This window comes from Pelodiscus sinensis, unplaced genomic scaffold (assembly GCF_049634645.1).
Source record: "Pelodiscus sinensis isolate JC-2024 unplaced genomic scaffold, ASM4963464v1 ctg134, whole genome shotgun sequence".
In the NCBI taxonomy this organism is placed as follows: Eukaryota; Metazoa; Chordata; order Testudines; family Trionychidae; genus Pelodiscus; species Pelodiscus sinensis.
In genome coordinates this window covers 1-254,451 of record NW_027465855.1, presented here as the reverse complement: position 1 = coordinate 254,451, position 254,451 = coordinate 1, and the positions used below count along the sequence as shown (strand labels likewise).

The window sequence follows — 254,451 nt, the reverse complement described above, 5'->3', positions numbered from 1 at the left end:
AACCCTAACCCTAACCCTAACCCTAACCCTAACCCTAACCCTAACCCTAACCCTAACCCTAACCCTAACCCTAACCCTAACCCTAACCCTAACCCTAACCCTAACCCTAACCCTAACCCTAACCCTAACCCTAACCCTAACCCTAACCCTAACCCTAACCCTAACCCTAACCCTAACCCTAACCCTAACCCTAACCCTAACCCTAACCCTAACCCTAACCCTAACCCTAACCCTAACCCTAACCCTAACCCTAACCCTAACCCTAACCCTAACCCTAACCCTAACCCTAACCCTAACCCTAACCCTAACCCTAACCCTAACCCTAACCCTAACCCTAACCCTAACCCTAACCCTAACCCTAACCCTAACCCTAACCCTAACCCTAACCCTAACCCTAACCCTAACCCTAACCCTAACCCTAACCCTAACCCTAACCCTAACCCTAACCCTAACCCTAACCCTAACCCTAACCCTAACCCTAACCCTAACCCTAACCCTAACCCTAACCCTAACCCTAACCCTAACCCTAACCCTAACCCTAACCCTAACCCTAACCCTAACCCTAACCCTAACCCTAACCCTAACCCTAACCCTAACCCTAACCCTAACCCTAACCCTAACCCTAACCCTAACCCTAACCCTAACCCTAACCCTAACCCTAACCCTAACCCTAACCCTAACCCTAACCCTAACCCTAACCCTAACCCTAACCCTAACCCTAACCCTAACCCTAACCCTAACCCTAACCCTAACCCTAACCCTAACCCTAACCCTAACCCTAACCCTAACCCTAACCCTAACCCTAACCCTAACCCTAACCCTAACCCTAACCCTAACCCTAACCCTAACCCTAACCCTAACCCTAACCCTAACCCTAACCCTAACCCTAACCCTAACCCTAACCCTAACCCTAACCCTAACCCTAACCCTAACCCTAACCCTAACCCTAACCCTAACCCTAACCCTAACCCTAACCCTAACCCTAACCCTAACCCTAACCCTAACCCTAACCCTAACCCTAACCCTAACCCTAACCCTAACCCTAACCCTAACCCTAACCCTAACCCTAACCCTAACCCTAACCCTAACCCTAACCCTAACCCTAACCCTAACCCTAACCCTAACCCTAACCCTAACCCTAACCCTAACCCTAACCCTAACCCTAACCCTAACCCTAACCCTAACCCTAACCCTAACCCTAACCCTAACCCTAACCCTAACCCTAACCCTAACCCTAACCCTAACCCTAACCCTAACCCTAACCCTAACCCTAACCCTAACCCTAACCCTAACCCTAACCCTAACCCTAACCCTAACCCTAACCCTAACCCTAACCCTAACCCTAACCCTAACCCTAACCCTAACCCTAACCCTAACCCTAACCCTAACCCTAACCCTAACCCTAACCCTAACCCTAACCCTAACCCTAACCCTAACCCTAACCCTAACCCTAACCCTAACCCTAACCCTAACCCTAACCCTAACCCTAACCCTAACCCTAACCCTAACCCTAACCCTAACCCTAACCCTAACCCTAACCCTAACCCTAACCCTAACCCTAACCCTAACCCTAACCCTAACCCTAACCCTAACCCTAACCCTAACCCTAACCCTAACCCTAACCCTAACCCTAACCCTAACCCTAACCCTAACCCTAACCCTAACCCTAACCCTAACCCTAACCCTAACCCTAACCCTAACCCTAACCCTAACCCTAACCCTAACCCTAACCCTAACCCTAACCCTAACCCTAACCCTAACCCTAACCCTAACCCTAACCCTAACCCTAACCCTAACCCTAACCCTAACCCTAACCCTAACCCTAACCCTAACCCTAACCCTAACCCTAACCCTAACCCTAACCCTAACCCTAACCCTAACCCTAACCCTAACCCTAACCCTAACCCTAACCCTAACCCTAACCCTAACCCTAACCCTAACCCTAACCCTAACCCTAACCCTAACCCTAACCCTAACCCTAACCCTAACCCTAACCCTAACCCTAACCCTAACCCTAACCCTAACCCTAACCCTAACCCTAACCCTAACCCTAACCCTAACCCTAACCCTAACCCTAACCCTAACCCTAACCCTAACCCTAACCCTAACCCTAACCCTAACCCTAACCCTAACCCTAACCCTAACCCTAACCCTAACCCTAACCCTAACCCTAACCCTAACCCTAACCCTAACCCTAACCCTAACCCTAACCCTAACCCTAACCCTAACCCTAACCCTAACCCTAACCCTAACCCTAACCCTAACCCTAACCCTAACCCTAACCCTAACCCTAACCCTAACCCTAACCCTAACCCTAACCCTAACCCTAACCCTAACCCTAACCCTAACCCTAACCCTAACCCTAACCCTAACCCTAACCCTAACCCTAACCCTAACCCTAACCCTAACCCTAACCCTAACCCTAACCCTAACCCTAACCCTAACCCTAACCCTAACCCTAACCCTAACCCTAACCCTAACCCTAACCCTAACCCTAACCCTAACCCTAACCCTAACCCTAACCCTAACCCTAACCCTAACCCTAACCCTAACCCTAACCCTAACCCTAACCCTAACCCTAACCCTAACCCTAACCCTAACCCTAACCCTAACCCTAACCCTAACCCTAACCCTAACCCTAACCCTAACCCTAACCCTAACCCTAACCCTAACCCTAACCCTAACCCTAACCCTAACCCTAACCCTAACCCTAACCCTAACCCTAACCCTAACCCTAACCCTAACCCTAACCCTAACCCTAACCCTAACCCTAACCCTAACCCTAACCCTAACCCTAACCCTAACCCTAACCCTAACCCTAACCCTAACCCTAACCCTAACCCTAACCCTAACCCTAACCCTAACCCTAACCCTAACCCTAACCCTAACCCTAACCCTAACCCTAACCCTAACCCTAACCCTAACCCTAACCCTAACCCTAACCCTAACCCTAACCCTAACCCTAACCCTAACCCTAACCCTAACCCTAACCCTAACCCTAACCCTAACCCTAACCCTAACCCTAACCCTAACCCTAACCCTAACCCTAACCCTAACCCTAACCCTAACCCTAACCCTAACCCTAACCCTAACCCTAACCCTAACCCTAACCCTAACCCTAACCCTAACCCTAACCCTAACCCTAACCCTAACCCTAACCCTAACCCTAACCCTAACCCTAACCCTAACCCTAACCCTAACCCTAACCCTAACCCTAACCCTAACCCTAACCCTAACCCTAACCCTAACCCTAACCCTAACCCTAACCCTAACCCTAACCCTAACCCTAACCCTAACCCTAACCCTAACCCTAACCCTAACCCTAACCCTAACCCTAACCCTAACCCTAACCCTAACCCTAACCCTAACCCTAACCTCTAACCCTAACCCTAACCCTAACCCTAACCCTAACCCTAACCCTAACCCTAACCCTAACCCTAACCCTAACCCTAACCCTAACCCTAACCCTAACCCTAACCCTAACCCTAACCCTAACCCTAACCCTAACCCTAACCCTAACCCTAACCCTAACCCTAACCCTAACCCTAACCCTAACCCTAACCCTAACCCTAACCCTAACCCTAACCCTAACCCTAACCCTAACCCTAACCCTAACCCTAACCCTAACCCTAACCCTAACCCTAACCCTAACCCTAACCCTAACCCTAACCCTAACCCTAACCCTAACCCTAACCCTAACCCTAACCCTAACCCTAACCCTAACCCTAACCCTAACCCTAACCCTAACCCTAACCCTAACCCTAACCCTAACCCTAACCCTAACCCTAACCCTAACCCTAACCCTAACCCTAACCCTAACCCTAACCCTAACCCTAACCCTAACCCTAACCCTAACCCTAACCCTAACCCTAACCCTAACCCTAACCCTAACCCTAACCCTAACCCTAACCCTAACCCTAACCCTAACCCTAACCCTAACCCTAACCCTAACCCTAACCCTAACCCTAACCCTAACCCTAACCCTAACCCTAACCCTAACCCTAACCCTAACCCTAACCCTAACCCTAACCCTAACCCTAACCCTAACCCTAACCCTAACCCTAACCCTAACCCTAACCCTAACCCTAACCCTAACCCTAACCCTAACCCTAACCCTAACCCTAACCCTAACCCTAACCCTAACCCTAACCCTAACCCTAACCCTAACCCTAACCCTAACCCTAACCCTAACCCTAACCCTAACCCTAACCCTAACCCTAACCCTAACCCTAACCCTAACCCTAACCCTAACCCTAACCCTAACCCTAACCCTAACCCTAACCCTAACCCTAACCCTAACCCTAACCCTAACCCTAACCCTAACCCTAACCCTAACCCTAACCCTAACCCTAACCCTAACCCTAACCCTAACCCTAACCCTAACCCTAACCCTAACCCTAACCCTAACCCTAACCCTAACCCTAACCCTAACCCTAACCCTAACCCTAACCCTAACCCTAACCCTAACCCTAACCCTAACCCTAACCCTAACCCTAACCCTAACCCTAACCCTAACCCTAACCCTAACCCTAACCCTAACCCTAACCCTAACCCTAACCCTAACCCTAACCCTAACCCTAACCCTAACCCTAACCCTAACCCTAACCCTAACCCTAACCCTAACCCTAACCCTAACCCTAACCCTAACCCTAACCCTAACCCTAACCCTAACCCTAACCCTAACCCTAACCCTAACCCTAACCCTAACCCTAACCCTAACCCTAACCCTAACCCTAACCCTAACCCTAACCCTAACCCTAACCCTAACCCTAACCCTAACCCTAACCCTAACCCTAACCCTAACCCTAACCCTAACCCTAACCCTAACCCTAACCCTAACCCTAACCCTAACCCTAACCCTAACCCTAACCCTAACCCTAACCCTAACCCTAACCCTAACCCTAACCCTAACCCTAACCCTAACCCTAACCCTAACCCTAACCCTAACCCTAACCCTAACCCTAACCCTAACCCTAACCCTAACCCTAACCCTAACCCTAACCCTAACCCTAACCCTAACCCTAACCCTAACCCTAACCCTAACCCTAACCCTAACCCTAACCCTAACCCTAACCCTAACCCTAACCCTAACCCTAACCCTAACCCTAACCCTAACCCTAACCCTAACCCTAACCCTAACCCTAACCCTAACCCTAACCCTAACCCTAACCCTAACCCTAACCCTAACCCTAACCCTAACCCTAACCCTAACCCTAACCCTAACCCTAACCCTAACCCTAACCCTAACCCTAACCCTAACCCTAACCCTAACCCTAACCCTAACCCTAACCCTAACCCTAACCCTAACCCTAACCCTAACCCTAACCCTAACCCTAACCCTAACCCTAACCCTAACCCTAACCCTAACCCTAACCCTAACCCTAACCCTAACCCTAACCCTAACCCTAACCCTAACCCTAACCCTAACCCTAACCCTAACCCTAACCCTAACCCTAACCCTAACCCTAACCCTAACCCTAACCCTAACCCTAACCCTAACCCTAACCCTAACCCTAACCCTAACCCTAACCCTAACCCTAACCCTAACCCTAACCCTAACCCTAACCCTAACCCTAACCCTAACCCTAACCCTAACCCTAACCCTAACCCTAACCCTAACCCTAACCCTAACCCTAACCCTAACCCTAACCCTAACCCTAACCCTAACCCTAACCCTAACCCTAACCCTAACCCTAACCCTAACCCTAACCCTAACCCTAACCCTAACCCTAACCCTAACCCTAACCCTAACCCTAACCCTAACCCTAACCCTAACCCTAACCCTAACCCTAACCCTAACCCTAACCCTAACCCTAACCCTAACCCTAACCCTAACCCTAACCCTAACCCTAACCCTAACCCTAACCCTAACCCTAACCCTAACCCTAACCCTAACCCTAACCCTAACCCTAACCCTAACCCTAACCCTAACCCTAACCCTAACCCTAACCCTAACCCTAACCCTAACCCTAACCCTAACCCTAACCCTAACCCTAACCCTAACCCTAACCCTAACCCTAACCCTAACCCTAACCCTAACCCTAACCCTAACCCTAACCCTAACCCTAACCCTAACCCTAACCCTAACCCTAACCCTAACCCTAACCCTAACCCTAACCCTAACCCTAACCCTAACCCTAACCCTAACCCTAACCCTAACCCTAACCCTAACCCTAACCCTAACCCTAACCCTAACCCTAACCCTAACCCTAACCCTAACCCTAACCCTAACCCTAACCCTAACCCTAACCCTAACCCTAACCCTAACCCTAACCCTAACCCTAACCCTAACCCTAACCCTAACCCTAACCCTAACCCTAACCCTAACCCTAACCCTAACCCTAACCCTAACCCTAACCCTAACCCTAACCCTAACCCTAACCCTAACCCTAACCCTAACCCTAACCCTAACCCTAACCCTAACCCTAACCCTAACCCTAACCCTAACCCTAACCCTAACCCTAACCCTAACCCTAACCCTAACCCTAACCCTAACCCTAACCCTAACCCTAACCCTAACCCTAACCCTAACCCTAACCCTAACCCTAACCCTAACCCTAACCCTAACCCTAACCCTAACCCTAACCCTAACCCTAACCCTAACCCTAACCCTAACCCTAACCCTAACCCTAACCCTAACCCTAACCCTAACCCTAACCCTAACCCTAACCCTAACCCTAACCCTAACCCTAACCCTAACCCTAACCCTAACCCTAACCCTAACCCTAACCCTAACCCTAACCCTAACCCTAACCCTAACCCTAACCCTAACCCTAACCCTAACCCTAACCCTAACCCTAACCCTAACCCTAACCCTAACCCTAACCCTAACCCTAACCCTAACCCTAACCCTAACCCTAACCCTAACCCTAACCCTAACCCTAACCCTAACCCTAACCCTAACCCTAACCCTAACCCTAACCCTAACCCTAACCCTAACCCTAACCCTAACCCTAACCCTAACCCTAACCCTAACCCTAACCCTAACCCTAACCCTAACCCTAACCCTAACCCTAACCCTAACCCTAACCCTAACCCTAACCCTAACCCTAACCCTAACCCTAACCCTAACCCTAACCCTAACCCTAACCCTAACCCTAACCCTAACCCTAACCCTAACCCTAACCCTAACCCTAACCCTAACCCTAACCCTAACCCTAACCCTAACCCTAACCCTAACCCTAACCCTAACCCTAACCCTAACCCTAACCCTAACCCTAACCCTAACCCTAACCCTAACCCTAACCCTAACCCTAACCCTAACCCTAACCCTAACCCTAACCCTAACCCTAACCCTAACCCTAACCCTAACCCTAACCCTAACCCTAACCCTAACCCTAACCCTAACCCTAACCCTAACCCTAACCCTAACCCTAACCCTAACCCTAACCCTAACCCTAACCCTAACCCTAACCCTAACCCTAACCCTAACCCTAACCCTAACCCTAACCCTAACCCTAACCCTAACCCTAACCCTAACCCTAACCCTAACCCTAACCCTAACCCTAACCCTAACCCTAACCCTAACCCTAACCCTAACCCTAACCCTAACCCTAACCCTAACCCTAACCCTAACCCTAACCCTAACCCTAACCCTAACCCTAACCCTAACCCTAACCCTAACCCTAACCCTAACCCTAACCCTAACCCTAACCCTAACCCTAACCCTAACCCTAACCCTAACCCTAACCCTAACCCTAACCCTAACCCTAACCCTAACCCTAACCCTAACCCTAACCCGAACCCTAACCCTAACCCTAACCCTAACCCTAACCCTAACCCTAACCCTAACCCTAACCCTAACCCTAACCCTAACCCTAACCCTAACCCTAACCCTAACCCTAACCCTAACCCTAACCCTAACCCTAACCCTAACCCTAACCCTAACCCTAACCCTAACCCTAACCCTAACCCTAACCCTAACCCTAACCCTAACCCTAACCCTAACCCTAACCCTAACCCTAACCCTAACCCTAACCCTAACCCTAACCCTAACCCTAACCCTAACCCTAACCCTAACCCTAACCCTAACCCTAACCCTAACCCTAACCCTAACCCTAACCCTAACCCTAACCCTAACCCTAACCCTAACCCTAACCCTAACCCTAACCCTAACCCTAACCCTAACCCTAACCCTAACCCTAACCCTAACCCTAACCCTAACCCTAACCCTAACCCTAACCCTAACCCTAACCCTAACCCTAACCCTAACCCTAACCCTAACCCTAACCCTAACCCTAACCCTAACCCTAACCCTAACCCTAACCCTAACCCTAACCCTAACCCTAACCCTAACCCTAACCCTAACCCTAACCCTAACCCTAACCCTAACCCTAACCCTAACCCTAACCCTAACCCTAACCCTAACCCTAACCCTAACCCTAACCCTAACCCTAACCCTAACCCTAACCCTAACCCTAACCCTAACCCTAACCCTAACCCTAACCCTAACCCTAACCCTAACCCTAACCCTAACCCTAACCCTAACCCTAACCCTAACCCTAACCCTAACCCTAACCCTAACCCTAACCCTAACCCTAACCCTAACCCTAACCCTAACCCTAACCCTAACCCTAACCCTAACCCTAACCCTAACCCTAACCCTAACCCTAACCCTAACCCTAACCCTAACCCTAACCCTAACCCTAACCCTAACCCTAACCCTAACCCTAACCCTAACCCTAACCCTAACCCTAACCCTAACCCTAACCCTAACCCTAACCCTAACCCTAACCCTAACCCTAACCCTAACCCTAACCCTAACCCTAACCCTAACCCTAACCCTAACCCTAACCCTAACCCTAACCCTAACCCTAACCCTAACCCTAACCCTAACCCTAACCCTAACCCTAACCCTAACCCTAACCCTAACCCTAACCCTAACCCTAACCCTAACCCTAACCCTAACCCTAACCCTAACCCTAACCCTAACCCTAACCCTAACCCTAACCCTAACCCTAACCCTAACCCTAACCCTAACCCTAACCCTAACCCTAACCCTAACCCTAACCCTAACCCTAACCCTAACCCTAACCCTAACCCTAACCCTAACCCTAACCCTAACCCTAACCCTAACCCTAACCCTAACCCTAACCCTAACCCTAACCCTAACCCTAACCCTAACCCTAACCCTAACCCTAACCCTAACCCTAACCCTAACCCTAACCCTAACCCTAACCCTAACCCTAACCCTAACCCTAACCCTAACCCTAACCCTAACCCTAACCCTAACCCTAACCCTAACCCTAACCCTAACCCTAACCCTAACCCTAACCCTAACCCTAACCCTAACCCTAACCCTAACCCTAACCCTAACCCTAACCCTAACCCTAACCCTAACCCTAACCCTAACCCTAACCCTAACCCTAACCCTAACCCTAACCCTAACCCTAACCCTAACCCTAACCCTAACCCTAACCCTAACCCTAACCCTAACCCTAACCCTAACCCTAACCCTAACCCTAACCCTAACCCTAACCCTAACCCTAACCCTAACCCTAACCCTAACCCTAACCCTAACCCTAACCCTAACCCTAACCCTAACCCTAACCCTAACCCTAACCCTAACCCTAACCCTAACCCTAACCCTAACCCTAACCCTAACCCTAACCCTAACCCTAACCCTAACCCTAACCCTAACCCTAACCCTAACCCTAACCCTAACCCTAACCCTAACCCTAACCCTAACCCTAACCCTAACCCTAACCCTAACCCTAACCCTAACCCTAACCCTAACCCTAACCCTAACCCTAACCCTAACCCTAACCCTAACCCTAACCCTAACCCTAACCCTAACCCTAACCCTAACCCTAACCCTAACCCTAACCCTAACCCTAACCCTAACCCTAACCCTAACCCTAACCCTAACCCTAACCCTAACCCTAACCCTAACCCTAACCCTAACCCTAACCCTAACCCTAACCCTAACCCTAACCCTAACCCTAACCCTAACCCTAACCCTAACCCTAACCCTAACCCTAACCCTAACCCTAACCCTAACCCTAACCCTAACCCTAACCCTAACCCTAACCCTAACCCTAACCCTAACCCTAACCCTAACCCTAACCCTAACCCTAACCCTAACCCTAACCCTAACCCTAACCCTAACCCTAACCCTAACCCTAACCCTAACCCTAACCCTAACCCTAACCCTAACCCTAACCCTAACCCTAACCCTAACCCTAACCCTAACCCTAACCCTAACCCTAACCCTAACCCTAACCCTAACCCTAACCCTAACCCTAACCCTAACCCTAACCCTAACCCTAACCCTAACCCTAACCCTAACCCTAACCCTAACCCTAACCCTAACCCTAACCCTAACCCTAACCCTAACCCTAACCCTAACCCTAACCCTAACCCTAACCCTAACCCTAACCCTAACCCTAACCCTAACCCTAACCCTAACCCTAACCCTAACCCTAACCCTAACCCTAACCCTAACCCTAACCCTAACCCTAACCCTAACCCTAACCCTAACCCTAACCCTAACCCTAACCCTAACCCTAACCCTAACCCTAACCCTAACCCTAACCCTAACCCTAACCCTAACCCTAACCCTAACCCTAACCCTAACCCTAACCCTAACCCTAACCCTAACCCTAACCCTAACCCTAACCCTAACCCTAACCCTAACCCTAACCCTAACCCTAACCCTAACCCTAACCCTAACCCTAACCCTAACCCTAACCCTAACCCTAACCCTAACCCTAACCCTAACCCTAACCCTAACCCTAACCCTAACCCTAACCCTAACCCTAACCCTAACCCTAACCCTAACCCTAACCCTAACCCTAACCCTAACCCTAACCCTAACCCTAACCCTAACCCTAACCCTAACCCTAACCCTAACCCTAACCCTAACCCTAACCCTAACCCTAACCCTAACCCTAACCCTAACCCTAACCCTAACCCTAACCCTAACCCTAACCCTAACCCTAACCCTAACCCTAACCCTAACCCTAACCCTAACCCTAACCCTAACCCTAACCCTAACCCTAACCCTAACCCTAACCCTAACCCTAACCCTAACCCTAACCCTAACCCTAACCCTAACCCTAACCCTAACCCTAACCCTAACCCTAACCCTAACCCTAACCCTAACCCTAACCCTAACCCTAACCCTAACCCTAACCCTAACCCTAACCCTAACCCTAACCCTAACCCTAACCCTAACCCTAACCCTAACCCTAACCCTAACCCTAACCCTAACCCTAACCCTAACCCTAACCCTAACCCTAACCCTAACCCTAACCCTAACCCTAACCCTAACCCTAACCCTAACCCTAACCCTAACCCTAACCCTAACCCTAACCCTAACCCTAACCCTAACCCTAACCCTAACCCTAACCCTAACCCTAACCCTAACCCTAACCCTAACCCTAACCCTAACCCTAACCCTAACCCTAACCCTAACCCTAACCCTAACCCTAACCCTAACCCTAACCCTAACCCTAACCCTAACCCTAACCCTAACCCTAACCCTAACCCTAACCCTAACCCTAACCCTAACCCTAACCCTAACCCTAACCCTAACCCTAACCCTAACCCTAACCCTAACCCTAACCCTAACCCTAACCCTAACCCTAACCCTAACCCTAACCCTAACCCTAACCCTAACCCTAACCCTAACCCTAACCCTAACCCTAACCCTAACCCTAACCCTAACCCTAACCCTAACCCTAACCCTAACCCTAACCCTAACCCTAACCCTAACCCTAACCCTAACCCTAACCCTAACCCTAACCCTAACCCTAACCCTAACCCTAACCCTAACCCTAACCCTAACCCTAACCCTAACCCTAACCCTAACCCTAACCCTAACCCTAACCCTAACCCTAACCCTAACCCTAACCCTAACCCTAACCCTAACCCTAACCCTAACCCTAACCCTAACCCTAACCCTAACCCTAACCCTAACCCTAACCCTAACCCTAACCCTAACCCTAACCCTAACCCTAACCCTAACCCTAACCCTAACCCTAACCCTAACCCTAACCCTAACCCTAACCCTAACCCTAACCCTAACCCTAACCCTAACCCTAACCCTAACCCTAACCCTAACCCTAACCCTAACCCTAACCCTAACCCTAACCCTAACCCTAACCCTAACCCTAACCCTAACCCTAACCCTAACCCTAACCCTAACCCTAACCCTAACCCTAACCCTAACCCTAACCCTAACCCTAACCCTAACCCTAACCCTAACCCTAACCCTAACCCTAACCCTAACCCTAACCCTAACCCTAACCCTAACCCTAACCCTAACCCTAACCCTAACCCTAACCCTAACCCTAACCCTAACCCTAACCCTAACCCTAACCCTAACCCTAACCCTAACCCTAACCCTAACCCTAACCCTAACCCTAACCCTAACCCTAACCCTAACCCTAACCCTAACCCTAACCCTAACCCTAACCCTAACCCTAACCCTAACCCTAACCCTAACCCTAACCCTAACCCTAACCCTAACCCTAACCCTAACCCTAACCCTAACCCTAACCCTAACCCTAACCCTAACCCTAACCCTAACCCTAACCCTAACCCTAACCCTAACCCTAACCCTAACCCTAACCCTAACCCTAACCCTAACCCTAACCCTAACCCTAACCCTAACCCTAACCCTAACCCTAACCCTAACCCTAACCCTAACCCTAACCCTAACCCTAACCCTAACCCTAACCCTAACCCTAACCCTAACCCTAACCCTAACCCTAACCCTAACCCTAACCCTAACCCTAACCCTAACCCTAACCCTAACCCTAACCCTAACCCTAACCCTAACCCTAACCCTAACCCTAACCCTAACCCTAACCCTAACCCTAACCCTAACCCTAACCCTAACCCTAACCCTAACCCTAACCCTAACCCTAACCCTAACCCTAACCCTAACCCTAACCCTAACCCTAACCCTAACCCTAACCCTAACCCTAACCCTAACCCTAACCCTAACCCTAACCCTAACCCTAACCCTAACCCTAACCCTAACCCTAACCCTAACCCTAACCCTAACCCTAACCCTAACCCTAACCCTAACCCTAACCCTAACCCTAACCCTAACCCTAACCCTAACCCTAACCCTAACCCTAACCCTAACCCTAACCCTAACCCTAACCCTAACCCTAACCCTAACCCTAACCCTAACCCTAACCCTAACCCTAACCCTAACCCTAACCCTAACCCTAACCCTAACCCTAACCCTAACCCTAACCCTAACCCTAACCCTAACCCTAACCCTAACCCTAACCCTAACCCTAACCCTAACCCTAACCCTAACCCTAACCCTAACCCTAACCCTAACCCTAACCCTAACCCTAACCCTAACCCTAACCCTAACCCTAACCCTAACCCTAACCCTAACCCTAACCCTAACCCTAACCCTAACCCTAACCCTAACCCTAACCCTAACCCTAACCCTAACCCTAACCCTAACCCTAACCCTAACCCTAACCCTAACCCTAACCCTAACCCTAACCCTAACCCTAACCCTAACCCTAACCCTAACCCTAACCCTAACCCTAACCCTAACCCTAACCCTAACCCTAACCCTAACCCTAACCCTAACCCTAACCCTAACCCTAACCCTAACCCTAACCCTAACCCTAACCCTAACCCTAACCCTAACCCTAACCCTAACCCTAACCCTAACCCTAACCCTAACCCTAACCCTAACCCTAACCCTAACCCTAACCCTAACCCTAACCCTAACCCTAACCCTAACCCTAACCCTAACCCTAACCCTAACCCTAACCCTAACCCTAACCCTAACCCTAACCCTAACCCTAACCCTAACCCTAACCCTAACCCTAACCCTAACCCTAACCCTAACCCTAACCCTAACCCTAACCCTAACCCTAACCCTAACCCTAACCCTAACCCTAACCCTAACCCTAACCCTAACCCTAACCCTAACCCTAACCCTAACCCTAACCCTAACCCTAACCCTAACCCTAACCCTAACCCTAACCCTAACCCTAACCCTAACCCTAACCCTAACCCTAACCCTAACCCTAACCCTAACCCTAACCCTAACCCTAACCCTAACCCTAACCCTAACCCTAACCCTAACCCTAACCCTAACCCTAACCCTAACCCTAACCCTAACCCTAACCCTAACCCTAACCCTAACCCTAACCCTAACCCTAACCCTAACCCTAACCCTAACCCTAACCCTAACCCTAACCCTAACCCTAACCCTAACCCTAACCCTAACCCTAACCCTAACCCTAACCCTAACCCTAACCCTAACCCTAACCCTAACCCTAACCCTAACCCTAACCCTAACCCTAACCCTAACCCTAACCCTAACCCTAACCCTAACCCTAACCCTAACCCTAACCCTAACCCTAACCCTAACCCTAACCCTAACCCTAACCCTAACCCTAACCCTAACCCTAACCCTAACCCTAACCCTAACCCTAACCCTAACCCTAACCCTAACCCTAACCCTAACCCTAACCCTAACCCTAACCCTAACCCTAACCCTAACCCTAACCCTAACCCTAACCCTAACCCTAACCCTAACCCTAACCCTAACCCTAACCCTAACCCTAACCCTAACCCTAACCCTAACCCTAACCCTAACCCTAACCCTAAGCCCAAACCCAAAGCCCAAACCCTAAAGCCCAAACCCTAAAGCCCAAACCCTAAAGCCCAAACCCTAAAGCCCAAACCCTAAAGCCCAAACCCTAAAGCCCAAACCCTAAAGCCCAAACCCTAAAGCCCAAACCCTAAAGCCCAAACCCTAAAGCCCAAACCCTAAAGCCCAAACCCTAAAGCCCAAACCCTAAAGCCCAAACCCTAAAGCCCAAACCCTAAAGCCCAAACCCTAAAGCCCAAACCCTAAAGCCCAAACCCTAAAGCCCAAACCCTAAAGCCCAAACCCTAAAGCCCAAACCCTAAAGCCCAAACCCTAAAGCCCAAACCCTAAAGCCCAAACCCTAAAGCCCAAACCCTAAAGCCCAAACCCTAAAGCCCAAACCCTAAAGCCCAAACCCTAAAGCCCAAACCCTAAAGCCCAAACCCTAAAGCCCAAACCCTAAAGCCCAAACCCTAAAGCCCAAACCCTAAAGCCCAAACCCTAAAGCCGTTTTGCTGGGTCTACAAACCACCTTTTCTACATACCCAGGCTCAGGTCTTTCCAGGCTACAGAAAATGACACCGCAACACCACAGCAGGTTTTCACATCAAGTTTATTTGGCAACACAATTGCTTCCTTTTACAGCAACAGCTTACACATTTTGGACCGTGACCAATACTGGACAAGTTCTATGACACAAACAACCATAATAATGTTCCATTTTCAGAGTCTTACATGACATGGTGAGCATACCCTTCAAGCAATACCTTCTCTATCAAAACCTCTCCTCTACAATATCTTGGCCCACATCTCTAGCCTCGGCGAGCCAGAGTTGACCGGCAAACGGCCGGCATGGTTCCTCCTTAGCACCATCTTGTCAAAAAAGTTAAGTCAAAGACTGTCCGGGACAGTCCCAACCCTGGTGCAGTGCAGCGAAACAGCCAGAAGGCTGACAGTTTGAAAAAAAGTCAGCCTTGCGGCTGTTTGACTGCACTGCACCAGGGTTTATCATCACTGCTGTGATGATGTATGTTATGACTTGGATGACTAAATGAGTCATCTCACTGAAACCCAAACTACACATTACACTCTTACAACTACAGCACTGACAATACATCAAATGATAAAACACTCCGTGACAATACATCAAATGCATCACAATACATCAAATGATAAAACACTCTGTGACAATACATCAAATGCATCACAATACATCAAATGATAAAACACTCTGTGACAATACATCAAATGCATCACAATACATCAAATGCATGACAATACATCAAATGATAAAACACTCCAAAACAATGCATCAGATGCATGACAATACATCGAATGATAAAACACTCCGTGACAATACATCGAATGCATGACAATACATCAAATGATAAAACACTCCGTGATAATACATCGAATGCGTGACAATACATCAAATGATAAAACACTCCGTGACAATACATCGGATGCATGACAATACATCAAATGATAAAACGCTCCAAAACAAACACATACGGCACATTACAGTGCCCTCTCGTTACTTTGATGGCTAGAACGTACAAAATAACTACCAATTTCGTTAATTTTTACTTTTTGGTAAATGAACTTGACGTATCTACCAATTGGGACTGTGAAAATATGAACAGTGCCGCCTCAGAATATTGGTACTAGTCATCAAGGCAAGAGGACGCTGCAAATCACAACGCGAGAAATACACAAACTCTACATCTTCCGAACAAACGCACGCCAAATTCTTCTCCGGATGTGTAGAAATGTTCCGATCGCGCCAAAGACGAAGACTTCCTAGAGAAAGACAAAACAATTCTCACGGTTAATGTCCGTACAACAAACTCCAGCCGCCTCCTCTTCCAAAAACACACATATACGGTGTAGTGCAAGTGAATCGCCCCAGTGACATGCACCCGGTGAAATACGTTTCCCAAGAAAAATGCACGGCACGCACGACCCCCTATCAAACCCTACTTAACTTGCAAATCTGAAAGCGAATCCTACGCAGACTCTTCATCTTCCGAACCGGCAAAGATGTGCCAAACTCTTCTTTGCTCGTGGCGAAATCTTCACGTCGCGCCGACGGGGAACGCTTCCTACGGAATTGAAAAACAATCGTCGCGGTTAAGGCGCGTACGACAAACGCAAACCTTCGCTTCCAAAACACACGCGTGCCACCTTGCGTATGTGAATTTCCCCCAGTGACGTGCCCCCGGCAAACCGCGTGTCCCGAGTGAAACGCGGCGCGCGCGCGACAAAGAAAACCCCCGATCGGGACCGTACTTAACTTGCAAATCTGAAAGCGAATCCTACGCAGACTCTTCATCTTCCGAACCGGCAAAGACGCGCCAAACTCTTCTCCGGTCGTGGCAAAATCTTCACGTCGCGCCGACGGGGAACGCTTCCTACGGAAATGAAAAACAATCGTCGCGGTTAAGGCGCGTACGACAAACGCAAACCTTCGCTTCCAAAACACACGCGTGCCACCTTGCGTATGTGAATTTCCCCCAGTGACGTGCCCCCGGCAAACCGCGTGTCCCGAGTGAAACGCGGCGCGCGCGCGACAAAGAAAACCCCCGATCGGGACCGTACTTAACTTGCAAATCTGAAAGCGAATCCTACGCAGACTCTTCATCTTCCGAGCCGGCAAAGACGCGCCAAACTCTTCTTTGCTCGTGGCGAAATCTTCACGTCGCGCCGACGGGGAACGCTTCCTACGGAAATGAAAAACAATCGTCGCGGTTAAGGCGCGTACGACAAACGCAAACCTTCGCTTCCAAAACACACGCGTGCCACCTTGCGTATGTGAATTTCCCCCAGTGACGTGCCCCCGGCGAACCGCGTGTCCCGAGTGAAACGCGGAGCGCGCGCGACAAAGAAAACCCCCGACCAGGACCGTACTTAACTTGCAAATCTGAAAGCGAATCCTACGTAGACTCTTCATCTTCCGAACCGGCAAAGACGCGCCAAACTCTTCTTTGCTCGTGGCGAAATCTTCACGTCGCGCCGCCGGGGAACGCTTCCTACGGAAATGAAAAACAATCGTCGCGGTTAAGGCGCGTACGACAAACGCAAACCTTCGCTTCCAAAACACACGCGTGCCACCTTGCGTATGTGAATTTCCCCCAGTGACGTGCCCCCGGCAAACCGCGTGTCCCGAGTGAAACGCGGAGCGCGCGCGACAAAGAAAACCCCCGATCGGGACCGTACTTAACTTGCAAATCTGAAAGCGAATCCTACGCAGACTCTTCATCTTCCGAGCCGGCAAAGACGCGCCAAACTCTTCTTTGCTCGTGGCGAAATCTTCACGTCGCGCCGCCGGGGAACGCTTCCTACGGAAATGAAAAACAATCGTCGCGGTTAAGGCGCGTACGACAAACGCAAACCTTCGCTTCCAAAACACACGCGTGCCACCTTGCGTATGTGAATTTCCCCCAGTGACGTGCCCCCGGCAAACCGCGTGTCCCGAGTGAAACGCGGAGCGCGCGCGACAAAGAAAACCCCCGATCGGGACCGTACTTAACTTGCAAACCTGAAAGCGAATCCTACGTCGACTCTTCATCTTCCGAACCGGCAAAGACGCGCCAAACTCTTCTTTGCTCGTGGCGAAATCTTCACGTCGCGCCGCCGGGGAACGCTTCCTACGGAAATGAAAAACAATCGTCGCGGTTAAGGCGCGTACGACAAACGCAAACCTTCGCTTCCAAAACACACGCGTGCCACCTTGCGTATGTGAATTTCCCCCAGTGACGTGCCCCCGGCAAACCGCGTGTCCCGAGTGAAACGCGGAGCGCGCGCGACAAAGAAAACCCCCGACCGGGACCGTACTTAACTTGCAAATCTGAAAGCGAATCCTACGTAGACTCTTCATCTTCCGAACCGGCAAAGACGCGCCAAACTCTTCTTTGCTCGTGGCGAAATCTTCACGTCGCGCCGCCGGGGAACGCTTCCTACGGAAATGAAAAACAATCGTCGCGGTTAAGGCGCGTACGACAAACGCAAACCTTCGCTTCCAAAACACACGCGTGCCACCTTGCGTATGTGAATTTCCCCCAGTGACGTGCCCCCGGCGAACCGCGTGTCCCGAGTGAAACGCGGAGCGCGCGCGACAAAGAAAACCCCCGACCGGGACCGTACTTAACTTGCAAATCTGAAAGCGAATCCTACGTAGACTCTTCATCTTCCGAACCGGCAAAGACGCGCCAAACTCTTCTCCGGTCGTGGCGAAATCTTCACGTCGCGCCGACGGGGAACGCTTCCTACGGAAATGAAAAACAATCGTCGCGGTTAAGGCGCGTACGACAAAACACAAAGCGCCTCGGCTTGCGAAAAGGGTCTCTACAATCTAGCACAGGTAAACTTGCCCGGTGACACGCACCCAGTGAAATACAAATACAAAAACAAAACCCTCGATCGAGGACTGTACTTAACTTGAGAACCTGAAAGCAAATCTTCCAAACCGGCAAAGACGCGCCAAACTGTTCTTTGCTCGTGGCAAAATCTTCACGTCGCGCCGATGGGGAACGCTTCCTACGGAAATGAAAAACAATCGTCGCGGTTAAGGCGCCTACGACAAACGCAAACCTTCGCTTCCAAAACACACGTGTGCCACCTTGCGTATGTGAATTTCCCCGTGACGTGCGCCCGGCGAACCGCGTGTTCCGAGTGAAACGCAGAGCGCGCGCGACAAAGAAAACCCCCGATCGGGACCGTACTTAACTTGCAAATGTGAAATCGAATCCGCTTCTGTGAGGGAAAAATTTCCCCCCGCTCGCCAAGCGCGTCGCTGGTTTTCCAAATTAGATGTCTTCCGGATGCAGAACCTACGATGACAAATGGCCTACGCGCTAAAGACTATCGTAAGCCAGTTACATTTAAGGAAATGCCATCTATTTCGACATGACTCTGTCCCGGTCCCCCGCAAACCCTTAAATAATTACATCGAGAATCGCACGTCACGAGATCCCTCGCCGCGCTAGTATCGCGACGCTCGCCCCCCCTGCACGAGCGGAGCATCTCTAGCTACAGATGGGTCACTGGCCCAGAAATGCCCTTTCCTCCAGAGGAAATGCACGGTCCCTTCGTACAATGACCTTCCTACTCCCGTTAGCGACGGTCACCGTTTAGAAAGCTTCTGTACAAAAACGAGAAGATGCGACCGCAGGAACGCTTCTTGTCGTCAAACCCTTCGGCGGATACTTAACTAGGATGATTTGATGGGCGTTTCCCCTCTCGATGTCTCGTTCCCCTCGGCGCTACGAGAAAAATGCATAAAAATATTCACGCTTCTTGAAAATGACAAAACCGATCTGTACAAAATTGGACGATACTTGCAAATGCAAATAAAACCCGATTGATTCATTCTACTCGTGGGGCTTTAGATGACTGAACGTGAAAGAAAAGGAAAAAATATAGCAGAGAGAACTTGCATTACACATTAGAGTAGTCTCAGAGCAGCCCCTTCCTAACCCAGCCAGAAAACTGCTATGCTTCTGCAGCAGACGCTATAGAAATCCTATCAATGTGTGTTTTGCAGAATGGCGATGGGAAACAATTCCCCGTATCCTCCCCGGTGAAAACACGTGCATTAAATACGCTACAAATCTCATTTTTGTAATGCGATTTAATCGCATTTTATGTTAACAGAAGAATGGTACTTTAACCAAAAATACATTACCGGATATCAATACTCACCATGATCGTAGGAATGCCTAGCTACACCTCCTCGGAGCAGCCCAAAGCTGAATGACTCCCTGACTCTAGATGCCCAGCTTAAATGCTACCATAAGCTCCGCCCCTGAATATCCCAGCATGCCTTGCAGGCCAAAGGAAGGTATAAATGCAGACTCGTGGGCCGCAGACTCCCTTTACTTCATTTCTACATTAGCAGCGGCAAGAGCTGCTCATGCTGAAGCATTTATCATCTGTTCTCCTAACAAATACTAATCTCCACAGACTCAAACTCTGTGACCAGGTGAGGCTACAGTCACCCTATTTCAGGTTCCTAAAAGGAAAACCTTGCCCCCGGAAAGGGGGGGTTCTCAGGGTGTAGTAGCTACTGGGTGCTGAAATAGCTACTTTAGATATAGTGAAGGGGGTGTTTGAACTGGAGTATATGCAGAGTGTAGGAAACATTACTTGGCTGGTGCCAGAGAGGATAAACGCTGCCTCATTCTCAAGATGAAAGGGGGGGAGTCGTTCCCTGTTGTAGTGCCAGGCCACCTGATACAAACAAGAAACCCACCGTGCCCCCCGGAGCCAATATGATGGGCAAATGGCAACCTGTGAGAACTTGTACTCTGATGATGTGAGGTTCAGCACTGGCCAACGCTTCCTTTCAGGCTCCCTCCCCCCATCTCCTCTAGACCCCACTGCCTCCCCAATACTTAATTTTCATACACAAAGGTCTCAGACCTCAATCCTGACACAAATTAGAAAGCGGGTGGCCAAGTATGGAGCATCAGCTGCTAGGAGAGTGTCACTGTGGAGGCGCTATAGAATTATACGTGCATTACCGGCAATGACCACCGAGTGTCACTGTGGAGGCGCTACAGAATTATACGTGCATTACCTGCAATGACCACCGAGTGTCACTGTGGAGGCGCTACAGAATTATACGTGCATTACCTGTAATGACCACCGAGTGTCACTGTGGAGGCGCTACAGAATTATACGTGCATTACCTGCAATGACCACCGAGTGTCACTGTGGAGGCGCTACAGAATTATACGTGCATTACCTGCAATGACCACCGAGTGTCACTGTGGAGGCGCTACAGAATTATACGTGCATTACCTGCAATGACCACCGAGTGTCACTGTGGAGGCGCTACAGAATTATACGTGCATTACCTGCAATGACCACCGAGTGTCACTGTGGAGGCGCTACAGAATTATACGTGCATTACCGACAATGACCACCCAGTGTCACTGTGGAGGCGCTACATAATTATACGTGCATTACCGCCGATGACCACCGAGTGTCACTGTTGCTCTGCTAAGGGCAGGTATTTCGGAATGGGGCATTTCTACCCTAATAATATTTCCTGTTTTAAATTGACATGGATTCAGTGTATATGCTCAGATGATCTTATAAAAGATTGTTATTTCAATGTAAGGCTTGTGCTGTATAACAAAGTAAGGACTCCCCACAGTCACTCAAAATGGAGTCCCAGGAAGCACTGGGGAGTAACTAACAGCACGTCTATAAGACATCACTTTAGAAAAGTGGGAACGTGAGCATCCAGAGGGGAAGCCCATTATTTTGAACGTATTTCAGAATAACAGGCTTCTTATTTTTTGTGACATGAGAGTTTATTGTTCCACAATAATGCCATTGTTGAAATTGCTATTTCTAAATAGCAATATTTAGAACCCTAACCCTAACCCTAACCCTAACCCTAACCTTTTATAAATACATTAAAAGCAAGAGGAAGACCAAGGACAGGGTAGGCCCACTGCTTAGTGAGGCGGGAGAAGCAGTAACAGGGAACTTGGAAATGGCGGAGATGCTCAATGACTTCTTTGTTTCGGTCTTCACCGAGAAGTCTGGAGGTGTGCCTAACGTAGTGAATACAAGCAGAGAGAGGGTAAGTTTAGAAGATAGGATACACAAAGAACAAGTTAAAAATCACGTAGGAAAGTTAGATGTCAGCAAGTCACCAGGTCCTGATGAAATGCATCCCAGGATACTCAAGGAGCTGATAGAGGAGGTATCTGAGCCTTTAGCTATGATCTTTGAAAAATCATGGCAGACAGGGGAGATTCCAGAAGACTGGAAAAGGGCAAATATTGTGCCCATCTATAAAAAGGGGAATAAGAACAACCCAGGAAACTACAGACCGGTCAGTTTAACGTCTGTCCCAGGGAAGATAATGGAGCAGGTAATTAAGGAAATCATATGCAAACACTTGGAAGGTAATAAAGTGATAGGGAATAGCCAGCATGGGTTTGTGAAGAACAAGTCATGCCAAACTAACCTGATAGCTTTCTTTGATAAGATAACGAGCCTTGTGGATAAGGGAGAAGCGGTGGATGTCATATACCTAGACTTTAGTAAGGCATTTGATACAGTCTCGCATGATATTCTTATTGATAAACTAGGCAAATATAACTTAGATAGGGCCATGATAAGGTGGGTGCATAATTGGCTGGATAACCGTAGTCAGAGAGTTGTTGTTAATGGTTCTAAATCCTGCTGGAAAGGGATAACAAGTGGAGTTCCTCAAGGGTCTGTTTTGGGACCCGTACTGTTCAATATCTTCATCAATGATGTAGATATTGGGATAGAGAGTACGCTTATTAAGTTTGCAGATGATACCAAACTGGGTGGGGTTGCAACTTCTTTGGAGGATAGGGACATAATTCAAAATGACCTTAGCAAGTTAGAGAAATGGTCAGAGGTAAACAGGATGAGGTTTAATAAAGAGAAATGCAAAGTGCTCCACTTAGGAAGGAACAATCAGTTCCATACATACAAGATGGGAAGCGACTGTCTAGGAAGGAGCATGGCGGAAAGGGATCTAGGGGTCATAGTGGACCACAAGTTGAATATGAGTCAACAGTGTGATGCTGTTGCAAAAAAAGCAAATATGATTCTAGGTTGTATCAACAGGTGTGTTGTAAGCAAAACTCGTGAAGTCATTCTGCCGCTCTACTCTGCACTAGTTAGGCCTCAGCTGGAGTACTGTGTCCAGTTCTGGGCGCCACATTTCAAGAAAGATGTGGAGAAATTGGAAAGGGTACAGAGAAGAGCGACAAGAATGATTAAAGGTTTAGAGAACATGACCTATGAAGCCAGGCTTCATGAACTGGGCTTGTTTAGTTTGGAAAAAAGAAGATTAAGGGGGGACATGATAGCGGTTTTCAAATATCTAAAAGGGTGTCACAAGGAGGAAGGAGAAAATTTGTTCCTCTTGGTTTCTGAGGACAGGACAAGGAGTAATGGGCTTAAAGTGCAGCAGGGGAGGTTTAGATTGGACATTAGGAAAAAATTCCTAACTGTCAGGGTGGTCAAATATTGGAATAAATTGCCAAGGGAGGTGGTGGAATCTCCCTCTCTGGAGATATTTAAGAACAGGTTAGATAGACATCTGTCAGGGATGGTGTAGACGGAGCTTGATCCTGCCTTGAGGGCGGGGGGCTGGACTCGATGACCTCTCGAGGTCCCTTCCAGTCCTATTATTCTATGATTCTATGAATATTGTGTATGCGCCACTGTCGCTATTTACAAATAGCTCCTTCCTAGGGCCATTAAACTAATTATGCTCTAGTGTTTCCTGGGGCTCTAAATCAAGGTAGCACATCCTGCCTCAGCGTAATTACAAGGCTTCTCTGTAATGGGGAAATGCTATTTCAAAATAGCATAGATGTTTTAGAATATTTCAGAATATAACCTGCTAAAATAAGTGTGTAGTGTAGACATACTTTGAGTCAAAGTAGCATGTCCTTACTAAGGGCGCCTACCTCTCACAAATTTTGATGCTTCCCTGTTGTGGGAACACACTATTTTGAAAAATATTTTCAAATACTTTATTTGAAAATACCCAAAATACCTTAATTCCCCAGTGTGAACATAGCAGTGCAGTGTAGCTGTAATGTTTGGCTATTTCCATATACCCAAGAATCCCAAAATATCAATCCCTCATCTTCACAGCAAACTTGGTTTTTTTGGATTCATTATTCCAAAGTCCCTATAAATATCATTCTATGAGCTGAAAGGGACGTTTTCTTAGAACACCTTATTTTGAAATTTGGCATCACGTAGACAGCGCCAAATGATGAAATACACAATTTGTATAGCTCAATCTCAATGCTATTTCAAAATGGCTTATCTTAATTGTGTATCTTATTTCAAGTACTCTGTAGAACTCTGAGACTCTCTTTACCCCTCCTTCACCCTCAAAGGTTCTCCCTCCACCCACTTTCCTCTCCCAGATTCTTTCCCCAGCCCCTCTCCAGTTACTTTGTGTTTTGGAAACAATAAACTGGGTGTGTTTTTTATTTGGAGTCAATGTCAGTTTTATTGTCTCTGCAGGGGAGGAGGGGGAGGATTAAGAGAGGAAAGGCAAAGAGGGGCAAGGCACATGCCCCGAGTGGGGAGGTCCTGGGGAGCGTGTCACTGGGGTCCTTGTGAGAAACTTTCCCTCAAGGTCTCCCAGATGTGCACCCCCACCTGATGAGCCTGCTGGATGGCAGCTCTGCACAGCTGTTCAAAGGGCCTGCTGACCTGACCTGCCTTTGCTCCCCCCCGCCCTTGCTCCCCCCCCCCCGCCCAGAAGGAACACCTCCCCCTTCGGATCACAAATATTGTAGAGCACAGAACACTGGCCACAACTTGGGGGAATGTTCCATTCCCCAACATCCAGGCAGGTGACAAGACAACTCAACCTATGGGGGGAGAAATAGCTCAGTGGTTTGAGCATTGATCTACTAAACACAGGATTGTGAATTCAATCCTTGAGGACGCCATTTAGAGATTTGGGGCAAATCTGTCAGGGATGGTACTTGGTCCTGCCACAAGGGCAGGGGACTGGATTCAGTGACCTATCAAGGTCCCTTCCAGGTCTATGGGATTATAGCTCCATATATTTATTTATATTAAATAGGTATAGCTCCATATATTTACCTCACCTTGATACACCCAAAGGCACCCTCCACTACAGGGCAGGCCCAGCCAAGCCAGGAATTGAAGCATTCCTTGCTAGGGTCAAGGTGTCCGGTGTAAAGCTTCGTGAGCCAGGGCAACAGAGTGTAGGTCACATCCCCCACAATGCACAGTTGCATGTACACATCCCCCACCCTGATGATGAGGTCAGGGAATAAACTGCCTGCCTCCAGCTTGTGGAAGACTCTGGAGTCGCAGAAGATGTGAGCGTCACGTGCCTTCCTCGACCAGCCTAAGAAAATGTTGGTAAACTGCCCACGGTGGTTGAGAGGGCCTGTGGGACCATGGAGAAGTAACCTCGTGGTTTATATACATAGATGCCTGGTAGTCGGCGTAGTCGGCGCTTGGGCAGGGATGTGGGTGCCGTCAATAATATCACTACCACACGGTTCCGTGTTGCTGAGGTGAATGACTCTGAGCAGCTGGATGGTGTCGATGGCCCTCATGTGACATAGTGCAAGTGCTGTCTACTTTGTAACCCAGTGTTCCCTCCTGGCTGTGTTGTTATGTGCGATTCCCAATGAGTCACTCCTCATGTGTATTGGCCCCAGACACCTAAGTCTCAGCCTGAGCAGATAACAAGGCTGTTCCCAGAGGGTGAGACAAAAGAAAAGAGGCGGGGTCGGCCATCAGGCTGGGGGGGTAGGGCCTGGGAGTTGTTAGTCTCGACTGGGCTAGGTGGAGCGAGGATGTTTTAGACCAAGAAAGGGAGTGAAGCCCCTTCCCCTTGAGAGGAATAAAGCTGTCTGTCCTCGCTCCTGCGTTAACATCTCTCCTATGTTATGCTGTGTCGCTGAGAAGAAATAAACCCTTTAACTCTACTGGCTGGCCAAGAGACACATCTGGCTGTGGATGGGGGTGCAGGGTTGGGGGCTCCCCAACACACCATCACACCGCACCACCTGTAGCAGGAGACCAACAAACAGAGAATCACTGGGGTGCCTGAGCCCTGTGCAGGTCCCCCAGCTCACCCCTTCCCTGCCCACACATATCAGGAGCCACCCCCTACGTAGCCTATCCCTGGCAGGGCTGTGTGAGGGTGGGACTGAAAAATTGCCTGGGAAAGGGGCTTCTCCATCACCCCCAACTGCCCTTTCCCTAGGATTCCCCATTCAAGCACTTCACACACCCCTTCTGGGACCTTAGCTGGAGAGCGCCACGCCTGCATGACGTGGACCCTGACGGTCGACTTTTCCGCACCAAACTGATTCCCGACACATCGGTAGCTGTCCGGCGTGGTGACCTTCCACACGGCAATGGTGACCCACTTCTCCAGAGGGGAATGTGGGTCGCATGCGTGTGTCCCGTCGTGTGAGGGCAGGGGAGAGCCAGGAACACAGCTCCAGGAAGGTCTCCTTCCTCGTGCAGAAATTCTGGAGCCGCTGTTGGTCATCCCATCGCTCCATGTCGAGCCGGTCCCACCCGTCAGAACTAGTCTCCAGCACAAGAAGCGGCGGTGCACAGCGTGGTGCAGCTGGAAGAGCTGCGCTCCCGGACAATCAGCTGGTGGTTGCGTTCCTGCATGGCCAGGAGGGCAGCCTGTAGAAACTGCAGCACGATAGCTAAGGGCCGTTGCGTGCCCAGAGGCAGCTCTAGCTCCACGACTGGCAAGCTGAGGTGTCCGCAAGGGCAACCGGAGCAGTCAGAGCTAAGGCTTTGCTGTCCCTCCAGGGAAAGGAGAAGCACCTGAGAAATGGTTGTACAGGGGAGGGGGGGGGTGTCACTTTGCTACCTTCAGAGGGTCCCTTATCCCGCTTCTCTAACACAGGACCTAGGCCCATCCCTGAGGCAGATGGTGTGGGCAGAGGGGGGTGAGATCAAGCCCACCATTCTGTGCTCCCCAGACAAATCCCTGCCCTATCCCTGAGTTCACTGGAGATCCCACTCTGTCTCCCTGCCTTCAGTGGGTCCCTTCTCCTGCCTTCCTAATGTGGGAGCCAGCTCCATCCCTGGGGGGGTCTATGTTGGCTGTTTGGCCGCTCCCAGGGTGGGTGGGATGGGCCCACGAGCCTGCCCTGCCAGATGAAAGGGTCTCAGATAGCCTCAAGCAGCAGCTCCCAGCAGTAATTGCTGACCCGAAGCCCTGCCTGAAGTGGTTCTGAGTGGCCTTAAATGCAATTCTGCATCCAATCAGTGTGGAGCTTTAGTTTGAAATCGCTAAGTGCTTTTTGAAATACCCTTAGGGTATGTTTACACTGCAGGCTTATGTCTTCACTGCAAGTTTCGTTCGGAGAAAGCTATTCTGGAAGATATCTTCTGGAAAAGCTGATTTTGGAAATAAGCTCCCCTAATGTAGATGTGCTATCTCAGACTAATTTTGAGGCTTCCCAGTAGTGTGGATGCTCTATCTCGATTTAGCGCCCCAGGATGCACTGGAAAGGACTAACTTTAGAATGAGGTGCTATTTTGACATAGCTTTTTCAGCAGTGGGTGAGCGAGTGGACGCTCCACTGCTGCTTTTTCAGAAGAGGCGTTTTTCCGACACTGGTAAACCTCATTCCATGAGGAATAAGCCCTCCATTGTTTCAATTTTCTTTTGAAATAACGCAATTGCTGTGTGGATGCTACTGTTGTTCTGCCAGAATAATGTCCCTTATTCCAGAAAAATGGTACAGTGTAGACACACCCTTAGGGTATGTCTACACTGCAGCACTAATTGGAACTAACTTAATTCAAATTAGTTAATTCGAACTAAGCTAATTCAAATTAGTGTATCTAGACCTAAAAACTAATTCGAATAAGCATTTTGCTAATTCGAAATAGCATATCCACATTGAGTGGACCCTGAACCGAAGTTAAGGCTGGCCAGAACCAGTGCATGCAGGGCATCAGGTTAGGACTTAGAGTGTGGAGCTGCTAGCCGAGGGTTGTGCTTAAAGGAACCCGACCCCCACCCCGGACAGACAGTTCTCAGGGTTCCCCACTTGCTTGTCTACCTCGATGAGGGACAGCAAAGCAGTCCTGTCTTGGGGGCACATCAAAGCACTTGGCCATCAGCCCGGCTGCACTTGCCGCAGGCTGCCATCCAAGGGGATCAATTGGGAGGCTGTCAGGATCCAGGAGGCCCTGCAGGAGAGCTTCCACCCCGAGGAGCCCGCAGAGCCACCCCCATCCTCCCCATCGGGGGCTCGTGCCCCATTCCTCCCTAACCTCCTTCCACTTACCCTTCCCTTGCCCCCTTCCTGATGTAAAAAATAAATGACACGTGTGTTGTTAAATAAAGAGAGTTTCTATTTTTGAAAACTGAGGGGTGGGGATTAACCTCTGGGGAGACTGGGAAAAGGTGGTGGGAGAGAGGGTGGGAGAGGGGAGGTGGAAACCTGGGAGGAGGGAGCTGGAAGGGGGAAGCCAGGGGAAGAAGGAGTAGGGGAAGTATAAAACTATGGTACGCCATATCTTCAGTACTGTGTACAGATGTGGTCTCCTCACCTCAAAAAAGATATTTTGGCCTTGGAAAGGGTTCAGAAAAGGGCAACTACAATGATTAGGAGTTTGGAACAGGTCCCATATGAAGAAAGGCTAAAGAGACTGGGACTTTTCAGCTTAGAAAAGAGGAGACTGAGGGGGAAATGATAGAAGTCTATAAAATCATGAGTGGTATGGAGAGGGTGAATAAAAAAAGTTCTTCATTAGTTCTCATAATAGAAGGACTACAGGACACCAAATGAAATGAATGCACAGCAGGCTTAAAACTAATAAGCGAAAGTAGTTCTTCTCACAGCACATAGTCAACCTGTGGAACTCCTTGCCACAGGAGGCTGTGAAGGCTAGAACTATAACAGAGTTTAACGAGAAGTTAGATAAATTCAGGGAGGTTGGGTCCATGGAGTAGGAACGGTGTCCCTGGCCTCTGTTTGTGGAAGTCTGGAGATGGATGGCACGAGACAAATCGTTTGGTCATTGTCTTAGGTCCATCCCCTCCGGGTACCTGGTGCTGTCCCGTCGGCAGACAAGCTACTTGGTTAGATGGACCTTTGGTCTGACCCAGTACAGCCGTTCTTATGTTCTAAGCTCAGGGCCGGGAATCTCACTGGACCAACTTGATTTTCATGAAAACCTGCTCATGGGCTCACATGTGACCTTTGGTGGCCAGGCTGGCAGCTATCCTGCCCTAGATGGCCATATTCCTGTGCCTAGTGTGGAGATCGTGGATGTTGGAGGCCTCCCCCCGAACCTTGATGAGGTCCACGATCTCCGCTCTAGACCAGGCGGGCGCCCGCCTCTTGCTGCCCCAGGCAGCCTCCTGGGAGCCATCGGCCTGGTCCTGGGAAGAGGCAGAGGGCTGGGTGGTAGCCGGTGGCTGGCTCATGCCGTGCCAGGTGCACGGTCTGCCGGCTGGGTGCTGGCAGGATTGCAACTGATACAAGCACTGTAGCCAGACCGTGGCCCTTTAAGGGCTCCGGGGCCAGGAGGGGGGCAGAAAAGTTTCCCTGGTTTGGCCCAGAGTGGCCACCAGGGAAACCTGGGAAGGGCTAGCCTCCAACTAGTTCAAATTAAGTAGCTACACAGCCCTTAATTCGAACTACTTAATTCGAACTAGGTAAACCTCACTCTACGAGGAGTAACGCCTAGTTCAAATTAAGCATTCCGCTAGTTCGATTTAAATTCAAACTAGCAGTTTGTATGTATAGCCGCTATTAAAGTTAATTCCAACTAATGGCTGTTTGTTCGAATTAACTTTGTAGTGGAGACACACCCTTAGAGATTTGTGCCTGTCTATCAGCAAATGGCCGCCGACGGTGCGTCTAAACTACATGCCTTTTTCAACAGAGGCCTTTTCTGAAGTATTTTTCGAAAAAGCCTCTGTTGAAAATGCTTCTAGATTGATTTTTTTGCTCCGCATCATGCTATCAGCTTTTTCGAAAAAGAGCGTCCAGACTGCCAGATGCTCTTTCAAAAAAAAAAAAAAGGCACCCAGAAGTGCTTCTGGCAGGGAACGGGGGCAGCCTTTATTTCCAGGTGTTGCTGCCTGCCCTTTGCAGAGACGCGTGCTTAAAGGGATCCCCCAGACAGCCGTTGCTCTGCTCCTGCTTCTGGCTTGCCTACCTCCTGGAGGGAAAGCAAAGCTGCTGCAGTGCTTGCTCTGGTTGCCCTGCTTCCTCGGACACCACAGCAGTTTATTTTCAGGGGTTTTTTTCTGCTTTTCACTGTGTTGGGGAGAATTCACAGACATTTGCGTCGGGTGGTCAGGCCGGGCATGCGATGCCCGCATCTTCCGGAACTCATACCTGTATCGCAGCCTGCAGGCTGGGTCATTCTTTCTGGAGTGAAACTATGCAGTCGGGGATGTTCAGATACCTACGTGCATTGTGGCTGACACGGTGAACCCCCTTATGACCTGGCTCATGAAGCCATTCACTGGACACCTGGATGCGAGCAGGGACCTCTTTAACTCTCACCTGAATCGGGCTTGCTTGGAGGTGGAGTGCGCCTTTGGCCGTCTGAAGGGCAGGTTTATATGCCTTCTCGCTCGGCTGGACATGGGGGAACACAACATCCCCGATGTGGTTGCTGAATGCTGTGTGCTGCACAACCTAGTGGAGAGAAAAGAGGCGGCCTTCCTCCCAGCGTGGGGGACACGAGCTACTGTGGAGGGGAGGCACTTTGAGCAGCCCCGGACAGCTGCCATCCGGCAAGCCCTCCAGCTGGGATTGCGCATTCGGGAAGCCCTGAGGGAGTGATTCTCCCAAGGAGCCCAATGTGTTTCCCCAGGGCCTTCTAAATGTGGGATTGCCCCATGCCTCCAGTGCCTTCCCCCCCCCCCCCCGTCCAAAGCCCCTCCCAGCCCCACATTCACACTGAGAACAGAGACAGGCTGTGACAGACCGGGCCAGGTCTGGGCACAGCTGACGGCGTCCGCTCTGGGCGAATTGCTCAAACTAGGGGCTCCTTACAGTCCCCAGACTGGTGACCTTCCCAAACAGGCCACAAACCAGTCCCAAAAATAAATTGTTTGTTAACAAAGTAAAGTGCTTCCCTTACTGACTCTCACAGGTGGGAAGGGGGATGTCAAGCTGGAAGGGAGGGGGGAGGCTCAGGGCTGAGGGTGCCACCTGGATGACGAGCCCCTGCCACCCTGGCTGCGGAGGCCTGCTTGGAGATGGCTGCGCGTGCAGGCTGGGGCTGGGCAGGAGGTGCGGCTGTACCTGAGTCTGGGATGGCAGCGGGTGAAGGAGCATCGGAGGGTGAGGGGAGGGGTGGGGGAGCTGGTGGGGGGGGGAGGGCAGGCTGAGCAGGAGGAGCAGGAACAGACACAGGACTGGGGAAGGCCATGGCCTCCCAGATAGCAATGCAAATAGCAGTGCGCTGTGTTGGGGAAATCTCGCTCCCCTGGGGTACAGAGTCCCCAGAAGGCTCCGAGGCTGGAGGTCAAAGCAGTGAGGCAGGAGAGAAATCCAAAAGGAAAATTTTATTATGCATGCAGGCTGACAGCTACCAGAGTGAGAGCAGCAGCAGCCCTGAGAGAGAGTTTCCAGGATCCTTTATACAGTGTGTTCAGACAGTTTAGTTGTTGATTGTTTTCTTTAACATATCAAAGTCTCAGCAGAAGTACTCTGAGACGTTTCTGTTCACACCAGGTGTGCTAGAAGTAAGTTTTACAGTACAAAGGCACATGAGAACCTGAGTGAGGAGTCTACAAGGCAAACTGTGACAAATATAAGAGTTTACATGACAATTTATGACAGACTAGGAGTCTCCGTGAAGTTGAGATAGGCATTGTAAGGGTCTTGACTAGATTTAAGATGATTTCTCTCTGTTACAGGGAGAGAGGCCTGGAAAACTTTTAACCCTTACAGCAGTTTTCTGTTAGAGAGTTTTGATTTCCTGCACAATCCCTCCTTAGACACAATTGGAGTTATTTGATTTTTCTCCCACAGCTGCTGCACAAACTCGTCCAGCAAGCGACTGCGCCGCTCTGTCTCTGCCTGCATCCTCTGATTACATGTCTCCTGCATCCCTTTCAGGGCCAAGATGTGCTGGCGCACCAGGTCCAAATACGTGCGCCAGTGCCGATGGGTTCCCTGCAGCCGTCTGGGAGGTGGGAGAGGTGTGGCCCCCCCACCCTCCTGGACACCTGGGCTGGATGTGGAGGACAAGAGGGAAAAGTCATCAGTCATGCATGCTCACACTTTCCCTGAGAGACAGCATGCCCTCCTCAGCAGTCAGTGCCTGTCCTCTAGGATCAGCGGATGCTCATGTGGTCTCAGCCAGGTGTGGTATGCCCTGAGCAGCAGCCACAGCCTCCCTGAAGCCCAGACAGTGTGCAGGCCACCATCCTGCCCTCCGTCCCACCCTCCCCCCACCCCATGGCCAAGCAGCACAGACAAGTGCCAGGCCACAGTTGGGGTTCCCGTAGGTTGCTAAGAAGCCTGAAGCTGTGTGGCAATTCCCAGGGTCCCAAACCCCTGCCTGTACCTGGCATCAGTGTCTGTAGGAGCAGGTGGTTCCTCGCAGCCATGCGGGTGCAGGGGTAGGACGGCCCTCCCTGAGGTCAGTCGTGTGTGTGCCCCCCTCCCCCCAGGATGTGATCAGCATGACATGTCACAGTACTGCACCATCCACTTTGCTCCCGCCTCCCCTGCCCTGTGTGTGTTGGACCCTCACAGCACTCACCTGATGCTCCCTCCCCGGTGCCCAAAGTTGTCTGGGCAGAAACAATAGAGATGAAAGGTCTGGCAGGAGTGTCCACCAGGGCTTCTACCCAGAGGCCTTTATTTTCGACAAAAAATCTTCCCCGCGTCCACACTTCCCTTTTTTTGACAGATCTCTGTCAAAAATAGTGTTATTCCTCGTAAAACGTAAAATGAGATTTACCGCTGTCAACAAAACCGCCGCATTCTGTTGATTTACTGTCGACAGAACGCAGCGGCTGTCTAGACGCAGGTAAAGATTTTTTGAACAATCCCTGTAGTCTAGACACACCCCGAGTGTCACAGTTGCTGCATTACAGAATTGTGCATGCATTGCCAAAAGTGGCCATCGAGTGTCAATGCTCTGTTGCGGCATTTTTACACTAGGCAGTTAGGAGTTATGAAATAACAGGCTAATGACTCCTGTTTGTGATGAGGAATAACCCTCATGTAGAAATTGTTATTTTGAAATGTCTTCAGTATATATGCTCAGCTGTTCTTATTTAGAAATAACTACTCCCCAGAGTCATTCAAAGTAATTACTCCCCAGTGCTTCCTGAGACTCTAAATCAATGTAGTACATCAACATTAGGGGAGCCTGACTCAGACTAATTTCAAGGCTTCCCTGTAGTTTGGATGTTCTATTTCAAAGTAGTTAGCTTATTCTGACATAAGTGTGTACCATAGACATTATTCAAAATAACTTATACCTTGAATCTTTTAAACTGCCAAACTCATTGCACTAGCTGGCTTCCAGCCCTAGTGATGGGCTCAAGGCTTTAGTCTCTGCCACAAGTCAGCCATTCTTTCATGAATCCAATGCCACTGAGAACTGAAAAGAGAATGAGAGGAGACTTGTAAACTCGACCACTAGTGGTCAAAACACAGACATAAACATGTGCATCACCTAACTGCTGGTGACTGGAGACCCCTTCTTTATTCCTCTCTGGCCTATCCAGGTCCTAAAATGCTCATAATTTATAAGAAACTATGACCATCTCCACTTCACCACACCCTCAGTCCACTATACCCACACCCTGCCCAGAATACTCTGGTCCTCTAAGGGACGTGATGATTGAGCAAGCAACTGGAGAAAATGTGATCATGTCCAGTGATTACACGGACAGATGCTCTGTAGTTTGTCGTCCCTCCCTCCCTCCACATCGCTGTATTTGAAGCGCAGCGACCCACGTGCAGCTACTTACAGACAGGAAAGGACAATCCCAGACAATTACCAGCCACGGGCAGAGCTCTGCCTTCCCCAGGATCTGTCCCATGGAAATCACAAGCATCTCTCTGCTCGCAAGGAGGCACCTCGCTGCACAGACACTGGCTGAAGATAATTTCACAAAACATACACCAGCTCCTACACCATCACGACAGACCTCCACAGCTCCACTGTCAATAGGAACAACAGGTGACTCAGACTCACTTCAGGCAGATGCCCCTCATCTAGCTGGATCTCCAGAGTGGCTCCGATTGCCTACAGCAGGCCTCTGCAAGAACAGCAAATAACCCATGGAAGAAGTATCACTGCCAAAAATGCTACAGCTGCATGAGACCGTCCAGTACCTGCCTCCCTCTCCAACCCTTTCTACAACACGGCTGTTCTGCTACAAGATACGGACTGAACACTGACGGATCAGTTGGCTGTAGCTCCCCGCTGACATCAGGATTATGCCAAGACACCCGCTCATCTTCCATGCGCTCGAGTCCAAGGCAGTAAAAATGGAAACACACCTCACATGCTGCTTCCTCTCTTTTTTCTGTTGTGTTGGCTAACACGGATTCATATGCTCTTGTGTTGCCCAAACGTCCAGTTTTGTGAGACCCCTTTTTAACTCATTCCTACCAGCTTTGGATTAGGGATGTTAAAGACAAGTCTATCCCCATAAGCAAATGCTTATGGGATAGTTGTCTGTTGACTAGTCAGCTAGTTGATTCCCCACAGCTTGCTGCCTCTCTGAGATTGAAGTACTCCTTCCCCCCGCCCCCGCTTTCTAAGTGGCAGCACTGCATGGCTGAGCTGGGGATCAGCTGTGCGGCAGCTGCCCCTTTGAAAAGCCACCTCCACACGTTTAAAGGGGCAGCCATGGAACCCGGGGTCAGCTGAGAACTCCCCAGCTGATCCCCAGCTCTGCGTGGCATTTCCCCAGCTGGCCCCAGGTTCCACACGGCATTACCTGGGGCTCCTCATGGCATGCAGCATGGCATGGAGCCTGGGGTCAGTGGGGGACTCAGAGTCCCCAGCTGAACCCAAGCTCCATTACTTTGAAATGCACAAGAGTCCCTGCTGGGCTCTTGTACTTTTCAAAGGAGGAATGGAGAAGAGCCTATCGACTTTGATTTAGTCACTATTTATCCCTTTAGTCTCTCCTTTTTCAAGAACATTTGTGAGACGTTTAATAGCAGTGGTCCAAATGCAGATCCCAAAAGCATAACACTCATTCCTACTCTCCCCGTCATAGTCACCAGGCTGCTGGTCAGTCCTCGTGGTTAAGGGGTTATCCTAGCCAGATATTTGGTCAGCCAATAACAATGCAGGTAGGGATTTCAAACTGGGAACAAAGCAATTTTTAACTTTTTCCTCCTCTGTCTGAGGCAGAGTGGGTTCTTCCAGGTAACAGGGAGCTGCGAGGCTGTCTCGCTCTCTCTAAGAAAAGTCTTTTCACAATATGTAAGTAGGGCAAAGTTTAATTAATCTATCAGGTTTTTAATTGTTTTATGGTTTGGGAATTTCAAATTGATGTTAAAAGTGTTTTTTTTGTAATGAAGCTTTCTAACCCACAGAATTGTCTCTGGCTACGTCTAGACTGGCATGATTTTCCGGAAATGGTTTTAACTGAAAAGTTTTCCGTTAAAAGCATTTTCGGAAAAGAGCATGTAGATTGGCACGGACGCTTTTCCGCAAAAGCATTTTTTGCGGAAAAGCACCCGTGCCAATCTAGACGTGCTTTTCCGCAAAAAAGCCCTGATCGCCATTTTTGCGATCGGGGCTTTTTTGCGGAAAACAAAGCTGAGCTGTCTATACTGGCCCTTTTGCGCAAAAGTTTTGCGCAAAAGGACTTTTGCCCGAATGGGAGCAGCATAGTTTTCCGCAAGAACACTGACAATCTTACATGAGATCGTCAGTGCTTTTCCGGAAAAGCAAGCGGCCAGTGTAGACAGCTGGCAAGTTATTCCGGAAAAGCGGCTGATTTTCCGGAATAAGTGGCCAGTATAGACACAGCCTCTGAGTATACAAATTGGTGGCCCTTACCATCTAGCTACCTTAACTATACTTGCAACGGTAGTATTGTTTTGATAATAAAAAGTTTGTTTTCTTTTCTAATTAACCTGCTATAGGTTTATTTTGGTGTCCTAGTTTTATCTGTAAGCTCTCTGTCTGACTGCCTGGGAGTCAGCTAGCACAGACTGCAGCTTGTTTTTCTCTTTTCTTTTTCAAGCTCTGAGGGGAAAAAGAGCTTGAGGTACCCCTGAGGTTTTAGGGAGGAGTTTCCCAAGTGATCTCATCCCTAGTTTTCTTGGACTACTTGGGTGATGTCAGTGGATATTCCCTAAAATTTGGGTTTTAGGATTTTGGGGGGAAGTTTTTGTACCAAAGCCTGGAGAGATCAGGTTTTGGGGTACTTTTGCGGGCCCCTGCTCCTGCATTTGTTGTGCCAGAGTGGGTTCCCCCACCCCTATCTTTTAAGGGGAGTAACCAGCAATGTTTTTATGAGGATCTAACAATACTTCAACTGCTTGAATGTCCGTCCATTTGTTATAAAGAACGAGAGGGGCGGGGTGATTTAAGCATAATAAAGTCCATGCCCCAAAGGCAAAGCCGCATCAGCTCAAACTCTGTTGCATTTAAGAACTGCCTCTGGAGTTAGGACATGGGCTTTAAGCACACCTCATGTATGAAATCCAGGGTTTCAAACTCAGGAGGGGGGCTACTGCCCTCCTACCCCATTTCTCTACCCAATTCTACACCCATAGGACCAAGGGCACCTACCCCCCTCAAACAATGGTGCCCTTGGCCTTATGGGTGGAGAAAGGGCAGGGTTAGGAGTGCACATTGCCATGGGCTGGGGGTGTTAAAAGGAAGAGAAAGGAGGGGTTGAGGGATCCACTGGATGGACGGGTGGACTGGAAGGATCAAGAGCGTGTTGGGCTGGGGGCCGTTAGGGAGGAAGAGGAGGGTGGGTGAGGGGGTCCTTATGTGTTGAAAGATGAATGGGGAGAAGGTAGGGTGAAGGTTGAGGTGAGCTGGGAAGGTGGCTGTGACGGACCGGGCCAGGTCTTGGCACAGCTGAGGGCGTCCGCTCAGGGCGAATTGCTCAAAACTCAGGGCTCCTTACAGCCCCAGACTGGAAGCCTTTCCCAAATAGGCCATAAACCGGTCACACTGAGTGCTTTAGCTGCCAATGTGGCCAGCCAGAAGCCTCAGGAGCAAAACCCCTCAGACACCCCAACTCTCCCTGTGCCACAATTAGCCCCGGGCCTGCACACAGCTGAGGGGGTTGTAGAACCCAATCTCACCTTCCCTGAACGGGTCTTTCCGGTCCCAAAGAACCAGCCACAAATCCCCGGACAGTTTACACTTTGGATCTTACCCACAAGATCACGCTGGGCCAATCCTTTAGAATCTGAAATCTAAAGGTTTATTAATAGAAGAAAGAAAAGCATGAGAGTAAGGTTGTTAAGGAGAATACATTACATGCACCAGTCACCGAGTTCTCGATGCAGGCTCTCAGCAGAGATGTTATAACTGCTATCTTAAAGGTCTCTGGTGTTCATCCTATGTCAGGATGGGTCGGCTCTCTGTTCCTTGCAAGGCTGCATCTAGGATCAGTAGTAGAATTGAAGACAAGATGGAGTCCGCCTCACGGCACTTGTATATCTCCCCGGTACCTTCCAAGTGGACCAGGTCACATGGTCAAATGACTTAGCTCTGTTTCATATGTCAGCAGCCATTTTGCCTGGCTGGGTTGCATGTTCCCAGACACAGTCCTCAGTTCTGTATTGGGCACCTTGAGACCCATTGTCCCTGGACCAGTGCTAATTAGCATATTCATTCAACGGACAATCCTCCTTTACAACAGGCAGTGCAGGCCAATATCAGCACAGACTCCATATTCATAACTCCACATACAGATATCATACAAGTACATGAGTAGCATATACAGAATCAGTAGAACATGAGCTTTCATTTGACATCTCGCATGGCCCCCTTTGTATAGACTTTGGGGCAAACACCTCCCCCCAATTGGTGCAGCAGTGATCTGGCTGCTCCCCTTAAAATCCAGTAACGTGACACCCAGACAAAAGACCACAGCCTCTGCTTTCCTATTCCTTTGAGGCCACTCCCTACCACCCACTGCTCGGACTTAAGGACAAAGCAATTGTGTAACTGTTTAACTTCAAAAAGATCTCATCAAATGTAGTGATTGGGCAACAAAATAGCAAATGAAATTTGATGTGGATAAGTATAAAGTAACGCACATTGGAAAAAAATAACCCCAACTATACATACCATATGATGAGGGCTAATTTAGCTACAACTAATCAGGAAAGATATCTTGGAGTTACCGTGGATAGTTCTCTGAAAATGCAGTATGCGGTCAAAAAAGCAAATAGGATGCTAGTAATTATTAAAAAAGGGATAGAAAATAAGATGAAGACTATCTTAATGCCCCTATATAAAACTTCTGTACACAGTGTTCAAGATGTGGGCGTACTATATGTGGTCTCCTCACCTCAAAAAAGATACTGTACTTTGGCATTAGAAAAGGTTCAGAAAAGGGCAACTAAAATGAAGTATAAAACTATGGTACGCCATATCTTCAGTACTGTGTACAGATGTGGTCTCCTCACCTCAAAAAAGATATTTTGGCCTTGGAAAGGGTTCAGAAAAGGGCAACTACAATGATTAGGGGTTTGGAACAGGTCCCATATGAAGAGAGGCTAAAGAGACTAGGACTTTTCAGCTTAGAAAAGAGGAGACTGAGGGGGATATGACAGAGGTCTATAAAATCATGAGTGGTGTGGAGAAGGTGAATATAGAAAAGTTCTTTACTTGTTCCCATAATATAAGAACTAGAGGACACCAAATGAAATTAATGGGTAGCAGGCTTAAACCTAATGAAAGAAAGTTCTTCACACAGCGCAGAGTCAACCTGTGGAACTCCTTGCCAGAGGATGCTGTGAAGGCTAGGACTATAACAGAGTTTTAAAAAAAACTAGATAAATTCATGGAGGTTACGTCCATAAAAGGCTATTAGCCAGGGGGAAGGAAGAAATGGTGCCCCTGGCCTCTCTTTGTCAAAGGCTGGAGATAGATGGCAGGAGACAAATTGCTTGATCATTGTCTTCGGTCCACCCCCTCTGGGGCACCTGACACTGGCCACTGTTGGCAGACAGGCTACTGGGCTAGATGGCCCTTTGGTCTGACCCAGTATAGCCATTCTTATGTTCTTATCAGTATCAGAAGTGCACCGATGGATACGGAGCACGTAGCTCCGCGGGATCTGGTGCTTCTGGGGCGATGACTTAAAAGCCAGCTCCCCACGCACACAGGCTCTCACCTCCCCCCAGCCCTTGCTGACTCTGTTTTAGAGACAGCAAGGGGGAGGGAAGCGTGTGTAGTTGTCAGGATTAACCGATAAGCCCAGGCTTATCAGTTAATCGTATACACGACTATACGCTAACATCCCATTCACCGACTGTCACTGTTAGCATTTCTGTAACGGAGTAAGTGCATTGCCGGGAGCAGGTACGCCTTGAGAGGCCTCCAAGCTTACCCAGTACATGGAGAGACCTTTTCTCAAAGGCCCAGCTTCTGATGGGTTTGGTCCTCCTTCTGGGATGCCACCGGATGTGCTGGGATTTCACTGAGACTACTTGCTCCACTAGCCTTGCCTGCCTCTCCCTGTTTTGCTGACTTAGGCTCTCTGGCCTCTGGGAGCCCACGCAGGTTGGGACACACCAAGTGTAGAAACACAGAGTCTGCAAACAGCTCTATACGGTAAGGCTTAGCTAGAAAATCGTCCAGCACTCAATTGCAGTTCCCCTCCGGAAAGTACACCCAAAATAATATTATCTGAAGCAGGAGAGAAATCACTACAATGCAAGCTCATACGTTTGCCCATCCCCTCAATGAGGAGTAACATACACACAACTTCTCCTGCTCCCCTCCTGCTGTTAGAAATTACACAAACTACATTTGTTTTATTAAAATCTAGCTTTTACAGTTGAGAGATTGCTGTTGTTTATCAAAACAAAATAAAGCACACATACCGTGTATGGGTGTAGGCATTGATGGAGGAAGGGCAGCGTTAGGAGTGCAGGTTGCTATGGGATGTGGGTGTAGAAAGGAAGAGAAGGGGGGTGGGACCCAATGGATGGGAGCATGGATTGGAAGGGTCTGGAGTGTGGGATGGCATGGAATGGGGGCTTGTTGAGGAGGAAGAGGAGAGTGGTTGAGGGAGTCCTTACATGCGGAAGGAGGGCTGGGGGGAAGGTAGTGATGGGGGTCACATGGCAGGCGGGATGGGAGTGTGGGGGGAGGGACTGTGGATTGGAAAGGGAAGAAACGGGGCTGAAGGATCCTATAGATGGGGGAAAGGTAGGGATAAGGATAGAGTGTGGGATGGGGAGTGTTCTAGGGAGGAAAAAGAGGGGCTGATGGAAACATGAATGGAGGGATGCTCTGCGGGTGCAAGTTGCTCTGAGTCTGTGGAGAGAAGAAGGGAAACTGAGGGACATCAGGAATAGGGGGTATGGGATAGGGAAGAGCACTGGTGGGGGTGCACGTTGTGTGAGGGGGAAGTTGAAATGTACTGCGGGAGTGGAACCTCCGTTCGGACTCGCTGTCTAAGCAAACGTGACTTTCCTTCCTAGACCCGAGTGGGCCGTAAGCCGAGAGATTTCCAGACCCGACACTCATCTCCGTGTCAGCGATGGCTGCTCCGCTCCCAGCCGGACGGTTCTCGCCTCGCTTCGACAAAGCTCCCGAGCTCCCCATTCTCGTTTCCGTTCCATCCCCAGACGGGAGGACACCGGGAGGGTTGACTTCTTATCGCTCGCTACCGAACACAGCAGAGGGAAAAAAACAAAAACAACTTAGCTTTTCAGTCCGCAAGGACGCGGCATCGCTTCTCCTCCCACCAACGCACCGCAGCCTCCCACCATCGGCCACCACCTCCCGTTGCCAGTACAGGAACGGGGAGTGAAAGGAGGCCGTGAATCTCTATCCACGCTCTGTTGAACTGCCTACTGCCCCTTCACCAGTCCCCAAGCCACCAGGCTCTGTGCCCCAGCAGGAAGCTCTCTGCCTCAGAAGAAACATACTGCCAGGACGCTTGAAGATTTCAAAGCACGCACCTCTTACTCACACAGAGCCGTCGGAAGGCCGATCGCTGAGGACCCTTCACGTGTTCCGAGAATCACGTCCAGGCAGCTCAAGTCCATCTCGGACGGTATCTTCTCAGTCCACGGCCCCGCACTGATTCCTCTGCAAGGGTGGCCGAAAAAGCCCAGCGTGAGCTCTCACTCATTAAGGTCTGTGGCTGTGGGAATTCTATCCTTTAGCCCTTCCCCCCTCCCTCGCCTATGTATAGGGCCCTCTACAAGAACACTGAGTCAGTCAGCCATGACGCACCACCGCTCTCCCTTGCGCGACTGGCGTACCTGCAGAATTCCCGTTGGCTCCTGAGCCCTTAACCCTTGGAGATGCTCACCTGGAATGCCTGCAAGTGTGCTGTACAAAGACACCGCAAAAGCAGAGCAAGGACAAAGACACAGACAGAAACAGACAGACAGAACGTATTGGCCAATACGAGAGAGCAACAAGAGAGAAACACATGAGTGGCAGCCAGAAACCTTACCACCTTGCGTCTTCCTCCTCGAGCCAAGCGTCTGCTGAGAAGGACACCGTGTTCCAGAGAAACCAGCACCCCTGACAAACGGGAGCCCTGTTTCTCCCACTACCAAGGAAGCACCACGGAAACCTCCGCTCGGACTCGCTGTCTAAGCAAACGTGACTTCCCTTCCTAGATCCGAGTGGGCCGTAAGCCGAGAGATTTCCAGACCCGACACTCATCTCCGTGTCAGCGATGGCTGCTCTGCTGCCAGACGGACGGTTCTCGCTTCGATCAAGCTCCCGAGCTGGCTGTTCTCGTTTCCGTTCCATCCCCAGACGGGAGGACACCGGGAGGGTTGACTTCTTATCGCTCGCTACCGAACCCAGCAAAGGGGGAAAACCAAACAAACAACTTAGCGTTTCAGTCCGCAAGGACGCGGCATCGCTTCTCCTCCCCTATAACGCTCCGCAGCCTCCCACCATCGGCCACTCCCTCCCGGTGCCACTGCAGGAACACGGAGAGAAAGGAGGCCTTGAATCTCTATCCACGCTCTGTTGAACCGACTACTGCTCCTTCATCAGTCCCTGAGCCACCAGGCTTGGTGCCCCAGCAGGAAGCTCTCTGCTTCAGAAGAAACCTACTGCCACGATGCTTGAAGATTTCAAAGCACGCATCTCCTACTCACACAGAGCCACGGGAAGGCCAAATGCTGAGGACCCTTCATGCGTCCCGAGAATCACGTCCAGGCAGCTAAAGTCCATCTCAGACGGTTTCTTCTCCAGCCACGGAGCCACACTGATTCCTCTGCAAGCGCGACAGAAAAAGCCCAGTGTGAGCTCTCACTCACTAAGGTCTCCGCCTGTGGGAATTCTATCCTTTAGCCCTTTCCCACTCTCATCCCTCTGTATCGGGCCCTCTACAAGAACACTGAGTCACTCAGCCATGACGCACCACCGCTCTCCCTTGCATGTCCTTGCGACTGGCATTCCTGCATAATTCCCGTTGGCTCCTGAGCCCTTATCCTGTGGAGATGCTCACCTGGAATGCCTGCAAGGACACGGCAGAAGCAGAGCAAGGAAAAAAACAAAGACAGAAACAGACAGAACGTATTGGCCAAAACGAGAGAGCAACAAGAAAGAAACACATGAGAGACAGCCAGAAACTTTACCACCTTGCACCTTCCTCCTCGAGCCAAGCCTCTGCTGAGAAGGACACCGTTGTCAGCCGACGGTCAGGGCAGTGAGTCCCTTATGACCAGCTGAAGTTCTTTTAAATTGTGCTTGGTTCTGTTACAGCAACTGAAGGAGTCAGGTTAAAGCTTAAACAGTTACTATTTTATTGTTACAGGGTAAACTTAGTTGTTAAATGCTACTGCTGTGTTACAGATAACACAGCCACTACAAGGGAAATTACACTAAGAAGTTACTTACAGGTACCATGAAACCCTTTTGGTTCTCTGAGCTCTTATTAAATGCATGCAAAATAGACACATAGCAGGTATATATTCTCACCCCTGTGTTCCAGACTTGGCATGGCCAGCGTCTTTCTCTCAATCCCTCGGGAAGAAGTAGGGCAAGGTTGGGCGTCCCACAGACCTCGGGAGACAATCAATACCTGCCAGCAGGTATAGATGATTGGAGCTCAAATGGGGTGGGCTGCTGAACCTCTTTTATACCCCTTGGGTCATGTAGGCTTCTTCCTGGTCTCAAGTGGCCAATTAGGAAAAATGGCTTTGAATGCCAAGTTTCCCACGAAGGGTGCAAAGCATAATTTACACCTGGGAAAATGCAGACAATGGGCACCTCTGGTATGTGATGGGCGAAGATTCCTCTCCTGGGACAGTGCAGGCGTGTCAATTACTGGTACTAGCCATCAGGGCGACAGGAGGCCCCGGGGTCGTCAGCTAGCCCATTTACTGCCTGGTTTCTATTTATGGCAGGGTCAGGGACAGGCAGCACACCTGCGTTCCCAGGGCATCAAAGGCTGACTGCCTTTCTCTTGCTCTCTGGGGGGAGGGGGGGAACAAGATGGGGTTCGTGGAAAACCAAGATGGGGTTTGTGTCTGGCTACATTGTCTGGCTACACACCGTATTCCAGAGAAACCAGCACCCCTGACAAACGGGAGCCCTGCTTCTCCCACAACCAAGGAAGCACCCCGGGAACCTCCGCTCGGACTGGCTGTCTAAGCAAACGTGACTTCCCTTCCTTGAACCAAGTAGGCCGTACGCCGAGAGATTTCCGGAACCGACACTTACCTCCGTGTCAGCGACGGCTGCTCCGCTCCCAGCCGGATGGGTCTCGCCTCGCTTCGACCAAGCTCCCGAGCTTGCTCTTCTCCTTTTCGTTCCATCCCCAGACGGGAGGACACCGGGACGGTTGACTTCTTATCGCTCGCTACCGAACCCAGCAAAGGGGGAAAATCAAACAAACAACTTAGAGCATGAGCTCTCACTCGCTAAGGTCTCCGCCTGCAGGAATTCTATCCTTTAGCCCTTTCCCACCCTCTTCCCTCTGTATCAGGCCCTCTACAAGAACACTGAGTCACTCAGCCATGACGCACCACCGCTCTCCCTTGCTCTACCTTGCGCGACTGACGTACCTGCAGAATTCCCCTTGGCTCCTGAGCCCTTAACCCGTGGAGATGCTCATCTGGAATGACTGCAAGTGTCCTGTACAAGGACACGGCAGGAGCAGAGCAAGGAAAAAGACACAGAGAGAAACAGACAGACAGAACGTATTGGCCAATACGAGAGAGCAACAAGAGAGAAACACATGAGAGGAAGGTTGGGCGGGGAGAGGTGGGGGGAGGGGTGGCATGGACTGTGGCGGGGGAAGGGGTGTGCAGGTTGGCTGGGGGGTGTTGAATGCAATTTGTGGTCAGGGATGGGGGTGGTGGTTGGGGAAGGGGTGCATGTTGGGCAGGGGACACTGAATGGATTGGAGTGGGGGACGAAGGGTGCAGGTTGGACAGGGGAACTTGAATGCACTGGGCGTGGGGGAAGGGGGTGCAGGTTGAGCAGGGGGTGTTGAATTCACTGGGAGGCGGGGGAAGGAGGTGCAGGTTGGGCAGGGGGTGTTGAATGCACTGGGAGGCGGGGGAAGGGGGTGCAGGTTGGGCAGGGGGTGTTGAATTCACTGGGAGGCGGGGGAAGGGGTGCAGGTTGAGCAGGGGGTGTTGAATGGACGGGGGTGGGGGAAGAGGGTGCAGGTTGGGCAGGGGGTGTTGAATGCACTGGGAGGTGGGGAAGGGGGTGCAGGTTGGGCAGGGGGTGTTGAATGGACGGGGTGGGGGAAGGAGGTGCAGGTTGGGCAGGGGGTGTTGAATGGACGGGGGTGGGGGAAGGGGGTGCAGGTTGGGCAGGGGGTGTTGAATGGACGGGGGTGGGGGAAGGGGGTGCAGGTTGGGCAGGGGGTGTTGAATGCACTGGGAGGTGGGGGAAGGGGGTGCAGGTTGAGCAGGGGTGTTGAATGGACAGGGGTGGGGAAGGGGGTGCGGTTGGGCAGGGGGTGTTGAATGGACGGGGTGGGGGAAGGGGGTGCAGGTTGGGCAGGGGGTGTTGAATGCACTGGGAGGTGGGGGAAGGGGGTGCAGGTTGAGCAGGTGGGAAATTAGCTTTTCCAGAAGATAGTCTGAGAGAGTGTGAACACTCTATCAGGAAGCTGAAAAATTAGCACATCCACATTAGCTCTCTCAATTTAGCGCCCCAGGATGCAGTGGGAAGGACTAACTTTAGAATGAGGCGCTATTTTGACATAGCAGCAGTGGAGCATCCACACGCTCACCCGCTGTTGAAAAAGCTTTTTCAACAGAGGCGTTTTTCCAACATTAAGCCCTCCATTGTTTCATTCCTCATGGAATGAGATTTACCAATTTTCTTTTGAAATATCGCAATTGCTTTGTGGATGCTATTGTTTTTCTGGCATAAGGGACATTATTCTGGCAGAACAACTGTACAGTGTAGACACACCCTGAGGGTGTGTCTAAGCTTTTTACTATTTTGAAATATTTCAAAATAACACTGTAGTGTATTTTGAAATGCATTTTGAAATGCGTTAAGATTTCATTTCAAAATAGCGCGTCCACACTGAGTGGACTGCCCCACTGGGGGTGTGTGCCTCATTCCTCCCTCACATCCTTCCACTTAAAATACACATATGTTCATGAACACACCCCTCCCTAACCCCCCTTCCTGATGTCAAACCCTCTTTAGTTATTTAACAAAACTGGGGGGGAGGGAATGAACCTCTGGTGAGACTGGGGAAGGGAGGCAGGAGAGGGGAGGGGGAAACCTGGGAGGAGGGAGCCGGAAGGGGGAAGCCAGGGGGAAAAGGGTGCGGGGAAGCTCAGGGTTCAGGGGCTCGCCGGACCAATTTGATTGTCAGGCAAACCTCCTCCTGGGTTTGCATGTGGCCTTTGGTGGCTAGGCTGGCAACTATCCTGCCATAGACGACAGTGTTCCTCCAACTAGTACAGAGATCATGGACGTTGGGGGCATCCCCACCAAACCTGAATAATGTCAATGATCTCCACCCTGTACTAGGAAGGCGCCTGCCTTCTCCGGGACCTGGCAGGCTCTTGGGAGCTGGCAGACTGCTCCTGGGGAGCAGTGGAGGGCTGGCTGCCAGTGGCTTGCTGGCTTGTGCTTTGGGGCCACTGGGTTGGGGCAGTGACTGCTGGCTCTGGGCTGGCAGGCTTGGAGCTGGCACAGGCACTGTGGCCATACTCTACACCTTAAAGGGCTCTGGGGAAGGAGAGGAGTGTTCTTGGTTGAGGCTGGAGTGGCCACCAGGGCCCCCGGGAAGGCTGGAGGCCCCCTATTTTGAAATAAGTGCTGTGTAGACACTTATTTCAAAATAGCTATTTCGAATTTGGCGTTATTCCTCGTAGAATGAGGTTTACCAAATCTGAAATAAATTCGAAATAGCTGAGCCCTTATTTCAAAATAACTTTCCTAGGGTTTACACAGCCAAACCGCTATTTCGAAATAAGGGCTGATGGCTCCACACTGTGATGCTGGAAGTTCTGCTGCATCTTCATGAGACCATCATGATGTTTGTGGCAGAGCTGGATTCAGAGCCCAGCTTTGAGCACCTCACTCGGGCCGCAGCCCCACTGCCCTTGCCGCCGAACTTATTCCTGCAGAAGCGAGTTGGAGGCTGGACACCAGTTCAGTCTGGTGGGACCGGCTTGTTATGGAGCAGTGGGATGACCAGGCTTGGAGCGGAAACTTCCTTATGGGGAAGTCCACCTCCCAGGAGCTGTGTGCCTGGCTCGCCCTGCCCCTCAAGGCCAGGACACCCCTTGAGGCCTGCCAGCTCCCTGGAGAAGCAGGTCGCTATTGCCCTCTGAAAGCGGACCACCCCTGACAGCTACTGCTCTGTAGGACACCAGTTTGGCATGGAGAGGTCTACTGTTGGGGCCGTCTTGGTAGAGATAAGTCACTCTCTGGGGACAGTCCGGACTGGGCAGAGGGAATGGGGGGGGGGGGGCGGAGAGATAATAGAAGTCCTCCTGGCTTCACCCTGCCATGGTGTGGGGGAGGGGCTCTTGGTGTCTGGTAAGGGAGGGGTGAGGAAGCACCTCTCATCAGGTCATGCAACTCCTCTGTCTTCTCTCTTTCTATTTGTCCCTTTCTGCAGTTGGTGACGGACATCAACTCAGAGCTGCTTTACAGGACTGTCCGCCTCCAAGACCTGGATACCATCCTGGCTGGATTTGCGGGGCTAGGATTTCCAGACTGTGGTGGAGCACTTGATGGGCCACACATCCCGATCTGTGCACAGCCCCATTGAGCAGCCCAGTATATTAACAGAGAGGGCTACTTTTCTATGATGCCGCAGGCCCTGGTCAACCACCAGGGAGAATTCACAGACATTTGCGTTGGGTGGTCAGGCCAGACACACGATCCCTGTATCTTCTGGAACTCATACTTGTACTGCAGCCTGGGTCATTCTTTCCAGAGTGAAACTATGCCATACTTGGGGGATGTGCAGAGGCCCACGTGCATCGTGGCTGACGTGGTGTATCCCCTTTTGCCCTGGCTCATGAAGCTGTTTGTTGGACACCTGGATGCAAGCAGGGAACTCTAATGCCTGCCTGAATGGGGCTTGCTTGGAGGTAGAGTGCACCTTTGGCTATCTGAAGGGCAGGTTTATATGCCTTCTCACGTGGCTGGACATGGGGGGGGGGGGGGGGGAAAATCACAACATGCCTAATGTGGGCTGCACAACCTAGTTGAGAGGAAAGGAGAGGCTTTCCTCCCAGCATGGGGGGACTGGGGGTGCTGTGGAGGGGAGGCATTTTGAGCAGCCCTAGACAGCTGCCATCCAGCAAGCCCGCTAGGTGGGATTGTGCATTTAGAAAGCCCTGAGGGAGCGATTCTGCCAAGGAGCCCAATGAGTTTCCCCAGGGCCTTCCAAATGTAGGGGTTGCCCCATGTCCCCAGAGCCTCCGCCCCCGCCCAAAGCCCCTCCTTATCCCACATTCAAGTTGTACACATTCACACTAAGAACAGACAGGTATTGTTGAAAACAAGTTGAGTTTATTTCACTGTTCTTTCCAAAACTATAAAGCTTTTGTTCAGAAAAATAAGTTTAACAAAGTGCTTCCCTTACCAACTCTCACAGATGGGAAGGGGGATGTCAACTGGGAAGGGAGGTTCAGGGCTGAGGGTGCCACCTGGATGATGAGCCCCTGCCACCTTGACTGCAGAGGCCTGCTCAGAGCTTGCTGCACATAGGGGCTAGGAGAGTAGGGGGATGGGTAGGAGGTGCAGCTGTACCTGGGACTGGGACGGCCGGGGGGGGGGGGGGGTAGGCTGAGCAGGAGCAGACACGGGGGGGGGGGGGGGGGGGGGGGGGGGGGGGAGAGGCCGCCATGGCCTCCCTAGTAGCAGTGCAAATAGCAGTGCGCTGCTGCACAAACTCATCCAGCAAGCAACTGTGCCCCCCTGCCTGCATCCTCGGGTTAAAATGTCTCCTGCATCCCTTGCAGGACTGAGATGTACTGGTGCACCTGGTCCAAATGTGTGCCAGCGCTGACTTGATGTATCTACTGATTGGGACTGTGAAAGTATTAACAATACCACCTCAGAACTTTGGTACTAGCCATCAAGACAAGAGGACACTGCAAATCAAAGCGTGAAATACAAACTCTACATCTTCCAAACAAACAAAGGCATGCCAAATTCTTCTCTGGACACATAGAAATCTTCAGATCGCACCACTGCGGAAGACTTCCTAGAGAAAGAACTACTTTGTCTCAGTTAAAGCCCATACAACAAACTCAAACTGCCTCAGCTTCCAAAACATGCTTATACAATGTAGTGCAGGTGAATTTCCCGTGACATGCACCCAGTGAAATACGTTTCCAAAGCAAAATGCAAAAACAAAACCCCTGATTGAAACTGTACTTAACTTGCAAATCTGAAAGCCAATCCTATGCAAACTCTACACCTTCCAAACTGGCAAGGACATGCCACATTCTTCTCCGGCCATGTAGAAATCTTCATATGGTAGTGATTGAGAACACTTCCTATGGAAATGAAAAACGATTCACAGTTAAGGCCTGTACAACAAGACCACAAACTGCCCCAGCTTCCAAAAGGGCCATATACATAGTAGCACAGGTAAACTGCCCCAGTGACATGCACCTGGTGAAACCTTTCAAGTGAAATACAAAAAGCCCAAAACAAAACCCCTGATAGAGGACCACACTTAACTAGAGAATCTGAAAGCAAATCCTATGCAAATTTTACATCTTCCAAACTGGCAGAGACGAGCCAAACTCTTCTCTGGTCACAGAGAAATCTTCAGAGCACTCTGACATGGAACACTCCCTATGGAAATAATAAAAAAAAAAGAATGCTCATGGTTAAGGCCCACGCAACAAATGCAAACTACCTCAGCTTCCAACACACACTACAGGACAGCACAGCAGTATTTCCCCTGTGACATGCACCCAGTGAACCACATTGCTCAAGTGAAACAGAGCATGCACAACAAAAAATCCAGCCTCTGATCAAGGACCATACTTAACTTGCACGTGTTAAATTGAACCCTATGTAAACTCTACATCTTCAAAACCGGCTAAGTCACGCAGAACTCTTCTCCGCTCATGAAGAAATCTTCAGCTTGTGCTGATATGGCACGCTTCCTATGGAAATAAAAAAAAATGCTCAGTTAAGGCCTGCACAAATCCAAACCTCTGCTTCCGAAACGCCCATGTGCTATGTTGTATATGTGAATTTCCCCAGTGACATGCACCCAGTGAACCGCGTTTCCCCAAGTGCAATGCAGGGCAAGCAAAAACAAACGCCCTCATCTATGGCCATACTTAACTTGCAAATGTGAAATCGAATCCACTTCTGTGAGGGGAAAAAAAAAGTCCCCAGCTCGTCAACTTTGTTGCTGCTCTTCCAAATTAGATTAGTTCTGCATCCAGAACCTATGACGACAGCAAAAACTTAACGTGACAAGTAGCCTATGCACTAAAGTTAGTAAGCCAGTTACTTAAGGGTGAGGGGAGGGGGGGGAAGAATAGATGCCATTTCCATAAATGTAACTACTTCAGCAACCACACATCACAAGATCCCTCGCCATGCTAATATTGCAACTTTCACCTCCCTCGCACACATTCCACACGGCCCTCCTCGCTGTTATTCCCATGCTTCCGATAATACCAATGCATTTCCATTCCTATATTGCATGTCTGCGATGATCCATGGGGGGGGGGGGGGGGGGGGGAGATGGACAAAAAACTCAACATGTTCAATCATGTGATGACGACCATGCTAATGACCCAACGAGGGGCAACTGTCTTCGATAACACGCCGCCTTCGAGGAAATGACAGGTGCGGAAAAACAGCATCCGAGTTAACGTACGTCATTAGCCAAGGACCCTTTCACAGTTATTCTGCCTCACCTAATGCAGCAGAGGCCACATACCCATCAAGGTTGGACTCAAAGCTCTAACTTAGACTTACCTGATGGACACCACCGGTTACGCTTGCACCGCCGTTGCCGCAAACCGTGTGGACTAAATGGGATGGACTTGCTGTGCCTCGCTCCCTCAAATCCTCCTCTGGCACGTCAACAAATGCCACATTTCTAAAAGCGACGATGCTACATTATCACTCAGGTTATTTTAGCAAACAATCTGATGCCCCAAAGAGCCGACTCGTTCCTACCTATGGCAGAGATGCAACTCACTTCCTGCACTTAGCCTCCACATTTCCCACCCCACTGGGGCCTCTTGCTAACTAGGATGCTCACATCTGCATATAGAACCAAAGACAGAGATAGTGGTGACCGGTCATGCAAACCCAGTGCAGTGTAAAAGGTGACAGCTGACAAATGAGCATCTCTAGTGACGTGCGCATCACTCTTGGGAGTCATGCACACATCCTCCATATAATGACCCCCCCCCCCGCCCTCTTAATAGGCACATGTAACAGAACTTTTGTTCCTAAACAATGAACCTCACTGGCACAAGTGCTTCTGACCATCCTGCTCTTGGGAAAATACTTAACTTTGACAACCCTGCCTGCACTCATGGTCTTCTTTTCCTTTGTCTACAGGCCATCGCTCTGTTACATCGACGACCCTCGTTCAGCGATGTAGGACGACGTTGTGACAGATGAATGCAGAAGCAGTCCCTCGGAGGAAGGAGTGGACGTTGTACCGGACGTGTGCGCATCTGCAAATGCAAACAAAAACTTGACTGGGTATCCCATTTATAAACACTGCTCGCAAAGCTCCCGACCTTAATATGACCTCACCTACCTGCTACTTCCTTGAGAAACAGCTGCTACACACTATGCTCCCCTGAGGTCACCCTCCACCCCATCCAAACAAAAACATTTTCACCCATGCAAAATAATAGCTATGATTCTATACACTGGCAATCCTCCCCCTTTCCCCGTTACCACAGGGGCTCGTCATTACCTAGGATGCTCACATCCTCCTCAGAAAACCACAACCAAGTACAGGACACAAGAAGGAGATCGTGGTGACAGGACGTGCGAGCCCAGTTCAGTGTAACGACACAGCTGAGAATGGAGCATCTCTAGTTGGGGGTGGATCACTCTCCTGGCAAGCCATCTTTGTACAGAAGATGTGCATATTTCCCCAGACAATGACCTCCTGCCCGCTTTCTCAATAGCCTCCCTTTAGCAGACTCCTGCTTGTAAAAAAGAAGTCTCAATCTTATAAAGACTTCACACAGACTGACTCTTACAGACAAACTTAACTTTGACATCCCCTCCGACTCTCAAGGTCTTCTTTTCCTTCATCTGCAGGCTTTTGCTCCCGTATGTCACCATCCCTTGGTCGGCAATGTACGCCAACATCGCTGCCAGTTGCTCTGCTTCCGCCCAAATCGCCGTTGCCGGAACCACATGGACCCAATGTGATTGATTCGCTGTGGCTCGCTCCCTCAGCTCTGCTCTCTGATCCTCCCATGACACATAAATGGGAGAGTCCATGTTATTGCTCTCCCTTTGCTAAAATAACCGATCCAATGGCCCAAAGAGCCTCGACTCATTCATACCTACGACAAAGATGCAACTGACTTAGTGGGTGGCCCTTCCCACGTTAACTACGATGCTCACAATCTCCACAGAAAACTACAACCGTGTATAGAACCAGAGACAGACCTAGAGACAGACCTAGCAGTGACCAGTCATGCAAATCCACTGCAGTGTAAAACGTGACAGCAGAGAATGGAGCATCTCTAGTTGTGTGGCTCGCTCTTCTGGCGATCAACCTCTCTCAGGAGAAATAAACACATCCTCCGTATAATGACCTCTCCCCCACACCCTTTTGAAAATGGGCAGGTGTGACAGGATTCCTGTTCTTAAAACAATGAACTTCGGGACAGTCAGAAGCATCTGTACCGTTGCTCTTGGGAAAACACTTAACTTTGACAACCCCGCCTGCTCTCAAGGTCTTCTTTTCTTTTGTCTACAGGCCATCGCTCCGTTACGTCGACGACCCTCGTTCAGCGATGGAGGACGACGTTGTGACAGATGAATGCAGAAGTCGTCCCTCGGAGGAAGGGGCGGACGTCATACTGGACGTGTGTGTGTCTGCCAATGCAAACAAAAACTTGACTGGGTATCCCATTTATAAACACTGCTCGCAAAGCTCCCAACCTTAAATATGACCTCGCCTACCTGCTACTTCCTTGAGAAAAGCAATAGCTGCTATGCACTACGCTCCCACAGACTGCCCTCCCAAACAAAAAAATATTTTCACCCATGCAGAAAATAACTAATGCTTCTACATACTGGCAATCCTCCCCCTTTTCCGCTACCACAGGGTCTCCTCATTAACTAGGATGCTCACATCCTCCTCAGAAAAACCACAACCAAGTACAGGACAAGAGAAGGAGAAAGCCGTGACCAGACATGTGAGCCCAGTGCAGTATAACAGCACAGCTGAGAATGGAGCATCTCTAGTTATGTGTGGACCGCTCTCCTGTCAAGCCATCTTTGTATGGAAGATGTGCATATTCCTCCCCCCCCCCCCCCCCAACAATGACCTCCTGCCCATGTTGCCAATAGGTGCCCTTTAGCAGCCTTCTGCATGTAAAGAAATCTCAATCTTATAAACACCTCTCGCTGTCTGATTCTTAAAGACAAACTTAACTTTGGCATAACCTTCTTTCCCTTTATTTGCAGGCTTTCGCTCCTGTATGTTGCCGTCGCTCTGTCGGCAACGTACGACAGCATCTTCCGAGATGAACAAAGAAATGGTCACGATCCTCTGTGGAATGAGATAACTGCCATCCGCATCTGGAAACATCCGCTACAAAGTAGAGTCCCCTCGCCCTGCTATTGCATCCCCACTCCCCCAAATGCTTGTTGATACAGAAAATGGCTATGCTTCTACATACACCTGGTTGTCCTCCCTCTCACTGCCACAGGAGCCCATCATTAACTAAGATGCTCACATGCGCTGCAGAAAACCAACACCTGGTAGAGAATGGAAGAAGGAAGTAGCCATGACCAATTATGCAATCCTAGTGCAGTGTAAGAGATGGGAAACTGAGACTGGATCATCTTTAGCTACAGATGGGTCACTGTCACAGCAATAATGTTTCTTCCACAGGAAATGCATGGTCCCTCTGTACAATGGCCTCCCACCTGCACTTTTGTATTCCATTAGCAATGGTTGCAGTTTAGAGAGCTTCTGTGTGTAAACAAGAAGCCACGACCTCAATAACTCTTCTGACCATAAAATCCTTCAGCAGATACTTAACTTTGATAATTACCCATCAATATCTCGTTCTCCTCTATAGTCGGGGCTTTGTTCCCATGTCACACTGACTTGCAGATGTATGGTGCTACAAGAAAAGCCACAGAAAATATTCATACTTCTCTAAAATGAGAATACTAGTCCATACAAAATTGGAAGGTATTTGGAAGTGCAAAGAAAGCTTCACTACAAACCTGATTTACTAGTTTTCTACTCACAGGGCTTTAAACAGCTGAACATGACAGAAGAGATAACAAAATGTATAGCTGAAGTTAGCAAAAGAACCGCCATTACAGTACTCTCACATTAGCCCCCACCTAACCCATCTATAAGCCTCCTATGCTTCTACAGCAGTCTGACACTGTAGACATACTATCAATACTAAATTATGTGTGTTTAGCAGAGACAACCCCCCCATAACATCCCCCAGAGAAAATACAAGCATCAAACACACTACAAACAAGCTAAAATGAAATTAAAGTACATTACAAAAATGAGAACAGAAGAATAGTATATGAACCAAAAATAAACCCAACTGTTACCCAATATCTATACTCACCATGACCATACAAGTGCCTATCTGCATCTTTTTGCAGCAACTAAAAGCTGAATGAGTCTCTGTGCCTGGAGGCCCAGCTTAAATCCTGCCATAAGCCCCACCCCTCAATGTCCCAACATGCCTTGCAGGCCAAAGGAAGCTATAAATGTAGACTCATGAACAATACACTTCATTTATGTGTTAGCTGCAGCAAGTGCCACTCATGCTGATATATTAATCAACTGTTCTTCTAACAACTAATAATCTCCACAGGCCTCAAACTTTATGACCAGGTGAGGCTACAGTTACTCTATTTCAGGTTCCTAAAAAGAAACTGCTGCCCACAGAAAGGGGAGTTGTGAGGGTGTGCATAGCTAGCGCATGCTAAAGTAGCTACTTTAGAAATGCTGAAGGGGGTGTCTGTACTGGGATATATACAGAGGCTGCATCTAGACTGGCATGATTTTGCACAAATACTTCTAACAGAAAATATTTTCATTAAAAGTATTTGCGCAAGAGAGTATCTATACTGGCATGTGGCTTTGCGCAAAAGATTTGCTTTTGTGCAAAAGCATCCATGCCAGTGTAGACACTCTCTTGCACAAGAAAACTCCGATGGCCATTTTAGCCATCGGGCTTTCTTGCGCAATAAATTAACATTGCTGTGTACAGTGGCCTCTTGCGCAAGGGGTCTCGCCCCTGAGCGGGAGCGTCAGTATTTACACAGGCACCGCTGGTTTTGTACATCACAGAGTCAGTGCTCTTGTGCAAACACTCGCGGCCAGGGTAGACAGGCGGCGCGATGTTGTGCAAAATCCTGCCAGTCTGGATGCAGCAGAATGTAGGAAGCAACGTGCGGCCGGCGCCAGAGCCGACAGGCACCAGCACCCTCCCCTGGAGCCGTCGCCCCCGCAGCGAGGGCAGAAAACCTAAAAGCCACCAGGCCCAGAGCCGGCCTGAGGGGACAGGGCTCCCGGGGAGACCTTGTACCGGGGCCCTGCCCCGGGACCGCACGTGCGCAGGGCGCAGAGACGAAACCGAGCAGCTCCGGGGGGGCCGGGGCCCATTTGCACAGGGAGCAGCTCCACACCAGGAACTGCATGGAACGTGGGACTGCGTCACTTCCGGCAGCGGCACAGGCGCGGCTCCCTACCCCTGCCAATCAGGCCGTTCCTGCGGGGGCGGAGCTAGAGGACTGCGCCACTTCCGGCAGCAGCACAAGGCACGGGAGCGGCTCCCTACCCCTGCCAATCAGGCCGTTCCTGCGGGGGCGGAGCTAGAGGACTGCGCCACTTCCGGCAGCAGCACAAGGCACGGGAGCGGCTCCCTACCCCTGCCAATCAGGCCGTTCCTGCGGGGGCGGAGTTAGGGAGCTGCCCCTGGAGGACTGTGCTACTTCCGGCAGCTGGTGCCTGCCCTCGTGCCAATCAGAGCGCGCTACCCCAAGGGAGCCGCTCTCTACGTACCGGAACAGGCCACTGTGGAAACTACAACTCCCGGCTGTGCCGGGCCGATGTCACTTCCTTGCTCACCCACTTCCGTTTCCGCCCCGCCCGTCGCTGTTGGAACGGAAGCTTTGGGCAAAGGCCCCTCGCCCAATCAGGAACGCCGGGCCCACCGCTTCTCTGGGCCGCGGGCCCTGCAAGGGCTGATGGGAGATGTAGGCAAGGGCACACTACATTTCCCACCAGCCACTGCGGCACCCTCCGCCCTCCCGACAGTCGCTCGGGCTGTAGCTGGGCGGGGGCGCTCAGGGCCGGCGGGGTTCGGGGGGCCCGGGGAGGGAGCGGCAGCCTGGGACTCGCTGGGGGCCATGGGCAGGAGGGGGAGGGGTGACGCGGGGGCGGGGTTCTGTAAGGTTAACCCCCCCACCCCCTCCTACTGCGGCCCCGCTGGCAGGACCCTGCGCCTGTGGTGGGGAAGGAGCCGCCCCCAGCAGCAGAGCATAGAACAACGAACTCTTCTGGGTGGCTGATACAGCCTTAATTAGTGGGCTGGGTCGAGGTGCGTGGGGGGGGTGCACCTGAGGGGGAGGGGAGCAGGAGGTTAAGCGGGCCCGTGCGCAGGGGGGAGGGGAGCAGGAGGTTAAGCGGGCCCGTGCGCAGGGGGGAGGGGAGCAGGAGGTTAAGCGGGCCCGTGCGCAGGGGGGAGGGGAGCAGGAGGTTAAGCGGGCCCGTGCGCAGGGGGGAGGGGAGCAGGAGGTTAAGCGGGCCCGTGCGCAGGGGGGAGGGGAGCAGGAGGTTAAGCGGGCCCGTGCGCAGGGGGGAGGGGAGCAGGAGGTTAAGCGGGCCCGTACGCAGGGGGGAGGGGAGCAGGAGGTTAAGCGGGCCCGTGCGCAGGGGGGAGGGGAGCAGGAGGTTAAGCGGGCCCGTGCGCAGGGGGGAGGGGAGCAGGAGATTAAGCGGGCCCGTGCGCAGGGGGGAGGGGAGCAGGAGGCTAAGCGGGCCCGTGCGCAGGGGGGAGGGGAGCAGGAGGTTAAGCGGGCCCGGGAGCAGGGGGGAGGGGAGCAGGAGGTTAAGCGGGCCCGTGCGCAGGGGGGAGGGGAGCAGGAGGTTAAGCGGGCCCGTGCGCAGGGGGGAGGGGAGCAGGAGGTTAAGCGGGCCCGTGCGCAGGGGGGAGGGGAGCAGGAGGTTAAGCGGGCCCGTGCGCAGGGGGGAGGGGAGCAGGAGGTTAAGCGGGCCCGTGCGCAGGGGGGTGGGGAGCAGGAGGTTAAGCGAGCCCGTGCGCAGGGGGGAGGGGAGCAGGAGGTTAAGTGGGCCCGTGTGCAGGGGGTGTGTATGCACAAAAGCACCCCCCATAATTCTCCAAGTAAGCATGCTCCAGATGGCCAGGGGAAGGCAGGAGCCTCCCTCCTCCATGCTCTGACCAGCCAAGGGAAGGCTGTGGCTGATTTTCCTGCTTACTTGGGGGACTGTGATGGGTGCCGTCACACCCTTGCTGTACACATTTACCAAAAAAAGCGCACACGCCCCTCTTCGCCACCTCCTCCTGCACCCAAATTCCCTCCCATAGTTTTGCCTTCATAGCTTGCACCTCTCACCCCTTCCCACACCCAAATCTCTCATTCCCACCCCAGAGCCCACACCACCTGTCTCAACCCAGTGAGAGTGAGTAAGAGTTGGGCACAGCAAATGATGGAGACGAGGAGAAAAGAGACTGCAGGGCCTCAAGGAACGGGTGGGATCTTGGGGAGGGGTGGTAGATCTTGGCTTACTCAAACACAAAAAGTGATCTTGGGTGTAAAAAGATTGGAGACCATTGTGTTAGCGTATATGCTCAGCTGCTCTTATTTCAAAATAACTACTCCCCAGAGTAATTCAAAGTAATGAATCCCCAGTGTTCTTGAGGCACTGTATACTACAGTGTTATTTCAAAATAGCAAGGGGTGTGTTCACACAGCAAGCCCCTTAGTTTGAAATTATTTCAAAATAAAAAGCTTCTTATTCTAGAATAATAAATCTTCATTTCATGCAAAATAATGCCTATTTCAAAATTTGTTATTTTGAATTAATTTCAAATAGCTCTTCTTTGTAAGGGGAAAATACCCTAACGTCAAAATTGTCCTTTTTAAATAGCTTTAGTGTGTATGATCAGCTGTTATTCCAAAATAACTACTCTCCAGTGCCATCTGGGGGGTTCTAAATCACGGTAGCACACCCTCATTAAGGGAGCCTACCTCAGACTTCCCTGTAGCGTGGACATGGGATTTTGAAATATTTCAAAATAACGTCTCAAAATAACTAAGTTATTTCAGACTATTTTCCCTGTATAGATATAGCCTTAGAGCAAGGGTCAGCCATCTTTCCCATCGCTGTGTCCCTGCTCCACCACCCCCACCTCATGCCTGCACCATGTACTTACACCTGCTAGAGAGCCCCATTCCATCAATCAGATGCCAGCAGGCTCGATTTCTGGATCTGCCAGCCAGACTCCCTGCACTACTGGCAAGCCATGGCTTCCGTTCCACACTCTGCCCATTGGATGCTAAATTACTCCTTGTGTGGAGCAGCATCTGGCTGCCATATGGCAGTGACTGTTACTTGTTTTCTAGTGTCTGTAACAGAGTTTATCTATTGTAAGTGCCACCCAGGCCCAGCATGCCACCCCTGCCCCCCATGCTAAGAACCTGCACCCACCCCCTGCTTCTCCCTCCTGCCACCAGCCAGACACCCACCTGCACCTTGCTCCTGCCCCGTCCCCCTGGCCAGACACCCTATTCTCAACCTGCTCCTGCACTCTACCTCCCACACCAATCCTGCATACAAATCGGGGGGAAGTGCACGCATGCTGCTCCTCCCATCCTCACAGGAAAAGCTGGAGCGGTGCTCAAGGCATAGACCAAGTGGGAGGTGCAGTGGAGAGAGCCCTTCCCCCAACCCTGTCCCAGGAGAGTGGCAGAGTCCAGGGCAGAAGAGTTAAAACTTGCTCCTGCCTCCTTTCACAGGCCAGACACCTACCTGCACCCTGCTTCTGCCCCCTGCCCCGGGCCAGACACCCTACTCTCAACCTGCTCCTGCAGACCCCTGCATTAGAGAATTGTGCCTGCATTACCACCAGTGGCCATCAAATGTTATTTTTGCTACATTGCTGCATAGTGCCCACAATACCGCAAGTGGCCATGGAGTGTCACAGTTGCTCCATTCAAGAAATGTGAATGCATTTCCAGGAGTGCCTACTACATGTTGCTGTTTTTCCATTACAGATTTGTGCATGTATTACCGTGAGAGGCCACTGAGTGTCAAAGTTGCTCCATGAAGGTGCACCTACATGACAGCCTTAGCTCAAAATAAGCTATGCAATCTGTGCTACGCAAATTGTGTTACTTATTTTGATTGTATTTCAAAATAGCTTATTTCATAATTTGGCACTGTCAACACAGCACCAAATTTTGAAATACCACACTATTCCAAAATTCCTCTTAACCCTCGTGGAATGAGAGATCCCGGGACATCGGACTAAGCCGCTCGTTAGTTCAAAATCTATTTTGAAATAATGAGCTGCTTCAATAGATGCGGAATAGCTATTTCAGGGTACTTCCGGTATCCCATAAGAGCTCTGAAGTGCAGACGTACCCTTGCAGAATTGTGAAAACGCTTCTACAAGTGGCCAGCGACTGTCAGTGTTTCACAAGCCATTCTGGGTCAGACCAAAGGTCCATCTAGCTCATTATCCTGTCTTTTAAAAGTGGCCAATGACAGATGCCCCAAAGGGAATGAACAGAACAGCTAATCATCAAGTGATTCCTCTCCTGTCGTCCATTTCCAACCTCTTACAAATAGAGGCTAGGGACACCATTCCTACCCATCGTGGCTAATAGCCATTGATGGACCTAACCTCCATTCATTTATCTAGTTCTTTTTTAAACCCTGTTAAAGTCTTGGTCTTCACAACATGCTCTGGAAAGAAGTTCCACAGTTTGACTGTGTGCTGTGAGGAAAAAAAACTTCCTTTTGTTTGTTTTAAAGCTGTTACCTATTAATTACCTTTGGTGACCCCCTAGTTCTTAGTTATGGGAACAAATAACTACCTTTTTCTTTTTCACTTTTTCTACACCAGTCATGATTTTATAGATCTGTCTCATATCCCCCTTTAGTCTCCTCTTTTCTACACTGAAAAGTCCCAGTCTTTTTAATCTCACTTCATATGGGGCCCATTCCAAATCCTTCACCATTTTTTGTTCCCTTTTTGGAACCTTTCAAATGCCAATATATCTCTTTGGAGATGAGGTGGCTGCATCTGTATGCAGTATTCAAGCTATAGGTGTACCATGGTTGTATAGCAAGGCAATAAGATATCAAAAAGGGATAGAGAATAAGACAGAGAATGATTTCTGACATTGTTTGCTTTTTTGACTGTCATTGCACATTGAGTGGCTGTTTCCAAAGAACTAACCACAATGAGTCCAAGATATCGCTCTCTCAAGTGTTTATGGCTACATTAATCCCAATCACAGTGTATGTATAGTTGGGACTATTTCTTTCCAGTATGCATTACTTTACTTTGATCAACATTAAATTTCATTTGCCATTTTGTTGCCTAATCATTTAGTTTGAGATCTTTTTTAAGCTTTCCACAATCTGCTTTGGCCTAAACAATCTTGAGCACTTTAGTATCACCTGCAAATTTTGCTACCTGACTGTTTAACATATTTATAAATGATCTGGAGAAAGGAGCATATAGGATTGGTCCCAGGCCAGACACTTTGGGGACAACAGAAGTCTCTCCATTCTGAAAATCAACCATTTATTCCTCCCCTTTGTTTCCTGTGTTTTAACCAGTTACCAGTCCATGAGAGGACCTTCCCTCTTATCCCGTGACAACTTATTTTACTTGAGAGCCTTTGCTGATGGACCTTATCAAAGGCTTTCTGGAACTCTAACTACACTATATCCACTGGATCCCCCTTGTCCATGTGTCTGCTGAGTCCCTCAAAGAACTCTAGTAAATTACAAAGGCATGGTTTCCCTTTACAAAAACCATGTTGACTTTCCCCAACAAATTATGTTCATTTACGTGTCTGATGATTTTATTCTTTACTATAGTTTCAACTAATTTGCCCGGTACAGACATTAGACTTACTGTCTGTAATTAACAGGCTTGCCTCTACAGCCCTTTGTAAATATTGGTGTCACGTTAGCTATCTTCCAGTCATTAAGTACAAAAGCTGATTTAAAGGGTAGGTTACAAATCACAGTTAATATAGCTAAGCAATTTCACATCTGAGTTCTTCTGGAACTCTTGGGTGAATGCCATCTGCTCCTGGTGACTTACCACCATTAAGTTTATCACTTTGTACCAAAACCTCCTCTAATGACACCTCAATATGGGGAAATTCCTCAGATTTCTTACTTAAAAAGACTGGCTCCGGTTTGGGAATCTCCCCAATATTCTCAGCCACGAAGACCATGCTGCACTAAAGAATTGTGCATTACAAAATTGTGCATGCTAATGGCTCAGATATTTCCTCTCTTAAGCTCCTTGAGTATTCTAGGATTCATTTAATCAGGCCATGGTAACCAGAAAAAGATTACTTAGAAAAGTTAATAAATGTGCATGCATTACCCCGAGTGACCATTGAGTGCCATTGTTGCTTCATTACAGAAATGTGCATGCATTACCGTGAGAGAACTCCAAGTGTCACAGTTGCTGCATTACAAAATTGTGCATGCATTATCTTAAACGGCCACCAAATGTCCCTGTTGCTCTATTATAGAGTTGTGTATTCATTACCTTACATTTCCCAAGTTAGCTGTGTTAGTACCTAAGGTGCTACAAGATGATTTGTTTAAGTTTTTCAGTTACAGACTAACAAAAAATGTAGATGATTGTTGCAGGGTCCTCACTCAGGCCCCTTGCCCTGGGACACCTTCTGGTCCACATATCAGCTGGAGACCCTTTTGATGCTGTCACCAGTGCTTTCATTGTCAGTTCCCACCACCTTCTATTTACAAAGCTTACAGCAAACTCAGCCAGCTCCTCCATCTGCAAGGAGCACGCACACAGCCACTCCTTCTCCTGGCTTCCTCATGTCCCCTCTTGCTGCCTTAAATAGCCCTCCCCCAGTGAGGCACACAGCTGTTTCTAATTGCCCTTCAGGCCTGGGCTTGCTCAGCTGTCTCCCCTCAGCCGCTTTAGCCAGGCTATAGTGACAGAGCTCGGCTTAGCCAGCCGTCTGTCACAGTGGTATCATCAGCTTCTGTGCTGTGCCCACGAAAGCTCGTGATAGCATCCACATTTTGTGTTAGTCTCCAAGGTACTGCAAGACTATTTGTAGTTTCTTAAATTTCCACTTAGTGTCACTGTTGTTCTATTTCAGAACTGTGCCTGCATTGCTGCAAGGGAATGTGGAGTTCCTCTGTGGCAGCCTTAAAGAAGTGTGCAGGCATGAGAACATAAGAATATAAGAGCAGCCCTGTTGGGTCAGATGAAAGGCCCATCTAGCCCAATATCTCGTCCAGCACTCCCCCAAAACTAAGAGCTTGAGATGCATCAATGGGAGAATCTTTTAAAGTGAAGTACTGAGGGAGGACTGCAAATTTCCACGTGCTCTTATTCTGCATCTCACTATCTTGCTTCCATCCCTAGTGATGGGCTCCAGGCAGCTGCCACTTCTTTAATTCTCTGCCACGTGTCGGCCATTCTTTCTTCTACCCCATTGAGAACTGAAAAGAGAACGAGAGAACACTTGTAAAACAAGGCCACTGCTGGTGGCTGAAACACAGACAAAGATGCATCACCTGGCTGCTGTTCACTGCAGACCCCTTCTTTATTCCTCTCCAGCCACCCAGGGCCAAAAATGCTCATCATTTATAAGAAACTACAGCCCTCCCCACCTCACCACACCCTCAGTCCTCTATACCCACCCCTACCCAGAATACTCTGGTCCTCTGAGGAAAGTGGTAACTGTTCTCCAGTTCCATGGTCCAGTGATCAAATACAGTGATGTGGGGAGAGGGAGGGGCTACAAACTACGGAACATCTTTCTGGGTGAAGGACGGTGACCCACATGCAGCTAGTTATGGGGAAGAAAGGATGATCCCAGACAATGACCAGCCACAGGCAGAGCTCTGCCTTCCCCAGGACCTACCCCATGGAAATCACAAGCATCTTTCTGCTCTCAAGGAGAACATTTATGAGGCGTGTAGCAGCAGTGGTCCAAATGCAGATCCCAGAAGCATAATGCTCTTCTGCTCCTGCCTTTTAAGTGGAGTGCCCGGCAATGTTTTTATGGTGATCCTTCATAACTGCATGAACGATCAAATGATCCTTCAATTGCTAGAATGGCCAGCCATTCTTGATCACCCTGCCTCCCTCTTTTATAACAATGTCCACGTCCCAAAGGCAGAGCTCAAACTCGGCTGCATTTAAGAGCTGCCTCTGGAGCCAGGACATGGGCTTTAGGCAGACCTCATGCAAGAAATCCAGGGGTTCAAACTCGGGAGGAGGGCTACTGCCCTCCTAGCCTCCCCAAAAATGGTGCCCTTGGCCCTATGGGTGTATGTATGGGTAGAGGAAGGGGAGGGTTAAGAGAGCAGGTGGCCATTGATTGGGGGTGTTAAAAGCAAGAGAAAGGAGGGGTAAACTGGGAGGATTGGGAGTGTGTATTGGGATGGGGGCTAAGAACCCATCACCTACCCTCTGCTTCTTCCCTGGGTGTAGAAAGATGAATAGGGAGAAGGTAAAACTAGGGTCACAATTGGGGTGAACTGGGAGAGGTTAAGGGGTGTCAAATGGAGGGATGAACTGAAGGGGCAGGTTGGGGAAGGATATGGCAAGACTGGGGGTCTTGGACAGCAAAGGGAGCTGAGGAGGAGAGGTTGCAAGTCGGAGGTGGCTAGGGAAGGAGGAAAAAGGGGGCTGACAGGTCCCACATCTGGGAGGATGGTGGTGGAGAGGGAGGGAGGATGGGTTAGGAAGACAGTAACTAGGGATGCTGAGGGGTCCCAAGTACAGGGGAAGGTTAGGGATAAGGTGTAGGATGAGGTGATCTGGAGGGTGTTGTAGGGAGGAGAAAGGGAGGCTGATGGGCCCAATGAATGTATGGATGGTCTGGGAGTGCAGGTTGGGCTTGTTTTTGTGGAGAGAAGGGAAGGAAACTGAAGGCCCCCAAGGTAAGGGTGCGGACTGGGGAAAAGGGCACAGATGAGGGTACAGTTGGGTTGGGCTCAGGGTGTTGAAAGGGTCTGGGGGAGTGAAGAGAACAGGGGTACAGTTAGCCCTCCTCTCTCCTCGCTTCCTTAGCCACCTCCAGCCTGAGGGATCCCATGGCTAGCAGGATAGCATTGGGGCGGGGGGGGGGGGGGGGGGCTGAGAATTCCCAAGGGGGCCAGGTGGGGGCCACTGGCTGTGTCGTGACAGTGACTCAAGTATCTGAGGAGGCAGAAATTTGAAAACTACAACTCACAGGATGCATCATTCATGCTGGGAGCAAATGGGCAGAACTCTGGCATACCGGGGTTGGCGTCCAGATAGCTCATGTCACTTCCTCTTCCAACAATTTCTGTCCCACTCTACAAACATACGAACATAAGAACAGCCATACTAAGTCAGACCAAAGGTCCATCTAGCCCAGTGTCCTGTCTGCCGACAGAGGCCAGTACCAGAAGCCCCAGAAGGAGGGACCACAACAGGTAATCCTTACTTGATCCCTCCCATCTCCTACTTCCAGAGAAACAGAGGCTAGGGACACCATTCCTACCCATCCTGGCTAATAGCCATTGATGGGCCTAACCTCTAGTAATCTACCTAGCACTTTTTTTAACCCTGTTAAAGTTCTAGCCTTCACCGCAGCCTCTGGCAAGGAGTTCCATAGATTGACTGTGCGCTGCGTGAAGATAAACTTTCTTTTGTTTGTTTTAAACCTGCTGCCTATTAATTTAATTTAGGGTACGTCTAGACTACATACCTCTGTCGCCAGAGGCATGTAGATGAGGCTACCAGGCATAGGAAAATGAAGCGGTGATTTAAATAATCGCCGCTTCATTTAAATGTACGTGGCTCCTCATCCCAGGAGGCATACCTGGGTGGTCGACAAATGCCTTAGATTTTGACACTCGCGCGTCCAGACTACCGCGCTGAGCCGACAAACAGCTGATCGGCTCAGCTCGGCAGCCATGTAAATTTAAATGAAGCGGCGATTATTTAAATCGCCGCTTCATTTTTCTATGCCTGGTAGCCTCATCTACATGCCTCTGGCGACAGGCATGTAGTCTAGACTTACTCTTAGTGACTCCTAGTTCTTGTATTGTGGGACTAATAATTTTTCCTTATTCACTTTCTCCATCCTGGTCATGATTTTATAGATTTGTATCATATCCCCCTTTAGTCTCCTCTTTTCTAAGATGAAAAGTCTTTTTAATCTCTCTTCATATGGGACCCGTGACAAACCCCTCAGCATTTTTGTTGCCCTTTTCTGAACCTTTTCCAATGCCAAGAGATCTTCTTTGAGATGAGGAGACCACATCTGTCTGCAGTATTCAAGATGTGGGCGTACCATAGTTTTATACAGAGGCAATAAGATGTTCTCTGTTTTATTCTCTATCCCTTTTTTAATAACTCCTAACATTCTATTTGCTTTTTTGACTGCCACTGCACACTGAGTGGATGTTTTCAGAGAACTATCCACAATGACTCCAAGATCTTTCTCTTGAGTAGTTGTAGCCAAATTAGTCCCCATCATATTGTATATATAGCTGGGATTATGTTTTCCCATGTGCATTACTTTACATTTATCAACATTCAATTTAATTTGCCATTTTGTTGCCCAATCACTTCGTTTGCTGAGATCTTTTTGAAGCCCTTCCCAGTCTGCTTTGGTCTTTACGGTCTTGAGGAGTTTGGTATCATCTGCCAATTTTGCCACCTCACTGTTTACTCCTTTCTCTAGATAATTTATAAATAAGTTGAATAGGATGGTCCCAGGACAGATCCTTGGGGGAACCCCACCAGTTACCTCTCTCCACTCTGAAATCTTACCATTTGTTCCTACCCTTTGTTTCCTGTCTTTTAACTGGTTATCAATCAATGAAAGGACCTTTCCTCTTATCCCATGACAACTTACTTTACTTAAGAGCCTTTGGTGAGGGACCTTGTCAAAGCCTTTCTGGAAATCTAAGAATACTATATCCACTGGATTCCCCCTTGTCCACATGTTTGTTGACCCCCTCAAAGAACTCTAGCATATTAGTAAGGCAGCATTTCCCTGTACAGAAACCATGTTGAGTTTTCCCCAACAAATTATATTCTTCAACGTGTCTGACAATTTTATTCTTTGCCATCGTTTTAACTAATTCGCCCAGTATGTATGTTAGATTTATCGGTCTAAAAATCGCAAGGATCGCCTCTACAGCCCTTTTTAAATATTGGTGTCACATTAGCTATTTTCCAATCATTAGGTACGGAAGCCAATTTAAAGGATAAGTTACAAACCACAGTTAATTTCTGCAATTTCACATATGAGTTCTTTCAGAACTCTTGGGTGAATGCCATCTGGTCCCGGTCACTTGTTACTGTTAAGTTTATCAATTTGTTCCAAAGACCTCCCCTAATGACACCTCAATCTGGGACAATTGCTCAGGTTTGTCACCTAAAAAAAATGGCTCAGGTTTGGGAATCTCTCCGTTATCCTCGGTCATGAAGACTAAAGTAAAGAATTCATTTAGCTTCTCCGTTATGACTTTATAGTCTTGGAGTGTTCCTTTAGCATTTCAATCATCCAAGGGCCCCACTGGTTGTTTAGCTGGCTTCCTGCTTCTGATGTACTTAAACATTTTACTTTTTTTTTTTTTTTTTTTAGTTTTTGGCTAGCTGTTCTTCAAACTCCTTTTTGGCTTTTCTTATTATATGTCTATACTTAATTTGACAAAGTTTATGGTCCTTTCTATTTTCCTCACTAGGATTTGTCTTCCACTTTGTAAAAGATATCTTTTTCTCTGTCACTGCTTCTTTTACCTGGTTGTTAAGTGCCACGGTGGCACACTTTTGGTTCTCTTACTGTGTTTTTTAATTTGGGGTATACATTTAAGTTGGGCCTCTATTATGCTGTCTTTGAAAAGTTTCCATGCAGCTTGCAAAGATTTTACTTTTGTCACTGTACCTTTTAATTTCTGTCTAACTTCCTCATTTTTGTGTAGTTCCCCTTTCTGAAATTAAATGCCACAGTGTTGAGCTGCAGAGATATTTTTCCCACCACCGGGATGTTAAATTTTATTGTCACTATTTCCAAGTGGGCCAGGTGTATTTACCTCTTGAACCAGATCCTGTCCTCGACTTAGGACTAAATCAAGAATAGCCTCTCCCCTTGTGGGTTCCAGAACCAGCTGCTCCAACAAGCAGTCATTTAAGGTATCAAGAAATTTTCTCTGCATCCTGTCCTGAGGTGATGTGTACCCAGTCAATATGGAGATAGTTGAAATCTCCCACTATTATAGAGTTTTTTTAATTTGCTAGCCTCTCTAATGTCCCTTAGCATTTCATAGTCACTATCACTGTCCTGATCAGGTGGTCGATAATACATCCCGACTGCTCTATTCTTATTATTGGAGCATGGAATGACTATCCATAGAGATTCTATGGAACATTTTGGCTCATTTAAGATTTTTACTTCATTTGATTCTACATTTTTTCACATATAGTGCCACACCCCCACCAGCATGACCTGTTCTGTCCTTCTGATATATTTTGTATCCTGGTGTGACTGTGTCCCATTGATTGTCCTTATGCCACCAAGTTTCCGTGATGCCTATTACATCAATATCCTCCTTTAAAACTAGGCACTCTAGTTAACCCACTTTACTCTTTAGACTTCTAGCATTTGTGTACAAGCACTTTAATAATTTGTCACTATTTACGTCCTCCATTTCTTGATGTGTGTGTTAGACTCTTTTTCTTTGGATTGTGTGTCATCTGATCTGACTCATACGTCCATTTTCTCCTCCTGACTAGAACATAGAGCGTCTCTGTTAATAGAACCTCCTCTAATAGATGTCTCTGTTCAATCCATGTGCTCCTCCACACCTGTCAGCTTTCCCCCAGCTCTTAGTTTAAAAATTGCTCTACAACCTTTTTAATGTTAAGTACCAGCATTCTGGTTCCATTTTGGTTTAGGTGGAGCCCATCCTTCCTGTATAGGCCCCCAGTATCCCGAAAGTTTCCCCAGTTCCTAATAAATCTAAACCTCTTTGCTCTACACCATCTCATCCAGGCATTGAGACTCTGAAGCTCTGCCTGCCTACCTGGCCCTGCGCGTGGAACTGGAAGCATTTCTGAGAATGCCACCCTAGAGGTCCTGGATTTCAATCTCTTTCCTAGCAGCCCAAATTTAGCCTCCAGAACCTCTCCCCTACCCTTCCCTATGTCACTGGTACCTACAGGTACCACGACCACCAGCTCCTCGCTGGCACTGCACATAAGTCTATCTAGATGTCTCGAGCGATCTGCAATATTTGCACCAGGCAGGCTAATCACCATATAGTTCTCCTGGTCATCACAAACCCAGCTATCTATGTTTCTAATGATCAAATCCCCCATTACTAACACCTGCCTTTTCCTAATGACTGGAGTTCCCTCCCCCAGAGATGTATCCTCAGTGCGAGAGGTACCAGGGCATCCTCTGGAAGGTGGGTCCCAACTATGGGATCATTTCCCTCTGCTCCAGTTGAATATTCTCCTTCCCTGAGCCTTTCATCCTCCTTAACAGCACAGGGGCTGTCTGGCTGCAGGTGGGACAGTTCTACAGTGTCCTGTAAAGCCACATCTATGTACCTCTCCGCCTCCCTCAGCTCCTCCAGTTCAACCACCCTGGCCTCCAAAGCCCATATGCGGTCTCTGAGGGCCAGGAGCTCCTTGTACCGAATGCACACACACGCCACCCGCCCACAGAGCGGGTAACCATACATGCTACACTGAGTGCAATGAACGGGAGAGCCCCCACTCTGCTGCTGGGCTTCTGCCTGCATTCTCCCCTACAGCTATTTAGGTTATTGACAGATATTTAAATCAGGAAGTTTTATTTTTAGTTTAGTGTAAAAGTTTTAAAGAATGGCAAGTGTACCTCACCCCCTTCTAATTCCCCTTCAGAACTCCCTCTGGAAACTCCCTGTTAGCTGCCCCTGTTCTCAAAGCCCCCTGGTTGCTTACTCACGGGCTTTATAAAGCCCTGGCCATCCTGACAGCATCACCCCTTGGGTAAGGCTCAACAAATGAACAGAGGGCTCTAGATTTCAAATCCTCATTTAGAAGCTCACAGCTTCCAACTGCCGACCACAGCACGTGGTCCTTCAAACAAACAGCTCAGCTCTTGTATCTCCAGACAGACAGAGACAGACGGACAAGCTCAGCACAAAGTTTCTTTCGGCAACTAGCAGGTAACCTACACACACACACACACGACAGACAGCCATTTGCCTCAAAGGTCCTGTGTTCGCTTCTCTTTCACCTGGAGATCTCCCTCTCGAAACTCCCTGTTAGCTGCCCCTAATGGATGCTGTAATGGCAAAAAGCCTCCTCCACCTAATCAGGAAGCACCAGGCCCTGTGCTGACCGCTGGGAAAGCAGGATCCCACAGTCACCACCCATTCCATGGAGCGGACTCAGACCCCTTTTCCCTCTCTGCGGGAGGAGGAGAGGGGAGAAGTGGTCACAGAGGAACAATCTCTTGTTACATGCCCTGTTCAGCTGGCAGCGCCGTTCCCAGGAGCAGCATAGAAGGAAGGTTGGACTGATATCACCTTGCTTCCCTTCCTTCTGCACTGCTGCTGCTAGTGGAGCTGCCTTTTGAACTGTGTGGCCACAGCGCAGTGGCCGCCGGCCAGATGCCTGGCTCAGAAGTCAAGACCACCACTAGCAGCAGCTCGGAAGGAAGGGTGGCGTGGTATGGTATTGCTGTCCTTCCTCCTGCGCCACTGCTGCTGCCAGTTCTGTCTTCTACTCTGGGCAGCTGGAAAGGCAGTGCCACCACCAGCAGCAATGGAGCAGATACGGTGGCATGACACAGTATTGCCTCCTTTCCTTCTCTGCTACAGCTGGCAGAGGCACTGCCTTCTAAGGGGTTGGCAGTGGGAGGTGGCAAGTGGTCAGATGCCCAACATAGATGGCAATCCTGCTGCCAGCAGGAAGGAAGGGAGGCAGGGTGTGGTATCCCAACCCTTCCTTCTGTGCTGCTGCTGCTGCTGGCGGCTCTAACTTCTAAGCTGGGCAGTAAGAAAGTGCGGGCATCAAGCGCAGAAGCAGCCAGCCACCACCAGCAGCACAGAAGGAAGGGTAGTAGAGTCTGCTCCTGCCACCCTTCCTTTTGTGCCATCGCTAGGGGCAGCCCTGCTTTCCAGTCCCAGCTGGATAGTTCTTGTCTTGCATCGATAATGCACATGGACTCACTGCTCTTGCTTATATTCCATCCTATGATGGAGTAGACTCTGACAGTTGACTTCTTTCCCTTACTACTAAACCCAGCACAAGCAAACATAAATAAATAAATAAATAAAAACCAGTAATCATCTCAGTTGGCAGTGTCACGTAACCTCCTCTTCCCGCATCTACCACGTTCCAGGGCACTGCCACCTCCTCCCATTACTGCTGTAGGACTACAGTTAGAAAGGACTCCATGGAACACATGTTCAAAAAGTCATTCTGCAGAGCAGACTATTGTCCCTTCTCTAGGCTCGATTCCACAGGCCTGTGCCAAAGCAGAAAGACAACAGCCTGTGAAGAAACCTAGAGTGAAAACAGGAGAGGAAATCAAAAACCTGATCTCTTACTCACAGCCAGTTATGAAGAAGGCAGAAAACTGAGGACTGTGCATGTCTCTTTAGAAGGATATCCAGGCTGCTTGGGTCCCCTTCTGCCAGCTTCTCCTCTGGGCTCCCGGATGATTCCTCTGCAAGTGCGGCAGAAAAACCCCAGCATGAACCATTGCTCCACTAAGCTCTCTTGCTGTGTGAAATCTGGCTTTCATCCCTGCCTCTGACTCCCATCTACATTGGCCCCACTACATGAACAGAGACAGTCAACCACAGTCACAACTCCAGTCTCACGCTCACTGCCCTCTCCCTTTCTACCTCCTCATGGGTCCTGAGATTTTGCCTGTGGACATGCACAACTTGACTGCCTGCAAGTTGTCCTTTCCTCTGTGCCAAGACAATGAGACAGTGAAAGAGAGAAAGTGTGTTGGCCAACACAATGGAGAAGAGGGAAAGAAACACATGGGAGAAAAGCAAGTGACTCACCACCTGGACTCATCCGCCTAGATCCATCTATCTGCCTGGGAAGATAAGCATCCCTACCTGGAGCCTAGAGGGCCGTGAGCAGAGCCCTTGCCACAACAGTCACTTACTGAGATAAGAATGGCAACTGCTCTGCTCCCAGTTGGACGGCTCTTGCCTTTACTCGACCACGCTCGCTAATCTGGATCTCTTTCCGTCTCGCAATGGGAGGAGACTGACAGGTGACTGCTTTTCCCTTTACTACTATATCCAGCACAAGGGAGAAAATAAATTAACAACTCAGGTGGCCGCTGCTTCTTGCATCTAACACATTGAGGGAGATGGCCTCTCCTTCCCATTCCCACAGTGGGAATACAACTTGCCCCAATTCCACAGGGTCTCCTGCCTGCCCAAACAGGAAGCTGGCGACCTGTCAGGGAATGACAGCGAGCACAAATGAGGACTTCAAAATTCTGATTACTCACAGCCAGTTATGAGGAAGGCAGAAAGCTCAGGATCTTTCCAGTCTCTCCTTAGAAGAATATTCATGCTTCTCAGGTCACCTTCTGTCATCATCTCTTCTGGTCAGAGCTGCTGGATGCTTGCCTCACTAACACAGCAGGAAAAGCCCATACTCTACCATCACTACACTAAGCTCCATTGATGTGTGAAATCTTGGCTTCAATCCTGCCCCCGTCTCCCATCTATATTGGCCCCACTCGATGAACAGAGATTGAGTCAACCATGACAGAGCTCTGCTTTTGAGAACCCTACCCTGCACGATTTAAATCCCTTCCTACTTCCCCTTGGCTCCCAAGACTTTGCCTGTGGGAATGTTCACCTAGAATGCCCACAAGTGTCCTGTAGAAGGAGATGGCAAGAGCAGAGAAAAGGACAAAGACAAAAGGAAGAGGGTGAGAGAAAGAGATTGGATTGGCCAATATGCTAGGGGAGAGAGAGAAACATGTGGGAGGAAGGCAAGCCACTTGCCATCTGGAGTCCTCTTCCTAAGTCCATCTATCTGCTGGGGCAGGCACTTGCTTCTGCCCAGAGTACAGAGCAGTCTCTAAAAACGGGGACTTGCTATCCCTCAGAACCGCTCCTTACAAAGCCAGCCTTCACTAACCAGATGTTAGCACCGCATTTCAAGAAAGATGTGGAGAAATTGAAGAGTGTCCAGAGAAGAGCAACAAGAATCATTAAAGGTCTAGAGAACATGACCTATGAGGGAAGGCTGAAAGAATTGGGTTTGTTTAGTTTGGAAAAGAGAAGACTGAGGGGGGACATGAGAGCCGTTTTCAGGTATCTAAAAGGGTGTCATGAGGAGGAGGGAGAAAACTTGTTCAGTTTGGCCTCTGAGGACAGGACAAGAAGCAATGGACTTAAACTGCAGCAAGGGAGGTTTAGGTTGGACATTAGGAAAAAGTTCCTAACTGTCAGGGTGGTCAAACACTGGAATATATTGCCAGGGAGGTTGTGGAATCCCCATCTCTGGAAATATTTAAGAGTAGGTTAGATAAATGTCTATCAGGGATGGTCTAGACAGTATTTGGTCCTGCCATGAGGGCAGGGGACTGGACTCGATGACCTCTCGAGGTCCCTTCCAGTCCCAGTATTCTATGATTCTATGTTCCTGCCTGGAGTTAAGTATCTGGCCTGGTGAGTGCTCTGTTCACAGCCTACCTATCTCAGTGACAATGGGGGCTGTTTTGCATGGCTCTTGTCTTACATTGAATATCCTCATGTAGTCACTGCTTTCGCTCCATTTCCATTGCATGACAAGAGATTGTTGGTGGACTTCTTTTCATTTGCTACTAAACTCTGCACAAGGGGTGAAAAGAAACAAGTTAGAAACTCAGTCGGCAGTGTTGCATAATCTCTTATATATTATAAATCACGTTGTGGGGATCCGTCGGCCACCCCATCCCACTACTGCTGTATGAATAAAAATAGAAAGGAGCCTGTTGAAGTTGCATCCAAAATACAGGACTATGTAGCACTTTAAAGACTAACAAGATGGTTTATTAGATGATGAGCTTTCGTGGGCCAGACCCACTTCCTCAGATCAAGATCAGACTTGATCTGAGGAAGTGGGTCTGGCCCACGAAAGCTCATCATCTAATAAACCATCTTGTTAGTCTTTAAAGTGCTACATAGTCCTGTATTTTACTTCAGCTACACCAGACTAACACGGCTACATTTCTATTACCATCCAAAATAGTCACTCTGCATGGCAGACTACTGTCCCTTCTGCAGCCTCCATTCCCCAGGGCCCTATGCTGCAACAGGAAGCTAACAGCCTGTGAAGAATCCTAATGCCAGTATAAATGAGGAATTCAAAGCACTGAGTACTTACTCAGAGCCAGGTGTGTGGAAGGCAGAAAGCAGAGTATCGTTTATGTTGTCTGAAGGGTTCAAGGCTACTCATGTCCTCCGCTGCCTAGTGCTCCTCTGACCTGGGCCTCTGCATGATTCCCCTGAAAAGAACAACAGAAAGAGTCCAGCATGAGGCATCACTATGCTAAGCTCTATTGGGGTGGGAAATCTCTTCTTCAGCCCTCCTCCCTTTCCAAACTCTATCAGCCCCATTCAAGCTAGGACTGAGTCAACAATGACAGAGCTCCGCCACATTTACCTCCCTTCCTAACCCCCATGGCTCCTGACACCTTTCCTGTGGAAATGCACACCTGGAACATCTACGACTGTCCAACAGAAGGAGAGCGCACAAACAGAGGCAAGGACAAAGAGACAGAGAAAGAGCGTGATGGCCAACACACTAGAGAAGACACACAGAGAGACAGACAGTCTCGCATTGGCTAAAGGAAAGCTACTCACCACCTGAAGTCATCTGCTTGCCTCCAATTCTCTGCTGTGGAGGACACTCCAGTTGTGTCCAGAGAAATAAGCCACCACTGAAAATGGGGACCTTGTCTCTCTCCTTTCAAAGCCAGCCCTGGCTAAATGTCTGTCCCTACTGAGACCTAGGTAGGCCAGGAGCGGAGCCTTCAGCAAACCAAATGCATATCTCAGTGATGACAGCAACTGCTCCTCATCTGGCTGGACGGTTCATGCCTCACATTGATCATGCTCATGGACTCGCTCATCACGATTGCTTTCCATTGCAGAAGGGAAGGAGATTCTGACAGCTGACTTCCTTGTTCCTCACTACTAAACGCAATACAAGGGAGAAAAGACACACCAGTAAGCATCTAAGTCAGCAACAGCGCATGACCTCTTCTCCTCCTATCTAAATCACCATGGGGGGCTCTAACATTGACCAATCCATCTCCCATTTCCACAATAGGACAACAAGCAGATAGAACCCTGTGGAACCTACATCCCAAGAAATACCTCTACACAGCAAACTACCGTCCCTTCTCCACCTTCAGTTCCCCAAGACCCCCTGCCAAAACAGGAAGCTCATGGTCTGTGAAGAAACCTGCTGCCAAGTACATATGAAGAATTCAAACTACTGACTGCTTACTCGCAAGCGGAGAGACGGAAGGCAGAGAGCAGAGGACCATTCGTATCTCCTCAGAACTACATCACAGCTCCTCAGCTCCACACTACCCGTTTCTCCTCCAGTCAGGGCCTCTAGATGATTCCTCTAAAAAGCACAGAGGGGAAAAGCCCAGCATGAGCCATCACTATGCTAAGTTCTATTAGTGTGTGAAATTTTGTCTTCATTCCTGCTTCCCTCTTCCTTCTGTATTGGTCCCGCTCTATGTAGAGAGACTGGTTGGCAATGACAGCCACAACTCCACGTTCATGCTCACGGTCTCACATGACTTACTTCCCTTTCTACGCTCTGAGGTTCCCGAAATGTTGTCTGTGGAAATGCACACCTAGAATGCCTGCAAGAATCTTGTAGAGGGAGGTGGCAGAAGCAGAGCTAAGGACCAAGAGACAGAGGAAGGCAGAGTGTGTATTGGCCAACACCACAGAGTAGAGACAGAGGGAGAGAAAGAGAAACACATGAGAGAAAGGCAAGCATTCATCACCTGGCATCAGCCTGCTGGATCCAGCTCTCTGCTGAGGACACCCTGTTCTAGAAAAATGAGCTGTCCATGAAAAACGGACCCTGTTTCTCATGTAACCACTGTAGCTATTCAGGAACCTCAGCTGGGGCTGCATTTCTAAACAAAGGGGGCAATTCTACCTGGATCCAGGTGGTCCATAGGAGAAACCTCTCCAAACCAGACACTTATCTCAGTGACAGTTGTGGCTGCTCCACTTCCAGCTGGGTAGCTGTTGCCTCGCATCGATCATGCGTCCAGGCTTGGTGCTCTTGTTCTCTTTCCATCGCATGATCGGAGTAGACTATTCCACGAGGAGTAACAGTAGTTCAAATTAGGGAGTCTAATTCAAATTACCTACTTCGTGCCGTGTGTAGCTGCGGGCACGGAGTCCGCACTAACGGGGATTTAAAAATGGCGGTGCCCGGCAAGATGCAAATGAAGCCCGGGATATTTAAATCCCGGGCTTCATTTGCAACTTCGAATGCCTACATTAGCCACCCTAGTTCGAACTAGGGTGGCAGTGTAGACATACCCATGGAGATTCCACAACCCGCCCCCCCGCCCCCAGGCAATTTATTCCAGTGTTTGACCAGCCTGACAGGCAGGAAGTTTTTCCTAATGTCCAACCTCAACCTCCCTGGCTGCAGTTTATGCCCATTGCTTCTTGTTCTATCCTTAGAGTCCAAGGAGAACAATTTTTCTCCCTCCTCCTTATGACAGCCTTTTAGATACTTGAAAATTGCTCTCATGTCCCCTCTCAGTCTTCTCTTTTCCAAACTAAACAAGCCCGGTTCTTTCAGTCTTTCCTCATAGCTCATGTTTTCTAGATCTTTAATCATTCTTGTTGCTCTTCTCTGCACCTTCTCCAATTTCTCCACATTGTTCCTGAAACGTGGTGCCCAGACACAATACTCCAATTGAGGCCTAATCAGAGCAGAGTAGAGCGGAAGAATGACTTTGTGTGTCTTGCTCACAACACTCCTGTTCATGCAGCCCAGAATCATGTTTGCTTTTTTTGCAACAGTGTTCCACCATTGACTCATATTTAGCTTGTGGTCCATTCTCACCCCTAGATCCCCTGGCTTGCACTGTCACTACACTAAGCACTATTGGGCTACGTCTACACTGGCATGATTTTCCGGAAATGCTTTTAACAGAAAAGTTTTCAGTTAAAAGCATTTTAGGAAAAGCACGTCTAGATTGGCAGGACGCTTTTCCGCAAAAGCACTTTTTGCGGAGAAGCGTCCGTGGCCAATCTAGATGCGCTTTTCCGCAAAAAAGCCCCGATTGCCATTTTCGCTATGGGGGCTTTTTTGCAGAAAACAAATCTGAGCTGTCTACCCTGGCCCTTTTGCGCAAATGTTTTGCACAAAAGGGACTTTTGCCTGAACGGGAGCAGCACAGTATTTCCGCAAAAAGCACTGATTTCTTACAGTAGGAAGTCAGTGCTTTTGTGGAAATTCAAGCGGCCAGTGTAGACAGCTGGCAAGTTTTTCTGGAAAAGCGGCTGATTTTCCAGAAAAACTGGCCAGTCTAGACACAGCCTTGGTGTGTGAAATGTTGGTGTCCTCATTCCTGCCTCCCTCTCCCATCTCATCAGCCTCACTCAAAGAGCAGATAGTGAGTCAACAGCAGTCACCACCCCACTCTAGCACCTACTGCCCCAGATGACTTGTTCTCCCCTATTTGTTCATGGCTTCTGAGACTAAGGCTGTGGGGATACAAACCCAGCAGACCCATCTGTGACGTGCGAAGGGAGACAACAGGTTGGGTTGGGATGGGCTATGGAGGTGGGGATGGAGGAGCATGTGGCAGGCTGAAGGGTCCTATGGGAGTAGGCATGGATGGGGGAAAGGCAGAGTCAGGAGTGCAGGTTGCCATGGGTTGGGGGTGCTGAAAGGAAGAAAAGCGGATGGACCGGAAGGGTCAGGAGTGTGGGTTGGGATGGGAGCTGTTGGGGATGAAAAGCAGGGTGGCTGAGAGGGCATTAGGTGTGGAAGGATGGATGTAGGGGAAGGTAGTGAGGGGGGGCAGGTAAGGGATGTGAAAGTTTAACCACTTACATGGTTAGCTGATGAGCCCGGGGTTATTGGTTAACCTGCATGATTACACACAGCCCCAGCCCCAGCCCAGCTGCTGCCTCTGTATCTCTATCTGTATAGAGATGGGGAGATATCCCAGGATATCTGCAGATGCTCCTTGGCCCCATCAGGTAGGTACATGTGTTTTCCAGGGAAGGGAAAGAGGAGCAACCTGCCTCTTGTCCCCATGTTTAGTCATCTCTGATGGGGGGAAAAAAAAAACCCACACCTCCTGAAATGGTACAAGTAGAAAATCAGATCTCTCCATACATTATTAGAGTGATTAAGTAGCACTGTTGTACAAAGGTACATTGGAATTAGTGTTGCTAGAATGCACAGTCCACAGCCACCTTTTTAAAAAATAATAATCAAACATCAGAATACATCCAATGGGGTAAGCATGAGCAAGATACTGAAGAACTCAGTTATATGCAATTAACATCTTCTGTAATGTTTCATGGTGTGATTGTTCAGTCTCAACTGTACTTGTTTTCCATCTGTAGAAAGTTATGGATTACATCTTCCTCCGTTTAAATCTAATCTGGTCTCATTTTGTTAATATGATGCCCATGTAGTTCACATCAGTACTTGTGTGCTCAAAGAGCTCCAATATATAAAGTCTGACTCTAGATAGCAAAACTCTATCCTTTCTGCAACTGAATCCATGAAGAGGTTGGCCCTGATCATGAAAATACTTTAGGAATATGCATGTGCTGTTAACCATATTGGGGCATGTTTACAATCAGAGGACCACTCACACCAGTTAACCATGGCACAGAATTAACATTTACATTGATTTTTTTTAATTAGGATAATTTTTCCTACTGGACACCAACATATTGCAGTAGGGATGGAATAGTCAGTGAAAGAAACAGGGGAAGGGGACCATTCTGGATCTTCATAAACTTGTCAACATTCAATTGTTGTGTATTTTTTAAATCACTGATCACACCTCCAGCTGCACCGGGTAGCCCTCTGAGAAGTGGGGAAGTTAGCGTATAACTGATTAACCATGTAATCGATAAGCTGATGTTTATCCGTTAATGGTATTGTTTACAGTCAGCTAGCTCTTGGGGAGGCCGGGTCACTGTGTCAGGTGTTGCCTGATGTAAGATTGCTTATGAATTTCCAGTTGTCACCTTTAGGATTGACAGGTCCTTTGTCCCAGGATCAGGCCCAGTATTCAATTATTATATGGTTGGAAACCCTCACACTACAGGAAAAAAAACCTTAAAAAACAACAAATAGTCCAGCAGCACCTTAGAGACTAACAAAACATGCCGATGGTACCATGAGCGTTCGTGGGCACAGCCCTCTTCTTCCGATGAATGGAGTATAAGGGGTTCAAGTTCCACATAAATAGCAGAGAAAGAGGGGGATGGGGAGGGAAAGGAAAGGAGGAAAAATGGGAAAAGAACAGTCAGTTATAGGAACTCTTGTATATCTGCAAGTTTATTAATACATTGAGCACAGTCCACCTGCCCTCTGCCAGCATGGAGCTCACATCTGTGAACAGCCTGACTCCAAAGGGAACACTTTAGGAATGGCTCTGCTTGCCCATAAGCCCCTGATACTACTTGTTTTCCTGCAGGAGGCAATGGTGGCCAGGCTGACTATCCATCCCTGCTCGCTGCCTGCAGTGACATAGCAGCTCCCCTACCAGGCCCAGGGGACTTTGCACAGAGAAATGCCGCAGAGAGCAGGGATGATGGCAGAGGGGTTGCTGCAGGAAGCCCCAAAACAAAAGTTGAAGATTATCAGTGATGACTGACATTGACGAGATTGAGACTTGGTAATCCTGCCACTAGGAATGGGATGCTTGTTTGTAGGGCCTATCCCACCCCGGAGGAAGTGGAGGAGGGGTTGAGAGCCCATCCCAAGAAAGGAAAGCAGGGATGCTGGGCCTATCCAAGGAAGGTGAATGATCGATGGGTTGTGGAGGCAGAGAGGGCAGGGCTGAGGGAACAGTATAGGAAGGGGGGATGGGCGGAGGGGGGAATCTGATACCCAGTTTGGGGGAACAGTGGGGATGGATGGCAATCCTGTCTCTGATATGGGGGGCAGGATGTAGGCTGAGGAGATGGCATGCCATCCCTGACATGGGGTGAGTGGGGAGCAGTGAACCCTCCCTGTCTGCAGGAGGAGATGGGCTGTAAGGCATGGGGGACTGTAGGGAAGGAAGAGAGGGGATGGGGTGGGTGTGATCCCACGCTAGAAAACAGGGAGGGCTGTGGAGGAGTGATCCTGTGGAAAGCCATCAACAGGGTCACTAGGATCAGTCATTGGGGATCCCATGTACCCTCTTCCCACTCACTGTCCCTCCCAGCTCTGCAGTGGCCCCTCTGGACACTCCCCACCCCCGTCACTGCTGCACAGGCACAGCAGCAGGTGCCTGCTATTTCAAGAAGGCCCTAGATTGGCCCAATCCAGATGATGACTCCAGGGCTTTGTCTACACTGCAGGGTTTTTGCATAAGAAGCTTTTTGCAGACAAGATCTTCTGCAAAAACTAGCGGAAGAGCACGTCCACACCTCAAAAACGCTCTAAAACCCGAACCCTAAAACCCTTAACCCAAACCCTCCCCCTAAAATCCTCCCCCTTAACCCAAACCCTTAACCCTAAATCCTCCCCCAAACCCTCCCCCTTCGCCCAAATCCTAAAACCCTTAACCCCCCCGAACCCTAAAGCCTTCCCCCATAACCTAAACCCTCCCCCTCCCCCTAAACCCTTAACCCTAAATCCTCCCCGAACCCTAAAACCCTCCCCCTTCGCCCAAATCCTAAAACCCTTAACCCTCCCCCGAACCCTAGAGCCTTCCCCCTTAACCTAAACCCTCCCCCTCCCCCTCCCCCTAAACCCTCCCCTCCCCCTAAAACCCTCCCCCTCCACCCTTAACCCAAACCCTTAACCCTCCCCCGAACCCTAAAACCCTCCCCCTTAACCCTCCCCCCAAATCCCCCCTCCCCCTTCACGGCGGGGCCAGCGGGGGGGGGCGCAGCTCACTAGCAGGCGCGTTGCGGGGCTCCCCCGTGACCCCCCCCCCCGAGCTGCCCCTCCCATTTCGCTTTCTGCCCGGGAAGAAGGGGCAAGTGTGGGGGGGGTCACGTGACCAACTCGGCCAGAGCCGGCGAGTTAGGGGGCGGAAGGAAGCGGCCCCGCCCCCTTTCCCGTCACGAGACCTCGCTGCGCTCACCTTTCCCGGCCAATGGGAAGCCGCGCGTTTGAGCGAACTGCTCCTCCCGGCAGATCACTTCCGCCTCTCGTCGTATGGAAACGCCCAACAGGAAACGTCACTTCCGCCCTTCCTGAACTACAGCTCTCCGCCTGACCCTGGGCGAATGGTGAAGTTGATCCCCCGCCCGCGGGCAGGGCAGGGCAGAGGGGGCGGAGTCTGGGCAGGGGGCGGAACCTTGCCGCTCGCCCCTCCCGCCTGTGGCTCCGACTAGCCTGTGCAGTTGGGGGGCTGCCCTGCACCTGCTCGCCTCCCCCACTCCCCTGGCTGGCTCCGCCCGCCTCCCCCATCCTTCTGCCAGACCACATCCCCAGTCTCCCTGCTCCCCCCCCCCACACTGCTCTGCCCAGCCTGGCCCACCTCCTAGTCCCACTGGCCCAGGCCCAGGCTGGAGGCAGGGACCCCCTAGCTTGTGGCAGTGAGCAGGCAGACCCGTGCCTGGGACAGGGATCTGCTAGCTCAGGCAGCTGGGAGCATTCCAACGCCTCTGCCCCCCCTACTCCTAAACCGTGCTAGTAACCAAAGGCTCCTTTGTCCCTCTGCTTCAGGAAGTATCCCTCTCCCTCACCTTTCCCGGGACATTGCCACCCGCTCAGCAGCACAGGAGGCAGAGGCAGTGGCCAGTGAAAGTCGTATTTATTGCTCTGGATTGCACTCCGTGAACCCCCCACCTCTCAGCTGGGCAGCGCATGGTTGTTAGCATAGTCTTGATTCTCAAACGTGGCTGCATATCGGTCTGCGTGGACAGACGCATAAAGCTCAGACTGGGGCCGAGGAGCCTCTCTGCCTATCAGGGATGCCCCGTCCCAAATCTCTGGTTCTGAGCGCCTGGGCCCTATCACCATCACATCTGTGTACTGGATCTCAGCACCCCCCGCTGATGGTTCTGGCAGCTGCCGGCCTTGGGGGTTTAGAGTCTTGAGGTTGGCATAGCATGTCGGCTTCTGGGGACAAAGCAGAGGTGTCACCAGGAGGGTGGCATGTGTGTTTGCTGGAGGCTCAGCCCTAATCTCCCCCTTTCTTGTAACCAACAAGTTTCCCATGGGATGGGTTTTGCTCCTACTGTGAAATTGTGCTGACTGCTCCCTGCATCAGCACAGTGATTCTGGCTGGTCCAGGAGACTGAGGGTGCCTGGGATGGATGGGAGCAGAGAGAAACAAGAGCTGGAAGGCACTAGGACTGAGCAGTCTTTTGGGGGAGAGCAGGGTGTGTGGGGAAGGGGACTTGAGGGGCAGGTTAACCATTGCAGCATCTGGCAATAGGTTTCAGGGAAAGCAGAAGGCAGACAACCACTACAACATGCTAGAGAGTTGTGTGGCTTTGCCCTGCTAGTAAGGTCCTTTGCTCCCTCTTGAAAAGGCTGCAGGGAACAAACAGCCCCAGGACACTCAAGGACCAGGTTGGCTCCAAAGTGGGAAACACCCAGAGCCTCCTCCACCATCTGTATCTGGGGAATTGTGCCCCTGTTCCCTGGGGCTTTCACCTTCCCCAGAGCTGCCACTCATCCCTCCCCTTGCAGAGGATGCCTCAGCCCCCTCATCACAAAGCCTGCACTACTGAGACACAAACATAGTTAGAACTGCTGCTCAATTCACTAGAACCTGCTCCCATCAGCCCCCAAGTGTGTGACGGAGTTCTGAGGCAGCCTCACTCATGCACCCCCTTTCCCCTATTCAGTGAGATAGTGTGCAACTGAATAGTCAAGTAACTGCATAAAATGTTAGTGGTCACATGACTATTTGATAGTCCTTAGGGGCAGGGCCAGCAGCCAGTGCGCTCCTGGACTCACTCCCAGAGAACCCCCTACCACCTCGCACTGCTGCCTTTTGGGGGGGAGGGGCAGGTGGCTTCACGGAGCTGGAGTGAGCCAGCTTTTAAGCCCCACCCCCAGCAGTTCTCCTGCCCCTCTGCCTGGCCAGGCCTACCACCAGTCCCAATGCCCCCTCCAGGCCTCGTGCCTGCTGCTTGCTCTGCCCACCACAGCTAACCCCCTGCCCCACCCCCTGGCTGCAGACCACGTTCCCATTCCAGGCCTGGCATTCCTGCTGCTTGCTGAAGGCAAACACAGCAGTGGGGCACAGAGCAGTCAGAAAGGAGGTGGAGGAGAGGAAATAGGCTGAGCACAGAGATGCTCAGGGCTGATAACTCACCGCTTCCTGCGGCTCTGCACACAGATAGACTCTGCACACAGCCCCTGAACACATTAATATAACACTTGCAATTCTCTTGCCCCAAGAGCTCCAGCTTACTCAACTCACAGTTCTGCTTGTGGCCTTCAGCCTGGACCTGCTATTCCAACCCTGGCTGTCCCCCATGTCCAGCTATTTTTCTGGTGCCCTCAGTCACAACTACCAGCCCCCTCATATCCCAGCCCTATTTTCCCCACACTGCTCTGCTTGTGCCCCTTAGCCCCACCCACTATCTCATGCTACAGGTCAGCCAGCCAGTGGGGACAGCCCCTGCACTGTGGGCTGCGGGTTCTGTGGCTACAGATGTTGTTGGCCACAGCTGTACCAAGACCTTGGCTCACCTTGGGGCTGGATTCCTGTTGCTCTTGGGGCTCTGGCACCATGGAGTTTTCAGATCCAGCATTGTACCCTAAGGGCAGAGGGAGAGGGAAGGTGACTGCTGGTACAGCTAGTCCAGAACCAGAACAGAGACATGAGCTGGCTCCAGTGTGAAGAGGTACTGAGCAGCCAGAGTCCCCATTCACATGCAACACTGATGGACCAAGCCGCTTCAAACACCTCCCTACAACACCCACCTGAAACAAGCCCATGAGTGGCCCGTCTGAGACAGAGCCTGCGGCTGTAGCCAAAGGGCCGGGGTCCCAACAGGTGCACACCAGCCCTGATGATGCTGAGATGCTTTCCACAAACTGGGGACCCAACTAGTGTGTCACAGAACAGGTGACAGGATTATTTCCCCTCCATGAGGTGTGTGAGTACTTGCTGGTGCAGGCACATGTGTGTGCATGCACGTAGGAGCAAGTGCACGCCTGTGTGCTCTTTTACACAGGATAGAGCCTGGGCAGCCTCAGCCAAAAGGGGCTTGATCCTGGGAGGGACCCTGGTGCCACTCACCTGTCTGCAAGTAACTGATGTTGCCATACAGGGGGCTCTCCTCAGGCGCATGCTTCACACTGGGATGGAAACCAAAATGCCAGTAAATGAATCGGTGCCGGGGCAGAGGTGGACACACTGGGGTCAGGCTGAGGAGCACGGGGATATGTGGCAGTGGTGGTGGTACACATCCAAAGGGAAGAAATGCATGTGTGGGCTCAATCCATAACAGGCCCCTGAAGTCAGACCAGAGGCCCGTCCAGCCAGAGTTGAGCTGAACTGGTGGTAACGGGCAGGATGGGGAAACAAATACCCCTGATTTGTGCCAGCTCTGGCAGGGGAGTGGCACCAAGGGGCCGAGAGCAAGAGGGGAGAGCTGCCCCCTTCCCTGCCCCTCCCAACATGGAGGGAACCGCAGTGGGGACAGCCAGGGACTCAGACAATGCAGTGATGTGTTGCCCCTGCTGTTTCTGCCTCTGGACTCACCTTCTCCTGAGCCTTCTGGACACATCTATGTAGGCAGGGCAGGAGAGAGAGAAAGAGAGAGATCAGCTCCACAGCCAGGTCTTGGGGACGATGGTGCCGCCACTGGGGTGTGGCAGGCAGCCGTGTAGGAGGAGAGGGACTCAGTGAGGGACTTACCTCTTTGTGGTGTGCGCCTCACACAGCAGAGAATGTTCCACAACAAGGACACCAGGTGCGACAGGGCCAGCGCCCCAACAAGCCCCCACATGGCACCAGTGCCTTGCACTGCTCCATGGCCTGCAAAACAGAGGGGCTGCTGGAAGCACGGGGCCCACTGTCTGCAGAGAGCCCTGACCTGGCTGGGGCCTGCCCCACTGGCACTGTCCTCCAGCCCCAGCAGGTTAAAGCTTGGCTCCCAGACAGTTCGTTGCAGAGTCTTGACTGAGCTGTCAGGGTGCCTGGAGACCCTGGCCTCCTGGCACCAGTTTGCTAGTGCTACATTGACTCTCCTGGATCATGACCTCATGCTGCAAATAGCGAAGGCTCCAGCAACCATCAGATCCAGTGCGGGGATGTTCCCTCCATGCTCCCGGAGGCCATATGTTGCTCTGAGGCACAGGGATGGCCTCATTTCCCTTTACAGCCACCAGCCTGGTGGAGGTGTTTGATCCTCTCCACTCAGTCCAGCAACCCTGGACTTACCTGAAATCTCACTGCAGTTGCAGACGGAGGAGCCCATAGGGAGACACGATTTTCTCTTATGGCAAAAGAGCCCTGATCCCAGGTGGAGTCACTCCGGATTGAGGGCAGACGCCCACGCTGGCTGCAGCTGCTCCAGATTGGATCCAGGCAACGTCTCCTGCCACGATCCTGATGGCACCAGTCTTACTGCTTCATTTCCCCAGGCCTAGCAGAGACCCTCCCTCTCTCATCTTGCTGAGAAAGCAGCTCTGGCTGTGCCCAGGGGTTAGCATCGCTATAGCTGTAAGCCACGGGGATTTCCGGTGCCAGAGCCCGCAGGTTTCTCTCCCTCTGTTCACAGCACCGCAGCTGCAGCGCACAGCTCCTGCCTTTCTTGGCAGGTTGCAGTAGGGGGGGTCAGGGGCCAGAGCTCCTCCCCTATGCCTATTCCTTATTGGGTGCTCCAGGGGGTCGTCATACTCTCTCCTAATCCTTCCTCTCTTCTCTCCCTTTCCAGATCCAGGGAGGGGGCAGCTCTTTTTATTCCTTCCCCTCCTGCCAGGATGGGGTTGGCTCCTCCCTCTCCACCTACAGAGCTTTGGGCTCTGAAGAGGGAGGAAAGAGCTTCAGCTGCTTCTGCAACAGCCCTGATTGGCTGTCTTTCAACCTCCTGGGAAGAGCAGCCAATCAGAAGGGTTATCCCAAAGGCCAGGCTGAATTTCCCAGGAATGCTGGAGAGTTTCTTGCATCATCTGGAAACTGGCTGTAACAGAGGCCAAAAGGCACGACCCCAGTGAGGGGAGGCAATGGGGAGCCAGCAGCACTGAGAGTGTCTCATGCCTGCGTTCCTGCTCCCTCCCCACTCCCTTGTGCACGAGGGATCAGGGCCCTCACGGTCTTCTGACCACCAGACTCCTTCCAGGGGATTCCCCCAAGTCCTGCAGGGCATCACAGGCTGCTCCTTTCGGCTGCTATGGCCCAGGTGCTCCCTTCTGCCCAGAAGAGATGGTCCCCCTCCAGCAAGGGGGCAGGGAGGTAGGGCAGAAGCTGTCTGGTCCGAGGACACACTGCAGCTGACAGCGAGCTAAACCAGCTGTATGGATGCTAGCTGTCTAGCAGGAGCCTCTGTCAATGCCCCCACAGCTCGCATTAGCACCTATCATAAGCCTACCTGGGCTGGGAAGGCTGTTCCCACTGAGTTTCCAGAAGCCACTGCTTGGGACACAGGCTGGCTGGACCCAGATCTGGGGGTGACCCCATTGAACTGGGGGAAACATAGCACTGGACTCCCACCACCCTGCACAAAGCTGTGGCAGGAAGTGGGTTACAGCCACCAGGGATCCCAGTGAGTCCCAGAGCACTGGCCTCTCCTCCCTCCACACAGTCCCTCCCAGAGCCAGGCCTCCGCATTCACAGACCCCAGGAGCCTCCTCCAAGGGTGCAGGCAGTTTATTAGATTCCAGCAGGTGCTCAGGGGTGGGGCGGCTCCTGGTCTCAGAGAAGGGTGCAGGAGAGATGAAGAGGGGGGCCTGCGTTCCCTGACACTGCAGAGACTGTAGTCCTGGAGCAATGGGATGGGAGGGCCATAGATCAGAGGACCGATAGATGGAAGGTAGGGAGGGGGCTGTGGCTCCCAGGTTGGCACCTCTCTCACCCCCTCGCTCGCTGCTGGGGCTCAGTGCAGGTCCGCAATGTGGAGATTCCCTCCCACGCCAGCCACAGCCACTACCCGCCCACCAGACGCTACTGCCACAGCCTGCACTGGTTTGTTGGGCAGCGGGATCTCGCCGAGCACCTGGGGATAAAGAGCACGAGGTGCATCTACTGCCCTGGCTCATGCCATCCAATCCCTGGCCTCCCCAAGCCCCGCCCCTCCATCCTTGGCTCATGCCACCGCATCCCTCCACCCCGCTCCCCTGGCTCATACTGGCTAAGACCCCCAAACATCCCCCCATTCTGTTCCTTGTCTCACATTGACTCCCAGTCCCCAAGAGGTAACCCTGCTCCCCTGGCTCTCACTGGTTTCCCCACAAGTGAGGAATATCTTTCCTCCCAAGCAGAGAAGTATCTGCCCCCAGCTCACCTGGTTAGTGCCAGCATGGATGGCACTGGCTCCACTGGTGCCGCTGCCCCCAGCCACCACCACGTCCTGGTCACAGAAGCGGGCTGCATAGAGGAACTGGCCCTGCATGGGGCCCCCAGGAAAGGGGAGGTTCTTTTGCAGCTGAGAGGTCCGCAGATCCCAGAGCTGAAGCGCATTGTGGGCCACCCAGGAGGCAGTAAGCACGTGGTTCCCCTGGAGGGTGGGGGGGGAAGGAGCCAGTTTTAGACGGGGGAAGTTACCTCTACTCTGGGGTATGCAGGAGCTGCAAAGATGAGGGAAAGGGCAGATGGGGTATTGGGGACAGGTGACTGGCCCCAGAGCTATTGGTTCAGGGTCAGTGCAGAAGCTCCAAGAAAAGGCAGCCCAGACCAGCCCTGTCCAGGATTCTGCATCCCTGTCCTACCGCCACCTTCCATATCTCACCCGGATGTCGAGGCCTGGGCCACAGATATGAGGCCCATTAATCACCCTCTGGGCCTCCTTAGTCATCCGCTTGTCCCAGATCTAGGCACAGATAAGATAAAGTTAACACTGGCCATATCCAGAACCCCTCCCCATTCACCAGAGGGAGGAGATGCTGCCCTCTCCCTTCCTCCTGCTACAATGCAGGGCCTCACCTTCACACAGTCATCCCAGCCACCTGTCAGGAACACATGGCGCTCCCCAGGGTGGAAGCGGAGGGCAAAGATTCGGCGAGAATGGCCACTGATTGGTGTCACGTCCCCAGTCATGAAGTCAGGAGCCTGCAGAATGTGGGACAGCTGTAGCGAGGGAAGCATACTCTGAATTAGGGCGTGAACAGAACCCATCTCTTAGAGTTGGGGTTCACATCCCCAACCCCAGGCATGGCTCTTCCCCAAGACAGCACACCCAATCCTTGCTGCCCACCCCTCCACACCATTCTCTGCCCCTCCCCCTGCCAAGCTGCCTGCCAGACCCGCCCCACTCGCCTGGTTGGTGTGGCTGTCATAGAGCCGAATGTGCCGGTCTTTGCCAGCTGTGGCATAGGTGCTGCCATCCATGCAGAAATCCATGGCATTGATCTCATTCTCCTTCTCTGGAGTGGGACAGACACAAGAGAGCCATGAGCAAGGCTTTTATCCCAGACACAAGGTCACCTGTGAGGATGGGATTCCCCCTGCACCACAGTGCCAGGGCTCCTGGGAGAAGAGACCCCTCGCAGCCTTCCCATAGGAAGAGACGGGAACGGCCATTAGCGGTGGGTATAATAAGCTAGGGAAGGCACTGCTGGACAATGGACCATGCTGCCCCCTTCCCTGAGAACTCTACCACCTCCTCCACTTCTCCCCCGCCCCTCACCAGGTCCCTCCTCTTGGAGACAGGGGAGTGAGGAGTGATGTGAAAAGCCCGAGGACTGCGGAGGGTTCACTGGGAGAAGACTGCTGGGGCCAGGGACTCAGCGAGGAGGCGAGACCTTCAAGGCGGAAGGAGCTGGGGCTTAGAGAGGATGCCAGCTGGACCCAGCCAAACTGTGGTGGCACTGGGTTTGGCATAGTGCTCGGGGGCCAGGGAACTGGAGGCTTGGTGGTGCTAGAGGGGGGTGTCTCCAGTCCAAGAGACCCCTCAGGGACTTTTTATGGGGGCACAGTGGCTTCAGAGCTCCGGTTTGTGGGGCTGGGACCTTGAGTAGAAGGGATGGAGCTGGCAGGCTTGCCTCCCCAAACCATGAATTCACTTCTGCCCATGGGAAAGGCCCAAACCTGGGGCACATGGTGAGCAAGGGGGGTAGTCTGAAGAAGTTGGCTGTGCCCACGAAAGCTCACAATACCATCTACATGTTTTGTCAGTCTTTAAAGTGCTACCAGACTATTTGGGGGTTTTTAAGTTTATCCTCTATAAACTAACTCGGCTACCCTCTGAACCTTCAGACACCTGTCACCGTCGTCAGCAGCTTCCCGGAATCCACACTATAGAGAGAGATGATGCCATCTGCCCCCACAGCCAGGAGCAGATTGGATCTCCCTGGGTGGTAGGCCAAGGCAGTGATCGCATGGCGCGAACGGTGTCCTGGGAAGAGAGACGAGGCCAGGGAACCTGTGGCCACATTCACAATCTGTGACCCAAGGGGAAATGGAAAATGGGATGGGTGATTCAATAGGAATGTTAGTGTGACCCTGTCCTGTTACCCTGAGTACCCCCATGGACCGCCCTGTTACTCTCCCCTCCCCTCATTAGCCATACCACCCTCCTTCCCCTCTCCCCTAACCCCTCAGGCTGCAGCTGCCCCCTCACTGCCCTGTTACCTTTCTTACCTTCCCTGTCCCTGTAAAGCCCCCTCATCCTCCTTCCTCAGCGACCCCCCTTCTCCAGACAACCCCCCAGTGACACCACCGGCCTGATACACCCCCCCGTCCTGTGCAGCCCTCTTATCCTCCTTCCACAGCGACACCCCTTCTCCACACAGCCCCCCCGGTGACACCGCCAGCCTGATAGACCTCCCCACCCCGTGCAGCCCCGTCGTCCTGCTTCCACAGCGACCCCCTCCGCCCCGCGCAGCCCCCTCGTCCTCCTTCCACAGCGACACCCCCCGCCGCCCCGCGCAGCCCCCTCGTCCTCCTTCCACAGCGACCCCCCCGCCGCCCCGCGCAGCCCCCTCGTCCTCCTTCCACAGCGACCCCCCCGCCCCGCGCAGCCCCCTCGTCCTCCTTCCTCAGCGACCCCCCCCGCCCCGCGCAGCCCCCTCGTCTTCCTTCCTCAGCGACCCCCCCCGCCCCGCGCAGCCCCCTCGTCCTCCTTCCACAGCGACCCCCCCGCCCCGCGCAGCCCCCTCGTCCTCCTTCCACAGCGACCCCCCCGCCGCCCCGCGCAGCCCCCTCGTCCTCCTTCCACAGCGACACCCCTTCTCCACACAGCCCCCCCGGTGACACCGCCAGCCTGATAGACCCCCCCGCCCCGTGCAGCCCCGTCGTCCTGCTTCCACAGCGACCCCCTCCGCCCCGCGCAGCCCCCTCGTCCTCCTTCCACAGCGACCCCCCCCGCCGCCCCGCGCAGCCCCCTCGTCCTCCTTCCACAGCGACCCCCCCGCCGCCCCGCGCAGCCCCCTCGTCCTCCTTCCACAGCGACCCCCCCCGCCGCCCCGCGCAGCCCCCTCGTCCTCCTTCGACAGCGACCCCCCCCGCCCCGCGCAGCCCCCTCGTCCTCCTTCCACAGCGACCCCCCCGCCGCCCCGCGCAGCCCCCTCGCCCTCCTTCCACAGCGACCCCCCCGCCGCCCCGCGCAGCCCCCTCGTCCTCCTTCGACAGCGACCCCCCCGCCGCCCCGCGCAGCCCCCTCGTCCTCCTTCCACAGCGACCCCCCCGCCTCCTTCCTCAGCGACCCCCCGCCCCGCGCAGCCCCCTCGTCCTCCTTCCACAGCGACCCCCCCCGCCGCCCCGCGCAGCCCCCCTCGTCCTCCTTCCACAGCGACCCCCCCCCGCCGCCCCGCGCAGCCCCCTCGTCCTCCTTCCACAGCGACCCCCCCCGCCGCCCCGCGCAGCCCCCTCGTCCTCCTTCCACAGCGACCCCCCCGCCGCCCCGCGCAGCCCCCTCGTCCTCCTTCCACAGCGACCCCCCCCGCCGCCCCGCGCAGCCCCCTCGTCCTCCTTCCACAGCGACCCCCCCCGCCGCCCCGCGCAGCCCCCTCGTCCTCCTTCCACAGCGACCCCCCCCCGCCCCGCGCAGCCCCCTCGTCCTCCTTCCACAGCGACCCCCCCGCCGCCCCGCGCAGCCCCCTCGTCCTCCTTCCTCAGCGACCCCCCCCGCCCCGCGCAGCCCCCTCGTCCTCCTTCCACAGCGACCCCCCCCGCCGCCCCGCGCAGCCCCCTCGTCCTCCTTCCACAGCGACCCCCCCCGCCGCCCCGTGCAGCCCCCTCGTCCTCTTTCCACAGCGACCCCCCCCGCCCCGCGCAGCCCCCCTCGTCCTCCTTCCACAGCGACCCCCCCGCCCCGCGCAGCCCCCTCGTCCTCCTTCCACAGCGACCCCCCCGCCACCCCGCGCAGCCCCCTCGTCCTCCTTCCACAGCGACCCCCCTGCCCCGCGCAGCCCCCCTCGTCCTCCTTCCACAGCGACCCCCCCGCCACCCCGCGCAGCCCCCTCGTCCTCCTTCCACAGCGACCCCCCTGCCCCGCGCAGCCCCCTCGTCCTCCTTCCACAGCGACCCCCCTGCCCCGCGCAGCCCCCTCGTCCTCCTTCCACAGCGACCCCCCCGCCGCCCCGCGCAGCCCCCTCGTCCTCTTTCCACAGCGACCCCCCCGCCCCGCGCAGCCCCCTCGTCCTCCTTCCACAGCGACCCCCCCGCCCCGCGCAGCCCCCTCGTCCTCCTTCCACAGCGACCCCCCCGCCACCCCGCGCAGCCCCCTCGTCCTCCTTCCACAGCGACCCCCCCGCCACCCCGCGCAGCCCCCTCGTCCTCCTTCCACAGCGACCCCCCTGCCCCGCGCAGCCCCCTCGTCCTCCTTCCACAGCGACCCCCCCGCCGCCCCGCGCAGCCCCCTCGTCCTCCTTCCACAGCGACCCCCCCGCCTCCTTCCTCAGCGCCCCCCCCGCCCCGCGCAGCCCCCTCGTCCTCCTTCCACAGCGACCCCCCCGCCTCCTTCCTCAGCGCCCCCCCGCCCCGCGCAGCCCCCTCGTCCTCCTTCCACAGCGACCCCCCCCGCCGCCCCGCGCAGCCCCCTCGTCCTCCTTCCACAGCGACCCCCCCGCCGCCCCGCGCAGCCCCCTCGTCCTCCTTCCACAGCGACCCCCCCCGCCGCCCCGCGCAGCCCCCTCGTCCTCCTTCCACAGCGACCCCCCCGCCGCCCCGGGCAGCCCCCTCGTCCTCCTTCCACAGCGACCCCCCCGCCGCCCCGCGCAGCCCCCTCGTCCTCCTTCCACAGCGACCCCCCCGCCGCCCCGCGCAGCCCCCTCGTCCTCCTTCCACAGCGACCCCCCCGCCTCCTTCCTCAGCGACCCCCCGCCCCGCGCAGCCCCCTCGTCCTCCTTCCACAGCGACCCCCCCCGCCGCCCCGCGCAGCCCCCTCGTCCTCCTTCCACAGCGACCCCCCCGCCGCCCCGCGCAGCCCCCTCGTCCTCCTTCCACAGCGACCCCCCCCGCCGCCCCGCGCAGCCCCCTCGTCCTCCTTCTACAGCGACCCCCCCCGCCGCCCCGCGCAGCCCCCTCGTGCTCCTTCCACAGCGACCCCCCCCGCCGCCCCGCGCAGCCCCCTCGTCCTCCTTCCACAGCGACCCCCCCGCCGCCCCGCGCAGCCCCCTCGTCCTCCTTCCACAGCGACCCCCCCGCCGCCCCGCGCAGCCCCCTCGTCCTCCTTCCACAGCGACCCCCCCCGCCGCCCCGCGCAGCCCCCTCGTCCTCCTTCCACAGCGACCCCCCCGCCGCCCCGCGCAGCCCCCTCGTCCTCCTTCCACAGCGACCCCCCCGCCGCCCCGCGCAGCCCCCTCGTCCTCCTTCCACAGCGACCCCCCCGCCGCCCCGCGCAGCCCCCTCGTCCTCCTTCCACAGCGACCCCCCCGCCGCCCCGCGCAGCCCCCTCGTCCTCCTTCCACAGCGACCCCCCCGGCGCCCCGCGCAGCCCCCTCGTCCTCCTTCCACAGCGACCCCCCCCGCCGCCCCGCGCAGCCCCCTCGTCCTCTTTCCACAGCGACCCCCCCGCCCCGCGCAGCCCCCTCGTCCTCCTTCCACAGCGACCCCCCCGCCCCGCGCAGCCCCCTCGTCCTCCTTCCACAGCGACCCCCCCGCCACCCCGCGCAGCCCCCTCGTCCTCCTTCCACAGCGACCCCCCCGCCACCCCGCGCAGCCCCCTCGTCCTCCTTCCACAGCGACCCCCCCTGCCCCGCGCAGCCCCCTCTTCCTCCTTCCACAGCGACCCCCCCCCGCCCCGCGCAGCCCCCTCGTCCTCCTTCCTCAGCGACCCCCCCGCCCCGCGCAGCCCCCTCGTCCTCCTTCCACAGCGACCCCCCCCGCCCCGCGCAGCCCCCTCGTCCTCCTTCCTCAGCGACCCCCCCCCGCCCCGCGCAGCCCCCTCGTCCTCCTTCCTCAGCGACCCCCCCCCGCCCCGCGCAGCCCCCTCGTCCTCCTTCCACAGCGACCCCCCCGCCGCCCCGCGCAGCCCCCTCGTCCTCCTTCCACAGCGACCCCCCCGCCGCCCCGCGCAGCCCCCTCGTCCTCCTTCCACAGCGACCCCCCCCGCCGCCCCGCGCAGCCCCCTCGTCCTCCTTCCACAGCGACCCCCCCGCCGCCCCGCGCAGCCCCCTCGTCCTCCTTCCACAGCGACCCCCCCCGCCGCCCCGCGCAGCCCCCTCGTCCTCCTTCCACAGCGACCCCCCCGCCGCCCCGCGCAGCCCCCTCGTCCTCCTTCCACAGCGACCCCCCCGCCGCCCCGCGCAGCCCCCTCGTCCTCCTTCCACAGCGACCCCCCCCGCCCCGCGCAGCCCCCTCGTCCTCCTTCCACAGCGACCCCCCCGCCCCGCGCAGCCCCCTCGTCCTCCTTCCTCAGCGACCCCCCCCGCCCCGCGCAGCCCCCTCGTCCTCCTTCCTCAGCGACCCCCCGCCGCCCCGCACAGCCCCCTCGTCCTCCTTCCTCAGCGACCCCCCCGCCGCCCCGCGCAGCCCCCTCGTCCTCCTTCCACGGCGACCCCCCCGCCGCCCCGCGCAGCCCCCTCGTCCTCCTTCCACGGCGACCCCCCCGCCGCCCCGCGCAGCCCCCTCGTCCTCCTTCCACGGCGACCCCCCCGCCGCCCCGCGCAGCCCCCTCGTCCTCCTTCCACGGCGACCCCCCCGCCGCCCCGCGCAGCCCCCTCGTCCTCCTTCCACGGCGACCCCCCCCGCCGCCCCGCGCAGCCCCCTCGTCCTCCTTCCACGGCGACCCCCCCGCCGCCCCGCGCAGCCCCCTCGTCCTCCTTCCACGGCGACCCCCCCGCCGCCCCGCGCAGCCCCCTCGTCCTCCTTCCACGGCGACCCCCCCCCCGCCCCGCGCAGCCCCCTCGTCCTCCTTCCACGGCGACCCCCCCCCGCCCCGCGCAGCCCCCTCGTCCTCCTTCCACGGCGACCCCCCCGCCGCCCCGCGCAGCCCCCTCGTCCTCCTTCCACGGCGACCCCCCCGCCGCCCCGCGCAGCCCCCTCGTCCTCCTTCCACGGCGACCCCCCCCGCCCCGCGCAGCCCCCTCGTCCTCCTTCCACGGCGACCCCCCCCGCCCCGCGCAGCCCCCTCGTCCTCCTTCCACGGCGACCCCCCCCCCGCCCCGCGCAGCCCCCTCGTCCTCCTTCCACGGCGACCCCCCCCCGCCCCGCGCAGCCCCCTCGTCCTCCTTCCACGGCGACCCCCCCGCCGCCCCGCGCAGCCCCCTCGTCCTCCTTCCACGGCGACCCCCCCGCCGCCCCGCGCAGCCCCCTCGTCCTCCTTCCACGGCGATCCCCCCCGCCGCCCCGCGCAGCCCCCTCGTCCTCCTTCCACAGCGACCCCCCCCGCCCCGCGCAGCCCCCTCGTCCTCCTTCCTCAGCGACCCCCCCCGCCCCGCGCAGCCCCCTCGTCCTCCTTCCACAGCGACCCCCCCGCCGCCCCGCGCAGCCCCCTCGTCCTCCTTCCACGGCGACCCCCCCGCCCCGCGCAGCCCCCTCGTCCTCCTTCCACGGCGACCCCCCCCCGCCCCGCGCAGCCCCCTCGTCCTCCTTCCACAGCGACCCCCCCCGCCCCGCGCAGCCCCCTCGTCCTCCTTCCACAGCGACCCCCCCCCGCCCCGCGCAGCCCCTTCGTCCTCCTTCCACAGCGACCCCCCCGCCCCGCGCAGCCCCCTCGTCCTCCTTCCACAGCGACCTCTCCGCCCCGCGCAGCCCCCTCGTCCTCCTTCCTCAGCGACCCCCCCCGCCCCGCGCAGCCCCCTCGTCCTCCTTCCTCAGCGACCCCCCCCGCCCCGCGCAGCCCCCTCGTCCTCCTTCCACAGCGACCCCCCCGCCGCCCCCTCGTCCTCCTTCCTCAGCGACCCCCCCGCCCCGCGCAGCCCCCTCGTCCTCCTTCCACAGCGACCCCCCCCGCCGCCCCGCGCAGCCCCCTCGTCCTCCTTCCTCAGCGACCCCCCCGCCCCGCGCAGCCCCCTCTTCCTCCTTCCACAGCGACCCCCCCGCCGCCCCGCGCAGCCCCTTCGTCCTCCTTCCACAGCGACCCCCCCGCCGCCCCCTCGTCCTCCTTCCTCAGCGACCCCCCCGCCCCGCGCAGCCCCCTCGTCCTCCTTCCACAGCGACCCCCCCCGCCCCGCGCAGCCCCCTCGCAGGACACCGCCAGCCTGACACGCCCCTGCCCTGCGGGCAGCCCCGCCCCCGGTACCTGCACGGCCCCGTTGCCGAAGCCGGCGGCCAGGCGCGCCCCGCCCGGCGCGAAGCGGAGGCTGTAGATCCCGTGCGCGTCCCGGCTCAGCGGCACCTGCTGGCGGAGACGGAGCCGCGCGGGGCCCCGGGCCCCCTCCTCGCGCTCCCCGCCGCGCGCCTCCAGCAGCGCCCGCTCCAGCCGCCGCCGCGCCATGGCCGGGCGCCGCCGGGGGGTCCAGGGGGCGGGGGGTTGTTGGGGGCGGTTTCCGGGGGACGGAGCAATGGGGGAGCGGTTGGGGGGGCGGTTACCGGGACCGATGGTTGGGGGCGGTTGGGAGCGGTTTCCGGGGGGACGGAGCGGTTATGGGGGGCGGTTGGGAGCAGTTGGCGGGGGGGGGCGGTTTTTAGGGGGCGGATGGGAGCAGTTGGCGGGGGGGCGGTTACCGGGGGAGACGGTTGGGGGCAGTTTCCGGGGTGGGCGGTAGGGAGCAGTTGGCGGGGGGGGGCGGTTACCGGGGGAGACGGTTGGGGGCAGTTTCCGGGGGGGGCGGTTTTGAGGGGGCGGTTGGGAGCAGTTGGCGGGGGGAGGGGGGGTTACCAGAGAGACAGCCAGGCCCCCCCGGCTTTTTTTTCGCTTCCGCCGGCTCCCGGGCTTGACTCAAACTGTCGCTATGGCAACCCTGGCCGCAACAGCTGCTATTGGTCTAGAACCCCTGCGCCCTTCCCAGTCCCCCCCGTCGTGTGACGACAGAGCGATTGCGGCCCGTGGATTGGCCCATCCCCCACGTATATGGTCCCGCGGCTCCTGATTGGTCGGAAAGCGAAAGCGGCGCGGCCATTGGCTCGATGGAAAAGAGGCCGCAAGTCACTCGGCAACCAGCCCGAGAGCCTGTGTAGGGGGTCAGAGGTCTCAGGGATGCCCGCGGGGACGCGCCCTGCTGGCGGGAGGCGGTGCGGCTGCTGCCCAGAGGCCGCTGTGCTGCCAGGTGCGACCCCGCCCCCCCGCACATCCCCCCCCCCCCAGGCCCCTGCCAGGGCTCCCGCCCGCCCAGCCCCGCTAACGCCGTTACTAGCAGGGCACGGGCAGGGCCGGGCACACCGCACACAACGTCCCTTCCCCCGCCCCGCTCCTCTCCTCTAGCCAGCGCCCAGCCCCGCTAACGCCGTTACTAGCAGGGCACGGGCAGGGCCGGGCACACCGCACACAACGTCCCTTCCCCCGCCCCGCTCCTCTCCTCTAGCCAGCGCCCAGCCCCGCTAACGCCGTTACTAGCAGGGCACGGGCAGGGCCGGGCACACAGCACACAACGTCCCTTCTCCCGCCCCGCTCCTCTCCTCTAGCCAGCGCCCAGCCCCGCTAACGCCGTTACTAGCAGGGCACGGGCAGGGCCGGGCACACAGCACACAACGTCCCTTCTCCCGCCCCGCTCCTCTCCTCTAGCCAGCGCCCAGCCCCGCTAACGCCGTTACTAGCAGGGCACGGGCAGGGCCGGGCTCACCGCACACAACGTCCCTTCTCCCGCCCCGCTCCTCTCCTCTAGCCAGCGCCCAGCCCCGCTAACGCCGTTACTAGCAGGGCACGGGTAGGTCCGGGCACACCGCACACAACGTCCCTTCTCCCGCCCCGCTCCTCTCCTCTAGCCAGCGCCCAGCCCCGCTAACGCCGTTACTAGCAGGGCACGGGCAGGGCCGGGCACACCGCACACAACGTCCCTTCTCCCGCCCCGCTCCTCTCCTCTAGCCAGCGCCCAGCCCCGCTAACGCCGTTACTAGCAGGGCACGGGCAGGGCCGGGCACACCGCACACAACGTCCCTTCTCCCGCCCCGCTCCTCTCCTCTAGCCAGCGTCCAGCCCCGCTAACGCCGTTACTAGCAGGGCACGGGCAGGGCCGGGCACACCGCACACAACGTCCCTTCTCCCGCCCCGCTCCTCTCCTCTAGCCAGCGCCCAGCCCCGCTAACGCCGTTACTAGCAGGGCACAGGCAGGGCCGGGCACACCGCACACAACGTCCCTTCTCCCGCCCCGCTCCTCTCCTCTAGCCAGCGCCAAGCCCCGGTAACGCCTTTACTAGCAGGGCACGGGCAGGGCCGGGCACACCGCACACAACGTCCCTTCTCCCGCCCCGCTCCTCTCCTCTAGCCAGCGCCCAGCCCCGCTAACGCCGTTACTAGCAGGGCACGGGCAGGGCCGGGCACACCGCACACAACGTCCCTTCCCCCGCCCCGCTCCTCTCCTCTAGCCGGCGCCCAGCCCCGCTAACGCCGTTACTAGCAGGGCTCGGGCAGGGCCGGGCACACCGCACACAACGTCCCTTCTCCCGCCCCGCTCCTCTCCTCTAGCCAGCGCCCAGCCCCGCTAACGCCGTTACTAGCAGGGCACGGGCAGGGCCGGGCACACCCCACACAACGTCCCTTCCCCCGCCCCGCTCCTCTCCTCTAGCCAGCGCCCAGCCCCGCTAACGCCGTTACTAGCAGGGCACGGGCAGGGCCGGGCACACAGCACACAACGTCCCTTCTCCCGCCCCGCTCCTCTCCTCTAGCCAGCGTCCAGCCCCGCTAACGCCGTTACTAGCAGGGCAGGGCCGGGCCGGGCACACCGCACACAACGTCCCTTCTCCCGCCCCGCTCCTCTCCTCTAGCCAGCGCCCAGCCCCGCTAACGCCGTTACTAGCAGGGCACGGGCAGGGCCGGGCACACCGCACACAACGTCCCTTCTCCCGCCCCGCTCCTCTCCTCTAGCCAGCGCCCAGCCCCGCTAACGCCGTTACTAGCAGGGCACGGGCAGGGCCGGGCACACCGCACACAACGTCCCTTCTCCCGCCCCGCTCCTCTCCTCTAGCCAGCGTCCAGCCCCGCTAACGCCGTTACTAGCAGGGCACGGGCAGGGCCGGGCACACCGCACACAACGTCCCTTCTCCCGCCCCGCTCCTCTCCTCTAGCCAGCGCCCAGCCCCGCTAACGCCGTTACTAGCAGGGCACGGGCAGGGCCGGGGACACCGCACACAACGTCCCTTCTCCCGCCCCGCTCCTCTCCTCTAGCCAGCGCCCAGCCCCGCTAACGCCGTTACTAGCAGGGCACGGGCAGGGCCGGGCACACCGCACACAACGTCCCTTCTCCCGCCCCGCTCCTCTCCTCTAGCCAGCGCCCAGCCCCGCTAACGCCGTTACTAGCAGGGCACGGGCAGGGCCGGGCACACCGCACACAACGTCCCTTCTCCCGCCCCGCTCCTCTCCTCTAGCCAGCGCCCAGCCCCGCTAACGCCGTTACTAGCAGGGCACGGGCAGGGCCGGGCACACCGCACACAACGTCCCTTCCCCCGCCCCGCTCCTCTCCTCTAGCCAGCGCCCAGCCCCGCTAACGCCGTTACTAGCAGGGCACGGGCAGGGCCGGGCACACCGCACACAACGTCCCTTCTCCCGCCCCGCTCCTCTCCTCTAGCCAGCGCCCAGCCCCGCTAACGCCGTTACTAGCGGGGCACGGGCAGGGCCGGGCACGCCGCACACAACGTCCCTTCTCCCGCCCCGCTCCTCTCCTCTAGCCAGCGCCCAGCCCCGCTAACACCGTTACTAGCGGGGCACGGGCAGGGCCGGGCACACCCCACACAACGTCCCTTCTCCCGCCCCGCTCCTCTCCTCTAGCCAGCGCCCAGCCCCGCTAACGCCGTTACTAGCGGGGCACGGGCAGGGCCGGGCACGCCGCACACAACGTCCCTTCTCCCGCCCCGCTCCTCTCCTCTAGCCAGCGCCCAGCCCCGCTAACGCCGTTACTAGCAGGGCACGGGCAGGGCCGGGCACACCGCACACAACGTCCCTTCTCCCGCCCCGCTCCTCTCCTCTAGCCAGCGCCCAGCCCCGCTAACGCCGTTACTAGCGGGGCACGGGCAGGGCCAGGCTCACCGCACACAACGTCCCTTCTCCCGCCCCGCTCCTCTCCTCTAGCCAGCGCCCAGCCCCGCTAACGCCGTTACTAGCAGGGCACGGGCAGGGCCGGGCACACCGCACACAACGTCCCTTCTCCCGCCCCGCTCCTCTCCTCTAGCCAGCGCCCAGCCCCGCTAACGCCGTTACTAGCGGGGCACGGGCAGGGCCGGGCTCACCGCACACAACGTCCCTTCTCCCGCCCCGCTCCTCTCCTCTAGCCAGCGCCCAGCCCCGCTAACGCCGTTACTAGCAGGGCACGGGTAGGTCCGGGCACACCGCACACAACGTCCCTTCTCCCGCCCCGCTCCTCTCCTCTAGCCAGCGCCCAGCCCCGCTAACGCCGTTACTAGCAGGGCACGGGCAGGGCCGGGCACACCGCACACAACGTCCCTTCTCCCGCCCCGCTCCTCTCCTCTAGCCAGCGCCCAGCCCCGCTAACGCCGTTACTAGCGGGGCACGGGCAGGGCCGGGCACACCGCACACAACGTCCCTTCTCCCGCCCCGCTCCTCTCCTCTAGCCAGCGCCCAGCCCCGCTAACGCCGTTACTAGCGGGGCACGGGCAGGGCCGGGCACACCGCACACAACGTCCCTTCCCCCGCCCCGCTCCTCTCCTCTAGCCAGCGCCCAGCCCCCGCTAACGCCGTTACTAGCAGGGCACGGGCAGGGCCGGGCACACCGCACACAACGTCCCTTCTCCCGCCCCGCTCCTCTCCTCTAGCCAGCGCCCAGCCCCGCTAACGCCGTTACTAGCAGGGCACGGGCAGGGCCGGGCACACCGCACACAACGTCCCTTCTCCCGCCCCGCTCCTCTCCTCTAGCCAGCGCCCAGCCCCGCTAATGCCGTTACTAGCAGGGCACGGGTAGGGCCGGGCACACCGCACACAACGTCCCTTCTCCCGCCCCGCTCCTCTCCTCTAGCCAGCGCCCAGCCCCGCTAACGCCGTTACTAGCAGGGCACGGGCAGAGCCGGGCACACCGCACACAACGTTCCTTCTCCCGCCCCGCTCCTCTCCTCTAGCCGGCGCCCAGCCCCGCTAACGCCGTTACTAGCAGGGCACGGGCAGGGCCGGGCACACCGCACACAACGTTCCTTCTCCCGCCCCGCTCCTCTCCTCTAGCCGGCGCCCAGCCCCGCTAACGCCGTTACTAGCAGGGCAGGGCCGGGCCGGGCACACCGCACACAACGTCCCTTCTCCCGCCCCGCTCCTCTCCTCTAGCCAGCGCCCAGCCCCGCTAACGCCGTTACTAGCAGGGCACGGGCAGGGCCGGGCACACCGCACACAACGTCCCTTCTCCCGCCCCGCTCCTCTCCTCTAGCCAGCGCCCAGCCCCGGTAACGCCGTTACTAGCAGGGCACGGGCAGGGCCGGGCACACCGCACACAACGTCCCTTCTCCCGCCCCGCTCCTCTCCTCTAGCAAGCGCCCAGCCCCGCTAACGCCGTTACTAGCGGGGCACGGGCAGGGCCGGGCACACCGCACACAACGTCCCTTCTCCCGCCCCGCTCCTCTCCTCTAGCCAGCGCCCAGCCCCGCTAACGCCGTTACTAGCAGGGCAAGGGCAGGGCCGGGCACACCGCACACAACGTCCCTTCTCCCGCCCCGCTCCTCTCCTCTAGCCAGCGCCCAGCCCCGCTAACGCCGTTACTAGCGGGGCACGGGCAGAGCCGGGCACACCCCACACAACGTCCCTTCTCCCGCCCCGCTCCTCTCCTCTAGCCAGCGCCCAGCCCCAGTAACGCCGTTACTAGCAGGGCACAGGCAGGGCCGGGCACACCGCACACAACGTCCCTTCCCCCGCCCCGCTCCTCTCCTCTAGCCAGCGCCCAGCCCCGCTAACGCCGTTACTAGCAGGGCACGGGCAGGGCCGGGCACACCGCACACAACGTCCCTTCTCCCGCCCCGCTCCTCTCCTCTAGCCAGCGCCCAGCCCCGCTAACGCCGTTACTAGCAGGGCACGGGCAGGGCCGGGCACACCGCACACAACGTCCCTTCTCCCGCCCCGCTCCTCTCCTCTAGCCGGCGCCCAGCCCCGCTAACGCCGTTACTAGCAGGGCACGGGCAGGGCCGGGCACACCGCACACAACGTCCCTTCTCCCGCCCCGCTCCTCTCCTCTAGCCAGCGCCCAGCCCCGCTAACGCCGTGACTAGCAGGGCACGGGCAGGGCCGGGCACACCGCACACAACGTCCCTTCTCCCGCCCCGCTCCTCTCCTCTAGCCAGCGTCCAGCCCCGCTAACGCCGTTACTAGCAGGGCACGGGCAGGGCCGGGGACACCGCACACAACGTCCCTTCTCCCGCCCCGCTCCTCTCCTCTAGCCAGCGCCCAGCCCCGCTAACGCCGTTACTAGCAGGGCTCGGGCAGGGCCGGGCACACCGCACACAACGTCCCTTCTCCCGCCCCGCTCCTCTCCGCTAGCCAGCGTCCAGCCCCGCTAACGCCGTTACTAGCAGGGCACGGGCAGGGCCGGGCACACCGCACACAACGTCCCTTCCCCCGCCCCGCTCCTCTCCTCTAGCCAGCGCCCAGCCCCGCTAACGCCGTTACTAGCAGGGCACGGGCAGGGCCGGGCACACCGCACACAACGTCCCTTCTCCCGCCCCGCTCCTCTCCTCTAGCCAGCGCCCAGCCCCGCTAACGCCGTTACTAGCAGGGCACGGGCAGGGCCGGGCACACCGCACACAACGTCCCTTCCCCCGCCCCGCTCCTCTTCTCTAGCCAGCGCCCAGCCCCGCTAGCGCCGTTACTAGCAGGGCACGGGCAGGGCCGGGCACACCGCACACAACGTCCCTTCTCCCGCCCCGCTCCTCTCCTCTAGCCAGCGCCCAGCCCCGGTAACGCCGTTACTAGCAGGGCACGGGCAGGGCCGGGCACACCGCACACAACGTCCCTTCTCCCGCCCCGCTCCTCTCCTCTAGCCAGCACCCAGCCCCGCTAACGCCGTTACTAGCAGGGCTCGGGCAGGGCCGGGCACACCGCACACAACGTCCCTTCTCCCGCCCCGCTCCTCTCCTCTAGCCAGCGCCCAGCCCCGCTAACGCCGTTACTAGCAGGGCACGGGCAGGGCCGGGCACACCGCACACAACGTCCCTTCTCCCGCCCCGCTCCTCTCCTCTAGCCAGCGCCCAGCCCCGGTAACGCCGTTACTAGCAGGGCGCGGGCAGGGCCGGGCACACCGCACACAACGTCCCTTCTCCCGCCCCGCTCCTCTCCTCTAGCCAGCGCCCAGCCCCGCTAATGCCGTTACTAGCGGGGCACGGGCAGGGCCGGGCACGCCGCACACAACGTCCCTTCTCCCGTCCCGCTCCTCTCGCCAGCGCCCAGCCCCGCTAACGCCGTTACTAGCAGGGCACGGGCAGGGCCGGGCACGCCGCACACAATGTCCCTTCTCCCGCCCCGCTCCTCTCCTCCAGCCAGCGCCCAGCCCCGCTAACGCCGTTACTAGCGGGGCACGGGCAGGGCCGGGCATGCCGCACACAACGTCCCTTCTCCCGCCCCGCTCCTCTCCTCTAGCCAGCGCCCAGCCCCGCTAACGCCGTTACTAGCAGGGCACGGGCAGGGCCGGGCACACCGCACACAACGTCCCTTCCCCCGCCCCGCTCCTCTCCTCTAGCCAGCGCCCAGCCCCGGTAATGCCGTTACTAGCAGGGCACGGGCAGGGCCGGGCACACCGCACACAACGTCCCTTCTCCCGCCCCGCTCCTCTCCTCTAGCCAGCGCCCAGCCCCGCTAACGTCGTTACTAGCAGGGCACGGGTAGGGCCGGGCACACCGCACCCAACGTCCCTTCTCCCGCCCCGCTCCTCTCCTCTAGCCAGCGCCCAGCCCCGCTAACGCCGTTACTAGCAGGGCACGGGCAGGGCCGGGCACACCGCACACAACATCCCTTCTCCCGCCCCGCTCCTCTCCTCTAGCCAGCGCCAAGCCCCGGTAATGCCGTTACTAGCAGGGCACGGGCAGGGAAAGCGGCTGATTTTTCGGAAAAACTGGCCGGTCTAGACACAGCCAGAGTGTTTCTGAGCTAGTCAATGCTACAGGCAAAGGGGAAGGAATGAAAATCCTCAAACCCAAACCCCAGATACTATAGAACATTGGGGTCCATTTGGAAAGGGCTTGATAAGAAGACAGAGAATGTCCTAATACTACTAATTAAGTCTCCCGTAGGGCCACACCTTGAATGCTGTATGCCATTTGGGTCTCCTTCCGCAAAAAGAGATATTAGAATTGCAAAAACTACAGAGAAGGACTCCAAAAACCGTCAGGACTATAGAACAGCTTCCAGATGAAGTGAGTAAAAAGACTGCGAGTGTGCAAACTGGAGTTGACAGCTGGGGAGGGAGAATATGAGAGAGGTCCATAAAACCAGGACTGGTGCAGAGAAAGTCAATGTAGAAATGTTTACTTGTTCCTATAACACAAGAACTAGGGGTTGCTCACTGAAATGAATAGGCAGCATGTTTAAAGCCAACAGAAGGCAGCATTTCTTCAACTCACGGGCAGGTATCTTGTGGAACTCACTGTCCCAATGCTGTGAAGGCCAAAAGTATAACTAAGTTGAGAAAAGAGCTGGAGAAGATCCTGGAGCTCAGGGCCACCAATGGCTATTGGGCAGGGGTATGCCCTAGTCTCTGACTGGCTGGGGATGGCCCTTAAGTTGTTTATTCTGTTCATTCCCTCTGAAGTATCTGGCACTGGCCAATCAGAAACATGTTCTGACCCACCCAGGCTGCTCCAATAGCAGATGCCTATAGGGAGGTGCCTATAGTTATAAACAATGGCCTGGCTTGCCCTGTTTGACTCAACATCACACACACACACACACACACACACACACACACACCCCCACCCCCAGCTCATGATGCCTTGTGGGAAGGGGCATGAACTACAGCAGGGAACTGATAGGAAAAAAGAGGTCAAATAAAACAAAGGCACTAAGAGATACCCCCATGACAGGGCCAAGAAAGGCAGAGGCTGCTGAAGCCAGAAAGCAGGCTAAGGAGACTGCAGAGAGGCTGGCAAGCCCACCCCCACATGAGTCTTGGTGTGAACTACTCAGGGACTTTGGCTCTACAGAACATGGCACACTGCTCCCTGCTTTGTGCTCCAGCCAGCACAGAGACCCATTCACTCCAGCTCAAAGCACCCTCCCACCAGTCACTGCCCAAAAGGATGAGCCAGGTCCCAACCCAAGCTGGCCAGATGCTGGGGCTCACTGCAGAATCTTGGGCCCCAGGCCTGGGACCTGCAGCCCAGCACAGTGGAATGGCTCAGCTGCTCCAGCATAAAGGGGAGCTCACGCTGGGCCTTGTTTGAGGGAGAGTAGGGAGGTAGTGGGAGCCACAAAGACAAAAGCCTCCCTTCCAGACCTAGTTCCATCCCATTCAGCTGAGCTGGCCACATCATCTCCTTGAAGCTTTCCCCTATCCTGCCCATGCCCCCACCACAGTACTGGATTCAGCGGTGAGCTCTGGTTTGTGCCTCTCAATCATTTTGAGAGCACTGTTGAAAAGCCAGCCTGACTTTGACAAGGCCAGTCACTGTCCTGCCAGGGAGGGATGCAGGAGGCTGCAGAGGATGAGTCCAAGGCTGGGGGCGGGGGGAGGCACAGATCTCTTTTATTGAGTCTCCTGTGGCAGGGGGTTGGAATACCCCAGGTTGGGCACATGGCCTCAAAGTGTCAGAGACCAGGTTCCAGAGGAGTGCTCCCAGAAAAGGGCAGGTCGCCCCCCACCACCCGCCGCTGGAGCAGGCATGAGGGACTCAGCCTTGGCTGGGACATTGCCCAGAAGTCAGACTCCCAGGAGGGCAGCTCGGGACTGTGGTTTTCACAGGCCCAACCTGCCACTGCTGCCATCAGGGTCTGCGATTAAGCAATCTGCTGCACCAGCGCTCCTCTCTCACCTGCCCTATTGTCGCTGGCCCAAAGTGCCCACAGCAGGGCAGATTTAATCCCTTTCCTTGAGGTTCCCATCAGCCCCATGCTCCTGCCTCCTGCCCCAAGTTCCTCCACCTTACACCAGGGCAAGGTCTGTAACAAATGCCACACCATGGAGCAGCACAAGAGCCCAAATCCCTTGGCCTGCCCAGCTGCCCTTCATACTTTGGTGTCCACCGGGCCATGGAGCAGGGTTCTGAGCTGCTCAGGGGCTCAAACCAGCCTCAAGAAGGGTGGTAGGAGTCCTCCCTGCAGCCCCCATCCAAGGTTTATTTGTAGGTCCAGCAAGCAGTGGCCCAGCCCTGGCCTTTGCACAATTCCTTGTGTTTGAGGAAGCAGTTCTGCACACGGAACTTGCGCCCACAGTCCTCGCAGGAGTACAGGTTCCCATCATGGGTCTTCATGTGCTCTGTCAGATGGTGCTTCAGCTTGAACTTCTTGTTGCAGACAGAGCAGCCGAAGGGGCGCAGGCTGAAGGTCAGCATGATGTGCCGGTCTCGCTTGGGCTTGACAGCAAAGCGCTTGCCGCACAGACAACCAAACTTCTTCCCATCAGGGGCTGCCACAATTTTGACAGGTGCGTGCACCACCTGGCCATGTACCGCGTGGGCAATGATCTCGTTGCCATGTAGGTCCACTGGCTTCCAGGAGCTCTGGGGGAAGCTGGCCTCATCTGAGGAGAGGGGCTGGGCCTTAATGGTGAAGCCAGGGGTGGGGATGGAGGAGGCGGCACCTGTGGTTGCAGCAGGGATTATGTAGCTGACTTCACTGCTTGGCTGGAAGTCTGCTTGGCACAGACCCCGCACCTCAGCCATGGCCAATGCCCGCTCCTGTGCCAATGACTTGAGAAAGCTGGCCTCCCCGGCTGCACTCAGGCCTCCTCCCAGCGCAGCCCCTGCAGCCTCATCTGGGTCAAAGCGCTCCTGTTTGATGTAGAAGATCTTGGGGTGATCGCGGGGGGCATGAAAGGGGCCGTCCAGCTCCCCAGAAGATGGCCCTTTGGAGCCGCCTCTGCCACCAACCTCTCCATCTTCCTCCAGGACAATCTTCACTGCCTTGTCCACAGAGCCACTAAAAATCCGGGCCTGGTGCTCGTGCTCCTCCTCCTCCTCCTCCTCCTCCTCTTCCTCCTCCTGGGACACCCGGATCTTCATCACCTCATTGTCAGGGCAGCCGGGTGCTGCCCGGCCTGACGATACCCCGCCATGGCCAGGCCCCTCTGAGCTTCCACCCACCGGCTCTCCATCATCCTTCACAGCAAAATAATTGCTGCTACTGGGGGACTGGTTCTCACTTGCCCTGCTGGACCAGGGCCGGCAGGGGCCCCCCTCCAGCTCCTTCAGGATCTCCGAGCACTGGTCCACCACCTGCCACATCTGCAGTCCACTAGCCACCAGCAGGTGGCTGGGCAGCGCTTCCATCAGGAGCTTGAGGCGGCCGGAGTAGATGAGCTGCAGTAAGTTCTCGAAGGCGTCAGGCTCGATGACGCTGGGCAGCACGATGCAGTTGGTGTCATTGAGGAGTAGCTTGTCATGGAAGTAGGGCGAGGAGGCGGCCAGGACACTCTTGTGAGCCTGGAAGACCCGGCCCTGCACGTGGATGGAAATGTCGCAGAACTTGCCCTCCAAGCGGTGCTTGTTGAGAGATTCCAGCAGCACAGCCGCGTAATGGGGGAACTCGATCTGGATGCTGCGGGTCTCGGGCTCCATGGCACCGCCTGCCCAGGGCGGGCACCTGCAATGGCAGAGACAGGGAGTAAAGGGAACCCCCCCTGCGATGCTGCTGCCCCTGGGAGAGAGGGAAATGTTCACTACCCCTTGTGGTAAGAGAACTCCCATTCCCACAACAGCGAGGCAGGTGCAGGGCCAGCCCCACTGGAGGGGAGACTGGTGTAGAAGTTGTGTTCCCAGGACTACAGCCCTCCCACCCCCGCCAGGGATCCCAGGGATTTGGACAGAGGGAGAATGAGGGACTTCACAGCCCAGGCTCCTGGAAGTAGGAACCTGTACCCCCCAGCATACAGCAGCTACCCCATGGCAGCACCTCTTGGAAACTGCTCCCACCTCTGCCCCCACCCAGCCCAGCCCCAGTGCCCCCTTCCCGGCCCTGCCCTACAGCGCCCCGCCCATCCCCAGTACCCCCTGCCCTGTCCCCCAGTGCCCCGCCCATCCCCAGTGCCCCCTGCCCCCCCAGTGCCCCGCCCATCCCCAGCGCCCCCACCCATCCCCAGTGCCCCCTGCCCTGTCCCCCAGTGCCCCGCCCATCCCCAGCAACTCGCCCATCCCCGCAGTGCCCCCTGCCCTGCCCCGCAGCGCCCCGCCCATCCCCAGCAATCCGCCCTGTCCTGCCCCACAGCACCCCGCCCATCCCCAGCGCCCCCTGCCCTGCCCCACAGCGCCCCCGCCCATCCACAGCACCCCGCCCCACAGCACCCCGCCCATCCACAGCACCCCCTACCCCACAGCGCCCCCGCCCTGCCCCACAGCACCCCGCCCATCCCCAGTGCCCCCTACCCTGTCCCCCAGTGCCCCGCCCATCCCCAGTGCCCCCTACCCTGTCCCCCAGTGCCCCGCCCATCCCCAGTGCCCCCTGCCCTGTCCCCCAGTGCCCCGCCCATCCCCAGCACCCCCTGCCCTGCCCCACAGCGCCCCCGCCCATCCCCAGTGCCCCCTGCCCTGCCCCACAGCGCCCCGCCCATCCACAGCGCCCCCTGCCCTGCCCCCCAGTGCCCCGCCCATCCCCAGCAACCCGCCCTGTCCTGCCCCACAGCGCCCCGCCCATCCCCCGCGCGCGGGCCGGATCCAGGGCTCACCTGCGGGCCGCGCGCAGCAGGGCGAGTCCCAGCGGCCCGGGCTCAGCGAGCTCGAGCCCCGGGAAACCCCGCCCCCTCCGCCCGGGCCGACCGAAATGGAGCCCAGGAAACCCCGCCCTCTGCCCCTGGTCCCCCGGGCAACCAGGGAAGGACACGCCACCGGGGGGCCATCAACCAACCAAAAGCGACCGCTGCCCCCGCCCTGCAGCACGTAGCCAATCGCTGGCGGGACCGTGGCCACGCGCCGCCCCGAGCCTGTCCCACAGGCGGGCCAACCAGCGCTCAGCCCCCGGGACACGCCCACGCCGGCTAGCACAACCCCCTGGGAGCCGGGGCGCCTGATCTCCAGTCAGCCAATCCGAGGACAGCGCCCCGCAGCCCGCGTCCGATTGGTGGACAGATCTGTCTTCCCGCCCCCTTCCGTTTCGCATTCCAATTGGCCACGGGAGCGTCCTGTGCTTGACTGGCAGGGCTGGGCGACGTTGCGACCCAACCCCGCCCCCCCGCGTCCCCGCCACTTGCCGGGCGCCCCACGCGGGACCCCCACGCAGGAGCCTCCCCGCCCCCACGGGCCGTGCCCTGGGCCCCACGCGGAACCCCCACGCAGGAGCCTCCCCGCCCCCACGGGCCGTGCCCTGGGCCCCACGCGGAACCCCCACGCAGGAGCCTCCCCGCCCCCACGGGCCGTGCCCTGGGCCCCACGCGGGACCCCCACGCAGGAGCCTCCCCGCCCCGACGGGCCGTGCCCTGGGCCCCACGCGGGACCCCCACGCAGGAGCCTCCCCGCCCCCACGGGCCGTGCCCTGGGCCCCACGCGGAACCCCCACGCAGGAGCCTCCCCGCCCGCACGGGCCGTGCCCTGGGCCCCACGCGGGACCCCCACGCAGGAGCCTCCCCGCCCCGACGGGCCGTGCCCTGGGCCCCACGCGGGACCCCCACGCAGGAGCCTCCCCGCCCCGACGGGCCGTGCCCTGGGCCCCACGCGGAACCCTCCCACACGCTGCCCTGCGCCCCACAGAAGCCTCCAGGGCCCCACACGGGACCCCCACACACAGTGCCCTGTGGCCCCACGCAGGAGCCTTCCCGCCCCGACGGGCCGTGCCCTGGGCCCCACGCGGGACCCTCCCACACGCTGCCCTGCGCCCCACAGAAGCCTCCAGGGCCCCACACGGGACCCCCACACACGGTGCCCTGTGGCCCCACGCAGGAGCCTCCCCGCCCCGACGGGCCGTGCCCTGGGCCCCACGCGGGACCCCCACGCAGGAGCCTCCCCGCCCCCACGGGCCGTGCCCTGGGCCCCACGCGGGACCCCCACGCAGGAGCCTCCCCGCCCCGACGGGCCGTGCCCTGGGCCCCACGCGGGACCCCCACGCAGGAGCCTCCCCGCCCCCACGGGCCGTGCCCTGGGCCCCACGCGGGACCCCCACGCAGGAGCCTCCCCGCCCCCACGGGCCGTGCCCTGGGCCCCACGCGGGACCCCCACGCAGGAGCCTCCCCGCCCCCACGGGCCGTGCCCTGGGCCCCACGCGGGACCCCCACGCAGGAGCCTCCCCGCCCCCACGGGCCGTGCCCTGGGCCCCACGCGGAACCCTCCCACACGCTGCCCTGCGCCCCACAGAAGCCTCCAGGGCCCCACACAGGACCCCCACACATGGTGCCCTGTGGCCCCACATGGGACCTCCACACACGATGTCTTGTGGCCCCTCGCAGGAGCCTCCAGGGCCCCACATGGGACCCCCACACACGGTGCCCTGTGGCCCCATGCAGGAGCCTTCCCGCCCCCACGGGCTGTGCCCTGGGCCCCACGTGGGACCCCCACACACACTACCCTGCGCCCCACACAGGAGCCTCCTGGGCCCCACGCAGAACCCCCACACACGGTGCCCTGTGGCCCCACGCAGGAGCCTCCCTGGCCCCCACGGGCCATGCCCTGGGGCTTCAGGCCAAGGTGGCATAAAAGAACAATCGCTGTTTATTAAACGTTTCTCCGTTGGCACCACACACTCCAGAAAAATGAGAAAAAATAAAATCGACATAAAATAAAACGGAGAGCGAGACGCCCAGGTGGTCCGACACAGCGTCAGGGCGGGCGCTCGTGACCTGAACTCCCTTCCCAAGGGGATATGTACAGAGAATGAGGTCCAGAGAGGTCTATATACAGTACAAATCCAGTGGTAATTACAGCGCCCAGCCTGGGGGCGATGTGGCCAGGGGAGGTAGGGAAGGGTAGAGGAAATTTCACATATGTACAAACTTTTATATAATAATAATAATTAATACGTATAAATATCATGGCGCCACCCGAGTCGCCGCTGTCTGGGGGTGGGGGAGGACAGGGAGAGTCCTTACAAAAGAAATACGGACTGAGGTGCAGGAGGGGGCAAGGGAGGGCTGGTTAATGGCGAGTCTGAAATAGAGACACAAACAGCAAAGAAACACCCAGTACAATCACTGCGCTGACCACATTCACCCAGCAGCTCAGACCATAGCACAACGGTGAATAGCCACAAGAGTCCCCTCCAGTTCTCCGTGCTCAGGTGGGGGGGGTCGCTCCCCCGCCCCGGTGCCCTGCACGCGCTGGCGGGTGGGCAGAGAAATGGCTTCTTCATTATTTTGTTGGTTGTTTCCCCCCCAACAACCCCAGCCTGGGGGGACAGGGGGTCTGAGAACAGGGAGAAGGAAAGAAAGAAAGAAAGAAAGAAAAGGCCCCTCCCTCATTGCCCTCCCCAGAAAAAAACCAATCAATGTCTAGATAATCATCATTTCCAAAGACAGAGGGGGGGTGCAGGACACGGGGATGGGGCTGAGCAGGCAAAGCCCTTTATGAGAGTATAGAGAGCGCAGAGAGCAGTGGGAGAGGAAGGTGGGATCCCACCACTGGGACCAGCTGAGAGATGGGGAGAGATCCCCAATGCTGACACCAGGCAGGACTGGCAGAGGCCATGGCAAACCTTAGGCCTGAGCCTAGCCAGGAAGGACAGAAGGGGTGGTCTTTCCCTCGGCCAGGGCAGGGCTGTGGGGAGCGAGGATGGTATGTGATGGGTGGGGCAGGGCTAGTACTTGCTATTCCACAAGTCTTCGACCCTGACCCAAATCCCATGCTGGAGGGAAGAGAGAAATACTGGAACAAAGAGCTATGAGCCCTCGCCCCCTGAGAATCCCTCCTGCCAGGCACAGAGCCCCCCCCTACAGCAAAATGGGGAGAGCTTTGCCTCCAGCTGCCACCAGTCTCTGCTGCCCCTTGAGTTTCCAACCCTCCAGGCTTGTCCTGGAGTCTCCGGGTATTAAAGATTATGTCATGTGACGAAACCTCCAGGAATGCGGCCAACCAACCAAAATGAGCCCTTCAGCTGCCCCCGTGGGCAGGCTGGAGGGGTTTCCCTGCCCCCCAGGCAAGGAGGGACAATGCAATAAAATGGCTGCCAGGGCGAGACCACTCCTGAGAAATAGGGAGGGGGAAGAGGTATTGTCCCCATTTCCTTCAAGGGGAGGCGGAGGTCCATGGCACAGGAGAGAGGAAGTCAGACCTGCTCCCCCTGGGAGGGGAGAGAAGGTGCATGGGAGGAGGGGTGTAAGATTGTCATCTGTGTTCTGCTATAAAACACCCTGAAGTTGAGTTCAAAGCATCATACTGTCCCCGAAGAACAGGGCAGGTGTGTGGGGGAGGGCCGGGGAGGGCTGGTTCGAAGGGGCGCTGGTGCAAGGGGAGGGGGCAAAAGGGTGCCCCCCCGTGCAGGTCTATTTGTTTGGGAGGGCCTCTGTCCCTGCCAGCGTCTCTGCTGCTCCCGCCGAGCTGCGGGCTGGGGGGGCCCCCCCATCTCCCCAGGACCGCGTCTGGCGGGGGCGGCGGCTAGTGCTCAGCAGCGGTGTTGCGGAACTCTCCATTTTCCGTGATCTGGAGTCGCGGGGGCGGAGGCGGTGGCTGGGCGGGTAGGATCCCGTTCCATGGCTGGGCCAGGGCGCCGCTCAAACGCGGGTTTGTTGTACCCACGGCGGAAAGCTGCCTCTCCTGCAACACAGACCCACAGAGCAAAGGCTTATTTATTAACGTTACGCGGGCTCAGCCACTCAAACTGCAACCCCGTTCACTAGCCCCCCAGAGAGCAACCCCTGCCCCAATGCCTACCCCCATCGCAGCAGCTCAGCCCATGGGGCCACGGTGGGCCAGAAGCCCCAGCACCAACCCAGGAACAGGAGGAGTTCACCTGAGAGTTTGCCACTTTTTTCATAGGAGGAGAGGCTGGCCCCAGGTTTCTTCTGGCCTGGCCGTTCATGGGGAGCATGTTCACTAACTGTTCCCCAGGCCAAAGGAAGAAAGGGGCAAAGAAAAAGGCTCCCTACTGGGAAAATAGCAGTTACCTACCTTTTGTAACTGTCCTTGGAGCTGAATGCTCATGTCTGCATGTGCCGCGTGCACAGCTGGCAGAAGGCTTTTCCCCCAGACCCATAGTTCTCTAACATTTTGGCCTGGGGCCCACCCTGCTCAACACAAAACTTTCCACAGACCACCAGCCAACACCCATGCTGACAAAATGGATGCAGGATTGGGCTGAGGGTGTGGGAGCAGGCTGATGTGAGCATGAAGGGGAAGGGGGGGGTGCTTACTTGGCTCTATGCCCTCAAGCTGTTCCCAGGCACTGCCAAGATTCCAACCAATGGGAGCAGCAGGGAAAGCCAATGCACAGTGTCAATTCCTGCCACAAGCCAGATCCAGCCCACGAGGCTCAGACCCCCAGCAGGAGGCTGGCACTGGCACCCCAACCCCATGAGGGGAGGGGTGCAGGGCTGGAGCCCCAGTGCAGGACTGGAGCTCGTGGCCCACCTGCAAGACAGTCATGGACCACACTTTGAGAACCACTGTCTTAGTGGCACTGGTTGGGTCGGCTTCGAAGCCCCCGGAGTGGCACCATCACGACCCTGTCTATAGGCTCCTGCCAAGCCACCGCCCCTTCGGGTCCTTCTTGCTGGATACTGTGACAGAGACAAGACAGGTGGGGGTTGGAATGGCCTTGAACACATCCTGAAAAACAACTGTTATGGAAAGCAGGTCACAGTTTTTTCCTCTTTGAATGAGCACTCGTGTCAATTCCATGCATGGGGCTTCCAAGTGGCCCCCCCCCCAGAGTTATAGACTGAAGCACTGCTATGTCAACCCAGCGTTGTCTCCAGCTTGCTGTATGATGGGGTAGCGTGACATCAAGGTGCCAACAGACGACCACATTGGCACCCTGCGGTTGTCCTGGATGGGCACCAGCACCGGGAATGCCGCAGAGAAAGCCCGTGCCCTCGTGAAGTGCGCTGTTACCCCTAAGGCTGGAAGCTTTGCCAAGCTGTAGCGTGTTCTGATACAGCCTGCGATCCTAGAAGGGATCTGCTGGAATGAGACGGGCAGTCCGCGCGCCCTTTCTGAGATGGCAATGAAGAGTTGCATTGATTTCCTAAACGGCTTTGTCCACTCCATGTAAATAGCCAGGGCTAATCTCACATCCAAGGAATGGGACATGAAGATGTCCTGATGCACACGAAATTGTGAAAGGTGGGTGCAGCCACAATTATCCCTTGTCCTTATATAACATTGTACAAGCCATCCCCGCTGTATGTCCATGATGCGTTCCAAAAAACGTGGACGTACAACGAAACAACGTCAAGCGGGGAATGTCTCTGATTTGCATTCAAATAGCTGACTTTCATCTGAGCAAATTTTTTTTGAGCGACAAGATTGGGAAATGGGAGGACTTGATGAAACAGTTCCTAAATTCATTAGTGTCGTCAGTGTGGAACTGGCAGACTGGGGCAATGTATAGCAGGGCTGGCCTGTACAAGGAGGCTCAGATGTTAAACGCTGAGCTTAGACATTCATCTGACTGACGTTATAGCCATGAAGAACTCCACTTTCCCAGAGGGGCAAAGCAGCAAACAAGTAGCTAGAGGTTGGGGAGGCATGAGCCTGGAGAGGACCAGATTATGGTTCCATGGGGGGATTGGTTGCTGCACCTGGGAGTACCGACTGTCTAGCCTCTTAAGGAAATGTCCAGCCATGGACCTAGCAGATCCTGACAGACCCCACTGCACCTGGGCAACAAGCAGCCGCAGCCGCCAGGCGCACCATGCTGACAAGATGCCGTCCCCTGCTGCTTTCCGTACAGCACACAGTACGGCAGAAAGGGGAGTGAAGACTGCAGCAGAAGGTGCTCTCCTGCCAGGTAAGTGATGCCGGTGAAGGATTCTCGACTGCAAGGAGAACTTCCTGAACTAAACTAACAGGTTTAGCCATGGAGTCTGCACAGTGAGATGGAGGGGCTACAGGATGGGATGCTGGAGGCAACTGTGGCCCTGCGTGAGGAGGCAAGGCCATGGGCCTGTCCCCCAGGAGATCTAGTGGAGGGGCCATGGCAGTGCTATGACAATCAGTGAGGAAGGCCTTGTGGATGAGAGGGAAAGGCGGGAACACATACAGCAGGCGCCCCAGTCATGAGAGGAGAAAGGTGTCCGTAGTTCAGGAAGGAGCAGAACTGTGGCACGTCTGGTGCTCCATGTCATCAACGGGTTTACCCGAGGATAGCTCCACCTCTGGGAGACAAGGCAGACCACGTCCATAGGACCACAGGAGACCATTCGTGGCCGTGATAGGACCTACTCAGGTGACTGGGCACGTTGTTTTGTGAGCCCGACACCTCCAACTACATCAAATGGGCAATGCATGCCCCTGAGCCTGAGGGCTTCCGGGCACAGGAACGAGGAGCAAGCAGCTACACAGAACATTGCTGTGATGGTGTCTGTCAACACCAATACACATCTGCCCTGAAGATGGGCCTGAAGTGTCTGGCAAGCTAGATGCATCGCAGGCAGATCCCTGATGTTGCCATGGAGCAATAGCTCCGTCTGGAACCACAGACCATTTGTCCTGAGGGCACCCAGATGTGTCTGTGACTAGCAGCTGGGGTTTGGAGAAGGGCGCTCCCGTGCAGACTGGATTGAACCACAACCAGAGGGACTCAAGAGCCCGCAGATTGGGCATGACCAGTCTGTTTAGGTGGTCCTGGTTCAGCCTGCACACTGGGGCCAGCCACAGCTTCACCAGGCAAGTGCAGGCTGCCATATGTCCCAGAAGCGTTAGGTTACTTCTGGGCGTCACGTTGGGGAACTGATGCAGGCCTGCTCGGCAGTGCAGGCCTTATGGCCAGAAAAAGAGTCAGGCAGGGACCAAGGCAGCCCCGATGAATTCTAGTGGGAGTGAAGGTCGACTTCACCACTGAGGACAGGAACGCTGCACGCATCAGTGCACTTGTCCATCCACTGGGCTCTAGACCAGCCCTAGAGCTAGTCGCTTAGGTAAGGGAAGACTCGCCCCTGATGCTTTCGAAGAGCAGCCACCACAACTGCCGTGCACTCAACGACCACCTGAGGGGCCACCAAAAGGCTGAAAGGGAGGGCTGTGAACTGCTAGTGCATGCGGCTCAGGACAAGCGGCACAAGCCATCTGTGGGACGGGATTACAGAGGTGTGGATTTGGGCACAGGCCCTAGCTACCCCAGCATCCTTTGAGGCAAGGGCAGTGTTCCCAAGGGAGGGGTGGACTCTCCAGCCCTGGCTGGGTTGGGTGGGTCCTGCTTTGGGCAGGGGGCTGGACTCGATGGCTCCTGCGGTCTCTGCCCATGCCCCAGATCCTGAGAGGCGAGACCATGCGGAACTTCCATTTCTTCGTGAATCTGTTGAGGTTTTGTGCATCTGCAATGGGCCAGAGGGACCTCTTCTACCCTCCTTCCCAAGCTGCAGAAGCATGTGCACGCCCTGCACTAGGCATTGCTCATGAAAAGGGTCCCCGAAGAGGGACCGTGGGGGTAGGTGGGAGGGAGAGGACTGGGAAGAATCTCAGAACCCAGCAGTCCGAGGTGAGTTGTGCCCAAGCCCAGCAGCAATGAGACAGGGCGGGGCTGGGGCTGGGCAATGAACTGGGCTCTGTCCTCGGAGACGGCTCAGCTGAGCCCTGGCCCTGACCAGAGGAGGACTAAGATCACAGAATCCCGGGGCGGGCAGAGACCGCAGGAGCCATCGAGTCCAGCCCCCTGCCCAAAGCAGGACCCACCCAACTCAACCAACCCAGCCAGGGCTGGAGAGGCCACCCCTCCCTCGGGAACCCAGCCCAGGGCTTTACCCCCCTCAGAGTGAAATAGTTTTTCTTAATAGCCAACCTAGACCTCCCCCACTGCTCCTTGTTCTGCCATCTGCCCCCACTGAAAACAGCCTTTCCCCTTCCTCTTCGGAACCTCCCTTCAGGGAGATGGAAGCTGCTCTCAAATCCCCCCTCATTCTGCTCTTCTGCAGACTCAACAAACTCAACTCCCTCGGCCTCTCCTCATAGGTCATGTGCTCCAGCCCCTGAATCATTTTGATTGCCCTCTGATGGACCATCTCCAATACGGCCACATCCTTTCTGTAGAAGGGGGAACAGAACTGGATGCAATACTCCAGGGCTACGTCTAGACTGGCATGATTTTCCAGAAATGCTTTTAACGGAAAAGTTTTCCGTTAAAAGCATTTTCAGAAAAGAGCATCTAGATTGGCATGGACGCTTTTCCGCAAAAGCATTTTTTGCGGAAAAGCATCTGTGGCCAATCTAGATGCGCTTTTGCAGAAAAAAGCCCCGATCGCCATTTTCGCCATCGAGGCTTTTTTGAGGAAAACAAATCTCAGCTGTCTACGCTGGCCCTTTCGCGCAAAAGTTTTACGCAAAAGGGACTTTTGCCCGAACGGGAGCAGCATAGTATTTCCGCAAAAAGCACTGATTTCTTACAGTAGGAAGTCAGTGCTTTTGCGGAAATTCAAGCGGCCGGTGTAGACAGCTGGCAAGTTTTTCCAGAAAAGCGGCTGATTTTCCGGAAAAACTGGACAGTCTAGACACAGCCCAGATGTGGCCTAACCAGTGCTGAATAAAGGGGAATAATCACTTCTCTAGAGCTGCTAGAAATGCTCTTCCTAATGCAACAAGAGAGAGGAACTTCCTGTTACTCCTACCCCACTTCCTGCTGCAATCCTGTCTATGAGAAGCAGAGCAGAAGTGTGCGGCAACCTGAGGTTTAACTGGCTTCCTTTATGGGGCTGGTGTGTTCAGCACCGAAGACTTGAGGGTCGTCACTGAATCCAAAGAGGCCAGAGCATTCGAAAGGCAGGTTCTGGATCTCATGCAGGAGCCCTGAGACCTGAAGCCAAGAGCTGCACCCAAAAGACTCCTGGCGACCATCTTTTCCTCCTCCATGACTGCCCCGAACTCAGTGGGAGCCGGCTGGGAGCAATTCTTGGACCTTGGCCGGAGAGCTCCAGGAGTTACAGGCATTGCAACTCAGGGCGGCCTGTTCATTTGCTATGCAAAGCAGAAGCTCCCTGGTGATGAAGATTTTTTAACTGAAGAGGTCCTTCTTAGCATCCTTGGATTTGGGCAAAGGCCCCTGTTGTCCCTTGTTGTTAACCCTCTACCACCACGGTCCCAGGCTGCACCACAGGGCCTCGGTGGTATTTTATATCACTTTAATGAGGGACAGAGCCAGCCTTGAGGGCCCGTCAAGAGCCAGAATATCCCCCATTGGTTCTGTGTCCTCAGAGACCTCCTCTGCCAGCAAGGTTAGGTTCTGTGTCACTCCCCTGATGGGCCCTGGTGTCCAGAGCAGGCAGGGAGCTATAGGTCCCTCCCTTCACCTCAACCAGGAAGGAAGAAGACAATGCCCTGGGTGGCACTGGGTCTTCCTGAGCCTCCACCTGCGTGGCGGTCCCTGGAGCAATGCAGGTGGCAGCTGCAGTGCTTGGTGCCGTGGCCACTGAAGTACTGGCGCTGGGTCGGTAGCCAGCCTGAACTGCTCATTGCCCTATGCTTCCGCATCCCCACCATGGGGAGGTCCCTGGGTGACAGAGGAGTCTGACGCAGGCATCCAAGCCTCCTACACCACTGACAGGCACCAGCCCCCGCCACATTACAAGCACCGTCTGCCCTTTGTTCTGCCTCAGGCAGTGCCAAGAGCAGCGCTGGCTCTCCCAGAATGTGCAGGAGTCTACCTCAGACTCTGAGAAGTTCCAGCCTTACCAGAGCGGTGCTGGGGAATGGTGCCATATCATAGCAGGCTTGCCCCAAGGACAGACAAGCACTAGTGCTGCCATGGGCCAGCCCCAAGCCCCTGTGGTGAATGCCTGCCAGTGGCCAAGGGGCTCTGAGCGAAAACCTTTTGCGTCATCGAAGTGGAAGTAACACTCTTCACCCACCTGCAGCCTGGGGCCCTGGCAGTAAGACAGCTAACCACCAGGAGCGGCAGGGGCAGCCAGGCCCCTCGTTCGAATCCTGTGCCATCATAGGGAGCAGATCCCTTGCCACCTCAGACTGACTCTTCCCTATGTCTGGCATGGAGGGAAGATCAAGCTCCTCTCACACCAGGACCAGACTCAGCAGGCCGGACAGGCTGGAGTCATCAGTGCTGGCAAAAGCAGGCCAAGGTTGGGTGTCCCCAAGCGGGACTGGTACCCGCACACGCTGCTGCCTTAGTAGGGGAGCGTTTCCTGTCTGCCCTCGTCTTGTGTGGCACTGCAGACTAAGGACAGTGCCTCACGCTGGAAATGGCAGAGCCAGGGCTGGTCTGACGAGTCCTTTCTCAGAGCTACGCACCGAAGTGTCCGGTGCCAGGTCCGACAGACTGGGGGCGAAGGGCTGACTCCAAAGAAGGCGTTTCAGCCCCAAGTCCTTCTTCGTCCTGGGCCTAAAGCCCCTGCACATTTTACACCTGTCAGACTGGTGTTCTTCCCCAAGGCACTTGGAACAGGCAGCGTGTGACTCTCCCTGCGTGGCTTGAAGCCCTGAGACCGAGGCATGCCCTAGTCCTGGGGATGGAACCCCCCACATGAACTTAACTCACTACAACTCTGCCAGCTACTTACAGAAAGAGGAGAGCCCTAGGGAACCCTGTGCAAACACGAGAGAGGAGGTGCTCCAGCGACCGTCCCTAGCTGTAAGAAGGGACTGAAGAGGCCATAGGTCAGCAGGGACCTATATACAGTCACAGAGGTGCCATTCCAGGGGCTCCAATGGGCAGCGCTAGGGGAAAAGCCTCCGACCATTGTGCACGCAGCACTCACACCTACTTGGAACGGACATGAGCAAGCACCCGAAGAACGTGTTAACTCCCCCACAGTTCATCACTTCTCTTAGTCCCCAGCTGGAGAGACCAGCCCAGTCCAGCACAGCCAGCTCCCCGCATTTTAAACACCCCACTGATGAGCTATCCCAGCTGTACCTGCAATTGTGGAAGTTAGGGGTGGTGACCTTCTACCAGCACATGGGCACCGCCAGCTCCCATTGGGCGGTGGTTTGGCTGCTCCCAGCTCAATGTCAGGCTCTCTCTCACCTTGGGCATGTCACTGCTGGCCAGCCTGACAGATGGGACTTAGGCACTTAGCTCCCCTGGCAAATGCTGCCCCCTCCCTCCCTCCCTCCCTCCCTCCCGGTGACCCAGCTCTCCTTACAAGCTCCTCTAGAACAGTGTCCTGCCTGTATAAACCAAACACACTTGCTTGGGCGGACACAGGGAGCCTGGTCGGAAAGGTGCTGCAAGCAGCCAGCCCTCCTGAAGGGGTAAGCTAGAGGGGTCTATGGCACTTTTAGCCCACTATCTGTATCCTCTCTAGAGCAAGACACGAGGGGCTGTGAATGAGGCCACGGCAGCTGCTGACATGGGAGCCCAGCTCAGGTCTGTGGGTCAGTGTCTCACCCTGCCTTGGGCGACACTGCCCAGTCACTGCGGAGCCACGTTCTGTCTGTCCTAGCCCCCCCCCCCCACCACAGCAAACGGCCTTCCCATGCATGCCCTCCCTGCGCAGGCACTAACCTCTCACACTTGCCGTCTGGCACTACCCGGAGGCGTTCCGGGGTGCCCCCTCTGGTCGGTGGACTGTGCTCTCTCATCGCTGAGACACATGCTCACAGGACATGGACACACACAGCCATGTGACACTGCACGTGCCGCCCGCAACACACACACGAGATTCAGACACTCCCACTGCAGCCTGGCCCCAGGACAGGCAGAACACCCACAATCAGAGACTTCCTACAAGTGGGCACAAGCCACCTCCTCCCAAGACTCCCTGGGAGATGAGCAACCCCCCCCTCCGGCTAAGCAATTCTACAGGAGCTCCCGGTTCCAGTGGGATGCAGTGTAGACAGACACAGGACTGGAGGTGGAAACGAGACGGGGATGACACTGGGGGTTAGCGCTGGGGAAGACGCTCACAGACACTAACAAACTGCCCTTGTCTGGTGAGAAACTTTTCCTCCCCTCGAGCCCAGCCCAGCTCTACTCCCCCCCCCCCCCCGTCTCCTCTCAGCACGGCTCCCTCCTCCCCCCATCGGGGAAGGGTGCTTAGGTGGACAAGAGCTGGGCACTGTCTGGTGCTGCAGACGGGATGGAGAGTGGGGGGAAGGGTCCTCCTGAGGTGTTGTGGGGTGGAAACAGAAGTGCAGCCACTACCTCAAGAGAGGGGTTTATGGGCTGGATGGCTAGGAAGGCAGTCCAGGCCAGGGTCAGATGAGCCCAGAGCCAGACAGCAAGGGGGCAAGAAGGCCGACAGGATGGGGACAGGCTCACAGCTGATGTTTATTCCTGACACATGATTCGCTTTCGGCCTCGTGCTGGTGCAGGTCACCCCAGGAAGCCGTGTTCTGCCTCTGCTAGTGGCCAGCAGAAGCTGTCTCACCAGAGTCAGTGCAGGGAGGAGCACCAGTCAAAACTGCACCTTGCCTCACCCCACCTGTGTCCTACAGGGAGCCAGGCTCTGGGGCGACGCTACACCCAGACAAATCTGCCTTCTGAGGCTGGGTGCTGCAGCCAGTGAAGACATGGGCACGCCGAGGTTCTCTTCTCAGCCACTGGCCACCTCCTGAGTGAACGGCTCCAGCCTGAGACCCCCAGACGCTGCGGGGCATGGAGCAGCTGCCAGAAACAGCCAGCCAGAGCGACAGGCCTAAGGAAAGGCCTGGAAAAGAGAAAAGGTCCCAAGAGGAGGGTGAAGACAGCAGAGGCAGCATCCCTGTGCTGCCCACAAGAGAGACAGTATCTGCGGAAAGCCCTGCCCGGTCTCCAGTGCCAGGGTCAATCCCCCCAGCAATGCCAGGACACAGCGGGCCGCTGTGGAGGGAGAGGCTGGGCCCTCAGTGCGGTGCGGGGGATAGAACCAACCAGACAACGGAGTTAACTGAACCTGGGGGGGAAGGAGGGGGAAGTGTTCTAGTCTCTACGGGAAAGGGTGATGCACAGAGGGGGAGGGGTGCGTGTGCAGATGGGGGGTGGAGGGGAGGAGAGGAAAGGACCCACCTGGTCTGCTACCAAACGGCGAGAGTGCCCCCGATCCCTCCACGTGACAAAAGCAGAGTCAGAGAGAGTTACCTGATGAAAAGCTAGGATGAAGAGGAGAGAAACAGACGGGTCAGGGCCCCGGCACTGGTGCCCCCCGATGGGAGCACGGATTACCCCAGCACTGGCTCCATCATCTCCCCCCAAAAAGGGAAGGGGTACATAGACCCAGAAGGGAAGAGGTAACAGGAAGTGCTGAGGGCAGCAGGGGGAAGGGGCCTGGGAAAATCATGACTGAAACCCCACCCTAACCCCTTGCTGCACCCACAGAAGTGGGAACAACGTGACCTGGCTCTGGGGCACACAGGGACAGCCAAGGGAAGGGGACAGACATTCCTGCCACAGGGGAATGAATGTCTGTTAGAGCTACACTGCTCCCCAAATCCCTCACATGCCCCCAGGCTCTGCGCACTGACCCCTAGACACCCAAGCCCCCAGATCCAGACCCAAACCCTAAACGCTGCCACCATCGGAGGGTGCCATCAGGGGAAAGCCTGGGGCACAGAAGGGACGGTGCTTGATTTAAAAACCACTAGGGAAGCACCACATCTCCTGCACATCATCCACACATCCCTGGAGCATGCATCTCTACTCCCTCCTTGCTGAACCCAGGTCCCTGTGATGTTTAGAACGGGACTGCTCCCTCTCCGACACGTCAGTTCATCTGGACACATGGCACCGGGAGCACCGAAGGCCCAAGCCCCGTGAACTCAGGGGACACCCCTCCAAGCACAGCGCAGGGATGAACCCTACAGCAAACCGAGCCACCTCCCGACCCTCCCCTGCAGCGACTGCGGACTCACCAGGCCAGCCAAACCACAACTGCCCAGCAGTCCTCATGCTGCTTGGCCCTGCCCACGCCTCACTAGCCCACGGGCCCCTCAGGCCCCTGTCCCTGCCCACGCCTCACTAGCCCACGGGCCCCTCGGGTCCCCGTCCCTGCCCACGCCTCACTAGCCCACGGGCCCCTCGGGTCCCCGTCCCTGCCCACGCCTCACTAGCCCACGGGCCCCTCAGGCCCCTGTCCCTGCCCACGCCTCACTAGCCCACGGGCCCCTCAGGCCCCTGTCCCTGCTCATGCCTCACTAGCCCCACGGGCCCCTCAGGCCCCTGTCCCTGCTCACGCCTCACTAGCCCACGGGCCCCTCGGGCCCCTGTCCCTGCCCACGCCTCACTAGCCCCACGGGCCCCTGGGGTCCCCGTCCCTGCCCACGCCTCACTAGCCCACGGGCCCCTCAGGCCCCTGTCCCTGCCCACGCCTCACTAGCCCACGGGCCCCTCAGGCCCCTGTCCCTGCCCACGCCTCACTAGCCCCACGGGCTCCTCAGGCCCCTGTCCCTGCCCACTTCTCACTAGCCCACGGGCCCCTCGGGCCCCTGTCCCTGCCCACGCCTCACTAGCCCCACGGGCCCCTCAGGCCCCTGTCCCTGCCCACGCCTCACTAGCCCACGGGCCCCTCAGGCCCCTGTCCCTGCCCACGCCTCACTAGCCCACGGGCCCCTCAGGCCCCTGTCCCTGCCCGCGCCTCACTAGCCCACGGGCCCCTCAGGCCCCTGTCCCTGCCCACGCCTCACTAGCCCATGGGCCCCTCGGGTCCCCGTCCCTGCCCACGCCTCACTAGCCCACGGGCCCCTCAGGCCCCTGTCCCTGCTCACGCCTCACTAGCCCCACGGGCTCCTCGGGTCCCCGTCCCTGCCCACGCCTCACTAGCCCATGGGCCCCTCAGGCCCCTGTCCCTGCCCACGCCTCACTAGCCCCAAGGGCCCCTCAGGCCCCTGTCCCTGCCCACGCCTCACTAGCCCCACGGGCTCCTCGAGTCCCCGTCCCTGCCCACGCCTCACTAGCCCCACGGGCTCCTCGAGTCCCCGTCCCTGCCCACGCCTCACTAGCCCCACGGGCTCCTCGAGTCCCTGTCCCTGCCCACGCCTCACTAGCCCCACGGGCTCCTCGAGTCCCCGTCCCTGCCCACGCCTCACTAGCCCACGGGCCCCTCAGGCCCCTGTCCCTGCCCACGCCTCACTAGCCCACGGGCCCCTCAGGCCCCTGTCCCTGCTCACGCCTCACTAGCCCCACGGGCCCCTCGAGTCCCCGTCCCTGCCCACGCCTCACTAGCCCACGGGCCCCTCAGGCCCCTGTCCCTGCCCACGCCTCACTAGCCCCACGGGCCCCCGTCCCTGCCCACGCCTCACTAGCCCACGGGCCCCTCTGGCCCCTGTCCCTGCCCACGCCTCACTAGCCCCACGGGCTCCTCAGGCCCCTGTCCCTGCCCATGCCTCACTAGCCCCACGGGCCCCTCGGGTCTCCGTCCCTGCCCACGCCTCACTAGCCCACGGGCCCCTCAGGCCCCTGTCCCTGCTCACGCCTCACTAGCCCCACGGGCCCCTCGGGTCCCCGTCCCTGCCCACGCCTCACTAGCCCACGGGCCCCTCAGGCCCCTGTCCCTGCTCACGCCTCACTAGCCCACGGGCCCCTCAGGCCCCTGTCCCTGCTCACGCCTCACTAGCCCCACGGGCTCCTCAGGCCCCTGTCCCTGCCCACTTCTCACTAGCCCACGGGCCCCTCGGGCCCCTGTCCCTGCCCACGCCTCACTAGCCCCACGGGCCCCTCGGGTCCCCGTCCCTGCCCACGCCTCACTAGCCCACGGGCCCCTCAGGCCCCTGTCCCTGCTCACGCCTCACTAGCCCCACGGGCTCCTCAGGCCCCTGTCCCTGCCCACTTCTCACTAGCCCACGGGCCCCTCGGGCCCCTGTCCCTGCCCACGCCTCACTAGCCCACGGGCTCCTCAGGCCCCTGTCCCTGCCCACTTCTCACTAGCCCATGGGCCCCTCGGACCCCTGTCCCTGCCCACGCCTCACTAGCCCCACGGGCCCCTCAGGCCCCTGTCCCTGCCCACGCCTCACTAGCCCACGGGCCCCTCGGGCCCCTGTCCCTGCCCACGCCTCACTAGCCCACGGGCCCCTCAGGCCCCTGTCCCTGCCCATGCCTCACTAGCCCACGGGCCCCTCAGGCCCCTGTCCCTGCCCACGCCTCACTAGCCCACGGGCCCCTTGGGTCCCCGTCCCTGCCCACGCCTCACTAGCCCACGGGCCCCTCAGGCCCCTGTCCCTGCCCACGCCTCACTAGCCCACGGGCCCCTCAGGCCCCTGTCCCTGCCCACGCCTCACTAGCCCACGGGCCCCTCGGGTCCCCATCCCTGCCCGCGCCTCACTAGCCCACGGGCCCCTCAGGCCCCTGTCCCTGCCCACGCCTCACTAGCCCCACGGGCTCCTCAGGCCCCTGTCCCTGCCCACGCCTCACTAGCCCACGGGCCCCTCAGGCCCCTGTCCCTGCTCACGCCTCACTAGCCCCACGGGCCCCTCAGGCCCCTGTCCCTGCCCACGCCTCACTAGCCCACGGGCCCCTCAGGCCCCTGTCCCTGCCCGCGCCTCACTAGCCCCACGGGCTCCTCGGGTCCCCGTCCCTGCCCACGCCTCACTAGCCCACGGGCCCCTCAGGCCCCTGTCCCTGCCCACGCCTCACTAGCCCCAAGGGCCCCTCAGGCCCCTGTCCCTGCCCACGCCTCACTAGCCCCACGGGCTCCTCGAGTCCCCATCCCTGCCCACGCCTCACTAGCCCCACGGGCTCCTCGAGTCCCCGTCCCTGCCCACGCCTCACTAGCCCCACGGGCTCCTCGAGTCCCCGTCCCTGCCCACGCCTCACTAGCCCCACGGGCTCCTCGAGTCCCCGTCCCTGCCCACGCCTCACTAGCCCCACGGGCCCCTCAGGCCCCTGTCCCTGCCCACGCCCTCACTAGCCCCACGGGCCCCTCGGGTCCCCGTCCCTGCCCACGCCTCACTAGCCCCACGGGCCCCCGTCCCTGCCAGCGCCTCACTAGCCCCACGGGCTCCTCAGGCCCCTGTCCCTGCCCACGCCTCACTAGCCCACGGGCCCCTCAGGCCCCTGTCCACGCCTCACTAGCCCCACGGGCTCCTCAGGCCCCTGTCCCTGCCCACGCCTCACTAGCCCACGGGCCCCTCAGGCCCCTGTCCCTGCCCACGCCTCACTAGCGCACGGGCCCCTCAGGCCCCTGTCCCTGCCCACGCCTCACTAGCCCCACAGGCCCCTCGGGCCCCTGTCCCTGCCCACTTCTCACTAGCCCACGGGCCCCTCAGGCCCCTGTCCCTGCCCACGCCTCACTAGCCCCACGGGCCCCTCAGGCCCCTGTCCCTGCCCGCGCCTCACTAGCCCCACGGGCTCCTCAGGCCCCTGTCCCTGCCCACGCCTCACTAGCCCACGGGCCCCTCAGGCCCCTGTCCCTGCCCACGCCTCACTAGCCCACGGGCCCCTCAGGCCCCTGTCCCTGCCCACGCCTCACTAGCCCACGGGCCCCTCGGGTCCCCGTCCCTGCCCACGCCTCACTAGCCCCACGGGCTCCTCAGGCCCCTGTCTCTGCCCACGCCTCACTAGCCCCACGGGCTCCTCGGGCCTCCGTCCCTGCCCACGCCTCACTAGCCCACAGGCCCCTCAGGCCCCTGTCCCTGCCCACGCCTCACTAGCCCACGGGCCCCTCAGGCCCCTGTCCCTGCCCACGCCTCACTAGCCCACGGGCCCCTCGGGTCCCCGTCCCTGCCCACGCCTCACTAGCCCACGGGCCCCTCAGGCCCCTGTCCCTGCCCACGCCTCACTAGCCCCACGGGCTCCTCAGGCCCCTGTCCCTGCCCACGCCTCACTAGCCCCACGGGCCCCTCAGGCCCCTGTCCCTGCCCATGCCTCACTAGCCCCACGGGCCCCTCAGGCCCCTGTCCCTGCCCACGCCTCACTAGCCCCACGGGTCCCTCAGGCCCCTGTCCCTGCCCGTGCCTCACTAGCCCCACGGGCTCCTCGAGTCCCCGTCCCTGCCCACGCCTCACTAGCCCCACGGGCTCCTCGAGTCCCCGTCCCTGCCCACGCCTCACTAGCCCCACGGGCTCCTCAGGCCCCTGTCCCTGCCCACGCCTCACTAGCCCCACGGGTCCCTCAGGCCCCTGTCCCTGCCCGCGCCTCACTAGCCCCACGGGCTCCTCGAGTCCCCGTCCCTGCCCACGCCTCACTAGCCCCACGGGCTCCTCGAGTCCCCGTCCCTGCCCACGCCTCACTAGCCCACGGGCCCCTCAGGCCCCTGTCCCTGCCCACGCCTCACTAGCCCCACGGGCCCCTCAGGCCCCTGTCCCTGCCCACGCCTCACTAGCCCCACGGGCTCCTCGAGTCCCCGTCCCTGCCCACGCCTCACTAGCCCCACGGCCTCCTCGAGTCCCCGTCCCTTCCCACGCCTCACTAGCCCCACGGGCTCCTCGAGTCCCCGTCCCTGCCCACGCCTCACTAGCCCACGGGCCCCTCAGGCCCCTGTCCCTGCCCACGCCTCACTAGCCCCACGGGCCCCTCAGGCCCCTGTCCCTGCCCACGCCTCACTAGCCCCACGGGCCCCCGTCCCTGCCAGCGCCTCACTAGCCCCACGGGCTCCTCGGGTCCCCGTCCCTGCCCATGCCTCACTAGCCCAGGGCCAGCTCCACGGGCTCCTTGGGCCCCCATCCCTGCATACAGCCAGGACTTCACACATAGCCCTTGACTTTGGAGCCTTCTCTTCCCAGGCCTACGTACCTTGTGGCACAGGTGGCAAGTGCCAGCTAACACTCAGGGTTTTGGTACAAGCAGGTGATGGAGCAGCCGTGAGGTATGTGTGTGTCAGGGTAACTGTGGGAGGGGACTTCGGGGGGCCCTGTGATACAGCTTAGAGGCTGGGGGAGCCATAAGAGTGAGCTGTGGGGGAGTGTCTGGAGGGTTACTGGGGAAAAGACAAGTGACCTGTTTGCCCATGTCCATGCAGGGTAGGTGTGCGCGCTCAGCACCAGAAGGTTTTGCCTCAGCGGTACCTGTAGGGGACCATGTCCCAACGCCCCCTGGAGTGACCGAGCTACATAGGGAACTCCCTGGTCCATCTCTCCCCAGTTCCTTCTTGCCAAAAGCCACAACAGGGGAGGGAATGGTGTTAAATGGACGTGAGCAACGTCTCAAAGAACAGCAGTTACAGAAACACGTCCCTGCCCTTTCTTCGTCCAGCGCTTGCTCATGCACATTCAATGTAGGTGACCCCAAGCAGTATCTGCGGAGGCGGGTAGGAGTTTCCTTCAGCTTTCTTTCTGGTCTCCTGTTCATGCACATGCCCTGCCGAATGCCATGTCTCCTCTGGCCTGCTGCGTAGCACAGTGGTGGAACATGAGCATATGGACTGAGGTCCACGTTGCAGCCGTACAGATGTTGGCGATTGGGATATTCACCAGGATGGTGGGTGAAGTGGCTTGCGCGCTGGTGAAGTGCGCCTTGTGCACGGCAAAGGTTAGACATCATAGCACATGGTGATGCATAGGGTGATCCATCTGGAGAGCCACTGGGAAGAAACCAGAAGATTTTTCATGCATTCTGTGAAGGCTGCAAAGAGCTGAGAGGATGTATGGAAGGGTCTCATGCACTCCAGGTAAAAGGCGAGCGCCTGCCTAACGTCCAAGGCATGGAGGCGTCTCATGTGGTTTAGGATAGCGGATGGGTCAGAAGATGGCCTGGACCAAATGGAAGGCTGAAAACACCTTAGGGAAGAAAGCAGCTTACCTGAACCTCACCCTTAAAAATTGCGTAAGGCAGTTCCAAGGTGAGTGTCCGAAGCCTGGATACCCTCCTGATCCATGCCATGGCTACCAAGGCCACCTTCGCAGACAAATGACAGAGAACACAAGGCCAGTGGCTCAAATAAAGGACCTGTCAGCCGAGACAGAACCAGATTTGAGTCCCACTGGGGAAGAGGAGGAAAGTTTGTGGAAAAAGCCTCTCTAGGCCTTTCAGGAATCTAGCCGTGAGGTCATGGAGAGTACAGCTCGGCTCTGAAATGGAGGGTAAAAGGCCGCAATGGAAACTGTGGTTACGTGGTCTCTGATCGAAGAAAAAGCCAGACCTGAGTGCTTCCAGGTAGTCCAATATTGTCTGCAGGGGGGCGTTAACTCCCTTCTGCTCCACACAAACCAAGAACTGGGTCCATTTTGCCATGTAAACAGAAGACGTAGAGCAGAGGTTCTCTGTGGCAGCTCTGGGGGCCAGGGCTAGGGTACATCACCCACTGCGGCTGTGGGGAGAGGAGCTAACCAGTGTTGTGGAGAGGTGGGGTTTCCTCCCAGACGAGGAAGAGCAGCTCACAGGAGGGCTGCAGGGAGCCTTAGAGCAGCCACGACCAGGGCAGCAGCACGCACCTGGAGGCTGGGAGGCAGCAAAGGACTAAGTGAGGGGGTGACTGGGGACTCTGGGGGCTCCAGGGGTGAGTGAGGCTAGTGCTGGTGGCAAAGCGAATACTGGAGGGGGGCTGGGGGCGAGGCTAGTACTGGAGAGCTCTACGGGATGGGGAGCTTTAAGAGGCAGCAGGCTGACACTAGAGGGCACTGGAGACTCCAGGGTGGGAAGCTGGCACTGGGGGAGGGCTGGGTGCAGTGGGGCTCTGGAAACAGGAGGCTGGCACTGAGGGGTCTGGTGGCGGGGGCTCTAAGAGGTGGGAGGCTGGCACTGGGGGGGTTGGACGCAGGGGAATCTGGAATCTGTGGCTGGCGCTAGGGAGTAGTGGAGGGACTTCTAGGGGTTAGGGCTGGCGCTGGGGGCTCAGAGGGCTAGGGTTTGTGGTCCCCAGAGCCACCACAAACAGCTGGCTTCAGCTGCTGCAGCCACCCGCCACACAGCGACTACCAGAGCTGAAGCCGGCTGTTCACTACAGCTCTGGGAGACGGGGCTTTTGGAGGACCAGTAACATTTTATTTTCATATTTGCATATTCATTGTTGAATATGATGAATATGCAAATATGTAATTAAAATGTTACCAGTCCGCCAAAAGTTTGTGAATAGGTTTGCCTGCCCACAGTATAAAGGGTTGGGAACCACTGGCATAGAGGGCTTCCTGCTCCCCAAAAGGACGAGCACACCTGTTACTGTGGGTTTAACATGCCATGAAGGTTCAGGTGCAGCAGTCGGCCCTGGTCCTGCGAGAGACGGTCCGGGCAGGCTGACAGCAGCCACGGCCACCTCTCCAGCAGGCCGACAAGGGTGCCAAGCTAGTGCTGATGAGACTGGGCAGATGTGATGAGGGTTACTGCACTGAATCCGGCCTGATCTTTGGCAGCATCTTGCCAACCAGAGGAAAAGGTGGAAAGGCATACATGAGACCCCCCTGACCAAGGCAGGAGAAAGGCGCCCTGCAGGGAACCCTCCTCTAGCCCCAGCTGGGAGCAGAACAGAGGACACTTCACATTCGGCCTGCTAGCAAACAGATTGACTCGGGGAGAGATCCCCATTCGTGGAAGAACCTGCAAGTCAGGCGAGAGGAGAACCGCCTGCTCAGGTCACCTGCCACGGTGCTCTTGGCTTCGGGGAGGTGACAGGCCTCCAGGGATATACTGTGTCTGACGCAAAACTCCCAGAGAGCGTGTGCCTCCTGCCAGAGGGCTGCAGAGCGGGTCCCTCTCTGCCTACGGATATAGAACACTGTCCGTGAGGACCCTGACCATCCTGCGTGACAGGTGCGGGAGGGACACTTTGCACGCCCTGCGTACTGCCCTGAACTCTTTGACATTTACATGCAGACCCACCTCTGCAAGGCTCCACATTCCCTGCGTCTACAACATGCCAAGGTGCGCCCCTCAACCCCGATCCGAGGCATCACACACCAACTCCAGATAGTGCCATGGCTGCCAAAACGCAATTCCTGCCAAGATGCTGGCCACTGCCATCCACCACCACGTGTGTGTGGATGGTCCCCGATCTGTCCAGTGGATGCTATGCTGGGGGGGTAAACCGACACCAACCACAGCTGCAGAGGTAGCAAAGTGAGTCTGGCAAAGAGCACAGCAAAGGAGCATGATGCCACGTGGCTGACACTCGGAAATGAGGCTCACGAGCAACTCAAACCTGTCTGGAGCTGCTACTGAGTCCGATGAACTCGACCCTCTGAGCTGGAACAGACGCAGACTTTTCCTTGTTTGGCAGGAGACCCAGCTGCTAACCCATGTCCGACAAGAGAGCACCATCCCGACAGGCCTCTGACCAGCCAGCTGAGGTTGGGCAACTCCTGGACCCCCTTGTGTCTCAGGTACGCTGCCATTACTGACATACGTGTGGCGAACGCCCTGGGGGCGTAGCAAGGTCGAAGGGAAGGACAGCAAACGGGCAATGATTTGCACCTACCGTGAACCTCAGGAAGCACCTGTGTCCCTGAAGAGCACGATGTGAAAGTACGCTTCCTTGAGGTCGAGGGCAGCGTACCAATCCCCCGGACCCAGGTCAGGGATGGTCGAAGCCAGAGAGACCATGCAAAACTTGAGGCTCCAGAGATGGCAGTTCAGACCTCACAGGCTGAGAATGGCGTTTAGGACATCTTGGCTTTTGGGATTAAAAAATAACGGGAATAAAAGCCCCAGTTTCTGTATTGGAGTGAGACCTCCTGCACCACTCCCCCACATCCTGTGCGAGAAGGGTGTTGTAAGAAGGGTCCCTGAAGAGGGATGGGGAAGGTGGGTGGAAAGTAGGAGGGAGAGGAGAGCTGTAAAGTATAGCCATGCTCTATTATGGTCAGGACCCAGCGATCCAAGGTAAAGGCCCTCCAAGTCAAGAGGTAGGGCAGAGGCGGGATGAAAACACAAGAGAAGGTTCTGGCTTGAGAGGGCGCACCCTTAGAAAGAGTGCTTGCCTGTGGGTTTGGGGCAGGTAGAGTGGCCGACGGAGGTTGCCTGTCCTGCTTCCTCCTGCATAGCTTAGACCTTCCTTGGGCTGGGTCTTGCTGAGGACAGGCCCCACGGGATTGAGAGGAAGGGGTTTTAAGCTCCTCCTCTTTGTTCCGAGGACATACTACTCCAGAGTCTTCAGAGTGGCTCTAGAGTCTTTCAGAGCATGCAGTTTAGGGTCTGTGTTCTCTGAGAACAGTGCCTGGCTGTCGAATGGGAGGTCCTGACGCGAGCTCTGGGCTTCCATGGACAAGCCCGAGAGCAGGAACCAGACTGACCAGCACATGGAAATGGCTGAGGCCATGGATCAGACTGCTGAGTCAAATGCTGCTCTAGCTGCCACTGCCCCTTCCTCTACCAGCACCCTGAACGCCTTCCTGGGGTTCTCCAGTAGAGAGGACTCAAACTGAGCCATTGATTGCTTCCTGCTCCACTTTGTGGGAATCACCAAAGACTCTTGGTGTCAAGACGTCGGCACTCCACACATCAGATCATTGGTCTTGCGGAGCTAAAGACAACTCCATCAGCAGTGCCTTTGGCACAACGTCTCTCTCCTTCCAGGTCCTAGGGCAGAAGGACCTACAAATGCAGCATGTCTCGCTGCTCTGGCCCTCCCGCAAACAGTGGAGGGTCGCACAGACCAACACTATCAACTGTAACTATGTAAACCTGTTTACTCTTGGAAAGAGGGAAACAGCAAAGATCACTACAGCTCTGCTGGAGCATTTCTAAGCACCATCACTGGTGGCAAGAAGGAACTGGAGAGGGAGGGGCTTGGAAGCGTCCCACGTAGCATGGCGCGTGCGCCACTCCAGGGGCACTGGGACCTGGTCCCCTACAGATACTGCTGGCACCAGTGCACGTGGCGAGCGTGCACACTGACGCTGCATGGACATGAGCAATCTCTCGAAGAAAGTGCTTTATTGTGGAGCTGCTCAAAGCCAGGGCAGAAGGGATGGGGCATCCAGATGGCATCACCTCACCCTAAACGCCATGGACCCAAGAAATTCCCACCGCTCTGGGCCCCTCTCAGCCTTTGTCCCCTGGAGGGGGAACTGACTCCCAGGCCTGCTTTAAGGACCCTGTAAGGGGGCACTGGCCCCCTCAGCCTGTAAGCATGATGCTCCTATGTCCCCAAGGGGCAAGAAGTCTGTGCCCTCCCAGTCCTAGCCCTGCTCTCTGGCAATTTCTCCAGGTCCTGTGCATGCTGTGGTGGCAAGTGCGTGTGTGTCTCCTCCTTTCTCTTTCTCCCTCCCCCTCCCCGCAGCGTGGCCATCCCTCTGGCTTCCCCCAGCACTAGCCTGCCCGCGGGACAGACGGCAGACGAGATGGGATGGGAAATGGAGACACGGAAAAGAACAATGACATTGTAATTTCCACCTGAGCGTCGAGCAGGCGTTTCCGGGGTTCGGAGACGTCGTGGGCGCCCGAGTGATCCCTGCGCAGCTCCTCCTCCACCAGCATCAACCTGCAGGGACAGGCTTCACTGGAGTCAATCCGGGCTCCCGCGGGGGGAGGCCAAGGGTCCCTGACAGCTCACGCCCAGGGGGCAGGGGGGAGGTTGAGCAGGTCCCTGGGGGGCAGAGGCCACAGCAGGTACCTAGGGGAGGCAGCTCCCAGAGGGACTCTTCCCTCCTGGCCTGATCTCATCAGGGATCTGCCTAAAATCCTGCGATACACTTCACAGTCCCCAGGTGTGCTGGGGGCCTCATGACAAGACCTTGTGATCCCCATCTCCCCATACATGCCAGGGACCCTTGGCCTCTGCCATGAGCCGCCCCCCAGGCGTGCCAGGGACCCTGTGACCCCCCAACATGTGCCAGGGACCCCACGGCCCCCACCTTCCCCGCACATGGCCAGGCCCAGGTGACCCTGCCGAAAGGCCCCGCCGCTCCGATCCGCCCCTCACCTGCCAATGATGCTCTTGATCTGTGAGTCCTTCTCCACCTGCTGCTGGCGTAGCCGCTTCTCACTCTGCTCCAGCCGCTGCTGGTACTGCAACAGGATCTTGCTGGTCTGCTCCTCCTGCGACATGAGGCGTCGCTCATACTCCTCCAGCTTGCGGTTCGACATGTGCAGTCGCTCCTTCAGAGAGTGGATCTCCTCCTCGTATTCCTTCACCTGCAGGGAAAGGCAGTGTGAGGGCCACGCCCGGCACCAGGCCGGAGTTTGGGGACCGTACGGGCAGCTGCCTGGGCTCTCACCCGGTCCAGCCGGCTCTCATCCATGGACTTGGAGTACTCCTTCAGCTTGTACTCCTCACGCTCAATGTGGGAGCTCTCAATGTCAGCCGACAGGTGCGGCATGTTAGAGACCCAGGCCACTGTGCGCTCCGAGGCCGGCATGACGGGGTTCAGCGTGGAAGGTGTGTGGGAAGGCTGCAGGGAAAAAGCATGGACTGAGACCCCTTCCCTGACCCAGAGACTCCCCCACCCTCCCTGTGGCGGGCACTGCAACACAGACCAGTGCCTCAGCATGACGGTCAGCCGCCCACGCCGAGCAGGACTGAGCTCCCGGCTGCCCTCCCTTTGTACCCCTCTCAATCTGGTACCATCTGCCCCCCCTTTGTACCTCTCCCGACCTGGCCCCATCTGCCCCCTCACTGCCCCCCTTTGTACCTCTCCCGACCTGGCCCCATCTGCCCCCTCATTGCCCCCCTTTGTACCTCTCCCAACCTGGCCCCATCTGCCCCCTCACTGCCCCCCTTTGTACCTCTCCCGACCTGGCCCCATCTGCCCCCTCATTGCCCCCCTTTGTACCTCTCCCAACCTGGCCCCATCTGCCCCCTCACTGCCTCCCTTTCTACTTCTCCCCACCTGCCCCCTCACTGCCCCCCTTTGTACTTCTCCCCACCTGGCCCCATCTGCCCCCTCACTGTCCCCCTTTGTACCTCTCCCGACCTGGCCCCATCTGCCCCCTCACTGCCTCCCTTTCTACTTCTCCCCACCTGCCCCCTCACTGCCCCCCTTTGTACTTCTCCCCACCTGGCCCCATCTGCCCCCTCACTGCCCCCCTTTGTACTTCTCCCCACCTGGCCCCATCTGCCCCCTCACTGCCCCCCTTTCTACTTCTCCCCACCTAGCCCCATCTGCCCCCTCACTGCTCCCCTTTGTACCTCTCCCCACCTGACCCCATCTGCCCCCTCACTGCCCCCCTTTGTACCTCTCCCCACCTGACCCCATCTGCCCCCTCACTGCTCCCCTTTGTACCTCTCCCCACCTGACCCCATCTGCCCCCTCACTGCTCCCCTTTGTACCTCTCCCCACCTGCCCTATCTCCCCACTCCCTGACACCCCTCCCTTCCCTTCCTGCCCTCCCCACACCTGCTTGGTAATGGTTGGCTTGAGCGCCGAGGGCGTCTCCTTGGTGACGGACTGCTGCCGGGTGCGGGCTGGCCCGTAGGTGGGCTCGGGTGACTGCAGCAGGTTGCCGCTGGAGGGCCGAGGCTTCTGCGCAGCACTGACGGTCAGCTGCTGGGACTTGCCGCGCTGGAGCGGGGGCTGGGGCTGGGATGGGGGCTGCGGCTGGGGCCCGATGGTGATCTGCGGAGGGGAGAGCATGTTCTGCAGGTTCTCCTGCAGCGAGAGCTGGCGCTTGGTGAACTCGGAGCCCTGGCGGGTGAACTCGTCGCTGTAGCTGTGGCTGTGGATGATGTGCTTGCTGGCAGACAGGTCCTCGCTCTTGCTGTAGCCGTGGAAGGGGGCGAAGGTGTCGGGATTGCCCTCGGCGGGGCGGTGCGAGGGAGCTGCGGAGGGCCCGTCGGAGGCCATGTGAAAGAGAGGGTTCTGGAAGGAGAGGGGCACCCGCAGCTGCTGGGCAGCGGCCCCGTCGGTGGTGACCCCCATGTGGCTGAGGCGGAGGCCGGCGGCGATGCTGGAGCCGCTGCCTTGCGAGAGGCGGCTGGGCCGCAGTCCCATGGCAGCAGTGATGGAGGCCTGGCTGCTGTTCAGCATGTCACCCACGCTCTGCAGGTTGGAGACGCTGTTCATGCGGCTGTCCTGCAGGTCCAGCATAGAGACACTCTTGTTGACGCTCAGCATCTTCTGGTCGGGCTCTGTGATGTCTGAGCTGCTGGTGCAGTAGGCGGGCGAGGAGCGGGCCAGGGGTGGGCGTGTCACGAAGAACATGTCCTTGGAGCCCTTCTCCTTGGTGGGCGAAGGCAACCGGGTCATGTCCATGGAGCTGGGGGCAGAAGAGACAAGTGGTCAGGGCTAGGCCCAGTGCTCCACAGAGGGTGGAGAGAGAAGGGGGCCAAAGAGATGAGGGCATCAGTGAGCAACCCTGGAGTCGGATGGGGGGAGAGGTGCCAGCCCAGGAGTCCTGGGGAATGGGGGTGTTGGTGAGCAGCCCTTGGGGGGAGCAGATGAGGAGGGGGTGCCAGGAAATGGAGAAGTTGATGAACACCCCTAGACCAGGGCCTCCAGGTGATAAATGACGGTGCAGTCTCTGAGCAGATCAGCTGTGAGGCTAACCTAGTGAGGAGGGCTTTAAAATGAGGTCCCACAGGGACAGGTGACCAAAACCCACAGGGAAGTGAAAAAACATGAGACCTGGGAAATGGATCAGAAATTGGGGGGTGCACGGGCTGTTATAGTAGGATCAAGAAGTGACATGGCAGAACTGGGGAGCAAAATCAAATCAGTATCTAGTTATCTGTATCCAAATGCAAGAAGTGTGGGGAATAAGCAGGAAGAACTTGAAGTGCTGGTAAAGAAACACAACTCTGACTTGGTAGCACAGCAGCTTGGTGGGATAATACACTTGACTGAAATAGTGGGATGGAAGGGCACAGCTTGCTCAGGCAGGGAAAAGGGAGGAGGTGTTGCCTTCTACATTAACAACTAGAAGTTTTACCCGGCATCACTCGGGTCCTTAACTCCAATAATGTTTGTTGTTCTTCATTTAAATCATGGTTCTGGGGCAGGGCTGAGGATGAGAGGTTCAGTGTGCAGGCTGCCCTGGAGAAAGAGGACTTTCCAGCCCGGTCTCACTGCAACAGCTTGGGGCCAGGTGAAAAGCACCCTTCTATGGCCACTGCAGCTCCAGCAGGCACTGCTGTGCGAGAGTGGCATGTCCATGTTCATCTGCCCCCTGCGCTCCGCAGAAAGACAGGGATGTAGCAAACGGGGCACTTTTCCCTGGCTCCCTGACCAAGGGGAGCAGCCAGTAATGTTCCCGTATGAATGTTCCTTGAAGGGCATCTGGAGGGTAGGAGGCTTGGAGCTGGGACAGTCCTGGATGTCTCCTTTCACCAGCCTGGTGATTCGTGGGCAGGGCTTGCCTAAGGTAGGATAAGAGGAGGCAACCTACCAAATTTGGTAGTCCTAAGTCTTACTGTTTAGGAGGAGTTTTTGAACAAACGGATGGACAGACAGACTCACTCAGTAACGGACAAACAAACTCTCTCAACTATATTGCAGATGTATACACTGGGCTGAGGTTGAGGTGGATGTAGGAGACAGACTTGTTGAGACTCTCTGGGTTAGGTTAAAAGGGGTAAAAACAAGGATGATGTCATGGGAGAGCTCTGTTACCCCCTAGCCAAGAAGAAGAGGTGGATGAGGCTCTTTTTACACTAACAAAATCATCCAAAGCACAGGACTTAGTAGTGATGGGGGATTTCAACTATGCAGACATCGGATGGGCAAATAACACAGCAGGACACTGATTATCCAACAAGTTCTTGCAATGTAATGGAAATATTTCTTATTTCAGAATGTGGAGAAAGCTACTGGGGGGAGAGGCTGTTCTAGATTTGATTTTAACTCGGGATGTTAGTGTGGACCCGTTTACATGATCAACCAAAAAGCCTGGTAGGACAAGAACTTAGGTCAGACATTGGAAAAACCTTCCTACCTGTCAGGGTGGTCAAACACTGGAATAAATTGCCCAGGGGGGTTGTGGAATCCCCATCTCTGGAGATGTTGAAGAGCAGGTTGGACACACACCTGTCAAGGATGGTCTAGACGGTGCTGGGCCCTCCCGTCAGGGCAGGGGACTGGACTCGATGACCTCTCGAGATCCCTGCCAGTCCTAGTATTCTATGATCCTTTCCCAAGGGTGGCGGAGGTTCTCTCTCAGCTCCCTGCATGCAGACTTTGCAGGGGCCCCCGAAGGAGGGAAAAGGCCCAGCCTGGCACTCCCCAGGCCTCAGGCAGAGCCAGCTTTGAGCAGGGCAGCCCCCCAGGCCATGTGCAGGGCAAGGAAGGGAAATGACAGAGCTGCTCCACAGCAAGAAGGGGGGGAGGCAGTGTGCCATGCCGTCTCGGGCCAGGACTTACCTGTTCAGGCCCCGCACCATGTAGGACTGGAGATCCACAGAGCTGCAGGAGGAGCAGAGGCAGCAGTTAGCACTGGGCAGCCCCTACCTGGGAGAGTGCGGGAAGCTGGAGAGGTCGCTGAGGGGCTCACCTGTTGAGGTCCCGCATCATGTAGGACTGCATGTCGGAGGAGGGACCCCGCAGAATGAGGGGCTTGGTTTGCAGCCGCTCCCCCTGGTGACTTGGCTGCCGCTGGATGTGCGGGTTCCTGAGGGCGACACTGATGTCGTTGAGCAGCCGAGGCAGGGGGCCCAGCTTGATCAGGGCTTCCTGGGGCCAGATGCACAAAGATGGGGAGGGGTGAACATGAGACCTGGGATCCCTGCTCCCCTCCCAGATCCGGGAGAGCGCCCAGGTGTCCTGGCTCCCAGCACTCCCCAGCTCCAACCCACCAGTCCCCACCCCCCTCCCAGAGCCGGGAGAGCGCCCAGGTGTCCTGGCTCCCAGCACTCCCCAGCTCCAACCCACCAGTCCCCAATCCCCTCCCAGAGCCGGGAGAGAGCCCAGGTGTCCTGGCTCCCAACATTCCCCAGCTCCAACCCACCAGTCCCCACCCCCCTCCCAGAGCCGGGAGAGAGCCCAGGTGTCCTGGCTCCCAGCACTCCCCAGCTCCAACCCACCAGTCCCCAATCCCCTCCCAGAGCCGGGAGAGAGCCCAGGTGTCCTGGCTCCCAACATTCCCCAGCTCCAACCCACCAGTCCCCACCCCCCTCCCAGATCCGGGAGAGCGCCCAGGTGTCCTGGCTCCCAGCACTCCCCAGCTCCAACCCACCAGTCCCCAATCCCCTCCCAGAGCCGGGAGAGAGCCCAGCTGTCCTGGCTCCCAACATTCCCCAGCCCCAACCCACCAGTCCCCACCCCCCTCCCAGAGCCGGGAGAGAGCCCAGGTGTCCTGGCTCCCAACACTCCCCAGCTCCAACCCACCAGTCCCCACCCCCCTCCCAGAGCTGGGAGAGAGCCCAGGTGTCCTGCCTCCCAACACTCCCCAGCTCCATCCCACCAGTCCCCACCCCCCTCCCAGAGCTGGGAAAGTGCCCAGATGTCCTGCCTCCCAACACTCCCCAGCCCCCCCCCCCCAGCTCTAACTCACCAGTCCCCACCCCTCCCAGAGCTGGGAAAGTGCCCAGATGTCCTGCCTCCCAACACTCCCCAGCCCCCCCCCCAGCTCTAACTCACCAGTCCCCACTCCCCTCCCAGAGCCGGGAGAGAGCCCAGGTGTCCTGGCTCCCAACACTCCCCAGCTCCAACCCACCAGTCCCCACTCTCCTCCCAGAGCCGGGAGAGAGCTCAGGTGTCCTGGCTCCCAACACTCCCCAGCTCCAACCCACCAGTCCCCACCCCCCTCCCAGAGCTGGGAGAGAGCCCAGGTGTCCTGCCTCCCAACACTCCCCAGCTCCATCCCACCAGTCCCCACCCCCCTCCCAGAGCTGGGAAAGTGCCCAGATGTCCTGCCTCCCAACACTCCCCAGCCCCCCCCCAGCTCTAACTCACCAGTCCCCACCCCCCTCCCAGAGCTGGGAAAGTGCCCAGATGTCCTGGCTCCCAACACTCCCCAGCCCCCCCCCCCAGCTCTAACTCACCAGTCCCCACTCCCCTCCCAGAGCTGGGAAAGTGCCCAGATGTCCTGCCTCCCAACACTCCCCAGCCCCCCCCCCCAGCTCTAACTCACCAGTCCCCACTCCCCTCCCAGAGCCGGGAGAGAGCCCAGGTGTCCTGCCTCCCAACACTCCCCAGCTCCAACCCACCAGTCCCCACCCTCCTCCCAGAGCTGGGAAAGCGCCCAGATGTCCTGCCTCCCAACACTCCCCAGCCCCCCCCCCCAGCTCTAACTCACCAGTCCCCACTCCCCTCCCAGAGCCGGGAGAGAGCCCAGATGTCCTGCCTCCCAACACTCCCCAGCCCCCCCCCCCAGCTCTAACTCACCAGTCCCCACTCCCCTCCCAGAGCTGGGAAAGTGCCCAGATGTCCTGCCTCCCAACACTCCCCAGCCCCCCCCCCCAGCTCTAACTCACCAGTCCCCACTCCCCTCCCAGAGCTGGGAAAGTGCCCAGATGTCCTGCCTCCCAACACTCCCCAGCCCCCCCCCCAGCTCTAACTCACCAGTCCCCACTCCCCTCTCAGAGCTGGGAGAGAGCCCAGGTGTCCTGCCTCCCAACACTCTCCAGCCCCCCCCAGCTCTAACTCACCAGTCCCCACTCCCCTCCCAGAGCTGGGAGAGAGCCCAGGTGTCCTGCCTCCCAACACTCCCCAGCCCCCCCCCCCAGCTCTAACTCACCAGTCCCCACTCCCCTCCCAGAGCTGGGAGAGAGCCCAGGTGTCCTGCCTCCCAACACTCCCCAGCCCCCCCCCCCCCAGCTCTAACTCACCAGTCCCCACTCCCCTCCCAGAGCTGGGAGAGAGCCCAGGTGTCCTGCCTCCCAACACTCCCCAGCCCCCCCCCCAGCTCTAACTCACCAGTCCCCACCCCCCTCCCAGAGCTGGGAAAGCGCCCAGATGTCCTGCCTCCCAACACTCCCCAGCCCCCCCCAGCTCTAACTCACCAGTCCCCACCCCCCTCCCAGAGCTGGGAGAGAGCCCAGGTGTCCTGCCTCCCAACACTCCCCAGCCCCCCCCCCCAGCTCTAACTCACCAGTCCCCACTCCCCTCCCAGAGCTGGGAGAGAGCCCAGGTGTCCTGCCTCCCAACACTCCCCAGCCCCCCCCCCCCAGCTCTAACTCACCAGTCCCCACTCCCCTCCCAGAGCTGGGAGAGAGCCCAGGTGTCCTGCCTCCCAACACTCCCCAGCCCCCCCCCCAGCTCTAACTCACCAGTCCCCACCCCCCTCCCAGAGCTGGGAAAGCGCCCAGATGTCCTGCCTCCCAACACTCCCCAGCCCCCCCCAGCTCTAACTCACCAGTCCCCACCCCCCTCCCAGAGCTGGGAAAGCGCCCAGGTGTCCTGCCTCCCAACACTCCCCAGCCCCCCCCCCAGCTCTAACTCACCAGTCCCCACTCCCCTCCCAGAGCTGGGAGAGAGCCCAGGTGTCCTGCCTCCCAACACTCTCCAGCCCCCCCCAGCTCTAACTCACCAGTCCCCACTCCCCTCCCAGAGCTGGGAGAGAGCCCAGGTGTCCTGCCTCCCAACACTCCCCAGCCCCCCCCCCCAGCTCTAACTCACCAGTCCCCACTCCCCTCTCAGAGCTGGGAGAGAGCCCAGGTGTCCTGCCTCCCAACACTCTCCAGCCCCCCCCAGCTCTAACTCACCAGTCCCCACCCCCCTCCCAGAGCTGGGAGAGAGCCCAGGTGTCCTGCCTCCCAACACTCTCCAGCCCCCCCCAGCTCTAACTCACCAGTCCCCACTCCCCTCCCAGAGCTGGGAGAGAGTCCAGGTGTCCTGCCTCCCAACACTCTCCAGCCCCCCCCAGCTCTAACTCACCAGTCCCCACTCCCCTCCCAGAGCTGGGAGAGAGTCCAGGTGTCCTGCCTCCCAACACTCCCCAGCCCCCCCCCCCAGCTCTAACTCACCAGTCCCCACTCCCCTCCCAGAGCTGGGAGAGAGTCCAGATGTCCTGCCGCCCAACACTCCCCAGCCCCCCCCCCCAGCTCTAACTCCCCAGTCCCCACTCGCCTCCCAGAGCTGGGAGAGAGTCCAGGTGTCCTGCCTCCCAACACTCCCCAGCTCCATCCCACCAGTCCCCACAGCCCGGCGCCCAGCCGCATGTCGGAAGCCCTCGTACCTTGCTGAGCTGGGGCATGACCTCCCAGAGCAAAGCATGCAGCGTGGAGAGCTCACGGCCCAGGTCGATGTAGCCCTCAAAGCTGCTGCTGTTGGTCAGGGTGTCAAGGTTGGAGATCTCGTAGAGGAACTGCTGCATGCTGGCCCATTCCAGCTCCAGGAACTCATTCATGAACGCCATGTATTCCTCCTTGCTGCCGAACCTAGCGTAGGGTGGGGGTTGAGTCGGGGACAGCACTCCCACGCCATTCATCTCCCCCCTCCCAGGCTGCCCACTCCAGCTCTTGCTGAACTTCCTGCTGATGCTGCCGGGGAAGAGGAGTCCAAGGAGGACAGCACCCCACACAATACCCAGCCCCCTCTGTGCAGCTGAGCTGAGTCAGCACCCCAAGGCAGCGGACACAGGACTCATTCTCCAAACCCATGCTGTCCCCAGAGGGCCTGCCCATGGCACAGCTCTCACTTGCTGAAGTTGGCCAGGTTCTGGATGACCTTGGCGATGAGGGTCAGCGTGCGGGACGTCTGGTCGTCTGGATACTCCTGCATGAGGCCAAAAAGGCTGGGCGACATGACAGCCGGGCACAGGAAGCGCAAGAAAAGTGAGGCACTGATCAGCCGGTCAGCGATGTCCTCGCGGCCCCTCTCCGCACAGCGCAGCCGCCATGAGGCGAACACCTCCTTCAGCTCCCGCGGGAACACGCTGTGGGAGACCGGGGTTGTCAGTGCCCTGGACCTCGTACAACCCCCGAGCCCATACACCCGCCCTCCCTCCCCCCAGCACAGACCTCCTCCAGCTCCCGCGGGAACACGCTGTGGGAGACCGGGGCTGTCAGCGCCCCCAAGCTGTACGTCCCCCCCGAGTCCATACGCTCCCCCAAACACGGACCCCCCTCTGCTCCCGTGGGAACATACTGCAGGGAGACCGGGGCTGTCAGCGCCCCCAAGCTGTACGTCCCCCCCGAGTCCATACGCTCCCCCAAACACGGACCCCCCCTCTGCTCCCGTGGGAACATACTGCAGGGAGACCGGGGCTGTCAGCGCCCCCAAGTCGTACGTCCCCCCCCGAGTCCATATGCTCCCCCAAACACGGACCCCCCTCTGCTCCAGTGGGAACATACTGCAGGGAGACCGGGGCTGTCAGCGCCCCCAAGCTGTACGTCCTCCCTGAGTCCATACGCTCCCCCAAACACGGACCCCCCCTCTGCTCCCATGGGAACATACTGCAGGGAGACCGGGGCTGTCAGTGCCCCCAAGTCGTACGTCCCCCCCGAGTCCATACGCTCCCCCAAACACGGACCCCCCTCTGCTCCCGTGGGAACATACTGCAGGGAGACCGGGGCTGTCAGCACCCCCAAGCTGTACGTCCCCCCCCGAGTCCATACGCTCCCCCAAACACGGACCTCCCCTCTGCTCCCGTGGGAACATACTGCAGGGAGACCGGGGCTGTCAGCGCCCCCAAGTCGTACGTCCCCCCCCCCCGAGTCCATATGCTCCCCCAAACACGGACCCCCCCTGCTCCCGTGGGAACATACTGCAGGGAGACCGGGGCTGTCAGCGCCCCCAAGCTGTACGTCCTCCCCGAGTCCATACGCTCCCCCAAACACGGACCCCCCCTCTGCTCCCGTGGGAACATACTGCAGGGAGACCGGGGCTGTCAGCGCCCCCAAGTCGTACGTCCCCCGCGAGTCCATACGCTCCCCCAAACACGGACCCCCCTCTGCTCCCGTGGGAACATACTGCAGGGAGACCGGGGCTGTCAGCACCCCCAAGCTGTACGTCCCCCCCGAGTCCATACGCTCCCCCAAACACGGACCTCCCCTCTGCTCCCGTGGGAACATACTGCAGGGAGACCGGGGCTGTCAGCACCCCCAAGCTGTACGTCCCCCCCGAGTCCATACGCTCCCCCAAACACGGACCTCCCCTCTGCTCCCGTGGGAACATACTGCAGGGAGACCGGGGCTGTCAGCGCCCCCAAGCTGTACGTCCTCCCCGAGTCCATACGCTCCCCCAAACACGGACCCCCCCTCTGCTCCCGTGGGAACATACTGCAGGGAGACCGGGGCTGTCAGTGCCCCCAAGTCGTACGTCCCCCCCGAGTCCATACGCTCCCCCAAACACGGACCCCCCTCTGCTCCCGTGGGAGGATACTGCAGGGAGACCGGGGCTGTCAGCGCCCCCAAGCTGTACGTCCCCCCCGAGTCCATACGCTCCCCCAAACACGGACCCCCCTCTGCTCCCGTGGGAACATACTGCAGGGAGACCGGGGCTGTCAGCGCCCCCAAGCTGTACGTCCCCCCCGAGTCCATACGCTCCCCCAATCACGGACCCCCCTCTGCTCCTGTGGGAACATACTGCAGGGAGACCGGGGCTGTCAGCGCCCCCAAGCTGTACGTCCTCCCCGAGTCCATACGCTCCCCCAAACACGGACCCCCCTCTGCTCCCGTGGGAACATACTGCAGGGAGACCGGGGCTGTCAGCGCCCCCAAGTCGTACGTCCCCCCCGAGTCCATACGCTCCCCCAAACACAGACCCCCCTCTGCTCCCGTGGGAACATACTGCAGGGAGACCGGGGCTGTCAGTGCCCCCAAGTCGTACGTCCCCCCCGAGTCCATACGCTCCCCCAAACACGGACCCCCCTCTGCTCCCGTGGGAACATACTGCAGGGAGACCGGGGCTGTCAGTGCCCCCAAGCTGTACGTCCTCCCCGAGTCCATACGCTCCCCCAAATACAGACCCCCCCCTCTGCTCCCGTGGGAACATACTGCAGGGAGACCGGGGCTGTCAGTGCCCCCAAGCTGTACGTCCTCCCCGAGTCCATATGCTCCCCCAAACACGGACCCCCCCTCTGCTCCCGTGGGAACATACTGCAGGGAGACCGGGGCTGTCAGTGCCCCCAAGTCGTACGTCCCCCCCGAGTCCATACGCTCCCCCAAACACGGACCCCCCCTCTGCTCCCGTGGGAACATACTGCAGGGAGACCGGGGCTGTCAGCGCCCCCAAGTCGTACGTCCTCCCCGAGTCCATACGCTCCCCCAAACACGGACCCCCCTCTGCTCCCGTGGGAACATACTGCAGGGAGACCGGGGCTGTCAGTGCCCCCAAGCTGTACGTCCTCCCCGAGTCCATACGCTCCCCCAAATACGGACCCCCCTCTGCTCCCGTGGGAACATACTGCAGGGAGACCGGGGCTGTCAGCGCCCCCAAGTCGTACGTCCTCCCCGAGTCCATACGCTCCCCCAAACACGGACCCCCCCTCTGCTCCCGTGGGAACATACTGCAGGGAGACCGGGGCTGTCAGTGCCCCCAAGTCGTACGTCCCCCCCGAGTCCATACGCTCCCCCAAATACGGACCCCCCTCTGCTCCCGTGGGAACATACTGCAGGGAGACCGGGGCTGTCAGCGCCCCCAAGTCGTACGTCCTCCCCGAGTCCATACGCTCCCCCAAATACGGACCCCCCTCTGCTCCCGTGGGAACATACTGCAGGGAGACCGGGGCTGTCAGCGCCCCCAAGTCGTACGTCCTCCCCGAGTCCATACGCTCCCCCAAACACGGACCCCCCTCTGCTCCCGTGGGAACATACTGCAGGGAGACCGGGGCTGTCAGTGCCCCCAAGCTGTACGTCCTCCCCGAGTCCATACGCTCCCCCAAATACGGACCCCCCTCTGCTCCCGTGGGAACATACTGCAGGGAGACCGGGGCTGTCAGCGCCCCCAAGTCGTACGTCCTCCCCGAGTCTATACGCTCCCCCAAACACGGACCCCTCCTCTGCTCCCGTGGGAACATACTGCAGGGAGACCGGGGCTGTCAGCGCCCCCAAGTCGTACGTCCTCCCCGAGTCTATACGCTCCCCCAAACACGGACCCCCCTCTGCTCCCGTGGGAACATACTGCAGGGAGACCGGGACTGTCAGCGCCCCCAAGTTGTACGTCCTCCCCGAGTCCATACGCTCCCCCAAATACGGACCCCCCCTCTGCTCCCATGGGAACATACTGCAGGGAGACCGGGGCTGTCAGTGCCCCCAAGTCGTACGTCCTCCCCGAGTCCATACGCTCCCCCAAATACGGACCTCCCCTCTGCTCCCGTGGGAACATACTGCAGGGAGACCGGGGCTGTCAGTGCCCCCAAGTCGTACGTCCTCCCCGAGTCCATACGCTCCCCCAAATACGGACCCCCCTCTGCTCCCGTGGGAACATACTGCAGGGAGACCGGGGCTGTCAGTGCCCCCAAGTTGTACGTCCTCCCCGAGTCCATACGCTCCCCCAAATACGGACCCCCCCCTCTGCTCCCATGGGAACATACTGCAGGGAGACCGGGGCTGTCAGTGCCCCCAAGTCGTACGTCCTCCCCGAGTCCATACGCTCCCCCAAATACGGACCCCCCTCTGCTCCCGTGGGTGGCAGGGACACCTCTGACCTCCAGAGTTCTCCGCATCCCTCCACAGGGCAAAGCATTTGTTCAGCTCCAGCCTGAACTAGAAATGCCTCCTCCCCCTCTGGGCCACCCTCCCACTTCCCACCATCTCCCTGCCACTCCGAGCAGTGTGAGCGGTTAACCCGGCAGAGCCACACCCACCAGTGCGAATTGACGACCTTGCAGAGTGCCAGCTCACAGCACATCCGCAGGTTGGCCTGGTGGTCCGGCAGGGTGGACGAGGAGCATTTCATGGGGTCCACTTCGCAGTTCTCCTCTGACTCGTACAGCGCCCGGATGAACTCACCTGCAGGTTGGGGGGCAGAGAGCTAGTGGGGCAGGGAGGGGGGCAGGCTAGACACTGCCCTAGGAACCAGCTCCTACCACTCTGCACACCCGTGCTAGCCATCGGGGCCTGGAGCTGCTGCACCAGCCTCTCCAGAAGCCAGATGGAGGGAGCTGCCAGCTCCAGTCTGTCCCAGGGCCAGGGCCAGCTCTTGGGCTGAGTATCACACCCCATCTATGGGCTGGGTACGGGGCTCAAAAACCACCACCCCTGCCTCCCAGCAAGCAGGGCACATGCTCAGGACCCAGCCTCCCCACCAGCGCCCCACCCACACCCGCCTGCACTCACCAATGGCATCCTTGAGGTATTTCTGGCCAATGAGTTTCAGATACTCCTCGATGGCTTTCGTGGCCAGGGTGTTCTCCCGGAAGATCAGGTGCTCCCGGTCTATGAACCGATCCACCTCCGTCATGGCCATGTCCGAGAGGAAATCCTGCAGGGGTCATGCCCGGGCTGGTTAGCAAGGGGACCCACACCCACAGCTCCCTTCCCTCCCCATGTCCGACAGGGCCTGAGAGGCATTCTGCCCTCCGAGGCTCCCGCTGTCCTGTACCTTGGCTTTGCCAGTGCTCTGCAGGATGTGCACCAGCGCACAGGCCACCTCCTCCTTGCTCTTGACGCTCAGCACCGGCTCCAGCACAGCGCACAGCATGCGGTAGTTGTTGGTCACGTACTCGGCGAACTCCTTGTACAGCTCCATGGGCAGGATGCTCATGGTCTGGAAGCGGCTCTTGACACGCACTGCGGGGCAGCCGGCCTTGCTCTTGCTGGTGCTGGGCTGGCTGAGTGGGTACCACTGCTCGGCAAAGTGGCGCCCAGTCACGCTAGCGATCGGGATGCTGACCATGCCCACATAGTTGCTCTTGTCCTTCTTGCGCTTCTTGTCCGTGTCCTTGTAGAGATGCAGGCGGATGGTGCGCACAGCGGGCAGGTTGTTGAACTCGAAGTGCTCGCCCCAGAAGACATTGTCCGTGCGCATCTTGCTGGTGGTGCGGGCGTAGAGCATGTCATCCAGGCACAGCTCGCAGTAATAGCGCTTCTTGGGGGGCAGGTCCCGCGCCTCAATGATCCACAGCTTCAGCACATTATCCACACGCCGGCTGTTATCCTGTGGGCACGGGCAGATGAGGGAGGGGGGCTGCGTGTTACCCTGGGGGGACTGGGTCAGAGGGGGCTGGGTCTTACCCTTGGGGGCACAGGGAATGGGACGGGAGGCTGGCTGTTACCTTGGGGGATCTGGGTGTTAGACGGGGGTCATGGGGTGAGCCAAGGCAGTTGGTAGTTACCCGAGGGGGGGAACAGGGACGAGATAAAGGAGCTGGGTGTTAGACGGGGGACCTAGGGGTGAGACAAGGCGACTGGGAGTTACCCACGGGGGGTACACGGATGAGATGAGGGAGCTCGGTGTTACTCTCACATGCACAAGGGTCAGATAGGGTTGTGCTGGGTGTTACTCTGGGAGCTCAGGGTTCAGACGGGGGGCTGGGTGTTACTCTGGGAGCTCAGGGTTCAGACGGGGGGCTGGGTGTTACTCTGGGAGCTCAGGGTTCAGACGGGGGGCTGGGTGTTACTCTGGGGGCTCAGGGTTCAGACGGGGGGCTGGGTGTTACTCTGGAGGCTAAGGTTAAGACGGGGGGCTGGGTGTTACTCTGGGGCTCAGGGTTCAGACGGGGGGCTGGGTGTTACTCTGGGAGCTCAGGGTTCAGACGGGGAGGCTGGGTGTTACTCTGGGGGCTCAGGGTTCAGACGGGGGGCTGGGTGTTACTCTGGAGGCTAAGGTTAAGACGGGGGGCTGGGTGTTACTCTGGGGCTCAGGGTTCAGACAGGAGGCTGGGTGTTACTCTGGGGGCCCAGGGTTCAGACGGGGAGGCTGGGTGTTACTCTGGGGGCTCAGGGTTCAGACAGGAGGCTGGGTGTTACTCTGGGGGCTCAGGGTTCAGACGGGGAGGCTGGGTGTTACTCTGGGAGCTCAGGGTTCAGACAGGAGGCTGGGTGTTACTCTGGGGGCTCAGGGTTCAGACAGGAGGCTGGCTGTTACTCTGGGGGCTCAGTGTTCAGATGGAAAAGCTGGGTGTTACTCTGGGGCTCAGAGTTCAGACAGGAGGCTGGGTGTTACTCTGGGGGCTAAGGTTCAGATGGAGGGCTGGGTGTTACTCTGGGAGCTCAGGGTTCAGATGAGGGGCTGGGTGTTACTCTGGGGGCTCAGGGTTCAGACAGGAGGCTGGGTGTTACTCTGGGGGCTCAGGGTTCAGACAGGGGGCTGGGTGTTACTCTGGGGGCTCAGGGTTCAGACGGGGAGGCTGGGTGTTACTCTGGGGGCTCAGGGTTCAGACAGGGAGGCTGCGTGTTACTCTGGGGGCTCAGGGTTCAGACAGGGAGGCTGGGTGTTACTCTGGGGGCTCAGGGTTCAGACGGGCGGCTGGGTATTACTCTGGGGGCTAAGGTTCAGACGGGGGGGCTGGGTGTTACTCTGGGGGCTCAGGGTTCAGAGGGGAGACTGGGTGTTACTCTGGGGGTCAGGATTCAGACAGGAGGCTGGGTGTTACTCTGGATGCTCAGGGTACAGACAGGAGGCTGGGAGTTACTCTGGGGGTCAGGGTTCAGACGGAGGGCTGGGTGTTACTCTGGGGCTCAGAGTTCGGACGGGGGGCTGGGTGTTACTCTGAGGGGCTCAGCGTTCGGACGGAGCCTGGGTGTTACTCTAGGGGCTCAGGGTTCAGATGGGGAGGCAGGGTATTACTCTGGGGGTCAGGGTTCAGATGGGGAGGCAGGGTATTACTCTGCGGGCTCAGGGTTCAGACAGGAGGCTGGGTGTTATTCTGGCGGCTCAGGGTTCAGACGGGGAGGCTGGGTGTTACTCTGAGGCTCAGGGTACAGACAGGAGGCTGGGTGTTACTCTAGGGGCTCAGGGTTCAGATGGGGAGGCAGGGTATTACTCTGGGGGTCAGGGTTCAGATGGGGAGGCAGGGTATTACTCTGCGGGCTCAGGGTTCAGACGGGGAGGCTGGGTGTTACTCTAGGGGCTCAGGGTTCAGATGGGGAGGCAGGGTATTACTCTGGGGGTCAGGGTTCACACAGGGAGGCAGGGTAATACTCTGGGGGCTCAGGGTTCAGACGGGGAGGCTGGGTGTTACTCTGGGGGCTCCGGGTTCAGACAGGAGACTGGGTGTTACTCCGGGGGCTCAGGGTTCAGACAGGAGGCTGGGTGTTACTCTGGAGGCTCAGGGTTCAGACAGGAGGCTGGGTGTTACTCTGGGGACTCAGGGTTCAGACGGGGAGGCTGGGTGTTACTCTGAGGCTCAGGGTACAGACAGGAGGCTGGGTGTTACTCTGGGGGCTCAGGGTTCAGACGGGCGGCTGGGTATTACTCTGGGGGCTAAGGTTAAGACGGGGGGCTGGGTGTTACTCTGGGGCTCAGGGTTCAGAAAGGAGGCTGGGTGTTACTCTGGGGGCTCAGGGTTTAGACGGGGAGGCTGGGTGTTCCTCTGGAGGCTAAGGTTCAGATGGGGAGGCTGGGTGTTACTCTGGGGGCTCAGGGTTCAGACGGGGGGCTGAATATTACTCTGGGGCTCAGGGTTCAGACAGGAGGCTGGTTGTTACTCTGGGGGTCAGGGTTCAGACGGGTAGGCTGCGTGTTACTCTGGGGGCTCAAGGTTCAGCCGAGAGGCTGGGTGTTGCTCTGGGGGCTCACGGTGCAGATGGGGGTTGAGTGTTACTCTGGGGGCTCAGGGTTCAGACAGGAGGCTGGGTGTTACTCTGGGGGTCAGGATTCAGACGGGAGGCTGGGTGTTACTCTGGGGCTCAGGGTTCAGACGGGAGGCTTGGTGTTACTCTGGGGCTCAGGGTTCAGACGGGAGGCTGGGTGTTACTCTGGGGCTCAGGGTTCAAACGGGAGGCTGGGTGTTACTCTGGGGCTCAGGGTTCAGACGGGGGGCTGGGTGTTACTCTGGGGGCTCAGGGTTCATACGGGGATGCTGGGTGTTACTCTGGGTGCTCAGGGTTCAGACAGGAGGCTGGGTGTTACTCTGGGAGCTCAGGGTTCAGACGGGGGGCTGGGTGTTACTCTGGGAGCTCAGGGTTCAGACGTGGGGCTGGGTGTTACTCTGGGGCTCAGGGTTCAAACGGGAGGCTGGGTGTTACTCTGGGGGCTCAGGGTTCATACGGGGATGCTGGGTGTTACTCTGGTGGCTCAGAGTTCGGACGCGGGGCTGGGTGTTACACTGGGGGCTCACGGTTCAGACAGGAGGCTGGGTGTTAGTCTGGTGGCTCAGGGTTCAGACAGGGAGGCTGGGTGTTACTCTGAGGCTCAGGGTACAGACAGGAGGCTGGGTGTTACTCTCGGGGCTCAGGGTTCAGACAGGAGGCTGGTTGTTACTCTGGGGGTCAGGGTTCAGACGGGTAGGCTGCGTGTTACTCTGGGGGCTCAAGGTTCAGCCGAGAGGCTGGGTGTTGCTCTGGGGGCTCACGGTGCAGATGGGGGTTGAGTGTTACTCTGGGGGCTCAGGGTTCAGACAGGAGGCTGGGTGTTACTCTGGGGGTCAGGATTCAGACGGGGGGCTGGGTGTTACTCTGGGGCTCAGGGTTCAGACGGGAGGCTTGGTGTTACTCTGGGGCTCAGAATTCAGACGGGAGGCTGGGTGTTACTCTGGGGCTCAGGGTTCAGACGGGAGGCTGGGTGTTACTCTGGGGCTCAGGGTTCAAACGGGAGGCTGGGTGTTACTCTGGGGCTCAGGGTTCAAACGGGAGGCTGGGTGTTACTCTGGGGCTCAGGGTTCAAACGGGAGGCTGGGTGTTACTCTGGGGCTCAGGGTTCAAACGGGAGGCTGGGTGTTACTCTGGGGCTCAGGGTTCAAACGGGAGGCTGGGTGTTACTCTGGGGGCTCAGGGTTCATACGGGGATGCTGGGTGTTACTCTGGTGGCTCAGAGTTCGGACGCGGGGCTGGGTGTTACACTGGGGGCTCACGGTTCAGACAGGAGGCTGGGTGTTAGTCTGGTGGCTCAGGGTTCAGACGGGGAGGCTGGGTGTTACTCTGAGGCTCAGGGTACAGACAGGAGGCTGGGTGTTACTCTCGGGGCTCAGGGTTCAGACGGGGATGCAGGATATTACTCTGGGGGTCAGGGTTCAGACAGGGAGGCAGGGTATTACTCTGGGAGCTCAGGGTTCAGACGGGGGGCTGGATATTACTCTGGGGCTCAGGGTTCAGACAGGAGGCTGGTTGTTACTCTGGGGGTCAGGGTTCAGACGGGTAGGCTGCGTGTTACTCTGGGGGCTCAAGGTTCAGCCGAGAGGCTGGGTGTTGCTCTGGGGGCTCACGGTGCAGATGGGGGTTGAGTGTTACTCTGGGGGCTCAGGGTTCAGAGGGGAGGCTGGGTGTTACTCTGGGGGTCAGGGTTCAGACAGGGAGGCAGGGTATTACTCTGGGAGCTCAGGGTTCGGACAGGAGGCTGGTTGTTACTCTGGGGGTCAGGGTTCAGACGGGTAGGCTGCGTGTTACTCTGGGGGCTCAAGGTTCAGCCGAGAGGCTGGGTGTTGCTCTGGGGGCTCACGGTGCAGATGGGGGTTGAGTGTTACTCTGGGGGCTCAGGGTTCAGACAGGAGGCTGGGTGTTACTCTGGGGGTCAGGATTCAGACGGGGGGCTGGATGTTAATCTGGGGCTCAGGGTTCAGACGGGAGGCTGGGTGTTACTCTGGGGCTCAGAATTCAGACGGGAGGCTGGGTGTTACTCTGGGGCTCAGGGTTCAGACAGGAGGCTGGGAGTTACTCTGGGGGCTCAGGGTTCATACGGGGATGCTGGGTGTTACTCTGGTGGCTCAGAGTTCGGACGCGGGGCTGGGTGTTACACTGGGGGCTCACGGTTCAGACAGGAGGCTGGGTGTTAGTCTGGTGGCTCAGGGTTCAGACGGGGAGGCTGCGTGTTACTCTGAGGCTCAGGGTACAGACAGGAGGCTGGGTGTTACTCTCGGGGCTCAGGGTTCAGACGGGGATGCAGGGTATTACTCTGGGGGTCAGGGTTCAGACAGGGAGGCAGGGTATTACTCTGGGAGCTCAGGGTTCAGACGGGGAGGCTGGGTGTTACTGTAGGGGCTCAGGGTTCAGACGGGGAGGCAGGGTATTACTCTGGGGGGCAGGGTTCAGACAGGGAGGCTGGGTGTTACTCTGGGGGCTCAGGGTTCAGAGAGGGGGCTGGGTGTTACTCTGGGGCTCAAGGTTCAGACGGGTAGGCTGGGTGTTACTCTAGGGCTCAAGGTTCAGACTGGGATGCTGGGTGTTACTCTGGGGGTCAGGGTTCAGACGGGGATGCTGGGTGTTACTCTGGCGGCTCAGGGTTCAGACGGGGATGCTGGGTGTTACTCTGGGGGTTCAGGGTTCAGACGTGGGGCTGGGTGTTACTCTGGGGGCTCAGGGTTCAGACGGGGGGGCTGGGTGTTACTCTGGGGGCTCAGGGTTCAGACAGGAGGCTGGGTGTTACTCTGGGTGCTCAGGGTTCAGACAGGGGGCTGGGTGTTACTCTGGGGGCTCAGGGTTCAGACAGGAGGCTGGGTGTTACTCTGGGGGCTCAGGGTTCAGACGGGGGGCTGGGTGTTACTCTGGGGGCTCAGGGTTCAGACAGGAGGCTGGGTGTTACTCTGGGGGCTCAGGGTTCAGACAGGAGGCTGGGTGTTACTCTGGGGGCTCAGGGTTCAGACTGGGGGCTGGGTGTTACTCTGGGGGCTCAGGGTTCAGACAGGAGGCTGGGTGTTACTCTGGGGGCTCAGGGTTCAGACTGGGGGCTGGGTGTTACTCTGGGGGCTCAGGGTTCAGACAGGAGGCTGGGTGTTACTCTGACATGCGCATAGGGTAAACACGGGCTCATGGAGAACTGGGAGGTTGTGGATCGGCAGGCTGAACAGGCGCAGGCTGGGGTCAGTGCTGTGGTGCACCAGGGCTACGTCTACACTGGCCCCTTTTCCGGAAGGGGCATGTTAATTTCAGAGATCGCAATAGGGAAATCCGCGGGGGATTTAAATATCTCCCGCGGCATTTAAATAAAAATGTCCGCCGCCTTTTTCTGGCTTTTAGAAAAGCCGGAAATGAGCGTCTATACTGGCCCCGATCCTCCGGAAAAAGCGCCCTTTTCCGGAGGATCTTATTCCTACTTCAAAGTAGGAATAAGATCCTCCGGAAAAGGGCGCTTTTTCCGGAGGATCGGGGCCAGTGTCGACGCTCTTTTCCGGCTTTTCTAAAAGCCGGAAAAAAGCGGCGGACATTTTTATTTAAATGCCGCGGGGGATATTTAAATCCCCCGCGGATTTCCCTATTGCGATCTCTGAAATTAACATGCCCTTCCGGAAAAGGGGCCAGTGTAGACGTAGCCCAGGAGTGCTCTGTGGGCAAGTGCAGCGGATCTCCAGGCACAGGGTTTGGGGTGCTGAGGCCCTGGGGTAACGTGACTCCTGAGGAGCTGTGGGTGAGCAAGGAGGGAGATGGGGTACACATGATGAATGTGGAGGGGAGGAGGACAGATGGGTGCCCATGCTGCCATCCAGGGGTGCTGAAGCCAGCCTCCCACCCTTTAGCTCCGTCACCCATTACTCCCTGCCCCCACCACCTTGTTGGGTTTCACGGCCCGCTGTAGGTTCTCAATCCACTTGTCGCGCTCAGCAGCTGAGCGGCAGGCAAAGCATTTGGTGCCGGATGCCGTGGTGACCTGAAAAGGAGAGAATGGGGAGTGGTTGAGCAGGGCCACAAGTCCCTTCTGCATTCCCTGTCGAAGTGCCCAGCCATAAACCCCACTCCTCTTCAACCACCAGCTCCTACCCCCTCCCAGAGCCAGAACAGAACACAGGCATCCTGGCTCCTAGCCCCCTGCTCTGACCCACCAGCCCCCACTCCCCTCCCAGAGACGGGAGAGACCCCAGGAGTTCTGGCTCCTAGCCCCCTGCTCTGACCCACCAGCCCCCACTCCCCTCCCAGAGACAGGAGAGAGCCCAGGAGTCCTGGCTGCTAGCCCCCTGCTCTGACCCATCAGCCCCCACTCCCCTCCCAGAGACAGGAGAGACCCCAGGAGTCCTGGCTGCTAGCCCCCTGCTCTGACCCACCTGCCCCCACTCCCCTCCCAGAGACAGGAGAGATCCCAGGAGTCCTGGCTCCTAGCCCCTTGCTCTGACCCACCAGCCCCCACTCCCCTCCCAGAGACAGGAGAGACCCCAGGAGTCCTGGCTCCTAGCCCCCTGCTCTGACCCACCAGCCCCCACTCCCCTCCCAGAGACAGGAGAGAGCCCAGGAGTCCTGGCTCCTAGCCCCCTGCTCTGACCCACCAGCCCCCACTCCCCTCCCAGAGACGGGAGAGAGCCCAGGAGTCCTGGCTCCTAGCCCCCTGCTCTGACCCACCAGCCCCCACTCCCCTCCCAGAGACAGGAGAGAGCCCAGGAGTCCTGGCTGCTAGCCCCCTGCTCTGACCCATCAGCCCCCACTCCCCTCCCAGAGACAGGAGAGACCCCAGGAGTCCTGGCTGCTAGCCCCCTGCTCTGACCCACCAGCCCCCACTCCCCTCCCAGAGACAGGAGAGATCCCAGGAGTCCTGGCTCCTAGCCCCCTGCTCTGACCCACCAGCCCCCACTCCCCTCCCAGAGACAGGAGAGAGCCCAGGAGTCCTGGCTCCTAGCCCCCTGCTCTGACCCACCAGCCCCCACTCCCCTCCCAGAGACAGGAGAGAGCCCATGAGTCCTGGCTCCTAGCCCCCTGCTCTGACCCACCAGCCCCCACTCCCTTCCCAGAGACAGGAGAGAGCCCAGGAGTCCTGCTCCGACCCACCAGCCTCACTCCCAGAGCTGAGACAGATCCAGCGTCCGGGCTCCCAGCGCCTTGCCCTCCCGCCCCACACCGGTGCTAAGGCTGGGCACCTCGAAGCAGAACTCCTGGCCCAGGATGCTGCTATGCACGGGTTTGATGACAGAGTCCTCGTCCAGGTTGAGCTCCAGGGCCTCTGCAGCGCTGCTGGGACTGAGCAGTGACTCATGGGAGTGCGACTCCTTGAAGCTCTGCATGAGGCGGGCTCTGCAGGGGAGGGCAGCGGTGAGAGGGGAGCTGGCGGCCGGGGCTCGTGCCATTGGAGTGAGTCCCGTGCAGGGGGGCAAACACAGTGAATCCGGTGCCATGACACAAGCATGGGACAGGGAAAGGGAGGGAGGGGAAGACGACTGAGACATGGGCTCTGGAGCTGCTAAGGAGAGCGTGTGGGCAGCCAAGCTCGGGGGTCCTCTACTTCCCGGGGCGTGAGCAGAACATGCCAGACTGTGGCCATGGCATTGGTGAGACCACACAGACAGCTGGTGCCCGGGGCGGGGGTACCTGGGGGTTCAGCCTCGGGCCATGGGAGGGGCCCCCAGAGACAATTCTGCACTGCCAGGGGGGCTGGACCGCAGAACAAGAGAGAGAAAGAAAGCAAGAGTAAGAGACACACACTGGTTCCCTGAGTGGGAGGGGCCCCACAGGGTCACTGGGTGTCACCCAGAGGCTGTGACCCCAGGGAGATCCCATGGCATTTTCATACACATCACAGCAGGGCTGGGGGGCCAGCCCCATTACTCCCTTCCAGAGCAAGCAACTGAGGCACAGAGAGGGAAGGGATTTAACCCCCAAATCATACTAGTCTCTGGCAAAAGCCAAGGAGAGAACCCAGGAGACCTGGCTCCCAGCTCCGCCCCCACCTACTAGAACCCAACCCCCTCCCCTCCAGATCCTCCAAGCCAGGGAGAGAACCCAGGAGTCCTGGCTCCCTACCCACCTACTAGAACCCAACGCCCCTCCCAATCCTGCGAGCCAGGGAGAGAACCCAGGAGTTCGGGCTCCCCGCCCCTGTGGATACCACATGCTGGCGAGGACACACAAGGCAGCCCCCAGCTGGCGCAGGTGAGCAGCCGCCCCCAGCAGGTTATTTTTAGCCCCCAGGCTGCGTAAGCAGAGAGGCCCCTGCGTCTCCGGGAGGCAGCGACTCAGAGCTCGGCTGGGCTTGGCTCTGCCGTCACTGGAGTGGAGTGGGGGCGGGCGTCGCTAAAAATACTCACCCAGCCAGGCAGGGACAAGCCGGCAGTGGGCCTGGGGTGCCAGGAAGAGCAGGGGGCCCGGGGTGATCCCTTGCAGGGCACAGGAAAGGGACGGAGCCCAGCTGGAAGTGGGGCAGGCACAAAGAGGGGGAAGCCTAGGCAGGGTGGGGAGGCAGGTGTGCAAGGAAGGAGATGCCCAGGCTGGGGCAGAGGAGCCAGAGACATTGGAAATGGGGAAACCCAGGCTGGGGGAGCAAGAGATACAAGGGGGGGAAGGGCACCTGAGGACACTGTGGGAGAGCCAGGCTGGGGACAACAGGAGAAAGGAGAAAGGCGGGGGAGATTTCAAGACAGCTTCCCCCCACATGGCTGGGTCTGCAAAGGGGGGCAGATCATAAACCCACCCCATGCCTGCATTCAGCCTCCACCCACATGCCTGCCCCTCCTATACAGAGAGCCTGCACAGTCTACAGACCATGAGATGCAGCCACCTCTGGCCGGGGGCAATGGAACTCTAGAAATGGCAGAGTGAGAGAGGAGACAGGCAGGAGAAACTTGCACCCAGCAAATTCCCTGGCAAGGCTCCCGGGCCCTGGTGGGTTTCCTTCCCTCCTTGGAGCACAGCACCCCCTACCAATGCTCATCAGTGCGCACCCTACACCCCGACCCCCCTTCCCTTTTGGGGCACACTGGGATAGGACCATCTAGGATCACCCAGCCCCCCTTCCCCCAGTGATGTCTGCTCCCTGGCATCACACAGGCCAGACACCTATCCCAGAACAGTGCTCCCAGGCAATAAGCATGTGCACACGCACTGGGGCCACATCACAGCCACACACTGACATGCACATGAACCGGGGCCCCTGGGCCACCCAGGACGCTCCAGGCTGTGCCAGGCTCCGGCACCCAGAGAGCAGAATGGACGAGTCAGGCCAGAGCTGGGATCTGTGCCAAGCCGGATCCGGCTCCTGCTCCCGGCTCCCACCCACCATCTCCGGCTATAAACAGCTCCCGGCACCCAGCAGCACCACTTCCGCCTCCCAGCCCTCTTCCCCAGCTGGTTGTGCCCCACCCCCCCCCAGCTCCCCAAGCCCCCACTCTCATCCTGGCTGCCTCCCACATCCCCACACATGCCCCAACTGCTTCCCATGCCCCCACTCCTGCACCTCCCACTACCTCCCACTCCCCCACTCCTGCCGTAGCTCTCTCCTGCACCCCCACTCCCTCATCCCCACTGCTTCCTGCACCCTCATTCCCACCCCAGCTGCCTCCAGTACCTGCACTCCCACACCCCCATTCCTGCCGTAGCTCTCTCCTGCACCCCCACTCCCTCATCCTCACTGCTTCCTGCACCCTCATTCCCACCCCAGCTGCCTCCCGTACCTGCACTCCCACACCCCGACTCCTGCCGTAGCTCTCTCCTGCACCCCCACTCCCTCATCCCCCGTTTCCTGCACCCTCATTCCCACCCCAGCTGCCTCCCGTACCTGCACTCCCACACCCCCATTCCTGCTGTAGCTCTCTACTGCACCCCCACTCCCTCATCCCCCGTTTCCTGCACCCTCATTCCCACCCCAGCTGCCTCCCGTACCTGCACTCCCACACCTCCACTCCTGCCGTAGCTCTCTCCTGCACCCCCACTCCCTCATCCCCACTGCTTCCTGCACCCTCATTCCCACCCCAGCTGCCTCCCGTACCTGCACTCCCACACCCCCACTCCTGCCACAGCTCTCTCCTGCAACCCCACTCCCTCATCCCCCGTTTCCTGCACCCTCATTCCCACCCCAGCTGCCTCCCGTACCTGCACTCCCACACCCCGACTCCTGCCGTAGCTCTCTCCTGAGTCCTCCACTCCTGCATTCTCCACTGCCTCCTTCACCCGCATTCCCACCCCAGCTGCCTCCCATGCCTCCACTCCCACACCCCCACTCCTGCCACAGCTCTCTCCTGAGTCCTCCACTCCTGCATTCTCCACTGCCTCCTTCACCCGCATTCCCACCCCAGCTGCCTCCCGTACCTGCACTCCCACACCTCCACTCCTGCCGTAGCTCTCTCCTGCACCCCCACTCCCTCATCCCCACTGCTTCCTGCACCCTCATTCCCACCCCAGCTGCCTCCCGTACCTGCACTCCCACACCCCCACTCCTGCCACAGCTCTCTCCTGCAACCCCACTCCCTCATCCCCCGTTTCCTGCACCCTCATTCCCACCCCAGCTGCCTCCCGTACCTGCACTCCCACACCCCGACTCCTGCCGTAGCTCTCTCCTGAGTCCTCCACTCCTGCATTCTCCACTGCCTCCTTCACCCGCATTCCCACCCCAGCTGCCTCCCATGCCTCCACTCCCACACCCCCACTCCTGCCACAGCTCTCTCCTGAGTCCTCCACTCCTGCATTCTCCACTGCCTCCTTCACCCGCATTCCCACCCCAGCTGCCTCCCATGCCTCCACTCCCACACCCCCACTCCTGCCGTAGCTCTCTCCTGAGTCCTCCACTCCTGCATTCTCCACTGCCTCCTTCACCCGCATTCCCACCCCAGCTGCCTCCCGTACCTGCACTCCCACACCCCCACTCCTGCCGTAGCTCTCTCTTGCACCCCCACTCCCTCATCCCCACTGCTTCCTGCACCCTCATTCCCACCCCAGCTGCCTCCCGTACCTGCACTCCCACACCCCCACTCCTGCCACAGCTCTCTCCTGCAACCCCACTCCCTCATCCCCCTGCTTCCTGCACCCTCATTCCCACCCCAGCTGCCTCCCGTACCTGCACTCCCACACCCCCACTCCTGCCGTAGCTCTCTCCTGCAACCCCACTCCCTCATCCCCACTGCTTCCTGCACCCTCATTCCCACCCCAGCTGCCTCCCGTACCTGCACTCCCACACCCCGACTCCTGCCGTAGCTCTTTCCTGCAACCCCACCCCCTCATCCCCACTGCTTCCTGCACCCTCATTCCCATCCCAGCTGCCTCCCGTACCTGCACTCCCACACCCCCACTCCTGCCGTAGCTCTCTCCTGCACCCCCACTCCCTCATCCCCACTGCTTCCTGAACCCTCATTCCCACCCCAGCTGCCTCCCGTACCTGCACTCCCACACCCCCACTCCTGCCACAGCTCTCTCCTGCAACCCCACTCCCTCATCCCCACTGCTTCCTGCACCCTCATTCCCACCCCAGCTGCCTTCTGTACCTGCACTCCCACACCCCCACTCCTGCCACAGCTCTCTCCTGCAACCCCACTCCCTCATCCCCACTGCTTCCTGCACCCTCATTCCCACCCCAGCTGCCTCCCGTACCTGCACTCCCACATCCCGACTCCTGCCGTAGCTCTCTCCTGCAACCCCACTCCCTCATCCCCACTGCTTCCTGCACCCTCATTCCCACCCCAGCTGCCTCCCGTACCTGCACTCCCACACCCCCACTCCTGCCACAGCTCTCTCCTGAGTCCTCCACTCCTGCATTCTCCACTGCCTCCTTCACCCGCATTCCCACCCCAGCTGCCTCCCATGCCTCCACTCCCACACCCCCACTTCCCCACCCCCACTCCTGTACAACCCCTGCCTCCTGTGCCCCCACTCCTACCACAGCTGTCTCCCTCTCCCCACAGTGCCTCCCACACCTCATTCCTGTTCTGGCTACCTCACACACCCGCACTCCAGCCCCTGGCTGCTTCCCGTACCACCACCCTGCCCCAGATGCCTTCCACGCCCCCACTCACACCCCCCCCCCCCCGCTGCCTCCTGTGCCCTTTCTCCTGCTGTCCTCCCCCCACTGCCTCACACTCCCAACCCCCAATTGGCTGCCTTCTGAACTCCAATAGCCCCAGCACTGGCTGCCTCCTGCATTCCAATTGCCAGCCCCACGCTGGATGAGCTCCCCCACTCCCTCTTCCCCGCTGGCTGCCTCCTTCTACCCTCATCCCCCCACTGGCTCTTTCCAAACCCACTTTATCCCTGTTTTCACCGAATGCCCATCCCACACTCCTTTTGACCACCCCCTGGCGCCCTTCCTGCGCGCCCTGTTCCAGTTCAACCGCCTGGCTGCTTCCCCTCATTGCCAATCCCCTTCCTACTCTACACCCCCATCCCTCTCCCTGGTTACCTCCCTCCTGGACCTTCATGGGCTGCCTCCCCACACACCCCATACTCCGGGGTCCCTTTCTACTCTCACCTCAGTTCCCCTCACCTGGCTGCCTCCCCACACCCCTCATCCCCCCGGCTCCCTTTCTACCCCCTCCCCCATTCTCTTCACTGGCTGCCTCCCCACACCCCTCATCCCCCCGGCTCCCTTTCTACCCCCACCCCCATTCTCTTCACTGGCTGCCTCCCTACACTTCTAATACTCCCGGATCCCTTTCTACTCCCACCCTTGTTCCCTTCATTGGCTGCCTCCCCACACCTCTCATCCCCCTGGCTCCCTTTCTGCTCAGCTTCCTTATTCTCATCCCCGCCACCAGCTGCCTCACCTCCTGTATCCCACTCCCCCTGGCCAGCTGCCCCCTCCCCCCAATGCCCACTACCTTCCACTCCTCTTTCCTCCTTGCACACCATCTATCTCTGCATCCTTCCAACCCTTGGGTGTGGCCAGGTCACTGCTCCCACTTCTCTTCCCTCCTCACACTCCTTCCTTCCATAGGCCCAGCTCACCCTGCATGCTCTCCCCAGAACAGCACAGCTCTGGAAGGGATACAAGCAGCTCCAGAGAGGTGGCAGGAGGGCAAGACGCAGATTCCTCTTCTGCCAGCCCCAGAGAACAGACTGGAGGGACAGTCCCCAATCGAGGCCAAACCAAAGAGTTATTAACAAAGCCTTGCAGCTGTCTGCCCATCACGCCTGCTACAGATATGCTTGCTGGGTCTGTTAATATAGGAATCTTTTGAGATGCCGCTGCTTCTGGTGTGGGGCAGCTGCTCCCATGAGGAAGAGAGAGATGACCTTACGTGTGCCTGGAGCTGGGGGCCCCAGACTGGGCTTCTGCTTGAAGCTGCAGCGGTGCGTGAGGTGGGATGTGGACTAGGGATGTACAAGTGTAGTGTATTAACTGATTAACCGATAAGCAAAAGCTTATTGGTTAATGCTATAGACTACACGCATTTCCCCCATCTCCTTGCCAGTACATTTTTTAGCAGGCTGGCCGGCAGCCCAGCTCATGCCAGATCTGGGAGCTCAGACCACCCCTCTAGGCAGGGGCTGCAGCCACCCTGCACCACTGCCTCTTTATCAGAGGCAGCAGCACAGAGTGATAGCACAGGTCCACAAGGAGAGCTGGGTTTTAAATTGTCTCCCCTTGCAGACCAGCTCCCAATTGGCACCCTGTGATGCTGCAGTGCAGAGCGGCAGGGGTCTTCTTGGGAGTGAGGCCAGAGCGCACTGACTGCTGGCCCCGCCCCCAGGGACTACAGAATTGTTGGCTAACCGATAATTCATGAGGTTACCTGACTATTCCATTAACCGACATTTAACATCCCTCGTATGGACCGGGGCAGGACTCTCACCTGTCATGGTCGGCACTCCGGAACCGGGGCAGGATCTGGCGGAAGCTGCTGGTCCGGTCCAGTTTGGGCTGGCTCTTTGTCCGTTTGATGGAGCTCTTCAATCGCCGGCTCAGGAAGCCCTGCTGTGAGTGGGGAACAGAGTGAGATGGGGTGGGGAGGGGCTGGGAGCCAGGACTCCTGGGTTCCCTCTGGCTCTGGGAGAGGAATAGGGGCTCGTGGCTTGTGGGGATCTGAGAGCCATGAATGAGGAGTTCTAGCTCCCTCACTGGGAAAGGAATGAGGGCTCCCCGTCTTACCCACTTGACCCCACATCTTCTCAGAGAACAAAGGCACCTTGGTGTATTTAGGAAATTCAGGGTACCTGCACTGGTCCCCTGTTCTGCAGAGCCCAGCATGGCACAACTCAACACAGCAGCTGGCTGGCCAGGGCACGAGGCACACAGGACAGATCAGCAGGAAGAGGGGGAAGGAGCGTGCGTGAGTACGCGCATCTCAGTCCCTCTGTCAGGAGAGTGTGAATCCGGGGGGTGTGAATCTGTGAGTAGAGGTGCCCACATGAACGCAGCTCCACGTGTTCGTGAGCGAGTGACGGAGCATCTCCGTGTGTGTCAGGGCAGGGGAGGTCTCTCACCGAGGGTCGGAATGGGGGTGCCGGGGGTGCATCCATGTTGATGCTGTATTGCTTCCCTGCAGGGACGCTCTTCCTCCGGGAGCGGCTGACGTGATGATCTGAAAACAGGAGATGGGGTTACTATGCAGGGCTCAGAGCTCCACACTGGGTGCCCTGGCCCAGCCAAGACCCTGAAGGGAACCAATAAGAACAGCCATAATGGGTCAGACCAACAGTGTCCTGTCTGCCGACAGTGGCCAATACCAGATGCCCCAGAGGGAGGGAACAGAACCGGTAATCCTCACTTGATCCCTCTCCTGTCACCCACATCCAGAGAAAGAGAGGCTGAGGACACCATTTCTGCCCATCCTGGCTAATAGCCATTGATAGACCTAACCTCCATGAATCTAACTAGCTCTTTTTTGAGCCCTGTTGAAGTCCTAGTCTTCACCACATCCTCTGGCAAGGAGTTGTACAGGTTGACTGTGTGCTGAGTGAGGTCATCTGGTGACCCCTAATTCTTATATTGTGGGAATAAGTAAATAATTTTTCTTTATTCACTTTCTCTGCACCAGTCATGATTTTATAGACCTCTATCATATGCCCTCTTCATCCATTCTTTTCCAAGCTGAAAAGCCCGTCTTTTAAATCTTTCTTCATATGGGACCCGTTTCAAACCCCTCATCATTTTTGTTGCCCTTTTCTCAACCTTGTCCAATGCCAAGAGATCTTTTTTGAGATGAGCCCACTTAGCACTGTGCACAGCTCAAGGAATGGGACATGGGTCTTCTTCCCTGAGGCCATGACAGCTCCCATTCAGCCCCAGGCAGGGCTGTGCTGGCTCAGGGGAGCAGGGAAGGGATGCAGGACCTTGTCCCCTCCGGGGGTACCGGTTCCCATGTGACCCTGATGGGGAGACTGACTGGGAGGCTCAGGATGAGCCCACCCCACCAGGAAAGCCAGGTCCTGGGAGCACACTGCGTGTGACAGCTGGGGGAACAGAGCTTCTGCCAGCATCAAAGGAGGCACCCCCCTCCATCCATATGGGAGTCTGGCAGCCAGTCCTCCTGCACCCCAGGTGCTGGTTCTCTCCCCAACCACGTCTTTCTCACTGCTCTATAGTTGCTCACAGAGCCTCCCTTGCATGAGGACGGCAGAGAGCAGGGAGGATGGAAGACCTGCTCTGGCACTAAACCATGGAAGAAGGTGCAGAAATCTCACAGAATCACAACACGGAGATTGAGACAGCCCAGTGTCCTGACCTCACTCACCCCCAGCACCACATGGACCTCCCCAATGTGCTTGGACACCATCATGCCCCCCAGCCCCCCCAATGCTCTCCCAGAGCCAGGAATGGAACCCCACTGGCCTGATGCCTTCCCCCAATAACCTACTACAGGAACAGATAAAACACCTTGCCCCTGCCCCCTATCATTGGGTCACAACTCTCCTTGCCAGGTGGGTGCCAGGACCATCCCGCCTCCCCACACATGCATTACAAGTTTGAGGGGAATTCAGCTCATTTCTGGACAGGCCAGATATCTTAAACCCCAGGCCAGATCACAAAACCTGTTCCCAGCCATGTCAGCTACTGCAGAGGGGCCAAGCTACTAGCCTCCCCCAGGACTGCATCAGCTCATTAATCCTCAGGCAGAAGAAGGGGGAGATCATTGGGATGTGGGTAAGAGAAGGCAGAATTGCACCCGGATATGTCGGCAGGGTGAGTGTCAGGGCCAGGATATGATCCTCAAGATGGAGGCTAGAACAGCTGGTGTGTAATCCTGGGGTGGGGAGAAAAGAGTTTCTCTGGGTATGTGCTTACAGGGGTGGCTCAGTGGAGTGTTGGGGGTAGGTACCCATGGATGGGGGATCAGAGGTTGTTGGGTGTAGGTACTCATGGGTGGGGGGGATCAGTGGGGTGTTTAGAGTAGGCACTCAGGCCCAGGGTGGCTCTGGGAGGGATGGGGGGGACAACAGTGGGCTCTCTCCTGGCAGGCAGGGCCCTGGGCAGTGCTAGGGGGCTATGCCATGCTTTAGGGAATAGGTAGAGGGTCCTTTTCTCCCAGTCATGCAGACTTGGCAGTCCTCTACAGCTTTACTGAGTGGCTGTTCCCTGGCTGACATGCTCTGCCTCAGAGGTGGCCACACTTGTGGGGGCAGGGGAGTAGCCTCACATGCTGTTAGTAACAGGCCCCTCTCAGGCTGAAAGGGATCAACTGGGAGCCGGGAACACACCGGCTGTGCCAGTTCAATGCAACCTCCCCCGCTCTCAGGGACGCAGGGAGGGGAGGTGGAGCCTCTGGCTCCCCCAGCCCCTCTGCCTTTGCTGTGAAAAGCCCTTGGTTACGGCAGCCCAGCCAGAGCCTGCTCCTCCCACAGTAGGTCTCCATGGAAAACACCCTGCCATTTCCCCTCGGATGCTGTCTCATTAACAGGGAGTGGTAGCAGCACCAGGAGGGGGATGCAGCTGTTCCCCAGCAACTCAACAGCATCCCTCTCCCTCACCCAGTGCTGAGATGCATCTGCTTCTGGGGCATAGGGACGTCACCGTGTAGTTGACTACACAATTAACCGATAAGCCTGGACCAGGGCAGCCCGAGACGCATGCGCAGCCCAGCTATGGCCACTGGCGCGCAGCCCAGGGCCCGCCCCCAGGGCGCACGGCGCATGCGCAGCCCAGTCCAACCCAGCTGTCGCTGCTGACGCACACGCCAGGCCGTGTAGGGCCTCACAGCTGTGGGCAGAAGGGTGCTGCTGGCCGGTGCCGCAGGGATGCAGGCGGGCCGGCGCTGTGGGAGCCGGGCACGCGGCGCCTGATGGCAGCTGTAAGGGATGCCGCACGCCCCTAACAGCTGCCATCAGGCACCCCCCATCGGTTGGTGCCCTGGGCAGCTGCCTGGCTCACCCATGCCTCCGTCCGGCCCTAGCCTGGACTACACACATTTTAAGCCAGCTCCCCATGAGCACCGGGTCCCCTGGAGCCATTCTCCTCCCCCCACACACTGCTACCTCTGATAGAGAGGCAGCAGCATGGATGGTGAGAGGGGGGTACACGAGAAGCCGTCTTTCCAGCCAGCTGCCCGGCTCACCCATGCCTCCGTCCGGCCCTAGCCTGGACTACACACATTTTAAGCCAGCTCCCCATGAGCACCGGATCCCCTGGAGCCATTCTCCTCCCCACACACACTGCTACCTCTGATAGAGAGGCAGCAGCATGGATGGTGAGAGGGGGGTACACGAGAAGCCGGCTTTCCAGCCAGCTGCCCGGCTCACCCATGCCTCCGTCCGGCCCTAGCCTGGACTACACACATTTTAAGCCAGCTCCCCATGAGCACCGGGTCCCCTGGAGCCATTCTCCCCCCCCCCCACACACTGCTACCTCTGATAGAGAGGCAGCAGCATGGATGGTGAGAGGGGGGTACACAAGAAGCCGGCTTTCCAGCCAGCTGCCCGGCTCACCCATGCCTCCGTCCGGCCCTAGCCTGGACTACACACATTTTAAGCCAGCTCCCCATGAGCACCGGGTCCCCTGGAGATTCTCCTCCCCCCACACACTGCTACCTCTGATAGAGAGGCAGCAGCATGGATGGTGAGAGGGGGGTACACGAGAAGTCGTCTTTCCAGCCAGCTGCCCGCACCTATGGGCTCCAATGGAGCTGCTTGTCTCCCTTGCTCTGCTGCCTGTTCGAGGGAAGGGGCAGACGAGAACCAATATGCGCATGGAGCTGGCCCCGCACAGACCAGCTCTGTGGAACTACCTGCTCCCTCTTGCTGCCTCCCACAGAGGTAGTGGAGGGGGAGGGCGGGCAGGATCCAGTGCTTGGCAGAAGTGCAAGGGAAGAGGGCAGGGAAGGCTGCTGCAGAGCAGCCTCTGTCTGTGGTGGGCTTGGGCTCCCCGCAGACAGAGGCTGCTGCCACCCTGATACACAGGCAGCACGGGGTGACAGGGGGCTCCCCGGGAGCGCACTGGCTGTTGGCCACACCCCCGGGGACTATCGAATAATTGTGTAACTGCTACATTTTGATGTGGTTACATGGTTATTAAATTAATCAATATCTAACATCCCTACTGTGGCCATTCATACCGGGATGCCTTGCCCAGTGCTGAGATGCAGCCATGTCTAGGATGGGGCACAGGTGATTTGGTTAGGATGCTGAGGGATATCAGAGCATAAGAGGCACCCAACAGGTTCCTTAGATGCCCTTATCACTAGAGATGGGTTTTGCCCATCACCTGGATCCTGCAAGACACCGAATTCCCCAAGGCAGGGACACATCAGCAATGACAGCATCCAGGCTGGGGGACAAGGTACTCATACCAGACACAAACCTAGGACTGTGGAGCACTAGGCAGCACCCAGCTCTGCCACACACTTTTCTTGTGACCCTGAGTTAGTCCTTTAGCCTCAGTCACACTGTGACACACGTGGAATGGCCCTCCCTGCCAACATGGGGGTGTCGGGATACATCCAATCCAGACTGCAAGCTGCTCTGGGGCAGAGGGCAGATCATGCCCCGAGACACAGAGATAGGGTGCCATGTCTGGCAGAGAACCCAGGAGTCCAGACTCCCAGGTGCTCATTACCCCAGCTCTGCCTGACTTTGGTTTGGTTTCAATGTCTCCCGTGCTCAGGACAGCTGTCCCTCCGCCTACCACCTGAGGACTGAGACCCTTGCTGTGTGCGTGGCTAGCATCTCCCCACCATCTAATACTTGGTTCCTAGGGCCCTGTCAGGCTCCATGTGCAGTGGCCAGCACTGGCCACCCACCCCGTTGGGGCAGAATCCTGCCAGGACTTGCCTGCGTCCTACTTTCCCTGCTCAGTGACTCATGCAAGCAATTGATCCCAGCACAGAGCACGGCGGCTGCTGACATGGGGTCACCAACGCATACACATTCCTCATGCCTCACTCGCCTCAAACCTGAAGCCCCGAGAGCCCTTTGTAGCCATCAAATGCTGCAGAGCTTTTGTATCTGCCTCTTAAAATAGACTAAAAAGGTAGGGGGAGGATGTGGAATGGGATTGAGGGGCATGGGCATGGCTTAGACATCAGGGGCAGGCTGCAGGTCTGGATTCAGAGATGTGGGCAGACTGGATGGAGTCCAGGCTGGGACAGCGGGGGGCTGGGGGTCAGGACTCAGGGATGTGAGCAGAGTGGAGGTGGTCCAGGCTGGGCCTAGGGATGTTAAATATCGGTTAACTGAATAGTAGAGTAACCTCATGAATTCTTATCAGTTACATGACTATTCTATAGTTCCGGGGGAGGGGCCTGCAGCCAGTGCACTCTGGCCCCGCTCCTGGGGAGCCCCCTGCCACTCCACAGTGCTGTCTCTCTATTGGAGGTAGCAGCGTGGGTGCCAGGCAGGAGCTGGTCCATGAGGGGAGCCAGTTTAAAAACCAGCTCCACTCGTGGACTGGCTGCCTGTTGCGCTGCATTGCTGCCTCTGGTATAAAGGCAGCAGCGTGGGGTGGCAGCAGCCCTTGTCCAGGATGGGGCTCCAAGCTCCCGGACACGGTGCAAGCCAGAACTGAGCCAGGCTGCCTGCCTCCTAGTGCACTTTAAATGCAGAACCACAGCAGAGGTAGGTCCCAGACCAATTGCAAGGCAGGACTGAGTCAGACTGCTGGCCAGCCTGCTAAAATATTTCCTGGCAAAGAGGGCGGGGGGGGGGGGGGGAATGCATGTAGTCTATATTAACCGATAAGCTTTTGCTTATCGGTTAATCAACTACACTCTTACATGGTTAGCTCGGGCAGCAGAGGGCTGTGGGTCAGAACTGGACATGGGCAGATCAAGGGGATGTAAGTCTGGGACAATGGGGGGCTGTGAGTCAGGACTGAGGGACGTAGGCAGAGCAGGGGAGACCTAGGCTGGGACAGCGGGGGGCTATGGGTTGGGACTGAGGGATGTCAGCAGGGCGGATGGGGTCCAGGCTGGGACAGCAGGGCGGGCTGGGTGTAGGGACTGAGGGACGTGGGCAGAGCAGAAGGTCCCAGGCAGGGGGCTGTGGGTCAGGACTGAGTTACAGAGGCAGAGAGGAGGGGGCCCAGGATGGGACTGCGAGGGGCTGAGAGTCAGGACTGAGGGATGTACACAAAGAAGAGGGGGTCCTGGCTGGGACTGTGGGGGGCTTTGGGTCAGGACTAAGGGATATGGGCAGAGCAGAGGGGGGCCAGCTGGGAGAGAGGGGGGTTGTGGGTCAGGACTGAGGGATGTGGGCACAGTGGAAAAGGTCTAGCTGGGAGAGTGGGGGTGTTGTGGGTCAGGATTGAGGGATGTGGGCAGAGAGGAAGGAGCCCAGTCTGGAACAGTGTGGGGCTGTGGGTTTGGACTGAGGGACGTGGACAGAGCAGAGGGGGAACCCCTGGTCAGGACTGTGGGAAAGAGCTGGCACATATCCCTGGGTAGCAGAATATAAAGCTAACTCAACAATGTTCTTTCGTAAGCATGTTTTCCTCATGCTCCCTGACCTTAGAGAGTCACAGGGTGGGGGGCTAGCCCCCCACTCTTTACTAGGTCAGTATTCTGGGAGGGAGCTCAGCCGCACCAGAGCGTGTCAGTTAGGAAGCGGCCCTGACAGAGTGACAGGCGATTGATGGACAAGTAGGCAGGGAGGCTGCAGGGAGCATGTGAATGAGAACCAAAGGGAAACAATTAGTGTCAAAGAGACACTAGCTCCAGTTAACCCTTCACTTCCCCCAACACTACCACAGAGGACAATCCTGCCTCCAGGGGCCAAAATCCCTCAGCATCCATTCCCAGAGATGGCTCACTCTCTGCCTATCCCAGGACAGATGCCCCAGCCACTCCTCCAAACACACCATCCATACCAATCTGTCCCCTGACTGTCCATCATCCCTAAGTAATAAATGTCTGTCCATTGCCGTACTTCCTGTACCTCATACATACACACCTAAGATCTCATCCCTCTAAAACATCTCTCCATCCCTGTATGCACCATTCTATCCATTCAACAGTGTGTATCCCCATGCACAGCTCTCCATCCATCACCATGCACACTCACAACCACCTCTCCCTGTATGCACCATTCTATCCATTCAACAGTGTGTATCCCCATGCACAGCTCTCCATCCATCACCATGCACACTCACAACCACCTCTCCCTGTATGCACCATTCTATCCATTCAACAGTGTGTATCCCCATGCACAGTTCTCCATCCATCACCATGCACACTCACAACCACCTCTTCCTGTAGGCATAGTTCTATCCATTCGTCTCTCCAACACTGCCTGGCTCCATTCATGTCCCTCCATCCATCACCACACATACTCTCTCACACACATCTGCCCCTGAATTTTAACTGTTCATCTCCATACATCTCCTCCAACACTGTCTATCCCTATGCACACCCCTCCATCCATCACCATGCACACTCACAACCACCTCTCCCTGTACGCACAGTTCTATCCATTCATCCTTCCAACACCACCTGTCTCCTTCACGGTCCTCCATCCAACACCCCACAGACTTCTTCACACACACCTACCCCTGCGTTTTAACCATTCATCCCTTAATACTCCTCCAGCACCACCTGTCCTCATGCACTATCTTCCATCCATCATCACACACACACACACACACACACATCTACTTTTCTGTTATATCTCTGTACGCTTCTCCACCACCATTATCCCCATGCATAGTCTTCCATCGATCACCATACACCCCTTCACACACGTAATTTCTCTCCTTGTATCTATTCTTCCTTGTCCACCCGTCTCCATGCACAGCCCACCATGCATCACCACACACGCTCCTTCACATCCATTTACCTCTTCCTGTATGCACTGTGCTATCCACTCAGCCCTTCAACACAATCTATCCGCATGCACACTCCTCCATTCATCAACACACACTTTACCTCTCCTTGTATGCATCATTTTTTGTATATAGTATTTTCACTCTGGGGGCACCTAGCATTGGCTATTGTCAGAAGATGGGATACTGAACTAGATGGACCTTTGGTCTGACCCAGTATGGCCATTTTTATGTTCACCATTCTATCCGTTCATCCCTGTAAACCCGCCCAACACAATAAATCTCCATGCATACTCATTCACACACATCTACCCCTGCATTTTAACCATTCATCCCTGTACACCCCTCCAGCACTGTCTGCCTCCATGCACAGCTCTCCACTATCACTCTCCTTCACACCCATCTACCTCTCCCATCAAACACAGCCAACTTCCCATCTCTCACCACCTTACACACCCATCCATACATCTTTCTGCTTCTGGGTTCACCCTTCTATCCATCCATCCTAAACCACACATCTATATCCAGCCATACCTTCTGCCACCCCTCCCTGCATCAACCTACACAGTCCTCCAGACCCTCCACGACCACCATCCTTCCCCACTGTCCGGTCACCCCAGCCACAGTGTCATTTGACCCTTCTGCCCCATTACACACAGGTCTGATCCATCCATGTGAAGCCAGGAGCAGGATAGGGAGATGGGGGGGGGGATCCTTTCCAGCCTAGAGCCTTGCTCTCCCTCCAGACCCCCAGCATTCCTTTGCTCTGTCACCACATCCAGTCCACCCTAAACTGCATCCTGCCCCCTGCCCAAGCAGAGCTAGGCTTCCCACAGCCTCAGAATAAGTCAAGCATGATAAGGTAAAACCTGTTCACTCATGCAAGGACAGACACATCTCTTCCCCCCCCCCCCCCCGCCTTCCCTCTGTCCCCTGGCATCCCTGGCCCCAAGAAGCGCCTCTGTGGGACAGCAACTTCACCATTCCCCCCCCCCCCCCAAGCTCTGCACAGCTGCATGGAGAGGTCAGCTCCACCTGGCTTTGCATCGGTCCCATCCCACTCTACCACCCTAACGAGACAGAGGCAGAGATAAGGAGCACAAGCCTCTGTGAACTGGGGACACAGGATTTTAGCACTGCTCCTGCATAGTGCAACTAATTAGAGGCTCATTCAAGCAGCCTTCAGGCCACCCAAAGATGGGTCGGGGCATGAAAGGAAACAGAGCAGAGTTGAATTGGAGTTGGGAAGGGACTTCCTTGGGGGTTGCATCTTCAGTCCTTCACCTGGGCTGATATTAGAGAGCAGAGCTGCCCCCAGTGCTGACAGCTGCAGCAGGGAGGGAAGGGGGGAGTCACCCCTCAGCCTGACAAGCCTCCCAAACCGTGCAGCTGCCTGAGTCTTGCAGCAGACAGCTCAAGACACTAACCAATGTAACTAATCCTACAGAAGTGAGTGGCAGGCCTGGGGATGAGCCAGGACTGGGCAATGCCAACCACACTGGTGGCTCCCCTTCTCTGAGCCATGCTCTGAAAACTCTCTTCCAAGCTCCATGGACTCCCTGGTGGGCAGCTCCAATCCCACCCAACAAGCATCCCCACAGGGCAGCCCCATGCCTTCCTGTCCACTCTGGATCCCTGCCAACTGACCTGGCAGCCCAGACCCTGTGGCCTGGTACAACCATAGCCTCCCTTCTCAGTCCTGCTACAGACTCCATACCCAGCACAGGGATACAGCTGCCTCTGAAGTGGGGCTCAGGGGTTGGGCAAACAGGCATCCCTTGAGACGCAGACACCTCTGAGGAGGGACATGAAAGATGCTCAGCAGCCACACCACACAGCTGGCATAGTAACCAAAAGCTCCCCCCAAACAGAAAAGCAACAGGAATTTTAAGAAATCTCCAGAATGGAGCAGAGCATGTCCCAGGGCTCTGGGCTCAGCCCTGCCAGCCAGGGGAGAGTAACTCTTATTGAGCCTTGCTTCTTCTTGCCCCACTCCCTGCAGCACAGTGGGGAAGGACACGGAAGGCTCCTTCCCCCAGACCAACTGCTGTCCCTAGGCGCTAGCATGAAACACCTGCCCTGGGGAGCTCCTAGGCAGCACTCCTATGGGACCCCCCCACCCTATGGCCACCTCTGGATATGTGGGCTGCTCCCATGTTGCAGCAGCTACAACCAGATACACAATCACACACAACCCCACCCCAGCCCTATATACTGACACACCGCCATAACCATGCACACACCCCTACAGAGAAAGGCATCCCTCCAACCCTGTATGAACCACACACAGAGACAACCCTCAGCCCTATATATCCTACCCAAAGGCATATAAGCAGAGGCATAACTCTAAGCACACACAACTGTATACTCTTTCTTTCAGAGACACAACCCTCTACACACAGCACACACAAGATACAAAAATGGACCTGCACAAGTACCCTACACACATGGGCACGCGCACACAGACACGCGGCAGCAGCAGAGCTGTCACTTCAGAGAAGCCAAAAGTGGAAAGGAAATGTGAATGGGATGAGTGAGCACACACACACACACACACACACACAGGAAGAGAAACAAGCCAAAACACACACATACACAATTGCACACACTTGCCTGTTTTCACAGGGAGAGAGCTACACTTAGTCTCACAACCCTACTGACATACAGTCGCACATGGAGATGCACATAATCACACTGACAGTCAATGGTACACAACCCTACATACACCCACACAAAGATACAGAGACAGACACAATTTTACCATCATCCCACAGGGAGAGACACACAGCCTTTATATGCACACTGAAATGATCACACGCAATCCCATATACATTCACCATCATGTATTTGAACACACAACCCTGCAAACACACCCAGACACAAGCATGCACACAGAACCTGTCACACACAGGGGCAAGCCCACAGACCAAGTAGCCCACACTGATGGGCAGTCTCACACACATGGACAGACACACATGTTGACACAGCCACAATGACACAAGCCTGCACACACTAACATGGCTGCGCACACATGCTGCCTGGTCACGCTCCCTCTGACTGACACAATCACACACAAGTCCTACACACACACACACACACACACACACACACACACGTACACACACACACGTACACAGACACAATCGCAGCCCTTTTCTCATACGCTGCCACCAGCAGGGGCACATGCACCCCAACACACATATTCTTATACAAGTCCCCTGCAATATGCATAGCCTGACATGCACACTGACATTTACACATCGACACACATCCTGATACCCGCACAGCCTGACACACTCTCATACCCCAACACACAGCCTGACACACACTGACATTCACACAGACACACATCCTGATACCCGCACAGCCTGACACTCTCATATCCCAACATACAGCCTGACACACACACTGACATTTGCACACCCCGACACACACTCATACCCCAACACACATCCCAACACACACTGACATTTGCACACCGACACACGCTCCTTCCCCAACACACACCCCGACACACACTGACACATGCTCCTACCCCAACACACACCCCCCGACACACACACTGACACACGCTCCTACCCCAACACACACCCCGACACACACTGACACACGTTCCTACCCCAACACACAGCATGACACACACACTGACATTTGCACACCCCGACACACACTCATACCCCAACACACACTCATACCCCAACACACACCCCGACACACACTGACACACGTTCCTACCCCAACACACAGCATGACACACACACTGACATTTGCACACCCCAACACACACACATACCCCAACACACACCCCGACACACACTGACATTTGCACACCCCGACACACGCTCCTACCCCAACACACACCCCCCGACACACACACTGACACATGCTCCTACCCCAACACACATCCCAACACACACTGACATTTGCACACCCCGACACACGCTCCTACCCCAACACACACCCCGACACACACTGACATTTGCACACCCCGACACACGCTCCTACCCCAACACACACCCCCCGACACACACACTGACACATGCTCCTACCCCAACACACACACTGACATTTGCACACCCCGACACACGCTCCTACCCCGCCACGTGCACAGCCCGACACAGCGGCCGGGACACGCGCCCCTCGCACACGCAGCGCCGCGCCTTGCACTGACACGCGCCCCTTGCACGCGCAGCCCCCGCGCCTTGCACTGACACGCGCCCCTTGCACGCGCAGCCCCCGCCCGCCCCCGCAGCCGCTCACCTGGCCGGCCCTAGGCGGCGCGGCGGCGGCGGCGGCGGCGGGCGGGCCCCGGCCCCCTGGCTGCCCGGCGGGCGGTGGGGCCCGGCTGCCAGCGCCCCATGCCCGGGCCCCGGCGGCTCCGCTGCGGCGGCGGCGCGCGCGGCTGGGCGGCTCCGGCCCGGCCGCCTCCCCCCGCCCGCACACGCCGCGCGGTTGCTAGGAGACGCGCTGCCGGCCCGCGCGCCGCGTTAACCCCTGCGGGGCCGGGGGCGCTCGCTGCCCCCCCGCCCCCGCCCGCGCGCGCCGCCCACGCGCCGGCCCCGCCCCTGCGCGGGCAGCCCCTCCCCGCGCGCAGCCTGCTCCCCCCTCCCCACCCGTTCACCAGCCCCCGCGCGCATAGCCCCTCCCGCTCCCCAGCAGGTGTCCGCCCCCCGTTCATAGCCCCTCCCCTCCGCGCGCGCCCTGCCTGCAGCCCCCCCTTGCACTCACCCCCACCTCCAGCTGCCCCCCCGCCCCTAGGCATCCCCCAGCTGCCCCCCCGCCCCTAGGCATCCCCCAGCTGCCCCCCCAGCATCCCTGCCCCCCCCGCCCCTAGGCATCCCCCAGCTGCCCCCCCCGCCCCTAAGCATCCCCCAGCTGCCCCCCCGCCCCTAGGCATCCCCCAGCTGCCCCCCCAGCATCCCTGCCCCCCCGCCCCTAGGCATCCCCCAGCTGCCCCCCCCGCCCCTAGGCATCCCCCAGCTGCCCCCCCAGCATCCCTGCCCCCCCCGCCCCTAGGCATCCCCCAGCTGCCCCCCCGCCCCTAGGCATCCCCCAGCTGCCCCCCCAGCATCCCTGCCCCCCCCGCCCCTAGGCATCCCCCAGCTGCCCCCCCCCCGCCCCTAGGCATCCCCCAGCTGCCCCCCCAGCATCCCCGCCCCCCCCCGCCCCTAGGCATCCCCCAGCTGCCCCCCCAGCATCCCTGCCCCCCCCGCCCCTAGGCATCCCCCCGCATCCCTGCCCCCCCCGCCCCTAGGCATCCCCCAGCTGCCCCCCCCGCCCCTAGGCATCCCCCAGCTGCCCCCCCAGCATCCCTGCCCCCCCCGCCCCTAGGCATCCCCCAGCTGCCCCCCCGCCCCTAAGCATCCCCCAGCTGCCCCCCCAGCATCCCTGCCCCCCCCGCCCCTAGGCATCCCCCAGCTGCCCCCCCCGCCCCTAGGCATCCCCCAGCTGCCCCCCCAGCATCCCTGCCCCCCCGCCCCTAGGCATCCCCCAGCTGCCCCCCCAGCATCCCTGCCCCCCCCGCCCCTAGGCATCCCCCAGCTGCCCCCCCCGCCCCTAGGCATCCCCCAGCTGCCCCCCCAGCATCCCTGCCCCCCCCGCCCCTAGGCATCCCCCAGCTGCCCCCCCGCCCCTAAGCATCCCCCAGCTGCCCCCCCAGCATCCCCGCCCCCCCCGCCCCTAGGCATCCCCCAGCTGCCCCCCCAGCATCCCTGCCCCCCCGCCCCTAGGCATCCCCCAGCTGCCCCCCCAGCATCCCTGCCCCCCCCGCCCCTAGGCATCCCCCCGCATCCCTGCCCCCCCCGCCCCTAGGCATCCCCCAGCTGCCCCCCCCGCCCCTAGGCATCCCCCAGGTGCCCCCCCAGCATCCCTGCCCCCCCGCCCCTAGGCATCCCCCAGCTGCCCCCCCAGCATCCCTGCCCCCCCGCCCCTAGGCATCCCCCAGCTGCCCCCCCAGCATCCCTGCCCCCCCCGCCCCTAAGCATCCCCCAGCTGCCCCCCCAGCATCCCTGCCCCCCCCGCCCCTAGGCATCCCCCAGCTGCCCCCCCAGCTTCCCTGCCCCCCTCGCCCCTAGGCATCCCCCAGCTGCCCCCCCAGCATCCCTGCCCCCCCCGCCCCTAGGCATCCCCCAGCTGCCCCCCCCGCCCCTAGGCATCCCCCAGCTGCCCCCCCAGCATCCCTGCCCCCCCGCCCCTAGGCATCCCCCAGCTGCCCCCCCCCGCCCCTAGGCATCCCCCAACTGCCCCCCCAGCATCCCTGCCCCCCCGCCCCTAGGCATCCCCCAGCTGCCCCCCCAGCATCCCTGCCCCCCTCGCCCCTAGGCATCCCCCAGCTGCCCCCCCAGCATCCCTGCCCCCCCCAGGCATCCCCCCAGCATCCCTGCCCCCCCCGCCCCTAGGCATCCCCCAGCTGCCCCCCCAGCATCCCTGCCCCCCCCGCCCCTAGGCATCCCCCAGCTGACCCCCCAGAATCCCTGCCCCCCCCCGCCCCTAGGCATCCCCCCGCATCCCTGCCCCCCGCCGCCCCTAGGCATCCCCCAGCTGCACCCCCAGAATCCCTGCCCCCCCGCCCCTAGGCATCCCCCAGCTGCCCCCCCAGAATCCCTGCCTCCCCCGCCCCTAGGCATCCCCCAGCTGCCCCCCCAGCATCCCTGCCTCCCCCGCCCCTAGGCATCCCCCAGCTGCCCCCCCAGCATCCCTGCCCCCCCCCGCCCCTAGGCATCCCCCAGCTGCCCCCCCAGCATCCCTGCCCCCCCCGCCCCTAGGCATCCCCCAGCTGCCCCCCCCGCCCGTAGGCATCCCCCAGCTGCCCCCCCCCGCCCCTAGGCATCCCCCAGCTGCCCCCCAGCATCCCTGCCCCCCCCGCCCCTAGGCATCCCCCAGCTGCCCCCCCAGCATCCCTGCCCCCCACACCCCTAGGCATCCCCCAGCTGCCCCCCCCCAGCATCCCTGCCCCCCCCTGCCCCTAGGCATCCCCCAGCTGCCCCCCCCGCCCCTAGGCATCCCCCAGCTGCCCCCCAGCATCCCTGCCCCCCCCGCCCCTAGGCATCCCCCAGCTGCCCCCCTTTCCAGCATCCCTGCCCCCCCCACCCCTAGGCATCCCCCAGCTGCCCCCCTTCCCAGCATCCCTGCCCCCCCCGCCCCTAGGCATCCCCCAGCTGCCCCCCTTCCCAGCATCCCTGCCCCCCCCGCCCCTAGGCATCCCCCAGCTGCCCCCCCAGCATCCCTGCCCCCCCCGCCCCTAGGCATCCCCCAGCTGCCCCCCCCAGCATCCCTGCCACCCCCGCCCCTAGGCATCCCCCAGCTGCCCCCCCCCGCCTCTAGGCATCCCCCAGCTGCCCCCCAGCATCCCTGCCCCCCCCGCCCCTAGGCATCCCCCAGCTGCCCCCCCGCCCAGCATCCCTGCCCCCCTCGCCCCTAGGCATCCCCCAGCTGCCCCCCTTCCCAGCATCCCTGCCCCCCTCGCCCCTAGGCATCCCCCGGCTGCCCCCCCAGCATCCCTGCCCCCCCCGCCCCTAGGCATCCCCCAGCTGCCCCCCCTCCCAGCATCCCTGCCCCCCTCGCCCGTAGGCATCCCCCAGCTGCCCCCCCCCAGCATCCCTGCCCCCCCCGCCCCTAGGCATCCCCCAGCTGCCCCCCCTCCCAGCATCCCTGCCCCCCCGCCCCTAGGCATCCCCCAGCTGCCCCCCCCAGCATCCCTGCCCCCCCCGCCCCTAGGCATCCCCCAGCTGCCCCCCTCCCAGCATCCCTGCCCCCCCGCCCCTAGGCATCCCCCAGCTGCCCCCCCAGCATCCCTGCCCCCCCCCAGGCATCCCCCAGCTGCCCCCCCAGCATCCCTGCCCCCCCCGCCCCTAGGCATTCCCCAGCTGCCCCCCTCCCAGCATCCCTGCCCCCCCCGCCCCTAGGCATCCCCCAGCTGCCCCCCCGCCCCCTCCCAGCATCCCTGCCCCCCTCGCCCCTAGGCATCCCCCAGCTGCCCCCCCTCCCAGCATCCCTGCCCCCCCGCCCCTAGGCATCCCCCAGCTGCCTCCCTCCCAGCATCCCTGCCCCCCCCCGCCCCTAGGCATCCCCCAGCTGCCCCCCTCCCAGCATCCCTGCCCCCCCCCGCCCCTAGGTATCCCCCAGCTGCCCCTCATTTCCCTCTAGGTATCCCCCAGCTACCCCCACTCGCCCCTAGGTATCCCCCAGCTGCCCCCCCGCCCCTAGGCATCCCCCAGCTGCCCCCCCCGCCCCTAGGCATCCCCCAGCTGCCCCCCCAGCATCCCTGCCCCCCCCGCCCCTAGGCATCCCCCAGCTGCCCCCCCGCCCCTAAGCATCCCCCAGCTGCCCCCCCAGCATCCCCGCCCCCCCCGCCCCTAGGCATCCCCCAGCTGCCCCCCCCCGCCCCTAGGCATCCCCCAGCTGCCCCCCCAGCATCCCTGCCCCCCCGCCCCTAGGCATCCCCCAGCTGCCCCCCCAGCATCCCTGCCCCCCCCGCCCCTAGGCATCCCCCCGCATCCCTGCCCCCCCCGCCCCTAGGCATCCCCCAGCTGCCCCCCCCGCCCCTAGGCATCCCCCAGGTGCCCCCCCAGCATCCCTGCCCCCCCGCCCCTAGGCATCCCCCAGCTGCCCCCCCAGCATCCCTGCCCCCCCGCCCCTAGGCATCCCCCAGCTGCCCCCCCAGCATCCCTGCCCCCCCCGCCCCTAAGCATCCCCCAGCTGCCCCCCCAGCATCCCTGCCCCCCCCGCCCCTAGGCATCCCCCAGCTGCCCCCCCAGCTTCCCTGCCCCCCTCGCCCCTAGGCATCCCCCAGCTGCCCCCCCAGCATCCCTGCCCCCCCCGCCCCTAGGCATCCCCCCGCATCCCTGCCCCCCCGCCGCCCCTAGGCATCCCCCAGCTGCACCCCCAGAATCCCTGCCCCCCCGCCCCTAGGCATCCCCCAGCTGCCCCCCCAGAATCCCTGCCTCCCCCGCCCCTAGGCATCCCCCAGCTGCCCCCCCAGCATCCCTGCCTCCCCCGCCCCTAGGCATCCCCCAGCTGCCCCCCCAGCATCCCTGCCCCCCCCCGCCCCTAGGCATCCCCCAGCTGCCCCCCCAGCATCCCTGCCCCCCCCGCCCCTAGGCATCCCCCAGCTGCCCCCCCCGCCCGTAGGCATCCCCCAGCTGCCCCCCCCCGCCCCTAGGCATCCCCCAGCTGCCCCCCAGCATCCCTGCCCCCCCCGCCCCTAGGCATCCCCCAGCTGCCCCCCCAGCATCCCTGCCCCCCACACCCCTAGGCATCCCCCAGCTGCCCCCCCCAGCATCCCTGCCCCCCCCTGCCCCTAGGCATCCCCCAGCTGCCCCCCCCGCCCCTAGGCATCCCCCAGCTGCCCCCCAGCATCCCTGCCCCCCCCGCCCCTAGGCATCCCCCAGCTGCCCCCCCCGCCCCTAGGCATCCCCCAGCTGCCCCCCAGCATCCCTGCCCCCCCCGCCCCTAGGCATCCCCCAGCTGCCCCCCTTTCCAGCATCCCTGCCCCCCCCACCCCTAGGCATCCCCCAGCTGCCCCCCTTCCCAGCATCCCTGCCCCCCCCGCCCCTAGGCATCCCCCAGCTGCCCCCCTTCCCAGCATCCCTGCCCCCCCCGCCCCTAGGCATCCCCCAGCTGCCCCCCCAGCATCCCTGCCCCCCCCGCCCCTAGGCATCCCCCAGCTGCCCCCCCCAGCATCCCTGCCACCCCCGCCCCTAGGCATCCCCCAGCTGCCCCCCCCCGCCTCTAGGCATCCCCCAGCTGCCCCCCAGCATCCCTGCCCCCCCCGCCCCTAGGCATCCCCCAGCTGCCCCCCCGCCCAGCATCCCTGCCCCCCTCGCCCCTAGGCATCCCCCAGCTGCCCCCCTTCCCAGCATCCCTGCCCCCCTCGCCCCTAGGCATCCCCCGGCTGCCCCCCCAGCATCCCTGCCCCCCCCGCCCCTAGGCATCCCCCAGCTGCCCCCCCTCCCAGCATCCCTGCCCCCCCTCGCCCGTAGGCATCCCCCAGCTGCCCCCCCCAGCATCCCTGCCCCCCCTGCCCCTAGGCATCCCCCAGCTGCCCCCCCTCCCAGCATCCCTGCCCCCCCGCCCCTAGGCATCCCCCAGCTGCCCCCCCCAGCATCCCTGCCCCCCCCGCCCCTAGGCATCCCCCAGCTGCCCCCCTCCCAGCATCCCTGCCCCCCCGCCCCTAGGCATCCCCCAGCTGCCCCCCCAGCATCCCTGCCCCCCCCAGGCATCCCCCAGCTGCCCCCCCAGCATCCCTGCCCCCCCCGCCCCTAGGCATTCCCCAGCTGCCCCCCTCCCAGCATCCCTGCCCCCCCCGCCCCTAGGCATCCCCCAGCTGCCCCCCCGCCCCCTCCCAGCATCCCTGCCCCCCTCGCCCCTAGGCATCCCCCAGCTGCCCCCCCTCCCAGCATCCCTGCCCCCCCGCCCCTAGGCATCCCCCAGCTGCCTCCCTCCCAGCATCCCTGCCCCCCCCCGCCCCTAGGCATCCCCCAGCTGCCCCCCTCCCAGCATCCCTGCCCCCCCCCGCCCCTAGGTATCCCCCAGCTGCCCCTCATTTCCCTCTAGGTATCCCCCAGCTACCCCCACTCGCCCCTAGGTATCCCCCAGCTGCCCCCACTCACTCCCTCCCAGCATCCCTGCCCCCCACTCACTCACTTCCCCCCCCAGCATCACTGCCCCACCACTCACCCACCCAGGCATTCCCCCAGCTGCCCTGCCCTTCCCTCCCCAGCCACCCACTAATTATCCACCCACCCAAGCAGTCCCCTGCCCCTACACAGAGGCACTTACCTGCCCCAAACTCCCATCCTCCAATACACCTCTGTCATGGTGCCCCCCAGGCTGCCCACCCACTGCCCTATCAGCCCTGTATCCAGTGAGGGGAGCAGCCTGAGGGAACAGCACAGAGGGTAGGAAAGATGGGGGACCAGGCAATAGGCCTGCACAGGAGATCGGGGCAGCATGACAAAGGAGGTGGACAGGGTTACAGGATGGGGGAACATGGGTGCAGCACGTAGGCCGGGCACTGGTCAGGGGAAGGGAAGGCAGAAAAGTCAGGCTCAGCACACACTGGGGTAGGAAGTGGTGGCAGCAGTAGGGGCAAGTTCAGGGAGTCGGCGGGGGGAAGTGACAGGGCACTAGCAGTAGAGGCAAGTTCAGGGAGTCGGCGGGGGGGGAGTGACAGGGCACTAGCAGTAGGGGCAAGTTCAGGGAGTCGGCGGGGGGGGGAGTGGCAGGGCACTAGCAGTAGGGGCAAGTTCAGGGAGTCGGCGGGGGGGAGTGACAGGGCACTAGCAGTAGGGGCAAGTTCAGGGAGTCGGCGGGGGGGAGTGACAGGGCACTAGCAGTAGGGGCAAGTTCAGGGAGTCGGCGGGGGGGGAGTGACAGGGCACTAGCAGTAGGGGCAAGTTCAGGGAGTCGGCGGGGGGAAGTGACAGGGCACTAGCAGTAGGGGCAAGTTCAGGGAGTCGGCGGGGGGAAGTGGCAGGGCACTAGCAGTAGGGGCAAGTTCAGGGAGTCGGCGGGGGGGGGAGTGACAGGGCACTAGCAGTAGGGGCAAGTTCAGGGAGTCGGCGGGGGGAGTGACAGGGCACTAGCAGTAGGGGCAAGTTCAGGGAGTCGGCGGGGGGGGAGTGACAGGGCACTAGCAGTAGGGGCAAGCTCAGGGAGTCGGCGGGGGGAAGTGGCAGGGCACTAGCAGTAGGGGCAAGTTCAGGGAGTCGGCGGGGGGGAGTGACAGGGCACTAGCAGTAGGGGCAAGTTCAGGGAGTCGGCGGGGGGGGAGTGACAGAGCACTAGCAGTAGGGGCAAGTTCAGGGAGTCGGCGGGGGGGAGTGACAGGGCACTAGCAGTAGGGGCAAGTTCAGGGAGTCGGCGGGGGGGAGTGACAGGGCACTAGCAGTAGGGGCAAGTTCAGGGAGTCGGCGGGGGGGAGTGACAGGGCACTAGCAGTAGGGGCAAGTTCAGGGAGTCGGCGGGGGGGAGTGACAGGGCACTAGCAGTAGGGGCAAGTTGAGGGAGTCGGCGGGGGGGAGTGACAGGGCACTAGCAGTAGGGGCAAGTTCAGGGAGTCGGCGGGGGGGGGAGTGACAGGGCACTAGCAGTAGGGGCAAGTTCAGGGAGTCGGCGGGGGGGGAGTGACAGGGCACTAGCAGTAGGGGCAAGTTCAGGGAGTCGGCGGGGGGGAGTGACAGGGCACTAGCAGTAGGGGCAAGTTCAGGGAGTCGGCGGGGGGGAGTGACAGGGCACTAGCAGTAGGGGCAAGTTCAGGGAGTCGGCGGGGGGGGAGTGACAGGGCACTAGCAGTAGGGGCAAGTTGAGGGAGTCGGCGGGGGGGGAGTGACAGGGCACTAGCAGTAGGGGCAAGTTGAGGGAGTCGGCGGGGGGGGAGTGACAGGGCACTAGCAGTAGGGGCAAGTTCAGGGAGTCGGCGGGGGGGGAGTGACAGGGCACTAGCAGTAGGGGCAAGTTCAGGGAGTCGGCGGGGGGGAGTGACAGGGCACTAGCAGTAGGGGCAAGTTCAGGGAGTCGGCGGGGGGGAGTGACAGGGCACTAGCAGTAGGGGCAAGTTCAGGGAGTCGGCGGGGGGGGAGTGACAGGGCACTAGCAGTAGGGGCAAGTTCAGGGAGTCGGCGGGGGGGAGTGACAGGGCACTAGCAGTAGGGGCAAGTTCAGGGAGTCGGCGGGGGGGGAGTGACAGGGCACTAGCAGTAGGGGCAAGTTCAGGGAGTCGGCGGGGGGGAGTGACAGGGCACTAGCAGTAGGGGCAAGTTCAGGGAGTCGGCGGGGGGGAGTGACAGGGCACTAGCAGTAGGGGCAAGTTCAGGGAGTCGGCGGGGGGGGAGTGACAGGGCACTAGCAGTAGGGGCAAGTTCAGGGAGTCGGCGGGGGGGAGTGACAGGGCACTAGCAGTAGGGGCAAGTTCAGGGAGTCGGCGGGGGGGGAGTGACAGGGCACTAGCAGTAGGGGCAAGTTCAGGGAGTCGGCGGGGGGGGAGTGACAGGGCACTAGCAGTAGGGGCAAGTTCAGGGAGTCGGCGGGGGGGGAGTGACAGGGCACTAGCAGTAGGGGCAAGTTCAGGGAGTCGGCGGGGGGGAGTGACAGGGCACTAGCAGTAGGGGCAAGTTCAGGGAGTCGGCGGGGGGGGAGTGACAGGGCACTAGCAGTAGGGGCAAGTTCAGGGAGTCGGCGGGGGGGGAGTGACAGGGCACTAGCAGTAGGGGCAAGTTCAGGGAGTCGGCGGGGGGGAGTGACAGGGCACTAGCAGTAGGGGCAAGTTCAGGGAGTCGGCGGGGGGGGAGTGACAGGGCACTAGCAGTAGGGGCAAGTTCAGGGAGTCGGCGGGGGGGGAGTGACAGGGCACTAGCAGTAGGGGCAAGTTCAGGGAGTCGGCGGGGGGGGAGTGACAGGGCACTAGCAGTAGGGGCAAGTTCAGGGAGTCGGCGGGGGGGAGTGACAGGGCACTAGCAGTAGGGGCAAGTTCAGGGAGTCGGCGGGGGGGAGTGACAGGGCACTAGCAGTAGGGGCAAGTTCAGGGAGTCGGCGGGGGGGGAGTGACAGGGCACTAGCAGTAGGGGCAAGTTCAGGGAGTCGGCGGGGGGGAGTGACAGGGCACTAGCAGTAGGGGCAAGTTCAGGGAGTCGGCGGGGGGGGAGTGACAGGGCACTAGCAGTAGGGGCAAGTTCAGGGAGTCGGCGGGGGGGAGTGACAGGGCACTAGCAGTAGGGGCAAGTTCAGGGAGTCGGCGGGGGGGAGTGACAGGGCACTAGCAGTAGGGGCAAGTTCAGGGAGTCGGCGGGGGGGAGTGACAGGGCACTAGCAGTAGGGGCAAGTTCAGGGAGTCGGCGGGGGGGGAGTGACAGGGCACTAGCAGTAGGGGCAAGTTCAGGGAGTCGGCGGGGGGGGGAGTGACAGAGCACTAGCAGTAGGGGCAAGTTCAGGGAGTCGGCGGGGGGGAGTGACAGGGCACTAGCAGTAGGGGCAAGTTCAGGGAGTCGGCGGGGGGGAGTGACAGGGCACTAGCAGTAGGGGCAAGTTCAGGGAGTCGGCGGGGGGAAGAGACAGGGCACTAGCAGTAGGGGCAAGTTCAGGGAGTCGGCGGGGGGGAGTGACAGGGCACTAGCAGTAGGGGCAAGTTCAGGGAGTCGGCGGGGGGGGAGTGACAGGGCACTAGCAGTAGGGGCAAGTTCAGGGAGTCGGCGGGGGGGGAGTGACAGGGCACTAGCAGTAGGGGCAAGTTCAGGGAGTCGGCGGGGGGGAGTGACAGGGCACTAGCAGTAGGGGCAAGTTCAGGGAGTCGGCGGGGGGGGAGTGACAGGGCACTAGCAGTAGGGGCAAGTTCAGGGAGTCGGCGGGGGGGAGTGACAGGGCACTAGCAGTAGGGGCAAGTTCAGGGAGTCGGCGGGGGGGGAGTGACAGGGCACTAGCAGTAGGGGCAAGTTCAGGGAGTCGGCGGGGGGGGAGTGACAGGGCACTAGCAGTAGAGGCAAGTTCAGGGAGTCGGCGGGGGGGGAGTGACAGGGCACTAGCAGTAGGGGCAAGTTGAGGGAGTCGGCGGGGGGGGAGTGACAGGGCACTAGCAGTAGGGGCAAGTTCAGGGAGTCGGCGGGGGGGAGTGACAGGGCACTAGCAGTAGGGGCAAGTTCAGGGAGTCGGCGGGGGGGAGTGGCAGGGCACTAGCAGTAGGGGCAAGCTCAGGGAGTCGGCGGGGGGGGAGTGACAGGGCACTAGCAGTAGGGGCAAGTTCAGGGAGTCGGCGGGGGGGGAGTGACAGGGCACTAGCAGTAGGGGCAAGTTCAGGGAGTCGGCGGGGGGGAGTGACAGGGCACTAGCAGTAGGGGCAAGTTCAGGGAGTCGGCGGGGGGGGAGTGACAGGGCACTAGCAGTAGGGGCAAGTTCAGGGAGTCGGCGGGGGGGGAGTGACAGGGCACTAGCAGTAGGGGCAAGCTCAGGGAGTCGGCGGGGGGGGAGTGACAGGGCACTAGCAGTAGGGGCAAGTTCAGGGAGTCGGCGGGGGGGAGTGACAGGGCACTAGCAGTAGGGGCAAGTTCAGGGAGTCGGCGGGGGGGAGTGACAGGGCACTAGCAGTAGGGGCAAGTTCAGGGAGTCGGCGGGGGGGGAGTGACAGGGCACTAGCAGTAGGGGCAAGTTCAGGGAGTCGGCGGGGGGGGAGTGACAGGGCACTAGCAGTAGGGGCAAGTTCAGGGAGTCGGCGGGGGGGGGGAGTGACAGGGCACTAGCAGTAGGGGCAAGTTCAGGGAGTCGGCGGGGGGGGAGTGACAGGGCACTAGCAGTAGGGGCAAGTTCAGGGAGTCGGCGGGGGGGGAGTGACAGGGCACTAGCAGTAGGGGCAAGTTCAGGGAGTCGGCGGGGGGGGAGTGACAGGGCACTAGCAGTAGGGGCAAGTTCAGGGAGTCGGCGGGGGGGAGTGACAGGGCACTAGCAGTAGGGGCAAGTTCAGGGAGTCGGCGGGGGGGAGTGACAGGGCACTAGCAGTAGAGGCAAGTTCAGGGAGTCGGCGGGGGGGAGTGACAGGGCACTAGCAGTAGGGGCAAGATCAGGGAGTCGGCGGGGGGGGGGAGTGACAGGGCACTAGCAGTAGGGGCAAGTTCAGGGAGTCGGCGGGGGGGGAGTGACAGGGCACTAGCAGTAGGGGCAAGTTCAGGGAGTCGGCGGGGGGGAGTGACAGGGCACTAGCAGTAGGGGCAAGTTCAGGGAGTCGGCGGGGGGGGAGTGACAGGGCACTAGCAGTAGGGGCAAGTTCAGGGAGTCGGCGGGGGGGGAGTGACAGGGCACTAGCAGTAGGGGCAAGTTCAGGGAGTCGGCGGGGGGGAGTGACAGGGCACTAGCAGTAGGGGCAAGTTCAGGGAGTCGGCGGGGGGGAGTGACAGGGCACTAGCAGTAGGGGCAAGTTCAGGGAGTCGGCGGGGGGGAGTGACAGGGCACTAGCAGTAGGGGCAAGTTCAGGGAGTCGGCGGGGGAGAGTGACAGGGCACTAGCAGTAGAGGCAAGTTCAGGGAGTCGGCGGGGGGGGAGTGACAGGGCACTAGCAGTAGGGGCAAGTTCAGGGAGTCGGCGGGGGGGGAGTGACAGGGCACTAGCAGTAGGGGCAAGTTCAGGGAGTCGGCGGGGGGGGAGTGACAGGGCACTAGCAGTAGGGGCAAGTTCAGGGAGTCGGCGGGGGGGAGTGACAGGGCACTAGCAGTAGGGGCAAGTTCAGGGAGTCGGCGGGGGGGAGTGACAGGGCACTAGCAGTAGGGGCAAGTTCAGGGAGTCGGCGGGGGGGGAGTGACAGGGCACTAGCAGTAGAGGCAAGTTCAGGGAGTCGGCGGGGGGGGAGTGACAGGGCACTAGCAGTAGGGGCAAGTTCAGGGAGTCGGCGGGGGGGGAGTGACAGGGCACTAGCAGTAGGGGCAAGTTCAGGGAGTCGGCGGGGGGGAGTGACAGGGCACTAGCAGTAGGGGCAAGTTCAGGGAGTCGGCGGGGGGGGAGTGACAGGGCACTAGCAGTAGGGGCAAGTTCAGGGAGTCGGCGGGGGGGAGTCACAGGGCACTAGCAGTAGGGGCAAGTTCAGGGAGTCGGCGGGGGGGGAGTGACAGGGCACTAGCAGTAGGGGCAAGTTCAGGGAGTCGGCGGGGGGGGAGTGACAGGGCACTAGCAGTAGGGGCAAGTTCAGGGAGTCGGCGGGGGGGGAGTGACAGGGCACTAGCAGTAGGGGCAAGTTCAGGGAGTCGGCGGGGGGGGGAGTGACAGGGCACTAGCAGTAGGGGCAAGTTCAGGGAGTCGGCGGGGGGGGAGTGACAGGGCACTAGCAGTAGGGGCAAGTTCAGGGAGTCGGCGGGGGGGGGAGTGACAGGGCACTAGCAGTAGGGGCAAGTTCAGGGAGTCGGCGGGGGGGAGTGACAGGGCACTAGCAGTAGAGGCAAGTTCAGGGAGTCGGCGGGGGGGGGAGTGACAGGGCACTAGCAGTAGGGGCAAGTTCAGGGAGTCGGCGGGGGGGAGTGACAGGGCACTAGCAGTAGGGGCAAGTTCAGGGAGTCGGCGGGGGGGGAGTGACAGGGCACTAGCAGTAGGGGCAAGCTCAGGGAGTCGGCGGGGGGGAGTGACAGGGCACTAGCAGTAGGGGCAAGTTCAGGGAGTCGGCGGGGGGAGTGACAGGGCACTAGCAGTAGGGGCAAGTTCAGGGAGTCGGCGGGCGGGGAGTGACAGGGCACTAGCAGTAGGGGCAAGTTCAGGGAGTCGGCGGGGGGGGAGTGACAGGGCACTAGCAGTAGGGGCAAGTTCAGGGAGTCGGCGGGGGGGGAGTGACTGGGCACTAGCAGTAGGGGCAAGTTCAGGGAGTCGGCGGGGGGGGAGTGACAGGGCACTAGCAGTAGGGGCAAGTTCAGGGAGTCGGCGGGGGGGGGAGTGACAGGGCACTAGCAGTAGGGGCAAGTTCAGGGAGTCGGCGGGGGGGGGAGTGACAGGGCACTAGCAGTAGGGGCAAGTTCAGGGAGTCGGCGGGGGGGGGAGTGACAGGGCACTAGCAGTAGGGGCAAGTTCAGGGAGTCGGCGGGGGGGAGTGACAGGGCACTAGCAGTAGGGGCAAGTTCAGGGAGTCGGCGGGGGGGGAGTGACAGGGCACTAGCAGTAGGGGCAAGCTCAGGGAGTCGGCGGGGGGGAGTGACAGGGCACTAGCAGTAGGGGCAAGTTCAGGGAGTCGGCGGGGGGGAGTGACAGGGCACTAGCAGTAGGGGCAAGTTCAGGGAGTCGGCGGGGGGGAGTGACAGGGCACTAGCAGTAGGGGCAAGTTCAGGGAGTCGGCGGGGGGGGGAGTGACAGGGCACTAGCAGTAGGGGCAAGTTCAGGGAGTCGGCGGGGGGGAGTGACAGGGCACTAGCAGTAGGGGCAAGTTCAGGGAGTCGGCGGGGGGGGAGTGACAGGGCACTAGCAGTAGGGGCAAGTTCAGGGAGTCAGCGGGGGGAGTGACAGGGCACTAGCAGTAGGGGCAAGTTCAGGGAGTCGGCGGGGGGGGAGTGACAGGGCACTAGCAGTAGGGGCAAGTTCAGGGAGTCGGCGGGGGGGAGTGACAGGGCACTAGCAGTAGGGGCAAGCTCAGGGAGTCGGCGGGGGGGAGTGACAGAGCACTAGCAGTAGGGGCAAGTTCAGGGAGTCGGCGGGGGGGGAGTGACAGGGCACTAGCAGTAGGGGCAAGTTCAGGGAGTCGGCGGGGGGGGGAGTGACAGGGCACTAGCAGTAGAGGCAAGTTCAGGGAGTCGGCGGGGGGGAGTGACAGGGCACTAGCAGTAGGGGCAAGTTCAGGGAGTCGGCGGGGGGGAGTGACAGGGCACTAGCAGTAGGGGCAAGTTCAGGGAGTCGGCGGGGGAGAGTGACAGGGCACTAGCAGTAGGGGCAAGCTCAGGGAGTCGGTGGGGGGGGAGTGACAGGGCACTAGCAGTAGAGGCAAGTTCAGGGAGTCGGCGGGGGGGAGTGACAGGGCACTAGCAGTAGGGGCAAGCTCAGGGAGTCGGCGGGGGGGGAGTGACAGGGCACTAGCAGTAGAGGCAAGTTCAGGGAGTCGGCGGGGGGGGAGTGACAGGGCACTAGCAGTAGGGGCAAGTTCAGGGAGTCGGCGGGGGGGAGTGACAGGGCACTAGCAGTAGGGGCAAGTTCAGGGAGTCGGCGGGGGAGAGTGACAGGGCACTAGCAGTAGGGGCAAGTTCAGGGAGTCGGCGGGGGGGGAAGTGACAGGGCACTAGCAGTAGGGGCAAGTTCAGGGAGTCAGCGGGGGGGGAGTGACAGGGCACTAGCAGTAGGGGCAAGTTCAGGGAGTCGGCGGGGGGGAGTGACAGGGCACTAGCAGTAGGGGCAAGTTCAGGGAGTCGGCGGGGGGGGAGTGACAGGGCACTAGCAGTAGGGGCAAGTTCAGGGAGTCGGCGGGGGGGGAGTGACAGGGCACTAGCAGTAGGGGCAAGTTCAGGGAGTCGGCGGGGGGGGAGTGACAGGGCACTAGCAGTAGAGGCAAGTTCAGGGAGTCGGCGGGGGGGGAGTGACAGGGCACTAGCAGTAGGGGCAAGTTCAGGGAGTCGGCGGGGGGGAGTGACAGGGCACTAGCAGTAGGGGCAAGTTCAGGGAGTCGGCGGGGGGGAGTGACAGGGCACTAGCAGTAGGGGCAAGTTCAGGGAGTCGGCGGGGGGGGAGTGACAGGGCACTAGCAGTAGGGGCAAGTTCAGGGAGTCGGCGGGGGGGGAGTCACAGGGCACTAGCAGTAGGGGCAAGTTCAGGGAGTCGGCGGGGGGGGAGTGACAGGGCACTAGCAGTAGGGGCAAGTTCAGGGAGTCGGCGGGGGGGGAGTGACAGGGCACTAGCAGTAGGGGCAAGTTCAGGGAGTCGGCGGGGGGGGAGTGACAGGGCACTAGCAGTAGGGGCAAGTTCAGGGAGTCGGCGGGGGGGGAGTGACAGGGCACTAGCAGTAGGGGCAAGTTCAGGGAGTCGGCGGGGGGGAGTGACAGGGCACTAGCAGTAGGGGCAAGTTCAGGGAGTCGGCGGGGGGGAGTGACAGGGCACTAGCAGTAGGGGCAAGTTCAGGGAGTCGGCGGGGGGGGAGTGACAGGGCTCTAGCAGTAGGGCAAGCTCAGGGAGTCGGCGGGGGGGAGTGACAGGGCACTAGCAGTAGGGGCAAGTTCAGGGAGTCGGCGGGGGGGAGTGACAGGGCACTAGCAGTAGAGGCAAGTTCAGGGAGTCGGCGGGGGGGGGGAGTGACAGGGCACTAGCAGTAGGGGCAAGTTCAGGGAGTCGGCGGGGGGGAGTGACAGGGCACTAGCAGTAGGGGCAAGTTCAGGGAGTCGGCGGGGGGGGAGTGACAGGGCACTAGCAGTAGGGGCAAGCTCAGGGAGTCGGCGGGGGGGAGTGACAGGGCACTAGCAGTAGGGGCAAGTTCAGGGAGTCGGCGGGGGGAGTGACAGGGCACTAGCAGTAGGGGCAAGTTCAGGGAGTCGGCGGGCGGGGAGTGACAGGGCACTAGCAGTAGGGGCAAGTTCAGGGAGTCGGCGGGGGGGAGTGACAGGGCACTAGCAGTAGGGGCAAGTTCAGGGAGTCGGCGGGGGGGGAGTGACAGGGCACTAGCAGTAGGGGCAAGTTCAGGGAGTCGGCGGGGGGGAGTGACAGGGCACTAGCAGTAGGGGCAAGTTCAGGGAGTCGGCGGGGGGGAGTGACAGGGCACTAGCAGTAGGGGCAAGTTCAGGGAGTCGGCGGGGGGGGAGTGACAGGGCACTAGCAGTAGGGGCAAGTTCAGGGAGTCGGCGGGGGGGGAGTGACAGGGCACTAGCAGTAGGGGCAAGTTCAGGGAGTCGGCGGGGGGGGAGTGACAGGGCACTAGCAGTAGGGGCAAGTTCAGGGAGTCGGCGGGGGGGAGTGACAGGGCACTAGCAGTAGGGGCAAGTTCAGGGAGTCGGCGGGGGGGAGTGACAGGGCACTAGCAGTAGGGGCAAGTTCAGGGAGTCGGCGGGGGGGGAGTGACAGGGCACTAGCAGTAGGGGCAAGTTCAGGGAGTCGGCGGGGGGGAGTGACAGGGCACTAGCAGTAGGGGCAAGTTCAGGGAGTCGGCGGGGGGGAGTGACAGGGCACTAGCAGTAGGGGCAAGTTCAGGGAGTCGGCGGGGGGGAGTGACAGGGCACTAGCAGTAGGGGCAAGTTCAGGGAGTCGGCGGGGGGGAGTGACAGGGCACTAGCAGTAGAAGTGTGGAGGAGCTGGGGGTAAAAATGAGGAGAGGTGCAGGAAGAAAATCCCAGCTGTTCCTCAGGTGAATCCAATGGGATCCCATGCCTGCCTTGTCCCTACCCCAGATGTGCCCTAACCTGTCTGCATCCCTTGCTAATTTATCACCCCAGCCATAATTTCTCCCCTGACCTCTCATCCTAACCTCTAGTTCCTTTCCAGCCTGCCCACCCCCTTGACCCAACTCTAAATTCCTTGGGTGCCCCAGAAATCCCAGCAGGTTATTTTATGATGGGTCAGCGCAGGCCCTGCTGCTGTGAGTGTGGACAGCCTGAGTGGTTTTTCACGGCCTACAGCAGTCTAGTTTTGGACCACACAACTACACTGCTCTAAACCACATTTAAAACCACAAAAGTGGCCACAGCAGCCCTGGATTCACTACCCCAGTGTAAATGCCACACCATTAGGCCATGTCTGCACTGCACACCAAGGGGGGTTTACATCAAGCTTGCTCCCTGCAAGAGCCTAGCAGGGACAAGGCATCTGTACTTCTTACCTGGCTGGAGCAACTAGGCATGGGTAGCCCTGCCCCCTCACACCCTGGGGGCATCTTTGCTCCGCCAACCTGTGCTGGAAGGGAGGCTGCCAGCAGATGCATGCTGGAAAAGCCTTTGCCCTTAAACACAAACTCAGGAGAAGGGGTTCTCTGCAGACCGGTGAAAATCCTAGTGTAAACAGGTTATTTGCATCTCAGTCTGTTAGCAGGCAGAGGTAACAAGGTACTTGACATGGAAAAAAACCCATACAGCTGTGTTCTTAAGTCAGTTAGGCCAGGCAGCTCTCGGTTTAAAGCAGCATGATGTTGCAGTTTGAGTTCAAGCTGCCAGGGTGCCTGGTTGAACTCATGCTGAGAACCCATGTGAAAAGCCCAGGTCCCAGGGCTTCACTGCTATTCTACCCCAGTATAAAGTTAAGCACATGCCTATTTTGGTGTGGAAACACACTTGGGACTGGCTGGTGCACCAACCAACTCCTGAAACTAGGCTACAAGGCATGGCCTTGGTGCAAACACTCCACAACCAGCTTCCAGGAGGGGAACATTTCCTGCACCCCCACCCAGTTACACTCACTTGGAGGCAGAGGTCACGTGTTCAGCCTCTGCACAAGGATTCCCCATCACATTCAGCAGCTAGTGAACACGGCAGATGTGATGGTGAGACAAACATGTCAGGGGCCCTGAACCTTCCCCTTCCCCAGTCCCTCTCTAAGGCGACCACTAGAGCCACCTATCTAGTTCATACACCAGCCCCACCCCTAACCTAGCCCCCTACTTTTAACCTTACCTTTCCTCTCCCTAAGCCCAGCTCCCTGCAAACTCTGACTCTGCCCTAGGCCCTGCCCAAACCCCAGCCCTAGGCCTTCACCCTCACTGCCCTACCAAGCCTCAGCTCCTCCCCGGCACGTGCAGCTGGGGACAGGAAGGACAGTAGGACAGGCCTGCAGGAACCTGCTGACAGAGGGAGCAGAGGAATGGGGGGGGAGGGAAACAGCCTTGAGAATGGAGGATAAACTGGAGGAGGTGAACGACCCCAATAGGAAGGGCCAAGTCAAGACCTCCAGGACATTACATGTTCCAGACAGCAGCCTCACCCCCTGCCTCGGAGAGAAAACCCCAGAGCAGCAGGGAACCAGGTTGAGGTGTTCTCCCCTGGCAGTCAGTGCTGATCACAGTGCAGCACTAGGGGGCACCATGGTGCAGAAAGTGAGTGCAGTAAGGGGAACCGTGCTGCCTGGTGTTGGGGTGTTCAGTAGGGGGTGCTCTCCCCGGCAGTCAGTGCTGATCACAGTGCAGCACTAGGGGGCACCAAGGTGCAGAAAGTGAGTGCAGTAAGGGGAACCGTGCTGCCTGGTGTTGGGGTGTTCAGTAGGGGGTGCTCTCCCCGGCAGTCAGTGCTGATCACAGTGCAGCACTAGGGGGCACCATGGTGCAGAAAGTGAGTGCAGTAAGGGGCACCGTGCTGCCTGGTGTTGGGGTGTTCAGTAAGGGGTGCTCTCCCCGGCAGTCAGTGCTGATCACAGTGCAGCACTAGGGGGCACCAAGGTGCAGAAAGTGAGTGCAGTAAGGGGAACCGTGCTGCCTGGTGTTGGGGTGTTCAGTAGGGGGTGCTCTCCCCGGCAGTCAGTGCTGATCACAGTGCAGCACTAGGGGGCACCATGGTGCAGAAAGTGAGTGCAGTAAGGGGCACCGTGCTGCCTGGTGTTGGGGTGTTCAGTAGGGGGTGCTCTACCCGGCAGTCAGTGCTGATCACAGTGCAGCACTAGGGGGCACCATGGTGCAGAAAGTGAGTGCAGTAAGGGGCACCGTGCTGCCTGGTGTTGGGGTGTTCAGTAGGGGGTGCTCTCCCCGGCAGTCAGTGCTGATCACAGTGCAGCACTAGGGGGCACCATGGTGCAGAAAGTGAGTGCAGTAAGGGGCACCGTGCTGCCTGGTGTTGGGGTGTTCAGTAGGGGGTGCTCTCCCCGGCAGTCAGTGCTGATCACAGTGCAGCACTAGGGGGCACCAAGGTGCAGAAAGTGAGTGCAGTAAGGGGCACCGTGCTGCCTGGTGTTGGGGTGTTCAGTAGGGGGTGCTCTCCCCGGCAGTCAGTGCTGATCACAGTGCAGCACTAGGGGGCACCATGGTGCAGAAAGTGAATGCAGTAAGGGGAACCGTGCTGCCTGGTGTTGGGGTGTTCAGTAGGGGGTGCTCTCCCCGGCAGTCAGTGCTGATCACAGTGCAGCACTAGGGGGCACCAAGGTGCAGAAAGTGAGTGCAGTAAGGGGCACCGTGCTGCCTGGTGTTGGGGTGTTCAGTAGGGGGTGTTCTCCCCTGGCAGTCAGTGCTGATCGCAGTGCAGCACTAGGGGGCACCAAGGTGCAGAAAGTGAGTGCAGTAAGGGGCACCGTGCTGCCTGGTGTTGGGGTGTTCAGTAAGGGGTGCTCTCCCCGGCAGTCAGTGCTGATCACAGTGCAGCACTAGGGGGCACCATGGTGCAGAAAGTGAGTGCAGTAAGGGGCACCATGCTGCCTGGTGTTGGGGTGTTCAGTAGGGGGTGCTCTCCCCGGCAGTCAGTGCTGATCACAGTGCAGCACTAGGGGGCACCAAGGTGCAGAAAGTGAGTGCAGTAAGGGGCACCGTGCTGCCTGGTGTTGGGGTGTTCAGTAAGGGGTGTTCTCCCCTGACAGTCAGTGCTGATCACAGTGCAGCACTAGGGGGCACCAAGGTGCAGAAAGTGAGTGCAGTAAGGGGAACCGTGCTGCCTGGTGTTGGGGTGTTCAGTAAGGGGTGTTCTCCCCTGACAGTCAGTGCTGATCACAGTGCAGCACTAGGGGGCACCATGGTGCAGAAAGTGAGTGCAGTAAGGGGCACCGTGCTGCCTGGTGTCGGGGTGTTCAGTAAGGGGTGCTCTCCCCTGACAGTCAGTGCTGATCACAGTGCAGCACAAGGGGGCACAATGGTGCAGAAAGTGAGTGCAGTAAGGGGAACCGTGCTGCCTGGTGTTGGGGTGTTCAGTAGGGGGTGCTCTCCCCGGCAGTCAGTGCTGATCACAGTGCAGCACTAGGGGGCATCATGGTGCAGAAAGTGAGTGCAGTAAGGGGCACCATGCTGCCTGGTGTTGGGGTGTTCAGTAGGGGGTGCTCTCCCCGGCAGTCAGTGCTGATCACAGTGCAGCACTAGGGGGCACCAAGGTGCAGAAAGTGAGTGCAGTAAGGGGAACCGTGCTGCCTGGTGTTGGGGTGTTCAGTAAGGGGTGTTCTCCCCTGGCAGTCAGTGCTGATCACAGTGCAGCACTAGGGGGCACCAAGGTGCAGAAAGTGAGTGCAGTAAGGGGAACCGTGCTGCCTGGTGTCGGGGTGTTTAGTAGGGGGTGCTCTCCCCGGCAGTCAGTGCTGATCACAGTGCAGCACTAGGGGGCACCATGGTGCAGAAAGTGAGTGCAGTAAGGGGAACCGTGCTGCCTGGTGTTGGGGTGTTCAGTAAGGGGTGCTCTCCCCGGCAGTCAGTGCTGATCACAGTGCAGCACTAGGGGGCACCATGGTGCAGAAAGTGAGTGCAGTAAGGGGAACCGTGCTGCCTGGTGTTGGGGTGTTCAGTAGGGGGTGCTCTCCCCTGGCAGTCAGTGCTGATCACAGTGCAGCACTAGGGGGCACCAAGGTGCAGAATGTGAGTGCAGTAAGGGGAACCGTGCTGCCTGGTGTTGGGGTGTTCAGTAGGGGGTGCTCTCCCCGGCAGTCAGTGCTGATCACAGTGCAGCACTAGGGGGCACCAAGGTGCAGAAAGTGAGTGCAGTAAGGGGAACCGTGCTGCCTGGTGTTGGGGTGTTCAGTAGGGGGTGCTCTCCCCTGGCAGTCAGTGCTGATCACAGTGCAGCACTAGGGGGCACCAAGGTGCAGAAAGTGAGTGCAGTAAGGGGAACCGTGCTGCCTGGTGTTGGGGTGTTCAGTAGGGGGTGCTCTCCCCGGCAGTCAGTGCTGATCGCAGTGCAGCACTAGGGGGCACCAAGGTGCAGAAAGTGAGTGCAGTAAGGGGCACCGTGCTGCCTGGTGTTGGGGTGTTCAGTAAGGGGTGCTCTCCCCTGACAGTCAGTGCTGATCACAGTGCAGCACAAGGGGGCACCATGGTGCAGAAAGTGAGTGCAGTAAGGGGAACCGTGCTGCCTGGTGTTGGGGTGTTCAGTAAGGGGTGCTCTCCCTGGCAGTCAGTGCTGATCACAGTGCAGCACTAGGGGGCACCAACGTGCAGAAAGTGAGTGCAGTAAGGGGAACCGTGCTGCCTGGTGTTGGGGTGTTCAGTAGGGGGTGCTCTCCCCTGGCAGTCAGTGCTGATCACAGTGCAGCACTAGGGGGCACCATGGTGCAGAAAGTGAGTGCAGTAAGGGGAACTGTGCTGCCTGGTGTTGGGGTGTTCAGCAGGGGGTGCTCTCCCTGGCAGTCAGTGCTGATCACAGTGCAGCACTAGGGGGCACCATGGTGCAGAAAGTGAGTGCAGTAAGGGGAACCGTGCTGCCTGGTGTTGGGGTGTTCAGTAGGGGGTGCTCTCCCCGGCAGTCAGTGCTGATCGCAGTGCAGCACTAGGGGGCACCAAGGTGCAGAAAGTGAGTGCAGTAAGGGGCACCGTGCTGCCTGGTGTTGGGGTGTTCAGTAGGGGGTGCTCTCCCCGGCAGTCAGTGCTGATCACAGTGCAGCACTAGGGGGCACCATGGTGCAGAAAGTGAGTGCAGTAAGGGGCACCGTGCTGCCTGGTGCTGGGGTGTTCAGTAAGGGGTGCTCTCCCTGGCAGTCAGTGCTGATCACAGTGCAGCACTAGGGGGCACCAACGTGCAGAAAGTGAGTGCAGTAAGGGGAACCGTGCTGCCTGGTGTTGGGGTGTTCAGTAGGGGGTGCTCTCCCCTGGCAGTCAGTGCTGATCACAGTGCAGCACTAGGGGGCACCAAGGTGCAGAAAGTGAGTGCAGTAAGGGGAACCGTGCTGCCTGGTGTTGGGGTGTTCAGTAGGGGGTGCTCTCCCCGGCAGTCAGTGCTGATTGCAGTGCGGCACTAGGGGGTGCTGTGCTGCACAGACAGTGCATGGAGGTGCACCATGCTGCATGGCACCGGGAGCCCAGCAGGGGCTTCCAGGAGTCCAGCAGACGGTGCCATGCTGCGTGGCACCGGATGGGTGCTGGGGCTTCATTATCCCCACGGCAGTGAGTCTGCGTCACCTCCCTTCATCTCTCCTTGGGGTTTCCATGGAAACCTTTTAAGCCAACTTCTCAGGGAGACAAAATTCTTTTTTTAAAACGCTGTGAGGAAAGGGGGAAGGGACACATCAGTCCCCACGGGGCTCAGGGGCCCCAATCGGGAGGGAACTGAGGGGTCAGGAGGGTAGACACAGCACACCAGCCTGAGTGTTCCACATTCCCTCCTTTCCATGGCTCTGGAGGGCCATGGGGTCCTGTGGATTGGGAGGCAGAGGGTTGGGAGCCTGCACTCCTGGGTTTCAGCCTCCACTCTGGGAGGGCGGTGGGGTCTAGTGGGTCCCAGCAGGGATGCTGTGGGGAGCCAGGACTCCTGGGTCCCAGCTCTGGGAGGGGACCCTGCAGCTGGGTGCCCGCTGGCGCCACCTGGGGGCAGGGAATCTCACAGCGCCACCGGCCAGCATTTCTGCCAAAGGGTTCCCCTAGCAACTGTAACCAAGCACCCATGCGTGGCTGCAACTCAGTTGAGCTGCTTATTATGGGATGGTTCTTTTTGCCTCCTTGGCACGGCACCAGGCAGCATCGGGAGAGTGGGGGGGCGACCACTAGGATGTAGCAGGCTGCAGAAATGGGCAATGGCGACCCCAATCCTTCTCTACCAGTACAGGTACCCTGGCTAGTACCTGCCCCCATCCACCTCAATCCTGCCAGACACTCCCCCCCATCAAGAGCCCCCACTCCTCCCACGGCAGTCACCACCTCCTCCCCAAGACCCTTGTACAGAGCCCCCAACCCTCCCCAACCACATGTCATCTCCCCACAGGCCGGTGAGCAGCCCAGTCTGGAGTGTGGAGAAGGAACAGGTTTTCCTGGCAGGAGCCAGATGGCACTGGGGGGGCGCACACATTGGGAGCATGGGGTAGAGAGAGTGCAGAGGGGACAGGCCTGACTCCCAGCCATACACTCCCCACAGCTGCCCCACCTCAGAGCTACTGAGTTCTGAAAGCAGGAGCTCCACCCAGAGGTCTATTAATTTACCCTGCACTTCCTCAGTACAGGACCACAGTACGTGACTCCCTGCTTCTACACTCCTCCCAGCACAGGGGGATAGAACCCAGGAGTCCTGAGGCCTCCGCCCCCTCTGTCCCAGGACGCTGCAGAACCGAGCTAGCAACATCCAAGACAGTCTCCCTCGGAGAACACACATGTACGCACACCATTCACAAAGTACAAAATAGAAAGATCCCATCTCAAAGTACAACTCTCTCATGGGGACCAGGGCATCAGGCTAGCACCTACCGGGAATCCAGGAGCATCTCACTACAACCTCTGCTGTGCATCAGGCATTGCGAGCAATTGCATTACTGGCTCTACCAAGGAGATGCTGTTGGATCTCACAGTGAGTTTTCTTCCTCTCAGCATCTTCTGGGATGGGGGAGCTAGGAGGTGTGTGTCCCTGAGATTCCCTGGGAACCATTTTGCAATGGGCACCGCTGGCATTCAGACACCATAGCTGTGCCTCATGTTAGGATCCGCAGCGAAGGTCAACACAAGCCAGCACAGTGCACCAGTAAGAGACTGGCCAGCTCTGGATAGTCCAGCCTGGTATTCGAGCAGCTGTGCCATGCCATCCCCACCTCTCCAGCCAGCCCTGAGGTTCCAGTGGCTAGGCAGCAGTGGTTGCAGTCTTGCACCCAAGCTCCCCACACACCCCAATCCTCTGCCATGAACCCCCCTAAAACTCTCTGCCCTGGCTCCTCCCCCTAGCACACTCCATCCCACACTTAACATTTCTTACAGAATCACAGAACTGGAAGGGACCGCAAGAGGTCATCAAGTCCAGTCCCCTGCCCTCATGGCAGGATCAAGCACTGTCTAGATCAGGGATACTCAACACACAACCCGTGGGCCGCATGTGGCCTGTGGCCTGTTTGTTTGTGGCCTACAGTGTGGTTTGGGTTTACGCAGGGCTCAACACGTGGCCCTCAGGTGGGAGCCAAAACAAAAAAGTGGTCAATATAATGATCTTCTGTTAATATGCATTTTAGTAGTTAAATTTCTGGACTGTCATTGCCCATTAAAAGTGCTGTCCTACGGGTGGAAACCGGGTAAATATTGCATTTTATTAATATCAACAGAACAGACTTAAATGGGGCCTGCATGTTGTGTGGTCTTGCCTTAATCTGTGTATTCATGCCCGTCAGTGTGAAAAACTATTTGCATAAATTTGCATATATACTTGCATGCAACCACACTTAAGTTGCAGCCTTTGGCATGTGCTGTGAATATCATTGTGGCCCCCAGGGCTTCCAAAGTTGAGTAGCCCTGGAGATCATCCCTGACAAGTGCCTGTCTAACCTGCTCTTCAATATCTCCAGGGATGGGGATTCCACAACCCCCCTGGGCAATTTATTCCAGTGTTTCACCCCCCTGACAGTTAGAAAGTTTCTCCTAGTGTCCAGCCTAAACCTCCCTTGCTGCAGTTTAAGCCCCTTGCTGCTTGTCCTGTCCTCAGAGGCCAAGGAGAACCATTTTTCTCCCTCCTCCTTATAACACCCTTTTAGATACTTGAAAATTGCTGTCATGTCCCCTCTCCCTCTTCTTTTCTAAACTGAACAAGCCCAGTTCTTTCAGTCTTCCCTCCTAGCTCCTGTTCTCTGGACCTTTCCTCATTCTTGTTGCTCTTCTCTGGACCCTCTCCAATTTCTCCGCATCTTTCTTGAAATGTGGTGCCCTGAACTGGACACACTCCTCCACTTGGGGCCTAACCAGCGCAGAGTAGAGCAGAAGGCTGCTGGCTGAAGAGAAGCGGTCACTCTCCCCTAAGACCTCGTGTCTTGCTCACAACACTCCTGTTCATACAGCCCAGAATCATGTTTGCTTTTTTGGCAAGTGTCACACTGTTGACTCATGTTTAACTTGTGGTCCACTCTGACCCCTAGATCCCTTTCAGCAGTCCTCCTTCCTAGACAAATCACTTCCCATTCTGTACATGTGAAACTAACTGTTCCTTCCTAAGCTGAGTACTTTGCATTTGTCCTTATTCAACTTCATCCTACTTACTTCTGACCATTTCTCCAGTTTGTCCAGATCATTTTTACCCTATCTTCCAAAACACTTGCAACCCCTCCCAGCTTGGTATCGTCTGCAAGCTTAATAAGCATACTCTCTTTGCCAAGAGCTAAATCGTTGGTGAAGATATTGAACAGAACTGGTCCCAAAACAGACCCCTGCAGAACCCCACTTGTTATGCCTTTCCAGCAGGATTGTGAACTGTTAATAACTACTCTCTAAGAATGGTTATCCAGCCAGTTATGCATCCACCTTATAGTAGCCCCATCTAGCTTGCATTTCCCTAGTTTACTGAGAAGGTCATTACTAAAGTCTAGGTATCCCACATCCACCTCTTCTCCCTTATCCACAAGGCTTGATATCCTATCTAAGAAATATATTTGTTCTTTACAAATCCATGCTGGCTGTTACTTATCATATGTCTTCCAGATGTTTGCACATGGATTTCTTAATTACTTGCTCCATTACCTTCCCTGGCACAGAAGTTAAACTGACTGGTCTGTAGGGCCTGGGTTGTTCTTATTTCCCTTTTTATAGATGGGCACTAGATTTGCCCTTTTCCAGTCTTCTGCAATCTCACCTGCCTTCCATGACTTTTCAAAGTTGATAGCTAAAGGCTCAGATACCTCCTCTGTCAGCTCCTTGAGTATTCTAGGATGCATCTCATCAGGCCCTGGTGACTTGCAGACATCTCACTTTTCTAAGTCATTTTTAACTTATTCTTTCAACTTCTAAAACTACTCCATTTCCACTAGCATGGAATTGTCCTATCACAACCTCCCCCCCCCCCCACACACACACACACTTTCTGCCCTGCCCCTCAGGGGCTTGCAATAGGAACTTACATAACTTTCACCCCTGACAATAGGGAATTAGGGATCCCTTATGGGATCTGTAGGCTGCACAGCCTGCTGGGATCCCATAGGGCTGTGCAGTTTTGGGGTCACTGGGTGCCCTGGGTCTCAGTGGAATCTCCAGGCAAAGCACCAGGCAAAGAATCATAGAATCACAGAATACTAGGACTGGAAGGGACCTCGAGAGGTCATTGAGTCCAGTCCCCTGCCCTCATGTTAGGACCAAACACTGTCTAGACCATCCCTGATAGACATTTTATCCAACATACTCTTAAATATCTCCAGAGATGGGGATTCCACAACCTCCCTGGGCAATTTATTCCAGTGTTTGACCATCCTGACAGTTAGGAACTTTTTCCTAATGTCCAACCTAAACCTCCCTGGCTGCTGTTTAAGCCCATTGCTTCTTGTTGTATCCTCAGAGGCCAAGATGAACAAGTTTTCTCCCTCCTCCTTATGACACCCTTTTAGATACCTGAAAACGGCTCTCATGTCCCCCCTCAGTCTTCTCTTTTCCAAACTAAACAAACCCAATTCTTTCAGCCTTTCTTCATAGCTCATGTTCTCTGGACCTTTAATCATTCTTGTTGCTTTTCTCTGGACCCTCTCCAATTTCTCCACATCTTTCTTGAAATGCGGTGCCCAGAACTGGACACAATACTCCAGCTGAGGCCTAACCAGTGCAAAGTAGAGCAGAAGAATGACTTCTCGTATCTTGCTCACAACACACCTGTTAATACATCCCAGAATCATGTTTGCTTTTTTTGCAACAGCATCACACTGCTGACTCATATTCAGCTTGTGGTCCACTATAACCCCTAGATCCCTTTCTGCTGTACTCCTTCCCAGACAGTCGCTTCCCATTCTGTATGTGTGAAGGGAGAGTGTCTCAGGGTAGGACGCCACAGCATACTGGCTGTGGGATCACGTGGGACTTAGGAGGTCTGTGGGAGCTTGTGGGGCGGAGGCGTGAGGCGCGTGTGCCTGGAGGTTCCAGGGGATGGTGGGTCTCAGGTAGGTAGAAATGGTGTCCATGGCGTCTGTGGGTCAGAGGCTGAGAAGGGGCGAGGGGGAGGGATCTCTGGGTGGTTCCCTGCTCTGTCCCCTCCCTCTGGACCACAGAGCACTGGCCCGTCAGCAGACAGGACACGGGGGGAGGTGGACCTTTGGCCGTTCTGAAGTTCTAGGGGATCGGGCACCCGGGGGGGACACTGAAAGGGGACTATTTTTGTGGGATCTGGGGGCATTAGGAAGCAAGCCAATTCAGATGCATTTGTGGATCACTCATCTGTGGGATTGGGCCCTTATTTCTGTATTTGCCCAGAGTGCCAGGGTGTATTTCTGGGGATCTGCTTGGCACTGGGTGCCACTGGACACATGTCCCTAGGGCAGCACACCCCAGCCCCTAACCACTCCACTCCGTGCAGTGCTGCAACCCCTATGTCTGCACCTGGGCTCCCCTCAACCCCACACCATGCAATGCCATGCCCGTGACCTCCACGTCTGCACCTGGGCTCCCTCCCCTTGCCCCCACACTGTGCAGTGCCATGGCCCCCACATCTGCACCCTGGACCCCAACAACCCTGCCCCACCCAATGCAGCACCCCCAGCCTCCAGTCTCTGCCCCTTGCCATACCGTGCTCAGGGTGGGGCCGCCCCTCCACAGGGACGCTGACCGTGCGTCGTAGCAGCTTGGTCCGGCAGGGTTCGCTTCGCCGTTCCCTCATCAGCAATGGGTGTATCTGCAGACAGGGAAGAGGAGGGGTTACCGCTGTCCCCTCTCCCACCCTCCTCCACGGTCAGTGTCAAGGCAGGAGTCAGATCCACAACCTGCCACCCCCCAGGCGTGGAGTCGGGGAGGAGAGATGGGGTTAGCACTGCCCCCTTCCACGCCCTCCCCAGCTGTCAGATCGACAATCTACCACCCCCAAGGTGAGGCTTTGCCCTGTGTGGGAGGCATGGGAGGCAGTGGGATCTCAGGGGACCAGGCTGTACAGCACCAGGCCTGCAGCCTCCCCTGATGGATTCCGGACAAGCCCTGCCCATGCTCAGGCATAGGAGAGACCTCATGGCTGGGGCAGGTCTGGGCCCCTGGTTGAGGGAACAGGGGCTTCTCTCTGTGCTAGAGGGCAGAGGTCACTGCCCTGGTGGAGTGGGTGGGCCCCCAGGACCTCCCTGCAAGCTCCATGCTCTCTCTCACCCGAACATCCTGCCCTTGCCCTGTGGGTCTCACCTCGTCCTCGTCTAGCATAAGCAGCTGGTTTCCCGAGATTATGCAGAAGCGGGGATTCCAGGCTGGGCGTTCGTAGGGAGAGTGCATATAGGGCATGCGGTGCAGCGGGGCTCCTCGCACATCTGGGGGGAGGATTAGAGATGAGGCCATGGGGAGAGGAGTCTTCCCAGATGCACAGAACCCTTCTTCCATCCCCACACATGCGCTCCCTCCCCATGTGCACCCCTCCAGCCAGCAAGCTCCCCCTCCCTGTTCCCCCAGTGCGCTCCTCCCTTCACTTCCTCCCGCAGGCACCCCTCCCACCCGCACACCCCTCCCCATTCCCCCAGCATGCTGCTCCCCCTCATCCACCCACCCTGCCTCTCCCTTCTCCCCCACACCCTTCACACACCCTGTCCCTCCCCAGCGCACTCCTCCCATCAGCATGACCCCCTGTTCCTCCAGCATGCCCCTCCCTCCCAGCCCTGATGCACCCTTCAGTCCCCCCATCCATCCTCAGCATGATACTTCCTCCACCCCTGCCCCCCCCCCATCTCTCTCTTTCCCATGGTCCCCACAAACCCTGTGGAACTGACCCATGGGGTTATGGCAAGAAATGGCTTGCTCAGAATGACTTGTGGCTGGGCTCAGAAATGGGCCCAACTTCCCTACTGATACCTCAGAAAAGGGCCCCTCCTCCCATACCCCACTTCCAGTCTGGCCCATTGGGCCTTGCAGCTCTCGTTCCCCCTGCATCCCATCACTCCTGGCCCCAGCCTAGCCTTCCCAGGCCCGTGAAGGGCCCTCCTAGGACAGACTCACTCCCAGAGATGTTCCACCCCAATCCCCAACAGCTCGCGCTTCAGAGCGGCCCAAGGACCCAACAACCCAAGCAAGATGCTGAAGATTCCAGGACAGCACCTAGAACTTGGATACACCCTTCTCCAGGAAGGGAAGCCCTAGACCATCCCCAGCCAGATTACACCTCTCTCCCTGCCCCTGCCCCTGCCCAGGCTAAGCCCTCACCCCACTCGGCCCTCGCCAGGGTAGGATCACTGCCCACATACTGGTTCTGAGACAGCGAGACCAGAAAGCACCAGGCGCCCTACTGCCCAGCCTCTCATGCAATGCATCTGAGAACAACACCCCAGCCAAGACCGAGCCCAAGAACCCACTGGACTATAGCATCGCGCTGGGCACGCTCAGGAGATGCCAGTCCCCTCCCTGCTCCCAGGATTAAACCCCCTCCCCTCATTAACCTCCATTGTAGGCCTTATTTCCAAGTGGAATTGATCTGGATTCTGCTCCCAGCCAGGGGCTCATCTGCCTTTCTCCACTAAGTTGGGGAGCCTGGGTGGCCCTTCCACCCAGGGATCAAGTCATGTCTCTGTCCTCTCCCTTAAATCAGCTGAACCAGGCATTCTCTCCAACCTTGCAGAGTGCTGCTTCAGCCTCGCCCATTCCTCCATCACCCTTCAGCCACATGGGCACCAGAACAGGCACCTCCTCTTCAGGGCAGGCCACAGGGTAAGGCCATCTTCCTACTCATCTGGGAACCCGTGGGGGACATTGCCACGGCCACGCATTGTGACCCCACATGCCAGGGCCTGCGAGGGCACCTCATTGACTTGAAAAAAAGCCTGGAGAGGTTAAAATCTGCCTAGTTTGACTCACTGGGGGGTTGGCTTAGGGCCTGCATGGCCATGGGGTTCAGCACACAGCCACGACGCCCAGACACGGGTTTGATTTCTAAGCAGCACAAGCCACTCCGTGACTCCAGGCTCTGGGGCGCCAGCGTTGCTGGCAGAAATGCTCAGAGCTGCCAGGTCTTTGCTTGGGTCCAGTCTGACCGATTCCCGCTTTGCTCCCAGGGGCTGCACTGCTGTAACACATCTGAGCCCGCCCCAGGGCTCTGGTCAGCCACACACCCCTCCCCTGCAGAGCCAGGCCACAGGCTGTCTGGTGGTGTGTCCACAGGGCACTGGGCGCACATGGTGCTGCTCCCGGCGGGGGCTGCAAGGGCAGGGCACCCCGTTGATCCCATGCCCAGAGTACAGGGCAGGAGGCCCTCACACTAGTGGGGAGCAGAGGACCGGTCCCATGGAGAACAAGCCACCCTGAGCCCCAGGGGGATTCAGCCCTGCAGGCAGAGTACAACTTCCACCCCCATCCCAGCACAGACAATGTGGGGGGACTGGGGGGTCCCTTCACACTGGGAAGTGGCCAGGCCCCAAAAGAGGGAGAAGCAGAAAGGGCTGTGGTAGCGCAGTGCTGCCACCCAGTGGTCATTGTTGGACATAGCAGGCTATTGAATTCCCCTCTGCATCCCCTCCATCTCCAATGGAATGCAGCCTAAGGCCTGCCAGCATCACATAGGATGGGGGGCAGCACACAGCTGGAGTCCTAACTCCTCCGCACATCCCTGTAACCCACCAGACCCCACCCCACTCCAAGAGCCAGGGAGAGAACCCAGGAGTCTGGCTCCCAGTCATCTGCTGTAACCACTAGCCACCACTTCCCTCCCTCACTGAGCAGAGATGCCAAGAGTCCTGGCTCCCAGATTTCTGCTGCTATTTTGCTAATGTCTGTGCAAACTTCCAGCAAAGCATCTGCCACTTCTCCATAGCTGGTCACACAGAGGCTAATAACCTACTACTACTGCCAATTAATCCTTCAGCCACCTGGGCGAGGGCCACGCTGTGGCGCTAGCAGACGGTGGGTTGGGAGGGGGGAAGACAACAGTCTGGACCATATCATCTCGCGTTTGCACATGGAGATGGAAGGAAGGGTAGGGTTACCCCAACCCTGGCCATCTCCCCATTCCCAGCTCTTCTTTTGCAAGGCAGCGGGAGGAAGCAGCCTGTGGGGAGAGGCGCATGTGGAGCTGGACAGGCGGACGGGCCATGGGGAAGGATGGAGGGAAAGAAGGGAGTACAGGACAAAGGACCAGGGCCAGGGCCAGGGCCAGGAAAGGTTGTAAATGAATGGGTGGGAGACCATCAAGCTCCTGCCCACACCCACCATCCTGGCACTGACTCCAAATTCCTGCCTTTGTGTTTCCAGGGCTGCACATGTTGTGATGAAGGTGCACCTGGGGGCACCCGCTGGCAGAGCATGTCCAGCCAGCTGTGGCCAGGCCTTGATTTCCTGAGAGCCGGCTCTTCCCAAGCCCTAAGGGGAGGGGATTCCATGCCCAGCCATGGGGCAGGGCCAGACCAAGCAAAGCAGCAGGCCTCTAGCCTTAGGGCCTGCTGGGACTCAGCTCTGCCTGGCATGGTAGGCTCTCTGGGGGGCCCCAGACTGCCCCACAAGCCCAGCGCCCAACCAGCTGGGGGACAGTCATGCTGTGCAGGGCTTCAGGCAGCAGAGACAGAGTTGGCTTCTCCAGTGCTGAACCCACACAAAGCCGGGTATTACAGTGACATGCAAATCATATGCAAATGCACAACGCTTCCTTGCTTCAGCTGACCTGCCTGTGGATATGCAAATCTGCTCATTTGCATAACATATCCAAGTATCCCAAGGCGTTGGCCACTCCTACAAGCTGGTACCCTTGTTAGGCAGCACTCCATCCTGGGGAAGGACTTCCTTAGCACTGGCCCCCTCCCCCCAGCCCTGGCATTGCAGCGTGGGCGTTGCTGGGAGGGGGTGGTGTGTGACTGTCCCTTCAGATCCCAAGGAGCCTGAAGAACCGTGCTGGGAAGTGACAGCATGGGGGGGGGGGGTCCTGACTGGTGGAGAGAACAGCCACCCCTCTCCCCACAAAGATACAGCTACAGTCCCTGCCCCATCTCTCTCACCAGTGACAAGTCCTTCCACAGACTGAGCTGGGCAGAGGGTTCCCTATCCTGAAATGGGGAGGGACCCCAGCACCCCCTGCAGCTCACGACACTACCACGCTCTGGGGATTCGATTCATGACAGTCCCCCCACTCCTGGGATGGGGAGGGAGGAGGAGCATCCTCCAATGGGGTTACCTAGCAACCGCATCCTGCCACCTCCACGCACTGAATGGAGAGAAGAGACTGTGGGGGGGTATTTCATCCCAGCATTCCCCAAAGCAGGGGGGAGCCCCTCATTACTCCAGCTCTGGCCTCACTAAGCAGAGGGCACTGTAGGGAGCAGGGCACTGGCTGGGGGGTTCCTAGCTACTCCAGCCCCAGCCTTGCCCAGCAGGGGGCACTGTGGGGGGGCAGGAGCTGGCTGTGGGAGGGAGGGATGCCCGGCTACTGCAGCCCCAGCGTTGCCCAGCAGGGGGCACTGTGGAGGGATGGGGCAGGGCATTGACTGTGAGGGGAGACCCAGCCTTGCCCAGCAGAGGGCGCTGTGGGGATAGGACAGGGCATTGGCTGTGAGGGGAGATCCAGCCTTGCCCAGCAGGGGGTGCTGTGAGGGGATGGGGCAGGGCATTGGCTGTGAGGGGAGATCCAGCCTTGCCCAGCAGGGGGTGCTGTGAGGGGATGGGGCAGGGCATTGGCTGTGAGGGGAGACCCAGCCTTGCCCAGCAGAGGGCGCTGTGGGGATAGGACAGGGCATTGGCTGTGAGGGGAGACCCAGCCTTGCCCAGCAGAGGGTGCTGTGAGGGGAGGGCAGGGCATTGGCTGTGAGGGGAGACCCAGCCTTGCCCAGCAGAGGGCGCTGTGAGGGGAGGGCAGGGCATTGGCTGTGAGGGGAGACCCAGCCTTGCCCAGCAGAGGGCGCTGTGGGGATAGGACAGGGCATTGGCTGTGAGGGGAGATCCAGCCTTGCCCAGCAGGGGGTGCTGTGAGGGGATGGGGCAGGGCATTGGCTGTGAGGGGAGATCCAGCCTTGCCCAGCAGGGGGCGCTGTGAGGGGAGGGCAGGGCATTGGCTGTGAGGGGAGATCCAGCCTTGCCCAGCAGGGGGTGCTGTGAGGGGATGGGGCAGGGCATTGGCTGTGAGGGGAGACCCAGCCTTGCCCAGCAGAGGGCGCTGTGGGGATAGGACAGGGCATTGGCTGTGAGGGGAGATCCAGCCTTGCCCAGCAGGGGGTGCTGTGAGGGGATGGGGCAGGGCATTGGCTGTGAGGGGAGACCCAGCCTTGCCCAGCAGAGGGCGCTGTGGGGATAGGACAGGGCATTGGCTGTGAGGGAAGACCCAGCCTTGCCCAGCAGGGGGCGCTGTGAGGGATAGGACAGGGCATTGGCTGTGAGGGAAGACCCAGCCTTGCCCAGCAGGGGGTGCTGTGCGGGATGGGACAGGGCATTGGCTGTGAGGGGAGATCCAGCCTTGACCAGCAGCGGGCGCTGTGAGGCGGGGGCAGGGCATTGGCTGTGAGGGAAGATCCAGCCTTGCCCAGCAGGGGGCACTGTGGAGGGATGGGGCAGGGCATTGGCTGTGAGGGGAGACCCAGCCTTGCCCAGCAGGGGGCGCTGTGAGGGATAGGACACGGCATTGGCTGTGAGGGGAGATCCAGCCTTGCCCAGCAGGGGGCGCTGTGAGGGATAGGACAGGGCATTGGCTGTGAGGGGAGATCCAGCCTTGCCCAGCAGGGGGCGCTGTGAGGGGAGGGCAGGGCATTGGCTGTGAGGGGAGATCCAGCCTTGCCCAGCAGGGGGCACTGTGGGGGGATGGGGCAGGGCATTGGCTGTGAGGGGAGATCCAGCCTTGCCCAGCAGGGGGCACTGTGGAGGGATGGGGCAGGGCATTGGCTGTGAGGGGAGATCCAGCCTTGCCCAGCAGAGGGCGCTGTGGGGATAGGACAGGGCATTGGCTGTGAGGGGAGATCCAGCCTTGCCCAGCAGGGGGCGCTGTGAGGGGAGGGCAGGGCATTGGCTGTGAGGGGAGATCCCGCCTTGCCCAGCAGGGGGCACTGTGGGGGGATAGGGCGGGGCATTAGCTATGAGGGGGGACCCAGCTTCTCCCAAGATGGGGTGTTGTGGGGAGCAGGAAAGGGCCTTGGATGGGACAGGGGATCCAGCCTTGCCCAGCAGGGGGCGCTGTAGGGGGCAGAGCCTTGGATGGGACAGGGGATCCAGCCTTGCCCAGCTGGGGGCGCTGTAGGGGGCAGAGCCTTGGATGGGACAGGGGATCCAGCCTTGCCCAGCTGGGGGTGCTGTAGGGGGCAGAGCCTTGGATGGGACAGGGGATCCAGCCTTGCCCAGCAGGGGGCGCTGTAGGGGGCAGAGCCTTGGATGGGACAGGGGATCCAGCCTTGCCCAGCAGGGGGCGCTGTAGGGGGCAGAGCCTTGGATGGGACAGGGGATCCAGCCTTGCCCAGCAGGGGGCGCTGTAGGGGGCAGAGCCTTGGATGGGACAGGGGATCCAGCCTTGCCCAGCAGGGGGCGCTGTAGGGGGCAGAGCCTTGGATGGGACAGGGGATCCAGCCTTGCCCAGCAGGGGGCGCTGTAGGGGACAGAGCCTTGGATGGGACAGGGGATCCAGCCTTGCCCAGCAGAGGGCGCTGTAGGGGGCAGAGCCTTGGATGGGACAGGGGATCCAGCCTTGCCCAGCAGGGGGCGCTATAGGGGGCAGAGCCTTGGATGGGACAGGGGATCAGCCTTGCCCAGCAGGGGGCTCTGTGGGGGGCAGGGCTTTGGCTGTGAGCGGCGGGAAGGGTGTAGCTGGTGCCAGCATGGAGAGCATTTGTGTGTTTAAAGGCCCCTTTTACTAGTGAGTAGGGTGCTTCGTTTAGTGCCTCGTTAATATTGCTATTTTGGGCCCACAATAAATTAGCATAATAGATGATGGGGCAGTTCAGATGGGAGCCTGCAGCCCTGCTCCCCGGCACTGCACTAAGAGGAGATTCTCCGCCCCCACAGCCCCAGCTGTGCTAGCCTTGGGGGATCCCAGCCCTGCTTGGGATCGAGGTGCACTCCATAATGAGAAGTGTGGGCGATGGGCTCAGAGGAGCTCACGGACAGGAGGACAGAAGGTGTTTGGACCCTGGTTCTGGGCAAACAATGCCTGTGACGGCACAAGTGGCATGCAAACCTCACCCCCACCCCCACCCTTTCTGGGCCAGTGGCTGGGAAAGTGGGTCACACAGGTCCTCTGGGGATCGCACCAGCCTCATGCCAAGGACCTGGGCTCCCCTGAGAGTCCACCCTGGCCACGAGCCAGCGCCATCCTTGCAGGCCCAGGGGACAGTCAGCATGTGGGAGGAGGTGAACTGCACAGAGCAATCCCTGGAACCTCCCTGGATGCCAGGGTCCCAGGACCCAAAGAACCCCCCGGACAACAGAGGCAGCCCTCTGGCAGCATGTGCTGTTCCCCTCCCACTGCGCGTCTGTCTCCCATCTGCCCCCACAGGCCTGGGTAAGGAGCCCCACTGCCCTCTATGGGACCCCCCGAGCAACTCCACTGCCCCATAATGGAACCACCCCTCAGTGACCCCACTGCCCTCTATGGGACCCCCCAGAGCAACTCCACTGCCCCATAATGGAACCACCCCCCAGTGACCCCACTGCCCTCTATGGGACCCTCCCCAGCAACTCCACTGCCCCATAATGGAACCACCCCCCAGTGACCCCACTGCCCTCTATGGGACCCCCCCGAGCAACTCCACTGCCCCATAATGGAACCACCCCCCAGTGACCCCACTGCTCTCTATGGGACCCCCCGAGCAACTCCACTGCCCCATAATGGAACCACCCCCCAGTGACCCCACTGCCCTCTATGGGACCCTCCCCAGCAACTCCACTGCCCCATAATGGAACCACCCCCCAGTGACCCCACTGCCCTCTATGGGACCCTCCCCAGCAACTCCACTGCCCCATAATGGAACCACCCCCCAGTGACCCCACTGCCCTCTATGGGACCCCCCCGAGCAACTCCACTGCCCCATAATGGAACCACCCCCCAGTGACCCCACTGCCCTCTATGGGACCCTCCCCAGCAACTCCACTGCCCCATAATGGAACCACCCCCCAGTGACCCCACTGCCCTCTATGGGACCCTCCCCAGCAACTCCACTGCCCCATAATGGAACCACCCCCCAGTGACCCCACTGCTCTCTATGGGACCCTCCCCAGCAACTCCACTGCCCCATATTGGAACCACCCCCCAGTGACCCCACTGCCCTCTATGGGACCCTCCCCAGCAACTCCACTGCCCCATAATGGAACCACCCCCCAGTGACCCCACTGCTCTCTATGGGACCCCCCCCAGCAACTCCACTGCCCCATAATGGAACCAGCCCCCAGTGATCCCACTGCCCTCTATGGGACCCTCCCCAGCAACTCCACTGCCCCATAATGGAACCACCCCCCAGTGACCCCACTGCTCTCTATGGGACCCTCCCCAGCAACTCCACTGCCCCATAATGGAACCACCCCCCAGTGACCCCACTGCCCTCTATGGGACCCTCCCCAGCAACTCCACTGCCCCATAATGGAACCACCCCCCAGTGACCCCACTGCCCTCTACGGGACCCTCCCGAGCAACTCCACTGCCCCATAATGGAACCACCCCCCAGTGACCCCACTGCTCTCTATGGGACCCTCCCCAGCAACTCCACTGCCCCATAATGGAACCACCCCCCAGTGACCCCACTGCCCTCTATGGGACCCTCCCCAGCAACTCCACTGCCCCATAATGGAACCACCCCCCAGTGACCCCACTGCTCTCTATGGGACCCTCCCCAGCAACTCCACTGCCCCATAATGGAACCACCCCCCAGTGACCCCACTGCCCTCTATGGGACCCTCCCCAGCAACTCCACTGCCCCATAATGGAACCACCCCCCAGTGACCCCACTGCCCTCTATGGGACCCTCCCCAGCAACTCCACTGCCCCATAATGGAACCACCCCCCAGTGACCCCTCTGCCCTCTATGGGACCCTCCCCAGCAACTCCACTGCCCCATAATGGAACCACCCCCCAGTGACCCCACTGCTCTCTATGGGACCCTCCCCAGCAACTCCACTGCCCCATAATGGAACCACCCCGCAGTGACCCCACTGCTCTCTATGGGACCCTCCCCAGCAACTCCACTGCCCCATAATGGAACCACCCCCCATTGACCCCACTGCTCTCTATGGGACCCTCCCCAGCAACTCCACTGCCCCATAATGGAACCACCCCCCAGTGACCCCACTGCCCTTTATGGGACCCTCCCCAGCAACTCCACTGCCCCATAATGGAACCACCCCCCAGTGACCCCACTGCCCTCTATGGGACCCTCCCCAGCAACTCCACTGCCCCATAATGGAACCACCCCCCAGTGACCCCACTGCTCTCTATGGGACCCTCCCCAGCAACTCCACTGCCCCATAATGGAACCACCCCCAGTGACCCCTCTGCTCTCTATGGGACCCTCCCCAGCAACTCCATTGCCCCATAATGGAACCACCCCCCAGTGACCCCACTGCTCTCTATGGGACCCTCCCCAGCAACTCCACTGCCCCATAATGGAACCACCCCCCAGTGACCCCACTGCTCTCTATGAGACCCTCCCCAGCAACTCCACTGCCCCATAATGGAACCACCCCCCAGTGACCCCACTGCTCTCTATGGGACCCTCCCCAGCAACTCCACTGCCCCATAATGGAACCACCCCCCAGTGACCCCACTGCCCTCTATGGGACCCTCCCCAGCAACTCCACTGCCCCATAATGGAACCACCCCCCCAGTGATCCCACTGCCCTCTATGGGACCCTCCCCAGCAACTCCACTGCCCCATAATGGAACCACCCCCCAGTGACCCCACTGCTCTCTATGGGACCCTCCCCAGCAACTCCACTGCCCCATAATGGAACCACCCCCCAGTGACCCCACTGCTCTCTATGGGACCCTCCCCAGCAACTCCACTGCCCCATAATGGAACCACCCCCCAGTGACCCCACTGCCCTCTATGGGACCCTCCCCAGCAACTCCACTGCCCCATAATGGAACCACCCCCCAGTGACCCCACTGCCCTCTATGGGACCCTCCCCAGCAACTCCACTGCCCCATAATGGAACCACCCCCCAGTGACCCCACTGCCCTCTATGGGACCCTCCCCAGCAACTCCACTGCCCCATAATGGAACCACCCCCCAGTGACCCCACTGCCCTCTATGGGACCCTCCCCAGCAACTCCACTGCCCCATAATGGAACCACCCCCCAGTGACCCCACTGCCCTCTATGGGACCCTCCCTAGCAACTCCACTGCCCCATAATGGAACCACCCTCCAGTGACCCCTCTGCTCTCTATGGGACTCTCCCCAGCAACTCCACTGCCCCATAATGGAACCACCCCCCAGTGACCCCACTGCTCTCTATGGGACCCTCCCCAGCAACTCCACTGCCCCATATTGGAACCACCCCCCAGTGACCCCACTGCCCTCTATGGGACCCTCCCCAGCAACTCCACTGCCCCATAATGGAACCACCCCCCAGTGACCCCACTGCCCTCTATGGGACCCTCCCCAGCAACTCCACTGCCCCATAATGGAACCACCCCCCAGTGACCCCACTGCCCTCTATGGGACCCTCCCCAGCAACTCCACTGCCCCATAATGGAACCACCCCCCAGTGACCCCTCTGCCCTCTATGGGACCCTCCCCAGCAACTCCACTGCCCCATAATGGAACCACCCCCCAGTGACCCCACTCCCCTCTATGGGACCCTCCCCAGCAACTCCACTGCCCCATAATGGAACCACCCCCCAGTGACCCCACTGCCCTCTATGGGACCCTCCCCAGCAACTCCACTGCCCCATAATGGAACCACCCCCCAGTGACCCCTCTGCCCTCTATGGGACCCTCCCCAGCAACTCCACTGCCCCATAATGGCACCACCCCGCAGTGACCCCACTGCCCTCTATGGGACCCTCCCCAGCAACTCCACTGCCCCATAATGGCACCACCCCCCAGTGACCCCACTGCCCTCTATGGGACCCTCCCCAGCAACTCCACTGCCCCATAATGGAACCACCCCCCAGTGACCCCACTGCCCTCTATGGGACCCTCCCCAGCAACTCCACTGCCCCATAATGGAACCACCCCCCAGTGACCCCACTGCTCTCTATGGGACCCTCCCCAGCAACTCCACTGCCCCATAATGGAACCACCCCCCAGTGACCCCACTGCTCTCTATGGGACCCTCCCCAGCAACTCCACTGCCCCATAATGGAACCACCCCCCAGTGACCCCACTGCCCTCTATGGGACCCTCCCGAGCAACTCCACTGCCCCATAATGGAACCACCCCCCAGTGACCCCACTGCCCTCTATGGGACCCTCCCGAGCAACTCCACTGCCCCATAATGGAACCACCCCGCAGTGACCCCACTGCTCTCTATGGGACCCTCCCCAGCAACTCCATTGCCCCATAATGGAACCACCCCCCAGTGACCCCACTGCTCTCTATGGGACCCTCCCCAGCAACTCCACTGCCCCATAATGGAACCACCCCCCAGTGACCCCACTGCCCTCTATGGGACCCTCCCCAGCAACTCCACTGCCCCATAATGGAACCACCCCCCAGTGACCCCACTGCTCTCTATGGGACCCTCCCCAGCAACTCCACTGCCCCATAATGGAACCACCCCCCAGTGACCCCACTGCCCTCTATGGGACCCTCCCCAGCAACTCCACTGCCCCATAATGGAACCACCCCCCAGTGACCCCACTGCTCTCTATGGGACCCTCCCCAGCAACTCCACTGCCCCATAATGGAACCACCCTCCAGTGACCCCACTGCTCTCTATGGGACCCTCCCCAGCAACTCCACTGCCCCATAATGGAACCACCCCCCAGTGACCCCTCTGCTCTCTATGGGACCCTCCCCAGCAACTCCACTGCCCCATAATGGAACCACCCCCCAGTGACCCCACTGCTCTCTATGGGACCCTCCCGAGCAACTCCACTGCCCCATAATGGAACCACCCCCCAGTGACCTCACTGCCCTCTATGGGACCCTCCCGAGCAACTCCACTGACCCATAATGGAACCACCCCCCAGTGACCCCACTGCCCTCTATGGGACCCTCCCCAGCAACTCCACTGCCCCATAATGGAACCACCCCCCAGTGACCCCACTGCTCTCTATGGGACCCCCCCCCAGCAACTCCACTGCCCCATAATGGAACCACCCCCCAGTGACCCCACTGCCCTCTATGGGACCCTCCCCAGCAACTCCACTGCCCCATAATGGAACCACCCCCCAGTGACCCCACTGCTCTCTATGGGACCCTCCCCAGCAACTCCACTGCCCCATAATGGAACCACCCCGCAGTGACCCCACTGCTCTCTATGGGACCCTCCCCAGCAACTCCACTGCCCCATAATGGAACCACCCCCCAGTGACCCCACTGCCCTCTATGGGACCCTCCCCAGCAACTCCACTGCCCCATAATGGAACCACCCCCCAGTGACCCCACTGCCCTCTATGGGACCCTCCCCAGCAACTCCACTGCCCCATAATGGAACCACCCCCCAGTGACCCCACTGCCCTCTATGGGACCCTCCCGAGCAACTCCACTGCCCCATAATGGAACCACCCCCCAGTGACCCCACTGCTCTCTATGGGACCCTCCCCAGCAACTCCACTGCCCCATAATGGAACCACCCCCCAGTGACCCCACTGCCCTCTATGGGACCCTCCCCAGCAACTCCACTGCCCCATAATGGAACCACCCCCCAGTGATCCCACTGCTCTCTATGGGACCCTCCCCAGCAACTCCACTGCCCCATAATGAAACCACCCCCCAGTGACCCCACTGCCCTCTATGGGACCCTCCCCAGCAACTCCACTGCCCCATAATGGAACCACCCCCCAGTGACCCCACTGCCCTCTATGGGACCCTCCCCAGCAACTCCACTGCCCCATAATGGAACCACCCCCCAGTGACCCCACTGCCCGCTATGGGACCCTCCCCAGCAACTCCACTGCCCCATAATGGAACCACCCCCCAGTGACCCCACTGCTCTCTATGGGACCCTCCCCAGCAACTCCACTGCCCCATAATGGAACCACCCCCCAGTGACCCCTCTGCTCTCTATGGGACCCTCCCCAGCAACTCCACTGCCCCATAATGGAACCACCCCCCAGTGACCCCACTGCTCTCTATGGGACCCTCCCCAGCAACTCCACTGCCCCATAATGGAACCACCCCCCAGTGACCCCACTGCTCTCTATGGGACCCTCCCCAGCAACTCCACTGCCCCATAATGGAACCACCCCCCCAGTGATCCCACTGCCCTCTATGGGACCCTCCCCAGCAACTCCACTGCCCCATAATGGAACCACCCCCCAGTGACCCCACTGCTCTCTATGGGACCCTCCCCAGCAACTCCACTGCCCCATAATGGAACCACCCCCCAGTGACCCCACTGCTCTCTATGGGACCCTCCCCAGCAACTCCACTGCCCCATAATGGAACCACCCCCCAGTGACCCCACTGCCCTCTATGGGACCCTCCCCAGCAACTCCACTGCCCCATAATGGAACCACCCCCCAGTGACCCCACTGCTCTCTATGGGACCCTCCCCAGCAACTCCACTGCCCCATAATGGAACCACCCCCCAGTGACCCCACTGCCCTCTATGGGACCCTCCCCAGCAACTCCACTGCCCCATAATGGAACCACCCCCCAGTGACCCCACTGCTCTCTATGGGACCCTCCCCAGCAACTCCACTGCCCCATAATGGAACCACCCCCCAGTGACCCCACTGCTCTCTATGGGACCCTCCCCAGCAACTCCACTGCCCCATAATGGAACCACCCCCCAGTGACCCCACTGCCCTCTATGGGACCCTCCCCAGCAACTCCACTGCCCCATAATGGAACCACCCCCCAGTGACCCCACTGCTCTCTATGGGACCCTCCCGAGCAACTCCACTGCCCCATAATGGAACCACCCCCCAGTGACCCCACTGCTCTCTATGGGACCCTCCCCAGCAACTCCACTGCCCCATAATGGAACCACCCCCCAGTGACCCCACTGCTCTCTATGGGACCCTCCCCAGCAACTCCACTGCCCCATAATGGAACCACCCCCCAGTGACCCCACTGCCCTCTATGGGACCCTCCCCAGCAACTCCACTGCCCCATAATGGAACCACCCCCCAGTGACCCCACTGCCCTCTATGGGACCCTCCCCAGCAACTCCACTGCCCCATAATGGAACCACCCCCCAGTGACCCCACTGCCCTCTATGGGACCCTCCCCAGCAACTCCACTGCCCCATAATGGAACCACCCCCCAGTGACCCCACTGCTCTCTATGGGACCCTCCCCAGCAACTCCACTGCCCCATAATGGAACCACCCCCCAGTGACCCCACTGCCCTCTATGGGACCCTCCGCAGCAACTCCACTGCCCCATAATGGAACCACCCCCCAGTGACCCCACTGCCCTCTATGGGACCCTCCCCAGCAACTCCACTGCCCCATAATGGAACCACCCCCCAGTGACCCCACTGCCCTCTATGGGACCCTCCCCAGCAACTCCACTGCCCCATAATGGAACCACCCCCCAGTGACCCCACTGCCCTCTATGGGACCCTCCCCAGCAACTCCACTGCCCCATAATGGAACCACCCCTCAGTGACCCCACTGCTCTCTATGGGACCCTCCCCAGCAACTCCACTGCCCCATAATGGAACCACCCCCCAGTGACCCCACTGCCCTCTATGGGACCCTCCCCAGCAACTCCACTGCCCCATAATGGAACCACCCCCCAGTGACCCCACTGCTCTCTATGGGACCCTCCCCAGCAACTCCACTGCCCCATAATGGAACCACCCCCCAGTGACCCCACTGCCCTCTATGGGACCCTCCCCAGCAACTCCATTGCCCCATAATGGAACCACCCCCCAGTGACTCCACTGCTCTCTATGGGACCCTCCCCAGCAACTCCACTGCCCCATAATGGAACCACCCCCCAGTGACCCCACTGCTCTCTATGGGACCCTCCCCAGCAACTCCACTGCCCCATAATGGAACCACCCCCCAGTGACCCCACTGCTCTCTATGGGACCCTCCCCAGCAACTCCATTGCCCCATAATGGAACCACCCCCCAGTGATCCCACTGCTCTCTATGGGACCCTCCCCAGCAACTCCACTGCCCCATAATGGAACCACCCCCCAGTGACCCCACTGCTCTCTATGGGACCCTCGCCAGCAACTCCACTGCCCCATAATGGAACCACCCCCCAGTGACCCCACTGCTCTCTGTGGGACCCTCCCGAGCAACTCCACTGCCCCATAATGGAACCACCCCCCAGTGACCCCACTGCTCTCTATGGGACCCTCCCCAGCAACTCCACTGCCCCATAATGGAACCACCCCCCAGTGACCCCACTGCCCTCTATGGGACCCTCCCCAGCAACTCCACTGCCCCATAATGGAACCACCCCCCAGTGACCCCACTGCCCTCTATGGGACCCTCCCCAGCAACTCCACTGCCCCATAATGGAACCCCCCCGCAGTGACCCCACTGCCCTGTACGGGACCCTCCCGAGCAACTCCACTGCCCCATAATGGAACCACCCCCCAGTGACCCCACTGCTCTCTATGGGACCCTCCCCAGCAACTCCACTGCCCCATAATGGAACCACCCCCCAGTGACCCCACTGCTCTCTATGGGACCCTCCCCAGCAACTCCACTGCCCCATAATGGAACCACCCTCCAGTGACCCCACTGCCCTCTATGGGACCCTCCCCAGCAACTCCACTGCCCCATAATGGAACCACCCTCCAGTGACCCCACTGCCCTCTATGGGACCCTCCCCAGCAACTCCACTGCCCCATAATGGAACCACCCCCCAGTGACCCCACTGCCCTCTATGGGACCCTCCCCAGCAACTCCACTGCCCCATAATGGAACCACCCCCCAGTGACCCCACTGCTCTCTATGGGACCCTCCCCAGCAACTCCATTGCCCCATAATGGAACCACCCCCCAGTGACCCCACTGCCCTCTATGGGACCCTCCCGAGCAACTCCACTGCCCCATAATGGAACCCCCCCGCAGTGACCCCACTGCCCTGTACGGGACCCTCCCGAGCAACTCCACTGCCCCATAATGGAACCACCCCCCAGTGACCCCACTGCCCTCTATGGGACCCTCCCCAGCAACTCCACTGCCCCATAATGGAACCACCCCCCAGTGACCCCACTGCTCTCTATGGGACCCTCTCCAGCAACTCCACTGCCCCATAATGGAACCACCCCCCAGTGACCCCACTGCCCTCTATGGGACCCTCCCCAGCAACTCCACTGCCCCATAATGGAACCACCCCCCAGTGACCCCACTGCCCTCTGTGGGACCCTCCCCAGCAACTCCACTGCCCCATAATGGAACCACCCCCCAGTGACCCCACTGCTCTCTATGGGACCCTCCCCAGCAACTCCACTGCCCCATAATGGAACCACCCCCCAGTGACCCCTCTGCTCTCTATGGGACCCTCCCCAGCAACTCCACTGCCCCATAATGGAACCACCCCCCCAGTGACCCCACTGCCCTCTATGGGACCCTCCCCAGCAACTCCACTGCCCCATAATGGAACCACCCCCCAGTGACCCCACTGCTCTCTATGGGACCCTCCCCAGCAACTCCATTGCCTTCTACGGCACATCCCCCCGAGCAGCCCCACTGCCCTCTACAGAACCCCCCCAAATACCCTCAGGACCTCAATGCCCCACAGGCCTACTCTAGGTCTCCACTACCCTCTACGACACCCAATCCCTCTTTTCACCTACAGGCCCCAGGCTATGGTCCACCTCTCATTGGTCCAGCAGCAACTCTCCTGCGACCCTCTACTACCCTCAACCCAAGGGCAACAGGAAGGTTCCCAGCTTGGCCTGGCACCTCCTCCGTCTCCCCCCAGCCCCAGGTATAGCCCTTCTGCAGCCACCAATCAGCCCACCACATAACAACACCCAATACCTGCCTTGGGCTACCCCCTTCCATTTCCACCCCCAGACTTTCCACTTCCTTCTTCTTCAGACCCCACAGGCCCTGAAACTTCCCCCACCCCACTGACTCCTGGGGAACCCACCCCACGCACATCCCCTCCCCAACCGAGCCTGACCCTCCATGCCCCACCCCAGATGGGCTCTGAGCCCCCAAGCCCTGCAGTGGGAACCCCTCCCTCACCATTGTCTGCCCAGACAACACCCACATGGCCCCCCTGCTCCAACCCCACAGAGCCCCTGTACCCAGCCTCTGAGCCAGCTTGCTTGGCCCTTTCTCACAGCTCCCAGGATACCCTGAGTCTCTCCCACTTCCTGCCGCCCCCGGCCTGCACTCAGCCTGGAGCACAGCGTAGTACCACCACCTCCTGCTCTAGACACCTGACCCCCCGGGACCCTCCAGTGCTCCTCAGGCCGCAGGGCAACCGCCAGCACCCCATGGACCAGACAGCCCCTCACTGCCGCCCCCGGCCTGCACTCAGCCCGGAGCACAGCGCAGTACCACCTCCTCCTGCTCTAGACACCTGACCCCCCGGGACCCTCCAGTGCTCCTCAGGCCGCAGGGCAACCGCCAGCACCCCATGGACCAGACAGCCCCTCACTGCCGCCCCCGGCCTGCACTCAGCCCGGAGCACAGCGCAGTACCACCACCTCCTGCTCTAGACACCTGACCCCCCGGGACCCTCCAGTGCTCCTCAGGCCGCAGGGCAACCGCCAGCACCCCATGGACCAGACAGCCCCCCACTGCCGCCCCCGGCCTGCACTCAGCCCGGAGCACAGCGCAGTACCACCACCTCCTGCTCTAGACACCTGACCCCCCGGGACCCTCCAGTGCTCCTCAGGCCACAGGGCAACCGCCAGCACCCCATGGACCAGACAGCCCCTCACTGCCGCCCCCGGCCTGCACTCAGCCCGGAGCACAGCGCAGTACCACCACCTCCTGCTCTAGACACCTGACCCCCCGGGACCCTCCAGTGCTCCTCAGGCCACAGGGCAACCGCCAGCACCCCATGGACCAGACAGCCCCTCACTGCCGCCCCCAGCCTGCACTCAGCCCGGAGCACAGCGCAGTACCACCACCTCCTGCTCTAGACACCTGACCCCCCGGGACCCTCCAGTGCTCCTCAGGCCGCAGGGCAACCACCAGCACCCCATGGACCAGACAGCCCCCCACTGCCGCCCCCGGCCTGCACTCAGCCCGGAGCACAGCGCAGTACCACCACCTCCTGCTCTAGACACCTGACCCCCCCGGGACCCTCCAGTGCTCCTCAGGCCGCAGGGCAACCGCCAGCACCCCATGGACCAGACAGCCCCTCACTGCCGCCCCCGGCCTGCACTCAGCCCGGAGCACAGCGCAGTACCACCACCTCCTGCTCTAGACACCTGACCCCCCGGGACCCTCCAGTGCTCCTCAGGCCGCAGGGCAACCGCCAGCACCCCATGGACCAGACAGCCCCTCACTGCCGCCCCAGGCCTGCACTCAGCCTGGAGCACAGCGCAGTACCACCACCTCCTGCTCTAGACACCTGACCCCCCCCGGGACCCTCCAGTGCTCCTCAGGCCACAGGGCAACCGCCAGCACCCCATGGACCAGACAGCCCCTCACTGCCGCCCCCGGCCTGCACTCAGCCCGGAGCACAGCGTAGTACCACCACCTCCTGCTCTAGACACCTGACCCCCCGGGACCCTCCAGTGCTCCTCAGGCCGCAGGGCAACCGCCAGCACCCCATGGACCAGACAGCCCCTCACTGCCGCCCCAGGCCTGCACTCAGCCCGGAGCACAGCGCAGTACCACCACCTCCTGCTCTAGACACCTGACCCCCCTGGACCCTCCAGTGCTCCTCAGGCCGCAGGGCAACCGCCAGCACCCCATGGACCAGACAGCCCCCCACTGCCGCCCCCGGCCTGCACTCAGCCCGGAGCACAGCGCAGTACCACCACCTCCTGCTCTAGACACCTGACCCCCCCCGGGACCCTCCAGTGCTCCTCAGGCCACAGGGCAACCGCCAGCACCCCATGGACCAGACAGCCCCTCACTGCCGCCCCCGGCCTGCACTCAGCCCGGAGCACAGCACAGTACCACCACCTCCTGCTCTAGACACCTGACCCCCCGGGACCCTCCAGTGCTCCTCAGGCCGCAGGGCAACCGCCAGCACCCCATGGACCAGACAGCCCCTCACTGCCGCCCCCGGCCTGCACTCAGCCCGGAGCACAGCGCAGTACCACCACCTCCTGCTCTAGACACCTGACCCCCCGGGACCCTCCAGTGCTCCTCAGGCCGCAGGGCAACCGCCAGCACCCCATGGACCAGACAGCCCCTCACTGCCGCCCCCGGCCTGCACTCAGCCCGGAGCACAGCGCAGTACCACCACCTCCTGCTCTAGACACCTGACCCCCCGGGACCCTCCAGTGCTCCTCAGGCCGCAGGGCAACCGCCAGCACCCCATGGACCAGACAGCCCCTCACTGCCGCCCCAGGCCTGCACTCAGCCTGGAGCACAGCGTAGTACCACCACCTCCTGCTCTAGACACCTGACCCCCCGGGACCCTCCAGTGCTCCTCAGGCCGCAGGGCAACCGCCAGCACCCCATGGACCAGACAGCCCCTCACTGCCGCCCCAGGCCTGCACTCAGCCCGGAGCACAGCGCAGTACCACCACCTCCTGCTCTAGACACCTGACCCCCCTGGACCCTCCAGTGCTCCTCAGGCCGCAGGGCAACCGCCAGCACCCCATGGACCAGACAGCCCCCCACTGCCGCCCCCGGCCTGCACTCAGCCCGGAGCACAGCGCAGTACCACCACCTCCTGCTCTAGACACCTGACCCCCCCCGGGACCCTCCAGTGCTCCTCAGGCCACAGGGCAACCGCCAGCACCCCATGGACCAGACAGCCCCTCACTGCCGCCCCCGGCCTGCACTCAGCCCGGAGCACAGCACAGTACCACCACCTCCTGCTCTAGACACCTGACCCCCCGGGACCCTCCAGTGCTCCTCAGGCCGCAGGGCAACCGCCAGCACCCCATGGACCAGACAGCCCCTCACTGCCGCCCCCGGCCTGCACTCAGCCCGGAGCACAGCGCAGTACCACCACCTCCTGCTCTAGACACCTGACCCCCCGGGACCCTCCAGTGCTCCTCAGGCCGCAGGGCAACCGCCAGCACCCCATGGACCAGACAGCCCCCCACTGCCGCCCCCGGCCTGCACTCAGCCCGGAGCACAGCGCAGTACCACCACCTCCTGCTCTAGACACCTGACCCCCCCCGGGACCCTCCAGTGCTCCTCAGGCCACAGGGCAACCGCCAGCACCCCATGGACCAGACAGCCCCTCACTGCCGCCCCCGGCCTGCACTCAGCCCGGAGCACAGCGCAGTACCACCACCTCCTGCTCTAGACACCTGACCCCCCGGGACCCTCCAGTGCTCCTCAGGCCGCAGGGCAACCGCCAGCACCCCATGGACCAGACAGCCCCTCACTGCCGCCCCCAGCCTGCACTCAGCCCGGAGCACAGCGCAGTACCACCACCTCCTGCTCTAGACACCTGACCCCCCCTGGGACCCTCCAGTGCTCCTCAGGCCACAGGGCAACCGCCAGCACCCCATGGACCAGACAGCCCCCCACTGCCGCCCCCGGCCTGCACTCAGCCCGGAGCACAGCGCAGTACCACCACCTCCTGCTCTAGACACCTGACCCCCCGGGACCCTCCAGTGCTCCTCAGGCCGCAGGGCAACCGCCAGCACCCCATGGACCAGACAGCCCCTCACTGCCGCCCCAGGCCTGCACTCAGCCCGGAGCACAGCGCAGTACCACCACCTCCTGCTCTAGACACCTGACCCCCCGGGACCCTCCAGTGCTCCTCAGGCCGCAGGGCAACCGCCAGCACCCCATGGACCAGACAGCCCCCCACTGCCGCCCCCGGCCTGCACTCAGCCCGGAGCACAGCGCAGTACCACCACCTCCTGCTCTAGACACCTGACCCCCCGGGACCCTCCAGTGCTCCTCAGGCCGCAGGGCAACCGCCAGCACCCCATGGACCAGACAGCCCCTCACTGCCGCCCCCGGCCTGCACTCAGCCCGGAGCACAGCGCAGTACCACCACCTCCTGCTCTAGACACCTGACCCCCCGGGACCCTCCAGTGCTCCTCAGGCCGCAGGGCAACCGCCAGCACCCCATGGACCAGACAGCCCCTCACTGCCGCCCCCGGCCTGCACTCAGCCCGGAGCACAGCGCAGTACCACCACCTCCTGCTCTAGACACCTGACCCCCCGGGACCCTCCAGTGCTCCTCAGGCCGCAGGGCAACCGCCAGCACCCCATGGACCAGACAGCCCCTCACTGCCGCCCCAGGCTGCACCCGGAGGCTTCCCTGCCCCACCCAGGCCCAAACCCTCTGGGCCAAGCTGAGACCCCTTCCCCAATCAGGCCCAAGCCCCCAGCCCTGAGTGAAGCTCTCCACAGCCACGGGCCTCAGTGCCCCCCAGAACTGCCCCCCATCTGCTCCCACAGGCCCCAGTCACCACCCAGTGCAGCCCCATCTCCTTCCACCCTCATGGCCACCCCACAACTCCCGCAGAGCCCTGGCCCTCCCAGCCCCCTCTCCTGCCCTGGTGACCCCTCCCTTTCCTGCCCAGGCTCCAGTATCCCCCACCTGCCCTGCTCTAGGTGAGTCCCATCACCTCTGAACCACAGTCCTCCCGCGCCCAGGGGGCATTCAGGCACTGCCCCCCCCCGCCCCATCCATTACCTCGAAAGGGGACATAGGACATGGTTCCTTCAGCCGCCTAGTCCCTGGCGCTTGGCATGGAGGAAGCGAGGGGGGGAGAAGTCGACCCAAGAGAAAGGGGGAAGACAGGGGGCTGCTGCAGGGGGCAAGGACCCCAGGGGGAGCCAGAGAAGAGGAACCAGGAGGTCAGGAGAGTGGGGTGCAGGGGGGGTCGGGGGAAGAGGGGGATGCGGGGAGCCGGGAGAACAGGCGGATGCAGGGGGATGCTGGGGATGCAGGGGGGTCGGGGGAACCGGGTATGCAGGGGGGTCGGGGGAACCGGGGATGCTGGGGATGCAGGGGGTTCGGGGGAACCGGGGGATGCAGGGGGGTCGGGGGAACCGGGGGATGCAGGGGATGCAGGAGGTTCGGGGGAACCGGGGGATGCAGGGGGGTCGGGGGAACCGGGGATGCAGGGGGGTCGGGGGAACCGGGGATGCTGGGGATGCAGGGGGTTCGGGGGAACCGGGGATGCAGGGGGTTCGGGGGAACCGGGGGTGCAGGGGGTTCGGGGGAACCGGGGGTGCAGGGGGGTCGGGGGAACCGGGGGTGCAGGGGGGTCGGGGGAACCGGGGATGCTGGGGATGCAGGGGGTTCGGGGGAACCGGGGGTGCAGGGGGGTCGGGGGAACCGGGGGTGCAGGGGGGTCGGGGGAACCGGGGATGCTGGGGATGCAGGGGGGTCGGGGGAAGAGGGGATCGGGGGAACGGGCGCAGAGGGATGCAGGGGATCGGGGACCCGGCAGCAGCGGGCGGCGCAGCAGCGGCCGCCTCCCTCCCACGCTGCCGGGCTGGGCCCCACCGGGCCCCGCCGCCGGAGGATGCTGCTGCCGGTGCCGGAGCTGCGGCCGCTCCAGCCTCGCACCCGGGCCGCGCTGCCCCCACACTCTTAAAGGCGGCCGCGCGGCAGCTGCAGTGGGGGTGGGCGCCGCGTGCTGCCGACAGAAAAGGGAGCGGCCACGTCCCCTTTAAACATCGCTCCCCCCTTCACCCACCCCAGTCCCCCTCAGCCTGGGGGCGGGGGCACGTGGCTCCCGATCCAGGTGCTGCGGGGCCCCGGAACTGGCCCTATGGCCCTGACCCCAGTGTCCTCCACCTCCCCCAGCCCCATGGCTCCTTCTCCCCCCAGAACCCTCAGCGCTATAGACCCTGCCCCACCAGTGTCCCCCACCCAGCCCCATAGCCACTGCTGCCCAGAGCCCTCTACCCTGTCCCATTCAGCAGCCTCATGGCCCCTGCTTCCCAGAGCCTTCTGCCCCCGCATCACCATCCCTACTGCCCCCCCCCCCCCCGTCTAGGGATCCTGACTCCTCTCCAGATTTATTGCCCTGGCCTGCCTCCCAGGTGCCTCCTGCCCTTTTACCATCCCCTCCTGCCCCCCAGAACTCCCTGGGTCTTGTTCCCCGACCCTGCCACCATCCCTGGCCCCTGGTACTGCCCTGAGCCATCCCTGTGGCTGTCTGCGTGCTGAGTGTGGAGCCGGGCTGCCTGCCTTTAATGGGGCAGCAAGTGCATGAGAGTGGAGGGTGAGGGGCAGTGTGTTCACAGAGTGAATGGTGTGTGCCCAGAGCCAGTGTGAAGACACGAGGAGACTGAGCGTCTGTGCAGGGGGAATGGGATTGGGGTGGTTGTGAGTGCACGGGGCAGTGTGTATGCAGGGGGAATGGGCGTGTGAAGACACGAGGAGACTGAGCGTGTGTACAGGGGGAATGGGATTGGGGTGGGTGTGAGTGCACGGGGCAGTGTGTATGCAGGGGGAATGGGCGTGTGAAGACACAAGGAGACTGAGCGTCTGTGCAGGGGGAATGGGATTGGAGTGGGTGTGAGTGCACGGGGCAGTGTGTATGCAGGGGGAATGGGCGTGTGAAGACACGAGGAGACTGAGCGTCTGTACAGGGGGAATGGGATTGGGGTGGATGTGAGTGCACGGGGCAGTGTGTATGTAGGGGGAATGGGCGTGTGAAGACACAAGGAGACTGAGCGTCTGTGCAGGGGGAATGGGATTGGGGTGGGTGTGAGTGCACGGGGCAGTGTGTATGCAGGGGGAATGGGCGTGTGAAGACACGAGGAGACTGAGCGTCTGTGCAGGGGGAATGGGATTGGGGTGGGTGTGAGTGCACGGGGCAGTGTGTATGCAGGGGGAATGGGCGTGTGAAGACACAAGGAGACTGAGCGTCTGTGCAGGGGGAATGGGATTGGAGTGGATGTGAGTGCACGGGGCAGTGTGTATGCAGGGGGAATGGGCGTGTGAAGACACGAGGAGACTGAGCGTCTGTGCAGGGGGAATGGGATTGGGGTGGGTGTGAGTGCACGGGGCAGTGTGTATGCAGGGGGAATGGGCGTGTGAAGACACGAGGAGACTGAGCGTGTGTACAGGGGGAATGGGATTGGGGTGGGTGTGAGTGCACGGGGCAGTGTGTATGCAGGGGGAATGGGCGTGTGAAGACACGAGGAGACTGAGCGTCTGTGCAGGGGGAATGGGATTGGAGTGGGTGTGAGTGCACGGGGCAGTGTGTATGCAGGGGGAATGGGCGTGTGAAGACACGAGCAGACTGAGCGTCTGTGCAGGGGGAATGGGATTGGGGTGGGTGTGAGTGCACGGGGCAGTGTGTATGCAGGGGGAATGGGCGTGTGAAGACACGAGGAGACTGAGCGTCTGTACAGGGGGAATGGGATTGGAGTGGGTGTGAGTGCACGGGGCAGTGTGTATGCAGGGGGAATGGGCGTGTGAAGACACGAGGAGACTGAGCGTCTGTGCAGGGGGAATGGGATTGGGGTGGATGTGAGTGCACGGGGCAGTGTGTATGCAGGGGGAATGGGCGTGTGAAGACACAAGGAGACTGAGCGTCTGTGCAGGGGGAATGGGATTGGGGTGGGTGTGAGTGCACGGGGCAGTGTGTATGCAGGGGGAATGGGCGTGTGAAGACACAAGGAGACTGAGCGTCTGTGCAGGGGGAATGGGATTGGGGTGGGTGTGAGTGCACGGGGCAGTGTGTATGCAGGGGGAATGGGCGTGTGAAGACACGAGGAGACTGAGCGTGTGTACAGGGGGAATGGGATTGGGGTGGGTGTGAGTGCACGGGGCAGTGTGTATGCAGGGGGAATGGGCGTGTGAAGACACAAGGAGACTGAGCGTCTGTGCAGGGGGAATGGGATTGGAGTGGGTGTGAGTGCACGGGGCAGTGTGTATGCAGGGGGAATGGGCGTGTGAAGACACGAGGAGACTGAGCGTGTGTACAGGGGGAATGGGATTGGGGTGGATGTGAGTGCACGGGGCAGTGTGTATGCAGGGGGAATGGGCGTGTGAAGACACGAGGAGACTGAGCGTCTGTGCAGGGGGAATGGGATTGGGGTGGGTGTGAGTGCACGGGGCAGTGTGTATGCAGGGGGAATGGGCGTGTGAAGACACAAGGAGACTGAGCGTCTGTGCAGGGGGAATGGGATTGGGGTGGGTGTGAGTGCACGGGGCAGTGTGTATGCAGGGGGAATGGGCGTGTGAAGACACGAGGAGACTGAGCGTCTGTGCAGGGGGAATGGGATTGGGGTGGGTGTGAGTGCACGGGGCAGTGTGTATGCAGGGGGAATGGGCGTGTGAAGACACGAGGAGACTGAGCGTCTGTGCAGGGGGAATGGGATTGGGGTGGGTGTGAGTGCACGGGGCAGTGTGTATGCAGGGGGAATGGGCGTGTGAAGACACGAGGAGACTGAGCGTCTGTGCAGGGGGAATGGGATTGGGGTGGGTGTGAGTGCACGGGGCAGTGTGTATGCAGGGGGAATGGGCGTGTGAAGACACGAGGAGACTGAGCGTCTGTGCAGGGGGAATGGGATTGGGGTGGGTGTGAGTGCACGGGGCAGTGTGTATGCAGGGGGAATGGGCGTGTGAAGACACGAGGAGACTGAGCGTCTGTGCAGGGGGAATGGGATTGGGGTGGGTGTGAGTGCACGGGGCAGTGTGTATGCAGGGGGAATGGGCGTGTGAAGACACGAGGAGACTGAGCGTCTGTGCAGGGGGAATGGGATTGGAGTGGGTGTGAGTGCACGGGGCAGTGTGTATGCAGGGGGAATGGGCGTGTGAAGACACGAGGAGACTGAGCGTCTGTGCAGGGGGAATGGGATTGGAGTGGGTGTGAGTGCACGGGGCAGTGTGTATGCAGGGGGAATGGGCGTGTGAAGACACGAGGAGACTGAGCGTCTGTGCAGGGGGAATGGGATTGGAGTGGGTGTGAGTGCACGGGGCAGTGTGTATGCAGGGGGAATGGGCGTGTGACCGCAGCATCTCGGCAGTTGGGACAAGTATGGTGGCAGGCTAAGTGTACACATAAGTCATGGGACTGTGTAAGGAGGAAGTGTGCGTGCAGAATGCAGGCCAGTGTGTAGGGTTTGTGTGCGTTGGACAGGCATGTGCAGGGCTAGTGGGAATGGGGGGTGCTTGTGTAGAGTGGCGTGTGTGGAGCAAGTGTGCAAGATGAGTGTGAAAGAGACAAATATTCTTGCAGGGTAAGGGTGGGAGGGCAGCTGGCTTTCCCCAGCTCTGTGAGCTGAGGGTGTGACCACGCCTCGGTGTATGGTTGTGTAACAGCTCCTCCCCCATTAATGGGTCACTCTGGCGCACGGTGAGTATTTCTAGGGCAGCGCCTGACTCCTGCGGGCAGGGTGTGTGTGCACGTTGGTCTCTGAGTGGGGTGCTGAGACCCATGGGGATGAGGTAGGGTGGGGGATGGGTGCACAGAGATGTGTCCGATGGGGCTTGGCCTGTGGGCATGTTTGAGGGACGTGCACACACGGTCAGGGCGGGGGGATGGTGCGAAGGGGTGTGCGTGTGTCAGGGCAGTGTGATGGGTGTTCCGCAGGGGAGTGGCTATGGTGGCATGTGTGGGGCACATTACTGTGTGTTTAGGGATGCGCACTGAGTGGTCAGCACTGGGGACATGTGCATGGACCCATGAAGAGAAATGTGGCACGTTCCCACCTGCTCCCATTTCACCCCATTGCCAATGTTTTAGGAACCTCCTGGGCTCAGGCCTTGGCACAATTGCCCCCCTCTTCCCGCCTCACCAGCCCTGGTTGGGGCGTGTGTGTTTGGATGTGTCTGTTGGTTAGACAGGGGCACTTAAGTTGTGCTGTATACTAGGGGGTCTGTATTTGGATGATGCTAATGATCCTCAGCCTCTTCCCCCTGCTGCCAGGGATAGGCAGAACCTGGACACGGGGGTTCCCTTTCCTGCCCCAGCTCCAAGCAGCTTCTGGGGAGGGACAGATCCTGCTCATGCACTGTTAACCCCACACCTGTGAGGACAGAGGGGGCAGGATGGGGGCCCTGGCTGAGCTGGGGGGGCCCGGACAGAATAGCAGGGGGCTCTGGGGCACAATGGGGGCCCTGGCTGAGCTGGGGGCAGGACAGAGTAGCAGGGGGCTGTGGGGCAGGATGGGGCCCTGGCTGAGCTGGGGGGCAGGACAGAGTAGCAGGGGGCTGTGGGGCAGGATGGGGCCCTGGCTGAGCTGGGGGGCAGGACAGAGTAGCAGGGGGCTGTGGGGCAGGATGGGGGCCCTGGCTGAGCTGGGGGGCAGGACAGAGTAGCAGGGGGCTGTGGGGCAGGATGGGGGCCCTGGCTGAGCTGGGGGGGGCCAGGACAGAGTAGCAGGGGGCTGTGGGGCAGGATGGGGGCCCTGGCTGAGCTGGGGCGGGGGCAGGACAGAGTAGCAGGGGGCTGTGGGGCAGGATGGGGGCCCTGGCTGAGCTGGGGGGGGGCAGGACACAGTACCAGGGGGCTGTGGGGCAGGATGGGGGCCCTGGCTCAGCTGGGGGGCCAGGACAGAGTAGCAGGGGGCTGTGGAGCAGGATGGGGGCCCTGGCTGAGCTGGGGGGGGGGCCAGGACAGAGTAGCAGGGGGCTGTGAGGCAGGTTGGGGGCCCTGGCTGAGCTGAGGGGCAGGACAGAGTAGCAGGGGGCTGTGGGGCAGGATGGGGGCCCTGGCTGAGCTGGGGGGGGGCCAGGACAGAGTAGCAGGGGGCTGTGGGGCAGGATGGGGCCCTGGCTGAGCTGGGGGGGGGGCCAGGACAGAGTAGCAAGGGGCTGTGGGGCAGGATGGGGGCCCTGGCTGAGCTGGGGGGCAGGACAGAGTAGCAGGGGGCTGTGGGGCAGGATGGGGGCCCTGGCTGAGCTGGGGGGCAGGACAGAGTAGCAGGGGGCTGTGGGGCAGGATGGGGGCCTGGCTGAGCTGGGGGGGCCAGGACAGAGTAGCAGTGGGCTGTGCGGCAGGATGGGGGCCCTGGCTGAGCTGGGGGGCCAGGACAGAGTAGCAGTGGGCTGTGCGGCAGGATGGGGGCCCTGGCTGAGCTGGGGGGCCAGGACAGAGTAGTAGGGGGCTGTGGGGCAGGATGGGGGCCCTGGCTGAGCTGGGGGGCCAGGACAGAGAAGCAGGGGGCTGTGGGGCAGGATGGGGCCCTGGCTGAGCTGGGGGGCCAGGACAGAGTAGCAGGGGGCTGTGGGGAGGATGGGGCCCTGGCTGAGCTGGGGGGGGCAGGACAGAGTAGCAGGGGGCTGTGGGGCAGGATGGGGGCCCTGGCTGAGCTGGGGGGGGCAGGACAGAGTAGCAGGGGGCTGTGGGGCAGGATGGGGCCCTGGCTGAGCTGGGGGGCCAGGACAGAGTAGCAGAGGACTGGGGGGCAGGATGGGGGCCCTGGCTGAGCTGGGGGGGGGGGCAGGACAGAGTAGCAGGGGGCTGTGGGGCAGGATGGGGGCCTGGCTGAGCTGGGGGGGCAGGACAGAGTAGCAGGGGGCTGTGGGGCAGGATGGGGCCCTGGCTGAGCTGGGGGGGGCAGTACAGAGTAGCAGGGGGCTGTGGGGCAGGATGGGGGCCCTGGCTGAGCTGGGGGGTGCATGACAGAGAAGCAGGGGGCTGTGGGGCAGGATGGGGCCCTGGCTGAGCTGGGGGGGGGGGCAGGACAGAGTAGCAGGGGGCTGTGGGGCAGGATGGGGGCCCTGGCTGAGCTGGGGGGCCAGGACAGAGTAGCAGGGGGCTGTGGGGCAGGATGGGGGTCTGGCTGAGCTGGGGGGCAGGACAGAGTAGCAGGGGGCTGTGGGGCAGGATGGGGCCCTGGCTGAGCTGGGGGGGGCAGGACAGAGTAGCAGGGGGCTGTGGGGCAGGATGGGGTCTGGCTGAGCTGGGGGGCAGGACAGAGTAGCAGGGGGCTGTGGGGCAGGATGGGGCCCTGGCTGAGCTGGGGGGCAGGACAGAGTAGCAGGAGGCTGTGGGGCAGGATGGGGCCCTGGCTGAGCTGGGGGGGGGCAGGACAGAGTAGCAGGGGGCTGTGGGGCAGGATGGGGCCCTGGCTGAGCTGGGGGGCAGGACAGAGTAGCAGGGGGCTGTGGGGCAGGATGGGGCCCTGGCTGAGCTGGGGGGGGGCAGGACAGAGTAGCAGGGGGCTGTGGGGCAGGATGGGGGCCCTGGCTGAGCTGGGGGGCAGGACAGAGTAGCAGGGGGCTGTGGGGCAGGATGGGGGCCCTGGCTGAGCTGGGGGGGGCCAGGACAGAGTAGCAGGGGGCTGTGGGGCAGGATGGGGGCCCTGGCTGAGCTGGGGCGGGGGCAGGACAGAGTAGCAGGGGGCTGTGGGGCAGGATGGGGGCCCTGGCTGAGCTGGGGGGGGGCAGGACACAGTACCAGGGGGCTGTGGGGCAGGATGGGGGCCCTGGCTCAGCTGGGGGGCCAGGACAGAGTAGCAGGGGGCTGTGGAGCAGGATGGGGGCCCTGGCTGAGCTGGGGGGGGGGCCAGGACAGAGTAGCAGGGGGCTGTGAGGCAGGTTGGGGGCCCTGGCTGAGCTGAGGGGCAGGACAGAGTAGCAGGGGGCTGTGGGGCAGGATGGGGGCCCTGGCTGAGCTGGGGGGGGGCCAGGACAGAGTAGCAGGGGGCTGTGGGGCAGGATGGGGCCCTGGCTGAGCTGGGGGGGGGGCCAGGACAGAGTAGCAAGGGGCTGTGGGGCAGGATGGGGGCCCTGGCTGAGCTGGGGGGCAGGACAGAGTAGCAGGGGGCTGTGGGGCAGGATGGGGGCCCTGGCTGAGCTGGGGGGCAGGACAGAGTAGCAGGGGGCTGTGGGGCAGGATGGGGGCCTGGCTGAGCTGGGGGGGCCAGGACAGAGTAGCAGTGGGCTGTGCGGCAGGATGGGGGCCCTGGCTGAGCTGGGGGGCCAGGACAGAGTAGCAGTGGGCTGTGCGGCAGGATGGGGGCCCTGGCTGAGCTGGGGGGCCAGGACAGAGTAGTAGGGGGCTGTGGGGCAGGATGGGGGCCCTGGCTGAGCTGGGGGGCCAGGACAGAGAAGCAGGGGGCTGTGGGGCAGGATGGGGCCCTGGCTGAGCTGGGGGGCCAGGACAGAGTAGCAGGGGGCTGTGGGGAGGATGGGGCCCTGGCTGAGCTGGGGGGGGCAGGACAGAGTAGCAGGGGGCTGTGGGGCAGGATGGGGGCCCTGGCTGAGCTGGGGGGGGCAGGACAGAGTAGCAGGGGGCTGTGGGGCAGGATGGGGCCCTGGCTGAGCTGGGGGGCCAGGACAGAGTAGCAGAGGACTGGGGGGCAGGATGGGGGCCCTGGCTGAGCTGGGGGGGGGGCAGGACAGAGTAGCAGGGGGCTGTGGGGCAGGATGGGGGCCTGGCTGAGCTGGGGGGGCAGGACAGAGTAGCAGGGGGCTGTGGGGCAGGATGGGGCCCTGGCTGAGCTGGGGGGGGCAGGACAGAGTAGCAGGGGGCTGTGGGGCAGGATGGGGGCCCTGGCTGAGCTGGGGGGTGCATGACAGAGAAGCAGGGGGCTGTGGGGCAGGATGGGGCCCTGGCTGAGCTGGGGGGGGGGGCAGGACAGAGTAGCAGGGGGCTGTGGGGCAGGATGGGGGCCCTGGCTGAGCTGGGGGGGCAGGACAGAGTAGCAGGGGGCTGTGGGGCAGGATGGGGCCCTGGCTGAGCTGGGGGGCAGGACAGAGTAGCAGGGGGCTGTGGGGCAGGATGGGGCCCTGGCTGAGCTGGGGGGCAGGACAGAGTAGCAGGGGGCTGTGGGGCAGGATGGGGCCCTGGCTGAGCTGGGGGGGGCAGGACAGAGTAGCAGGGGGCTGTGGGGCAGGATGGGGGCCCTGGCTGAGCTGGGGGGGGCAGGACAGAGTAGCAGGGGGCTGTGGGGCAGGATGGGGCCCTGGCTGAGCTGGGGTGGGCAGGACTGAGTAGCAGGGGGCTGTGGGGCAGGATGGGGCCCTGGATGACCTGGGGGGCAGGACAGAGTAGCAGGGGGCAGTGGGGCAGGATGGGGCCCTGGCTGAGCTGGGGGGGCAGGACAGAGTAGCAGGGGGCTGTGGGGCAGGATGGGGGCCCTGGCTGAGCTGGGGGGCAGGACAGAGTAGCAGGGGGCTGTGGGGCAGGATGGGGGCCTGGCTGAGCTGGGGGGGCCAGGACAGAGTAGCAGTGGGCTGTGCGGCAGGATGGGGGCCCTGGCTGAGCTGGGGGGCCAGGACAGAGTAGCAGTGGGCTGTGCGGCAGGATGGGGGCCCTGGCTGAGCTGGGGGGCCAGGACAGAGTAGTAGGGGGCTGTGGGGCAGGATGGGGGCCCTGGCTGAGCTGGGGGGCCAGGACAGAGAAGCAGGGGGCTGTGGGGCAGGATGGGGCCCTGGCTGAGCTGGGGGGCCAGGACAGAGTAGCAGGGGGCTGTGGGGAGGATGGGGCCCTGGCTGAGCTGGGGGGGGCAGGACAGAGTAGCAGGGGGCTGTGGGGCAGGATGGGGGCCCTGGCTGAGCTGGGGGGGGCAGGACAGAGTAGCAGGGGGCTGTGGGGCAGGATGGGGCCCTGGCTGAGCTGGGGGGCCAGGACAGAGTAGCAGAGGACTGGGGGGCAGGATGGGGGCCCTGGCTGAGCTGGGGGGGGGGGGCAGGACAGAGTAGCAGGGGGCTGTGGGGCAGGATGGGGGCCTGGCTGAGCTGGGGGGGCAGGACAGAGTAGCAGGGGGCTGTGGGGCAGGATGGGGCCCTGGCTGAGCTGGGGGGGGCAGGACAGAGTAGCAGGGGGCTGTGGGGCAGGATGGGGGCCCTGGCTGAGCTGGGGGGTGCATGACAGAGAAGCAGGGGGCTGTGGGGCAGGATGGGGCCCTGGCTGAGCTGGGGGGGGGGCAGGACAGAGTAGCAGGGGGCTGTGGGGCAGGATGGGGGCCCTGGCTGAGCTGGGGGGGCAGGACAGAGTAGCAGGGGGCTGTGGGGCAGGATGGGGCCCTGGCTGAGCTGGGGGGCAGGACAGAGTAGCAGGGGGCTGTGGGGCAGGATGGGGCCCTGGCTGAGCTGGGGGGCAGGACAGAGTAGCAGGGGGCTGTGGGGCAGGATGGGGCCCTGGCTGAGCTGGGGGGGGCAGGACAGAGTAGCAGGGGGCTGTGGGGCAGGATGGGGGCCCTGGCTGAGCTGGGGGGGGCAGGACAGAGTAGCAGGGGGCTGTGGGGCAGGATGGGGCCCTGGCTGAGCTGGGGTGGGCAGGACTGAGTAGCAGGGGGCTGTGGGGCAGGATGGGGCCCTGGATGACCTGGGGGGCAGGACAGAGTAGCAGGGGGCAGTGGGGCAGGATGGGGCCCTGGCTGAGCTGGGGGGGCAGGACAGAGTAGCAGGGGTCTGTGGGGCAGGATGGGGCCCTGGCTGAGCTGGGGGGGGCAGGACAGAGTAGCAGGGGGCTGTGGGGCAGGATGGGGGCCCTGGCTGAGCTGGGGGGTGCATGACAGAGAAGCAGGGGGCTGTGGGGCAGGATGGGGCCCTGGCTGAGCTGGGGGGTGCAAGACAGAGTAGCAGGGGGCTGTGGGGCAGGATGGGGGCCCTGGCTGAGCTGGGGGGGCAGGACAGAGTAGCAGGGGGCTGTGGGGCAGGATGGGGGCCCTGGCTGAGCTGGGGGGGCAGGACAGAGTAGCAGGGGGCTGTGGGGCAGGATGGGGCCCTGGCTGAGCTGGGGGGCAGGACAGAGTAGCAGGGGGCTGTGGGGCAGGATGGGGCCCTGGCTGAGCTGGGGGGGGCAGGACAGAGTAGCAGGGGGCTGTGGGGCAGGATGGGGCCCTGGCTGAGCTGGGGGGCAGGACAGAGTAGCAGGGGGCTGTGGGGCAGGATGGGGCCCTGGCTGAGCTGGGGGGCCAGGACAGAGTAGCAGGGGGCTGTGGGGCAGGATGGGGCCCTGGCTGAGCTGGGGGGCAGGACAGAGTAGCAGGGGGCTGTGGGGCAGGATGGGGCCCTGGCTGAGCTGGGGGGCAGGACAGAGTAGCAGGGGGCTGTGGGGCAGGATGGGGGTCCTGGCTGAGCTGGGGGGGGCAGGACAGAGTAGCAGGGGGCTGTGGGGCAGGATGGGGCCCTGGCTGAGCTGGGGGGGCAGGACAGAGTAGCAGGGGGCTGTGGGGCAGGATGGGGCCCTGGCTGAGCTGGGGGGCCAGGACAGAGTAGCAGGGGGCTGTGGGGCAGGATGGGGCCCTGGCTGAGCAGGGGGGCAGGACAGAGTAGCAGGGGGCTGTGGGGCAGGATGGGGGTCTGGCTGAGCTGGGGGGTGCATGACAGAGTAGCAGGGGGCTGTGGGGCAGGATGGGGCCCTGGCTGAGCTGGGGGGCCAGGACAGAGTAGCAGGGGGCTGTGGGGCAGGATGGGGGTCTGGCTGAGCTGGGGGGCAGGACAGAGTAGCAGGGGGCTGTGGGGCAGGATGGGGCCCTGGCTGAGCTGGGGGGGGCAGGACAGAGTAGCAGGGGGCTGTGGGGCAGGATGGGGTCTGGCTGAGCTGGGGGGCAGGACAGAGTAGCAGGGGGCTGTGGGGCAGGATGGGGCCCTGGCTGAGCTGGGGGGCAGGACAGAGTAGCAGGAGGCTGTGGGGCAGGATGGGGCCCTGGCTGAGCTGGGGGGGGGCAGGACAGAGTAGCAGGGGGCTGTGGGGCAGGATGGGGCCCTGGCTGAGCTGGGGGGCAGGACAGAGTAGCAGGGGGCTGTGGGGCAGGATGGGGGTCTGGCTGAGCTGGGGGGGGCAGGACAGAGTAGCAGGGGGCTGTGGGGCAGGATGGGGCCCTGGCTGAGCTGGGGGGCCAGGACAGAGTAGCAGGGGGCTGTGGGGCAGGATGGGGGTCTGGCTGAGCTGGGGGGCAGGACAGAGTAGCAGGGGGCTGTGGGGCAGGATGGGGCCCTGGCTGAGCTGGGGGGGCAGGACAGAGTAGCAGGGGGCTGTGGGGCAGGATGGGGCCTGGCTGAGCTGGGGGGCAGGACAGAGTAGCAGGGGGCTGTGGGGCAGGATGGGGGCCCTGGCTGAGCTGGGGGGCCAGGACAGAGTAGCAGGGGGCTGTGGGGCAGGATGGGGGCCCTGGCTGAGCTGGGGGGCAGGACAGAGTAGCAGGGGGCTGTGGGGCAGGATGGGGGCCCTGGCTGAGCTGGGGGGCAGGACAGAGTAGCAGGGGCTGTGGGGCAGGATGGGGGCCCTGGCTGAGCTGGGGGGGCAGGACAGAGTAGCAGGGGGCTGTGGGGCAGGATGGGGCCTGGCTGAGCTGCGGGGGCAGGACAGAGTAGCAGGGGGCTGTGGGGGCAGGATGGGGGCCCTGGCTGAGCTCCTCCCTCTCGGAGGCACGTGGCGAAGGGCCGGGGGCGGGCACTCTACGGGGCGTAGGCGCCCGGCCTGGGTCACGTGCAGAGGCGGGGCGGGGCGGGGCGAGCGCTGCGCAGCCCGGCCGGGATCCCCGCGCACATGAGAGCGGCTCTCGGGGTGAGTTCGGCTGCGTGCGGCCCCCGGCCCCGCCCCCTGGGCCCCGGCCCCGCCCCCTGGCTCTCGCGGCCCGGCTGACTGGCTCCGCCCCCAGGTGCTCGCGCTGTCCCTGTGCATGGTCCCGCTGCTCCGGGCCGGGATCCGGCGACTCTGCTCCATGGCGGCCCCGCCCTGCGCCCCCGGCACCCTCTCGGCGGCCTTCGTCACCTGCCCCAACGAGAGCGTGGCCAAGGACATCGCCAGGTGGGGCCGGCCCGGGTCTGCCGCGAGCAGGGGGCCGGGAGCCCAGATAGCTGGGGTCTGCTCTGGGAGGGCAGTGGGGCTGTGGGTCAGAGCAGGGGGCCGGGAGCCCAGTAGCTGGGGTCTGCTCTGGGAGGGCAGTGGAGCTGTGGGTCAGAGCAGGGGGCCGGGAGCCCAGATAGCTGGGGTCTGCTCTGGGAGGGCAGTGGGGCTGTGGGTCAGAGCAGGGGGCCGGGAGCCCAGATAGCTGGGGTCTGCTCTGGGAGGGCAGTGGAGCTGTGGGTCAGAGCAGGGGGCTGGGTGCCCGAGTTCCTGGGGTCGACTCTGGGAGGGGAGTCGGGCTGGGGGTCAGAGCAGGGGGCTCAGAGCCCGAGTACCTGGGGTCGACTCTGGGAGGGGAGTCGGGCTGGGGGTCAGAGCAGGGGGCTGGAGCCCGAGTTCCTGGGGTCGACTCTGGGAGGGGAGTCGGGCTGGGGGTCAGAGCAGGGGGCTGGGAGCCCGAGTTCCTGGGGTCGACTCTGGGAGGGGAGTCGGGCTGGGGGTCAGAGCAGGGGGCTGGGAGCCCGAGTTCCTGGGGTCGACTCTGGGAGGGGAGTCGGGCTGGGGGTCAGAGCAGGGGGCTGGGTGCCCGAGTTCCTGGGGTCAGCTCTGGGAGGGCAGTGGGGCTGGGGGTCAGAGCAGGGGGCTGGGAGCCTGAGTTCCTGGGGTCGACTCTGGGAGGGGAGTCAGGCTGGGGGTCAGAGCAGGGGGCTGGGGAGCCCGAGTTCCTGGGGTCGACTCTGGGAGGGGAGTCGGGCTGGGGGTCAGAGCAGGGGGCTGGGTGCCCGAGTTCCTGGGATCGACTCTGGGAGGGGAGTCGGGCTGGGGGTCAGAGCAGGGGGCTGGGTGCCCGAGTTCCTGGGATCGACTCTGGGAGGGGAGTCGGGCTGGGGGTCAGAGCAGGGGGCTGGGTGCCCGAGTTCCTGGGGTCGATTCTGGGAGGGGAGTCGGGCTGGGGGTCAGAGCAGGGGGCTGGGAGCCCGAGTTCCTGGGATCGACTCTGGGAGGGGAGTCGGGCTGGGGGTCAGAGCAGGGGGCTGGGTGCCCGAGTTCCTGGGGTCGGCTCTGGGGGGTAGTGGGGGCCATGGCCTGAGCTGGTTCTGGAGCTGGAGCGCACTGACGTCTGTATCTTGGTTCTGAGCAGGGCGCTGGTAGAGAAGCACCTTGCTGCCTGTGTCAACATCGTGCCTCAGGTCACGTCCATGTGAGTGCAGGAGCAAAGGCCTCGTGCTGGACTTGGATGGGGGGTGGTGGGGGAGCTCCCTCTGCCTCCCTCTCACCCGCTCCCTCTGCCTCCCTCTCACCTACTCCCTCTGCTGCTGCTTTCAGATACGAGTGGAAGGGGAAGATTGAAGAGGACGGGGAGGTGCTGCTGGTGAGGAGCGGGGCGGGGGGGGGGTGTACGTTCTGGCAAGGAGCGGGGCGGGGGGGTGTGTACGTTCTGGTGAGGAGCGGGGCGGGGGGGTGTGTACGTTCTGGTGAGGAGCAGGGCGGGGGGTGCGTAAGTTCTGGTGAGGAGCGGGGCGGGGGGGGTGCGCGTACGTTCTGGCGAGGGGCGGGGGGGTGCGCGTACGTTCTGGCGAGGGGCGGGGCGGGGGGGGTGCGCGCACGTTCTGGCGAGGGGCGGGGCGGGGGGGTGCACGTATGTTCTGGCGAGGGGCGGGGGGGGTGCGCGCATGTTCTGGCGAGGGGCGGGGGGGTGCACGTACGTTCTGGGGCGGGGGCGGTGCGCGCATGTTCTGGCGAGGGGCGGGGGGGTGCGCGTACGTTCTGGGGCGGGGCGTGGCGGGGGGGTGCACGTACGTTCTGGGGCGGGGCGGGGGGGGGGTGCGCGCACGTTCTGGCCAGGGGCGGGGGGGGTGCGCGCACGTTCTGGCGAGGGGCAGGACAGGGGGTGCATACGTCCTGGCCAGGAGCGGGGCGGGGGGGGGTGCGCACGTTCTGGCGAGGGGCAGGACAGGGGGTGCATACGTCCTGGCCAGGAGCGGGGCGGGGGGGGTGCGCGCACGTTCTGGCGAGGAGCGGGGCGGGGGGGGGCGCGCACGTTCTGGCGAGGGGCAGGACAGGGGGTGCATACGTCCTGGCCAGGAGCGGGGCGGGGGGGGGGCGCGCACGTTCTGGCCAGGGGAGGCTCCTGCCGTCTGCCCTGCATTGTCTCCCCCAGCGGAGTGGGCAGCCCTCACCTCTTACCACCTGTCTCTCCACAGATGATCAAAACCCGGAGTTCCCGGATCCCAGCACTGACCGACTTTGTCCGGTCAGTCCAGTGTCCGCTGTCTGCTTCCCTGCCTCCTGGGGCATGGCAGGAGGGGGAGGAGGCTGCAGGGGCAGAGCAGTCAGTCAGTCCCTGGGGCGGAGGGGCAAAGCGGGGAGTTGCTGAGAAGCCCTTCCCCCATCTCCCCACAGGTCGGTGCACCCCTACGAAGTGGCCGAAGTGATTGCACTGCCCATCCAGCAGGGAAATGCGCCCTACCTGCAGTGGGTTGGGGAGACGGTGCCGGAGTGAGACCCCGCAGCAACGCGCCTCGCCCCACGCATGCTGTAGCCAATAAAGTGCCCCGGAGCATCACCTGGCAGGGTCCGTGTCTCGCTCGCGTCACGCCCAGCCCCGGGGTGGTGCCTGGAAGCCGGTTCCCTTTCTGGCCTGGGGAGGAGGAGTTGGCCGCCCGTTGCCCAATGAGCAGGCGGAGTCTGGCTGCAGCAAGCTGTTTATTGCAGGTGTGGTTTTACAGTCAGAATGGCAGTGTGGCGGCAGCAGCACGCTGGGGGGAGAGGGCACAGCTGGCCTGTGGGGAGCAGAACCGGTGCCCTCCATACAGCAGGGAAAGCAGGATGGGTGACGGGGGGGCACCCCTTTCCTCCCAGGCCTTGCTGAGCTGCCCATTCTGCCTTGGCCAGACCCATCTCGGGGGGTGCCCCATGCTCTGCTCTCCCCCTCGTTTAAATAGTTTTTACAGAACCCTACAAATGCAACAAGAAAATAAACCCTTTGACTAAAATGAAGCATTTGCCCTGGGGAGGGAGGGGCGCCCCTCTCCACCCTGGGGCCCTTCTCTGAGCAGGACTAAGCCGTTCCTGCCTTACATCCAAGCTGAAGGTGAGACCCCCCCCCATCAGAGAGGGGCAAATCCACCCCCTTCCACGGGAGAAGCCTGACCCTGCACTGTCCTGGGGGCTCCCGGGAGGTGCGTTCTGTTCAGTGGAGGGAGAGGGGGGATGCTGACAACTCGGCAGCCCCAGGAGAGGAGGTGTTGCTCTGGCATTTCTACCCCCCCTCAGAACATGCTCCCTCCACCCCATTCCACCAGGTACTGGACTGTGCCATCCAGGGTGACTCTTCGGGCCAGGATGCGGACAGCCTCCCCACGGGCCAGGCGCCCCATGGCTCCAAAGTAGCTACTGGTGGAGGGGGCAGGGCCTGGGCACAAAGAGCTGGAGGAGGAGGGCGAGGCCAGGGGCTCTGGCTGGTGCTTGGTGCTCGGGGCTGGGCAGTTGACATGGGGCAGCGGAGATGGGGCAGGGGGTTGCTCAGGGCTCTCGCTCTCCAGGGCAGGTACTTCTCTGGGGTCCGGGCTGACAGTGGTGCTCCTGTTACAAAACAAGGAGTGTCAGGGGAGGCTGGACCGTGAAAGGCTTCTCCCTCCCCCCCCCCCCCCCCCCCCCCCCGACTCACAAGCCATGGCCTGCTCCAGAAAGAACCTGCAAAGATCCCCTCCAAACCCAGTTAGAGCCCCTTTCCCTCCCCACCCCTGCTCTACAACCGCTGACAGCCCAGAATCGGCTGCCCTGGTTCTAGACCGTCCCATCCCTTAGGGGCCTGCTTTAGGGCCTCTGAGCTGCCTTTAAAAGAGAGGGGCAGCCCCCCAGAAAGCACCTCCCGCTGCAGCCCAGGCTCCAGAGAGCAATGCCCCGGGCTCTGCTCCTCTCACCTCAGGGGCCGGGCGGTGTTGGCAGAGGGGTGGAAGGAGGCGAACATCCTGATGGGAGCACTGTGGGCAAGAAGTGTGAGAGATGAGGTGTATGCAGGGCTGGCAAGGCACCCCCCCCACACACCCTGCTGCTCCCCACTCACCTCTCCAGGCAGCGGGCGTCTGTGCGGCGGAAGTTGTAGGTGCTGGAAGTGCCACTGTAGCCACAGTAGGTCTGGCTAGCACTGACGGGAGGCTCCACCCCCTCCTGCAGGGAAAGGCCATCAGGAAGGCATCCAAAGGGGGCCTCCTGGGGCAATGTGGGAGGCTGGGGCTCTGTCTGGCCTACCTGGGGGAGGGCTCTGTCCAGCTGCCACTTCTCCCTGCTGCTCCTCAGCTCCATGGTGTCTGCGGGTTCCAGAGGGACCTTCCGCCTCCGTAGCCTCCGGCGCCCTGCCCCACTGCTGCCCTGCCCTGAAAGGAAGCTGTAAGAGACCCTCCTTATCTGCACAGCACGCAGGGGGCCGCGCCGGCCGGCTCCACTGGGAGCCCAAGGGGGCTGGGTCAGTGACCCCTGGTAAGCATGAGAGGGTGGAGACTAGCCCCTCCCGACAACACTGTTTCTGCTTCTGTGGCCCCCAAACTTCCCCAGGGAGAATACGTGGCAGGTGCTTCCATTGTCCTCTCCCTCAGTCCCCCAGCACAGCACCTCCGTGGGGGTCCCTGCGCTTGTGTTGCCCTTCCCCCCTGCTGGTGGGGGCACGTGTGGGGCAGGGAGGCTGCTCACCGACTGTCAGCAAGTGAGGGCTGCCCCTGGGGCTGCTGGGCTGTGGCATCGGCAGGGCACTGAGGTGCAGGAGGCGGCACTCGCATGTGGAGCCCAAAGAGACCCTTCCGCTTCTTGATCTCCTTCCCTGAAATGAACCTGGAGAAGCAGAGAGCCGAGCCTGAACCCTGCAGGAAGAAGCTCCAGCCTCCAGCTGTGGCAATGCAGGGGTGGCTGAGAGCACAGGCAGGTGGAGGGGCATACAAGGGCTGCTGCAGGATGTGAGGGCCAGCGTGCTAGTGTATGCAAGGGCCGAGGGAGCAGCAGCACAAGTGGGGGCTGCGTGGGTCCAGGGCAGTGGGAGGGACTGGCAGAGCATGTATGGGCCAGCAAGCCATGTGGGAGGAAGCAGCATGGTGAGATGGTGGCAGCATGTGCAAGGACTGGCGAGGGTCCAGGTGAATGCCAGGGCATGATGGGGCACTGGGATGCAGCGTAGGGGCGAGGGCGTGGCAGGTGGAGGACGGGGCACTGGGATGCAGTGTAGGGGCGAGGGCGCGGCAGGTGGAGGACGGGGCACTGGGATGCAGCGTAGGGGCGAGGGCGAGGCAGGTGGAGGACGGGGCACTGGGATGCAGCGTAGGGGCGAGGGCGTGGCAGGTGGAGGACGGGAACTGGGATGCAGCGTAGGGGCGAGGGCGAGGCAGGTGAAGGACGGGGCACTGGGATGCAGCGTAGGGGCGAGGGCGCGGCAGGTGGAGGACGGGGCACTGGGATGCAGCGTAGGGGCGAGGGCGCGGCAGGTGGAGGACGGGGCACTGGGATGCAGCGTAGGGGCGAGGGCGCGGCAGGTGGAGGACGGGGCACTGGGATGCAGCGTAGGGGCGAGGGCGCGGCAGGTGGAGGACGGGGCACTGGGATGCAGCGTAGGGGCGAGGGCGCGGCAGGTGGAGGACGGGGCACTGGGATGCAGCGTAGGGGCAAGGGCGTGGCAGGTGGAGGACGGGGCACTGGGATGCAGCGTAGGGGCGAGGGCGTGGCAGGTGGAGGACGGGGCACTGGGATGCAGCATGGGGGCGAGGCCGTGGCAGCACAAGCGAGAGCCAGAGTGGCTCCAAGAAGTGGGGACATTGGTGGAACGTGGCAGAGTGTTACAGAAGCTCTTCCCACCTGTCTTTGTGGCTGCTCAGGGCACTCAGCAATTGGCTGTATCGGTCCCTCTTGGGTGTATCCGAGAGCTACAAGGAACAATGAGAATAGAGGAGGGATCAATGAGGATTAGGGACCCTTCATTGCCTACTGAATTCTCCACCTGCCTTCGCAATGTCTCTGCATCCTCAGCTCCCTCCCACCCCACTCCACTCTCTGCCTGGGTACCACCCCTTCCCTCTTTCATTTCCATCCCAGTCCTTGCTCAGCTCTAGCCCCTTCCCCACCATGTCCAGCCCCACCTCTCCCAGGAGCAGGTTGTCCCAGTTCTCGCTGGCAAACGGCAGGATCTCCCGCTCAAAGTCAAAGTATTTCTTTTTGCAGCAGATGCTAAGATGATAGAGAATGAGATGGGCCACATCCACCCTGTGGAGAGAGGAGAGAGGCTCAGGGCTGGCCCAGTGGGGACGTGAACATGTGGTGGGGGGACCAGACTCACCATCTCAGAGGAAGTCTCCGTACGCTCTCGGGGCCCCCAGTGCAGACACAGCACTCAAAGACATAAAATCTGGAAGAGATTCAAGGTGTGTGTGTGGGGGGGGGGGGATTAATCCTGGCTCTCAGGGACCTCTCCCCCTGCGCCCTCACCTCTCTGTGTGGGGGAGTGAGACATTCTGAGCCCCACCCCCAAATCTGCCCTGTGCCCCTCACCTGCATCCACAGGGCAATGGGATGGATCTCGCTTCCCTCCCCAGTTCCTGCATGTCCCATCACCTGTCTCCACAAGGGATAGGGTGGAATTCAGCCTCCCACACCCCCTTACCTATCTCCATAAAGCAGTGGCTTGCTCAGACACTGGGTACATGCCTCATGGAACCACTGGGCACAGCTGCAGCACTGCAACATCTTCAGGTTCCACCTGGGGGACAAAGGGAGGCAGAGAGTGAGAACATATCTGAGGCGGGCAGCCTGGGCTGGGCAGGGGGCCCAGCACCCTCCCAACTGGAGAGAAAAGAGTTCATCTGGGGCAGCTGCTAACCCACTACAGGCCCCAGCCAGCTCTAGAACTGCCCTCCTCTCCACCCCATGAGCAGCTCCAGAAACCCCATCTCATCCAGCCCGGGACTGCCTAGAAAAATCTCCCTCCCTGAGGGAGGCCTTTGTAGAAACCCGGCGCCTCCAGACACAACTCACTGTACAAATCTCATCCCAGTCTGCAACCACCCAATCTGGAACTTTTATTGGAGCAATCTCATGCTGCAAGTTATTTGGGGCCTTTGTTTTACAAAGACCAGCCTGCTCTAGAAACACCCAGCCTGGAAATGGCTCTAAAAAAGAGCCTGGCTCAACACAAGCTGCTTCAGATGCCTCTGAAAACCTGACCTCATAAACCCTGTCCTACTCCCATGCTCAACATCCAGTTCCAGACTCTTCTTGAAACTGCATCTAATGTCAGAACCCCATTGAGAAACACACTTGTTCAGAACTATCCTCCTAAGCCAGAACAGGCCCTAGAAAAACGTTTCACCCATAGAAAAACCCCCACCCCACTATGGACATGGCTGTGAGGCCTCCTTTAGCCACTTTGAAAAACACACTTCGGCTATGTCTACACTCGCGGCTTCTTGTGCGAGTAATATGCAAATGAGGCTTAGCGTGGAATATCGCCGAGCCTCATTTGCATACCTAATGAGCCACCATTTTTTTCAGAAGAGGCTCTTGCGCAAGAAGGAGCGTCTACACGGCCCCTTCTTGCGCAATGCTGTTCTTCCTGTCAAGTAATAGGTATAACGGCATTGGGTTTTTCTTGCGCTAGGAGGGGCAGTGTAGATGCTCCTTCTTGTGCAAGAGCCTCTTCTGAAAAAAATGGTGGCTCATTAGGTATGCAAATGAGGCTCGGCGATATTCCACGCTTAGCCTCATTTGCCTATTACTCACACAAGGAGCCGCGAGTGTAGACATAGCCTTCCTGTTCTCAGCCTGCTGTAGAAATCTCTGGCTTCCACACTGGCTCTGGAAATTGATCTCCTTGCCTGAACGCTGCTCTGGATACCTCTCCCAATTCCAAACCTCCTCCCAGTCCAGAACTAGCTCAAGACATTCAAACCCAAATGGCCTTGCTGGCTCTAGATCAGTTTAGCTCTAAAGTTAGAAACCCCTTTGAAGCAGAAGCAGTGGGGTCGGGTTTGCCTGCTCTCTTGGGATCCAAACTGAGGGGCCTAGTTGCAATCCAGATCTGACCTCCTGCTGCTCAAGGCACTCACTTTAGGAGGGGCAGGAACATTCCTGATTCCTGCCCTTTACCACAAGGAAGCAGATGCAATGACCTCAGGCATCTGCAGGGGAACTTACTCTCCAGGGCCTCCACAGTAGCAGTAACATTGCTGCCGATTGGTCAGGTGCGCAGGGTCCCACTCCAAAGCCTTGAGCTGATAGGGCAGTACCAGCTTCATGCTCAACATGGCCTTGGCATAGGGGCCTTTCTTGAGTGCACCGCCCCTCTGTGGAAGAGAGGCAGAGAGTGAGGATGGGAGGGAAGGAGGACACAAATCAGATGCAACTATAGGAGAACAGGGGCTTGAGCCAGAGGGATACACCTGCTGGGGGGATGTGGGAGGTAGTGGGACACCTGTGGATGGAGGACAATGGGAACTGGGAGGACATCAGAGACATCCCTAGGGACACAAGGGGATGCTGTTGCAGTCTGGCCTGTTGCAGCTGCCAGCCCCGTGCTCACCTTGGTGGCCACAGCAAAGACGCACTGCCGACACATCCATGCGGCGAGCCCCCCCGCTCCTTCGCTGCTGGCATCCAGCACTCTGGGCAGGTGGCACTCCTGGTGGTAGGCTGCAAGGGGAGAGAGCTAGTGAGAGAGGAGAAGGCAGTGCCTAGACAGGCCAGGGGACGGCAGCACAGGGCAGCACCACTTACTGTGCCCACATTTCTCACACCGCACCAACTGGTTCTCTGGGCTCACGGACTCGGAGTAGCACACGCAGCAGAGCTGCTCCTCCCCAGGCACGGCGGCTGTGAGAAAGAATGCAACTGGTCCAACGAATGCCTTGTGGGGGCAGGCCAAGGCTGGGACAGCAGGGGGCTGGAGGAAAGGCCTGAGGGTGCTGCTGTGCCTGTGCAGAGCCCAGGGCTGGGACAGGAGGGGCACCGGCAAAGCCCAGGGCTGGGACAGGAGGGGCACCGGCAAAGCCCAGGGCTGGGACAGGAGGGGCACTGGCAAAGCCCAGGGCTGGGCGAGCAGGGGGTGTTGGCTGAGAGTGAGGGGCTCTGGCAAAGCCCAGGGCTGGGACAGAAGGGGCACTGGCAAAGCCCAGGGCTGGGCGAGCAGAGGGTGTGGGCTGAGAGTGAGGGGCACTGGCAAAGCCCAGGGCTGGGACAGGAGGGGCACCGGCAAAGCCCAGGGCTGGGACAGGAGGGGCACCGGCAAAGCCCAGGGCTGGGCGAGCAGGGGGTGTTGGCTGAGAGTGAGGGGCTCTGGCAAAGCCCAGGGCTGGGCGAGCAGGGGGTGTGGGCTGAGAGTGAGGGGCACTGGCAAAGCCCAGGGCTGGGACAGGAGGGGCACTGGTAAAGCCCAGGGCTGGGACAGGAGGGGCACTGGCAAAGCCCAGGGCTGGGATAGGAGGGGCACTGGCAAAGCCCAGGGCTGGGCGAGCAGGGGGTGTGGGCTGAGAGTGAGGGGCACTGGAAAAGCCCAGGGCTGGGCGAGCAGGGGGTGTGGGCTGAGAGTGAGGGGCACTGGCAAAGCCCAGGGCTGGGACAGAAGGGGCACTGGCAAAGCCCAGGGCCTGGCGAGCAGGAGATGTGGGTTGAGAGTGAGGGGCACTGGCAAAGCCCAGGGCTGGGACAGAAGGGGCACTGGCAAAGCCCAGGGCTGGGCGAGCAGGAGATGTGGGTTGAGAGTGAGGGGCACTGGCAAAGCCCAGGGCTGGGACAGGAGGGGCACTGGCAAAGCCCAGGGCTGGGCGAGCAGGGGGTGTGGGCTGAGAGTGAGGGGCACTGGCAAAGCCCAGGGCTGGGACAGGAGGGACACCGGCAAAGCCCAGGGCTGGAATAGGAGGGGCACCGGCAAAGCCCAGGGCTGGGATAGGAGGGGGTGTGAGCTGAGAGTGAGGGGCACTGGCAAAGCCCAGGGCTGGGACAGGAGGGGCACTGGCAAAGCCCAGGGCTGAGAGTGAGGGGCACTGGCAAAGCCCAGGGCTGGGACAGGAGGGGCACTGGCAAAGCCCAGGGCTGGGATAGGAGGGGGTGTGAGCTGAGAGTGAGGGGCACTGGCAAAGCCCAGGGCTGGGACAGGAGGGGCACTGGCAAAGCCCAGGGCTGAGAGTGAGGGGCACTGGCAAAGCCCAGGGCTGGGACAGGAGGGGCACCGGCAAAGCCCAGGGCTGGGACAGGAGGGGCACCGGCAAAGCCCAGGGCTGGGACAGGAGGGGCACCGGCAAAGCCCAGGGCTGGGACAGGAGGGGCACCGGCAAAGCCCAGGGCTGGGACAGGAGGGGCACCGGCAAAGCCCAGGGCTGGGACAGGAGGGGCTCTGGCAAAGCCCAGGGCTGGGACAGGAGGGGCACTGGCAAAGCCCAGGGCTGGGCGAGCAGGGGGTGTGGGCTGAGAGTGAGGGGCACTGGCAAAGCCCAGGGCTGGGACAGGAGGGGCACTGGCAAAGCCCAGGGCTGGGACAGGAGGGACACCGGCAAAGCCCAGGGCTGGGATAGGAGGGGCACCGGCAAAGCACAGGGCTGGGACAGGAGGGGCACCGGCAAAGCCCAGGGCTGGGCGAGCAGGGGGTGTGAGCTGAGAGTGAGGGGCACTGGCAAAGCCCAGGGCTGGGACAGGAGGGGCACCGGCAAAGCCCAGGGCTGGGACAGGAGGGGCACTGGCAAAGCCCAGGGCTGAGAGTGAGGGGCACTGGCAAAGCCCAGGGCTGGGACAGGAGGGGCACTGGCAAAGCCCAGGGCTGAGAGTGAGGGGCACTGGCAAAGCCCAGGGCTAGGCGAGCAGGGGGTGTGGGCTGAGAGTGAGGGGCACTGGCAAAGCCCAGGGCTGGGACAGGAGGGGCACTGGCAAAGCCCAGGGCTGGGCGAGCAGGGGGTGTGGGCTGAGAGTGAGGGGCACTGGCAAAGCCCAGGGCTGGGACAGGAGGGGCACTGGCAAAGCCCAGGGCTGGGACAGGAGGGGCACTGGCAAAGCCCAGGGCTGGGACAGGAGGGGCACCGGCAAAGCCCAGGGCTGGGATAGGAGGGGCACCGGCAAAGCACAGGGCTGGGACAGGAGGGGCACCGGCAAAGCCCAGGGCTGGGCGAGCAGGGGGTGTGAGCTGAGAGTGAGGGGCACTGGCAAAGCCCAGGGCTGGGACAGGAGGGGCACCGGCAAAGCCCAGGGCTGGGACAGGAGGGGCACTGGCAAAGCCCAGGGCTGAGAGTGAGGGGCACTGGCAAAGCCCAGGGCTGGGACAGGAGGGGCACTGGCAAAGCCCAGGGCTGAGAGTGAGGGGCACTGGCAAAGCCCAGGGCTAGGCGAGCAGGGGGTGTGGGCTGAGAGTGAGGGGCACTGGCAAAGCCCAGGGCTGGGACAGGAGGGGCACTGGCAAAGCCCAGGGCTGGGCGAGCAGGGGGTGTGGGCTGAGAGTGAGGGGCACTGGCAAAGCCCAGGGCTGGGACAGGAGGGGCACTGGCAAAGCCCAGGGCTGGGACAGGAGGGGCACTGGCAAAGCCCAGGGCTGGGACAGGAGGGGCACCGGCAAAGCCCAGGGCTGGGATAGGAGGGGCACCGGCAAAGCACAGGGCTGGGACAGGAGGGGCACCGGCAAAGCCCAGGGCTGGGCGAGCAGGGGGTGTGAGCTGAGAGTGAGGGGCACTGGCAAAGCCCAGGGCTGGGACAGGAGGGGCACTGGCAAAGCCCAGGGCTAGGCGAGCAGGGGGTGTGGGCTGAGAGTGAGGGGCACTGGCAAAGCCCAGGGCTGGGACAGGAGGGGCACCGGCAAAGCCCAGGGCTGGGACAGGAGGGGCACTGGCAAAGCCCAGGGCTGAGAGTGAGGGGCACTGGCAAAGCCCAGGGCTAGGTGAGCAGGGGGTGTTGGCTGAGAGTGAGGGGCACTGGCAAAGCCCAGGGCTGGGACAGAAGGGGCACTGGCAAAGCCCAGGGCTGGGCGAGCAGGGGGTGTGGGCTGAGAGTGAGGGGCACTGGCAAAGCCCAGGGCTGGGACAGGAGGGGCACCGGCAAAGCCCAGGGCTGGGACAGGAGGGACACCGGCAAAGCCCAGGGCTGGGACAGGAGGGGCACCGGCAAAGCCCAGGGCTGGGACAGGAGGGGCACCGGCAAAGCCCAGGGCTGGGACAGGAGGGGCACCGGCAAAGCCCAGGGCTGGGACAGGAGGGGCACCGGCAAAGCCCAGGGCTGGGACAGGAGGGGCACCGGCAAAGCCCAGGGCTGGGACAGGAGGGGCACTGGCAAAGCCCAGGGCCGGGCGAGCAGGAAGCTGTCAATCAGGACTGGGCAGTACCAGTAGAGATATGTGTGGAGGAAGCCCAAGGAAGGGATAGGGTGGGGAGGGGCAGTAGATTGGGAATAGGGGTGTCAGCAGACCTGAGCGTCTGTGGGTAAAGGCTGAGGATCACTGGCAAAGCTGTGGAGCTGGGCAAGCACAGGGGGCGTAGCAGGCGGAGAGTGAGACTATATCAGAACTGCAAGGCTCACCAGGGTTAATGTCCTTCCAGAGCACCAGGAACTGGGAATTGTCCTCAAACTGCACCAGACAAACCTGCCGTGAAGCATCCACCTGCCAGAGGAGAGAGGGTGAGTGCAGGGATAGGGAGTGAAGGGAGCCTTTGTGTGTGTGTGGGGGGGGGGCTCACTCACCTTCTTGATGGTACCCAGGTAGAGCAGGCCATCAGTCCAGCGGGCCAGCACATCCTGCCCCTCCCAGAAGCGGGGCCGACTGGCAGCTGCAGCAGGGGCTGGGGCAGCTGGGCGTTTCCAAGGGCCAGAGGTCAAGCGGGAGGTTGTGCGTGTCACCCGAGAAGTCTGAGCAGTTGGCTCGCTCGCCATCACATTGTGACCAATCTGCCATGGGAGGGGAGAGAGTTAGTCATCCCAGGATTCTCCCTTCCTGTGGGGTTCCTGTACATGGCCAGGGTCACATGTCTGGGAGCTAGCCTTGGATTGGGTTCCATTTATTAGGAGTCAGTCCTTGGAGGGAGATCAGAACCAGGAAGGGATTCTCTGGGAGCATCTCAGACCTAATTGGCCTGAACTGGGGGTGTTCCAAATTCAGGGGTCCCTCTCTGTGATGTCTCAGATCTCATGGACCTAACGCTAGGGTGTCTGGCATCCTAGGCTGTCTTCTCTGGGAGGATCTGGGGATGCTTCAGACCTGCTCTGGCATCTGACAGTTTCTCAGGTCTGAGGAGTCCAGTCTTGGGGATCTGAAATTCAGGGAGTTCACCAAGGTGTCTGGGATCCAGGATTGTCTTGGAGGTGGGGGTCACTTTCAGGGAGTCTAGGGCCATGGAGGTCTTGGATTTGGGGTACTTTCTCTGCAGGATCTAGAATCTGTGAGTGTCCCAGATTTAGGAGGCCCTCTCTGGGCATGTCTGAGATCTGGGGGTGTCTTGAATTTAATTTGGAGGGCCTCTTTGGAGAAGCTGGGGGTGTTGCAGGTTCAGGGGGCACCGTCTTTGGGATCTGAGGGTGTCTGATTTAAAAGGGGTCTCTCAGGAGGATCTAAAATCTGGGGTGTTCCAGATTTGGGGAGTCTGAGGGGATTCTGGAATTTTGGGGTGTCTTGGATTCAAGAGGCCCTCTCTGGAAGTTCACAATCATGGATGGGGGGGGCCTAGGTTTGGGGGCACACGAGGGCCCTCAGGGATGGTTCTGAGACAGTCTCTGATTCAGAGAATCCAGGGATCTGGGGGTATCCTGGACTCAGGGTCCCTTTCTGAAGTATCTCAGATTCAGGGGGCATTCTCTGAGGAGAATCTGGGATCTAGGGGTGTCTCGGATTCAGGAGGGCCCCCGGGGTGGGTCTGGGATCAAGTCTCGCTCAGACTGAGGGCATCTCAGTTGTGTGAGCTCTCAGATGTGGCATGAAGGATGTCTGATTTGGGGGTGTCTCCTTTTGGGAGGATGGAGGGGCTGTCTGTAGCTGGGGCACCCATCTCTCTCCCCTGCATGGGGGAGGGAATGCTCCGTCTCTCTCAGCCTCTCCTGCCCTTACCAGGTCTCCGAGTCTCCTGTGAGGGTGGGGGCCGGCTCTCTCCCCTCCCCAGTCTGGGGAGGGGGGGGTGTCTCAGGGCTGAGGAGGCTGCCCGGGCCCTCAGGGGGTAAAGAGCAGGCCCCTCTGCGGCTCCATCCTAGAGCTGAGCCCAGTGACGCAGCAGCAGCGGCTGCCAGAGCGGGGAGGAACGAGGGGGGATGCGGAGAGACGCCGGGGGGAGGGGACCCCCCTAACACCCCCCCCTCCTGGCGCTGCCTGCAGAGCAGGCCCTCAGCACCCCCCTCAGGATCCCCCGCTTCCCCGGATCTGCACTGACAGTGGAGTGCAGCACTAGACAGATAGGGAGGGGGAAGCCTCCCTTCCCTACCCAGGGAGCCAGCCCCACCTTTGGGTGGGCTCAGAGCCAGCCCCACGAGAGGGGCCAGGCCCTGTGCCCCTTCCGGCCCCCTGGAGCCAGCCAGCCCCCAAGCGACATCCCTTGGAGGGGAAATGCCCCATGTCTCCTTCTGCATCCAGGCGCAGGGTCACTTCTGTCTCTTTTCCTCGCTACTGCCCGTCCACGTCCACGGAGCCCATTCTGCATCCCTCAATGACTTTCTGCCCGCCCTCCCCTTCAGCCACCCACTGCCCTGCCCGGCTCCCCCTTAACTGCCCCCAGCCCCTCCCAACCATTGCCTCCTTCCCTCCGGATTCACATTCTCCCTTGTCACTCCTGCCCCCCAGCCCCGCCTTCTGCTTCCCTCCTTCTGCCCCGCCAGTGCGCCAAGCTCCTCCCTCTCCCCCTCAGCCTGCTACACTCTCCCTCCCTATTCTGCCCCTTCCCGGCTGTCACCCTATTGCTGCCCCTCCCCACCCTGCCAACTTTACTGCTGCCCCTCCCCCACAGTCCCTGTCACCCCTTCTCCTGCCCCTCCCCCACTGCCCGTCACCTCTGCTCCTGCTTCACCCCCACTGCCTCCTCATCCCTCCTCCTGCCCCTCCTCCACTGTCCCCATCACCCCTCCTCCTGTCCTGCCCCCGTTGCCCGTCACCCCTCCTCACTGCCCGTCACCCTCTGCCTGCTTTGCCCCCACTGCCCTTGTCACCCCTCCTCATGCCCCGCCTCCACTGCCCCATCACCCCTGCTCCTGCCCCCATTGCCCCGTTACCCCCCTCCTGCCCTTCCCCCACTGCCCGTCACCGCAGCTCCTGCCCAGCCCCCATTACCCCGTCACCTCGCCTCCTGCCCCTTCCCCACTGCCTGTCACCCCTCCTCCTGTCCCGCCCCCATTGCCCCGTTACCCCTCCTCCTACCCCTCCACCACTGCCTCTGTCACCCCTCCTCCTGCCCCTCCCCCACTGCCCCTCTCACTCCTGCTCCTCCCCTCCCCCATTGCCCCTGTTACCCCTCCTCCTACCCCTCCACCACTGCCCCGTCACCCCTCCTCCTGTCCTGCCCCCATTGCCCCTGTCACCCCTCCTCACGGCCCGTCACCCTCCGCCTGCTTTGCCCCCACTGCCCTTGTCAGCCCTCCTCATGCCCCGCCTCCACTGACCCTATCACCCCTGCTCCTGCCCCAATTACCTCGCCACCTGCCCCTCCCCCACTGCCCGTCACCCCTCCTCCTGTCCCACCCCCACTGCCCATTACCCCTCCTCCTGCCCCTCCCCCACTGCCCCTGTCACCCCCTTCCTGCCCCTCCCTCACTTCCCCTGTCACCACTCCTCCTGTCCCGCCCCCACTGCCCGTCACCCCTCCTCTTGCCCCTCCCCAATTACCCTGTCACCACTCCTCCTGTCCCGCCCCCACTGCCCCTGTCACCCCTCCTCTTGCCCCTCCCCAATTGCCCCTGTCACCCCTCCTCCTGTCCCACCCCCACTGCCACTGTCACCCCTCCTCCTGTCCCACCCCCACTGCCCCTGTCAGTCCTCCTCCTGCCCCTCCCCCACTGCCCCTGTCACCCCTCCTCCTGCTCCTCCCCCACTGCCCCTGTCACCCCTCCTCCAGCCCCTCCCCCACTGCCCGTCACCCCTCCTCTTGCCCCTCCCCCATTTCCCGTCACTCCTCCTCCTGTCCCGCCCCCACTGCCCCTGTCACCCCTCCTCCTGTCCTGCCCCCACTGCCCGTCACCCCTCCTCCTGCCCCTCCCCCATTGCCCGTCACCCCCTCCTCCTGCCCTGCCCCCAGTGCCCCTGTCACCCCTCCTCCTGCCCCTCCCCCACTGCCCCGTAACCCCTCCTCCTGCCCCGCCCCCAGTGCCCATCACCCCTCCTCCTGCCCCTCCCCCACTGCCCCTGTCACCCCTCCTCTTACCCCTCCCCCACTGCCCCTGTCACCCCTCCTCCTGCCCCTCCCCCACTGCCCCTGTAACCCCTCCTCCTGCCCCTCCCCCATTGACCGTCACCCCTCCTCCTGCCCTGCCCCCAGTGCCCCTGTCACCCCTCCTCCTGCCCCTCCCCCACTGCCCCGTAACCCCTCCTCCTGCCCCGCCCCCAGTGCCCATCACCCCTCCTCCTGCCCCTCCCCCACTGCCCCTGTCACCCCTCCTCTTACCCCTCCCCCACTGCCCCTGTCACCCCTCCTCCTGCCCCTCCCCCACTGCCCCTGTCACCCCTTCTCCTGCCCCGCCCCCAGTGCCCCGTCACCCCCTCCTCCTGCCCCGCCCCCAGTGCCCCTGTCACTCCTCCTCCTGCCCCTCCCCCACTGCCCATCACCCCTCCTCCTGCCCCTCCCCCACTGCCCCTGTCAGCCCTCCTCCTGCCCCTCCCCCATTGCCCGTCACCCCTCCTCCTGCCCTGCCCCCAGTGCCCCTGTCACCCCTCCTCCTGCCCCTCCCCACTGCCCCTGTCACCCCTCCTCCTGCCCCTCCCCCACTGCCCCTGTCACCCCTCCTCCTGCCCCGCCCCCAGTGCCCCTGTCACCCCCTCCTCCTGCCCCGCCCCCAGTGCCCCTGTCACCCCTCCTCCTGCCCCTCCCCCACTGCCCCTGTCACCCCTCCTCCTGCCCCTCCCCCACTGCCCCTGTCACCCCTCCTCTTACCCCTCCCCCACTGCCCCTGTCACCCCTCCTCCTGCCCCTCCCCCACTGCCCCTGTCACCCCTCCTCCTGCCCTGCCCCCACTGCCCCTGTCACCCCTCCTCTTACCCCTCCCCCACTGCCCCTGTCACTCCTCCTCCTGCCCCTCCCCCACTGCCCATCACCCCTCCTCCTGCCCCTCCCCCACTGCCCCTGTCACCCCTCCTCCTGCCCCTCCCCCACTGCCCCTGTCACCCCTCCTCCTGCCCCTCCCCCACTGCCCCTGTCACCCCTCCTCTTACCCCTCCCCCACTGCCCCTGTCACCCCTCCTCCTGCCCCTCCCCCACTGCCCCTGTCACCCCTCCTCCTGCCCCTCCCCCACTGCCCCTGTCACCCCCTCCTCCTGCCTCGCCCAGTTGGGCGCGCGACTAGTAACCGCCTGCTGGCCGCCCTCGGGGTGACGCGCGTACGGGGGCGGGGCGGAGGGCAGCGGCCACTGCCCATTGGCTGAGCGCCTGGCGCGCGCTGCGGGTCGGGGCGGGCGGTTTGAATTCGAACGGCCAGCGGGGGCGGGGG

At 59.3% G+C, this 254,451-nt stretch overlaps 6 protein-coding genes and 3 long non-coding RNA genes across 27 annotated transcripts; 1 reads left to right on the top strand and 8 right to left on the bottom strand.

Moving 5' to 3' along the window:
* Window positions 1-32,616: 32,616 nt before the first annotated feature.
* On the bottom strand, window positions 32,617-44,223 carry LOC142823904 (uncharacterized). Of its 2 annotated transcripts, XR_012898970.1 has the most exons (7): window positions 42,412-44,223; window positions 41,248-42,099; window positions 39,666-40,949; window positions 37,583-37,707; window positions 34,116-34,376; window positions 33,591-33,712; window positions 32,617-33,017 (listed from the first exon to the last, which is right to left on the bottom strand). It is a non-coding gene; the product is annotated as an uncharacterized LOC142823904 (long non-coding RNA). The 2 variants fall into 2 exon arrangements; XR_012898969.1 differs by having other exon boundaries at window positions 34,313-34,376; window positions 37,583-40,949.
* Window positions 44,224-48,248: 4,025 nt separating this feature from the next.
* Window positions 48,249-56,425, bottom strand: LOC112544230 (uncharacterized). 6 transcript variants are annotated; one of them, XR_012898967.1, is made up of 4 exons: window positions 54,001-56,419; window positions 53,387-53,492; window positions 50,711-52,813; window positions 48,249-50,172 (listed from the first exon to the last, which is right to left on the bottom strand). It is a non-coding gene; the product is annotated as an uncharacterized LOC112544230 (long non-coding RNA). The 6 variants fall into 6 exon arrangements; XR_012898965.1 differs by having other exon boundaries at window positions 50,711-51,423; window positions 51,672-56,425; XR_012898968.1 differs by having other exon boundaries at window positions 50,711-54,072; window positions 54,179-56,421.
* Window positions 56,426-60,134: 3,709 nt separating this feature from the next.
* Window positions 60,135-74,692, bottom strand: LOC106732609 (uncharacterized). The gene is made up of 6 exons (XR_012898972.1): window positions 74,055-74,692; window positions 73,576-73,696; window positions 72,949-73,040; window positions 70,780-70,894; window positions 64,427-64,532; window positions 60,135-62,684 (listed from the first exon to the last, which is right to left on the bottom strand). It is a non-coding gene; the product is annotated as an uncharacterized LOC106732609 (long non-coding RNA).
* A 6,478-nt stretch (window positions 74,693-81,170) lies between these two features.
* Window positions 81,171-84,921, bottom strand: SIT1 (signaling threshold regulating transmembrane adaptor 1). The gene is made up of 6 exons (XM_006131807.4): window positions 84,782-84,921; window positions 84,257-84,376; window positions 84,101-84,125; window positions 83,636-83,694; window positions 83,083-83,150; window positions 81,171-81,495 (listed from the first exon to the last, which is right to left on the bottom strand). The coding sequence occupies exons 1-6, from the start codon at window positions 84,816-84,818 to the stop codon at window positions 81,226-81,228; spliced, it is 579 nt and encodes a 192-aa protein (XP_006131869.1). The 5' UTR covers window positions 84,819-84,921; the 3' UTR covers window positions 81,171-81,225.
* Window positions 84,922-85,387: 466 nt separating this feature from the next.
* Window positions 85,388-95,526, bottom strand: LOC102450510 (THO complex subunit 6 homolog). 3 transcript variants are annotated; one of them, XM_075915667.1, is made up of 7 exons: window positions 95,181-95,524; window positions 88,758-88,938; window positions 87,815-87,921; window positions 87,482-87,625; window positions 87,288-87,368; window positions 86,844-87,056; window positions 85,388-85,523 (listed from the first exon to the last, which is right to left on the bottom strand). In XM_075915667.1, the coding sequence occupies exons 1-7, from the start codon at window positions 95,373-95,375 to the stop codon at window positions 85,509-85,511; spliced, it is 936 nt and encodes a 311-aa protein (XP_075771782.1). In that variant the 5' UTR covers window positions 95,376-95,524; the 3' UTR covers window positions 85,388-85,508. The 3 variants fall into 3 exon arrangements, with proteins under 3 accessions (XP_075771782.1, XP_075771779.1, XP_075771780.1); XM_075915664.1 differs by lacking the exon at window positions 85,388-85,523 and adding an exon at window positions 86,085-86,321 and having other exon boundaries at window positions 95,181-95,526; XM_075915665.1 differs by lacking the exon at window positions 85,388-85,523 and adding an exon at window positions 86,195-86,555 and having other exon boundaries at window positions 95,181-95,521.
* Window positions 95,527-103,464: 7,938 nt separating this feature from the next.
* On the bottom strand, window positions 103,465-106,726 carry ZBTB9 (zinc finger and BTB domain containing 9). Its single transcript, XM_006139673.4, has one exon. It carries the CDS (start codon window positions 106,724-106,726, stop codon window positions 105,287-105,289), a length of 1,440 nt encoding a protein of 479 aa, XP_006139735.4. The 3' UTR covers window positions 103,465-105,286.
* A 3,057-nt stretch (window positions 106,727-109,783) lies between these two features.
* SYNGAP1 (synaptic Ras GTPase activating protein 1) lies at window positions 109,784-224,002 on the bottom strand. Of its 8 annotated transcripts, none has more exons than XM_075915656.1 (20): window positions 223,815-224,002; window positions 202,239-202,360; window positions 201,642-201,747; window positions 161,920-162,017; window positions 161,289-161,407; window positions 154,656-154,809; window positions 153,362-153,460; window positions 146,324-146,878; window positions 146,059-146,203; window positions 145,587-145,731; window positions 141,477-141,713; window positions 141,015-141,216; window positions 137,391-137,569; window positions 137,261-137,302; window positions 134,303-135,161; window positions 133,184-133,357; window positions 132,889-133,100; window positions 132,360-132,460; window positions 121,176-121,258; window positions 109,784-111,838 (listed from the first exon to the last, which is right to left on the bottom strand). In XM_075915656.1, the coding sequence occupies exons 1-20, from the start codon at window positions 223,834-223,836 to the stop codon at window positions 111,680-111,682; spliced, it is 3,813 nt and encodes a 1,270-aa protein (XP_075771771.1). In that variant the 5' UTR covers window positions 223,837-224,002; the 3' UTR covers window positions 109,784-111,679. The 8 variants fall into 8 exon arrangements, 7 of the variants coding, with proteins under 7 accessions (XP_075771771.1, XP_075771770.1, XP_075771774.1 ...); XM_075915655.1 differs by having other exon boundaries at window positions 161,289-161,410; window positions 223,815-224,001; XM_075915659.1 differs by lacking the exon at window positions 223,815-224,002 and adding an exon at window positions 203,649-203,789 and having other exon boundaries at window positions 161,289-161,410.
* Window positions 224,003-236,415: 12,413 nt separating this feature from the next.
* Window positions 236,416-239,401, top strand: LOC112547528 (protein CutA homolog). 2 transcript variants are annotated; one of them, XM_075915654.1, is made up of 6 exons: window positions 236,417-236,553; window positions 236,648-236,796; window positions 237,977-238,036; window positions 238,162-238,207; window positions 239,040-239,089; window positions 239,239-239,401. In XM_075915654.1, the coding sequence occupies exons 1-6, from the start codon at window positions 236,536-236,538 to the stop codon at window positions 239,336-239,338; spliced, it is 423 nt and encodes a 140-aa protein (XP_075771769.1). In that variant the 5' UTR covers window positions 236,417-236,535; the 3' UTR covers window positions 239,339-239,401. The 2 variants fall into 2 exon arrangements, with proteins under 2 accessions (XP_075771768.1, XP_075771769.1); XM_075915653.1 differs by having other exon boundaries at window positions 236,416-236,553; window positions 239,040-239,401.
* A 121-nt stretch (window positions 239,402-239,522) lies between these two features.
* PHF1 (PHD finger protein 1) lies at window positions 239,523-251,528 on the bottom strand. Of its 3 annotated transcripts, none has more exons than XM_075915652.1 (15): window positions 251,265-251,527; window positions 249,523-249,726; window positions 249,361-249,442; window positions 245,587-245,682; window positions 245,393-245,502; window positions 245,008-245,156; window positions 243,479-243,574; window positions 243,155-243,223; window positions 242,958-243,081; window positions 242,677-242,744; window positions 241,528-241,665; window positions 241,090-241,225; window positions 240,905-241,008; window positions 240,762-240,821; window positions 239,523-240,420 (listed from the first exon to the last, which is right to left on the bottom strand). In XM_075915652.1, the coding sequence occupies exons 2-15, from the start codon at window positions 249,709-249,711 to the stop codon at window positions 240,108-240,110; spliced, it is 1,734 nt and encodes a 577-aa protein (XP_075771767.1). In that variant the 5' UTR covers window positions 249,712-249,726; window positions 251,265-251,527; the 3' UTR covers window positions 239,523-240,107. The 3 variants fall into 3 exon arrangements, 2 of the variants coding, with proteins under 2 accessions (XP_075771767.1, XP_075771766.1); XM_075915651.1 differs by having other exon boundaries at window positions 250,880-251,526; XR_012898962.1 differs by lacking the exon at window positions 239,523-240,420 and having other exon boundaries at window positions 240,756-240,821; window positions 241,090-241,214; window positions 250,880-251,528.
* Between the last annotated feature and the right edge of the window lie 2,923 nt (window positions 251,529-254,451).

Coding starts and splice junctions, on each gene's coding strand:
- LOC112547528 (XM_075915653.1), top strand. Junction 238,037..238,161: donor GTGCCTCAGGTCACGTCCAT/GTGAGTGCAGGA, acceptor TGCTGCTTTCAG/ATACGAGTGGAAGGGGAAGA. Junction 238,208..239,039: donor AGGACGGGGAGGTGCTGCTG/GTGAGGAGCGGG, acceptor GTCTCTCCACAG/ATGATCAAAACCCGGAGTTC.
- PHF1 (XM_075915652.1), bottom strand. CDS start 249,711: ATGGCGAGCGAGCCAACTGCTCAGACTTCTCGGGTGACACGCACAACC. Junction 241,226..241,527: donor CCCTCACTTGCTGACAGTCG/GTGAGCAGCCTC, acceptor GGTCTCTTACAG/CTTCCTTTCAGGGCAGGGCA. Junction 241,009..241,089: donor TGGACAGAGCCCTCCCCCAG/GTAGGCCAGACA, acceptor CTTTCCCTGCAG/GAGGGGGTGGAGCCTCCCGT.
- ZBTB9 (XM_006139673.4), bottom strand. CDS start 106,726: ATGGAGCCCGAGACCCGCAGCATCCAGATCGAGTTCCCCCATTACGCG.
- SIT1 (XM_006131807.4), bottom strand. CDS start 84,818: ATGGGCTCCTCCGTCTGCAACTGCAGTGAGATTTCAG. Junction 84,377..84,781: donor CAACTGCAGTGAGATTTCAG/GTAAGTCCAGGG, acceptor TCTGTTTTGCAG/GCCATGGAGCAGTGCAAGGC. Junction 83,151..83,635: donor CATCAGTTACTTGCAGACAG/GTGAGTGGCACC, acceptor CTCTGCCCTTAG/GGTACAATGCTGGATCTGAA.
- SYNGAP1 (XM_075915655.1), bottom strand. CDS start 223,836: ATGTCCTATGTCCCCTTTCGAG. Junction 162,018..201,641: donor GCGGCCCCACCCTGAGCACG/GTATGGCAAGGG, acceptor TCCTGTTTTCAG/ATCATCACGTCAGCCGCTCC. Junction 145,732..146,058: donor ATACCTCAAGGATGCCATTG/GTGAGTGCAGGC, acceptor CCCAACCTGCAG/GTGAGTTCATCCGGGCGCTG.
- LOC102450510 (XM_075915664.1), bottom strand. CDS start 95,375: ATGGCGCGGCGGCGGCTGGAGCGGGCGCTGCTGGAGGCGCGCGGCGGG. Junction 88,939..95,180: donor TCGGCAACGGGGCCGTGCAG/GTACCGGGGGCG, acceptor CTTGGGTCACAG/ATTGTGAATGTGGCCACAGG. Junction 87,057..87,287: donor GCCCAGGCCTCGACATCCGG/GTGAGATATGGA, acceptor CCCACCCTCCAG/GGGAACCACGTGCTTACTGC.